We start from the raw sequence: 272,188 nt of genomic DNA, 5'->3' as shown, positions 1-272,188 counted from the left end.
GTGCGTGGTGGCAAAATAAACTTGCGTCCTCGTCCAGGCTTGTTTACCACTGTTCCAGTTGTTTTAAACTTCTTAATAATTCCTCTGACAGTAGATATGGACAGGTGTAGGCGAGTAGCGATTTTCTTGTAGCCATTGCCTGACTTGTGAAGGTCAACACACATCTGCCTCACTTGAATGGTATGTTCCTTTGTCTTTCCCATGTTGAAGATAAATGGCCTCTGTGTCACGTCATATTTATACCCCAGGGAAACAGGAAGTTGTGAATTACTAATTAAATGTTCCTACATACTCTGATCAACTTCGTAAACTACTGTAGAAGTGACAGAAATACTTTTATTAAATTTATTTCCTAAGAATTGTTAGGGGTGCCAATAATTGTGGAACAGGTGATTTTATGAAGAATAATTATTTCTTAGTCAGGGATTTTATTTCCCCCTTAAAATTTACTTGAGTTAAAGGTTGGACTTTACTTTTTTTCCTATCGTGGTCCTATATTATTTTGAACAAAACTCAATTTATGAGAAGCTAAAGAACACATCTTAACGAGGGGTGCCAATAATTATGGAGGGCACTGTATATATATATATATATATATATATATATATATATATAGAGAGAGAGAGAGAGAGAGAGAGAGAGATAACAGGAGGAATATCAGAATCAGAGCTTTATTCTGACGCTGAGAGACAGATACAGATATACAGAGGCTGTAGAGAATCAAAACTACAAAACACAGGTCGCAGAGGTGATGGATTTTAGAAAACCCCGCCTATTATCAGCAGGAGACGCTCGGCGTCAACAGCAGCACAACTCTAAAGGTGCTTACACACTGAACGCGGTATGCCGCGCGGCATTCCGCTGTGCTGCCGCTCTGCTCTACGCTGGTCAGTTGCGGGTGCGTTGCGCTGCTGCTGACGCCAAGCGTCTCCTGCTGATAATAGGCGGAGTTTTCTAAAACCCATCACCTCTGCGAGCGGTGTTTTGTAGTTTTGAGTCTCTACAGCCTCTGTGGATCTGTATCTGTTTCTCAGCCTCAGAACAAAGCTCTGATTCTTCTCTTCCTCCTGTTATCTCTATATGAGTGTAGGGAAGTGATGTACAGCTGAGGGGATTCACTAATCGCTATTATTAGTCTCTCGCGCACGTTTATTGTTGTTTGGACTACAGTTTCTCTCTAGTCGCGTGAGTTCACGTCATGCGTTTTCTGCCGAGGTACCGCTTGCCGCGAGGTCAAAGTTGAACCATGTTGAACTTTGCCCGCGGTAAGCGGTAGCGCGGTGGAGGCGTGGTTATGGGCGGGGAAACGCGCCGCTTTCCGCTCTGCTCCGCGGCAGCGACGCACCGCTCTACCGCTCTAGACACTATTGAATCCTATGGGGGTCAGCGTACCGCGCCGCACCTACCGCGTGCAGTGTGCACCTACCACGCCTCCACCGCGCTACCGCTTACCGCGGGCAAAGTTCAACATGGTTCAACTTTGACCTCGCGGCAAGCGGTACCTCGGCAGAAAACGCATGACGTGAACTCACGCGACTAGAGAGAAACTGTAGTCCAAACAACAATAAACGTGCGCGAGAGACTAATAATAGCGATTAGTGAATCCCCTCAGCTGTACATCACTTCCCTACACTCATATAGAGATAACAGGAGGAAGAGAAGAATCAGAGCTTTGTTCTGAGGCTGAGAAACATATACAGATCCACAGAGGCTGTAGAGACTCAAAACTACAAAACACCGCTCACAGAGGTGATGGGTTTTAGAAAACTCCGCCTATTATCAGCAGGAGACGCTTGGCGTCAGCAGCAGCGCAACGCACCCGCAACTGACCAGCGTAGAGCAGAGCGGCAGCACAGCGGAATGCCGCGCGGCATACCGCGTGCAGTGTGCAAGCACCTTAACACAACAGACCAGCGTCCAGCAGAGCGGCAGCACATGCGCAATACAGCGCGGCATACCGCGTTCAGTGTGTAAGCACTTTTACGCATCCCATGCGCTTTTACCTGTTATGAAACACAGCCCCTCATCTGTGGCCAAATCACACCAAAGTGTTCTCATTCGTTAGTGCTGCGTTTGTGCCATTGAAATTAATGTTTGTGCTATTTTAGTTATTAAGTTATTAGATGAAAATGATTTAATTAGTGACATCACTCAGCCCCCTTAAAGGTAGCCAAACCACACCAAAGTGGTGTTATTCGTTAGTGCTCCATTGGGGCTGGTTGGTGCTGTAAAAGAAAATGTTAAAATAAAAGGTATTTTGATCATTTTAGTATCTGAAATTAAAAACCCTTGAACACCACACAATAAAGGCTATTGTAAAATGTAATACTGTACTATGTTATACATCAGTGTAGACTGTAATCTGTCAGCGTGTGCACAGTTAATCAGGTGCTTACTCACCGCCCAGTAGCAGATGTATAAAATACTGACTCAGTTGTTCATCTATGACACTAGCTGTGACAATTTATTCTCATAATCATGAAAATCAATATGTAGGAAATTATTTATGTTAATTACAAAATATATTCAATTTTAAATAAGTTTTATTATTTTTTTTGGTCATGTTAGTTGCATCCCACTATGGGGAATACACCAAATGGTTAGACCTGTAGAAATAAAAAAGAACATCATTAATTTAAAAACAACAACAACAACAACAACAACATTAACTAAAGAAAGTACAACAAATGTAAAATCCCAACAGCCCAACAACAATAAAAAAGCTTTAATGAGGCCACTTTGCTGTGGATTGGACTTTAAGAGGACTTTAATCAAAATACCTGAAACATTTATTTTAATGGCCCAAACCAGCACTAACGCAGCACTAATGAATGAGACCACATGGGTGCCCAGCTGGCACACAACCGATATGACTAAAGTAATGTATGTTGTTGTTACAACGTTGAAATGGTCGTTCAATGGTTGTGCTAACGTTGGAATTTTAACGTTGAATCAACATAATGTTCTCAACATTCTGCCTTTTGAATCTATATTTTACATTTCACCACCATATAATTTCTAAAAACGGTTGGATGGATGAATGAAAAAGTGTTTTACTTCTACTTGTAGTAACTGCTTTTTAACTTAACATCATGTTCATGTTCTAATAGTTTTACTGTTTTAGTGTTTGTGAGATCAGGTAAAACAGATTGGTTGTGGTGGGTAACTTTCGTTATCCTCAGCTTTACTACAGTGATGTAAGCTGTGGTTTATTGAAGGTTGAACATATGACGTTGAAACAACGTTGCCATATCAACGTTTATTCAACGTTAATTTAACCATAACATTTACGTTGATCAACGTTTATTCAACGTTAAAATGCCAGCTGGGTGTGGTTTGGCCACCATCGAGGGGCAGCGTGATGTCACCCATTAAATAAGTTACACCTAATAACTCATTAACAATAACAGCACAAACTCTGATTTTGCTGCACAAACGCAGGACTAACCAACCAGACCACTTTAGTGCGATTTGGCCACAGATGAGAGGCTGTGTTTCATAACAGATTTGAAAATAAATAGTTGAATTTCCCAATAATGCACAAAAGAATGGAAACATTGTTATTTCGTTTCTGATTATATAAGGAGCAGCTTTACTGAAGTTATTCTCTCTCTCTTTCTTCATTACTCTCAGATCACAGTTTGGCCGCTAGATGGCGCACACAGCTTGTGTTTCTGAGTAAAAACAGTGGAAATCTGCCAGAAAGAGCGCCACTGAGTGCTCACTGCTGGGATTGTTAATTATTGTTGAAAATGAAATCTGAGATAAAGTTGCATGAAATCTCAACCATATTAGTGACATTTCGCCGAATAGGAGCCATTTCTGTACCCAGGAACTTACATTTATAAATGTAAAAAATTAAAATAACTTTAAAATGCATTTAATTACTAAGCATAGTGTGTTATACATTGATCTAATTGCAAAAGTGAGGTATGTAATTAAAATAATTAATAAAAAAAACTACTTAGAACACTGAAAAAATAGCTGTCCCCAATTGAAACAGTTGCGCTTTGTGTTTTCGTTTTTTTCTAGCTTGAAGCCCGTCTGATCTGTTTAACATAAAATTAATTCTGTTTTACATAAAACTGGATTTTTCTAAACATTACTCAGCTACTTTGAGTTAGCTGAACCTTTGTGGCCACATATACATTCAAACGGAGATCTTTGAGTTGGACCAACTTATAAAAACTCTTAATTATAATAATCTGTTGCAATTTGCAGCTTCTTTTCCATTCGATTCTGGCACAATCTCTTTATTTGCATATTGGGTGTTACTCCTATTTTATGACACTCACCATGAGTGTGTAGTGATTCCCCCCAGGGCTACCTTAGATAAAGGTGTTGCTTATATATAATGTTTTGTTTCTTGATCTTTGTGTTGTTGGTCGAAGAACAAGCCTTGTTTACTGTATACTGGTCGCTATGTCATGTTTTTTATTTTATTTACTTTTCTATGTGTATTAAAAAAAACGTGAATTAAGTTGAGGGCAAGAGTAAATTCATCTCTTCAAATTTCATTGACTTTTTTTGTTTTCGGGTTTCCACACAATTTTCTAGGAAGCTCAACTAATGCATTACTGTTGCCCCATAAACTTAGAACTTTTGAGTATAAAAAAAAACATCTACAATATGCATATGTTGGAAAAATTAATATAATCATTGCAATAAACTTGAACAAGTAAGATAGATCGGTTGTGCAATAGTTACTTTAACTTAAACCGTTAAGTTTCAGGTACACCATAATTTAGGTGTCAAGTACTTGTTGTTTGTCTATTGAACTTAAATATGAATATGAATATCAACTCCATACAGTCTCATAAATTACTTTAAAAAATTCTTTTAAAAACTTATTTCTTTTGAGGCAACAAATTATCTCAAATCATTTGAGTCGACCTAACTTTTAAGAGTTTACAGTGGTAAATAAAATATAAACGGAGATAATGTTAATTGTGTAACATTTAGACAAAATAATTGAGTAAGCAACTGAATGGGGAATTTTGAGTAAGATTCATGTGTAACATAATTTTTAGTAGCAAAAAATGCTTTAGGAAAGCCATAAAATATTTTATTAATTATTGTGCACTAAAAGTAAATAAGTAAAAAAGGTTTTACTTTGTTTGGGTAGAGTTTTGAGTATTTGAGTAAATACTACCTACAATTAACAGCTGAGACACACTCACCAAAAAATAAAGTTTACCAAAAAGTTTAGTAAAAGTTTAAAGTTTAATAAAGATTTCTTAGTACTTTGCACATAAGTACATCTTTCCTATTGGCTCCTGGCATCATTTATTTGCATAATGAGATGCCTCACCATTAGTGTGAAGTCTTTCCCAACAGGTCTGCCTTCACTCGGGTATTGAGTTGTGGTTTATATTATATCTGCCTGCCTGCTGTGTTCTTTGACTATAAGAGCGAGTTTCACTTTTCTGTACTGAATTGTATAATTTTATGCTACATTTGTAAGGGTGAGAGGATGATTTTTTTTTTGGTATTAAGAAGCTGAAACACATTTTTACCTCACTAAGTAATCATGTCATGTTCCTTATTCCATGTTTAAGTATTGATTGCAACCAAAGGGAAGGTAGCCTTGATTAACAAAACTTCACACTGATTGTGAGTGGGTGCACAATATGCCCATTATGCAAATAAGTTATGCCAGTAACCAATAGGGAAGGTTCCCTATTGATGTAATGTTTTAAGTACTGTTCACTCTGTAGCATTTTCTTTCTTTATCTACTTTTCTATGAGAATTTAAAATATATGAACTTAAATCTAGAAGACTACAAACTTTATTGACCTGACTGTCGCATTCAAAGTATAAAATATGTTGAAACTATAAAAAGTAGTTTGTTTTCTTTAGAACTGTTTTGTTTTGGTTTTCCACACATTTTTCTAGTCAACTAATGCATTACTGGTGCCCCATTAATTTAGATTTTCTTTTAAATTTTTGGCTATAAAAACAAATACAATATGCATATGTTGAGTTACTAATGCCGTTATGGGGCGATTAGCACAAAAGTAACGCAATAGTTGCTTTTACTGGTAACTAGTTACTTTTATAGTGGAGTAACTCAGTTAGTAACTCAGTTACTTTTTTGGAGAAGTAACTAGTAACTATAACTAATTACTTTTTAAAAGTAACGTGCCCAACACTGATGTTGAGCAACTGGAACAAACTTAAGTAAGATAGACTGATCTTTACTGAACTTAAAAATTTAGAGTAATTCGTTAAGTTTCAGGCTCACTATATTTTAAGTGTCTAGAACTTGTGGTTTTTCTGTTAAACTTAAAGATGAACATTTCTCCATACAGTATTATAAATTACTAAAAAAAACTTTAAAAACTTAATTCATTTAAGATCACCTCAAATGAATCTCAAATGAACTGAGTAGACTTAACCTATTAGAGTTTACAGTGTGTAAAATCAGTTTAAGGAGTTATGAAATATAACACAAGTTAATTGTGTAACATTTACACAAAATAATTCAGTAAGCAACTGAAAGGCGAATTTTGAGTTAGGTTCATGTGTTACATCATTTTCAGCAGTAAAAAAATGCTTCAGGAAAGCCATTAAATATTACTAATCACTGTGCACCTTATGTACTCTTTTTCTTGTGTTTCTGAGTAAATACAGTGAAAAATCATCCTGTGCATAAAACATGAGCTCACAGTATAAACATGAAAGAGCGCCACTGAGTTCTCACTGCTGGAATTGTTGATCATTGTTGAATATGAAATCTGAGATACAATATTGTGAAATCTCAATCATACAATCCATATAAAGCATTTTAAAAATCTGTAATAACAAAATTATGGGATTAAATGATACAGTCCAGTTCAGACTATAAAGAATACATAAGGAACCATGTAGTAACTTAAAAGTGTAAAACAAACCAAAATACTTCTAATGTAATGCACTTAGGTGCTCTTATCTGGGGAGCTGTTTACTTGAGGTTTCTGAGGCTGGTAACTCTGATAAACCTATCCTGAGCAACAGAGGTAACTCTTGCTCTTCCTTTTCTGGGACGACCCTGATGAGAGCCAGTTTCATCATCCATAATATGGATAACACATTAGGAGGCAAGAGATTCAAGTAATTAACTCTTGGCTCAGCACAGCTGTTAACTGAAAGCCATTCCAGGTGACTCTACCTCCTCCTGCTTCCAGCAGTTGAAACAGTTGCGCTTTGGTTGTTCGTTCTTTCTCGCTTGAAGCCCGTCTGATCTGATCTGATCTAATCTCACCTCTGTTGTGTAAGACTCCACAGAGCATGGGCATGCTTTATAAATCAAAGGTGGTCTCTGCGTTTCGGTGGGAGGGAGAGAGAGAGGGAGAGCATCTGGGGTGGAAAGGCTTGCGTAAACTTCACGTCTGAAAAAGTCCTTCTGAAGAACCTCTTATCTCAGTCTGGAGCTTTTCTCCAGCATTTGTTGTCTGAAGCGCCCAGGCCGGACCGGGTCTCGGAGGGGCTTCTGCTGATTTATTCACTTTCACTCCCTCTCTCACACGTCTAGCGCTCCACTCCTTCTTCTCTTGCACCATCTGTGTAGGACGTGATGTTTCACCACCTGTAAGCTGCAGGCTCCCAACCGTAAAGTGTTTTTCTTCCCATTGGGTAAGAGGTTCACTCTTTCTGTTCTCTTTCTCTCTCTGTATGTATGTGTGTAAGTGTTTGACCCTACATTATTTTTTTTTTTTTGAATGTTTAAATGTTTAAGATCATCAAACTAATCTAAATATCAGTCAAAAACAACACAAGTAAACACAAAATTCAGTTTTAAGTGAAAAAAAAAAAACTACATGGGCCTATGTAGTTCTCTAGCCACACCCAGGCCTAATTACTCACATTTAGCCACACTTGTTCTCAATCAAGAAATCACTTAAATAGAACCTGCCTGACAAAGCAAAGTAGACCAAAAGATACTCAAAAGCTAGACATCATGCCAATATCCAAAGAAATTCTAAAACAAATGAGAAAGAAAGGAAAAGGTTCTAAAGCCATCTCTAAAGATTTGGGATTCCAGCAAACCACAGTAGCATCCATTACCAACAAATTACAAAAACATGGAACAGTGGTGAACCTTCCCAGGAGTGACCAGCCGACCAAAATTACCCCAAGAGCGCAGTGGTGACTCATCCAAGAGGTCACAAAAGACCCCACAACATCCAAAGAACTGCAGGCCTCACTTGCCTCAGTTTAGGTCAGTGTTCATGACTCTACCATCAGAAAGAGACTGTGCAAAATGGCCTACATGAAACAGTGCCAAGACCAATAAGAAAACAGAAAACTAATGCTTGTCTCAATTTTGCCAGAAAACATCTTGATGATCTCCAAGACTTTTGGGAAAATACTTTTGACTGACGAGACAAAAGGCGAACTTTTGAAAGGGGTGTGCCCCATTACATCTGGTGTAAAAGTAACACAGCATTTCAGAACAAGAACGTCATACCTACAGTAAAATAAGGTGGTAGTAGTGTGGGGCTGAAAGACCTGCTGTGATAAATGGAACCATGAATTCCACTGTCTACCAAAAAGTCCTGTAGGAGAATGTCCCTCCATCTGTTTGTGACCTCAAGCTGAAACGAACTTGGGTTCTGCAGCAGGACAATGAACCAAAACACTCCAGCAAGTCCACCTCTGAATGGCTGAAGAAAAACAATAAAAAAGTGAATACTTTGGAGTGGCCTAGTCAAAGTCCTGACATGAATTGAAATGCTGTGGTTCATGCTGGAAAACCCTCCAATGTGTCTGAATTACAACAATTCTGCAAAGATGAGTGGGCCAAAATTCATCCACAGCACTGTAAACTATTTTTATAACTCTTTTGAAGTCTTTAAATTAAGTAATGATAAGTTAATTGAAAAGCTCAAACAAATAGGCTGGATAAGGCAAGCGATTGCAATATGAATTCTGTGGAAATGCATGAATTCCAGTTGTTGCTGAAAATGAAATTGAGAAGCATCGTACAAAAAAAGATCAAAAGTTTTTAATAATCAGTTACCCATTAGTGACTCAATTTCAAGATGGCAGCACCTGGAGAACTGTGTAAATAAACAGTCTTTTTAAATAAGCTCTCTGTACACTTAAGAAATTCTTGGTGCTGCGTTTTAAATGTCAGGGCTCTCATAATTCTATTAATGAAGTAATGAAATGTGGAGCTTTTTTGAGCTTGTTAATGGTGTAAAAGTAAATTTTTTTTGCATGGCAGCACTATACCCCCATCACTAGCATTGCTAGCCTTTTGGGAGCATCAGCTATATTAGCTATAAGTGCAGTATATTAGAATGCTTAAACTTTTCTAATGCACCTATTTTTTTATTTATTTAAATTCTGCTGACAACCCTGGAATTTTGGTCCAATTAAAGAAAATAAGTTAAGTCCATTAAATACCTGTAAACAAAAAAGACCTAAGTTGGTCCAACTACATATTTTGCATTTTGTCAGCTAAAACAAAATCACTTTGTGTTGTTAGTTGGCCTCAATAAGGTTCTATGAAATGTATTATGTAAGTTCTGCTGACCATCTTTTAAAACAAAACAAAACAAAAATAAAACGTGTGTCAATCACACGTTTTACATAAATCAAACTCATGTAATGAACACAACACTATATATTTTTTAATTTAAGTTTACTAATAGATTGAGAATATATTCCTTTTCTGTATATTTCTTATTATCAGTCATATAAGCTTGCAGTAATTCAAATATGACCAGCTGGACCCAGCCAGCATATAGTCTCACTGACCAACACAAAACACAGTAACTTGCTCTTATAGCCTTCAACACTAAAGCTAGGCAGTTGCTATTATATAACACACATGCAAATTCTATAAGAAGGCAGCCTGTGGGGAATGACAACACACTGATGGTGGGTGAGAGGTGGGAGGACATGCCCAGTATGCAAATAGCGTGACCAATATCAGGTGAAAACCCCTTCATAATTGCTCAGTAGACCCTGTTTAACTAAAGAGTAAAACTGAGCATGTGCAGTAGTGCAGAGTAGTTGGCTTGGCCTCAGCTAGGGTTCAACTACAGTTTGTAAATTTTGCCAAAAAAAAAAAAAATTATATAGCTGAGGGAATTAGTCTGCTATAGCTAATGGTACAATTTAATATTTCTTGTTCAGCTGACTTAAAAATTACATTAAGGAGAACAATTTTAAGTTAGTTTTTTACATTGTGGGTGAATGGAGGTGAGTTTGTATTTATCATGTTTCACTCCACCAAGTCAATTTCACACTGTATTTCTCCTTGAAGCCTTTTTCCAGTCAAAGCATGGTTTTGATTTACCTTCTATAAGTTCTATAAGAAATATTTCTTGGTCTTCCAGACATCATGACCTCCACAGTCTGGCGCAGAGTTACTGGAGATGTGAGGGTAAATGATTGAACAGACAAAGCAAAGAATTGATTGAACACTGCAGGAAGATCCTTTATTCGCAGACAACATAGATTTTTCTAAAAAAAAAAAATAAAAAAAAAAAATGAGAAGCGCACTGTTATTTCAGAACCCGGTTAATTTTTTTACACATCCCATTTTTTACCGTTATAACTTCTTCTTTGCTCTGGTACAGTAAACTTTGAGATTTTTCCTCTTGGTTGGGTTTGTTTTCATACAATGAAAAACCCAAGTGAATCAAAATGGCAAACCACAAGAAAAGGTCCTTCTTATTGATCAGAGCAGGATGTACATTAATGCAGGTACAGGAACAATTTGCTTTATTAAACAGACACAGGTAGGATACACAAAAACAAGACTAAGGAAACCTAGACTAGTCTGAGGAAACCAAGCCTACCAACCCTAGACTAGACTAGACTAGACTAAACTGAGCAAACCAAGGCTACTGACCATAGACTAGACTAAGGAAACCAAGAGCTACTAACCCTAGACTATACTGCGGAAACCAAGAGCTACTAACCCTACATTAGACTAAGGAAACCAAGGCTACTATTCCTAGACTAGACTGAGGAAACCTAGGCTAATAAACCTAGATTAGAGTAAGTAACCCAAGATACTAACCCTAGATTAGACTAAGGAAACCAAGGCTACTATCCCTAGACTAGACTGAGGAAACCTAGGCTAATAAACCTAGATTAGACTAAGTAACCCAAGCTACTAACCCTAGACTAGACTAAGTAACCCAAGGCTACTGACCCTAGGCCTGAGGTAACCAAGCCTACTACGCCAAGACAAGACTGAGGTAACCAAGCCTACTACCCCAAGACAAGACTGAGGAAAAATGGGCTACTAACCCTAGTTTAGACTGATGAAACCTAGGCTACTAATTCTAGACTAGACTGAGGAAACCAAGGCTACTGACCCTAGACTAGATCAAGGAAATCAAGGCTACTTAACATAGACAAGACTAAGGAAACAAAAGCTACTGACCCTAGACTATACAAAGTAAACCAAGGCTACTAACCCTAGATGGGCTACAGAAACCAAGCCAAACTAATTCTACTAACCCTAGACTAGACTAAAGAAACTAAGGCTACTTACCCTAGATTAGACTAAGGAAACCAAGGCTACTAACCCTAGACTAAACTAAGGAAACCTAGACTTTTAACCCTAGACTAGACTGAGGAAATTAAGACTAAGGAAACCAAGACTAAGGAAACTGGACAAATTAAACAGAACAGAGTAGACTAGACTGAGAACATGACTGAGGAATTATGACAGATAACAAAATTGGAAAATAAAATTGACAAAGAACAGAACAACTGTAAACAGGCATGGCACAAGCAAACCTGAAACCACGAAGCGCACAAAAGACCAGATCAGAAATACCGAAAAAAGGCACTCTAAATACCCTGTGTGAGACTGGAAACACGTGGAGAAGATAACAAAGGGGCGGGGTAATAAACTAGACATAGGTGAGAACAATGAACAGGGCAAGGCTAGGGCGGACACAAGACAACACCAAAACAAATCCATGTGCTAAAGAGCACACGGGAGGGAAAACAAACAGGCTAGGGAAGAGACAGACAAGGAACAAACAGACAGACTTGAAAGAACAGAACAGAAAGAGAAAAGACCAAGAAAGGATGATGACAAGTCAGACAAGGGCAAAGTTGTGAGGTCCTGTGTTCTGGATTTGTGCAATTGTGCATATTGTATTTCTGTGCAATTTTACATGGAACAGTGATTGAGATGGCATTTGTTACTATTCTTACAGCTACCAAAACTAATCACACCAAAGATGCTATTAAAAAAGGGGCATTGATGTCCCTGCATTTAACTTGCTTTGATTTGAATGAAAAAAAAAATCTGATTTCAGTCTCTAAAAGCTTTCACAATTTTTTTTCTTTACCTAGTTTTGCTGTAAACCTCTGAATCAAGTTAATCCAAGGCATCACTTTCACTTCAGAGCAGCACGAGCGACACATATGTAGCGTCACGCCAGCGCAGAGAGGATTATAAGCGAAAATGTGAAAGCATCAAACGTCCAGAGAGTAATAAAAGTGTGTGTTATTTGTTGTTGTCTACAAAGCGGAGATCAGCGAACTTCAAACGGCATGTGGACATTGATGTAGAGGCACAAGACATGCGGGTAATGCTGCCAAAGCCGACATAAAATATTTACACACATGCATACATGCTTATGGAAGCAATCTGAGCAGAATGAGAAATACTGGCCGAGAGGGAATGTGTTTATGGGTGAGTTTAATGAGTAGAGAACATTTAAACATTTAAGCACATCAGCAAAGTGTGGGTGCACTTTGATCTACAAAGAGATCGTTAGATAGAGGACATACAGGGTCACTGCAAATCACTGGCCCCAACAGTGCCCTCTCGTGGACAGTTTTTATCCTGCTAAATTAAAGTGAGTGAATTTTAGATGTTAATTTAGACGTTAGTGTCTTAAACAGGTACTTGAAGCGTAAAGTCTCTCAGAGTAAGACTTCATTAATACTGGGTGCACCTTTTACTCTCAAAACGGCCTCAGATCTTTCTGACTCAAAGTTCACAAGATTGTTCACAAAACATTCCAATGAGATTCTGGTCCATGTTGAGACAATTGCATTACACAATTCCTGGTTAGGAGCACCTTCATGCTGTGAGTATGTTCTGCAGGATCCAGAATCTGGTGAGGCCACTGAAGGAACACTGAACTGCCACGTTCATGGAACCAGTTAAAGAGAGTTTGCTTGGTGACCTGGTGTAGACGTATGGGAAAGTTGTGGTCATAAAGGGAGGCACATGGTAAGCAATAATACTCAAATCAATGACTTATTAGAACAAAGTGCTGTATACATTTAGACTGTACTGTCTGTGTGTGTGATTATCACCAGCAGTGTATGTATTGAAATACTTACCTGTAATACCTACCTGTTTACCTACCTGTTTACTTACCTTACCTGTTACACTTGCCTTAGTTACCTGAATATAGGAATGTGGGAAAAGACTTACTCCATGGGGTAGGCTGTAGGGCCCACAGCTTATTCTGGTGGTGGGGGATCAGTCCAAATAAGGGAAACGTGTTAATTGTGTACACTGGGTTCATTGTTAACTTGTATTATGTTAAGGCCTGTAATTCAGCTGATTTTAAATCTTATTACTTTTACCCACCTTAATGGGTTAGCTTACCTTGGGAAATAAAATGGTTTGATCCATGTAAAGGAGTGGGGCTAGTCCCATAAATAGGTGGGAAAAGTGACTGTGGGGGGCTCTTTAGTACTCACCTGCTGCTGCAGGAGAGCACAGGTAACGAGTCAGAGCTGGGAAAAGTGAGTATCATGACCTTGCAGTCTGGGCTCTATACTTACCTGTACTGATTATTGGTCAGGTACTGTTTTAATTAGTTTTATTTTTTGTATTTTTTCATGCCGTGTAAATAAACCTCACTGTTTGAATGGATTTTGCACATCAGCATGGTACCTCTACACACACCACTCAGCTTCACTACCCGTTGACTTTGTGTCTTTCTAGTGAGAGTTCAGCGAGCGTCGTCACAGATCTGACTATGTTTTTTCCAGTCTTCAACTGTTAATTCATTGAGTCTGTGCTCACTGCAGCCTCAGCTTTCTGTTCTTGGCTGACAGAAATGGACTCCAAAATGTTCTTCTGCTCCTGGAGCTCAAAAAAACCCTAATCTTAACCCTCAAAAAGGTTCAATGGTTCTAAAGTAAAATGACAATGATTCTGTACAGAACTTTAACAACTCAGCCTGAAGTGTGTGTGTGTGATGTGTGATGAAGTTTGCAGACCCTTTAGAATTTTCTGTATTTCTGCAAAAATATAGGACCTAAACATCATCAGTCCTAAAAGTAGATAAAGAGAATCCAGTTAAAGAAAAGAAAAATATTATACTTGATAATTTATTTATTGATTATTTATTAAATGACCCATTACTATATGTTTGTGAGTGGCAAATGTATCTCATCCTTTGTTTTCAGTATCTGGTTTCCATTAAGATCAGTCCTGCACACCGGCTTGGAGGATTTTTACCCATTCCTCCATAAAGAACAGCTTCAACTTAAATTGAAGCTAAATTAAAGTTTCCTTAAATTACCTGCTCGCTTCAAGACCTTCCACAACATTTTGTTTGGATTGAAAGGTCAGAACCTTGACTTGGCCATTGCAAAACATTTTCCAAACTTTATTCTTATTTAACCATTCTTTGTTAGAACTTGAGATTGAGTTCATTAACAGATTTCCCCCAAAAAAGTCCTTTAGAATTCTCTGATATAATTCAGAATTCAGGGTTCCATCAGTGAGGGCCGTCCTGGCCCAGATGCAGCAAAACTCAAGCCCAACCCATTATACTACTACCACCATGTTTCACAGATAGGATAAGGTTTTCATACAGGAATTAAGTGGTTTCCTTTCTCCAATTCTCCAAACATAATGCTTTCCAATTAAACTAAAACGTTCTAATTTTGCTTCATCCGACTGCAAAATATATTTCTAATAGCCTTTTGGCTTGTTCATTTGATCTTTAGCAAACTGCTCTTTTTGGAGAGCATTGGCCTTCTCCTTGCAACCCTGCCATGTACATCTTTGTTATTCAGTGTTCTCCTGATGGACATTAACATTCGTGGACATTAACATTAACAAATATGAGAGAGGCCTTCATTTGCTTTTAAGTTACTCTGGGTTCCTTTGTACCTGTAACATTGGTCCTAAATTTACTTAATTTATCTGACTGTGAGCTTGCTTTTCTAGCATAGAAGAAGAAGGTCAATAATGGAAGTTTATTTAGTCTTTTATCTGTATTGAAATAAGAAGATATGAGTGACTTCAACCTTCACAGCCGTTTAATGCATTAATGAAGCCAGCAGTGAACCATGTGACTCTCTGTGGTTATTAAAAGCTCAACCAAACATGTTTCCTTGTAACTCATATGAATGATGAAGGGGGGCATCAAAGTGAATAAAACAACACCTTGTAAAATCATCATCATCATCATCATCATCATCATCATCATCATTAACATTAACATGTGCCAAACAAACAATAGCATCAAAGCGTCGCATGTGAGCGTCAAGGCCGATGTTTGTCCAGATAAAGTCCCTTTCTCTCTCTCTCTTGCTCTCTCTCTCTCTCTCTCTCTCTCTCTCTCTCTCTCTCTCTCTCTCTCTCTCCGGAGTGTGTGAGCCAGGCCAGGCCAGGCCGGTCCGCTGGGAAAGTGTGTTACCGCCGCAGCACAATGGCTGTGAGTGGCCTGGAGTTATGCTTTTAGATAACAGAGAGGAAAAAGAGGAAGAATGCCTTAACGGATGTGCTTTGAAGTTTGAGTACATTGTTTGTAATAGATAAAAGGGGTAGTAGCACTGTGTATATATGTGTGTTAGTGACAGTTGGCAGACCATCCTAAAGAGGAAGAAGACTGTCACCACTTTGTCACTCTACCCTCTTTTTTTATCACACACATGCACTCCGGCCCGAAACGGGAAGTGTCAGGTTTCCCTGCGGCAGATTGGAAAGAAGAGATGGCGTGCGACTTTGATGATGTCGTGCAGCGCTTTCCCACTTTGATGACTTCACCCTAATTCCTGTATTTCCAAAGAACGGCTCGAATAAAAGCAAAAGAAACCCACGGACTTCCCCAAACCAGCCTAACAATACCCTATACTGAAAAACAACAGCGGCAGGATCAGTGTGATCAGTGGTCAGTCTGTTACTGTGTAAATGGGGTGGTTACTGGGTTAACATGGGTAAATCTGAGGGGTTAACAAATCAGTTTTCACACCAAGTCAAGTCAAGTAGTTTTTATTGACAATACTGCATATGTACAGGACATACAGAGAATTTTAATTACATTACCCTCCTTCCCAAAAATTACAGGAAGTACAGAAAATAGATATATAATATAAAAGATTGAGAGACACTATATGTACAATACAACAAGGACACAGTACACATATGTGAGACAGAAGACAATAGTGCAATAGTGATGGTGGGTGAAAATAGATATATAATATAAAAGAATGGGGACACTATATGTACAATACAACAAGGACACAGTACACATACGTGAGACAGAGGACAATAGTGCAATAGTGATGGGGAGAAAATAGATATATAATATAAAAGAATGGGAGACACTATATGTACAATACACATATAGACATACGTAAGACAGAAGACAATAGTGCAATAGTGATGGGGGGGGGGGTGATTAAGATGGGATGACAGTACAAGTATAAACAGAACCCGTATAAAACAATAGTGCAAATATAGTATATGGTATAATAATAGCTTAAGGCTGGTAAAGTGAATGAGTGCATAAAGTTCCTAAAGTTCAAAGTTTTATGGGGAATTAAAGTGAGTATAAGCAGTAGTGCAGGTATGGGATGTGTAGTGCGTGTCCGTTTTGAAAAGTTCCAGTACTGTGTGTATTGTAGTACAGAGTTTCAGTACTGTGTTGTTGGGGGGTGAGGGGTCAGGATGCTGAGTGAGTGTGTGCTGGGGGCAGGATTGGGATGGGGGTAGAGCAGGGAGAGAGTTCAGCATCCTCACAGCCTGATGGATGGGGCTGTCTCACAGTCTGCTAGTCCTAGCCAGCACCAGCACTATTGGTCCAGATAAAATGGACTCTGTTTCATTTGAAAACCTTAACGCGGTTCGATTGAGCAGGTGTGAAAACATAGTAATCGCACTCTAATCACACTAATGCAGACCAAACAAATCAGTCGGTCCCAAACAAACACTGGATCAATTAGCTTGTGATGAGAACATGCTGATAGTGCGAGTCTAATTTGATATTATCCCTAAATAATGCTAATTACCACAGCTATGAGCAAACACTGTCTCTGCTCCATGCTGTTTCCACACTGAGCGCTGTGTGTGCTGCATTCACTACTCGCAGCCGCTACACTCCGTTTACTACCTGTAACCTTTAGTGTTAAAGTAGCGTCAAACTGCATAGATACACACACTGGAACACAGAATTTTCTCGCTATATTTACTTTTCTTGCTCACATTTCAGACAGCTCTAACCAATTAGAGGACACAGCGTGCTCGCGTGGTTTATTGTTGCGTATTTTGGTGCATTTAGGTTTGTGCCTGTCTGAAACCAAACCAAACAGAGGGAGAAAACGCTCCAAGTAAACAAACTTATCAACTGATCTGGACTACAGGTGTGAAAACACCCTTACAGGCTTTAAATGGTCGTATTTCTTCACTTTCAGCCTAGATTTGTAATAGCATGAGTTCCTTTTGACCTCATGTTGACGTTTTACAATGGAAAACATTACAATAGTACAATTTTGTGTTCTGTGTATTTCTGCATACAATTCCAGTCAGACAATATGTCTTTTTTACCACACCAAAACATATATAATTTTATTAAAAACAATATCATCTATCTGATTCTAAATCTGATTGACTGAAGCATGCTCTTGACAGTTAGCATATACACATATATGAGCATTTTTATTGACATATACAGTACCACTCAAAATTTCGCAAGTATTTCACGCTATGCCCAAAAAATAAAATAGGGCCCTAAATCTGTGTCTAACACAGATTATCATAAGACATACACTGAGATATACAGTGTGCAATATTATACACATATTACACTACTCAACCTGAAGAATCATATGATGAGCAGAGCATTTTTGTTTTTGTTATCTAACCTTTTAGATAACAAAACTAAGATTTTTCTCTCTCTCTCTTTTTCTCTCTCTCTCTCTTTTAAAAATACAAGGAAGGACATGCAAGTGTCGCTAACAACAGTGTAATAACAGTGTAACTACTGGTGAAGTATACAGATTGTTACAGATTAATTACACTTGTGCAGGTTATGTAATTACACATCTGTATAAAGGTTAGTTAGACATTGTCCAACTTTCCCAAAATGAAATGACTTATGGTTTTTATTGGTTATAAAATTATAACCCTAACTAGAAAAGGTAAAGTTCGTGAACGAACTTTAAGTTGGCTTGGAAAAGAACGCTAATAACGTTAAAAAGTTAAAATGGTTGCTAAGCTGTTTCCGTCTGAAGAGTGTGAAGAGTCATTGATATGCTGTTAACGCTAAATGCTAAAAACGCTGACATCTAAAAACATTTGGTTAAACGCTGAAATCTAAAAACATTTGGTTAAACGCTGAAATCTAAAAATGTTTGATTAAACGCTGAAATCTAAAAACGTTTGGTTAAACGATGAAATCTAAAAACATTTGGTTAAACGCTGAAATCTAAAAACGTTTGATTAAACGCTGACATCTAAAAACGTTTGGTTAAACGCTGAAATCTAAAAACGCTTGTTTAAATGCTGAAATCGTAAAACTTTTGGTTAAACTTTTGATTGCTAATGTGTTGCTAGGCGGTTGCTATCATTTCTCAAAAGGTTGCTAAGCTGTTGCTAGGCAATTGCTAATGTTTTCCAGGTGGTTGCTAAGCTGTTGCTAACTGGTTGCTAGGCAATTGCTAACATATAACAGGTGGTTGCTAGGGTGTTGCTAGGTTGTTGCTATCATTTCTAAAGTGGTTGCTAAGTGGTTGCTAGGCAGTTGCTATCGTTTTCCTAGTGGTTGTTAAGGTGTTGCTAAGTGGTTGCTAGGCAGTTGCTATCATTTCTAAAGTGGTTGCTAAGTGGTTGCTAGGCAGTTGCTATCGTTTTCCTAGTGGTTGTTAAGGTGTTGCTAAGTGGTTGCTAGGCAGTTGCTATCATTTCTAAAGTGGTTGCTAGGCAGTTGCTAACGTTTTCCCAATGGTTGTTAAGGTGTTGCTAAGTGGTTGCTAGGCAGTTGCTTTCGTTTCTAAAGTGGTTGCTAAGTGGTTGCTAGGCAGTTGCTAACGTTTTCCAGGTGGTTGCTAAGTGGTTGCTAGGCAGTTGCTAACGTTTTCCAGGTGGTTGCTAGGCAGTTGCTAAGTGGTTGCTAGGCAGTTGCTAACGTTTTCCAAGTGGTTGCTAGGCAGTTGCTAAGTGGTTGCTAGGCAGTTGCTAACATTTTCCAGGTGGTTGCTAAGTGGTTGCTAGGTAGTTGCTAACATATTCCAGGTGGTTGCTAGGCAGCTGCTAAGTGGTTGCTAGGCAGTTGCTAACGTTTTCCAGGTGGTTGCTAAGTGGTTGCTAGGCAGTTGCTAACATTTTCCAGGTGGTTGCTAGGCAGTTGCTAAGTGGTTGCTAGGCAGTTGCTAACGTTTTCCAAGTGGTTGCTAGGCAGTTGCTAAGTGGTTGCTAGGCAGTTGCTAACGTTTTCCAGGTGGTTGCTAAGTGGTTGCTAGGCAGTTGCTAACGTTTTCCAGGTGGTTGCTAGGCAGTTGCTAAGTTGTTGCTAGGCAGTTGCTAACGTTTTCCAGGTGGTTGGTAAGTGGTTGCTAGGCAGTTGCTAACGTATTCCAGGTGGTTGCTAGGTAGTTGCTAAGTGGTTGCTAGGCAGTTGCTAACGTTTTCCAGGTGGTTGCTCAGTGGTTGCTAGGCAGTTGCTAACGTTTTCCAGGTGGTTGCTAAGTGGTTGCTAGGCAGTTGCTAACGTATTCCAGGTGGTTGCTAGGCAGTTGCTAAGTGGTTGCTAGGCAGTTGCTAACGTTTTCCAAGTGGTTGCTAGGCAGTTGCTAAGTGGTTGCTAGGCAGTTGCTAACGTTTTCCAGGTGGTTGCTAAGTGGTTGCTAGGCAGTTGCTAACGTTTTCCAGGTGGTTGCTAGGCAGTTGCTAAGCGGTTGCTAGGCAGTTGCTAACGTTTTCCAAGTGGTTGCTAGGCAGTTGCTAAGTGGTTGCTAGGCAGTTGCTAACGTTTTCCAGGTGGTTGCTAAGTGGTTGCTAGGCAGTTGCTAACATTTTCCAGGTGGTTGCTAGGCAGTTGCTAAGTTGTTGCTAGGCAGTTGCTAACGTTTTCCAGGTGGTTGCTAAGTGGTTGCTAGGCAGTTGCTAACGTATTCCAGGTGGTTGCTAGGCAGTTGCTAAGTGGTTGCTAGGCAGTTGCTAACGTTTTCCAGGTGGTTGCTCAGTGGTTGCTAGGCAGTTGCTAACGTTTTCCAGGTGGTTGCTAAGGTGTTGCTAAGTGGTTGCTAGGCAGTTGCTAACGTTTTCCAGGTGGTTGCTAAGGTGGTTGCTAAGCAGTTATTAGGTGGTTGCTAAGCCCTGGCTGGGGTGCCGGGGTTTGACTTTTGACTGATAGCTGCTCCATACAGCAGCTCCTCCATACACTCACAGTACTGGAGGAGCAGGGGAGAGAAGGGGTTCCGTGCGCAGAGCTGCTCGTGTGTGAGATGGAACTCTGGGCCCCCCATTCATTTCTATGGGAAAACTTCGTACGAGATTTGTACGAAAACCGTACGACGTATCGTCGAAACGTTAAAATTTTCGGAAAGAACGCGGTAAGTTCTATAGACCGTCCGATTTTTGTCTTTGTATGTCAAAAATTGTTACCTACACAGTCGTTCAAAGTTGTCCCCCATTCATTTCCTATGGGAAAAAAAAGCGTACGTTTACGAAGTTTTTACGAAAACCGTACGATGTATCGCTTAAAAAAGCACAAGCAACCTATTCGGGTATAGGTCCTACGATACTGCAAAATTTCGTGGTTCTACGTCAAAAGCCCTAGGAGGAGATAGTGATTAAATTTTGAGCGCGGAATAATAATAATAACTAGAAAAGGAAAGTTCGATAACGAACTTTAAGTTGGCTTGGAAAAGTACGTTAAATAGTTAAATAACGTTGAATAGTTAAAATGGTTGCTAAGATATTTCTGTCTAAAGCGTGTGAAGAGTGGTTGCTATGCTGTTGACTTTCGGCTAAATGTTGAAGTCCAAAAAGTTTTGGCTAACATGGTGAAAAGCTTATAATTATATTATAAAGTAAAGTGTTGCTAAGTGGTTGCTAGGTAGTTGCTAGGCAGTTGATAATGTAGTCCACATCGTTGCTTAGTGCTTGCTAATTGGTTGCTAGGCAGTTGCGAACATATTCAAGGTGGTTGCTAAGCTGTTGCTAACTTGTTGCTAGGCAACTCCTAACGTATTCCAAATGGTTTTTAAGTGGTTATTAGGCAGTTTCTAATATTTTCCAGGTGGTTGCTAACTGGTTGCTATGGTATCCGGGGTGGTTGCTAAGGTGTTGCTAGGTGGTTGCTAAGGTGTTGCTATGGTATCTGGGGTGGTTGCTAAGGTGTTGCTAGGTGGTTGCTAGAGGGTTAATAGGTGGTTGCTAAGGTGTTGCTATGGGATCCGGGGTGGTTGCTAAGGTGTTGCTATGGTATCCGGGTTGGTTGCTAAGGTGTTGCTAGGTGGTTGCTAAGGTGTTGCTATGGTATCCAGGGTGGTTGCTAAGGTGTTGCTAGGTGGTTGCTAGGGTGTTGCTAGGCGGTTGCTATGGTATCCAGGGTGGTTGCTAAGGTGTTGCTAGGTGGTTGCTAAGGTGTTGCTATGGTATCCTGGGTGGTTGCTAAGGTGTTGCTAGGTGGTTGCTATGGTGTTGCTATGGTATCCAGGGTGGTTGCTAAGGTGTTGCTAGGTGGTTGCTAAGGTGTTGCTATGGTATCCTGGGTGGTTGCTAAGGTGTTGCTAGGTGGTTGCTAGGCAGTAGCTAAGGTGTTGCTATGGTATCCTGGGTGGTTGCTAAGGTGTTGCTAGGTGGTTGCTAAGGTGTTGCAATGGTATCCGGGGTGGTTGCTAAGGTGTTGCTAGGTGGTTGCTAGGCGGTTGCTTAGGTGTTGCTATGGTATCCGGGGTGGTTGCTACGGTGTTTCTAAGTGGTTGCTAAGGTGTTGCTAGGTGGTTGCTAAGGTGTTGCTATGGTATCCAGGGTGGTTGCTAAGGTGTTGCTAGGTGGTTGCTAAGGTGTTGCTATGGTATCCAGGGTGGTTGCTAAGGTGTTGCTAGGTGGTTGCTAGGTGGTTGCTAGGGTGTTGCTAGGTGGTTGCTAAGGTGTTGCTATGGTATCCAGGGTGGTTGCAAAGGTGTTGCTAGGTGGTTGCTAGGGTGTTGCTAGGTGGTTGCTAAGGTGTTGCTAGGTGGTTGCTAAGGTGTTGCTATGGTATCCAGGGTGGTTGCTAAGGTGTTGCTAGGTGGTTGCTAAGGTGTTGCTAGGTGGTTGCTAAGGTGTTGCTATGGTATCCGGGGTGGTTGCTAAGGTGTTGCTAGGTGGTTGCAAGGTGGTTGCTAAGGTGTTGCTAGGTGGTTGCTAGGGTGTTGCTAGGTGGTTGCTAAGGTTTTGCTAGGTGGTTGCTAAGGTGTTGCTATGCTATCCAGGGTGGTTGCTAAGGTGTTGCTATGGTATCCGGGGTGGTTGCTAAGGTGTTGCTAGGTGGTTGCTAGACGGTTGCTAGGCGGTTGCTAAGGTGTTGCTATGGTGTCTGTGGTGGTTGCTAAGGTGTTGCTAGGTGGTTGCTAAGATGTTGCTATGGTATCTGGGGTGGTTGCTAAGGTGTTGCTAGGTGTATCTGACTGGTCGCTAGGCAGTTGCTACCATTTCTAAAGTGGTTGCTAAGCAGTTGCTAATGTTTTCCAGGTGGTTGCTAAGGTGTTGCTATCTGGTTGCTAGGCAGTTGCTAACGTATTACACATGGTTGCTAAGTGGTTGCTAGGCAGTTGCTAATGTTTTCCAGGTGGTTGCTAAGGTGTATCTAACTGGTTGCTAGGCAGTAGTAGATAAAAAGAAAGAGTGTTAAATGTAGAAGTACAGAAAAAGGGAGAGCCTGAAATAGAGAAGTAGAGAGAAAATCAGCGTGAGAAGTAGAGAAAGAACACCCGAGAATATGAGAAAAAGAGTGACAAGTAGAGAGAAATATTGAGCGAGAGAAAGAGAATTAGGGAAAAAGAGAGATCGAGAAATAAAGAAGTAGAGAAAGAAAGAGGATGTAGTAGAGAGATAGATAGAAAGAGAAAGCAAGACAGAAAAGTAGAGTGAAAGAGAAGTAGAGAGAAGAGCGAGAAATAAAGAGTAAGAGAGAAATAGAGAAATAGAAAAGTAGAAAGAAAGAGACATAGAAAAGTAGAGAGAGTGAGAAATAGAGAAGTAGAGAGAGAGTGAGAAAGAGAGAGTGAGAAATAGAGAAGAAGAGAGCAAAAGAGAGTGAGAAATAGAGAAGCAGAGAGAGAGTGAGAAATAGAGAAGTAGAGAGAGAGTGAGAAAGAGAGAGTGAGAAATAGAGAAGTAGAGAGAGTGAGAAATAGAGACGTAGAGAGAGAGTGAGAAAGAGAGTGAGAAATAGAGAAGTAGAGAGAGAGTGAGAAATAGAGACGTAGAGAGAGAGTGAAAAAGAGAGTGAGAAATATAGAAGTAGAGAGAGTGAGAAATATAGAAGTAGAGAGAGACAGTGAGAAATAGAGACGTAGAGAGAGAGTGAGAAAGAGAGAGTGAGATAGAGAAGTAGAGAGAGAGTGAGAAATAGAGTGAGAAATAGACGTAGAGAGAGAGTGAGAAAGAGAGTGAGAAATAGAGACGTAGAGAGAGAGTGAGAAATAGAGACGTAGAGAGAGAGTGAGAAAGAGAGTGAGAAATAGAGGAGTAGAGAGCAAAAGAGAGTGAGAAATAGAGAAGTAGAGAGCAAAAGAGAGAGTGAGAAGTAGAGAAGTAGAGAGCAAAAGAAAGAGTGAGAAATATAGAAATAGAGAGAGAGTGGGAAAGAGAGTGAGAATTAGAGAAGTAGAGAGCGAAAGAGAGAGTGAGAAAGAGAGAGTGGTTGCTAAGCAGTTAATAGGTGGTTGCTAAACCCTGGCTGGGGTGCCGGGGTGTCCAAACTTTTGACTGATAGCTGCTCCATACAGCAGCTCCTCCATACACTCACAGTACTGGAGGAGCAGGGGAGAGAAGGGGTTCCGTGCGCAGAGCTGCTCGTGTGCGAGATGGAACTCTGGGCCCCCCATTCATTTCTATGGGAAAACTTCGTACGAAAATTGTACGAAAACCGTACGTCGTATCGCTTCGCAACCTGCTATTAATTTAAAGATCTCGGTAAGATCTATAAGCTCGCCGAATTTGGTGTTCGTATCTCAAAAATTGTGGCGGTTACGGACGTTTAAAATTTCGCCCCATTCATTCCTATGGGGAAAAAATGCGTACGTTTACGAAGTTTTTACGAAAACCGTACGATAAATCGCTCCAAAAAGCACAAGCACGCTAAGTTGGCATAGGTCCTACGATCCGTGAAAGTTTCGTGATTCTACGTTGAAAGCTCTAGGAGGAGTAGCGTACAGAAAAAAAGGCGTAAGAATAATAATAATAATAATAATAACTAGAAAAGGAAAGTTCGATAACGAACTTTAAGTTGGCTTGGAAAAGTACGTTAAATAGTTAAATAACGTTGAATAGTTAAAATGGTTGCTAAGATATTTCTGTCTAAAGCGTGTGAAGAGTGGTTGCTATGCTGTTGACTTTCGGCTAAATGTTGAAGTCCAAAAAGTTTTGGCTAACATGGTGAAAAGCTTATAATTATCTTATAAAGTAAAGTGTTGCTAAGTGGTTGCTAGGTAGTTGCTAGGCAGTTGCTAATGTAGTCCACATCGTTGCTTAGTGCTTGCTAATTGGTTGCTAGGCAGTTGCGAACATATTCCAGGTGGTTGCTAAGCTGTTGCTAACTTGTTGCTAGGCAATTCCTAACGTATTCCAAATGGTTTTTAAGTGGTTATTAGGCAGTTTCTAATATTTTCCAGGTGGTTGCTAACTGGTTGCTATGGTATCTGGGGTGGTTGCTAAGGTGTTGCTAGGTGGTTGCTAAGGTGTTGCTATGGTATCTGGGGTGGTTGCTAAGGTGTTGCTAGGTGGTTGGTAGAGGGTTGCTAGGTGGTTGCTAAGGTGTTGCTATGGGATCCGGGGTGGTTGCTAAGGTGTTGCTATGGTATCCGGGTTGGTTGCTAAGGTGTTGCTAGGTGGTTGCTAAGGTGTTGCTATGGTATCCAGGGTGGTTGCTAAGGTGTTGCTAGGTGGTTGCTAAGGTGTTGCTATGGTATCCAGGGTGGTTGCTAAGGTGTTGCTAGGTGGTTGCTAGGGTGTTGCTAGGTGGTTGCTATGGTGTTGCTATGGTATCCGGGGTGGTTGCTAAGGTGTTGCTAGGTGGTTGCTAGGGTGTTGCTAGGCGGTTGCTATGGTATCCAGGGTGGTTGCTAAGGTGTTGCTAGGTGGTTGCTAAGGTGTTGCTAGGTGGTTGCTATGGTGTTGCTATGGTATCCGGGGTGGTTGCTAAGGTGTTGCTAGGTGGTTGCTAAGGTGTTGCTATGGTATCCAGGGTGGTTGCTAAGGTGTTGCTAGGTGGTTGCTAGGTGGTTGCTAGGGTGTTGCTAGGTGGTTGCTAAGGTGTTGATTTGGTATCCAGGGTGGTTGCTAAGGTATTGCTAGGTGGTTGCTAAGGTGTTGCTAGGTGGTTGCTAAGGTGTTGCTATGGTATCCGGGGTGGTTGCTAAGGTGTTGCTAGGTGGTTGCAAGGTGGTTGCTAAGGTGTTGCTAGGTGGTTGCTAAGGTGTTGCTAGGTGGTTGCTAAGGTTTTGCTAGGTGGTTGCTAAGGTGTTGCTATGGTATCCAGGGTGGTTGCTAAGGTGTTGCTAGGTGGTTGCTAAGGTGTTGCTATGGTATCCGGCGTGGTTGCTAAGGTGTTGCTAGGTGGTTGCTAAGGTGTTGCTAGGCGGTTGCTAAGGTGTTGCTATGGTGTCTTGGGTGGTTGCTAAGGTGTTGCTAGGTGGTTGCTAAGATGTTGCTATGGTATCTGGGGTGGTTGCTAAGGTGTTGCTAGGTGTATCTAACTGGTCGCTAGGCAGTTGCTACCATTTCTAAAGTGGTTGCTAAGCAGTTGCTAGGCAGTTGCTAACGTTTTCCAGGTGGTTGCTAAGGTGTTGCTATCTGGTTGCTAGGCAGTTGCTAATGTATTACACATGGTTGCTAAGTGGTTGCTAGGCAGTTGCTAATGTTTTCCAGGTGGTTGCTAAGGTGTATCTAACTGGTTGCTAGGCAGTAGTAGATAAAAAGAAAGAGTGTTAAATGTAGAAGTACAGAAAAAGGGAGAGCCTGAAATAGAGAAGTAGAGAGAAAATCAGCGTGAGAAGTAGATAAAGAACACCCGAGAATGTGAGAAAAAGAGTGACAAGTAGAGAGAAATAATGAGCGAGAGAAAGAGAATTAGGGAAAAAGAGAGATCGAGAAATAAAGAAGTAGAGAAAGAAAGAGGATGTAGTAGAGAGATAGATAGAAAGAGAAAGCAAGACAGAAAAGTAGAGTGAAAGAGAAGTAGAGAGAAGAGCGAGAAATAAAGAGAGAGTAAGAGAGAAATAGAGAAATAGAAAAGTAGAAAGAAAGAGACATAGAAAAGTAGAGAGAGTGAGAAAGAGAGAGTGAGAAATAGAGACGTAGAGAGAGAGTGAGAAAGAGAGTGAGAAATAGAGGAGTAGAGAGCAAAAGAGAGTGAGAAATAGAGAAGTAGAGAGCAAAAGAGAGAGTGAGAAGTAGAGAAGTAGAGAGCAAAAGAAAGAGTGAGAAATATAGAAATAGAGAGAGAGTGGGAAAGAGAGTGAGAATTAGAGAAGTAGAGAGCGAAAGAGAGAGTGAGAAAGAGAGAGTGGTTGCTAAGCAGTTAATAGGTGGTTGCAAAGCCCTGGCTGGGGTGCCGGGGTGTCCAAACTTTTGACTGATATCTGCTCCATACAGCAGCTCCTCCATACACTCACAGTACTGGAGGAGCAGGGGAGAGAAGGGGTTCCGTGCGCAGAGCTGCTCGTGTGCGAGATGGAACTCTGGGCCCCCCATTCATTTCTATGGGAAAACTTCGTACGAAAATTGTACGAAAACCGTACGTCGTATCACTTCGCAACCTCCTATTAATTTTAAGATCTCGGTAAGATCTATAAGCTCGCCAAATTTGGTCTTCGTATCTCAAAAATTGTGGCGGTTACGGACGTTTAAAATTTTGCCCCATTCATTCCTATGGGGAAAAAATGCGTACGTTTACGAAGTTTTTACGAAAACCGTACGATAAATCGCTCCAAAAAGCACAAGCACGCTAAGTTGGCATAGGTCCTACGATCCGTGAAAGTTTCGTGATTCTACGTTGAAAGCTCTAGGAGGAGTAGCGTACAGAAAAAAAGGCGTAACAATAATAATAATAATAATAACTAGAAAAGGTAAAGTTCGTGAACGAACTTTAAGTTGGCTTGGAAAAGAACGCTAATAACGTTAAAAAGTTAAAATGGTTGCTAAGCTTTTTCCGTCTGAAGAGTGTGAAGAGTCATTGACATGCTGTTAACTTTTGGCTAAACGCTAAATGCTAAAAACGCTGAAATCTAAAAACATTTGGTTAAACGCTGAAATCTAAAAACATTTGGTTAAACGCTGAAATCTAAAAACGTTTGATTAAACGCTGAAATCTAAAAACGTTTGGTTAAACGCTGAAATCTAAAAACATTTGGTTAAACGCTGAAATCTAAAAACGTTTGATTAAATGCTGAAATCTAAAAACGTTTGGTTAAACGCTGAAATCTAAAACGTTTGGTTAAACGCTGAAATCTAAAAACATTTAGTTAAATGCTGAAATCTAAAAACGTTTGATTAAACGCTGAAATCTAAAAACGTTTGGTTAAACGCTGAAATCTAAAAACGTTTGATTAAACACTGAAATCTAAAAATGCTTGTTTAAATGCTGAAATCGTAAAACTTTTGGTTAAACTTTTGATTGCTAATGTGTTGCTAGGCAGTTGCTATCATTTCTGAAAAGGTTGCTAAGCTGTTGCTAGGCAGTTGCTAATGTTTTCCAGGTGGTTGTTAAGCTATTGCTAACTGGTTGCTAGGCAGTTGCTATCATTTCTAAAGTGGTTGCTAAGTGGTTGCTAGGCAGTTGCTAACGTTTTCCTAATGGTTGCTAAGGTGTTGGTAAGTGGTTGCTAGGCAGTTGCTATCATTTCTAAAGTGGTTGCTAAGTGGTTGCTAGGCAGTTGCTAACGTTTTCCAGTTGGTTGCTAAGGTGTTGCTAAGTGGTTGCTAGGCAGTTGCTAACGTTTTCCAGGTGGTTGCTAAGGTGTTGCTAAGTATTTGCTAGGCAGTTGCTATCGTTTCTAAAGTGGTTGCTAGGCAGTTGCTAACGTTTTCCATGTGGTTGCTAAGTGGTTGCTAGGCAGTTGCTATCATTTCTAAAGTGGTTGCTAAGTGGTTGCAAGGCAGTTGCTAACGTTTTCCTAGTGGTTGTAAAGGTGTTGCTAAGTGGTTGCTAGGCAGTTGCTATCATTTCTAAAGTGGTTGCTAGGCAGTTGTTAACGTTTTCCATGTGGTTGATAAGTGGTTGCTAGGCAGTTGCTATCATTTCTAAAGTGGTTGCTAAGTGGTTGCTAGGCAGTTGCTAACGTTTTCCAAGTGGTTGCTAGGCAGTTGCTAAGTGGTTGCTAGGCAGTTGCTAACATTTTCCAGGTGGTTGCTAAGTGGTTGCTAGGTAGTTGCTAACATATTCCAGGTGGTTGCTAGGCAGCTGCTAAGTGGTTGCTAGGCAGTTGCTAACGTTTTCCAGGTGGTTGCTAAGTGGTTGCTAGGCAGTTGCTAACGTTTTCCAGGTGGTTGCTAGGCAGTTGCTAAGTGGTTGCTAGGCAGTTGCTAACGTTTTCCAAGTGGTTGCTAGGCAGTTGCTAAGTGGTTGCTAGGCAGTTGCTAACGTTTTCCAGGTGGTTGCTAAGTGGTTGCTAGGCAGTTGCTAACGTTTTCCAGGTGGTTGCTAGGCAGTTGCTAAGTGGTTGCTAGGCAGTTGCTAACGTTTTCCAGGTGGTTGCTCAGTGGTTGCTAGGCAGTTGCTAACGTTTTCCAGGTGGTTGCTAAGTGGTTGCTAGGCAGTTGCTAACGTTTCCCAGGTGGTTGCTAGGCAGTTGCTAAGTGGTTGCTAGGCAGTTGCTAACGTTTTCCAAGTGGTTGCTAGGCAGTTGCTAAGTGGTTGCTAGGCAGTTGCTAACGTTTTCCCGGTGGTTGCTAAGTGGTTGCTAGGCAGTTGCTAACGTTTTCCAGGTGGTTGCTAGGCAGTTGCTAAGTGGTTGCTAGGCAGTTGCTAACGTTTTCCAAGTGGTTGCTAGGCAGTTGCTAAGTGGTTGCTAGGCAGTTGCTAAGTGGTTGCTAGGCAGTTGCTAACGTTTTCCAGGTGGTTGCTAAGGTGTTGCTAAGTGGTTGCTAGGCAGTTGCTAACGTTTTCCAGGTGGTTGCTAAGGTGGTTGCTAAGCAGTTATTAGGTGGTTGCTAAGCCCTGGCTGGGGTGCCGGGGTGTCCAAACTTTTGACTGATAGCTGCTCCATACAGCAGCTCCTCCATACACTCACAGTACTGGAGGAGCAGGGGAGAGAAGGGGTTCCGTGCGCAGAGCTGCTCGTGTGTGAGATGGAACTCTGGGCCCCCCATTCATTTCAATGGGAAAACTTCGTACGACATTTGTACGAAAACCGTACGACGTATCGTCGAAACGTTAAAATTTTCGGAAAGAACGCGGTAAGTTCTATAGACCGTCCGATTTTTGTCTTTGTATGTCAAAAATTGTTACCTACACAAACGTTCAAAGTTGTCCCCCATTCATTTCCTATGGGAAAAAAAAGCGTACGTTTACGAAGTTTTTACGAAAACCGTACGATGTATCGCTTAAAAAAGCACAAGCAACCTATTCGGGTATAGGTCCTACGATACTGCAAAATTTCGTGATTCTACGTCAAAAGCCCTAGGAGGAGATGCGTATAGAAATTTGAGCGCGGAATAATAATAATAATAATAATAATAACTAGAAAAGGTAAAGTTCGTGAACGAACTTTAAGTTGGCTTGGAAAAGAACGCTAATAACGTTAAAAAGTTAAAATGGTTGCTAGGCTTTTTCTGTCTGAAGAGTGTGAAGAGTCATTGATATGCTGTTAACGCTAAATGCTAAAAACGCTGAAATCTAAAAACGTTTGGTTAAACGATGAAATCTACAAACATTTGGTTAAACGCTGAAATCTAAAAACGTTTGATTAAACGCTGACATCTAAAAACGTTTGGTTAAACGCTGAAATCTAAAAACGCTTGTTTAAATGCTGAAATCGTAAAACTTTTGGTTAAACTTTTGATTGCTAATGTGTTGCTAGGCGGTTGCTATCATTTCTGAAAAGGTTGCTAAGCTGTTGCTAGGCAATTGCTAATGTTTTCCAGGTGGTTGCTAAGCTGTTGCTAACTGGTTGCTAGGCAATTGCTAACATATAACAGGTGGTTGCTAAGGTGTTGCTAGGTGGTTGCTAGGGTGTTGCTAGGTTGTTGCTATCATTTCTAAAGTGGTTGCTAAGTGGTTGCTAGGCAGTTGCTATCGTTTTCCTAGTGGTTGTTAAGGTGTTGCTAAGTGGTTGCTAGGCAGTTGATATCATTTCTAAAGTGGTTGCTAAGTGGTTGCTAGGCAGTTGCTATCGTTTTCCTAGTGGTTGTTAAGGTGTTGCTAAGTGGTTGCTAGGCAGTTGCTATCATTTCTAAAGTGGTTGCTAGGCAGTTGCTAACGTTTTCCCAATGGTTGTTAAGGTGTTGCTAAGTGGTTGCTAGGCAGTTGCTTTCATTTCTAAAGTGGTTGCTAAGTGGTTGCTAGGCAGTTGCTAACGTTTTCCAGGTGGTTGCTAAGTGGTTGCTAGGCAGTTGCTAACGTTTTCCAGGTGGTTGCTAGGCAGTTGCTAAGTGGTTGCTAGGCAGTTGCTAACGTTTTCCAAGTGGTTGCTAGGCAGTTGCTAAGTGGTTGCTAGGCAGTTGCTAACATTTTCCAGGTGGTTGCTAAGTGGTTACTAGGTAGTTGCTAACATATTCCAGGTGGTTGCTAGGCAGCTGCTAAGTGGTTGCTAGGCAGTTGCTAACGTTTTCCAGGTGGTTGCTAAGTGGTTGCTAGGCAGTTGCTAACGTTTTCCAGGTGGTTGCTAGGCAGTTGCTAAGTGGTTGCTAGGCAGTTGCTAACGTTTTCCAAGTGGTTGCTAGGCAGTTGCTAAGTGGTTGCTAGGCAGTTGCTAACGTTTTCCAGGTGGTTGCTAAGTGGTTGCTAGGCAGTTGCTAACGTTTTCCAGGTGGTTGCTAGGCAGTTGCTAAGTTGTTGCTAGGCAGTTGCTAACGTTTTCCAGGTGGTTGCTAAGTGGTTGCTAGGCAGTTGCTAACGTATTCCAGGTGGTTGCTAGGCAGTTGCTAAGTGGTTGCTAGGCAGTTGCTAACGTTTTCCAGGTGGTTGCTCAGTGGTTGCTAGGCAGTTGCTAACGTTTTCCAGGTGGTTGCTAAGTGGTTGCTAGGCAGTTGCTAACGTATTCCAGGTGGTTGCTAGGCAGTTGCTAAGTGGTTGCTAGGCAGTTGCTAACGTTTTCCAAGTGGTTGCTAGGCAGTTGCTAAGTGGTTGCTAGGCAGTTGCTAACGTTTTCCAGGTGGTTGCTAAGTGGTTGCTAGGCAGTTGCTAACGTTTTCCAGGTGGTTGCTAGGCAGTTGCTAAGTGGTTGCTAGGCAGTTGCTAACGTTTTCCTAGTGGTTGCTAAGGTGTTGCTAAGTGGTTGCTAGGCAGTTGCTATCGTTTCTAAAGTGGTTGCTAAGCTGTTGCTAGGCTGTTTCTAACGTTTTCCTGGTGGTTGCTAAGGTGTTGCTAACTGGTTGCTAGGCAGTTGCTATCATTTCTAAAGTGGTTGCTAAGTGGTTGCTAGGCAGTTGCTAACGTTTTCCAGGTGGTTGCTAAGGTGTTGCTAAGTGGTTGCTAGGCAGTTGCTAACGTTTTCCAGGTGGTTGCTAAGGTGTTGCTAACTGGTTGCTAGGCAGTTGCTATAATTTCTAAAGTGGTTGCTAAGTGGTTGCTAGGCAGTTGCTAACGTTTTCCTAGTGGTTGCTAAGGTGTTGCTAAGTGGTTGCTAGGCAGTTGCTATCGTTTCTAAAGTGGTTGCTAAGCTGTTGCTAGGCTGTTTCTAATGTTTTCCAGGTGGTTGCTAAGGTGTTGCTAACTGGTTGCTAGGCAGTTGCTATAATTTCTAAAGTGGTTGCTAAGTGGTTGCTAGGCAGTTGCTAACGTTTTCCAGGTGGTTGCTAAGGTGTTGCTAAGTGGTTGCTAGGCAGTTGCTAACGTTTTCCAGGTGGTTGCTAAGGTGTTGCTAACTGGTTGCTAGGCAGTTGCTATAATTTCTAAAGTGGTTGCTAAGTGGTTGCTAGGCAGTTGCTAACGTTTTCCAGGTGGTTGCTAAGCAGTTAATAGGTGGTTGCTAAACCCTGGCTGGGGTGCCGGGGTGTCCAAACTTTTGACTGATAGCTGCTCCATACAGCAGCTCCTCCATACACTCACAGTACTGGAGGAGCAGGGGAGAGAAGGGGTTCCGTGCGCAGAGCTGCTCGTGTGTGAGATGGAACTCTGGGCCCCCCATTCATTTCTATGGGAAAACTTCGTACGACATTTGTACGAAATCCGTACGACGTATCGTTTCGTAAAGCATATTTTCGGAAAGAACTCACTAAGTTCTATAGACCATCCGAATTTCGTCTTCATATCTCAAAAATTCTGACGTTCACAGCCGTTCAAAAATCTTCTAGTTCATTGTCTATGGAAAAAAGGGCGTACGTTTACGAAGTTTTTACGAAAACCGTACGATATATCGCTCCAAAAAGCACAAGCAACGTAATTCACTATAGGTCCCACGATCCCTGAAAGTTTCGTGATTCTACGTTAAAAGCCCTAGGAGGAGTAGCGTTTAACAAAAGTGAGGAAGAATAATAATAATAATAATAATAATAATAATAAGAAGATTACGAAGAACAAGAAGTTGGCTTTTCCAAGCCAACTTAATAAGAAGATTACGAAGAACAAGAAGTTGGCTTTTCCAAGCCAACTTAATAATAATAACTAGAAAAGGTAAAGTTTGTGAACGAACTTTAAGTTGGCTTGGAAAAGAACGCTAATAACGTTAAAAAGTTAAAATGGTTGCTAAGCTTTTTCCGTCTGAAGAGTGTGAAGAGTCATTGATATGCTGTTAACTTTTGGCTAAACGCTAAATGCTAAAAACACTGAAATCTAAAAACATTTGGTTAAACGCTGAAATCTAAAAACGTTTGATTAAACGCTGAAATCTAAAAACGTTTGGTTAAACGCTGAAATCTAAAAACGTTTGGTTAAACGCTGAAATCTAAAAACGTTTGGTTAAACGCTGAAATCTAAAAACATTTAGTTAAACGCTGAAATCTAAAAACGTTTGATTAAACACTGAAATCTAAAAACGCTTGTTTAAATGCTGAAATCGTAAAACTTTTGGTTAAACTTTTGATTGCTAATGTGTTGCTAGGCAGTTGCTATCATTTCTGAAAAGGTTGCTAAGCTGTTGCTAGGCAGTTGCTAATGTTTTCCAGGTGGTTGTTAAGCTATTGCTAACTGGTTGCTAGGCAATTGCTAACATATACCAGGTAGTTGCTAAGGTGTTGCTAGGTGGTTGCTAGGGTGTTGCTAGGTTGTTGCTAAGGTGTTGCTATGGTATCTGGGGTGGTTGCTAAGGTGTTTCTAGGTGGTTGCTAGGTGGTTGCTAAGGTGTTGCTATGGTATCCGGGGTGGTTGCTAAGATGTTGCTAGGTGGTTGCTAAGGTGTTGCTATGCGGTTGCTAAGGTGTTGCTATGGTATCTGGGGTGGTTTCTACGGTGTTGCTAGGTGGTTGCTAAGGTGTTGCTAGGTGGTTGCTAGGCAGTTGCTATCATTTCTAAAGTGGTTGCTAAGTGGTTGCTAGGCAGTTGCTAACGTTTTCCAGGTGGTTGCTAAGGTGTTGCTAAGTGGTTGCTAGGCAGTTGCTAACGTTTTCCAGGTGGTTGCTAAGGTGTTGCTAAGTGGTTGCTAGGCAGTTGCTATCGTTTCTAAAGTGGTTGCTAGGCAGTTGCTAACATTTTCCATGTGGTTGCTAAGTGGTTGCTAGGCAGTTGCTATCATTTCTAAAGTGGTTGCTAAGTGGTTGCTAGGCAGTTGCTAACGTTTTCCTAGTGGTTGTTAAGGTGTTGCTAAGTGGTTGCTAGGCAGTTGCTATCATTTCTAAAGCGGTTGCTAGGCAGTTGCTAACGTTTTCCATGTGGTTGTTAAGTGGTTGCTAGGCAGTTGCTATCATTTCTAAAGTGGTTGCTAAGTGGTTGCTAGGCAGTTGCTAACGTTTTCCAAGTGGTTGCTAGGCAGTTGCTAAGTGGTTGCTAGGCAGTTGCTAACATATTCCAGGTGGTTGCTAGGCAGCTGCTAAGTGGTTGCTAGGCAGTTGCTAACCTTTTCCAGGTGGTTGCTAAGTGGTTGCTAGGCAGTTGCTAACGTTTTCCAGGTGGTTGCTAGGCAGTTGCTAAGTGGTTGCTAGGCAGTTGCTAACGTTTTCCAAGTGGTTGCTAGGCAGTTGCTAAGTGGTTGCTAGGCAGTTGCTAACGTTTTCCAGGTGGTTGCTAAGTGGTTGCTAGGCAGTTGCTAACGTTTTCCAGGTGGTTGCTAGGCAGTTGCTAAGTGGTTGCTAGGCAGTTGCTAACGTTTTCCAGGTGGTTGCTCAGTGGTTGCTAGGCAGTTGCTAACGTTTTCCAGGTGGTTGCTAAGTGGTTGCTAGGCAGTTGCTAACGTATTCCAGGTGGTTGCTAGGCAGTTGCTAAGTGGTTGCTAGGCAGTTGCTAACGTTTTCCAAGTGGTTTCTAGGCAGTTGCTAAGTGGTTGCTAGGCAGTTGCTAACGTGTTCCAGGTGGTTGCTAGGCAGTTGCTAAGTGGTTGCTAGGCAGTTGCTAACGTTTTCCAAGTGGTTGCTAGGCAGTTGCTAAGTGGTTGCTAGGCAGTTGCTATGATTTCTAAAGTGTTTGCTAGGCAGTTGCTAACGTTTTCCTAGTGGTTGCTAAGGTGTTGCTAAGCGGTTGCTAGGCAGTTGCTATCATTTCTAAAGTGGTTGCTAAGTGGTTGCTAGGCAGTTGCTAACGTTTTCCTAGTGGTTGCTAAGGTGTTGCTAAGTGGTTGCTATGCAGTTGCCATCATTTCTAAAGTTGTTGCTTAATGGTTGCTAGGCAGTTGCTAACGTTTTCCTAGTGGTTGCTAAGGTGTTGCTAAGCGGTTGCTAGGCAGTTGCTATCATTTCTAAAGTGGTTGCTAAGTGGTTGCTAGGCAGTTGCTAACGTTTTCCTAGTGGTTGCTAAGGTGTTGCTAAGTGGTTGCTAGGCAGTTGCTAACGTTTTCCAGGTGGTTGCTAAGGTGGTTGCTAAGCAGTTAATAGGTGGTTGCAAAGCCCTGGCTGGGGTGCCGGGGTGTCCAAACTTTTGACTGATAGTTGCTCCATACAGCAGCTCCTCCATACACTCACAGTACTGGAGGAGCAGGGGAGAGAAGGGGTTCCGTGCGCAGAGCTGCTCGTGTGTGAGATGGAACTCTGGGCCCCCCATTCATTTCTATGGGGCAACTTCGTACGACATTTGTACGAAATCCGTACGACGTATCGTTTCGTAAAGCATATTTTCGGAAAGAACTCACTAAGTTCTATGGACCATCCGAATTTCGTCTTCATATCTCAAAAATTGTGACGTTCACAGCCGTTCAAAAATCTTCTAGTTCATTGTCTATGGAAAAAATGACGTACGTTTACGAAGTTTTTACGAAAACCGTACGATATTTCGCTCCAAAAAGCACAAGCAACGTAATTCACTATAGGTCCCACGATCCCTGAAAATTTCGTGATTCTACGTTGAAAGCCCTAGGAGGAGATGCGTTTAACAAAAGTGGGGAAGAATAATAATAATAACTAGAAAAGGTAAAGTTTGTGAACGAACTTTAAGTTGGCTTGGAAAAGAACGCTAATAACGTTAAAAAGTTAAAATGGTTGCTAAGCTTTTTCCGTCTGAAGAGTGTGAAGAGTCATTGATATGCTGTTAACTTTTGGCTAAACGCTAAATGCTAAAAACACTGAAATCTAAAAACATTTGGTTAAACGCTGAAATCTAAAAACGTTTGATTAAACGCTGAAATCTAAAAACGTTTGGTTAAACGCTGAAATCTAAAAACGTTTGGTTAAACGCTGAAATCTAAAAACGTTTGGTTAAACGCTGAAATCTAAAAACATTTAGTTAAACGCTGAAATCTAAAAACGTTTGATTAAACACTGAAATCTAAAAACGCTTGTTTAAATGCTGAAATCGTAAAACTTTTGGTTAAACTTTTGATTGCTAATGTGTTGCTAGGCAGTTGCTATCATTTCTGAAAAGGTTGCTAAGCTGTTGCTAGGCAGTTGCTAATGTTTTCCAGGTGGTTGTTAAGCTATTGCTAACTGGTTGCTAGGCAATTGCTAACATATACCAGGTAGTTGCTAAGGTGTTGCTAGGTGGTTGCTAGGGTGTTGCTAGGTTGTTGCTAAGGTGTTGCTATGGTATCTGGGGTGGTTGCTAAGGTGTTTCTAGGTGGTTGCTAGGTGGTTGCTAAGGTGTTGCTATGGTATCCGGGGTGGTTGCTAAGATGTTGCTAGGTGGTTGCTAAGGTGTTGCTATGCGGTTGCTAAGGTGTTGCTATGGTATCTGGGGTGGTTTCTACGGTGTTGCTAGGTGGTTGCTAAGGTGTTGCTAGGTGGTTGCTAGGCAGTTGCTATCATTTCTAAAGTGGTTGCTAAGTGGTTGCTAGGCAGTTGCTAACGTTTTCCAGGTGGTTGCTAAGGTGTTGCTAAGTGGTTGCTAGGCAGTTGCTAACGTTTTCCAGGTGGTTGCTAAGGTGTTGCTAAGTGGTTGCTAGGCAGTTGCTATCGTTTCTAAAGTGGTTGCTAGGCAGTTGCTAACATTTTCCATGTGGTTGCTAAGTGGTTGCTAGGCAGTTGCTATCATTTCTAAAGTGGTTGCTAAGTGGTTGCTAGGCAGTTGCTAACGTTTTCCTAGTGGTTGTTAAGGTGTTGCTAAGTGGTTGCTAGGCAGTTGCTATCATTTCTAAAGCGGTTGCTAGGCAGTTGCTAACGTTTTCCATGTGGTTGTTAAGTGGTTGCTAGGCAGTTGCTATCATTTCTAAAGTGGTTGCTAAGTGGTTGCTAGGCAGTTGCTAACGTTTTCCAAGTGGTTGCTAGGCAGTTGCTAAGTGGTTGCTAGGCAGTTGCTAACATATTCCAGGTGGTTGCTAGGCAGCTGCTAAGTGGTTGCTAGGCAGTTGCTAACCTTTTCCAGGTGGTTGCTAAGTGGTTGCTAGGCAGTTGCTAACGTTTTCCAGGTGGTTGCTAGGCAGTTGCTAAGTGGTTGCTAGGCAGTTGCTAACGTTTTCCAAGTGGTTGCTAGGCAGTTGCTAAGTGGTTGCTAGGCAGTTGCTAACGTTTTCCAGGTGGTTGCTAAGTGGTTGCTAGGCAGTTGCTAACGTTTTCCAGGTGGTTGCTAGGCAGTTGCTAAGTGGTTGCTAGGCAGTTGCTAACGTTTTCCAGGTGGTTGCTCAGTGGTTGCTAGGCAGTTGCTAACGTTTTCCAGGTGGTTGCTAAGTGGTTGCTAGGCAGTTGCTAACGTATTCCAGGTGGTTGCTAGGCAGTTGCTAAGTGGTTGCTAGGCAGTTGCTAACGTTTTCCAAGTGGTTTCTAGGCAGTTGCTAAGTGGTTGCTAGGCAGTTGCTAACGTGTTCCAGGTGGTTGCTAGGCAGTTGCTAAGTGGTTGCTAGGCAGTTGCTAACGTTTTCCAAGTGGTTGCTAGGCAGTTGCTAAGTGGTTGCTAGGCAGTTGCTATGATTTCTAAAGTGTTTGCTAGGCAGTTGCTAACGTTTTCCTAGTGGTTGCTAAGGTGTTGCTAAGCGGTTGCTAGGCAGTTGCTATCATTTCTAAAGTGGTTGCTAAGTGGTTGCTAGGCAGTTGCTAACGTTTTCCTAGTGGTTGCTAAGGTGTTGCTAAGTGGTTGCTATGCAGTTGCCATCATTTCTAAAGTTGTTGCTTAATGGTTGCTAGGCAGTTGCTAACGTTTTCCTAGTGGTTGCTAAGGTGTTGCTAAGCGGTTGCTAGGCAGTTGCTATCATTTCTAAAGTGGTTGCTAAGTGGTTGCTAGGCAGTTGCTAACGTTTTCCTAGTGGTTGCTAAGGTGTTGCTAAGTGGTTGCTAGGCAGTTGCTAACGTTTTCCAGGTGGTTGCTAAGGTGGTTGCTAAGCAGTTAATAGGTGGTTGCAAAGCCCTGGCTGGGGTGCCGGGGTGTCCAAACTTTTGACTGATAGTTGCTCCATACAGCAGCTCCTCCATACACTCACAGTACTGGAGGAGCAGGGGAGAGAAGGGGTTCCGTGCGCAGAGCTGCTCGTGTGTGAGATGGAACTCTGGGCCCCCCATTCATTTCTATGGGGCAACTTCGTACGACATTTGTACGAAATCCGTACGACGTATCGTTTCGTAAAGCATATTTTCGGAAAGAACTCACTAAGTTCTATGGACCATCCGAATTTCGTCTTCATATCTCAAAAATTGTGACGTTCACAGCCGTTCAAAAATCTTCTAGTTCATTGTCTATGGAAAAAATGACGTACGTTTACGAAGTTTTTACGAAAACCGTACGATATTTCGCTCCAAAAAGCACAAGCAACGTAATTCACTATAGGTCCCACGATCCCTGAAAATTTCGTGATTCTACGTTGAAAGCCCTAGGAGGAGATGCGTTTAACAAAAGTGGGGAAGAATAATAATAATAATAATAAGAAGATTACGAAGAACAATAAGTTGGCTTTTCCAAGCCAACTTAACTAGAAAAGGCAAAGTTCGTGAACGAACTTTAAGTTGGCTTGGAAAAGAACGCTAATAACGTTAAAAAGTTAAAATGATTGCTAAGCTGTTTCTGTCTGAAGAGTGTGAAGAGTCGTGGATATGCTGTTAACTTTTGGCTAAACGCTAAATGCCAAAAACGCCGAAATCTAAAAATGTTTGGTTAAACGCTGAAATCTAAAAACGTTTGGTTAAATGCTGAAATCTACAAACGTTTGGTTAAACGCTGAAATCTAAAAACGTTTGGTTAAACGCTGAAATCTAAAAACGTTTAGTTAAACGCTGAAATCTAAAAACGTTTGTTTAAATGCTGAAATCGTAAAACTTTTGGTTAATCTTTTGATTGCCAATTTGTTGCTAGGCAGTTGATATCATTTCTGAAGTGGTTGCTAAGCTGTTGCTAGGCAGTTGCTAATGTTTTCCAGGTGGTTGCTAAGCTGTTGCTAACTGGTTGCTAGGCAGTTGCTAACATATTACAGGTGGTTGCTAAGGTGTTGCTAGGTAGTTGCTAGGTTGTTGCTAGGGTGTTGCTATGGTATGCGGGGTGGTTGCTAAGATGTTGCTAGGTGGTTGCTAGGTGGTTGATAATTTGTTGCTAGGTGGTTGCTAAGGTGTTGCTATGGTATCCGGGGTGGTTGCTAAGGTGTTGCTAGGTGGTTGATAGGTGGTTGCTAGGGTGTTGCTTGGTGGTTGCTAAGGTGTTGCTATGGTATCCGGGGTGGTTGCTAAGGTGTTGCTAGGTGGTTGCTAGGCAGTTGCTATCATTTCTAAAGTGGTTGCTAAGTGGTTGCTAGGCAGTTGCTAATGTTTTCCTAGTGGTTGTTAAGGTGTTGCTAAGTGGTTGCTAGGCAGTTGCTATTGTTTCTAAAGTGGTGGCTAAGTGGTTGCTAGGCAGTTGCTAACGTTTTCCAGGTGGTTGCTAAGTGGTTGCTAGGCAGTTGCTATAATTTCTAAAGTGGTTGCTAAGTGGTTGCTAGGCAGTTGCTAACGTTTTCCTAGTGCTTGCTATGGTATTGTTAAGTGGTTGCTAGGCAGTTGCTATCATTTTTAAAGTGGTTCCTAAGTGGTTGCTATGCAGTTGCTAACGTTTTAATAGTGGTTGCTAAGGTGTTGCTAGGCAGTTGCTATCATTTCTAAAGTGGTTGCTAAGTGGTTGCTAGGCAGTTGCTATCGTTTTCCTAGTGGTTGTTAAGGTGTTGCTAAGTGGTTGCTAGGCAGTTGCAATCATTTCTAAAGTGGTTGCTAGGCAGTTGCTAACGTTTTCCCAATGGTTGTTAAGGTGTTGCTAAGTGGTTGCTAGGCAGTTGCTTTCATTTCTAAAGTGGTTGCTAAGTGGTTGCTAGGCAGTTGCTAACGTTTTCCAGGTGGTTGCTAGGCAGTTGCTAAGTGGTTGCTAGGCAGTTGCTAACGTTTTCCAAGTGGTTGCTAGGCAGCTGCTAAGTGGTTGCTAGGCAGTTGCTAACGTTTTCCAGGTGGTTGCTAAGTGGTTGCTAGGCAGTTGCTAACGTTTTCCAGGTGGTTGCTAGGCAGTTGCTAAGTGGTTGCTAGGCAGTTGCTAACGTTTTCCAAGTGGTTGCTAGGCAGTTGCTAAGTGGTTGCTAGGCAGTTGCTAATGTTTTCCAGGTGGTTGCTAGGCAGTTGCTAAGTTGTTGCTAGGCAGTTGCTAACTTTTTCCAGGTGGTTGCTAAGTGGTTGCTAGGCAGTTGCTAAGTGGTTGCTAGGCAGTTGCTAACGTTTTCCAAGTGGTTGCTAGGCAGTTGCTAAGTGGTTGCTAGGCAGTTGCTAACGTTTTCCAGGTGGTTGCTAAGTGGTTGCTAGGCAGTTGCTAACATTTTCCAGGTGGTTGCTAGGCAGTTGCTAAGTTGTTGCTAGGCAGTTGCTAACGTTTTCCAGGTGGTTGCTAAGTGGTTGCTAGGCAGTTGCTAACGTATTCCAGGTGGTTGCTAGGCAGTTGCTAAGTGGTTGCTAGGCAGTTGCTAACGTTTTCCAGGTGGTTGCTCAGTGGTTGCTAGGCAGTTACTAACGTTTTCCAGGTGGTTGCTAAGGTGTTGCTAAGTGGTTGCTAGGCAGTTGCTAACGTTTTCCAGGTGCAACCTAGTGGTTGCTAGGCAGTTGCTAAGTGGTTGCTAGGCAGTTGCTAACGTTTTCCAGGTGGTTGCTAAGTGGTTGCTAGGCAGTTGCTAACGTTTTCCAGGTGGTTGCTAGGCAGTTCCTAAGTTGTTGCTAGGCAGTTGCTAACGTTTTCCAGGTGGTTGCTAAGTGGTTGCTAGGCAGTTGCTAACATATTCCAGGTGGTTGCTAGGCAGTTGCTAAGTGGTTGCTAGGCAGTTGCTAACGTTTTCCAGGTGGTTGCTCAGTGGTTGCTAGGCAGTTGCTAACGTTTTCCAGGTGGTTGCTAAGTGGTTGCTAGGCAGTTGCTAACGTATTCCAGGTGGTTGCTAGGCAGTTGCTAAGTGGTTGCTAGGCAGTTGCTAATGTTTTCCAAGTGGTTGCTAGGCAGTTGCTAAGTGGTTGCTAGGCAGTTGCTAACGTTTTCCAGGTGGTTGCTAAGTGGTTGCTAGGCAGTTGCTAACGTTTTCCAGGTGGTTGCTAGGCAGTTGCTAAGTGGTTGCTAGGCAGTTGCTAACGTTTTCCAAGTGGTTGCTAGGCAGTTGCTAAGTGGTTGCTAGGCAGTTGCTAACGTTTTCCAGGTGGTTGCTAAGTGGTTGCTAGGCAGTTGCTAACGTTTTCCAGGTGGTTGCTAGGCAGTTGCTAAGTGGTTGCTAGGCAGTTGCTAACATTTTCCAAGTGGTTGCTAGGCAGTTGCTAAGTGGTTGCTAGGCAGTTGCTAATGTTTTCCTAGTGGTTGCTAAGGTGTTGCTAAGTGGTTGCTAGGCAGTTGCTAACGTTTTCCAGGTGGTTGCTAAGGTGGTTGCTAAGCAGTTAATAGGTGGTTGCAAAGCCCTGGCTGGGGTGCCGGGGTGTCCAAACTTTTGACTGATAGCTGCTCCATACAGCAGCTCCTCCATACACTCACAGTACTGGAGGAGCAGGGGAGAGAAGGGGTTCCGTGCGCAGAGCTGCTCGTGTGTGAGATGGAACTCTGGGCCCCCCATTCATTTCTATGGGGCAACTTCGTACGACATTTGTACGAAATCCGTACGACGTATCGTTTCGTAAAGCATATTTTCGGAAAGAACTCACTAAGTTCTATAGACCATCCGAATTTCGTCTTCATATCTCAAAAATTGTGACGTTCACAGCCGTTCAAAAATCTTCTAGTTCATTGTCTATGGAAAAAATGACGTACATTTACGAAGTTTTTACGAAAACCGTACGATATATCGCTCCAAAAAGCACAAGCAACGTAATTCACTATAGGTCCCACGATCCCTGAAAATTTCGTGATTCTACGTTGAAAGCCCTAGGAGGAGATGCGTTTAACAAAAGTGGGGAAGAATAATAATAATAATAATAAGAAGATTACGAAGAACAATAAGTTGGCTTTTCCAAGCCAACTTAATAAGAAGATTACGAAGAACAGTAAGTTGGCTTTTCCAAGCCAACTTAATAAGAAGATTACGAAGAACAATAAGTTGGCTTTTCCAAGCCAACTTAATAATAATAATAAGAAGATTACGAAGAACAAGAAGTTGGCTTTTCCAAGCCAACTTAATAATAATAAGATTACGAAGAACAGTAAGTTGGCTTTTCCAAGCCAACTTAATAACGAACATCTACTTACAAAAGCTCTTAGAGACATATACATTTAAACACACTATTACATGTGAAAACTCACACCCACAGATTTATTACAACTGTAATTATATGGATTGTTTATGTGTAACTACACAGTTATCAGAGACACCTATTATAAATTAGGACCAAACATTTTAACTTGCATGATTAACAATTGGTTGACACCATTAATAACAATACAACAGTTAGCATTGTTAGCATATATATATATATATATATATATATATATATATATGTATATATATATAGCAGTCAGAAATACTGTATGTCCAGACAGTCTTCACTAAAATAAAGCTTGAATTATCCCCGCTGTTTCTAATACGAAGCTTCTTAGTATGTGCAGTATGTAAATAGCAGTCCATGCTGGAAAAGCTCTCCACAGTAAATTGCAGAATCTGCAGTAACGCATGTTAAACAGCATGAAAGAAAAAGATTCCATGCCACATAAAAAATACATGACGTTAGCTCCTGGGCTTCTTTGGAGTGTAAAGCCCCAGCGGTCAGAGGGTGTTTGATGTTTTGTCCTGCTCTCCTTGAGCTTGTGTGGTTATGTCCAGCTCTGAAGAGATTTTCCAGCACTTTCCTCCTTTATGCTAAAGAGCACAGCAGCATTTTCAGCCCATTCTCTCCCTCTGCTAAAGCCACGCCCCATTAGATTCTACTACAGGTCAACTTTAGACTCGGACAGATGTCCATTTACTAAAAGGATAGTATAGGATGAGCTAGCAAGAGCAAGAGTCCAAGCATGTACATACATTAGTCCATCTGTTTAAGTGACCCTTAAAATACTTGTTACTATAAGGTACCCCATGAATTTTCTTCCATTATTCTATTGTTAAAACAAGCTATGAAAGGAGATTTTAAACAAAAAGGGTAATTTTACTGATATGCTCATATTTATTCCCACAACTAGACATTATATATCGACACATTTCTAAATTAATCAACACACATACAAAAAAAAAGACAGTTGTTATGGCTATTTCAAAAAGAGCAATGCTTTAAGAGGATAATTTATCATATCATTTTTTAATTAATTCCAAAGTTTTTTTTAAGATTTTAGATTTTAATATTATTCTACAATGCAGAAAATTGTCTTGCATTATTCTCTCATTAAAACAAGCAGTGAAAGAAATTGTTTCCAATAGGCCTATATATTTTTTTTTATTTAAAGCCCTCTCTGGTGAGAATGGGCAATTGCATTGAGCATGTGGAAGAATCTTTGATGATCATTCGGATGAATCCGGTTCCAGGTTATGTTTAGTCAGAAACTTCACTCCTTCGTTTCTTTGGTTTTACTCTGGGTAAATAAGCTACTGAGCTCTGGGTTTCCCCTTCTGAAGTCTCCATTGCTCCACCAGCCGCTCACGTTCAGTAAAACTGAGCCAGATCCTCTTTCAGAGACTGTACGCGTGACGTAAGTACATAAAAAAGTGAAGTGGCCAAAAGAACCCATGTGAAGTTGACCTGACACCCCAGTTTTTAGAATGAATATGTTAGGCTTAGCAGGGATGGTCATTCCAGCATACTGGTACCATTAAGCACAATATTTTATCCCTTCTCCACTCAGAAATGCTCCTGCTTTCAGTTTAGAAACAAAATAATACCACTTTAACATTATATATTCTATATTCAAGATTGAACTGTAGATCTCTTTAGATAAGAGCATCAATGATATACAGCTCTGACAAAATCAAGAGACCACTTCAGTTTCTGAATTAGTTTCTCTGATTTTGCTATTTATAGGTTTATGTTTTAGTACAATTAATATTGTTGTTGTATTCTATAAACTACGGACAACATTTCTACCTAATTCCAAATAAAAAATATAGTCATTTAGAGCATTTATTTAGCAGAAAATAAGAAATGACTGAAATAATAAAAAGATGCAGAGCTTTCAGACCTCAAATAATGCAAAGAAAACAAGTTCATATTCATAAAGTTTTAAGAGTTCAGAAATCAATATTTTCATGCGTCTTGGCATGTTCTCCTCCACCAGTCTTACACACTGCTTTTGGATAACTTTATGCCACTCCTGGTGCAAAAATTCAAGCAGTTCAGCTTGGTTTGATGGCTTCGATCATCCATCTTCCTCTTGATTATATTCCAGAGTTTTTTTTTAATTTTGTAAAATCAAAGAAAATCATCAATTTTAAGTGGTCGCTTATTTTTTGCCAGAGCTGTAAATGTGAACGTAAATTACATTTGTATCAGTTGATCCTGTAGTTTGGATCCTGTAGCCTGATATATGCAGCAAACTGGAGTAAAAAAAAGACCTTAAGTATTCCTTTAATACTGCTGAGCTCTATTGGATCTGGTTCTTCACAAAGCAATAGAAGTCAAAACCCCCAACGGCCCCTTTCAAATAATCACATACAGACATAACTAATGGAACTCGAGTGCACATAAGTGAATCAGTCTTTGTTAATCAATTCCAGCAAAATTGTCCCAGAGTGGGAGAAGGAAATGAGCGAGATTAAAGGCTAGCCTGGAGCAAAACGAGATTGTCCACGAGAGCCTCTCTCTCTCTCCCTCTCTCTCTTTCTCGGTTTCTCTCTTGTTCTTTCCTGTTCTCTCTCTCTGCCTTTCTTCAGACTTTTCTCCAGATCAGCTGACTTGGGAGAAGCTAAATGAGCTGAATTTGGATGTGACACAGAGTGCAGTAGAAAGTGCGCGACCTAAAGCGGAGGTGTCAGGATCCAGTCCTGGAGGGCCGTGGCTCTGATCTGCTAATTACCCAGCCCTTCAGCAGCTGAGCTCAGTGTGTTAGAAGAGGGAAACATTCAAATCCTCCGTGTCACGGCCCTCCAGGACCTAACATCCCTGCTCTAAAAGCTGGAACACTGTGTGTAGCGTACAGTATAAAGAATAGAGCGGAAATTTCAGACCGAGTCAAAGGGCCTCGGCCGAAGATTCAGTCCACACAGCAACCGCAGAGTAGCAGTGCTTTACTACAGCATCTTACAGGAGAATAAAATAACAATACAAGACATATCATTCATTCTTTATTATTAAGTCAATTACAATACAATAGCGACTGGGCCTGTTTACATTACTTACTGACTTCCACTATATTTGGTATCTTATGTATATTAGCAGGAACATAGACTGTGTACAGCTGGACAGAGCATCGTCTCTCAAAAGTGAAGCCACCACAGGTCGGGCGCCCCCTGCTGTTCGGTTTCAGAAAGCTGTATAACCCCACCCATCCCCATAGGTTTTAATGACAACACAGTCAACTTTCAATCACGTTTTTTACCAATATACTGTAATTCTACCTCCATTATTTAAATGCAACAGCTAGTGTAACCTCTGCTTATATTGTCATTTTTTTATATCCCCACAGAACTCGTTTTTAAAAATGTTATTCAGCTCTATTCAAAAAAGGTGTGGGTATTGTAAAAGGGCTGGTTATGGGCGGGACCAATAACAGACCGTCAGCTCCACTCCGCTCTGCAGCCTGTGACCGCGAGGCAGCCCTCAGGGGCGGGGTTATTTAAATGAGTAGGCTGTCTCTCCACAGTCTTTCTCCCTCCTCTGGTCTCTACTGCGCCGGCTCGGGTATCAGGATCGCCAACATGGCGGAAGATTTTGGCTTCATTTTCATTAAATGAATAGGAAAGGCGACACAGCGTCCATCTTTTTTACAGTCTCTGAGCAGGACCGTTTCAAGGCTTTTGGGGGCCCCAAAGCCCCCAAGTCATACAAAGCCTAGAGGACCATAGCATAGACACACTACACAAAAATTCAATGGCAAAACCTAGACATATATATTTTATCAGAAAGTCTCAAAATGTGGCTTAAATTTAGACACAAACTGCTGACTTTTGTACTTATTTTTGAGAACATTCTATTTAAGACAATGCCAAGTAGAGTCCTATCCGGGAGGGTTTTGTTTCTCAGGGGGTCCTGCGGTAATTTTCTCTTTTATGGGGGGTCCTCTGTGATTTTATTCCCGTTCAGAACGACCATGAATGTGTTTTTCTCAGACGCCCTCCAAAAATTATAGGCTGAATTATGTATTTTTATATATTTTATATCTTTAATTATGAATTTTGTATCTTTTTTGCTGAACTCTGCAGTCGTCCGGCAATTTTAGTCCCGTCAGGCACTGTAATTTGGGTACACTTTGGGTACACATTTCCACGGAGATCCACGTAAACACAACAGCCAGTGGAAATGGAGGAGCTACTGAATGATGTCACGTGACCGAGAAAGCCAAAAAACTCCCCAATCCTCCTGTTTTTTCTATTGCAGTCCGGATGCTATATTTTTTCACTAAGTAGAAGTGTGAAATATTTTTCCCAGACATCCTCTGAGAAAGTAATCCCATCCAGATATCTTAGCAAGGATCTCACTTGCTAAGATATAAAGTTTACCTATACTTTATATCAATAAAATATGTTTTCACTACATGGCTTGTGGAAAACTGTAAATGGCACTTTTTATGTCTTTCTTTCAACAATTGTTTTCTTCTTGCCACTCCTCCATAAAGGGCAGATTTGTGGAGTGCACGGACAGATTCTCCTACCTGAGCTGGGGATTTCTGCAGCTCCTCCAGAGTGACCATGGGTCTCTTGGCTGTTTTTCTGACCAGTGCTCTCCTTGCTCGATCTGTCAGTTTGATGGACGGCCGTGTCTTGTTAGGGTTGCAGTTGTAGAATACTTTTACAGTGCTCTTTGCGATTCTAACCCTGCTTTACACAACTACACAACTTTACGTCTTCATGATTCTGTTTTTTCACTAGTGTTCTTCAACAAACCACTGAGGAATTCACAGAACAGATGTATTTGTAGTAATTAAGTGACTCCTGAAGGCACTGGGGTTTTAGAGTAAAATGAATATTTACTCTCATTTTATTTGTAGAGTTTTATTTGATTAACTTTTTGAAAACCATGTATCATTTTCGTACCACCTTAAAATTAAGTGCTATGTTGTGTTGGTGTATTACTTACCATTTTTAATAAAATAAATCTAACTTTGGTTACAAAAGTACAAAACTTTGGTTGTAAAGTGACAAAATGTAAAAAAGTTCAAGGTATATAAATACTTTTCCAAGCCACTGTATGTAAATATTATGTCAATTTACAAGTGGAATGTACTGTACAAGCAGTGTGAGCAGGAAACCAAACATTTCTTCTGCAAAATGTAAAATGCAGTGCTAGCACCACTTTATCAGCCATGTTGAGGCTGTTAGCTCTCTAGCTCTCAGGTAAGGGCCTGTTAGCCTGTTAGCCTGTTAGCAGACAGAAGCGTGTGATTGAGGGGTTTAATACACAGTCAACACGGTCAGATTCTCACAGCAGGGTGCCTCTCTAACATCACACAGCCTTAATCCCCAACAGAGGACACACACACACACACCAACACACACGAATGCAGGGCGGGTGGGTGGATAGAGGAAAGGTTAGGATGGGCGAGAGAAAAGGAGAGAGAGGAGTGTGGTAGAAAGAGTGGGATAAAAGAGAGAAGAAGAAAGAAGGGAATAAAGGGAATGTGTGGAAAAGGCAGGCAGTCTAAAGGCTAAAGCTAATACTGAAAATCTTCTAGAATAACCAGCTCACACTGAACACTACATACACCTACAGTACACCATGTGGACAAAAATATTGGGATACCTGCTCATTCTTTGTTTCTTGGTTTCTGAAATCAGGAATGAATGTTAAAAAAAGAGGTCATCCTGGTTTTATTGGAGTAACAGTCTCTATTGTCCAGGGAAAGCTTTCTTTTGTAGTTTGATGTTTGGAGGTCTGCTGTGTCGATTTGATTGCATTCAGCAACAAGAACAATAGTGAGGAGAAAATGTTGGATGACCATTACCCAACTCATCCATCCTCAACCCATCCCTACATCTTTTTTTGCTATTCCAAATCATTAAATGTTATCAGCATTGTTTTTACTCCACTTTTATCCCTATCACTACTGATGCCACAACACCAGAAGGGGAGGACTAGCACATGCTCCCTCCAACACATGTGAAGTCAGCCACCACCTCTTTTTTTCAAACTACTGTTGATGCAGCATTGTCTAGTAGCATCACAGTGCACTCGGAGGAAAGTGCAGCGACTCGGTTCTGATACATCAGCTCACAGACGCCTTGTGCTGGTTAACATCCCCTTAGTAGTGATTTGGGGACTGAGCTCCATCTAGCCACCCAGAGAGAGCAAGACCAATTGTGCTCTCTCTGGGCTCCGGCAGCTGACAGCAAGCTGCATGACTGGGATTCGAGCCAGTGATCTCAGTGCACAGTACAGGTGTTCCAGTACTTTTTTAATGAGTAAACAGTGTAGTACAGCATTACGATCTATTTACTTGTGGATGTTTATTAGACCTAATATTTAATACTTTGTACTGTGTTTACAAAATTCATTTCTTCTGTTATTTATGAGTCGATGCATAGATTGTTTTTAATAATGGTGGTGGCATTTTTTTTATTATTTTAGATTCTGTTGTTTATTTCTTTTAATGTTTAGTCACATTCATTTAGTTTTTTGTCTAAATTGTAATTTCCTCTTATTTTGAACTGTTAACTGTTTTTAAAACAGTAATATTAAAAAATTTCGGCACCCAAATGGCTAGCGCTGGCTCTGAAGCTAATTCATGCTTAACTGTGATAGAAACTCAAGAGAGTACTTACTACTCCCTTATGTGCTGACTTGCCATGGACAGTAGGTACAGATCCCTCCTTCAAACAAAGTCTGCTGGCTAAGCTTGCTGTGTACTGTCTGAGGTTCTTAACCAGCAGACTGAAATGGCGTTTATGGAACTGATCTTGTGGGTGGGGCTTTCATGGTGGTTGATGGGTGAAGAGTGGTTCTTTGCAGGTTTCCTTATTGTGATGTCACAATAAGGGAGCCATCCAAACGGCTCATAGACACCTGACCAAGATCTTTCAACTGATTCACAGAAAATGGATGGATTTTTTTTTCCGTGCTTAGAGTATTTATATTCGAGACCCAAGTGGAAATACAATAAAGCATGCAAAAAAGTTGAGTTGAGTTTTGCATAATATGTGCCCTTTAAACATTCTAACCTCTCAGTAAACGAGAGGACTTTGACAGAGAGCTCAGAAGGTGCTATTCATTGGTCTGAAGTGAGAAGAGCAGGGAGGAGAGAGCACACATGCTTGGTGTGATGCCAGGACTGATTGTTTGAGCGCCCGAGGAGCATAATCCAACCCTTCACATTCATACAGCGAGATATGAGTCATAACAGTGTGTATGATCCGGGTGTTTTGCAGACGGATATGACCTCCAGCTGCAGACCTAGACAACACTGGCATCTCCACCCAGGAAACGCACACAAACACCCTTTCAGAGTGTATTGGTGTGCCTGGGGGGGGTTTATACTAGAATGTCTGATGTATTTACATAAAAAAAAAATATATATATATGTACATCAATTGCGTTGTTATATTTAATCAAAATAGATGTATGCATGCTGAACACTTACATGTTGTATTCTATAAACCTACATGACTTTTTGTATTAATTTGAAGCTTTTCATTCAGTCAAGTTGGTAAACTGAAGTAAAAATTGTTTTATTCAGTTAATATCATAGTATTTAAATAACTTACAGTAGTTGTGATGATGTGTGGGGTACCCAAAGTTTTGACGTAATGCTGCTTTATCTAATAGCTGATCCATAATTACACAGTACTGGAGAGAAGGCTGATGTATGGGGGGGTCCAAACTTTTGAGCAGTAGCTGGTTTATCCTACAGCTCCTCCATACATACACAGTATTAGAAAACAAGACAGAGAATTCAATTTATGTGTAGATTCAGTTGGTGTGTGAGACGGAATGTTAGGGGAAAATGACATATGACATATGACAATTGTACATTTTGTGTATTTTGTGCATATGTGTATTTTGAATCGGTTTGAATAGCATATATGACAATAGGCTCTAATTTGGTCTTCATATCTCAAAAATTATGATGTACATGTTTTTGCAATTTTCTCCCCATTCATTCTTAATAGGCAAAAAATCTGACATTAATGAAGGTTTTACGAAACTGTACATCCAATCAAAAACCTGTATGTAATGTTTACCAGTAGCTGGTTTATCCAGCAGCTTCTCCATTAACACACAGTTCTGGAAAGCGAGGCAGAGGAAGGGTTCCTTGCACAGATACATCTGGTGTGTGAGACAGAATTATGGGTATATTGGAAATCCATATGACAAATGTACATCCTATCAGTTTGTACAGAATAAATTAAATTCTAATGTATTTGCATGTTAATTAACACTTAAGAAGAACAGTACTGTGATTACATACTGTAATCACACTAATTACAGTATTATATTGTATTTATGTATAATCTAAGAAAACTGTAAAACTCCGTAATTAATTTACAGTCTGCTGTACAACTGCTGTTCTTATTATACAGTAATATGCTGTAATCTGTCCCCACAGTAAATTACTTTTTATGTTCTTTTATTGGCCACTTTTTTGCTGTTAATTTGCTGTAAAATGTACAGAATTTTTTTGGTTAAGCCTGAACTCTGATCTCAGGTTAATGGTTTAAGGTAGCTGCTAGGTGATTGCTTTGGGTTTTCATGCTTCTCTTTGCACAGACTGTATATAAGTTTGGCTGATGTGTGGGGTACCCAACCTTTTTGACCTAATGCTGGTTTATGCAATAGCTGCTCCATACACACACAGTACTGGAGCGCTGGCTGGTGTGCGGGGTGACCAGATATTTATGCAGTAGCTGGTTTATCCAGCAGCTCCTCCATAAACACAGACAGTACTGGAAAGCAAGTTAGAAAAAAGTGTTCTTAGAGAGTTTTTAGAGTGTGAATTTTCAGAACTCCATGATTAGCTGGAAGAGGTGTGTTAGATTTTGCATAAAGCTGGAGGCTAATGGTTTAAGGTGGTGCAGCAAATCCAGCATGCATGTTGGTGTTAGAGGAGTCCTGACCGACTAGATAAACAGCAGGTGTTTCTGCTTTAATACAGATGGAGAAACGTTCAGAAGGGGGATCCGAGCATTTCTGGGAAGAGTGTGAATCTATAGAGGGAGAGATTCTCCCATAGGGTTTATCCCTTCATCTTTTTGTCTCTCTCTCTCTATCTCTCTCACCTAAGAAACTGAGAAACACCTGTAAAACTGTTCTGTTCGTCTTCCAAGAAGAACTCCCTCAAGAAAGAACACGAAAAGAACATGAAGAAATGGAAGGGAGAAGAGGAAAAAGTGAAGGAAAAAAGCAGATAAGAGCATTGATCCTCACATTAACGCTGTAAATCCTCGGCGGAACGCATGTCAGGAGCACTGTACGTTTTGGATCGACGTTTTTAATAAAAATGCAATAAGGTGTGAGAGAAGGCACAGTTGTGTGTGTGTGTGTGTGTGCATGTGTCCTGAGGGTGAGTGTTGCATCACTCAGTGCACTGATTCATACTGTGGAATTTGTCTGAAGTGGTTTTAGGTGCAGAAAAAAAAAAAAACTCCACATCTTTTCAAGACACATTTGAAGATGTTGAAGAGGCGCCCACATGGGTTTCTGTTGGTGTTGGTGGAAGTTGCTTTTTTGCACTGATCTGAGTTCAGTTATGCTCTTTATCTTATCAAAGCAAAGGCTGGGATTTTGTGTAGGTGGAGCGGGAATATAAAAAAGACCTTCTGCTGGATCTGGATGTTTCTCACATAGAAAGACATAGAAGTTCAAGGCAAGACATAGAAGTTCAAGTTCAATAGCTAAGCTTACTAGCTCGTCAGCTCACTCGCTAACTGCTCTGCAGCTAGTATAGACCCTCAAAACTTACTTCTGTGACATAAATTATGCTTGCAAAAGTGTGAAAAACTGATATATATCCATTTTTACTGCCTACATAAACTTTACTTACCATTCTAACACTTGCAGTTAGGTCAGTGGTTAGCCAGCTAGGTTTGTGGTTAGCCAGCTAGCAGGCTAGCTAACTAGCTAACTGCTTGGTGGATAGCTACTAAACTTGAAAAGTGACATTAATTAGGCAGATGAAAGCCTAAAAAATTATATTTATATTCGGTACCACTTTAAAATAAGACTACCTTTATAAAGGGTTTATGGGTGGTTTACAATTAGTTTATTAGTAGTTACTAATAAAGTTGTAAAAGCCTTACAAATCATTATTAATCAGTTATAACACATACGTAGAAAGGGCAACAATGACCTGTTGTTTGCCAAATAGTGAACCCACAGCCATCTATATTGTTGCCCTTTCCACGTATGGGTTAAAACTGATTATTAATGATTTTTAAGACATTTACAACCTAATTAGTAACCATTAATAAACTAATTGTAAACCATTTATAAACCCTTTATAAAGGTAGTCTTATTTTAAAGTGGTACCTCATATTCAAATTTACAGCTCACCAACTACTACCTCAGAAAGTAGTAATAAAGGAGGGGATTGTGCTTATTCATATACAAGTTGCCTTATGGAAAAAAAAACTTTGCCCTTGAAGCAACAATACATTACACTTTTCTTTATTAAAACAGACACTCTTACTATAAAGTTACAGATATTTTTTACAATGTTTATAAATGATCCATTACTTTGCATTGTGGTAACAGGGTCTAAAACCTTTAAATCTCATGTTTTTCATCTAGGCCCCATGGAGTGCAATTTACAGTACATGGGGCCAAAGTTTAACCCCTCCTGTTACCATAACTGATTCTGATAGGCCATCACTAGGGTTGCCACCCATCCTGTAAAATACGTAATCGTCCTTTATTTGGCAACTAAATGTTGCGCTCCATATTGAACCAATACTACGGATACCTAGACACTCCACCCCACACATCGGCGCTGCTCTAAATCCCTGTGCCTTTTTAAAAGTCCACTACAGACAGTATTCCTCCATGTACTGAAAAGCGTCTGCATAAGTACAGTCAGTGGGAATGATTAAAAGGCAAATTGTAAAACATATGGGCGAGTATTTTCAGTGGTGCACAGTGTGACTGTCCATGAACCCATGGACCCTCTGGTGTCCAGTTGAGCTACTCATACAGGGCCCACACAAGCACAGAGCATAATCTAGAAGACAAAATAAGGCTTTAATAACCAGGAAACCCAATTACGGACTAAAGTGTGTGTCATCAAACCACAGGAAAGATATGAAAAGACTAGAAAAGGATGCAAGAGTCAGTATCTTTCTCCAACCCTCCACTCATATGCTCCATGCCAATTTTTTTTTTCTGCCAGTAGATGACTTCATAAAAAAGAGGGGGAAGGAATAAATAATGGATCACTAGCTGAAGTAAATTTTTAATTGATTGTAGAATTACAAACAGCATGTAAATTGTTGGCTGTGTGAAGAGGAGCTGGGGATCTAGAGATGTTTCGTTTCTTCCAGCAGTGGATCTACTGCTGATAATAAAAGTGCTGGTGGTGAGAGATAGAGAAAGAAGGAGAGAGAGAGAGAGAGAGAGAGAGAGAGAGAGAGAGAGAGAGAGAGAGAGATATGAATATTTTACACAGCAGATTTTAGAAGATGTATCAATGGTCTATAAATGGAAATGTTCTATGTGAACATGTGAATGAAAACTTTCAGAAATGGGTGAAATTAGCTAATTTATGGAGAAATGTTCATCTGTGGGGTGATGTAATGCCATTGAACACCTTTGGGATGCCCTGAAGTGCAGAGCAAGAAGACCATGAAGACCAGAGCAAGATGTTCAACTGCTCAACTGGTTTACTTTCCAAAGGAAAGCTCTGCCATGAGTCAGCATAACTGTGCATAAACTAGAGAGCTAGTATGCAGTCTAAAACACACTTTTAGTAATCACACAACCTACAAATTAATGATGCAACCTAAAATACATCAATTTAAGCAGGAAATGTAAGTGTAAAAGCAGCCAGTTTTAATACACAAACGTGAACCTAAACTTTACCTACACCTCAACCTAAACGTGTACGGTAGGTACCTCTACCTAAATATGTGCTTTAACCTATACTCCACCTAATCATAAACTTAACTGTCTGCACATCAGCCTAAACCTATACTCTCTGTAACCTATACCTCAACCTAAACATTGGCTTTAAGCTACCACACCTCAATCTAAACTTAACCTACAACACCTAAACCTAAACTTAACACGTCAACTCAAACATAACCTACTACAGCTTAACCTAAACCTAAATTTAACCAAAACCTTACCCAAAACCTATAGTTAACCTACAGCACAATGTTAAAGTAAACCACTTAAACTAAACCTGTACCTCAGCCTAAACCTACATTTAATGTACACATCAACATATATCTCAATCTAAACTTAACATACCGTCTAACCTAAACCTGAACTTAACCTAGCCTACCTCTCAACCTAAGTCTTAACGCAACCTACTCTACATCCTAAACCTAAACTTAAACTACACCTCAACCTAAACCTACATTTAATGTATCCTAAATCTAAACACTCTTCTGTATTGTTCTTTGAATACATGTCAGGTTTAGTGTACACATTTTATGAGATTATGTTAAAGGCCTTTTTTGCTAAATGGCTGTGGACCACTTGAACTGTATTCTCTGGAGTGAATTAAGAGTTGGAATGGTAGAACTTATCAACCAACTTGAGCATTCACCTGACCTCATCCATGCTCTCGTCCTCAAACGAGTTCCAACCAGTATTCTCAAGTCTCACGCACCTCAGCGAGTTTACACGCTCACACGCCACACATGGTACTTCTCACGCTTGCCAATCCATCGGCTGTATACTATAATGTACTCTCGTTGAGCCAATCAGAATCGCTCTGTTGTTAATCAGACCTACAGTGTGTCCCAATTCAGGGGCTGCATCCTTCGAAGGACGCAATCTACGAAGGTGTGTCCTTTGAAGGATGGGTAGGCTGCGATGGCAGTACTGAAATGGGACAGTCTACCCTACAGAGTATTTCCTGTTTCCTGTTTGAGATTCTACCCGCCACAACCAAAGTCAGAGCTGAGAAATGAGCCAGAGATTTTGATTCTAGTTTTGCTTCAGACCACAAAATACCAAATTAATTAAGTGCAGGTTAATTAACCGTGCAAATACTTAAAGGTTTAAAATGTGAACGGGTGGAACTGAACATAAACAAATAAAAGGGTGTTTGCAATGAAATTGGAAAAAAGAGAATAAATTAGAATAAAGTATTATTTAGTTTATATATATATATATAAATATATATATATATATATATATATATATATATATATATATATATTATTGTGTAGTTTATAGATATATAAATACTATATATATAAACTAAAGAATACTTATAAATAAACTAAATAATACATTGATACATACACACAGATATATATATATATATAATTTAGTTATGTAAATAAATATATAAGTATTTATATATCTATAAACTAAAAATATATAACAACATAAACATGGTACTACATATATAAACTAAATAATATAAATGATATAATATATAAATAATATTTATAATATCTATAAGTATTTATATATCTATAAACTACATAATACTACATAATACAGCCGACTCCTCTGCTGACTCCACCCTTTTCGTGCTGAAATAAGCCGGCACGCAATGAATCTTGGGATACTTTAGGCTGTTTCAGAGGAAAAGAAGGCTGCATTCATCAGCTGCATTCGAAGGAGTCTTCGAAATGGGACAGCCTAGTCGCACCGCGGTGACGTAATCGGCCTTCAAATGAGTCCTTCGAAGGATGCAGCCCCTAAATTTAGCAGACCTCTAGTCAAAGAGGGTGGAGTGTCAGGCGTGAAAAACTGTCCAATTCGAAAGTTCTGAAACACACTGAAGGACGCAACTGAAGGAGAACGGCGGCAAAACCCTCCCACCCCCCCCGTTGAACAACTGAAGATAAACAGCACGCATCCAACCCCCCCCCCCCCCCCCGCCAATCTCACTCCCACCAAACTTCAAAACTTGAGAGCCCTGGTTCCAACATTTAGAGAAAGTATTCCTGCAGGTGGAGAGGCTGGTACTACAGGAAAGTAGAGATGATACCCTTGATTTAAGGAAAAATGCTGGAAGAGCATGTCTACAGTGTCTACAGTTGGACCTGCAGTGTAAACGATGAGTTCAGTTGTTCACCTGAAGAGAAAACTGGGTACCACACTGGGAATGGAGCGCAGGAAGGGTGCTGAGCTAGTGGTCCTCCAATATTTCCACAAGAACACATGTATTTTTGTTTACTTTCCGACAAACATGTGTCCCTGATTCAGGGATCCAGTGGTGCAGGCCACAGCAGATGTGTCCAGTGTGGTGGAAGGGACTTCAAAGCCTCTGGCTCTGAGGATGTTGTTATTTTCTCAGGTGCCTCCTCAGCTCTGAACACTGGAGTTTATAAACACGACAAGAGAGGATAGAGATGTGTACTGGGACTGACCTCCACTAAGAGAGAGAAAGAGAGAGAGAGAAAAAATAGAGAGAAATAGAGAGAGATATATACAGTAGATACGGATTGAAGCTGCAGTTATTCTAATATAATGTTTTATGCTGACCTTGTTTGGGCTTTTAGACGTTTCAGCTAACGATTTTTATGGACAATACAATGAATGTTCTAAATGTTCTTTATTTTTGTAAATTTACAAGCTAATTGTCCTGGAACCTTTTTTTAAAATGTAGCTGTGTCATGGTGAGGACGGAATACAGACACTCACAGAACCAGTTATGCGATTTTATTAAAAATTGACTCACAGGGTTCAGAGGCAGTAAACAACAATGAGTAAATATCGCCAGCAAACAGATACCTAAAGACCATATCAGAGTGGTGAGGCAGTCCAGAGTTCATACACGAAGAACCAGCATCAGAGATAATCCAAAAATCGGAAACGTTAAACAGTCCAGGTCAAACACAGTAAATCCACAATCAGAGGTACAGGCAGAAATCGGCATAGAAGAAACAAAAGCAAGGTCATACACGAAAGAATGATCACAGAGAATAACGCTTTGTAATGTGGGCAAAACCTGGCAATACGCGGAACCTGTGTGTTCGTGAAGTGCCCTTAAATACCCTGGGGTAATTAGTACTCCGGGCTTCCTGGAGGAAGCAGGTGAGGTGAAAGGTAAGTGTGTGATGTCAGCGTGTGGTGCGTTCTGGGTAGTGTAGTTGTCTAGATAAAAACCTCCGTTGGAGTTCAGTGTGGAGGGAACAGAAGCGCCTACAGCACCAGACATGACAAGCTGAATGTTCTTAGAACATTCTCTGTGGTGTTAAATAGGCCAGACGAGACGTAGACATGCACAGATACTTAACATAAAGTAAATTTACAACAGTTAAGTGGCACAGACATGGTAAACACAATAAGGGCAGCAAGAAAGTAAACAACATACCAGAGTGAACAGGCAAGAAGGTAATACACAGGATATCCAATACTCAGTTTGAAGAGTGAGGCAAAGGGGTAATAAAAACAAAGAACAGAAACAGGGGGATATTAATACAAAGGTAAGACCGGAAATTAGAATGTTAAAAGTCAATTGAGCAAAATGCCAAAGCATCAAATGTTCTGGCCTGTCCGGGAGGTTAGCTACAGGTGCATCCTGGGAAATGGAGTCTTCTGAACGAAAACTAGAGTTTGTGGCAGGAACACAATCAGCGACAAGACTGACACATGAAGCAAAGAACTGAAGGATCACAAATGTAGTCCAGATCTCAGTCCAGATAAAATTTATCACTGTTTACCCTGTAAAAAAAACAATTTTGGAGCCCAGTACAATTTCAGTAAAAAGAGAGTTTTGACCTAAAATTATTATTTGTGAACTTTCTTCAATTAAAACAAGTTCAGTGCAATACTGTGTTTCCTACGCGCATTATCAGACACCAATATCATATTAAGATGTGTATTATTAAAATAAAAGCTTAGGTATACATATTTTCCAGTTAATAAGTTTAGGATATTTTAAGCAGAAAGTAAGGTGGCCGATAATAGGGGATCCTTGTAATTCCGCAGGTCTTGCCGACTTTAAACTTTAAACGAGTCATGGTTGTTAATCTCTCCTGAAAACTGTTTATTTAGGTGAGTAAAGCGCTCCCGTTTATTTAGGATTAGCTTAAATTTCCACTCTAGCCAGTTGAATCTGTAGGTTTTCAGAAGGTCACATGGCTCATTTGTCAGAGCTAATTCACTCACTAGTCACCTGATAAACTCAAAAGCTCCCTTAGCTAACTGGAGCATGAAGGATAATTTTTCCTAGCGTGATGCTAGATAGTTAGAAATGATCTAAAACTCGTTCCTGGGTCACACCTACTCTTGAATCTGAACTACTAAAAGACTCCAAGCATGCACTCACACCGGACTTCCCTGACTCTGCTGATCATGTGACACTACGGCATCCCGCTCCCCAGGTTACTGATTGTTTCTACCTGGCCTGTCTAGTTTAAATACTCCACAGTTTGCTCTGTTCCTTGCCAAGTATTGAATCTAGTTATCTAACTCTTCTACAACATGTTTCCTTTTTTCCCTTTTATTTTCTTTTGTTACAGACTTGTTTTTGTTTCCAACTCTCAATTTTTGCTTTGCCCTCTGTTTTGTTTATTTCCGTTGCCGACCCTTTAGTGTATTTTTGACTACTCTTTTGCCTTAGCCTCCTTTTTGCTGGATTTACAGTGTATGACCCTGTTTTGCCCCATTACTCTCTGGTATGTTGTTTATATTTGCTGCCTTACTGTTGCTGACCCTGCCTGTCCCTTACTACTCCTGTAAGCATTGCCTAGTTGTGTGTCTCTCGTGTGTCTGGCCAGCGTGACAAGTAGTCAGTTGTAGTAGTATCGTTGTAATAGTATTCTTACTCTTAGTCAACTTACAATAGAAACAGCTTGATTTTACTTACTGGAAAAAACATATTTTTTAAGACATTTTATGATTTGTTGTAAATAAAAAAAACTAAACAAAACACATTATTATGAAGTAATGTAATGTCATTTTTTTTTTGTAAAAATGACCAAAAAAGCTTTGTGAGTTATACTTAAAAAATAGGTTGCCAAATCTTGCTCTACATTTTTAATCAAAACTAACACATAATGTTCTCAGAGTAACACAATAAGCATAAAAATCACACACAGTACATGCAGTAAAATGCATTAACACAATAAAACCTATACAATCAATCTGTTTAATCCTAAATTTGATAAATCACTGCTTCAGCAACAGGATTTAAAACAGAAGCTATAGGAACTCCAGCAGTACTGCCTGTGTCACAGCAACAACATCACCCACAACACTTTATGAGCCTTTTCTACCCCGTCACATCGCGAACAGAGGCGGGATTAGCCCTCTGCAGCCGTACCAAGATGAAAGGAGATAAACCACTTAGATTGGCCACTGAATGAGTTTATATATTTATTTCTTCGTAAACCTCTCCGTCTGAAAGGGGGATTTAGGGGTAAAGCGTTTATTACAGCTTCCCCTCGAAGAGGCAGTGCACTTCTGCCAAAGTTAATCTCCTTCTGAAGACTTTGCTCCGTCTTCAGTCATTCTCCTGAACTCTCGAGCTTTACTTTACTCAACACTGAGGAATTAAGAAGGCGGGAAAATGCCTCACTGAATCAACAGGAGAGAAAGAAGATCAGGTCACGTCACGCTCTGTAGCGACTCTCTCGCTCTTTCAACTCTATAATCTACCAACAATACTCCAACAAATTGTCTCCTGTGGAAGAAACGAGACTCTGGAAGATGGTGAACTGGTATTATCTAGTTTTAAGGTGAAACAGGTTAAAAAAATTCATCTATGTGGGCATTTAAAGGTCAACATTTAAATTAACATTATGTAGCAATATTTATCTCAGATTTATGTTAATGATACACTGACTCTAATGGAGAAAATAGAGTCTCTGTCATTAGCAATCCAGGCCTAGAACACTGTGACTGCACTATGAGACTTTGGTGGAGCTGCACAAGACCTCCAGCCAGAAATTTATAAATATATTATTTTTTCACCAATTCTTGAAATATTTCAACATTTGTGTTAATAAAACACCATTTGCACTATTTTAGCAATCAGTGCAGCCTGATTTAGGGTGTTGGTGTCTTTGCTATTGTATCAACAGGAAAAGTATGCCTTGTGCGGCTCAAAACACACAAAAGGCATGTACTAATTCTCTTAATTAATCATGGGTGTGTTTTGGGTGTACCGTGAAATAAACCAATCAATGTGTCACTTGCCATTCACTTCAACCTGGTGGGAAGGTGTGCTTTGATTTGTAATCTGGCTGGCGGATTGATACTTTAACGGCGCAGCACTTCTGCGCTTCTCAGCAGAGGAAACTGACCTGCTCAGCAGGTCATTTATGGGAAAAGCAATGTTATTTTTTTTTTGTCTGTTTATCGTTGATAGCAAAGTAGGGTTTGTGCACTGCTGCGTGTCCTTGTGTGTGTGTAACAATCGTGGGTGTACTCACGTTGAGCGTGCACGGCCTGCCTGCATTGCCAAAATAGCAATGAACGTCTGACTGCTGACTGCTGTCAGGGTTAAAATCTGTCAATACCACACCCATCAGTGTAGATATATTCATAAGCCCCATTGCTTTTTTAACAACGCAGTTAGAAGTTGTGAAGATATACTTTTTGTAGGGTGTAAGATAGTAATGAGCATCGTGACACGCCTTGTGCAGATTGTAAAATAGGGCACATTGTCTTTTTAACAGCCTGAACTCCAGGTTATCTTGCCTCTTGAGCACTACAACACTTTCCTTTATCTTCAAACTCAGAACAAACACGTTCAGCTTCAAAACCACTTTAATCTCGAGTGCATTTTAGGAAACTGAAAAATGACGCTGCTTAATTTCATGAAATAAGTTGAGAGTCTGTCTGCAGACCAGACTGTATGGGCATGAGCTCAACTGCATGTATTAAGATTTTATAAAACAGTGCCTCACTGTGATTAAGGTTAAGGGCCTTATTTTAGCGAGCTATAGTGCACCAGTCAATTGCACATCATGCAGCTTGTTTCAACAATGCTCTTTGCTATCTTACACCCTGTCAACAGTCTATTTTCATGCCTTGTGCCCTTACCATTAAAATAGCGTCAGAGGTTAGGAATAAATCTACACTGACGGGCATGGTGGTCTGGAAGTGACGTGCATTCAGGTTAATATCTGGTGTGTTTGTGTCGTGGCGGTGGATAATACAGGTGCGCCACTGACTGATTAAAACCCTGACAACAATCAACAGTCAGCCACCCAATCCTATCTTAGCCATGCAGGAGGCGATCAGCGCATGTACACTCCTGCTCGTTACACACACATATTGATGCAAACCTAGCTTTTCCCTCAACAATAAACAGAATAAAGAATAAAATAACATTGCTGTTCCCTTAAATACGCTGCTGGCATACCTTTACAGTGTGAACACGCAGGTCAGTATCCTCTACTGAGACCTGCAAAAGCACCACGCTGTTAAGGTACGAACACGCCAAAGTCAGAGCTCACCTAACTCTTAAAGGGAATGACAACTGACACACTGATTGGTTTATCTACGTTCCGCCCAAAACACACCCATGACTAATTAAGAGAATTAGTTAATGCCTTTTGTGCATTTCGAGCTGCGCAAGGTGTATTTTTTGTGCCCTTATGATACCAAAGACACACTGGCATGACCTAAATCCAGCTATATATCTCTAAATCTAAAATCTAAAATTGGGTCCTAGATCTATATAACGAGAATTAGATTTTAAACTAAGTAACTGTGAATATAAAGTTTCTACAAGGAGGCGTAAGCTGGGACAGCATTAAATTCAATAACCTGAATCTTAAACATAATGTTTCCTTCTTCATTTTTAATATCATGCATTGATTTTGTGATTTTGTTTGAAATTCCTGGTACAATAGCCCTATCTGAATATAAATAAAATCCCATTGTGATGATCTTACATTCATTTAAATATCAATTACAAAAAGTTTCAGTGTTATGTTAAAATATTAATACTGATCCAGAAAATTGTGTGATTAACTAGTTAAATTTATATATATATATAATATATATTATATATATTATTTCGAGAAATGTTTACTAGTTTTAAGTAATTTTTTCTTGTGAAATTGATCTTCCATACTGTCATCAGGACCGGCTGCTGGATGAACATCTCTCTCTCTCTCTCTCTCTCTCTCTCTCTCTCAGTTCCTTTGTTTTTGTATCTTCCTTTCATGCAAATGAAGACCATTTCATTGGTTTGGCTCCCACTTCCACGTTACCTTGACAACAACGTTACAAAGCACTTAAAGCATATAGCGTCTTTATCCCAGAATTCCTTTGAACACGGCAGGTAATGATCTAAACACTGACAGACTGCAGAAGCTGTGAACCATAGAAATGAGGCAAATGATAGAAGGATGAGATGCAGAAAGCTAAACCTCCCCCAGCAGCAGGACAATTTCCTAATATCCATAAAACACAAAGCACCAGATCTTATTAAATAGAAGAGTACATGGGTTTTTGAATTTGCATTGTCTTCACCATTCCTTTATTCCTTGTCTATCTGTATGTCTATCTATCTATCTATCTATCTATCTATCTATATGTTTGACTATCTATCTATCTATCTATCTATCTATCTATCTATCTATCTATCTATCTATCTATCTATCTATCTATCTATCTATCTATCTATCTGTCTGACTGTCAATCTATTTATCTATCTGATTGTCTATCTGTCATCTATCTGTCTGACTGTCTATCTATCCACCTGTCTGACTGTTTATCTGTCTATCAGTATGTCTGTCTGACTGTCTATCTGTCTATCTATCAGTATTACTCTGTCCAACTGTCTGTTTTCTCTGTCTGACTGTCTATCTGTATATCTATCTGTCAATCAGTATCTATCTGTCTGTCTATCTATCTGTCAATCAGTATATTTCTGTCTGTCTATCTATCTGTCAATCAGTATATTTCTGTTTGACTGTCTATCTATCTGTCTTTCTGTCTGTCTGTCTGTCTGTCAGTATCTATCTATCTATCTATCTATCTATCTATCTATCTATCTATCTATCTATCTATCTATCTATCTATCTATCTATCAGTATCTCTTTGACTGTCTAGACAATCTAGCTATCTATCTGTCTGTCTGTCTGTATCTATCTGTCTGTCTGTCAGTATCTACAGTTGTGGTCAAAAGTTTACATACACTTGTAAAAAAACATAATGTTATGGCTGTCTTGAGTTTTCAATAAGTTCTACAACTCTTATTTTTCTGTGATAGAGTGATCGGAACACATACATGTTTGTCACAAAAAACAGTCATAAAATTTGGTTCTTTCATAAATTTATTATGGGTCTGCTGAAAATGTCACCAAATTTGCTGGGTCAAAAATATACATACAGCAACAAAATTTGTCAATTTTGGTGATGTAGCGAGTTGTGTCAATCAAATTAGCTTCATGTCATGGCCTCTTCACTTCTTGTAAGTGATTCTGATTGACTACAGCTGTTGACTTCTCATGAGCCCATTTAAATAGGGCTCATTTGACCCAGTGATTAGACTCAGCTACAAAAGCTACAATGGGAAAGTCAAAGGAACTCAGTGTGGATCTGAAAAAGCGAATTATTGACTTGAACAAGTCAGGGAAGTCACTTGGAGCCATTTCAAAGCAGCTACAGGTCCCAAGAGCAACTGTGCAGACAATTATACGCAAGTATAAAGTGCATGGAACAGTTGTGTCACTGCCACGATCAGGAAGAAAACGCAAGCTATCACATGCTGCCGAGAGGAGATTGGTCAGGATGGTCAAGAGTCAACCAAGAATCACCAAGAAGCAGGTCTGCAAGGATTTGGAAGCTGATGGAACACAGGTGTCAGTCTCCACAGTCAAGCGTGTTTTACATCGCCATGGACTGAGAGGCTGCCGTGCAAGAAAGAAGCCCTTGCTCCAGAAAAGGCACCTTAAGACTCGGCTGAAGTTTGCTGCTGATCACATGGACAAAGATAAAACCTTCTGGAGGAAAGTTCTCTGGTCAGACGAAACAAAAATTGAGCTGTTTGGCCACAACACCCAGCAATATGTTTGGAGGAGAAAAGGTGAGGCCTTTAATCCCAGGAACACCATGCCTACTGTCAAGCATGGTGGTGGTAGTATTATGCTCTGGGGATGTTTTGCTGCCAGTGGAACTGGTTCTTTGCAGAAAGTAAATGGGATAATGAAGAAGGAGGATTACCTCCAAATTCTGCAGGAAAACTTAAAACCATCAGCCCGAAGGTTGGGTCTTGGGCGCAGTTGGGTGTTCCAACAAGACAATGACCCAAAACACACATCAAAAGTGGTAAAGGAATGGCTAAACCAGGCTAGAATTAAGGTTTTAGAATGGCCTTCCCAAAGTCCTGACTCAAACCCCATTGAGAACATGTGGACAGTGCTAAAGAAACGGGTTCATGCAAGAAAACCATCACATTTAGCTGAACTGCACCAATTCTGTCAAGAAGAGTGGTCAAACATTCGACCTGAAGCTTGCCAGGAGCTTGTGGATGGCTACCAAAAGCGCCTAGTTGCCGTGAAAATGGCCAAGGGACATGTAACCAAATACTAATGTTGCTGTATGTATATTTTTGACCCAGCAGATTTGGTGACATTTTCAGCAGACCCATAATAAATTTATGAAAGAACCAAATTTTATGACTGTTTTTTGTGACAAACATGTATGTGTTCCGATCACTCTATCACAGAAAAATAAGAGTTGTAGAACTTATTGAAAACTCAAGACAGCCATAACATTATGTTTTTTTACAAGTGTATGTAAACTTTTGACCACAACTGTATCTATCTGTCTGTCAGTATCTATCTATCTGTCTGTCTGTCTGTCAGTATCTATCTATCTGTCTGTCAGTATCTATCTAATTGTCTGTTAGTATTTGGCTGTTTGTCTGTCAGTATCTATCTGTCTATCTGTCAGTATCTATCTATCTATCTGTCTGTCAGTATCTGTCTGTCTGTCATTATCTATCTGTCTGTCAGTATCTATCTGTCTGTCTGTCAGTATCTGTCTGTCTGTCTGTCAGTATCTATCTGTCTGTCTGTCAGTATCTATCTAATTGTCTGTTAGTATTTGGCTGTCTGTCAGTATCTATCTATCTATCTATCTATCTATCTATCTATCTATCTATCTATCTATCTATCTATCTATCTATCTATCTATCTGTCTGTCAGTATCTGTCTGTCTGTCAGTATCTATCTATCTATCTATCTATCTATCTATCTATCTATCTATCTATCTATCTATCTATCTATCTATCTATCTATCTATCTTTCTATCTATCTATCTATCTATCTGTCTGTCAGTATCTATCTGTCTGTCTGTCAGTATCTATCTATCTATCTATCTATCTATCTATCTATCTATCTATCTATCTATCTATCTATCTATCTATCTGTCTGTCTGTCAGTATCTATCTGTCTGTCTGTCAGTAACTATCTATCTATCTGTCAGTATCTATCTTCTATCTGTCAGTATCTATCTGTCTGTCTGTCAGTATCTATCTGTCTGTCTGTCAGTATCTATCTGTCTATCTGTCAGTAACTATCTATCTATCTGTCAGTATCTATCTTCTATCTGTCAGTATCTATCTATCTGTCTGTCAGTATCTATCTGTCTGTCTGTCTGTCAGTATCTATCTGTCTGTCTGTCAGTATCTATCTGTCTGTCTGTCAGTATCTATCTGTCTGTCAGTATCTATCTAATTGTCTGTTAGTAATTGGCTGTTTGTCTATCTATCTATCTATCTATCTATCTATCTATCTATCTATCTATCTATCTATCTATCTATCTATCTATCTATCTATCTATCTATCTATCTATCTATCTGTCTGTCAGTATCTGTCTGTCTGTCAGTATCTATCTATCTATCTATCTATCTATCTATCTATCTATCTATCTATCTATCTATCTATCTATCTATCTATCTATCTATCTATCTATCATTATCTCTTTGACTGTCTAGACAATCTAGCTATCTATCTGTCTGTCTGTCTGTATCTATCTGTATGTCTGTCAGTATCTATCTATCTATCTATCTATCTATCTATCTATCTATCTATCTATCTATCTATCTATCTGTCTATCAGTATCTCTTTGACTGTCTAGACAATCTAGCTATCTATCTGTCTGTCTGTCTGTATCTATCTGTCTGTCTGTCAGTATCTATCTATCTGTCTGTCAGTATCTATCTATCTGTCTGTCTGTCAGTATCTATCTATCTGTCTGTCAGTATCTGTCTGTCTGTCAGTCTGTCTGTCAGTATCTATCTGTATGTCTGTCAGTATCTATCTAATTGTCTGTTAGTATTTGGCTGTTTGTCTGTCAGTATCTATCTGTCTATCTGTCAGTATCTATCTATCTATCTATCTATCTATCTATCTATCTATCTGTCTGTCAGTATCTGTCTGTCAGTATCTGTCTGTCTGTCATTATCTATCTGTCTGTCAGTATCTATCTATCTGTCTGTCATTATCTATCTGTCTGTCAGTATTGATCTGTCTGTCTGTCAGTATCTATCTGTCTGTCTGTCTGTCAGTATCTATCTGTCTGTCTGTCAGTATCTGTCTGTCTGTCTGTCAGTATCTATCTGTCTGTCAGTATCTATCTGTCTGTCTGTCAGTATCTATCTAATTGTCTGTTAGTATTTGGCTGTCTGTCAGTATCTATCTATCTATCTATCTATCTATCTATCTATCTATCTATCTATCTATCTATCTATCTATCTATCTATCTATCTATCTATCTATCTATCTGTCTGTCTGTCAGTATATGTCTGTCTGTCAGTATCTATCTATCTATCTATCTATCTATCTATCTATCTATCTATCTGTCTGTCAGTATCTGTCTGTCTGTCAGTATCTATCTGTCTGTCAGTATCTATCTGTCAGTAACTATCTATCTATCTGTCAGTATCTATCTTCTATCTGTCAGTATCTATCTGTCTGTCAGTATCTATCTGTCTGTCTGTCAGTATCTATCTGTCTATCTGTCAGTAACTATCTATATATCTGTCAGTATCTATCTGTCTGTCTGTCTGTCAGTATCTATCTGTCTGTCTGTCAGTATCTATCTAATTGTCTGTTAGTATTTGGCTGTTTGTCTGTCAGTATCTATCTATCTATCTATCTATCTATCTATCTATCTATCTATCTATCTATCTATCTATCTATCTATCTATCTATCTATCTATCTATCTATCTATCAGTATCTGTCTGTCTGTCAGTATCTATCTATCTATCTATCTATCTATCTATCTATCTATCTATCTATCTATCTATCTATCTATCTATCTATCTATCTATCTATCTATCTGTTTGTCAGTATCTATCTATCTATCTATCTATCTATCTATCTATCTATCTATCTATCTATCTATCTATCTGTCTGTCAGTATCTATCTATCTATCTATCTATCTATCTATCTATCTATCTATCTATCTATCTATCTATCTGTCTGTCAGTATCTATCTGTCTGTCTGTCAGTATCTATCTGTCTGTCTGTCAGTATCTATCTGTCTATCTGTCAGTAACTATCTATCTATCTGTCAGTATCTATCTTCTATCTGTCAGTATCTATCTGTCTGTCAGTATCTATCTGTCTGTCTGTCAGTATCTATCTGTCTATCTGTCAGTAACTATCTATCTATCTGTCAGTATCTATCTTCTATCTGTCAGTATCTATCTATCTGTCTGTCAGTATCTATCTGTCTGTCTGTCAGTATCTATCTGTCTTTCTGTCAGTATCTATCTGTCTGTCTGTCAGTATCTATCTGTCTGTCAGTATCTATCTAATTGTCTGTTAGTATTTGGCTGTTTGTCTGTCAGTATCTATCTATCTATCTATCTATCTATCTATCTATCTATCTATCTATCTATCTATCTATCTATCTGTCTGTCAGTATCTGTCTGTCTGTCAGTATCTATCTATCTATCTATCTATCTATCTATCTATCTATCTATCTATCTATCTATCTATCTATCTATCTATCTATCTGTCAGTATCTGTCTGTCAGTATCTATCTATCTATCTATCTATCTATCTATCTATCTATCTATCTATCTATCTATCTATCTATCTATCTATCTATCAGTATCTCTTTGACTGTCTAGACAATCTAGCTATCTATCTGTCTGTCTGTCTGTATCTATCTGTCTGTCTGTCAGTATCTATCTATCTGTCTGTCAGTATCTATCTATCTGTCTGTCTGTCAGTATCTATCTATCTGACTGTCAGTATCTGTCTGTCTGTCTGTCTGTCAGTATCTATCTGTATGTCTGTCTGTCAGTATCTATCTATCTATCTATCTATCTATCTATCTATCTATCTATCTATCTATCTATCTATCTATCTATCTATCTATCTATCAGTATCTCTTTGACTGTCTAGACAATCTAGCTATCTATCTGTCTGTCTGTCTGTATCTATCTGTCTGTCTGTCAGTATATATCTATCTGTCTGTCAGTATCTATCTATCTGTCTGTCTGTCAGTATCTATCTATCTGTCTGTCAGTATCTGTCTGTCTGTCAGTCTGTCTGTCAGTATCTATCTGTATGTCTGTCAGTATCTATCTAATTGTCTGTTAGTATTTGGCTGTTTGTCTGTCAGTATCTATCTGTCTATCTGTCAGTATCTATCTATCTATCTGTCTGTCAGTATCTGTCTGTCTGTCAGTCTGTCTGTCAGTACCTATCTGTATGTCTGTCAGTATCTATCTAATTGTCTGTTAGTATTTGGCTGTTTGTCTGTCAGTATCTATCTGTCTATCTGTCAGTATCTATCTATCTATCTATCTATCTATCTATCTATCTATCTATCTATCTATCTATCTATCTATCTATCTATCTATCTATCTATCTATCTATCTATCTATCTATCTGTCTGTCTGTCAGTATCTTAAGATATTCAAGAATATATGGATATTCTTGCTCAACTGTTTCCTACATTGTACACAGCAGTAACTGGAGGCATGAACAGCAGAAAATTGATTTCCAATCTCAATAAGTAATTCTAACTAATTTGGATTTAAATGGTGTTCAAGGTTGGAGTAACTGTACCGACTTATATATTCATTGTTAACCCAAAGATATTGGCACCATCCATTACCTGAATATAGACTAAAAAAGCTAATAATCTGTAGGACCTAAACAACATATTTTGAAACAACTGGTTACACTCACCTTGCTTGAGTAGAGTTCACCCCAAAGCTATGTTTAAATTGGTATATGCAGAGAAAATACTTTTGTACTGTATTAGAACAATAAAATAACCAAAACTGTTTTACTTTACTTTACTTACTTACAGGTCCTACAATAATAAAAATAAATGCATGCTTCCAGTTTGTTGGAATGAAAATTATTTATGTACCCAAAATTTTTCTTTTTATTGTCAATTGAATTACACAAAAGAACCCCTGCTTTTATGTACTAGATTTAAAATATTTAGAAATATATATTTTATTTCATTTTCTAAAAGATTTGTAAAGTACAGTATAGTATTGTTTTCGAAGACAGTCTACACAGCAAACAATCCACTGTTCCATTGTTCCATTTCACACATGATAATTCATAATAATGCCATATTAAACCATTCAAACCAGGATTAAAATGCAGCACATAAATAAGACATTCGACTCTAACGCAGGTTCAGCATACAGTATGAATCATTTCCACCATGTATTTTATACCATGAGCTTCCATTTCAAAAAGAATCTGTCCAGCAGCTACAGCACATGCAGGAAACAAAGCCCGAGCTTTGATTTGGTCCCTCCGGTGGGGCCGTTTTTGATTGGCTGAGATTTTTTTCTCGATTGGCCGGCGTGGAAATCAATGTGCCGATGCTCATTTGAAGCTTTCTTGCTTTCCTCCTCAGGTACGGGGGGAGGGGAGGGGGGGTCAGGACAAGAGGGAGAAATGGAGGAAGTAGAGAAGAATGATATTAATATACTATTCGCCTGACTATTCCTAACAAGGAACACCGAGATATGTCATATATATTTTTTCAGTATTTACTGTATATATTAGTATTCTTTATGTCATGAAAAGCTGTTCTTTATATTGTGTAAAAGTATATTAATTAATATCAACCAAAAAATCCTCCAACATTAAAAAACAGGCAGCATAATTAATAGTTAGGATGTATTGTAAAATAAATAGGGTGATTTGGTGCTTGAAATATTCTACATTTCTGCATAAATATGACCTATTATCAGTCCTAAAACCAGATAAAGAGAACCCAGTTAAACAATGAAACAACATTATATTTTATACTTGGCTATTTATTTATTAAGGAAAATGATTCAATATTAAATACAGCTCTGGAAAAAAATAAGAGATCACTTAAAATGGTGAGTTTCTTTGATTTTACCAAATAAAATAAAAAAACCTCTGGAATCTAATCAAGAGGAAAATGGATGATCACAAGCCATCAAACCAAACTGAACTGCTTGACTTTTAGCACCAGCAGTTATCCAAAAGCAGTGTGTAAGACTGGTGGAGGAGAACACGCCAACATACATGAAAACTGTGATTAAAAATACTGATTTCTGAACTCTTAAAACTTTATAAATATGAACTTGTTTTCTTTGCATTATTATTTGAAGACTGAAAGCTCTGCATCATTTGTGTTATTTCAGCCATTTCTCATTTTCTGCAAATTAATGCTCTAAATTACTATATTTTATTTGTAATTTGGGAGAAATGTTGTCTGTAGTTTATAAAATAAAACCACAATGCTCATTTTAATAAAACATATATCTATAAATAGCAAAATCAGAGAAACTGATTCAGAAACTGGAGTGGCCTCTTTTTTTTCCAGAGCTGTATTTAAGAGTGGAAAAAAGTATGTGATTTTCTATGGCTAGCAGTTAATTTGAAGGTAAAATTAGAATCAAGTGTTTTTTAACCAATATAATAACAATCAGGTGCGACTGGGCACCTTCTTTTATTTAATGAACAGGGATCTATCAAATTCTGCATGTTTGTGGAAGTGTATCATGGCATGAACAAAGGAGATTTCTTCTTATAACCTCAGTAAAAGAGTTGTTGATGTTTATCAGGCTGGAAAAGGTTACAAAACCATCTCTAAAGGGTTAGAACTCCACCAATCCACAGTCAGGAAGATTGTGTAGAAATGAAGGACATTCAAGACCACTGTTGCCCTCCCCAGAAGTGGTTGACCAACAAATATCACTCCAAGAGCGAGGTATGGAGTAGTTGGCGAGGTCTCAAAGGACTGGAGGGTAACTTCTATTTGGCTAAATTTGGTTTATGTGAAGCCACTGTCCAAAAAAAAATTAAGTTTGTTTTTAAAGATTGCCTCTATGTTTGATAACTTCTTCTGCCTTCTGTCTAAGCTGCTGTCTCACCTGCTGGAGCAACATGTCTCACTGCTTCAGTGCTTCTGGGAAGTGAGAGAGCGACCACGCACATTCCTCAGGGACCACTATAATAAGAAAAACACCAGGAAACTTTGGGGCGCCAGCAGCCTAATCAAACCTACTCTCCTCAGTCCGGAGTCAGCAGGAGCATTCAGAGGTGAGGAGCAGAGGTGAGCTCAGCACTGCCACCCTCTGGGCTGGAGCCAGAGCGGTTCAACAACCCCATCTTCGGTACCCACTGGCAGGGCAGAACCCCATGGGGCGGCGTTAAGAGAAGCCACGACCACGGACCCAGAAGACCAAAACAACTTCTTTCAGAGAAAGAGGCAGATCCACCACCCCTGCTCCCCAGAGTGAAGGCAAAATATACTGCAAAGAAAGAGGCCAAAGGTCATGTTCAGTTTCAGCTCCAGTCTTTCTTCACTCATTAGAGTTTCTCTTCATACATGGCTACTGAAATTGTGTCCCGAAGAGCCATAGCACTCTACAGATAAGTTTTAAACTTGATCATTTAGTTAGAGTTATGAGTTGAGTTGGTTTAAGTGTGTAAAGGCAGCAAACATGTTAACTCGTCTAGTGATGTAGACAAAACAGTAAATACATTCTGCATTATTATTGCAGATTAAGTCATCTAGAGTAGAGGTAGTATATGGTCATTTACCTGAGGCAAGAATTTCAGCGTCTTCCCCAAAAAATAATAATCTATACTTCCAAAAGTATCCAGTCCTTGCATTTAGTGACGTAAGGCTTAAATAAAGCTGCTTGGCCATGGGAACCCATTCCAGAAAGCTCTCTACACTTTACTGTTCCTGAGCTAATCTGAAGGCCACGTGAAATTTAGAGGTCTGTAGAAACTTTTTTTTGACTATTCAAAAAGTTAGTGACCCCTTAAACTTTTCCACATTTTGTCACCTTACAACCACAAATGTAAATGAATTTTATTGAGACTTTAAGTGATAAACAAACACAAAGTATTGCATAAGTGTGAAGTAGAATGAAAATGATACATGGATTTCAAATATCAATACTAAGTAGAGCCACCATCCACTGCAATTACAACTGTAAGTACTTTGGGGGTTGTCTCTACCAGCTTTGAGCATCTAGGGACTCTAGATTTTTGCTCCATTCGTCGTTATAAAACAACTCAAGCTCAGCCATGTTGCATGAAGAGCGTCTGTAAACAGAAAGTTTCATGCCAATACTTTAGGTAATATAATATAGGCAAAGCCATAGAGGTTGGTGAAATGTTCAATTTTTAGATGCATCTCAATTCAGATGTGGACGGTTTTGAATCAGTAGTGCCAAGTGCTGCCTGGTTCAATCCAGAGCACGTCTGTTAGTGTTTTTGTCCAGTGTGCATCTGCGCTATCGGTGTCCTGGTCAGTTACGACGTTAGATCTCCCAGAGTGCGAGGGTAGAAGAAGCTCTGCCAAAAGCTCCTCCAACACCAACTATGACAACATTTACTTCCACTCAAACATCTCAAACTCAGCTCTCTCACTTTACTTATACCTTAACTGCTTTAATAACACTATATTGGCTGCTCTCTCACTTTTTCTTGATTGTACATTTTTTAAAGGTTGTTTTAATAAATGTCAAACAAATAATGCATATTATCGTTGCCCTTGTTTGCTTGGAAAAGCCAACTTATTGTTTTCTTTAATCTTCTTCTTCTTCTTCTTCTTCTTCTTCTTATTATTATTATTATTACTATTATTATTATTATTATTATTATTATTATTATTATTATTATTATTATTAACCTAGGCTGGTTGAAATTGTATAAAGGTGCGTGAATGGCACAGTAACAGAAATAATTTAGATTTCTCTCCCTCAAAATTGTCGGTTCCTAGTGTTTAAGGTGCTGAACTGCAAACAAATAAAAACATTTAAAGAGGTACTTTCAGAATAATGACTGGGTCGAGTTACTTGTTAATTTGCGAGTGAGTTTACGTAGTACTTTAGTTATGTTAGGGTTTGAGAAACACCCTTTAATTAACGATCAATCTTAAGTACGAGTTGACAGTAAAAGTTAAGTTCTTCGCGTTACGAAGCTTTTGGGAAACCCACCACTGATTTATATGCTTGTCAGATCTAATAAAACAAGATATAATATGTATCATAATTTACTTATAGTGTAAAGTTTAATGAAGTCTTAAACTCCCAGCTAGCACGGCATTATTTTCTTAACCTAAATGAACACTAATAAGTAACAAATAATTAATTAACTAATCACACGTCCTTCATTTTAAAGCATCCCCCTGAAGCTGTGTGTTCAGCCAGAGCTGCGGTTCCTCTTTAAAGAAGGCCGGGGCCCTTTCTCACTTTCTTTCTTTCTTTTTTCTTTTGTGCATATCAATGGAAAAGGCTACCAGCTGTTTTTTCCCCTTTTTTTTCTGGGGCGCCTCCTAAGGAGCATCTGAAACCATTTAAATCAAACCCAGTCACAGTTTCCACAGAGGCATTCCGGCAGCTCCGTGCTCCGTGCTGGGCCGTGGCGCTCTGTGGGGTTGGGGAGGGGGTGTCGGGGGGCTGGGTAGAGGGGTGCCCGAGGATGAAGAGGGCTCAGAGAGCACAAATATTGGCACCCTGCCGGAGCCCTCAATGAGGAGAGGTGCTGAGACGGCCTTCAGAACCCCCCCTCCCGCCGGCCCGGGTCAGAACCTTCCCCGAATCCGATAAGACACTGCCCTTTTTTAGCTCCTTTGTGTACCTTCTGGCTGAGGGAGGGGAACAGAGGAGGCCGAGGGAGGGAGAAAGAGGAGGAAGAGAGGGAGAGGGCGAGAGAGGGAGAAAAGATGAATCGCCAGACTCGCAGACTCACGGTGCAGCACGGCTCACCCCCGTGGTGATGTGTTCACTCAGAAGTCAGCGTGAAAACAAACGCAGGACTTCTTTAGGTGGGGGATAACACAAGAAAAGAGAGGGGAAAAAAGAAAGACAGCATGAGACGCGGGCCGCATGACGGCCTCAGATTAAGGTCTGTAAACTATGTGAACTATTTCTTAATCTCCAGAGCCCTTTTCTAAAAAAAAAATAAAGAAATAATAAAATCTAAGACTCTTGATTTCAGTGTTTTTCATCGTTCATCAAAGCAGTTACGAAACTGAAAGAAACCAAGACTTACAGAAAAAAAACTCCCTTACATCCACTGATAGGAACCATGACTCATAGAAGTCCAAAAAAGTATTCAAAGGAAAAAAACGTGAGAAAAAACATGATTTGAAAAGAGGATCTCTCTAACAGTGTTAATATGAACTTTCTTAATGAACTTTTAGGGGTTCCTTAGTTTGAAACTGTGCAGGGACCCCATAAGGAGCTTTGAATAACATTTAAAAAGTCTGATAATGATTTAAATAACATGTGTTCGCAGCACTTGTGTAGATGTAGATGTAGCACTATGTAGATGGTTCATTATAGATGCCTCATAAATACTCAACAAACTTTCAAACAACGTTTAAATTAATGTCTATTAATTGCAATGTAACAGTGAGTCAAATGTAAATTATTCTCTATAGACGCTGACCTAACACCTAACCGCAAACGGAGGGGCATTAAAAAAAGAAAAAAAAAACACCCCTCAAAAAAACACTAGAAAACCAGAAAAACACCCACCAAAAAAACCAGAAAATCAGAACAAAAAAAAATTAAACCAGAAAAACACCCACCAAAAAAAACAGAAAATCAGAACAAAAAAATTTAAACCAGACAAACACCCACCAAAAAAAACAAAAAATTTATATCAGAACAAAAGAAAAAAGAAAACCAGAAAACACCCACCAAAAAAATAAAAAGCCAAAAAATACACCCATCCAAAAACTTTTTAAAAATAGAGAAACGCCCCCCCCCCCCCCAAAAAAAATAGAAAACCATACTAAAACAGACAAAAATCCAATACTCAACCCTAACCTCAACCATGAATTAACCCTCAAACCTAACCCTAACCTTAACCTGAAACTAAACCATAAATCTAATCCTAAACCTAATCCTAAAATGTTAAGATTATAGTTCATGTTAGAGTTAGGTGTAGGGTCACATTCAAAAGAGTATCATTTAATTTTAGTTTTATTTAATAGACATGGAGTTGAATGTCAGTTGAGCATCTATGAGGCATCTATTACGGATCATCCAAATAAAGTGTTACCTATTTTTCTTCTAAAAACCTTTTCTTGAAGGTCCTTAGAGCACCTTCAGAGGTTCCTTCACAGTTGATTTCAAATTAAAAAACCCTCTAAAAGTTTCTAAACTAATATAAATAACAGTGTATGTTTTCTGCAAGAAAATCTAAATTGAAGAGTCTATAAGGATGAACCCCTGAGAGAAACCAAGACTCAAAAGGAAGAGCTCCCGAAAACACTAAGACTGCACTCCCAAATACCAAACTTTTGCTCTATTAATTTCTATATTATAGTTAAGTTACTAAATCTGACCTTGTTACCACAGCAACCCATGCAGATACGTTTGTGATGCCCAAGCAAATGGCATCAAGAGTAAAAATGAGCTAGGATCCAGTTCAACTAGACTAAAAAATGCTGGTGTGCAGAGAAGAACCACCAAAGAAAACCTGGTTCTCAAACTGGTTCTATTCAGGATAATAGAATCTTGGTAGATAAGGATAAATGGAGGTGCATGGCTAAAACTCCCATTAAAAATAGTAAAAATGCAAAGAAAATGTCCCTTTATATTTCCATTTTCTACAACAAATGATTTTTATATAGTAGATTCACTAGTATTATTGCTACTGATGCTGGTGATACACCCATAACATGTTTAAAAGGCTTAAAAATTTAATTTAAAAAGCTTTCAAAATTATTTATGCGGTTCTGTGTTGAGGAAATTAGTACAATTCTCAGTACAAAAAAACATCAAACGTTTATAAACTATTATTTTGCTCAATTTCTTCTATATGAACCCATTTATTTAATGCTCACTTGAGAGCACCCTCTTGTGACCCAAGAAACAGATTCGGAACAGATTCTGAAGTGGGTGTTCTTCTCTTTAGAGATTCTATGATTGCTCTCCATGCTCCTGTACAACCTGACACACCCGCAGGTGTTGTCACGGTTCTTGCTAAAGAACCTACTCTCTTATTGGTTAATTGGTTCCATTTGAGAATAAACTTTTCGGGTTCCAGAAGCAATTTTTGTTGGCGGGACTGCAATGAACAGTTCAAAATCAGCTGCGCAAAAAGGAACTGAACCATTTCCACGTTGGTGATAAAAGGGCTATGAGAAGAACTAAGACTCAGAAGGAAGACAAAAATAGATAAACTAAAGAATGAGGCAAAAGAAATAACTTTCTAAGAACATCAGGCATAAATATGCAGAGTAAGGGGCGCCGAGTGGTCCAGCAATCTAAAGCGATGCCTCTATGATCAGTAGATCGCTGGTTCGAATCCTGGTCATGCAGCTTGCAATCAGCTACGGGAGCCCTGAGAGAGAGCACAATTGGCCTTACTCTCTCTGGCTCTTTACCCTCATCAATACTAGGGTGATGTTGATCAGGACAAGGCATCTGTGAGCTGATGTATTAGAACCAAGTCGCTGTGCTTTTCTCCAAGCGCGCTGGCTACTCGGCAAAGTTAAAAAAGAGACACGTGTTGGAGGAGACATGTGCTAGTCTTCACCCTCCTTGTGTTGTGGCATCACTAGTGATAGAGGATATACAGCTGACTAGCTAAATTGGGAAAAAATGTAAGAAAATTTAAAATAAATATTTAAAAAACATATATATTCAGAGTATTTAAACACCAACGACAAACTTGCTAAGTGTATTTAACCAGGACTTAAAACAACCCTAAGAATGTTGAGAAGCAACACTTGGAGAATCAAGATTCACATGAAAACTTCCTTACGAGCACAGAGAAGAAGCACAGTCACACTGATTAAGATCTTAAATCATTTCCTGCAGCCACAGCACCTGGACAACTCTAACTGATAAGCTAAATTATCTGGAGTGGGCCGTCATCGTAAAGGTGTGTTTTCACCAGCGTCTCCTGTGCTTGGTCAGAGGGTCCTGGCGCCAAGCCCCCGGGGGCAGGACGCACATGTGGTGCTATTGACAGTGATTAAGAACAGGACAGGTCAGAAGGTCACACTGTGGGTGCCCTCTAACAACTGCTGGATGCTGGGCCCACTCGCTGCTCTTGGATTCTGGGCCAAGTTTAGGCAAACACATGGCGGCCTTCTTCAGCCCACCCCTCAGGATGGTGTCCGTCTCTGGTGGTCTGCTGTCATATCATCTTTCACTGGACAAAAGGGTGCAGGAATGGGCCAAGAGAGTCATGCATGCTGCGGGAGACCATGTTAACCAACTCCCTGCACATTTACACACACACACATACACACACACACACGCACACACACAGATTTCTGAACTTTGCCTGTGGTCCCTACTGGATCTGCCCCACAGCTGCACAGCTGAACAGTTCTGCTTATGTGGAGGTTGAGATTTCACACATCATAAGAAACAAACAGGAATGAATCATTCTTAATCCATGCTCCACCCCCTTAAATTCCTTCAAATTAGTTCAGAACAATGTAAAACTAAATCAAGACTCGAAACGAAGAACTTAAAGAGGACTCCAAGATAGCGAAATAGGTGAATTGTTGCGACTCTTTTTCTGACTCATAATATAATGTGGGAATTGGCCTGCAGCACATGTGCCAACACCCCTGTTTCAGAGTATATTATGGGAATAGGCCTGTGTCACATGTGGGAATGCCTCGGTTGCTGAGTATAATATGGCAAACGGCCCAAACCACTTTTGCTGACTCTTTAGTTGCTGAGTATAAACTACATTCTGCTCAATTTTGCATAGCTGATGCTGCCGTACATCAGCCAAGCTTGGGCCTATTCTTCATGCTATTAGAGACGAAGGGGAAAGAAGAGGAATGAAGGAACAGTCCTGCTCATGTGGAGATTGAGATTTTGCACATCTTTTTAACACAACAGGAATGTTTAATTCTTAATCCATGCTTCACCCTCAAATCAGTTCCTTGGAATCAGTTCAATTCAATTTAAAACTGAACCAAGACTCAAAAGGAATTCCAGATAGAACAGTTGGCATTGGCCCAACTCCGGTTTAAATCTAGGCTGATTCTGGGCCAAAGGTTCAACTCACATCCAGGTTAAGCAGACAAACCAAGTCTCCCTGAAGCTGCGGGAGTCTCCCGCATTTCGGCAGTGGCTCCCTGTTGCCCGCGAGTCACATATAATCACCCGGAATTCAGAACGAGTGCCCCAAACGCGCACACTGCACACAAACGCGCACACAGGCGACAGACTTTTTTTCTCTAATCACGTGTGGGAAGGAGAGAGAGAAAACAGAGAGGGTTCTGATTGGCCTGTTCTCTGCAAAGAGTCTGTGAGACAGCCAATCAGTGTTTAGTGTGGGCGGGCAGTGTTTTTCCCCACTCCCGGACGGGATTTGTTCAGTGAGTGAGAGAAAGCAGATCATGGCGGAGGCAAAATAAATTAATTTGAAATCAACTTTTGCAACTTGGGATGTCTGGGTTAAGTACCACTTGGGCCAAACCCTGGATGGAAACCGGCCCAAGCCACTTTTGCTGACAACCCAGTTGCAGCGTGTAATATGGGAATCGGCCTGTGCCAAAGGTGCCAACACCCCTGCTGCAGAGTATAATATGAGAAATGGCCCAATTCACTTTTGCTAACACTCTAGTTGCTAAGTATACATTACATTTTACCTAATTCAAAGAATGGATATAGGAATTAGCCAGTGCCGCATGTGCCAGCACCCTGGTTGAGGAGTATAAAATGGGAATTGACCTGTGCGGCATGTGCTACCTCTCTAGTTGATGAGTATAAACCACAGTCACCTAAATTCTGCATGCCTGATGCCAGGTCTCAACTGATACATCAGCTAGGACCAAGTTCAGAAAGACAAAGTCCATAAGAGGGTTCTGATGAGCCACTGAGAAGAACCAAGTCTTATAAAGTAAAACTCAATCAAAGTTCTAAAAAAATGACTTAAAGCAAACATTGCTGCATGAGAACTAAGAGGAACCAGGACTGAAATTAACTGCTTATGAGTGTTGACTCCAACAGTAAATACTTCAGAATCAAACCTTTACATGAGAATGGGATTTCTTATTCATTATATGTAAATAAATAAATGACGCTTTAATGTGAGTCTAAGCAGCGAGCTGGTATTCTGTCGATGTGTGTGTGTGTGTGTGTGTGTGTGTATAGAGCTGATGCAGAGTGTGTTCAGCAGGAGGAGTAAACAGGGGGAAATCTGGCTGAACGGCAGATTGAGTAAATGGGGAATAAATGGAAGTGTAGTGCTACAATATGAGGCAGAATATCAGGAATCATCTTAATACAGGATTACGGGGATTCATTCCTGCCTACTGTACAAAACACACCAACTGCTCTCTATCTCTCTCTGACAGACACACACACACACACCCCACACACACACTCACACATACTGTATGTTTTTTTTGTACACTATGACAGTGTGTGTGGTAATACATGTGTCCCATACTTACTACATACAGTATGTCATTCTATTAGATTTTTTCCAACATTGTAAATGAATACTGGAGTCATCCAGACTATGAAGAAACACATATAAGAAATCATGTAATAACTTTAGCTGTTAATTTGTGGTTTCTGAGACTGGTAACTCTGATAAACTTAACCTGTGCAACAGAGGTAACTCTTGCTCTTCCTTTCCTGGGACTTTTCTGATGAGAGCCAGTTTCATCATAACATTTTTTACTTTTAAAGTATTTTTTTCTTTACTTAGTTCTTACCATAACATTAATTCGAATATTACTCAAATAGAGCTATTGTATTGTATATTGTACTGTATCTCACCAACTCTACCTCTTCACAACTTTACAACTGATGCTCTCAAACTCATTAGAAGGCAAGACATTCAAGTAATTAACTCTTGATAAGTTCAGCCCAGCTGTTAACTGAATGTCATTTCAGATGACTCTACCTCACAAAGCTGACTGAGAAAATCCAGCCAAGATGTGCAAAGCTGATATTAAAGCAAGAATGTGAAAAATATAACACTTTTTTGTTTATATATATATATATATATATATATATATATATAAACAAAAAAGTGTTATATTTTTCACATTTTGCACATCTTGGCTGGATTTTCTCAGTCAGCTTTGTGAGGTAGAGTCATCTGAAATGACATTCAGTTAACAGCTGGGCTGAACTTATCAAGAGTATATAATGTATATAATGTCCACATTATATATATATAATGTGGAGGTCTTCCATATGTATTATATGTAAAAAGGACATTATTAAATGCATTACTACATATGTAGTAAACATGGGACACATGCATTAACACACACACACATACACACACACACACATTCAAGCATCTTTAATCAGTTTTCTCTATAGGTGCCATGAAATAAGAGACAGATAAAACCTGAAACACCCCCCACCCGCTTCTCCAGCCCTCCTCACAGCACAGCCAGTAGATAATAAACAGCCCCACAATCACTTCATTACACACAAGTCTCTCTCTCTCTCTCTCTCTCTCTCTCTCTCTCTCTTTCTCTCTCTCTCTCTTTCTCTCTGATGTGTTGATTTATTCATGTTTTTCCTTTGTTGACCTTTTCTGCAGTTTCTGACCGTGAGATGTTTGTGTGTGTGTGTGTGTGTGTGTGGTTATTGTTGTTCTGCTCTCTTATCTTGCTTGTCGTGATTGTTATTTCCCAAATGAATGTGTGTGTTCATTTACATACAGAGCAAACACACAACTACCAACCTGCCACAGGCCCTCTCTCTTTGTATCTCTCTCTCTCTCTCTCTCTCTCTCTCCTCCTTTCTCTCTCTATCTCTATCTCCTCCTTTCTCTATCTATCTATCTATCTATCTATCTATCTATCTATCTATCTATCTATCTATCTATCTATCTATCTATCTATCTATCCACCTGTCAATCAGTATCACTCTGTCTGCTGTCTGTCATCTTTCGCGATACATGTTTATGTACTCTTCCTCTGTCTCTATCTCTGTCTGTCTCTCTCTCTCTCTCTCTCTCTCTCTTTCACTCTCTCTCTCTCTTTGATCTGCCGTTGGTTTGCTTGTCATTCTGTTTGGGTGAGTTCATGGTGGAAGAGTCTTTCTTCATCCTCAACTCCGGAGAGGAGCAGCTCTACATATGGTCAGGTTCCTGCTCCATGAGTTCCTCATCTCCACACACACGCTATCACACACACCCCGATCACACACACACACACACACACACACACTGATCACACACTTATACACACACACACTCACACACACACCCTGATCAAATACACGCTGTTTTGTACACAGTTGTGCTCTTGTTGTGTTGATCAACACAAGTGATGTAAAATCACTAATTTCTGTATGAATTTTATTTGAGTTTATTGCAATATAATTTTTTACTGAGTAAATAAACACTTACTGCCAAATAATATATTTATTCATGGCATAACTTCAGACATTTTTAATGTTAGTTAAAGTAAACAAGTAAATCCAATATGGCAGCAGGTGAAGTTACTTACTTAGTATGTCTTACTTAAGTCACAACGGTCAGGTAGAATTTTTGATCATTCCCCTTCACAAAACTGTTTCAGTTCAGCAATATTCTTGGGATATCTGGTGTGAATCGCTCTCTTTAGAGGTCATGCCACAGCATCTCAATTGGGTTGAGGTCAGGACTTTGACTGGACCACTCAACAAAAATGTTAGCATGTGCCAGATATTTCTGTAAGTCTTCAGCTGACACTCTCTGATTCTTCCTCACCTCATTGATCATTCTGCTGTGCTGTGCTCTTGCAGTCATCTTTACAGGACGACCACGCCTAGGGAAAGAAGCAACAGTGCTAAACTTTTTCTATTTGTAGACCGACTGTCTTACCATGGACACATGAACATCAAGGCTTTTAGAGATACTTTTGTAACCCTTTCCTGCTTCATACAAGTCAACAATTCTTGAATGTAGATCTTCTGAGATCTCTTTTGTGCATTTGAGGCATGATTCACATCAAGCAATGCTTCTAAAGAACAGACTCAAACTCAAAACTGGTGTGTTTTTATAGGGCAGGGCAGCTTTAACCAACACATTTAATCTCATCACATTGATTGGACTCCAGGTTGGTTGAATTCCAGTTAGCTCTTAGAAAAGTCATTAGTCATTAGGGAATTTTAACATGAACTGATACGAACTGGACTTCAGACAATCATTTCTTTTAGTAAACATTACTTAATTCTGCATACAATACTACCTAATTACAGATACTTCACTTATACAATATTACTCAAATAATTTATGATACATAATATATTATAATTCCTGAAATTAAAATATTTTTAGTTAAAACACACACATTACACATTAAATTATTTTTAGTATACTAAATGTTATGTATCTTAATTATTTGAGTAATATTGCATGAATTAAGTAATTGTAATTGTCACGTCTGGTGCTGTAGGCGCTTCTGTTTCTCCCACACACAGCTCTAACGAAGGTTTTCAGTTAGACAACTACACTACCCATAACGCACCACCCGCTGACATCACACACACACCCACTCATGAGACACCTCACCTGCTTCCTCCGGGAAGCCCTGAATACTGATTACCTGCTGTATAAAAGGACACTCCACGCACACACCTGTGTCGTGTATTGTTTGGTTCGTCCACTTTACAAAGCATTATTATCTCTGTGATTGTTTTTCTCGTGTATGACCTTGCTTTTTGTTTCTTCGACGCCGATTTTTGCCTTTGCCCCTGATTGTGGATTTTCCGTGTTTGACCTGGACTGTTTATTCGTTTACCTGTTTTGGATTATCTCTACTACTGGATCTATCTCCCTGTTTATGGTATGGTTTATTCTACGAGGTTCCTGTTTGCTGGTATTACACGGCTTCTGTTTTTGACTACCCCTGTGCCATTCAAACTTTTAATAAAACCCAAAAACTGTATCTGCGAGTGTCTGTATTCTGTCCGCATTATTACAGTAATTAGGTAATATTGTATGCAGAAATTAACTAAAAGTTACTAAAAGAAAGATATGATTCAGCAAAAATAAATGAAGTAAAGTTTACTAAAAGAAAGGATTGATTCAGCAAAAATACATTAAGTAAAGTTTAATGAAAGAAAGGATTGATTCAGCAAAAATACATTAAGTAAAGTTTAATAAAAGAAAGGATTGAATGAAGTTCAGTTCACTTATTTACTCTATGTAACATTTAAGTCTGGAAACCGAGTTGAAGTACGTTTGTCTGAAATTAAATGTACTTAAAAAAAGCGAATGCAGAAAGTTGCGAAACTTTTTTAAAGTAAATTTTACGCATCATTTTTCAACAGCGCAGGCACAAGGAGTAAAAATAGACTGTTGACGGGGTGTAAGATAGCAAAGAGCATCGTGACGAGTCTTGAGCAGGGTGTACGATAGGGCCTTTAGCCTTTTAACCCTTTGTGTGATCCCACATCGATGCACATCACATCGTGTTCTGGTTTTGAGTGTGTTCATCTCAGTGCCGTTCATTTCAGTGCTCTCCCTCCCACTCCCACTCCTTCACAACAAGTTCACACGTTTGACTTGGTGGCACTACTTCTCTCTCTCTCTCTCTTTCTCTCTCTCTTCAGCAGTTTCTCTCCACATCAGAGAGGCAGGCAGGCTTTGTGTGTGTCTCGGCCCTGAGGGCAGCTGCGTTGCGAGGCAGATTAATAATTACAGAGCACACAAACAATCTCTGGATCTTTGATGGCGCACATGAGAGAGACCAAAATTACAATGAAAAAAAAAAGAGATAGAGAAAAAGAGAGAGAGAGAGAGAGTAAAAAAGAAACAAAGTTAAGTTTCCGTCTCTTTCGCTTTCTCTCATCTTATTTTGGAAACGTTTCCTGTTTTTGTCGCTAGGAATGAATGTGACACTAAGGGAGTGATATAAAAAAAAAAAATAATAATAAATAAATAAATAAAGCAAAAACACAAACCAGATTCTCCTCCCTAGCCGCGCTCTGGAATTGAGAGTTTTTTTCTCAGGTTGTACTATGACTGTGTCGTAATTAACTATAAATATAAATACTCCTTTAATTAAAGTGCAGCATCAAAAAAAAAACAAGCAAACAAACAAGCATATAAAACCAAATGCATTTCATAACCTGAGAATTGTTTTTGGATTTAAGCCAGAGTTTCAGCTCTGTGGTCCTTATGATAAGGTAGGTTATGATGAGGCAGGGATAGATTACTGCCAGGGGCCTCAGGAGGGCCTCCAGACAACTCATATAATGGTTATGGTTTAGAGTAAAGGTAAACATTAGATGAAACTGTGATACTCTTCCAAAATAACTAAACACACACACACACAGAAAACACATACAGTCAGGCTTACACATACACAGGTTTTGTATATTATGTATTTTATATTATATATAATAATATATGGGAAATTTGAAAAAAAAAAAAAGTGAAGAAAATGAACAGAAACTGTAGGAAATTGAAAAAAATATCTTTCCTATTTTTTTCTCTTCCTGAAAAAAAAATCAAGAATCAAGAATGTTTCTCCTTCAGAAGCTCCACAATAGTTATAGTAACCACTTCTGGAATAAATGACTGTAGATCTGTTGTTCTATCCTTCTGTTGCCAAGGAACTACTGGAATCTAATACCTGACCATGACCCGTCTGCCATGGACTTGAAGAATAATTGAGAATAAGTTATTACTGTAAATTGTAAGACTTTCACGTTCTACTACAGCTGAAGGTGTGGTAAACTTTATATCATAAGTGGTTTTAGGTGTAGCAGGTTTAGGTTTAGGTTGGGGTGTGGGTTGAGTTTAAATGTAGTTGAGGTACAGGTAAACTTTAGGTTGACGTTTAGGTGCAGGTTAACTTTAAATTTAGATTGAGGAATAGGTTTATGGGACAGGTGTGGGTTTAGGTTAAAGTTGAGCTGTAGGTTTAGGTGTAGGTGTAGGTTTAGGTTTAGGTGTGGGTTTAGATTTAGGTTGAGCTGTGGGTTTAGGTGTAGGTTTAGGTTTAGGTGTGGGTTTAGATTTAGGTTGAGCTGTGGGTTTAGGTGTAGGTTTAGGTGTGGGCTTAGGTTTAGGTTGAGGTTTAGGTTGAGGTGTGGGTTTAGGTTTAGGTGTAGATTTAGGTTGAGGTTGAGGTTTAGATTTAGATTGAGGTTATGTATAGGTTTAGGTTTTGGTTGAGTTGTGAGTATTGTGTAGGTTGAGGTGTGGGTATAGGTTTTGGTTGGGTTATGGGTTTAGGTTGAGGTGTGGGTTTAGGTTTTGGTTGAGTTGTGGGTTTAGGTTGAGGTGTGGGTTTAGGTTTGGGTTGAGGTGTGGGTTTGTGTTTAGGTGGGGATTTAGGTTTAGGTGTGGGTTTAGGTTTAGGTGGGGGTTGAGGTGTAGGTTTAGATGTAGGTTGAGGTGTGGGTTTAGGTTTAGGAGTGGGTTTAGGTTAGGGTTGAGGTATGGGTTTAGTTTTAGGTTGAGGTGTGGATTTAGGTTTAGGTGTGGGTTTAGGTTGAGGTGTAGATTTCGGTTTAGGTATAGGTTTAGGTGTGGGTTTATGTTGATGTGTGAGTTTAGGTTTAGGTGTGGGTTTAGGTTAGGGTTGAGGCGTGGGTTTAGTTTTAGGTTGAGGTGTGGGTTTAGGTTTAGGTACAGGTTTCGGTTTAGGTGTGGGTTTAGGTTTAGGTGTAGGTTTAGGTTTAGGTTGAAATTTTTTGTTTGTTTTAATTTCTGAGACTACTTGGGTCTGGGTTGCATCATTAATATGTGCATATGCATGACTGTAAGAACACAGCCAGGCTGCTGCTGGACCTCTTTCAGTGTGTGTATGAGATCAGCTGGTCTGTAGATGATGTGGAAGACAGGGGACTTGAGCTGGACCAGCTCAGAACAGACCCTGCAATCGTTTCCCCTGATTTCAGCTCAGTGTTTGTTCATCTGCTTATGGATCTCCAGTATCCTCACAGGTAGAGAACAGCGGCGGGCGAGGCTGGGAAAATTCTGATTATGGGTTCAGACTTTGGTAAAAACAAGACTGGAGTGAAGAAAGTCTCAGCGGTTGAAACAGGAGATACTAGCAGTATGGTTTCCATCCCACATTCAGCTCGCATTGTTTTAAGGTGAAGTTAAATTAAGGCATTTGAAGACCTTAAAATAAAGCACTTTTCAACTTTTCAGCCCCACGAAGCTTCTTTATCTACATACCCACTGCTTCCCGAAGGTTGGCACTGCTGTGCTGCGAACGCTGAATTTTAAATATCCAATACTATTTGTTTATTCCTAGAATACACTTGAAAGGCAGGGAGGGGGGAATCTGAAAACACTGGTTTATGATTGACAGGACACCTGCTCTGCAGATGTCTCTCTTTCATGCTGTGGCAATCTGAGTGATGTCAGTCCACCAATAAGCCACAGAAGTGCGAGCTTTATGTGTTTCTGAAGGAAAAAGGCATTGTTTGAAATGCAGTGGTATGGCATCAGGATGACATGTATCCTTTAGAGAGCGCTGTTGACAGCACGGCTCCATCGGCTTCGACAACTAAGACAGGTTTTCATCTCTCGACTCATAGCCGTTTCAACTTTGCATAATGTCGGTCCTGCTTGCTGCTTGTGCAGGTGACAGCGAGGAGCTATAGCTATTGAACCAGCTCCCCCTATATGTGTCTTGTGTCCCAGTTGAACCACGTTGACGGCAGACTGGCTGATGTGTTTTTTTTTTTGAGGTATTGAAAAGTGTGATGGATGTTTGGACCCACCAGCAGGTCCTGGTCATGTGAGTGAGGGGTAGATGTACATAGATGTGCAGACATACAACAATAAAAACATCTGACCCCTCGTTTATGCTACTAAAACATCTCTAAGAAGGGTTTCCCAAAAGCTCTGTAAGGCTAAAGACTTCATTCACTATTCTGTACTTAATTTCATTAATTATTATGGTGCCACTTTAAAATAAGACTACCTTTATAAAGGGTTTATAAATTGCCTTTTTTTACGTATGTGTTATAAGTGATTATTAATGATTTTTAAGGCATTTACAATCTAATTAGTAACCATTAATAAACTAATTGTAAAACATTTATAAACCCTTTATAAAGGTAGTCTCATTTTAAAGTGGTACCATTGTTATTAAACAGTGTTTTTCGAACCCTTATGTAACTAAAGTACTACATGAACTTGCTCGCTAATTAACATAATGGAACACAACCCATTTGTTATTCTGAAAGTATTTCTGAAAAGTATTCAATTCTAAAGGGAGAAAATAGCATGATAAATAATTGTTATTATTTCTGTGGTTGATTCTATGTCATATTATGTTATATTATATTATATTATATTATATTATATTATACACTAATTACAAAGCTTGTTTGTAGCTTGTCATTTCATTGGGCACTTAACCAATCAAACCAAATTCAGATTGATGATAGTAGAGCTCTTGACATGCCGACAACTGGTCCATCCAAACTTTTGACTGGTTTTGGAATATGTATTGTGATATTGATTTACAGCACATTTCTTCATTTTTTGGGCGTAATGAATCAATGTTTGTTGTTCCACTGAGTGCTCTGTTCTGGGGGAGGAGTCAACAAAGATGTACTTTAATCTAATTCATTACGTTCCGCTTTGTGAAGCTCTTTTGGGAAACATTTGTAGACCTGACTCGCTCTTTTCTCACGTCATGTGTTAGTTCAGTCATCATTTGCTTAGATTGAACGCTTTTCTAGAAAAACGCACCCCAGACCAATCAATAAGATGAAATGGGATTCATTTATTATCCTATTTATTTTATCTAAATATTGCACATGCTACCTTATCCACAGAAACTCTCAATTTTCTCACTGTGCCAAGAGCCTTAATTGCACAAGTGAGTGTGCTACACATAATGTAGCACCATATTGAGACTTCCATATTGAGTCCATCCTTTATGAACCCAAACTCCTCGTGCTACTGTGCAAAAATCTCTGACGCACGCTTGCTTGCTTGCTCTTGCGCTGTCTCTCACTAACTTGTGCTGTCTTTCTCTCACTCCTTCTGGCTCTCACTAACTCGGACTGTCTTTCTCTCACTCACTCTGTCTTGCCCTCTTGCTCTCTCTCTTTCTCTCTCTCTCCTTATAGATAGATAGATAGATAGATAGATAGATAGATAGATAGATAGATAGATAGATAGATAGATAGATAGATACTTTATTTATCCCGAAGGAAATTTAGGAAATATTATTATTATTATTATATATTATAATACAGTAAAAAAAAACTCTAGTCTGCCTGACCTAAATCACACTACACTATTATTACTGCACCCCTCTCAAACATACAGGGAACTATCAGCATTATAAAAAAAGAATCATGATTATATTTTTTTATTTTTAAGTAATGAACACAACTAAGGTAATTGAATTTTATTTTGTCAATGTAATCCTGATATTTTTTTAAAAGAACTTTTAATACTGAAATACATAAAGCAATATGCATAGGAAAAAATATTTGTAGTTTAAGCACAAGCAATGATTTTTGTTCAAAATAAAGAGCCACAATCATGCTTACTGTTTGTTCCAACAAGATATAAAAAAGATGGTGCCCCTTCTGGTGACAGTATGAGAATGAGATTACTCATGTCGGCTGTTTAATAAATACATTCTGTGAGAATAATTCGTGTTTTTTTTTGTTTTTTTTTGTTACAATTTAGAAAAAGGTAATAAAAAAACATTTTCACTTTTTTGGTAACATTTCTAAACAATACCCAGCTCTACTCCTCGTGATGTCAGGGACTTTACATTGTTCAGGAGGCTCAGAAAAGCACTTTTGTTCCATATGTATAAAAATTGAAAACATAATGGGGAGAGGTCAGTGTTTCCTGGCACTGTTGAAAGCTTGAAGGCTGAATCACTGAAGACAGTGAGTTACAGTAAGTGACTGAAGGTGCTGACCACATCAAAGCATTCTCCAAAGCCATCTCAGACTCACACTCACACACTTACACACTCATCCCCTCATTACCCCGTCATTCCACAACACTTCCTCCCCTCTCCGTAACTCCAACTGATTATCTCTGCTTCCTGTTTACTCCGCCGAGAGGAGGGGGCAGAGCGATTGGAGGAGAAGGAAGAGAAGAAGAAGGAAAAAGTGTTTTACAATCTAAAGGTACGGAGCTGAGTGAAGGGAGCAGGTGTAAACAACTGGCTGCTTGTTTGGCTGACAGTTGGATGACCCGTACCGAACACTATCGGCACTGTCGGGCACATTCTTTACCAAATCACCACAAAACTCGATAATGAAGCTCCGATAATGGATCATAAAACGCAATTGCTCAAAGCCACTTGTCGTATTATTTATGCTCATGCAGAATGCTGCGATTGTTAGATTGTTGCCACTCAGGCCGGTCACAGAGCGCTCGAGACTATAGACGGCCTTTCATTCAGAAAGCAATTGAGTAAATTCAATAGTCGCGAGCTATAACGCAATTACACACACAATGCTGGCATTTTATTGAGACAGTTTGATATTCACGCAGCCACAACCCTCACTTAACCCTCCTGTTATCCTCACATTTACTAACACCCTTTATCCTTAGGGTCAGCTCGACCCCAGCAATTTAAACCTCCACATAACATGACTACAATTAACCTCCTGAGACCCCGGGCTTTTGCTTGGTGTGCGTTTTTAATTTCTCCTATAGCTAGTTGAGATTAGAAGGACCTAACAAGTATAAAAACTGATATTATTTCACTTTATTTTAGATGCCTCATAAAGAAAATGCTCAAATAACATTTAACTTACATTCAACTGCATGCCGATTAAATGCAACTCTGGAACGCTAAGGTGAAAATAAATTATTCGCTATTGAATGTAACCCAACGCCCCAACTCTAATCTTAACGTTTTAGATTTAGGTTTAGGGTTAGATTTAAAGCTTAAATTAAAGTTTGGTTTAAACCTAGGTTTTAGAGTTGGTGGTTCATGGTTAAGGTTAGGCTTAGGGTTAGGGTTAGGTGTTGGGTTAGATTCTATAGGGAGTCATTTACATTCAACTAAGAGTTAATTTGAATATAACTGAAAAGATCATTCATTTAGTTTAAAATATGAAACTTATATATTATATAGATGTATAACACACATAGTGATCTATTTTTTAAGTGTTAATTAATTTTATTGTTGATGATTATGGCTTACAGCCAATGAAAACCTGAAAATCAGTGTCTCAGAACATTAGAATATTACATAAGACCAATTGGAACTTTTGTTAGTGTTGACAGTGTGCCAAGTCCTGCTGGAAAATGAAATCCGCATCTGCATAAAAGTAGCATGAAAGGAAGCATGAAGTGCTGTAAGATTTTCCGGGAAAAACTCTGCACTGACTTTAGACTTGATAGAACACAGTGGATCAACACCAGCAGATGACATGTCTCTCCAAACCATCACTGACCATCAGGAAATTTAGCATTTCCTCTAGAAATGAATGGATCAGAGTCTGGAGGAAGAGTGGAGAGAAACACAGTCCAAACTGATTGAGGTCTACAAAGAAATTTTCACAATCAGTGATGGTTTGGAGAGACATGTCATCTGCTGGTGTTGATCCACTGTGTTTTATCAAGCCCAAAATCAGTGCAGTGTTTTTCCTTAAAATCTTACACCACTTCATGCTTCCCTCTGCTGACAACTTTTATGGAAATGAGGATTTCATTTTCCAGCAGGACTTGGCACACTGCCCACACTGCCGAAAGTACCAGTTGGTTTTATATAACACTGATTTTTGGCTTTTTATTGGCTGTATTTAAACCTGTATTCATTAATTGATTTTTTCTACATAGTATGTTAATATTAAATATATGAAACCAATTAAGAGACACATATGGAATTATGTAGTACACAGTAAAACAAGTCTTTGTCCTCCACAATCCCTTTACCTAAACCCAACTGAGGTGGTGATTTGAAACAATTTGGGATGAGCTGGAGCTTCACAGCATGAAGAAAAAGCAGCAACTATTGTTCAGCACCTCCAGGAACTCCTTCAAAATTCTGAGAAAACTATTCCAGGTGACTCTACATCATGAAGACACTGAGATACAAATAAATTAAGTACTAAATATGGTACTAATGTTGAAGAATCTAAAGTATAAACATATTCTGATTTTTTTTTAACACCTTTTTTTTTCACATGTACTATTTGAAAGCATTCGGTAAACTTCCAACAGAATGTTATTTTGTAAGCAGAGGAAAGTTTTTTTTTTTACGTTTTTGTTAAGATGCTAAAATTGCATCAATATTATCAAACACAAATGTCTGTGAAATATTCGTGCGATATGATATAACTAGAACAGCCTGGGGTCAAACTGATCCATCAAAAACCACTGGTGCATGCAAAATGTATACAGGACATTAAAAATATATAATCATCTCCATTTGATCTTTACTTGGTTTTCCATATAAAATCAATCACTTTATCAGAGGCAATAAACACTGAAGAGAACAGATAATAGGTGGGTTAAGACTGATGCATAATGTGTTATTTCTGTTATTTTTTTATACAATATAAATGAATCCAGTTATTCTGAAAGAATATGTGAATGTATTGCAGTTAAAATTCTTGACCAAGGGTTAATCGGTTGTGTGCTGTTTCCTATTGAATAACTGGATCCTCGGAAGCTACCAAACTTTTAATATGAAAAAAGAAATAAGATAAGATACGATCATTCTTTATCTGTGCTGAACTTAAATTATTTTAATTTCTTGGCTCTTAATGTGTTTGAGAGCATCAGTTGTTGTGTTGTGAAGAGGTAGAGTTACAGGTATACAGTGAATATCTCTATTTGCGTAAAGTTCTAATCCATATTACGTCAAGAACTACTTAACCGCAAAGAAAAGGAAAAGATCAATCAATCTGAAAAACTTTAGTAGCTTTTTTTTAGGCATTCCCAAATTCTTTTTTTTTCAAAGATCATCAAAAAAGTTAGGATGAAACTGGCACTCATCAGGACTGCACCAGTTAAGGAAGAGCAAGAGTTTCCTCGGTTGTACAGGATAAGTTTATCAGAGTTACCAGCCTCAGTTAACAGCCCCCAGATAAGAGCACCTAAATGCTTCACATTAGGAGTATTTTGGTTTGTTTAACACTTTTAAGTTACTACATACATTCTTATGTGTTCCTTCATAGTCTGGATGACTTCAGTATTAATTTACAATGTAGGAATAAGGAGGTGGTCCTGTATACAAACAATATATTAAAAATATTTATACAAAATACTAAAAAGTATGAATCTAGAAAACTTTATGATAAAAGGGAAACATAGTTCCTTAGTATGTATTTGTTGTGGTAGGCAGTGACCTGTGATACTGCGCATAGATTGATAGTAAATAATAAAAAATAAATATTAAATATTAAGTGGTCATGTTGCACATTGTGATGATAAAAAGATTATGCTACACATGGTGAATTGTAATATTGCAGTAGTAGAGAGTAGAAAATAGTAGATATCTGAGAGGAGTGTCTATTTTACAGTTTGACAGCAGAAGAAAAGAAAAAAAAGAGTGTTGTATGAGTATTAATATGTATTAATACATTATTTTTACTTATTATGCTAATCTAACAATGATGTCTAACCTCATTACACAGAGACTTCTGGATTGTTTGGGGTGTGGTTTTGAAGTTGACAGTTTTATGATGTCAGTGCTGCGTGCAGCGGTTTTAGCTCATCTTAATTTTTTTTGTGGAGTAGCCAAATTGGTTTTTGTTTGTAACAGTTTTAACATAACGGGCTCCTGCATGGCTAAGATAAGATCGAGCGGCTGACTGTTGACTGTTGTCAGGGTTTAATCAGTCAGTGGCGCACCTGTATTTCCTGGCACCAAGATAGAAACATGGCAAAAAAAACTGTGAACACACCTCACTTCCAGAAACACTTCCACATCCATCGGTGTAAATGTATTCCTAAACTCGGACTCTGATTTTAACAGCGCGGACACAAGTCAAAATAGACCCTTGAGGGGGTGTAAGATAGCAAAGTGCATCGCAACACGGCTTTCGCAAGATGTATCATAGGGCCCAATGTGTGGTGCTACAGGAAGTTTTTTTTGTGAACAAGTGTTGGTCATTTTTTACTGGACTGAGTAACTAAGAGCAGAGAAATTAAATTTTTCTTTATGTAAAAGAAGAATAGGCACTGAGAATGGAACAATAAAGTCGAATAGAGATTGGCCGAGAGATTGGTGGTATTGGTTGATTGGTGTGCTACAAAAAGTTCCTATCAGCTGACTTCTTCATTAATAAGAATTGTTTGTGAATTGAACACCACTGGTCTAATCTGGCTATCATCATTCATATTCATTCTCCATTACTGGAAATGAGCTCCGATAGCAGAAACACTGATAGTGAGGAAAGTACACAAAATAAGAAGTATAAGTACACACTGGAGTAACAACAATCACAGCTGCTTCTCATTCACACCCCCTTCAGCACGTTCTCCACCAGCCAGCCAAAACCAGAGCAAAGACCAAAGAGATCCAATAAACACGCTAAATTCCACCAATGTTACGCTCCCGATCCTAAACGCTCATGTCACAAACTCACCGTTCCCATAGTGGAAAGAGTGACTCACGCTTTTGCCAACTGTATTCTCCTGATAAATGTTCGACAAAGAGTTTTTGTCAGTTCTACGCTCACAAAGCCGGGACGAAGCTGACAAGTCCGGGAAATTCTGACAGTAAACACACACCCAGCGAGAGAGAGAAGGACGAATTCTTCTGCCGCACAACATTCACAGCTTATTCCTTCCATCTGCAGGCAAATTGTTTTCAGGTTTGTGACGCTGCCAAACATCCACTCATATTTTATTCCTGCCTTATTGCAAAAGCATCCTGTTTTGAATTTTCCCAAACCCCCGGAATAAATCTGCCATTCCTAAGAAACAACAAGCAATTGGGTCTTCAACCTTCAGAAGAAGAGCATCTGTGCGGAATCTTCTCAGATGTTTACCGCGGTTTGTGCCGCTCCATCATCACAATACAGGACTCAGAAACCACGATTAAGAATGAAATTACAAAGCAGTGCTGTGGCCAGAATGTCTTTTGTCTTTTTTAATCTGAAGTGAATGAATCTGTTGTTTAGCTGGGAAATGATAATGATAATAATAAAAATAATAATCAGCTGTTTTAGGAGTTGATTATTAATTAAGGGATCACTTCTACCTGTCCTCTGTTTAGTTGAGTTGATGCACAACGCTTTTCCTTTCCTGTGTTTTTAATTTCTCATTTTGAGCTTACTTTTTATTACCAACCTAGGCTGTGACTGAAAAGGCTCCCTATGTACCATTTAGTGTATCATACGACACAAGAACCAGAAAAAAAGTAATAACAGTACATAAAAATGAACTTACAAGCAATAAGAGAAACAAATACTGTCACGTCTTTGCCCTGTTTTCTGTCTGTTCTCATTCCTGGTGCCTGCGTGTTCCCCACGTGACCCATGCTCCTCTGTGTTTCTTCCCCAGTACTTTTCCATTCATGTCTCATTTGCAGCTCCGACCCATACTCCCAGGTGTTTGTAGTTTCATGTGTGTTTTCTGTGTATATATAGTCCTCATGTGTCAGTGTTTGCTCATCGGTCTTTGCGCCTTCCCCTGTCGTTTGTCTACTCATGTTTATCTTGTTTCATAGCCCTAGTTCTTTGTTCTGTGTTTATCTTCTTGTTTATTTCCTTTTTTTCATGTTCCTTGCCCTGTTTAGTTTTTTCTCTGTCTAGTTTAGTTCCTCATTAGTTTAGTTCCTCCCTTTGACCTTACTCGTTTGTGTTATGTTATCGTGACCTCTCGTTTGTTTTGGTTTGTATTTATTTGTTTATTTATTTAATAAATTACCCCTTACCTGCATATGCGCCCGCCTCCTCGTCTGAGCTTATTTAAATTTCCATCGGCAGGACCATAGACTGTGTATAGCTGGACAGAGCATCGTCTCTCAAAAGTGAAACCACCACAGGTTGGGCACCCCCTGCTGTTCGGTTTCAGAAAGCTGTGCAACCCCACCCATCCCCATAGCTTTCAATGGCAAAACAGACAACTATCAATCACATTTGTTCCAATATACTGTAATTCTACCTCCTTTATTTAAATGCAACAGCTAGTGTAACCTCTGCTTATATTGTCAATTTTTTGTATCCACACAGAACTCGTTTTTTAAAACGTTATTCAGCTCTATTCAAAAAGGTATGGTTATTGTAAAAGGGCTGGGTTACACCTAGCCAGGGTGGGACCATAGACTGTGTGAGCTCTGTAGAGGCAGCCCTCAGGGGCGGGGTTATTTAAATGAGTGGCTCTCTCTCCACAGTCTTTCTCCCTCCTCTGGTCTCTACTGTGCAGACTCGGGTTTCAGGATCGCCAACATGGCGGAAGATTTTGGCTTCATTTTCATTAAATGAATGGGAACTGCAACACGGTGTCCATCTTTTTTACAGTCTCTGAGCAGGACTAAGTTCGCTCTGTCTCTGCAAGGTTAGCGTTAGCTATCTACAACACTGCTGAGGTAAATTTACAAACACTTTTTTAACACTTAGTAGTTTTGTCCTTCTTTCAAAGCACAGCGTTTCCTCCAGACAATTTCAGACTAGACTCAACATTTGGGGAAAAATGGGGAAAAATCTGAAATAAAAATAAAAAATAAAAACTGTCCAAATAATAATGGACAGCTCTTGCTGCATGCCAGACGACAACACATGTTTCTCGTGAGGATCATTTAGCCTACAATTAAACCACACATAAAAAAAACTCATGATGCTAAAACATTTTAATGGTTGCTGAGCTCTACTCAAGCACACAGATGTTCTGTGGAAGTGCTTGACCTTGGACGAGGTCCAACTCTAAATTACCCAAGATTTACAGTCATTCACTGTTGCAGCAAAGGCGAAGGAAAGCAGTGTGTAAAGGTTACTGATCAGCATTGCAGCTCTTGCAACATTGCCCAACACTGCCCTAGAATTCCCGTCAGCCAGCGAGCTCTCGACAGAAACGCCGCGCTGATCTGCACAGGATTTCACACGGGCTTGCCAAGAACACATCTTATTCATCGGCTCAGGCGTGACAGCGTGTTTGTCAGCACGTAAAACATCTGAGATCCAAATTTAGGTGTCTCCCAAAAGGTTTTCCGTTTCACCCACATTACAACATGTTTGGCATCAGAAACACCGAGCAAGATTAAACCCCTCCAGATCCCGAAAATGTCTTCTCCGAGCGCTGATTGGTCATGTCTCTGTCACGCACACGCTCCTGACTGCCGCGCCCGGCCTGCGATTGGGCCGAGGAGGCTGGCGTCGTCGCTGCCTCCCACTTACGCTGTGTAACAGGAGGAAATGAGTGTGTGTCAGAACTATTTCAGTTTGCTTTGAAGTCTTATTTTGCATCACCCCAAGGGAGAACGCTGAGAGTCCATACTGAGAAAGACTCCGAGTGCTCAAAAACGCTCTGCTGCACTGTAGAAGAGGAACAGGAGAACAGCTGGGGAACAGTTCTGGATGGGGGGATGCTTAGATGAATTCATGTAGCAATGTATCAAAGTGCATCATTAGGAAGAAAAGAAGATTAGGGAGATACAAGTGCAGAACGTTCAGAACATAAGAATCAGCTATAATTAAATGAATATATTACAATATTCAAAGTTGGTAACACTTTGCCAGTGTTCATTTCTTTGAGGAATAATTTTTGTCACAGTTTTTTTTATATATATATATATATATATATATATTAGGGGTGTCACGATTCTCTAAATCCTCGATTCGATTTCATTTTCGATTTGAGGGTCACGATTCGATTCGATTCTCGATTTTCTTGTTTTTTTTTTCTTGTTATTATTTTATGCCTCATAAAATTTAAATAATATATTTATTATTATTATTATTATTATTATTATAAATATTATTATTATTATTTATTAAGATATATATGGTAATTCCATCTAGTGACTTTTTTTGGTAGAAACAGTGTGCACTATTAAAACAAGCAGTTTATCAGAGCTGTGTGTGGATGGCTGGTGAAACTGCTCATTACATGAAGCTGCAGTTCTTCATCCAACCACTAGCAGCAGCAGCACAAGCCCCGCTCTCTTCACTCAGTCACTACTTCAGTACAGCCCAGCCACGGGCTACAGAGCTCAGCCAGTCCGTTTTTACTGTTTCTGTAAACAAATAAAGGTTTTAACCCCACTAACCGGATAATACAGCTCACTACAGTTCATCTTTCAGCCCAAGCAGCTAACAGCAGCAGGTTAGAACAGCCGACAGGGAGGCACTGCTCGGATTACATTATAAACAGGTCAGTTAGCGCGCTGCTAACCTCAGGATGTTTATAACTACGGAGTTTAGTGGACACACCACGGCCGCCAGGTAAGTCTTTTAAAGGCTACTGAAGACTATTAAAGGCTATTAGAGTGTAATCCCTGGCTCCCAGGGGTTACAAGAGGTTATTGAAAGCATTATTGGGGGGCAGAAATCAGTACAGGCTGGTTAGATAAGTGATGTGGGTATTGTCTTATAAATATTTACACATAACTTATATCTCTCCTGAAAAGCTTTTATTTTAGTCAGAAACACGCTTGTGTTTACTTTATCTGAGAGAAAGATGTTTTTTTAATTCAATGGAAAGCAACAGGTGTAGTCAATTATAAGTTTAAGATTTTTAATCCACCTCACTGTGATCTATAGTCAGTGTTCTCAAGTCACACTGACACGCATTTCAGCGAGTTCACACGCTCTCACCTGCGCGCACCCACCCCTCCGTTAGATACAGATACAAAACCTGCGCGCCCAACCCCCGCCCCCCCTCCCCCGTTGGACAGATAAAAACAGTGATCACACTCCCGCCGACTGCGCTCATGCAGTGGCTATCTCTATTTAAATGAATAGGATGCGCTGTGTTGGTGCCGCGCCATTTGCGTAGCGCGCTGCGCTATTTGCGTAGCGCGCGCGGGAGGGATCGTCGATCCTCTTTTTGACTTCGATACTCGAGATCGTGACCTCATTTCGATTCGATTTCGATAAAATATCGAGATCGTGACACCCCTAATATATATATATATATATATATATATATATATATATATAAAATTAGTAAATCTGTTAACCCAAATGTCTGTGTAAAGTTTCTTACAGCACTTTCTCATAAGTTTCTCACTTTAACTCATGAAGTCTTTAAGTACATCTCTACATCCTTTAAGTACATCGCTACAGAACAGTGTGTGTGTGTTTTTTTTTATATAATTTTATTTCTAATTTTTCACATTTGTTTGGAGGAAAGCGCAGCGGCTCAGTTCCGATACATCAGCTCACAGACGCCCTGTGCTGCAGACATCACCCTAGGAGTGATGTGGGGAGAGATCTACTGTACCCACCAGGAGGGAGCAGGGCCAATTTTGCTTCCTCTGAGCACCGGCATGTTGATGGCAAAGCTGCGTGAGAGGGGGTTCGAACCTGCGACCTCCCGCTCATAGTGGCAGCGCTTTAGACCACCGGACCACTCGGCGCCCGTGAAAGTGTGTCTTTGAGCTCATTTATAGAATTTAGCGAGGTGAGCTGGGTTAGAGCTGGAGATAAAACTAGCTCCTTTAAAAGCTGTGATTTAACCATTCAAATGCTTTAATTAATTTCATTTTACATTCCATACATATAATTATGAAATTAAAATATTTACAGTCACATACCTACAATGATAATATACGTTAAATCATATATATAAATATAAATATACTTCACATTCAAACATTAATAATACTACACAACTGGTTAATAAATGTTTCGTTTAAGTGTAAATTTAATAATTCAAGGGAACTGATAAAAAAAAGCATTAACATTTTCACCCTTTACATTATAGTCGACTAAATTGACTTTAGTTTTAGTCGACTAAAACTAGACTAAAACTAAAAACATTTCAGATGACTAAAATATGACTAAAAGTAAATGCTATTTTCGGCACAAGACTATGACTAAAACAAAATCAAAATTTGTTGTCGAAATTAACACTTTACTTGATATTGTCAATTGCTAATGCCTTGTAGATGCTCGACTAACACTCAACTAAACATCCATTAAATGCAGCTGATTTCTTAGTTTAATTAAAAAAAAAACAGATTCTCTATTGAATGTTACCCTAAATCTATATCTAAACCTATAACCTTAACCTTTAGAGGTTTAGAGTTAGATGTAAGTTTTAGGTTAATGTTAGGATTACAGATTAGCGGTTTTAAGGTGCATTTAAGGTTTAAGCCACTAAACCCTAAACCATATTTTTTACATTAACAGCTGAAATGTGTTTCTTTAAAGCTGTGAAACATACCAGTCCGGATTTAAATTCTAAGAAAACTTTCCTAACCTTTAAAAAACATTTTTTTTTTGTGCTTATTTTTGCCTCTGCAGCACACACACAGGTTGAACTGTGCTATAGGTGAGGATGATATGTCTGTGTTTTTTGGTATGTGGACACTCACAATATGCAAATATGCCAATTAGTAATACCACCCCCCTTGTGATGTCCAACAATCTGCGTCTCACCACTATCATACTGCTCCGCCTTATCAGCTTTTCCTTTTGCCCTGCCTCTAAACCCATACATCACCCAGTGCCCCTCCTAAAGTACCCTTCCTATTTTTTTTTTTTTTTGCATTTTTCAAATTTGAGCTGAGGGTGGAGTCAGCTAAAATCAGGGGGTTTAGTTACCCTTTAAGGTTAACAGCTAAGATCTCATCTAAGGTCACATTTAATAGATATTCAGTTGAATGTTAATTCAATTTCAGTTGAATGTTATGTGAGCATCTATGAGGCATCTATAATGGACCATCCAAGTAAAGTGATACCTCAAAGTTGAATTTTTGTTTTTCTGTAATATATTTTTACACTCCTATTAATAATATAATGCTTGATCAAATTTATTTACTCACGGTGATGTTCAATATAGTTCAGAATTGTGCCAAAATAATCAAATTAATTTGAATCAAATGTGAGATTTCAGTAAGCAGATGTGTGGATGATTCAAGTCAAAAACCGTCTCAAGTCAAAACATTGATGACTTGCAATCAGACTTAACAAAGTCTTGCTACAAGAATTTGACCTTATTTTCAATAACTTAGACTTGGGCTTATACAAAGACTTGACACTTTATTTTTAAACAAAATGTATTTTTATAATTTTTCATGGAGATGTATTATCTAGTGATGAGAGAAGCTCATGTATCATCAACAAACCAGTTTCTTGTAAGAAAGAATGGTCATTTGTACAGAGCTGTATGAGCCAAACTGATTGAAAAGTTTTCTTTTATTGCATTTTATTTATTTGATTTTTTTTAAATCACAGGTCATTACATATACACATATTTTTTGTAGAATGGTTTTGTTTTAGTTTAATGTAACACTGAAAAAAAATGCTGCATGTTGTGCTGAGAAAATGAACAATATTTAGTGTCACTGCTACATAGTGCTGGGTGGTATACCAGTTCATTCAGTGTACTGCGGGCTGAACTTGAACTGGTATGTGTTTCTCTCATACCGCCATACCAATAGAGGCGCTGCAGAGCACCGTGCAAAACAGAACCGTCAAAGAAGAGAGTCAAACGCTGGTGTAGCTCCATCCTGCAGAGAAATCAGGACACCTCCTGCTTCTGTTTCTACTGTATGAGTGTTTTTATCCCAGTAAAATAGAGCAGAAACTACAGCCCTTTTACATATATTAATACTGTAGCTTGAAGAATTATCTGAAAGTATTTTTTGACTGGAGAAAGAGGGGAATTGTGACTGATTTAAATACTGTAATGCCTCTATTGGCTTCAGGAATAACATATAGTAAATTGATACTAATCTTGTAGCTTAATTGTGCAATAGATCTTTTGAGAAATATCTCTTTGGATACTTAAACTATGAGTATTTTAGGTTTGTTTATAGTGTTTATGAAACTTTTTATTCAAATATTTAATTTTGTAAAGGGAGCTGTGTTAAACTTGTTAGCGTATCAGTTTTTAAGGTCTATGGCTTAAAAACCCAGTCATGCAAATAATAATAATAAAAAAAAATAATAAAAGTACAGTGATATACCATGAAACCACCAGAATCATGAAAAATACCATGATATGCATTTTATGCTTTACATAGTAGTTAATGTAAACAAAGCTCTCTCCCTCCTTTTTATCCCTCTTAGATTTGGTGACTCAACTAGAACATGAAGTTAATGGCTTGGGACTTTATTTATGACTAGCCTATTTTGACTTGGAACTTGACTCAAGATTTGTGTACTAAGACTTGGGACTTTACCAAAGACTTCTATAATAACACTTGGGACTTGACTCGGGCTTGTGTTTTAAGGCTTGGATCTTGACTCAAGACTTGTGTACTAAGACTTGGGACTTGACTTGGATTTATATACTAACACTTGGGACTTGATTTGGACTTGGGACTTGACTCGGGACATGAGTACCAACATTTGTACCTTGACTCAGACTTGGGACTTGACTTTGTACTTGACTCTGGACTTGGTCTCTGACTCTGGACTTGGGACTTGACTTGGGAATTGACTCAGACTTGGGACTTAGAACTTGAATTAGAACTTGTGTACCAAGATTTTGGTCTTGTTCCAAACTCATTCATTAAACATAAAATCACAATCCAAAAAAAAAAATCCTCAGTCATAAAAAGTACATGTTTTGTGTTTGAGAATATTACCAGTATAAATCGATAAAGTCTGCAAATTCAACAAAAAAACTGATTAAAAGTGGCCTGTTTTTTTCCATTTATCATATCCCATGATTCCCCTACAAGCACTACAACACATTTTATTCAGTCATTCTGCCTATGAAAAAGCTCACATTCTTACCATAAATTAACAGCTCTAGTTTCTTTACTGCTTCCCAAATGAATTGATCATTGTGTTTCCTCAGTATAACAGGATAACAGAAAGTGCAAAAAAAAACGGCTGTGAAAGGAGGCATATTGAGATACAGCAGGAGTTTTGACATATGTGTCCTTGGTGGAAATAATTCTTTTTATTATTAAAACTATTTTTAAACATTTTTCCTCATTGCAATGTTATACTGCTTTCTTATCTTCAAGGTCAAACCAAAAAGAACGTATTCGTCTTTGCTGATCATTACCCAGAGTAGATTACCCAATTAGTCTAGAAGGCACTGTCCTTATTGAAGCGTCTCGGCAGCAGTCAAGGAATATTTTGTAGTCTTCAATATTTGTAGATAATGAGATTTCCCAGAATAATGAGATAACATTATGGCAAAGGAAGAGCAGTGTTGTGCTGCCGTGAAAGAGGATGATACCACTTGTGGCAGTGTCCTTAACAGCATTAGTCTTAATGGTTCCTTCCAATGTTTTTTTTTTTTTTTCATTTAAAATACGTCTTCATGTAGTAGTATAGTTTTTTTTTATTTATTATGATGAAAAAACAATTCTCATAGCTTTTATTGACTCATTCACTGGATCTACGAACTACGCATTTTACACACATTTTCTGTCTTAGTGAAGTATTGTCCCTTTAGGTTTTCGGCTTCTTTTGCTGCCTGAAAACAAAGCTAAAATGCTAAAATGTGGCTTCTGTTCAAAGCGAGCTTTCTACAGCCTTAGACATCAGACTTCGGCAGGGGTTCCCTCCCACATCCATCACCTGCTATCATCGCCCGCCACCGCCCCGCAGACGTCCTGCGGTCTCCCCGCAGTCTCCCTGCTCTCAGCAGGGCCAGGTAGGGTGCCAGGACGGGACAATACTGGAGGATTAGCATCAAAGGGGCATGGACTGGGCCCAGCGTCCCAGGCTGCTTTGAGGCCTGGCGGGGGGGCACGGAGGGGCTGCGGCGGCCGGGGTCAGAGCGTGGAGCGTCCGGCAGAAACGGAGCATGGGAACCGCCGCCGCTCAAGCTCACCATGGTGCCGGCTCGGCACACAGCGGGGGTCTCTGTGTGTTAGCGTACATCTGTTCACGGCGGGAGAGCGCGGCTGACACTGAAATAATGCTGGAGCTCGCTGCTGTCTCTCTTTCCTCTCTCCTCTGTTTTCTTCCCTTTATGGATTCAATTTTTTTTTTCATGTTTTTCGTGGACAAAAAAAAACGAGCATGAAAGGAAAGATGACTGCACGGTTCCTTTTGCGGACGTCACAACGACTGAAGTTTTGGGCGAAAGCGAAAAACCGCGGCTGTACGGATATTAGCATGATGCAGCTGCCGCTAGCCTGTTCCAAACTGCTGGGTCTGCTTCGGTCTTCACATATGATCCCGTGCATCCTTATTAGCCTGAAAAGCTAACCGCTAAAAGTCTTACAATTACGCCTACAGTCTTTCAGAAGGGGCTGGATTACAGGTAGAGACCCTCCACTGTCGCAAATTTAGCTTGCTGTGTTTCCATTGCGCATCATGTAAAAGAGAAGCGTGAGTGTCACGGTCAAACGTCATGTCATTTTAAGCTGATTTTCAAGTCTGTCCTGTGATGTGATCTATCCATGAATCATGAACCATGAATCGCTGTGAATGAGCTGGAAGCAGCAGATGGTTAACGGTCCCGGGCGGTTGCTAAGGTGGCTTCCACTCCAGTCGTCTCAGATTGTTCAAGTTAGCACTGAACAAGAGGAAAGAAAGAGCTCTCAATCACATTATCATTTACAAAGACGTAATCCGCAATCTTCCCGTCATTCCGTTAATAATTCTAATAAAAAAAGTCGAACATCCTTTCTCGCTTTCTCGCTGTCTGAATGTTGTTTGACTGGCTGGAATAATGTAGGCAACCAAGTTGTCATGACGACAGAGATGTTCTGCTGACGAAGTCTTGCTCCTAGCTGTCCAATCGGATGACAGGGGCTCAAACTGCAGTACGATTGTGAGGGGACACACCTTTTCCAGCAACACAATGCCAAGGACGGCGTCCTGGTCCGAGACCACCTACGGTCCGTCTTCCTGCTGCGGCGGAGGCGAGCGCGATCCGACTCTCGAGCGGAAACGTGGGGGAGGAGGAACTGGGACAGGGCCAGGTAGGGGGTCGTCATGTCGCCATGTCGGCTGTTGTCAATGTCATCGATTATCTCCATCATTTTTTTTGTTTTTTTTTTTACAACGCTTGCATTGAGGTCTTTTGTTTGGAAGCGTGACAGGTATTGCTTAGATTAACATTGTTTTTTCACGTTGTAGCTGTTAGCATTTTGTTTCTTGCATCTCTTGCCGTAAACTTCTAGGTATAATCCTGAACAACTCTAGCAGGTGGTTATGGAACTTCCAACAAAAAAAATAATCCAATGAAAGCCCAAACCGTGTCTGAATACGTGTAAAAAAATAAGTAAAACATGTAGAGTTTTGTAGCGGTCTGCATTCGCACGTCCATCACGCAGGAAACCAATATTAGCGCTAAACAAGAATGCGATGCATGCAATGAAATGCAAGTAATTAAAAGAAAAAATTGAAAAAAGACAAAACTGCAACTGTGGCCTTTTGGTCGCGAACAAATGATGAATGCATTTTCTCTTTTCCTCCCTGTTGGGTTGGATTAGAGTCAATGGCAGTGGAATGCCTTCAGACGTTTGTAGCCGCCATTTGGATGCAATGGATGCTTCGTAGGGGTACCCTGTCCTTTTCATTCAGCACTGCAGGTAGCCACATACCCCTGCCCTCTCCAGCAGAGCCTTTTTTCCACGCCGAATCGCAGCTGCTCTACTCGCAAAACCTGACCGAGATCCAACGGAGGGCCCTCTCATAAGACGATTAAAATCATCACTCATTCACAGTACATCTTTTCTGCTTCCCTTCCCCCTTCATCCTCTGTTCCCCAAGCCCACAATCATGGGGTCTCGGTAGGAAGCCATTGGGCTAACTGACCCCCCAATGGTGGATGTGTTGGACTTTTCAAACGATGGGAAAAACTATGAAATGTGGGTTGTCAGCATGGGAAACCCATCTTTATTGGCTCTTGCTTCAAGATCAGGCAGATTAGATTTTAAACTAAAATTTTAACTTGGCTTGTTTAGAAAACCTCATGGTTAGCACTATGATGAGTGATGGTAAGACTAAGACTGAGGTCTTCTCCAATTTAATCCACGTTCTGTTTTTTTTTTTTTTGACGTTTGCTTTGGAGCAAAGAACTACATCATATGAGTGAGAATTGGGATATGCAGAAGATGAAACAGAAAAAAAAATCACTTTGAATCCTGATTGAAGTCCATGAAATGCTGAGCTGGGAAATGTTCTGAAAGAATGTGAGATCAGCCAGAGTTCTATAACATGAAAAAAAAAGCACACTAGTCTCTGATGTAGTCCAGGACATGTGGCTATGGTTGACAGGATCATAATATAATTCTCTTATCATGACCACATTTTGATTAATATGCCTAAAATGAACATTTAAAAGTGTACAGAACCTTATTCACCAGTGGTTCTTTAGTGGTTCTTTAGTGGTTCTTATGTAGAATCGCTCAAAAAAAAAAACCTAAAAAAACTTTTGTGTCATTTTTTTTCACAAAGTAAGTTCTTGTGAAGTCCTGTTTTTAAATAGAGCACAATATTAGGGTGTTTTCACATCTGAATTTGAATCCTATGGTCCGAATTGTGGTCAACACATTCATACATCATACTTAACTTGGAGTGTTTTTTCCTTTGTTTGTGGTTTGCTTTGATTCATGGAAAATGCGGGTGGAAAAATGCATCAAAACAAACTACTTATGCAGATTGTCTCCACTTTTTTGCTTTGGATCAGAGCAAGAAAGTAAATACAGGAAGAGGGTTCTGCATTTCAGTTTAGCGCATATTTCAGTGCAATTTAGCATGGTGGAGACAAATAACATTAGTTATCAGCTGTATTAATAATATGGGTAATAATCAAGCTAAACTGCACCTGAAAAGCAGTTTAGCTTTAGCTTAGTGAGGAGTACATTTGATACTCAAATTGAATCGAGCCGTACACATCCCAAGTTACATTGGGATCTAGCCAGGCTAAAGTGCCTGCCTTCAAACATGGTGGAGGTAGAGTCACAGATAGTGACAATGAAACTGACCAAGGTAAACATAAGATCAGGTCCTATATAGATTTAAAGCAGTTTTATTGAACATTAATATTATAACAATACACACACATATATTTGAAAAAAAAAATGTTCTAAGGAATAAAATAGAAAATAGATGTATATAGTTTGTTTTTTTTAAGTACATATTTATTGTCTGGGGGTTTGGGGTTGTGGTCAAACATAAAATAACATACATAAATTTATTGTAATACAGTTTATTTCATACAAAACAATCTGTTTCAAACAGAAGAAGATTTTATTGAATAGATTGTATGTTAAATCTATTTTCTATTAATATACCAGACTTTTATGTGACCCACCTATAGGGTAAGCATTAAACTGTTTTAGTAGTATTGCTTAAATACTGTTAAAGTGACAATAAAAAAAGGCTAAGATTGTTATTTGCAAGTGACCAAATTGGATGTGCCTGTTTGGACATCACAAATGTATCACCTTAGGTTTCCGTGGTAACGAAGATGGCATCAGTAACTAACCTTTGGCACTGTTTATTATTTATCAGAAAACACTGCGTCCACTGAGTGAATGCGCTGCGTCCAAAATATAGACCAAATTACGTCCATATTCCGTCTAAATTGAAGTTGGACGGCGACTTCCAAATTTGTACGTCGACTTCCACTCTTTGGACGTCGACTTTCCATTTTTCCTCTCTTCAATCTCCATCTCCTCAGGAGCTGGTTCCTCGGGGGCTCGAGCTGGTTCCTCGGGAGCTGGAACTGCCTCCTCAGAAAATCGCTTGGCGGCGGCCGTCTTAGCGGAACCCTTCCTCTTGGCTGGCATCTTGGAAAGTGTGGAAAAGCGATGGACGCCAGAAAAATATTTTTATGGACGTCGACGTCCACCTGTACGTGCCGTCCAAATATCCACTAAAATACGTCCGTACTGCGTCTAAATATCCACTAAATTACGTCCATATTAGTCGCCGTCTATTCCGAAAATTTTGGGAGGTACCAAAACCACTTTTGCGTCTAAAGTGGACGGCAAGGTCTAAACTACGTCCACTTGGACGGTGCCGTCCAAATATCCACTAAACTACGTCCAGATTGCGTCTAAATATCCACTAAATATCCACTAAACTGCGTCCACTGAAATTTGGACGTACTTTAGTGGATATTTAGACGCAATCGCAGTGGGACAGGGCCTTTAGATCTGATTTTTTTAGGCTGTTCTCACTGTTCAGACTATCAATAATCAATCTGAATACAACTTGGTCATACCAAAAAAAAATTATTTGGTCTGGCAGTCTAAACAGATTTGCCAGAATGTCCCAAAGGTGTGTGTACACAACCTCTTTCCAAATGACTGGACTTTATGACGGAGTTGCTGATGTCTTCTTTATTTTTATACAGTATAAGTCTATATTTGTGTCATTATGGCTGTGTTTCGGTGCAGCTTTTCTGGATGTTTCTATGTAGGAATCTATCCGTCTGCCCGTAAGTCACCCTGGAACAGAAAGTGTCAGTATATCTGAAGGTCACACTTATCAGAGAAGTCACAGGACAAGCAATTATCAAGCTGTTGAGATTGAGTCTGGGAATTTCAACAATGAAATTGCATGGTTTTGTGCAGAAACACTGCGCTGGCTATTTCAGTCTGCTGATCCAATTTCTCAGTGTTATCTCTTGTCTGGTCCAGCTATCACATCACCCAGTGCAGATTGAGATGGTGTGACCATTCAGACGGGTGTGATTGAGACAGAATTAGACAATCGCCCCGGGGCTGCAGCTATTACAGCGTGGTGATTGCTAGACTATTGACTTACAGAAGTTACAATGGCGGTCATAGATGGACTAGACGATGCCAGGGGTGACATAGCTCTGTGTGTGCGGATTAGAAAAAAAATAATCTTGAGTATAGGCAAAAAGAATGCGCATATATATATATATATATATATATATATATATATATATATATATATATATGTCCAACCATATATATGTCCAACCATATATATGGTTGGACAATGAAACTGAAACACCTGCTTTTCGACCACAATAATTTATTGTTCAGACGGACAGTTCTGGTGGAAACAAGAGTTGAGGTGCACATTGAATTCTGCTGTGATTTGTTCAGCCGTGGTTTTATGTTTTTTGGATACAATCTGGGTTAGCACCCAAACATCCCTTTCAGCTTCCTCTTGCGTCCACAGTTAATCCTGTTGGATGTGGTTGGTTCTTCTCGGTGGTATGCTGACATTACCTTGGATACCGTGGCTCTTGATACATCACAAAGACTTGCTGTCTTGGTCACAGATGCGCCAGCAAGACGTGCACCAACAATTTGTCCTCTTTTGAACTCTGGTATGTCACCCATAATGTTGTATATATATATACTAGAATACTAATGCTGAAAACTATATATAAAACTATACATAATTTTCTCTTATTCAGAGTCTAATGAGCATATTTGAGGTTTAGCAATGCAAACCCACTGAAATATGGATTAAATCTTATAACTTACCCTCACTCTCTTACCTCCAATCTCTCCTCTTTCCTTGGAGAATCTTTCCTTTTCTATTTTTTATATTTTGCATTTAAGCTATTAGCATTTTAGAAATTCAACTGATAATTGAACATAGTTTACACATTTGAATATACATAAAATCCGGTTATGAAAGTCTTAACAAAAAAAAAATTACAAAGGAAATAAATTCCTTAATGATTAACTAATGATTTATTTAATTTGTTAATAGGTATTTGTTTCTATTGACTGACAGTCCTAATTTAAAAAGTATTTGACCCCCTACAGATCTATTTTGTTGATCTATTTTTACTTATATTTTAAGATGATCAAGCTAACTTTAATTTCAGACAAAGCTAACCTAATTAAACACAAAAAGCAGTTTTTAAGGGTAAAAAGCATTTCAAACAAACATGGCCTTTTGTGAAAAAAGAAATTACCCCCTCCCATTTATTAGTTATGAATAACCACATTGTTTTGATTAGCTGAGAACAGTTTCACTGTCCACAACCAGGCCTACTTTTTACTGCCAGTACCTGTAGAATCAAGAAATGACCTAAATAGGACCTGTTTGACAATGTGAAGCAGATAAAAGATCTATTGGTGTAAAAAAGGTTACAAAGTAATTTCTATGTATTTGGGACTCCGGCGGACCACAGTAAGAGCTATTATTCACAAATAGAGAAAACATGGAACAGTGGTGAACCTTCCCAGGTTCCTATATTACTCCAAAAGGGCATGGACAACTCATCCACGAAGTCCCAAAAAAGTCCAGAACAACATTTAAAGAAATATACGTCTCACTTGCCTCAGTTATATACAGTATATAACAGATTTCCCCTGGACACATCAGCCAGCATGTGGATTTGTTCATTTCTATCAACATCTCACCTAATTTAACATCATTTAGCATAGAATTATGATACATGAATGATACAACAGATGAAGTGATAATGCTAAATAATACTACACTCTCATGACAATAACTTTCAAGATGTTTAATGAACATAGTAATGAATTTAACAAATGAAATGTATTTGTATTTGTTTAAACATCAGTGTCCCTAGTAAGAATTTTTTTTTTTACTTAAAACATATTGGGGAAAAATATGCTGTAACTATATTAACAGATTTATGTGTTTACTTAAAATATATTAAAAGTGCATTAATATTAAGCTTGTATCAAATGTTTAAAAGCAAATTTTGATCATACTTTCATAAAAAGTAAAATATAATGTATTTTAAATACATAGACTACCATGAAGTACATTTTAGTTGAATGTAATTCAATATACTTCTAAAATATTTATTTCCAAATATACTTTTGTACATTTTTAGAAAAGTGTGTTAAAAATACACTAGTTACAGTAGTTCTTAGAAAGTTTTTTTAGAAAGTATATTAAATTACTACGTTGGTAAAATTTAAAGTAAACTTGTTACACGCAAACAATTGTAATAAAGTATATTGAAATATATATTTTTATATCCAACGAAGTATACTAGAAGTGTGCTACTTACAAAAGTCAGGAACATATTTGGAGCATATTTGTACTCTAATGTAAATAGATCACATATATTTCACATAAATTCTTAGTACATTTCTAATATACCTGGTGTATAATAGTGATACAGTTGTAATACTCATCAATAAATGTATTATAATTTTACTGTAAAGCATATTTAAAATATGGGGTTACATACATGAAGTAGTATGATTAAATGTTACTTAAGTACAGTATATTTAAAACAGTTCCATTTTAGTACAGTTAAGAACACTTAGCACAATTTAAGTAAGACTTTTGTACTATTTTTATACAAAATATAAAGTATAATAAGTACAGTATAAAAAGGTGTTCTATTTTAGCACTCTTTAAATATACAGGTTAATAATGTGGCTACAAGAACACTTCAGTGCACTATAGCATAATAATGCTCAGTATACGTTAATCTACTTTTTTTTTTACTAAGGGTTTTACTGGCCAGAAATGAGCTTTTGATTTTGATCTCTCACATTTGTATTTTATTCATGTTAAAGCTAATCCTCATGTGTGCAGAAGCTAAAGAATGCTGTGTTTCTGCTGCTGGTGTATTTGGCTGCACGATGATGGTGGTAGAAGATATTTTGTTGCCTCAGGTTGACCACCATGACAAATGCGACCTCTGCCACTCCCCGCTGGGACTTTCTTCAGTTATTTACAGTCTCCTCTTGCCCACACACAACTCTAGAGACTCTCAGTGATCTATTTAAACCACTCGCCATTTCTGGCATTCCCCTTCCTAGAGGACTAGAAAGCTTCAGATATGAAAGAAGGAGAAAATCATTACCACTATATAATTCAAGTCGAAACACAAGTACAACATCCTATACTGAAGCTTTTTCTGTAGGGAGACAGAACAGCGAAGAACATGAATAATAAGCATGTTTTCCTCTCTCTGTGTATCATCATTATTATTGCTTTTGTCTGCCTTAAAAAAGCAAATGTTAAATTAACTCCCACAGAGTTGATTTTAACTCTTTTTCAGGGTTTATATAGGTCCACAGTCTTTGGAGTTGGATCAACACTGTCAAAATAGTTAAACATTTAACATCTTGCCAGAGTTCCTTTTTAACTCACATTTGTATTTCTTTAACTTCCTAAATTGTTACACTAACACTAGAAAGAGTTAAAACAATATATAAATAAAAAGAAGATTAGTCAATCGATATGATTTTTTTATTATTTAATTATTATTCAGGACAGGTTAGCGTGTAATTTTCCATTGTGTTTCTTAGTGCATTGCCAACACTTTATCACAATTTACTGTACAAAGGATGGTAATTTGCTCTTATAGCCTACAATATACTGGCTAGACAAACAACCATTAAACAAAACGTAACACAATACCCAAATAGGGTAGCCTGGTGGGCAAGATTTCACACTGATGGTAAGTTAGGATCTGGGGGGACACACCCATTATGCAAATAACGTGTTTAACTGGGCGGAGTTTAATTAAATCTCTGTGGAGTTGGCCAGTATTTATTGGGTTTAGTGGGATTAACAATGAAGTATTCAACTCTGTCAAATAACTCCAACACTGAACACCATTTAAATCTGAAAGAGTTAAAATTACACTTTGAGAGTGAAAATCAACTCTCAGCTGTTTAACTCTGAAATGTCAACTCTCCTGTTTTTGCTGTGTATGGATGAAGTTTGAATAATAATTACTGTATAGCCTCTCTGCATAAAGCTGAAGCTCTAATAAGCTGAGCTATAGGACCATAAGGGCAGCGTTGTGCAACAATTATACAAAATTAAGAATTCACATATCATAGAACCGTTTTCTGGGAGCAGTACAAGACCACAAAAACTTTTAACAAAGAAGAAAAAAGCATTAAGTAAAACACCCACCGCCATAGATATAGATACAGCTCTGGAAAAATGTTTATTTGGTTTCTTTAGCTATTAATAGATATATATATATTTGGGTAAATGAATATTGTTGGTTTTATTATATGCAGAGAGCTTTCAGACCTCAAATAATGCAAAGAAATGGTCAATATTTGGTGGAATAACCCTGGTTTTTATTCATTGTGTTCATGCATCTTGGCATGTTCTCCTCCACCAGTTTTACACACTGCTTTTGGATAACTTTATGCCTTTACTCCTGGTGCAAAAAATCAAGCAGTTCAGCTTGGTTTGATGGCTTGTGTTCATCCATCTTCTTCTTGATTATATTCCAGAGGTTTTCAATGTGATTACATTTAAAAAAGTATCATTTTTAGTGGTCTCTTTTTTTTTTTCCAGAGCTGTATATTCACAAGCACTGTTGCTATTAAAACGGAACAGGAAGAAAGTGTAAAACAGACTGTTGGCAGGGTGTAAGATAGCAATGATCATCGCGGCGCACCTTGTGCAGGGTTTAAGATAGGACCCATATTCTTTGCCTTAGAAACATAATAATTGCCGCGGAGTGGTCCAGCAGTCTAAAGAGCTGCCACTATGAGCCGGAGGTCGCAGATTTGAACCCCGCTCATGCAGCTTTGCCATCAAGCTGCCGGTGCTCAGGGGGAGCAAAATTGGCCCTGCTCCCTCCAGGTGGGTAGATGGCGCTCTCTAACCCTCATCACTCCTAGGGTGATGTCCACAGCACAGGGCGTCTGTGAGCTGATGTATTGTAACCGAGACGCTGTGCTTTCCTCGCGCTGGCTGCTCGGTAATGCTGCATCAGCAGCAGCTCGAAAAGAAGCGGTGGCTGACTTCACATGTATCGGAGGAAGCATGTGCTAGTCTTCACCCTCCTGGTGTTTTGGGACATCACTAGTGATAGGGGGAGTCCTAGTGAGTGGGTTGGGTAATTAGCCATGTAAATTGGGGAGAAAATAGGAAAAATTTGAAATAAATTTATAAAGAAAAAAAAAGAAACATAATCATTGTTAGGATTTTAGTAGCATCTTTATATCACATCATAGAAAAAAATAGAAAAACCAAACAACAAATTAGAAAGTGAAGTAAAAAGTGAACAGGAGTTAACTTCTGCTTCAATCTAAAAAACCTTTTCAGCATGTTAATGTTTTTTGATTGTTAATGATGGAACATAGAACTATTGTCCCCTTTGAAGAAACATCCTTTTTTATAGTGTAAAATGTAGAATGAAAGGGGGAATGTAATCTATAGATTATTTAATTTTACTGTATTATACAGTTAAATTAACCGTGAATACAAGCTTTATAGTATACTGTCCCATAGAATCATTTAAACCACCTTCCAGTGCATCACCACGAACAATGAAAAAAACAAAAAACAAAAACACTGGTGCTTCTTCACTTGTGTCCTTCACATAAAGCTCTGAAAGAGGATCCTCACTCTGGGCGATACCTTGTTGTGTTTGGTTGGCGAGTACTGAAGTGTCTGGGTTGTAAATTGGATGCGTGTAGTCCGGTGTCAGGACTCCACGAGCTGCTGCAGCTCTTTCTGCTCTTCATCTGTCGCTGGGATTGTTCAGAGCCTGGCTGTAATTGATATTTTGCATAAACCCATTTGTCCTGGGAGTTCCTGTCAGTAGACGGTTAGCTCTGATCTCTGGTGTCAGCCGGTGAGGAGAGAGTCTGGGTGGCTCGGGAGGAAAATGCTCGGAACGTATCGAACTGCTGCCGAGAGACTACACAACCCAACTTGATCTCCACCTAGCTGTCCTGAGCGCCTGACAGGTGGACGGAGACGAAGGTCTGTTCTTTCCTTTCGTCTCCATCCATCTTTTATCACTTTGCCCGTCCTGCGGCGCTCCGTCCATTCATCCTGCACTTTCAGAGTCCAGACGAAGTCTGGCATCTCTGTTCGCCCGGCAGAGACGTGACCCAGGGCGGTGGTCTGTTACTGACCACGTTCACCCAGCCATCACCTCGCTGAGTGGTGCTTCAGTCTCTCCGCCATGAATGAGAACAAACTACAAACTACTGGGAGATCTGCTGGGTTAATCCTTAGAAGTATAGGAAGGTCACCTGTCATCTTGCTTGATAAAGGAGAAATCTGGTGTGAAATGGACTTGGGGTGTAGTAGTGAAACATGATAACGAGTACAAACTTTCTCAAATGCACCACCTCTATTTGAGAAACTACCCATAAGTTTGTATCAGCAGCAGTTGGAAAATAGGCTATGGCTGACTTCAAATGTATCAGTATCTTACACCCTGTGCAAGGTGTGTTGTGATGTTCATTGTTATCTTACACCCCACAAACAGTCTATTTTTACGCCTTGCAACTGCATCCTTTGAATAGCAACAGTGCTTGTGAATATATCTATACTAATATGTATAGATGTGGTCTTGAAATGAAGTGTGTTCAGGTAGGCTACATTTCTGGTGTATTGCTATCTTGGCAACTGAAAACACAGATGCATCTCAGTGTCACAACAGGACTAAAGGCCAATTTATGCTTTTGCAACGAACCTACGCTATAGCCTATGAGTTGCAGCGTAACCTATGGTGTAGGCTACAAAGTAGCTCGACACGCACCTACCTGGAAATGTAACCTGGAAATGTTGAATGCCGTGGACAGCCGCAGCTGTGATTGGTTCGCCGGGCAGTGCGTTCCCGCCCACACATCCGCCTTCACAGAGCGTCATAGGGCCACTATTACTCAGCTTTGCAGCGCACTCTCGATGGATATGTCTAGGCTACTGTGCAGAAGTATAAATTGGCCTCTAGAATATCGTTCTGTACACTGCAAAAAAAAAGATAATTTTTCGGCAGCAGGGGACGCCAGAAAATGTCTATAAAAAAAACTGAAAATTTACTATGATTAACAACTATTACTGTCATTTTACAAAAACTTGTATTATAATTACATGACATTTTTCCCTTTCAATTTAATTTCAGTTTAATTCTTAAAAAAATATTATATACTCCTTATTAAACAGAATAATAATTAATTTTACAAGAAACTGCCCTATAATTACATGAAATCTTTCACTTTTAACAGATTTTAATTATTAAAAAAGTGTGATACACTCCTTATAAAATGAACTATTAAGTAATTTTACAAGAACTTGTCCTATAATTACACGAAATCTTTCACTTTCAACAGATTTTAATTCTTAAAAAATTGTCATACACTCCTTATAAACCAAAGTAATAAGTAATTTTACAAGAACTTCTATAATTACATGAAATCTTTAGGTAACATCCTGTGGACAGTGCGCTGCATCCTGTTTATAGAACTACAAAGTGCTTCTTTAATGAATTTTTTTAAAAGTTTAACCACTGTAAACACAGCAAACACGGTGAGAAATTGGTGAATATTTAAACATATTCAATTCCATATTCACACACACGTCATGGCTCTTGACATCTGAAACGTAGCCGTGAAAGTAAAAAGGGTTCTCCTTCCCTCTGCCTTCCAGCTAAACAGCCACCCAGATGGGCGTGATGAAGCGTGACGCAAATGATGAAATTACGCTATCAAGCTGCTGTTGAGAAATTAATGAACACTTCACAAGCTCACTCTTATCACAAGGGAGACAGTCTCTACTCTATTTGCCAAAACCCAGCCCCTCCCTCCCTCCCTCCCTCCCGCCTGCCTGCCTGCACTGAATGTCACAATGTAGTATTGATACAGATGTGTGGATAACAGCGTAACCACAGCCATTACTGAGCTGTCTGCAGTGTCTGCTCATGCATGCACTGATTACTGTGTGATTAATGCAATGAAGACTGAAAAACGTAGCATGAAATAAAGACGTTAGGATGGATATTTACTTTATAGATTGCTCAGTATGCAAATCTGTACAGTTATGGGTTATTCTACAGAACCATCTGCTCTTGGAATGGCAAAATGTCTTTCTAACATTTATGTAAAATTAGACTGTATTATTACATAACTATCTTTTTCTGCATTTATTTAAATAATGTGGGCACCACAGAAAGGTAAAACCATTATTTTACACATTGGCTGCAACTGCAACATTAAACCACACTTTAACAATCTAAATGTATCTGCTAAAATATGTTATTTAATCCAGTTGTATTCAATTTTTTCACAGTTTCCTAAAAAAAAAATCATATTTTTAGACTTTAAGGGCACCGGATTATAAGATGCAATATAAATGAACATCTATTCATCCAGCCACAGTTAGCAGCGCTAGCCAGCCACGGTTAGCAGCATAGTCAGCCATGGTTAGCAGTGCTAGACACCCACGGTTAACAGAACTAGCCAGCCACAATTAGCAGAACTAGCCAGCCGCGGTTAGCAGCATAGTCAGCCACGGTTAGCAGTTCTTTGCCAGCTGCGGTTAGCAGCATAGTCAGCCATGGTTAGCAGAACTAGCCTGCCGTGGTTAGCAGCATAGTCAGCCATGGTTAGCAGAACTAGCCTGCCGTGGTTAGCAGCATTGTCAGTCATGGTTAGCAGAACTAGCCAGCCACGGTTAGCAGTTCTTTTCCAGCTGCGGTTAGCAGCATAGTCAGCCATGGTAAGCAGTGCTAGCCAGCCACGGTTAGCAGCATAGTCAGCCATGGTTAGCAGTGCTAGACAGCCACGGTTAGCAGTGCTAGCCAGCCACGTTTGACCAGGCTACCTAGCCCTGGTTAGCAGCATAGCCAGCTGTGGTTAATAGTGCTAGGCAGCCATGGTTGGCCAGGCTACCCAGCCCTGGTTAGCAGTGCTAGCCAGCCCCGCTTAGCAGTGCTAGCCAGCCCTGGTTAGCAGCACTAGCCAGCTGTGGTTAGCAGCACTAGCCAGCCACAGTTAGCTCCTTTATACTCTGTAATTCATCACTGCTCCTTTACTGCTCCTTACAACCTGACTGGTAGAATTCATACATCAGGTGCACTGGATTATAAGGCGCACTGACAATTTTTTTGTTTTATTAAAGGATTTTAACTGTGCCTTATATGGTAAAAAAATACAGTAGGTCACCATGACTTTAATTAAAACCTTCATATTAAACCATGAGCTAAATGAAAAAATTCCAGATAACAAGAAAAGAGACATGAACACAAAACTTTTTGTGCATTTCGAGCTGCACAAGGCATACTTTTCCCAACGTTACGATAGCAAAGACACACTGACACGCCCTAAATCAAGCTGCACAGTTACTATTAAAACGATGAGACCTAATGAGTGGGCCTTCCAAAATGGGATGAAATAAGTCATTAAAATATACATATAATTTTATATAGTATAAATGGGTTCGAGCCTCTCTGTTTACAGGAGCCACTCCACCCAGCCAGATCCAACAATCCAGTCTTTCTTAGAGATCACAGAGAAGCTACACTTGTCTTTCTGTTTGAAAAGCACAAATGTGAATCATTTGTGACAATAACTGGAATGTTTCGTTTGTCAGAGGCGCTTTTTATTGCGCATTAGTGTCAGATGGTGGAGAATTATTTCGCTGCCTGTCTGTCTTGTTTGCTTAATTCATCTTCAAACGGCAGATTCCTCTAAACTCAGCTGTCATTCCCACCGATATTACAGTCGCTCACACATCTCCCTCCTAATCCATTCCGGCAAGTCACATGTCATGTGTCTACACAGCAGAAATCTCCAGGGTTAAATTAACATCCCAGTTTAACAGCATAGCATGAAGTACAGGCTGTGTCAGCACTGAGGATAACTGTACAGGAGCAGCTAATCTTTAATGTGGGAGGAGGTGTGGCTTTACTTGTTTGACATAAGGTCACCCTGGTTGTGCCATCTCTACCATGTTAGGGTATAGAAATCCACTAGGTCCACTAGACTGATTTTGGTGGATTTTTTTATAGATAAGCATATATTTTTCATTATTTTATATTATATTTCAGAGGTCTTGATGGATAGAACTTATACTATAGAACATACTTGCTTCCATACCTCATGGCAATGGGCAAAATATGATCCTTGCTAAGAGTCCTTTGAGCTTCCAGTATGGCTCAGCTTGACCCACCATCCTCCAGGACCATAAATAACTGGTGTCAAATATCAAGATGGTGGAATTAATGAACCATCTCTTTAGAGAGTACTTATGTTAGCACTTATCTTCTAAGTATCTTCTTAGCTTTCCCTACGTACCTTTGTATTTACTGTAGCAGTATCTGTCCAAGCTTGAGGTGCCTTTTGATTGTATCCTCTACTAACTTTAATTTCTTACCTCCGCACTTTTGACATTTTTTCTTAGTAGAACATTTCTGCCCTCAAATCCAGAACAAGTGATTTTGTTTATGATTTATTCTTCCAAACTGTCATGGCTAGAGGTTTGGCCAGAGCATCTCCAAAATGTCAGGTCAAGACAGGCATTCCCAGTATTTGGTAGTCAGTACCATACTTTAATTGTTTCCAATGAATGACAATTAGTGAATACACGAAAGGGTAAATGGGTCTCCAAAGCTTATTGATGCTAATGTCTTAGTGCTAGATGCCCCAAGGACAGAGCTGTTTTAATAGAATAAAGGGAAATTTTATTGGTATCACTTTCCCATGGACGCTCACCTAACATTCAGCTTTAAAACTGAACTCTCAGCTGAAAGTAAATTATTTTCAATGCTTATTTAAACCTAAATCATAACATATAATTAATCCTAAATTCAGGTGTACACTGTGTACGATTTTAGCCCGATTTTAAGCCTGATCTGGTCAGATGCAACTGAATTTCATGATCGGGCTGAATTGTAGCTTCATCCTGTGTCGTTTGTCCGATTAACTGCCCAAACAAGTCGGACGCAAGGAGCGTTTTCTGACATGTCAGAAAATTTGGTTGCTTGTCTCACAGTGTGATCAAGTCTTGCAAGCTGATTTCTTAACGTCACAACCTGTTTCCTCAAAATTCACTGCAAATACACCCGTAAAAAATTGGTAATTTTGCTTCTGGATTTGTGGAAAACTAGTATTGTAGATTGCATTTACATTACATATTGAAACTGGATATTTAATTAATCAGCAGTCAGAATCCAAGTCACTGAATACACATAGTGAGTGGACAATGCTTTGGACACTCCTAGACATGTGTGCACTGAAGTATAAGCATAGCTCAATTTCCCTTTGTAAAACTGACAAACTGTAGAGTCCAGGTCGTCTCAGAGAGTCCATGAGTCTATTTTCTTTTCACGTGGAATTTCAGTGCAAAAGTGTATTTTAGTCTGAAGAACTAATATTATCAAGTTGAGTGAACTTTTACCGGCCAGTACAACTCAATAAAATGAGCTCAGAGAACTTCAACCTGAAAACTTAAAAATGCTTGTTGAGCCAATGAAAAACTTTTTTGTATACAAATGTCAATGCTCTTTCCACAGTGTTGGTTCATACAGCTTTCCCATAAGGCACCTGGCACCATATATTTGCATATTGGGTGTGAACAAAACGACCTGATTCAAGTTATCGTCTAGATTTGACTCAGTTAAGTTGAATAAACTTAAAATTGTATGTGAGTCAAAGCAAAATGATGACCTGACTGAGTTAAGTTGAGCCAATTAATATTTTTTTACAGTGCTGTGCTTTCTTATGCAGGGCGACATGTTCTGCTGAACCGAGCACTTGTACTCAGGAAGAACTGCGTCTATGGTCTGCGTTTGACGTGCAGCGTGAGCCCCTATGTCGCACGCAGCATGTCAGTCGGACCATACTGTGTGACCATATGAATCGCAGGCGTTGTTCTTACACCGCAAATGATTCAAACTTGCAGTGTGAGCTCTCCACAACACACCTAGTAAAAAAAAAAAAACTTGCACAGTGTCCACCTGGCTAAATGCTAACATTAATCTAAAACTTAAATCTAACACTTAACCTAACTCTTAAAGGTTAAGGTAGATAAGGTATAGGGTTAGGTGTAGGGTTACTGTCACGTCTGGTGCTGTAGGCGCTCCTGTTTCTGCCACACACAGCCCTAGCGGAGGTTTTCAGTTAAACAACTACACTACCCAGAACGCACCACCCGCTGACATCACACACACACACACCTGATCACGTCAATAAGCCGAGTATTGTTTTTATTAAAAAACTAATAAAAAAAGAGTAGCACTTTTTTAAAAGAAATGTAACATAAGAAAGGTAAAGGGCAAATATTAACCATGTAAGCTGTTTACATTGCTTGCAATTTAGGTGAAGCAAGCATGTGTAAAGCATTTTAATGTAAAATTGCTTAATTTTGCTGAATTAAATACAAGTAACAAAGTAAACGAGTAACAAAAATATGAACACCACACAAGGGTTAATTCACCTAAGAATTCATTTAGATTAAATGAACATTTAGTTGAATGTTGGTTGAGCATCTGAAAGGCATCAACAATGGACCATCCAAGTAAAGCATTACCATTTTATTTGTTATAGCTGATCTTAGTAAATTAGTAAATTAACTTTTGTTGTGTCATTGTTGGTGAAGCAACACTCCACTCTAATTCTAGGTTTTAGTTTCCAATCTAATTCTAGTTTATTCCCACATTAAACCAATACAATATAATGTTCATCTCTCTAAGAGCCTGCAATTCATCTACTCTGAGCTTTCCTCTTAAAAGAAGAGAGAAAGAGAAAAAGAGAGAGAGAGATCTGTTTGACATGCTGGTCGTTCTGCATTGAAGTCAGCTAAGACCAGTTGAAGGTCAGTGTCATTTCTACAACAGAGAGAGAGAATGAATAATTTACAGTTGAGGAATCTTGGGGTGTTTGTGGGCCATGGCAGCTTAAGAGCAGAGTCTTCACCATTAAACCTTAAACACCCCACCATACATATCTCTCTCTCTCTCACGTTTACATTTACATTTATAATCCAAAGCTTTGTAGAGTAAATTAAAATCATCTGACACAGGTACCAATGTACAGTAGAGCTATAAGACCATCTCTTACTGATGTAGAGAGTCAAACCCTGTTTATTTCAATATTTCTTTGAGACATTTATTTCAATACGTGTTTCATGCATTTGTTAACAATCTCAAGATAATCTGCCAAATTTTGCTTTATAAATACTGCATGTATCACAGCTCACATTGTTTTCTGGTACTGTGTGTGGACTCATTACTGAAGATGACCCTCTTCCATCATACTGAATACAGAAAGTCAAACATGGTGGCGCTAGTTTAATGTCTGGGGCAGCTTTGTTGCTTCAGAACCAGGATAATTTGCTGCATTTAGCTCTCTTCTACCAGAAAATCCTTAAGGAGATTGTCCATTCATCAGTTCATGACTTTTAAAGGAGAACTCTGGTGTAATATTGACTTTTGGTGTAGTAAAACATGATAAAGAGAATGAGATCCAGTATTTTTTTTTTACACTTTCTCCAAACATGCTTCAGAATAGATTATATGGGGCACAAGAAGTTTATTAAAAAACACTCTTTACAACCAGTAGTGTAACTTAATATAAGGGTGGCGCCATTTTAAATAAGCTTCTTGTGCACTTTTAAAGTTATGAATGCCTTGTTTCAAATGTAAGGGCTCTCTGGATTCTACCAATGAGGTGTGGAGCTACTTTGAGCCTGAATAACAGTGTAAAAGGTGATGTATCTGCAGGGGCAAGAATATGCCCCATTTGATGCATTCTAAAGCAAGTTTGGAGAAACTGTAAAAAAAAATTCTGGATCTCAGAAAGCTGTGGGAGAATGGAAGAATGGATATTCAACAAAGGATAGTACTCTTTATCATTTTTTCATTTTACTACACCAAAAGTCACACATTGTTCACCGGAGTTCTCCTTTAAGCTCAGGCATACTTGGGTTCTGCAGCAGGACAATGACCCAGAGCACACTAGCAGAAGAAAAACTACTAAAAAAAACCCAGGAAATTCCTACTCAGAAACTTTCCAATGTGGCTGAATTAAAACAATTCTGCAAATAATTTTGGGCCACAATTTCTCCACAGAGATTTGAAAGACTCATAGCTGTTCCAAGAGGACAATGCTCATCCACATATTGCTGTTGTCCCAAGAGCTTTGTATCTTAAGGACACAGATGCTATATAGCGAGGCCAGACACTATTCCTGACTGAAAAATGAATGGGATGCAGTTTGACACAAATACACAACTAAAATCTGCAGGAATTTTATATTAAAGCTGCGTAAAGTGGATTATTATCATTTGACACCATTAGGAACCTCTACAACTTAATGCTGAGATGTCTTGCTTATTGTGTTACACTTGCATTACGCACTACTCCTGTATGTTCAGCTTATCAGATATAATTTATGGGTTAAAAAAAATAATTATGGGAAAGTGAAAGGAGCATCAGAAGAGCAGAAGATAATCTATTTCTCATGGTTCTTCTCTCATTGTTCTTAATTACAGTTGCTTTGCTGGAGCTTGAAATGAAGCCCAGTAGAAACCACCACCTCACCTCATGCGATCTGTCATGTTGCTCTGTGGTTTTGTCATACTCTCTCTCTCTCTCTCTCACTCTTTCTCTGTGAGCGAGTGTGTGTGTGTGTGTGTAGGGGTTTGGGGGGGGGGCTGGTATTTTCCACCCAGCTGTAATAGGAATAAATTGTCGTGAAATCCAAGCCGAGACATTAAAGAAGCGAAGCCCTAACAAACAGAGTCTTGATACCAGATGGGACTCCATGATGAAAAGGGCCTAATCCCGGCCCCGGCTCGCTTCCATCAGCGCAGCACTACAAAGCAGCTCACGCTGAGCTCTCGCTAAGAAATACGCCTTTTTTCCTCCCCAAACACACATCCCCCTCTCCCTCTCTCTCTCCCTCTCTCTCTCCACACACACATATATACTCACTCTCTTTATCTATTTTCCTCTCATCTCTCTCTCCTCATATCTCTCTCTTCATATCACTCTCTTTCTCCTTATCTCATACCTCTCTTTTCCCTAGACTTTCACTGTTCCTTCTCTCATACTCCTCCCTTTCTCAGCTCTCGCTCTTTCTCTTTTTCTCTCTGTTACACACACACATACTCGCTCTCTTTATCTATTTTTCTCTATCACAGACATACAACATACTCACGTTATCCATCTATTTTTCTCTAATCTCTCTCTCCTCATATCTGTCTCTTCATATCACTCTCTTTCTCCTTATCTCATACCTCTCTTTTCCCTAGACTTTCACTGTTCCCTCTCTTATATTCCTCCCTTTCTCAGCTCTCGCTCTTTCTCTCTTTTTCTCTGTTACACACACATATAGACTCACTCTCTTTATCTGTTTTTCTCTCATCTTTTTTGCTCCTCATATCTCTCTCTATATATCACTCCCTTTCTCCTTATCTCAAAACTCTTTTTCTCTAGACTTTCACTGTTCCCTCTCTCATACTCCTCCCTTTCTCAGCTCTCGCTCTTTCTCTCTTTCTCTCTCCACACATACACACACACACATAATCACTCTCTTTATCTATCTTTCTCTCATCTCTCTCTCCTCATATCTCTCTCTTCATATCAATCTTTCTCCTTATCTCATACCTCTCTTTTCCCTAGACTTTTACTGTTCCCTCTCTCATACTCCTCTCTTTCTCAGCTCTCTCTCCTTTTCTCTCTCTCTCTCTCTTTCTCTCTGTTACACACACACACACATATATTTGCTCTCTTTATCTATTTTCTCTCATCTCTCTCTCCTCATATCTCTCTCTTCATATCACTCTCTTTCTCCTTATCTCATACCTTTCATTTCCCTAAACTTTCACTGTTCCCTTTCTCATATTCCTCCCTTACTCAGCTCTCGCTTTTTCTCTCTTTCTCCACATACACACATATATACTCACTTTTTTATCTATTTTTCTCTCATCTTTCTCTCCTCATATCTCTCTCTTCATATCACTCTCTTTCTCCTTATCTCATACCTCTATTTTCCCTAAACTTTCACTGTTCCCTCTCTCATACTCCTCCATTTCTCAGCTCTCTCTCTTAATCTTTCCTCTCTTTCTCTCTCCACACATACCCACATATATACTTAGTCTCTTTATTTATTTTTCTCTCGTCTTTTTTCCTCATATCTCTCTCTTCATATCACTCTCTTTCTCCTTATCTCATACCTCTATTTTTCCTAAACTTTCACTGTTCCCTCTCTCATACTCCTCCCTTTCTCAGCTCTCGCTCTCTCTCTTTCTCTTTCTTTCTCTCTCCACACATACACACATATATATACTCACTCACTTTATCTATTGTTCTCTCATCTTTCCCTCCTCTCATACCTCTCTTTTCCCCAGACCCTCACTGTTCCCTCTCTCATATTCCTCCCTTTCTCAGCTCTCTCTTTTTCCCTCTCTCCACACACATACACACATATATATATATACTCACTCTATTTTTCTCTGATCTCTCTCCCCATATCTCTCCCTTCATATCTCTTTCTTTCTCCTTATCTCATACCTTTATTTCCCCTAGACTTTCACTGTTCCCTCTCTCATTCTCCTCCCTTTCTCAGCTCTTGCTCTTTCTCTCTCCACACATAAACACATATATATATATATATATACTTACTCTATCTATTTTTCTCTCATCTTTCCCTCCTCATATATCTCACTTCATATCACTCTCTCCTTATCTCATACCTCTTTTCTCTAGACCTTCACTGTTCCCTCTCTCACATTCCTTTTTTTCTCAGCTCTCTCTCTTTCTCTCTTTCTCTCTCCACACATACACACACACACACACACACATATATATATATATATATATATATATATATATATATATATATATATATATATATATATATATATATATATACCTATCTATCTAACTGTCTATCACACACAAGCAAACACACACACATAATTGCCCTCTTTAACTCTTTTTCTCTTCTCATTTCTCAGCTCTCCCCTTCCCAAACCTATATGTTCCCTTAACCCCTCTCACTCAGATAAGATCCTTCTCATCTCTCTTTTTTTACTCAGTTTTACTCGTTGTTTCTCATGTTCTTTTCTTGTAATATTTACCCTTTTACCCTCAATTTCTTATTTTTCTAATTTTCTTCTTATTTTCCCAGTTTATTTTAATCATTTAAAATAGCTAATTTCCCTTTGTCCCACATTTTTCATTTAACCTTACCTCTCTGTATCTCTTTCTTCTTCTGCTCATCTCTCCCTCTTTCCTGTGTTTCTTTCCATCTTTCTCTCAGTTTCTTACAGACACTCACAGATTACTTCCTTAACGTTTTTCCTCATATCCTTCCCTCTTTCTTTCTCTTTGCCTGCTTGCTTTGTTTCTCTCCTATTTCTCTCTTTTTTCTTATTTCATATTTTCCTCTGTATCCTCTCTCTCTTGTCTCCCTCCTCTCTCATTCTCTTTACCCTTACCCTTTATTCCAATGCTCATCTCTCTCTCTCTCTCTCTCTCTCTCTGTCTGATTTTGAAGACTTGCAAATGTGGCATTAGCAGATATCCCGCGTACATGGTTTGTGCTTTCATCCATAGGGACTCTTTCTGATTGCGCTACATTTCTTGCATTGGAAATGAGAGCGGCTACGCTAAGCTAACACGTGCGCAGGACGGGGCCTCTGCTCTGATTTGTATTCAGTGTACATGGCACTGCAGGACATGCGAGTGGCTTTTATTTCTCTCTCTCTCTTTTCCTCTTCTCCCACCCAACACACACATATGCCCCCCCCACACCCATCCTCTCTCTCTCTCTCTTTCTCTCATTCGCTCTCTGCTCTCCATGCTTCTCCTATTATGCAGAGGGGCAGCTAATTAGAGCCAGCGCTGAATTAAAGTGCTGTTTGAGAAATAAATCTGTGTGCTCTGAGGCTGGTTTGCTGAAGCTGCTGTCGTCACTCCTGCGGTTCTAATTCAGCAGATGTTCTCCAGCCTGGAGAACTTACATCACTTTCAATATCGCCCTGTTTTCTGTTCTCCTTGCTGCTTCCTTTTCAGTTGATCCCTCTTGTAAAGCAGAACATTGTGTAATACTCCATAATCACCCCTCAGTCGCTCCACACTGCTGCCACGCTGGTATTGGCCAGTGTGGTGTTTTCATTCCTCCAGTGGTCCGAGCCGGCACCCGGGCCCAACTGCCCACACACAACCTCCTAGTAACCATCCGCTCAGGATTTTCCAGCAGATACATTTCTCACATTCGGGATTTCCAGAGGATAAAAAACAAAAAAACAGTTCAAGAGAAGCATAAGCATCCGGTCTAGCTAACAATTTTTATTTTATTTTTACATTTTTTGTTTTTATTTTACACTTTATTGTAAGTGATCATTTATAAATGTGAAATAAACTCTTAACAGAGTATCAGTAACACATAAACAACCTAACCTCAGCCCAGGACCTAATTCTAAGTATTATTCTGACCGTTTTCTTAACCTAACCTCAGGCCAAGACCTAAACCTAACCATCACCCTGGCCCTTTTTCTAATTTTTACCTCAATCCAAAATTTTTCTCTTTCTTAACCTTAATCTAAACCCAAAACCTAAATCTGTCTCCATAAACCCATTCTAAAACAATCAGGCTCCCGTTACAGACTGATGTTAGCAGCATACTCTATGTGTAACAGTTTGTTGGAGTAGTTTAGATGGTGTCAGACGTTGGCAGACACACGCCAGACACATGCGGATATCAAACAGACAGTTTATTAATAAAAGAATTAGATTTACAGAGGTGGTTAGAAACAGGTAGGGGTAAAAAATAATAGCAGTGATAGATAACAACATACCAGAGAGAGAAAGCAGGCAAAAAGGGTCATACACTGGATATCCCAACAGGTAGAAGAGCTAGGCAAAAAGAGAAGTCTACTAGCAAAATAAAAGGGTCAGCAGCAATAAACAAACAATACAAGGACAAGAGTAGTCAAAAAACACAAAAACAGATCGATAACAAAAGAGCAATACACAAATGAAATGTGACATAGAAGAGCTAGAGGCTAGATTCAATACCGGGCAACAAGGAACAGAAACAGGGGGTATTTATACTAACAGGACAGATGTGTGTGATTAGAAGCTCGGCGAGTTAGATCAACAATGTCAGGGAGGTCTAATATTGGTGCATGCATTGGGTGTTGGAGTCTTTAGAGTGCGCGACCAAGTTCAAGGCAGGCAGACTGACAACATCAGGACTGACAGATAGTCTGTATAATAACTGTTACATGATCAGTAATAGAGGTGTGCCAAAAAATCGATTCACATAAGAATCTTGATTCTCATTTACTACGATTCAGAATCGATTTAAAATGTCCCAAAATCGATTCTGAGGGGCGGGTTTTAGACTGATTTTGGGCTGGGTATTTTTGTTGGACCTGGCAACCCTGGGGATAGCGCTTGTCCTTTCAAACGGAGATCTTCCAGACACACACAGAGCGTAGGTGTTTGAGAATCACCGGTAAGATGGCAGAACAAGCACTATATTACATTAGATTAACGTGTAGTTTCAATGTTTTATGGCAGAATGCTTCATAACAAGCATAAAAAAGATCGCTAGTAGTTAGTTTCAGTAACTGTTAGCTAGCTAACTAGCTAACTTTCCAGTTCCACCTTAAATAACGCTACAGGTGGCAGCGGGCTGCAGCATTTAAGGCGGAACGGAAAAATACAATAAGCTAATCAGAGCTAATTTCAGCTCCTCATCACAGAGGAATTAAGGAATGGACCATATGAATTAATTTCTCCACCTCCTGCCCCCTTTCTGAAGAAATACAACGACCTTAAATTAACTAGTTAATCAGCAGCTGCTCCTGAACTTTAGCGCTCCACTGCTATCATCACATCAGCCCAGCAGCGTCACCTACACACCACCGCTAGTAGCCTGGTAATAAAGCAGTGTTATTTATTTATGTATTTATTGTTCATTAACGTCATTGTGATATCCCAGTGATTCCTCTGTCACTGAGGACCCACATTCCTGCACATTTTATTGTTTTTGTAACACATTACCTGCTCCAGGACCAGTGTATATTATGGAGGGTTTTTTTTTCAATAAGATTCATAAGCCAGAAGCAGAAATTTTTATAATTCAAATCGTTTTGAATCAAAAATCGATTTTGAATCGAATCGTGGCCCCCAAAATCGGAATCGAATCGAATCGTGAGATAGTAAACGATTCCCACCCCTAATCAGTAATGTCTCTGGTTAAAATTTACATATATTAAGATGATGGGCACTCCAAATAAAGTGAAAAACAGCTGCATTAGTAGACGCTTTTTTAAAGCTTTCAATGATCAATCTGGATGTTCTTAGAACATGCTTATTTGTAACATTTGATCATTTGTAAACGTTCTTAATGTCGCTAATGTTTCTGCAACGTCACTAGTGTCACAATGTTTTAATGCTTAGTTTGTAATAATTAGCCGTGTGGATCCATATAGTTGGAAGCTAAGCATAAGTGTCAGATCAAAATGAGGAGTCCTAACAAATTTATAGAATTACTTATAAGAAATGTTGGGCAAATCCAACCCTATCTAAGATTTATAACATCATTTTATAAGTTTTACTCCACTTTTTTATTTTGAAATTAACCTCAAATGGTAAGAAAATAGAACTGATAAATAATGTTTCACTGACCAATTTGTTTATTTTTTCATTAACCGAGGGGTACTAACAATTTTGTCCACGTGTGTATCTAGAAACTGTGGTCCAAAAAGGGGTGATGCCACCCAAAAAAATAAAACATTAAATCATTAGATGACACTTGTTGTTAGCTACATTAGCTTTGTGACTTTAGAGCAGAAGTGAAGAAGCAAACTTCAGACACTTACTTATCTTGTCTTTATTGAATGACTCCAGCTTTAATAAAGGGAAAATTGTGAACATTTTTCATAACACTTTTTACAACACTATTCTTTTAAGCTGCTTTTCCTGAGCAGGTACTCGCCCCACCTTAACCACATCCATATGAGCCGAATCCCTCTGAAATCCAGAGAGCTTCTGCTGCAATAGCAAGGCTCCGGCTGGACCCTCCTGAGAGCTTGGCAGGAGAAAGGTGCATCTAACACAGAAGGGAAATGCCTGATTTGTTGGAATCCGGCTTTTGGGTTTATGGGAGGTAAAACACACATTCCCACGAGACGAGGACTACTGGACAACACTGTGGTCTTCATTTCAGACCACAGCCCTCCAGAAACAACCGTCTGACTCAAATATAACACCATATCATAAGAGCATGGTCACGCTGCTATGACTGGAATGTCACATAGGGAATAGTTGTGTTTATTTATCATAGAACAAAAGCATGAAGGCAGTTCTAACAATAGTTGTGTAGTACGCTGTAGAGCCGCAACTTAAAAAAAGAAAAAATAACACTGCCTTTATGGAGTCCTGAGTGGATCCAGAGATTTGATTTCTGCTTTCTGCTATGTGACACACATTTTGGGCTAGAGGCAATAAGGGGATAATTCTATTTACCTTCACTGTTTCTATATAATAACACACTAGCTTACAGAGATTGTGTCCTCACTGCACTTCATACTTTAGTATAAAACTACAAAACATCTCTAAAAGTATTTAGACACTCCTTCTTCCCTTTTTATTAGTGAATTCAGCTTCAAAGTTCACACAGACTTTTTGGCTGATTCCTTGGGTCAATCTAATCAACTTTGCATTGGGAATATGAATCTCTGTCCACTCAGATCTGAAACCTACCATTTTTAAACTAGTCTTAGGGTTTTTGAGCATTATTAGTGAATTTATCTTCAAAGTTCACACAGGCTTTTTGAAAATAGTTTTTGACTGATTTGATCAATCCAATCAACTTACTTTTTTTTGAGCACCCCTGATATGATTTGTATTAAAATACTTAGTGGAATGTTTAGTATTCATCTAAAATTGATTACGAAGGTGTCTCCAAAGTTTTGACTGACACAGCTGCTAAGCAAGAGATGTACAACATATCCTGGTTTGTTTAATACTCTTTTATTTGCTAAATAATTCCATATGTTTTTCCTTATTTTTTGGATTACTTTAGTATTAATCTAAAAAAAACCCATTGGATTTAAGGTGTATCCAAACTTTTGACTTTTTACATAGCTGTAGATGTTCTACTGTTATGTAAAGTGTTCTGTTTTTTTGTGACATCACAAAAGTAGTAACTTTGGGCTTGGAAGTGGAGAATATGCTTTAAAACTAATAAAGTGTATACTGTGCTACATCAAACTTTTTAATAAAAAAAAAAAAACACAATAGACTCCCATTTTTATTAGTAAATTCAGCTTCAAAGTTCACATTTTCAAATTTAGTTTTTGGCTAACTTCTTGGGTCAATCCAGTCAACATTTTGAATCATGAATCTCTGCCCACTTAGATCTGAAACCTACCCTTTTCAAACTAGTCTTAGGGTTTGTGTGCATCTCTGACATGTTTAGTATCAAAATACCCGGTGGAGTGTTTAATATTCATCTAAAAATCTAAAATGGAAAAATAAAAAGGTGTCTCCAAAGTTCTGACTGGCACAGCTGCTAAGCAAGAGGTATCCAAGTTTAACATGTTTTCATTTGCTAAATAATTAGTTTAGTACTAATCTAATAAGCAAAAACACTGAATTTAAGGTGTATCCAAACTTTTGACTGGTGCTGTAGATGATCTACTGTTATGTAAAGTATTCTGTTTTTTTGTGACATGACAAAAGTAGTAACTTTGGGCTTGGCATTGGAGAATAGGTTTTGAAACTAATAGAGTGTAAACTGTGCTTCATTGATTTTTTTTTTATAAAAAAGCACAATGTTTGCCTTTTAAAGTCTACATTAATTATAATTCATAGTGCATTTTAATTTCATGTTAAAAGACAATAACAAGATGTTTCAAATGTAGCAGAAGTCAGTGCAAAATTCAATCCAAACAACCACGAAGAGCCATGAACCATGAATCTCTGCCCACTTAGATCCTAAACCTACTTTTGCAAACTAGTCTTAGGGTTTGTGAGCATCTCTGACATGTTTTGTGTCAACAAAAAGAGTGTTCAATATCCATCAAAAAATCTCAAATGCCATATGCAAATTAGACTTTTTGGATCAAGGTCAAATCGACTCCAAAAAGACACACATTTTGCGCTGGAGGCTATAAGGGGAGTCCAGTGTTTCTGTAAAATAACACACTAGCTTACAGAGATTGGGTCCTCACTGCACTTCATACTGTAGAGTAAAACTACAAAACATCTCCAAAAGTATTTAGACACCCATTCTTCTCTTCTTATTAGTGAATTCACTATTCACTTTTTATAAAAATTGTTTTTGACTGATTCCTTGGGTCAATCCATTCAATCAACTTACTTTTGCAAACTAGTCTTAGAATTCGTGTGCATCACTGACATGTTTTGTATCAAAATACTTAGTAGAGCGTTCAATACTTATCTAAAAACCTCAAATGTCATATGCAAATTATACTTTTTGGATCAGAGTCAAATTTACTCCAAAAGAATTTTTACTTCTTTGGCCTAGAGGGGATAATCTTATTTATGTTCAGTGTTTCTAGATAATGACACACTAGCTTACAGAGATTGGGTTCTCACTGCACTTCATACTGTAGTATAAAACTACAAAACATCTCCAAAAGTATTTAGACACCCTTTCTTCTCTTCTTATTAGTGAATTCAGCTTCAAAGTTCACACAGGATTTTTAAAAATAGTTTTTGACCGATTCGATCAATCCAATCAACTTACTTTTTTTTGAGCACCCCTGACATGTTTTGTATCAAAATACTCAGTGGAGTGTTCAATATTCATCTAAAATACACAAATGTCATATGCCAATTATACTTTTTGGATCAAGGTCAAATTTACTAAAAAAAAATAATAATTCTCTCTTGGGGAATCCTGAGTAGATCCAGAGATCTCTTTCTGCTTTGTGACACACATTTTGGGCTTGAGGCTATAAGGGGAAAAGTATTTAGACACCCCTTCTAATTAGTGAATTCAGCTTCAAAGTTCACACAGACTTTTTAAAGATTCAGTTTTTGACTGATTCCTTGGGTCAATCAATGCAATCAACTTACTTTTGCAAACTAGTCTTAGGGTTTTTGAGCATCCCTGACATGTTTTGCACCAAAATACTCAGTCGAGCGTTCAATACTAGATCTAAAAATCTCAAATGCCATATGCAAAGTAGACCTTCTGGATGAGGGCAGAATTTACTCCAAAAACTATAACTTTTATAACTTTTGAAATAAAGGGATTGCAACAAAAACCTCACATGCTTGTGCAGCAGATGATTGAGCAGGTTTCAGTGCATTTAGATTTCACTGCAGTAGTTCGACTGACTGACTGACTGACTGTCCTTAAATGGACTGTATGCAGCGTGTAGGCAAAGCTCTCTTTAGAGCGAGCCCCGAGAGAGGCTGCCGCTTTCAGAGACGACCTTAATGACATCAAATCCTGCTCTATATGTCCTGTCTGGGCTGCAGACTGACCGCAGCTATGCGCTTTGAAAGGGTGTTTTCTCCCTTCACGGTTCACAGACGAGGAGCAGAGCACTTTCTATAGTTGTCCGCGCTGAGCGGGCCGGTGCTATCTCTGCACCAAATGACCGGTTAGGGCCTCCGAGAGGAAATCGCAAGCATTCCTCTGCGATCGTAAGACGTATTTACATACGCTCTCTAAATAATTATGTGGCATGCTGAAGCATCCAGCGAATTTTTTTCAGCAAAAAAAAAAAAAAAAAAAAGTGCTTTCTATTATTTACATTCTTAAAATGCAACGCGGGTTCGGTTACGAAGGCTGGTAGGGGCCATCAAAGCGCGCCGTCCCGGGCTGGGACTCGGCTGTGGGAAGTTCAAAGCGTTGCGGGGTCAAGCACAGGGGTCACCCAGCTCGAGTCCCTGCTGCTTGTCTGCATATATAATTAGCAATTGACTTTCTAATGGCGAGAGGGGAGCTGATGAAAAATGCAGTTTATTAAGCCCTATCACAAGCTCTTATTGTTCCCTTTTTTCCTAGTTATAAAAAAAAAAGAAGTGTTAGTTATTAATAAGCTATCAATGCAGCATTTAAAAAGATGCAGGTTGTAATTGTGCTCGTTTAGTTTGATTTAGATGCTCGCATGCAAAAGTGCAAAGGCTCATCTATTGTTTTTCAGCAAGCAGCTCCGAGCCCATCCCCTCACTGAACCTGTCCTTTTGGTTGCTGCTTGCTATTCTGAAGCCAGTGTCATCTGTTAGATCCTCCAGAGTAATCCTGTGTTAGGCAGGGGTGGGAAAATGCTCAGATGAAGATGGATGAAGGGATGGATTCTTGAAAAAAAAAAAAGCTTATATTACAGCCCATATTATACGCCCATACAGGACCAGCGTAGATAAAATGCATAGGGAACTACAGTGGTTAAAGGTTGAAGAAAGGTGCAAGACAAACTTGTGGGACTCAAGAATATCAAGAATACATATGAGTTAAAATATCCATTGAGCTTTTTTTGTGATCAACTTTTTATTTGTTTTACAAATAACAAATTCGTTTAACAACAGGGAAGGGGTAGGGAAAAGGGAGCAGACAATTGCATACTATAAATTTAACACAGACACTGTACAATTCCAGGATACAAATATTACTAAAGAACCATCAAATAAGAGCATATAAATCAGGTAACTCATCAAGAAGCTACAAAATCCTGAATAGACTCATAGAATTTCTCCCAATAACTGATTGTTGAAAATTTGGAGAATCAGTCCAAGGTCTGGACCGTCGCCATTTTTAAGTGGTGTATAAATATAAATATGTGTATATATGTAAATTATATATATATATATATATATATATATATATATATATATATATACGTATATATATATATATATATACGTATATATATATACATATATACACGTATATATATATATATATATACATATATGTGTATATATGTATATATATATATACTTCACCTAATCTAAGAGTCACAAACATTGAAAATCAGCTCATTATGAGCAGATTTTCAAATTGTTCTTTAAACAAGTAACCTGTGGAGGACTTAAAATGACATAAGTATAAATAAATAAATGCACATATAAATGTTGAAATAAATTAATAAATATATAAATAAATGCACATATAAATGAATAAATAAATAAATATATAAATAAATACATGCATAAATAATTGTATAGGTGAATAATTAAATTAACAAATACATTTCTTATTTATATATTTATTTATTTATTCATTTATATTTGAATTTATTTATTTATTTATTTCAACATTTATTTATTTTAACATTTCTACATTTATTTATTGATTTATTTCCACATTTCCACATATTTATTCATTTATTTATTTACCTATACAAATATTTATACGTGTATTTATTTATATATTTATTTATTTTTCTTTTATATGTGCATTTATTTATATACTATTTATTTATTTCAACATTTATATATTTATTGATTTGTTTATTTATTTATTACTACATTAAGTGCATTACATTTTTGGTCCTCTATAGTAAACACGCGTGCTGTCGTTTTCACACTGCTAACTTGCCATGTAGTTACAGTGTCCGCTCACAACTTCTCCCTCCTTCTTAGCTACAAACCATGCAGAGTACGTGTTGGATAGCGTTTAACTTGCTCCAACCTCACCATACATTATAGTGATGCCTTTTCTTCTACAGGAACAAATATTCTCAACTTTTTCACTGAGAAAGTAATTATATGCGTCCAAACTACGCTTATACTACTACTGGTGTAAACACACTCTGTTTTAACAAGGTAGTGATCACATCTGGGTAGGTCATCTCTGGCAAGCGTTTTAAATCAGAGGAAAAAAAGGATCAGGAGAAGAGGTTTGATCATTAATTATTAATTTCTGACTATAGCGTGTTTGCTCTGTGTTCGGGAGATTTGTGAAATATGTGCTCGTCATTTTGACAGCTGAATATTTGAAAAGAGCGCCACCGGAAGCGTCGAAGGAACAGACATGCAGTAGCTTTGCTATTGTTTTCCCTCATTGAAACGGTCTATATATATATTTATATGAAACATCTGTTTGAACTATGATAAAAAAACATAATAAATAAAATGCCTCTCTGGCCAGATTTTGTGTACATTCATCCTCTGTCTCTCTGTCGCACTTGACGTGTCTGTAGTTTTCATCCGTTCTTGTTTTTCTGCCAGTTCTCGGGCGTTTTTTCCCGGCCATGTCCCAATTCACCATATAGGGCAGCGGTCTGCACAGATCTGATTGGCAGAGGAGAGCGTTTGGCGATCTTACAGCACACGTGATTGGTCTGTGAGTTTACTGCGCCGCAAAACACGGAAACCGTAAAGACAAGAAAAGTTTGCTGCTTTAACCCTTGTATGGTGTTCATATTTTTGTTACTCAGACAGTGTTCATGGGTCTGGTGGACCCGCTGCATTTTAATGTTTTAAATTCTGCAAAATTATGGAATAGGTCCAACTTCGTTCCATTTTTATCTAAAAACAGGCCTTCCCGATGAATAAGTGCAATTCAGAATAATGTTTTGGATGGAATCTGGGATAAAAAGCTAAAAAAAAAGACTTGATGTCCTGTACCAGAGAAACTGCCATTCGCCAACCCTAGTCGCATTCTTATCACACTGGGCAGCTATGCATGGTGGCTCATTTTTTGGGCAAAAGAGCATTCCATTTCTGACAGGTATCCATTGAATTCTACAACAATATTACAACCTGGTACAGGAACAACAGGGGCAGAAACAAAACACACACAAACTACACACCCAGACAGGAGGAGAACAGAGTACACACCTTTATTAGCCCCGGGTCCAGTAGACCCGAACATCCTGTATGTAATATAAATGTGTAGGGGGGTTGTACAGTGTGTGTTCATCAATATATTCTGTTCTGATATATGTTCTTCACAGAAAATGACCCAAAGCCAATAAGTTTGAGTTAAAAATAATGTTTAATTGTATAATTTTTCCTTTGATAAAAAATATAAACGGGTCCCACAGACCCGAACACCACACAAGGGTTAAATAAACACAGTCAGAATTTAATCCTTCTCAGTAGTTTATCGGTTTGGGTCCGGATTGTACAATGTCGGGGTCCAGACCCGGACCACGGTCCGCCTATTAGTGACCTCTGGTCTAAATCATCATTAAGAAGACATAAATGTGGCACAGGTGGTATGCTGAGACCAAGTAAATTAGATAGAGCTTTTATAATCAATTAATATGAATAAAAGAGAGAGAAACCAACACAACAAGATATTCAACAAAATACTCAGCAGGGCCCATGTTTTACCCCACATGGTCTAATACAGGTCCAACTCATTATTTGGGAAGATGGAAATCAAAAATGAACACTTAAAAGAGAAGAGAAGAAATTGATTGCATTCCTTGAACTTATTTATTCCTAGAAGTAGCCTAATAATGTTCTGTTTTCTCTTTGTTCAAGCAGAGCATTCCAGGAATCTGGACTTCAGTCCTAACCGGAAAGATTTCAGCACCAAGAGAACAGTCGGAGGGGAACAGTCGGACAAGAAGAGCACAGGGTGATGTGACATTTCTGAAGATCTGTCTATCTGAAGGTACAGTCATAGGTCTGAACTTGTAGAGGTTTAAGCTATACACCATGAAATCATGTTAATCACAACACTATTCTGTGACTGATCATCATTAATCATATGTTAAAAGAATTGTTGAATTTAACAATAGTGACTGGGTGTTTACATCGATAAATAAAACCGCTAACATGAAGAGGTGGAAAGTAATGAATTACATTTACTCAAGTTACTGTAATTGAGTAGATTTTATGAGTAATTTGTCATTTTTAAAGTAGTTTTTAAAAAAGGTAATTTTACTTTTACTCAAGTACATTTTGACACAAGTAATTTACTTCGCTACATTGGAAAACTCCCCGTTACTGAGTAAAAAATAAATTGCTGGGAAAAAAATAATTGTCTGAATAAAAAAATAAAAAAAAGTGCATGTCCCTGCGCACGGATGCTCGCGTGTGGAATTATGAGGCAATAACGTTCTCGTGCAATACAAAATGTGCCCCGCCGGACAGAGCTGTCAGCTTTAAAAACTCCCACATCAAACCTGAGAAAGCAAGTGGTGGTAAGTCATATGTATATTCTAAATTCACTGGTTAGCTGTGGATTTACTTTATAAAGACCAGTAATCTCTGTTTATATGCAGCTACACAGATTATACAGTCTTCTGTATTTAGTAAAATATCCAGCACAATAATCCCTTTATTAAAAATTGTACAACCTAAGCAAATTTTTCTGAGTTCAGGGTTTTCTGAATGGAGACGATAGTTGTTTGTTATCCTGTACGTTAATTAATCGACTAACATGTATAAATGTCTAAATTAATAGTATATTAAGTGCACTGAAAGCTGAATGAAACGCGTTATGCTACCCATCGATATGCCCTTCTTTACAGCACTGTGCATGCGCTGACCAACAGGCTTTTTCGTATGATTTCATGTTTTTAATGATAATTCCTTAAATTTGTATTGGGAACATTAAAAAATCTGCTTGAATTAAAAAAAAAACAATAGCAGTTAAAGCATAGCAATGGCAAGTTAAAAAAATAATAATGAACTGTAAATCTATAAAAGTACGGTTTATAGTCGCCTATATGACCATAACTTTTTAACAGTAAAGACAAAAAATGGATCATAGAAACTTATGCCACTTGTTCTTGAAAATGTTTTATGGGGTGGTCTGAACAAATACTGCCTGAAAGGTCCAAATTATTATGTGGAATAATAGTTCATTAAAAATAATTTACTTTTTTACATCAAATAATTTAAAAAAGTAACTATGTAACTTTTACTCAAAGTACATTTTAAATTGAGTACTTTTTTTTTACTTTTACTCGAGTAGATTTTTAGACTTGAGTAGAATTTCAGCAAAGTAAAGGTACTTTTACTTAATTACAATTTTTCAGTACTTTTTTCACCTCTGCTAATATGACACCAAGCTCTGTAAAAAGAATGAATTATGTAAAGACGTTGGGCCAAACTTGGTAAAATGATTAAAATTAATGCAGATTCAATTCCTGAGACTTTTGATTGGTGGGTCGAACAAGTATAGAACCTAAATGTGGCTTTGTAAAGGAAGTACAGTTCAAGCACTCACTTGAAGGTACACAGGGGATGTGTGTGTGTGTGTGTGTGTGTGTAGTGCATGTTTTTGTGTCAGATGAGTATGTGTGCATCCACTTAAGCATTCATACCCCCTGCATGCATATATGCATCCCTGTGCACATCTGATTACTCTGCTTCACATTTTAAGCTAAAGCATGAGCAGTACAGAATACCAGAATACAGCTCACACCTCTGTTATTACTGCGCTGGTGTGGGTTGGGTCTGCAGTGTGGCTGAGACTGAAAACAGGCGCTAGGAGGTCCAGGATGGAGCTCATGGAAGCAGCAGAATGATCATTTACACCCCTCATCACTAAACACAGAGCAACAGCCTCCCAGTGTCAGCTCTAAATATAAACACACAGCTCAAGTCTTCAGGTTGTCTGAGTTAGAAATTCCCCAGATGTTTACAGGAGGACGCTCAGGGCAACGCCAGGCTGTAGGAGGAGAGTTTCTGCAGAGCAAAATGTCTTGTTTCCTTCAATACAGAAAGGAAATCCCTCTTCACCCCTCCATCTCTCTCTCTCTCTCTCTCTCTCTCTCCGTTTTTACCTCTTGTTGCTCTCTTGATCCCTTCAAACAAACTCGTTTAATGAAAATACATTCCTGAGTTTCATGGACTTAATGGATTTTCTACTCCTGGCTGCTGGAGGATTTGGACCAAGTGCTGAAGCTCCTTCAGCATAATACCAGAACTGCTGACACTGTCAGAGAGAGAGGAAAACGAGAGAAAGAGAGAGAGAGAGAGAGAGAGATCTGTAAGAAAAGAGAGTACAGCTGTTTATGGCATCCTACCAACCTGAGGTTTGGTTTTGGTTAGGTCATGGTAAAGGATGGTAAGCGTTCTGCTAAAAAAGTTATTATACAGAAATGCAGATATAAATATAATATATATATAAACAGAAAAATATAATATATATATATATATATATATATATATATATATATATATATATATATATATATATATATATATATATATATATATACTTGCTAATCTAATCTAATATCAAAAGATAAATATAAACAAAAAGTACACTACTGACTTTTTTACAACTTTAATAGCTAGTGACAACAAGTGACAGTTACTATTAGTATTGGCCTAAAAATACCACACTACATGTAAACTTAAACTACATTGTAAACTCCCAATTTCTGTAGGTGCACAAGTTAACCCCAGTCCTGCTATTTCAGATACATTCCTCTCTTAATAAAATCATCCTATCTGATGTTTCCGTATTTATTTTTTACTACATGTAACAAAACTCCACATTCAGAGACTTTTATTTTGTTGGGGTCAGAAAAAAAAAAAATCTTGTCATTTATATTTTCTCTAATAATAAAAAACATGAATGAGCTCCTAATGATCCAAACAGCTCTCCAAATGAGTGAAATCAAGGAAAGAAATGATGGCAGCTTTCCCATCTTGAAGATATTGAACCCACAATCCTGTGATAAATAACCCAGTATTCTACCCACTGCTAATCTTTTATATCATCGATATCCAATGAAAAACAAGTATCTCCATTTTTGTGGATTTTTAGTTTACAAAATAATTTGAACACACATCTCCCTCTTACTCTGTCTCAAAATGTCCAGATGAATAGACCAATAGAAATTCTCCAGAGTAAGATGACTCTTTTTCACATTGACTTTCTTTGAAAGTCGAGAAGGTTTTCTCTCTCTCTCCTGTAAAGTTGCTGTTTAGGAGATACATCTTTTTTGCTGGACAGTGACGATATATATATTTTAAAAGAAGGTACCTCCTCTGGAGCTTGATTTACACCAGTAAAATATTTAATTTGCATTACACCAGCAAATAGGCCACTAGGGGGCCTGTGGAAATACCAGAATGAAATGGAGGCTAATCCTCCCTTTACACCCTGGATGAAGCTCAGGCTTAATGTAGTGTGTGTGTGTGTGTGTGTGTGTGTGCTTGTGTGTGTTCCTCACAGCCACCTGCATCCTGTAGCCACCTGATAAACACATCTTCAAACATCAGTGCTGAAGGTGGAACAGACGATTAATTGAATTTTCTCCTCTTTCTCTCTCTTTGCCTGAAGAGTTAATTACATTTCCAGAAGCAGTAAATCCTCACACACGCTATATACTCTCATTTAGACCCAGTTTAAGAGCGTCTACACTGAGAAAGAGGAGCAGAGGCAGCACTCTTTCTCCTCATTCCTCAACAATATTCTCTGCTAGATTCTGAGATTGAGGATTTAACGGTTTGATTGCTGTGCACAGTAAACAGGCTGTCACACATTTAGATTGTATCCATATTGAACCACAAAAAAACTGATTTTCGGCACATTTATATTGTATCCAGGTTAATCCACAAGAAATCTGATTGTTTGGCACATTTAGATTGTATCCAAATTCATCCACAATAAATCAGATTTTCGGCACATTCAGATTGTATTCAGTTTGATCCGCAAGAATTTAGATTTTCATCACATTTACATTGTATCCAGATTGAGCCACAAAAAATCAGATTTTTGGTATGTTTAGATTGTATCGAGATTGATCCACAAGAAATCAGATTTTTAGCACGTCTATACTGTATCCAGATTGATCCTCAAGAAATCAGATGTTCAGCACGTCTATACTGTATCCAGATTGATCCAAAAGAGATCAAATTATCAGCATACTTAGATTGTATCGAGATTGATCCACAAGAAATCAGATTTTCGGTATGTTTAGGTTGAATCCAGTTTTATCCACAAAAAATCTGATTTTCAGCATGTTTAGATTGTATCCAGATTGATCCACAAGAAATCAGATTTTCGGTATTTTTAGGTTGAATCCAGTTTTATCCACAAAAAATCTGATTTTCAGCATGTTTAGATTGTATCCAGATTGATCCACAAGAAATCAGAATTTCACATGACAGTAAGGGGCAAAGTTTGTGTGCTTATTTATTTCTTTACAGATTATTAATACTACATTTCAAAATATTTTGAAACAAAGTCTCTCACTTGAATTTATTTGCACTTTTTTTGCACACTGTACCTTTGATAAAAAATAGTGTTTTTAGCAGACTGATAGAACAATCCCTATCACTTTCTTTTCTCACCCCCTCTCTTAATTCTCTTGTTCAGCAGATCTCTATGGGACCACCCCAGGGTAAAAGGCCTGCGGTCTGTAAGAGGGTGTTCCATAAGGCCATGAGTTGCCTCGCTGGGTTTTATGGTCAAAAAGGGCCCCATGCCAAGACCTCTTCTATTCCTTTCACAAGCACAGCAATCTGCACACCAGATGAGTAAGCACTGCAATCTCTCTCTCTCTCTTTTTCTCTCTCTCTCCTTATCTCTCTCTTTCTGAAAATACCAAAGGAAATATTTCAGCAGAAAAGAGACAGTTGAGAGAAATGAGAATAGTTATGCAGTGCCATTTATTTGCTCTCAGCAGCTGCAGTGATGCCTGTAATAAGATAAAACATCATTCAGATATAATCTATATTTGTAACTCAATCATACAAAAGACTAAAGTCTCACATTCAGAATTTATCCAGATTACTCCACAAGCAATTCGATTTTGGCATATTTAGATTGTATCCAAATTGATCCACAAGAAATCAGATTTTTGGCATGTCTACACTCTATCCAGATTGATCCACAGGAAATCAGATTTTTGGTATGTTTAGATTGTATCGAGATTGATCCACAAGAAATAGCTAACAAATTAAAACTGAAAAAAAAACCCACTATTTTTTACTATTTTTAATACATGTATTAGTTTATTTTATTTATTTTTGTGCTGTGTTACTGTTCTGTGTGTTATGTAGTGTTCTGTCCAAGTCATGTTAGCACCCAGATAACAAGTGGTACACACACACACACACACACACACACACACACACACACAGATGTACATGTGCTATCCCATTTGTTATCACCATGGTAACCCCAAGTGCAGAAGACACTGGGCTGGGATATTTTTAAGTTTTCAAAAGAAGAGAAACAAAGGAAGAAGGACAGCAGAGGAAGAGCAAAGGAGAACAGCTGAAGGAGAGAGAGAAAGAGAGACTGGGGAAATGTGAGGATGAGACAGAGAGAGAGAGAGAGAGAGAGAGAGAGAGAGAAATAGGGAGAGAAAAACAGATTGAGGGAGAGGGAAACAGAGATAGAGTCACAGAGAGAGTGTCATAAGAGAGAGGAATAGAGGAAGAGATCTAGAAAGAGAAAGAAAGGGAGAGAATGAGAAAGAGAGAGTCTTAATATGAGTCTGTGAGAGCCGGTTTCTATCAGAGAGCGAGAGAGTCTGCACTGACTCTGAGAAGCTCCAGTATATACTGGGAGAAAAGAAGGATCTGATCACCATTCGTTACACACTGTCACAACCTGAGGTAAAAACCAGTGTAGAAAAAAACACACAATGTAATGGATTATAACTAATTTCTGATATTACTGATTTATTCCTTATTATTAAGCATTTATAAAGTCCCCACACACTTATTTTCCTTTTATTGTAAATTATTATTAATAATAATTGTTAATCCTGTAAATAACTCCTGTTCTATTGTTGTAATTTTATATAACTGTAGACAGACTAAAACAGAAAAGAAGAAAGAAAAAAAAAGAAAAAAGTGTCAGAGAGACAGCGATAGTCAAAGAGAGAGGGAGAGAGAGGGGAATAGGAGTCAGAGAGAGAGAGATTGTAAGAGGGAGAGAAAGAGAGAGGGAGAGGAAAAGAGAAAACGTGTCAGAAAGAGAGAAAGTAGGAGAAAAAAGAGCCAGAGAGAGAGGGAGAAAAAAGCATCAGAGAGAGAGAGAGAGAGAAAGAGGGAGAAAAGCATCAGAGAGAGAGAAAGAGGAAGAAAGACAATCAGAGGGAGAGGGAGAAAAAAAGAGTCAGAAAGAGAGAGTGTGTCAGAGAAGGAGAGAGAGTCAAAGAGAGAGAGAAAGAGCAAGAAAGACAGAGAGAGAGAGAGAAAGAGCAAGAAAGACAGAGAGAGAGAGAGAGAGAGAGAGAGGAAGAAAGAATCAGAGAGGGAAGAAAGAGAGAGAGCATGTTAGAGAGAGGAGTGAGAGAGTCAGAGAGAGAGCTAGAGAGTCAGAGAGTGAGAAGGGAAGAGAGAGAGAGAGCATGTTAGAGAGAGAGAAAAAGAGAGGGAGAGAGGGAGGAGAGAGAGAGTGTTAGAGAGAGAGGCAGAGATTCAGAGAGTAAGAGGGGGGGAGAGAGAGAGTGTTAGAGAGAGAGAAAAAGAGAGGGAGAGAGGGAGGAGAGAGAGAGTGTTAGAGAGAGAGGGAGAGATTCAGAGATTAAGAGGGGGAGAGAGAGAGAGAGAGGATTCAGCTAAGTACAAACAGATGGAAGTGATATATCCTCTTAGGCTGCGTCTGGGAACCACCTGTCCAGGGGTGTTTTTTCCACAGGGTGGATGGAGGCAGTGCACTTCACCAGGTGTGACCTGCACAGCACAGTTCAGAGTGGGGGATGGATGGATAAACGGAGAGATAGATAGATGCATAGACACCATCTCCTTTGTGGTTTCTTCTGAAATCAAGGGTCTTAAATAAGAATGTACAGTATCCTGCTTTTGTTGAACTAATTGTCTTTACTATTTAGAGAAGGTTTTCTACCAGATTTTGGAGCACTGCTATAAGCATAATAATAATATCATTTCATTAGTAAGATTAGGATGTGGGATGATCGTCACCCCACCTTATACTCAACTCCCTAACTCATCACAAAAGTATTGTGTGAAGCCTGCCCACACCTCTCCCATGACTCACAGCATTCTCCTGCTTACTGATGGCGGCTTCCTGATGAAACAAATGCATTAGGGAATTTGAAGGAAACATTAAGTTACATTGTGTATCATTTTTGAGAATGATCAAGCCAGACAGACGCAGTGAGTGAGAGATACAGTAGCTACAGCGTGTAGCCAGATTTAGACATGCAATGCCTTTAAAACTAGGAGGGTGAGGACAAGAAAAATGCTCCTCAGGTACAAGAGAAGTCATCCTCTCCATTAGAGTTAATATCAACTCATTTTAAGTATATATGCGTGACCATCGAATAAACTCTATAACAGAGTTAAACTATACTCTTTTCTGGGAGTTGGCCTTTTAACTGTGTGGGAATTAAAATATTTATCCCATCTAAAGTTAAATACAGCTCTCAGCTGGAGTTAATTTTACCATAAACTCCTTCACAGTGTTAACAATTAATGCAAAAAACAATTGTGATACTTTAAACACTGCACTTCTCAGTGCGTTGCCAGCACTTTGCTACACTTAACAGTGCAGAAGATGGTAACTTGCTCTTATAGCCAACAACATGTTAGCTAGGCAAACAACCATTATACTAAATATCATGAAACACCCCATGGAAGGAGTCCTGGTGGGCAAGACTTCACATTGATGGTAAGCTAGGATTGGGGACACGCCCATTAGAGAGTTCAGTCATGCTCCTCAACACCTTGGAATAGAGTCTTAAAAACATTCCAGCTAATAAATAATTAGCAGAACGTTTTCTGAATGTTATAGTTAGTGTTCTTAGAACGTTCAATCTGTCAAGTTTTGTGGATGTTCTTAAACTGTGCTTATTTAACGCTTTTAAATGTTCTGGTAATGTCACTGCAACGCCACTTGAGTAGATGTTTTAATGACTAGTTTTGGGAATGTTACTTTTAACGTTTCCACAATGTTAATCTTCGTCTAGCTGGGAATGTTATGTGAAAAACCTTCTAAACTTTTACGTGATTAAAATCATTATTATACTGTATAACACATTTTCAGAACGTTACTCAAACATTATTTCTGTAATGATACTGACTAATCTTCCTGGAACCTTTTAAAATGTTGCTTAGAATTTTTATAATGTTCTCTTTGATGAGATCTACCCACCCAGAGAGAGCATTCCCATATGTGCAATTTCAGACTAGAAAAGGTACCACCCAGTATCTAAACCATTGGCCTGTAGAGTCTGCATCTTAGTCTGCTCTGCTGGGTTCATGTTTATTTGCATCAGACTCAAGCAACGTAGCAACTTAGCAAATTAGCTACATGCATTAATTAAAAGGTGTGTCCACAAAGATTTGGACACACAGTGCCCTAATTTAGGGAACTACAGTATAAGCGAGCCATCATCCGTGCACCGAGCAGCTTGAGTTAGGACGTCAGTGTGTCTTTGCTATCGTAACGACGGGAAAAGTACACTTTGTGCAGCTCAAATCACGCAAAAGGCATATGCTAATTCTCTTAATTAATTGTGGGTGTGTTTTAAATGTTGTCTATGGTTCATTTCCGTCAGTGGCGCACCTGTGTTTTCCGTTGCCAAGCTAGCAATTGACCAGAAATTTACCTCAACACACCTCACTTCCAGAACACCACGCCAGTCAATCAGTGTAGACATATAGACAAGCGCTGTTGCTATTTAAACAATGCAGACAGAAGGCATGAAAAAAGACTGTTAACGGGGTGTAAGATAGCAATGAGCAGCATGATGCCATCCACAGTGTATAAACAGATATAGGACTTGTTTGAATTTTAGTTTAGAACAAATAATACATTTACACATATAAGAAAAAAGAAAAGTATGTAGCACATTGAAAGAAAGAGAAAGAGAGAGAGAGACAGAGAGAGAGAGAGAGAGAGAGAATGGGAAAGCTAGGCAAAAAGATAGAGAAAGAAGAGTAGTAGAGAGGAAGGAGCTGAAAAAATGATGAAGAAGACAGAAGAGGGTAAGGAGAGAGAGAGAGAGAGAGAGAAAGAGAAAGGCTGAGAACTGAAATGTGAGTGACAGAGCAAGGAAGTTGGTGTAGGAGGTAAATAAGAGAAAGAGCACTGCGTTCCAGAGCGGAGGATGGAGAGAAACGAAAGAATATCCTGCTCTCTCTTTCATCTCTCCCAAATCTCCCTGCCTTTCATGTAGGCTTCATGGCCTTATCCTCTTACAGGAGATTTCTGGGTGTGCGTGTGTGCGCTTGTGTGTGTGTGTGTGTGTGTGTGTGTGTGTGTGTGCGTGCGCTTGTGTGTGTGCTTGTGTGTGTGTGTATTACATTTTCAGGACAAAACTCAGAACGGTAACCTACCTTTGAAGAATAATAAAAAAAGACATGACTTTACAAAATGATTTTAACAAATGTCTTATTTATATTAAAACAGAAATACATCTGTTTAAAAAAAATACCAGGAGCAAATAATGATTAAACACTCAGAATAATATGGTCAAACTTAATTTCACTCTTTTTTTACAGGGACTTGTGACATAGTAGCCTTTTTTTTTAGCAGCTTTTAGTGATGTAACACAATTTCAACACAGTTCAGAAGGTAGATTACGTGTTATTTAGGTTGATATATAAATTGAAATATAAAAAGTATCTCTAGCTATCCTACAATTTTTATTCTCCCCATTCATCTCTCTCTCTTGCACACACATATCATTGCTGCTTATGATAATGTTTATTTTCCACCTGTTTATTTTTTTTTTTTCAAATTTTAATTGATTGACATCACAAAAAAAATTATTTTGAGCATTTATTTACAGAAAATTGTCAAAAATAACGAAAAAGATGCAGAAAAGAAAATAAGTTGGTAACGCTTTATAATACAGCCCACATTTTATAGAGTTTATTAACTATTTAAAAAAATCTTGTGGTTTCTGTGTATCAATGAATACATTTTCTTTAAAGTCTCAGCATTCTAAATTGTATTATAGAAGATATGTAAATATAATTGTATTTTAGTCTTGACATTACAGACTATACGTTTTCTTCCTGCTCCACCCTGACTGTTTTAGCTGCTACACCCTGACGGTAAGTACTTTGAATGTACTGGTTCATCCAGAGAAGTTACACTGTAAGTAAGGGGAACTTATCCTCTAAAACACAAGCTGTATTATAAAGCGTTACCAATAAGTTCATTACGTTACATTAAATTGCATTTAGTGGACACTTTTATCCAAAGCAACTTACAAATAATGATCTATCTTGGCATGCTCTCCATCAGTCTTTCACTCTGCTTTTGGGTGACCTTATGCCACTCCTGGGGCAAAAATTCAAGCAATTCAGTTTTGTGTGATGGCTAACCATCACAAACCATAACCAAAGCTAACCATTCGCTTTCCTCTTGATTACATTACATTTAGTAATAGAGGACAAAGAAGTCAAATGTAAAAACATTTTATGAAGTACCCGATGGAGATCTTGGGATAAAGGGATAGAGGAAGAAGAGAGAAAGAAAGGAGGAAGAAATAAGGAGGGGAAGAAAGAAATGAGGTTAGAAGTAGTTAGTTTGTTAGTTAGAGGTGTTAGGAGAGAAAGTGCTCTTTGAAGAGCTCTGTCTTCAGGAGTCTCTTAAAGATAGCGAGAGATTCTCCTGATCTGGTAGTGGAAGGTAGTTAGTTAGAGGTGTTAAGAGAGTAAGTGCTCTTTGAAGAGCTCTGTCTTCAGGAGTCTCTTAAAGATAGCGAGAGATTCTCCTGATCTGGTAGTGGAAGGTAGTTTGTTCCACCATTGCGGAACTCTGTATGAGAACAGTCTGGATTGCTTTGTGTGAATGCTCGGTGACATAGGAGGTAACATAAGCCTTTAGGAGCAGGTGCATGTAGGAGAGAGCCTGTTCTGCCATCACCTTGTAGGCAATTGTAAAGGTGCTTTGAATTTAAAACAAAAAGCAACCAGTAGCCAGTGGAGGTCAAAGAGAAATCCATATTCATTTAGAAACAGCAATAATGTTTTAAGAAGAGTTTAGAAACCAATATTTGGTGGAATAACCCCGATGCTCTCCACTAGCCTTACACACTGCTTTTGGGTGACCTTATGCCACTTCTGGGGCAGAAAGTCAAGCAGTACACTTTTGTTTGATGTCTGGAAAGATGGATGACCATGCATCTTCCTCTTGACTACATTCCAGTGGTTTTCAGGTCATTCAAATGGGTTTCAGGTGTGATGATTGACTGCCAACCCATTTGAATGTAAATAAATTTGACCTTGTTTTCTTTGCATTATTTGAGGTCTGAAAGTTCTGCATCTTTTTCATTATTTTCACCATTTCTCATTTTCTGCAACAAATTGCAAACATTACAATATTTTTATTTGGACTTTGGAACAAACATATACCTATAAATAGTAAAATCAGAGAGAAAAAAACAGTGTGCGTGTTTGTGTGTGTGTGTGTGTGTGTGTGTGTGTGAGTGCACGTGCCATATCCTGTTAATTCAATACAGCACCTAAAAAAAACACTCCATCAAAGTCTTACAGTGTTCCTCTGGTGAAAAGCATGCAGCCACACAGAGCTGCATTGTACTGTAAGTCATAATTCAGCAGCTGCACACTGGCTGGAGATGGGAAATAATGTCATTATCCAGAGAACAGTGTCTGGCATGTGTTCAAGGTCTCAGTGTTGTTTTGCAGTGTTAAAACCACATTTCTGCAGAACCCAGGGAGCAAAAGGCCATCAGACCCCAGAACTGCACTGCTTACTGTTTCCCTCCAGCACATCTCAGACTCTTCTTCTGCAGACCAAGACCTGAATCAACTGTCAGCTCAAACAGACAAATCCCATAAACATTCAGTACATGAGACATAGCAGGACATAGCATATCTGTCTTTCTGTCTGTCTGTCCGTCCGTCTGTCCGTCTGTCCGTCTGTCCGTCCGTCCGTCCGTCCGTCCGTCTCTCTATTTGTGTAATAGCCTAGTGACACCATAGAAGCTATATAGATAGATGGACTGACTGTCTGTCTGTCTGTCTGTCTGTCTGTCTGTTTGTCTGTCTATCTATCTGTCCGTCCATCCGTCCGTCCGTCTCTCTATATGTGTAATAGCCTAGTGACACCAGAGAAGCTATATAGATAGATGGACTTCTATGTATCTATCTGTCTGTCTGTCTTTCTGTCTGTCCTTCCGTCCGTCCATACGTCCGTCCATCTATCTTTCAATCTGTGTAATAGTGACACCATAGAAGCTACATAGATAGATGCACTGACTGTCTGTCTATCTGTCTGTTTGTCTATCTATCTGTCTGTCTGTCTGTCTGTCCGTATCTGTTCATCCGTCCGTCTCTCTATCTGTGTAATAGCCTGGTGACACCATAGAAGCTATATAGATAGATAGACTGTCTGTCTGTTTGTTTATCTATCTATCTATCTATCTATCTATCTATCTATCTATCTATCTATCTATCTATCTATCTATCTATCTATCTATCTATCTATCTATCTATCTATCTATCTATCTATCCATCCATCCATCCATCCACTAGTCTATCTGTCTATGTCTGTCTCTCTGTCTGTGTAATAGCCTAGTGACACCATAAAAGCTATATAGATAGATAGATTCCTTCTTTCTGTTTTTCTGACTCTATGTCTATATGTTTATCTCTCGAAGACTATCTATTTATTTATCGTAGTCTAGTAACACCATAGAACAAACTATGTAGAGACTTCTCTGTCTGTCTGCATATTTATCTATTTATATTAAAATGTCTGTCTAATTTCAAAATGTTTTCTTTATTTTACATATTTGCTTTTAGTTTTAAAATCACTGGTAGCCAGTGGAGCTCAATGAGTATTTCATTTCTATGTAGAAACAGCAATAGTAATGTTTTAAGAGTTTAGAAATTAATATTTGGTGAACTTTAATCATAGCTTTCATACATCTTGGCATGTTCTTCTCCACCAGTCTTACACACTGCTTTTGGGTGACCTTATGCCACTCCTGGTGCAAAAATTCAAGCCGTTTAGTTTTGTTTGATGGCTGGATGGTTTACAATCCATCTTACTCTTGATTACATTCCAAAGGGTTTTTAATGGGGGTTTAGGTCTGTCTGTCTGTATATTTCTCTATTTGTATAAAAATTTCTAAACTTTTTCTTTTTTTATTTTACATTTTTACTTTTAGTTTTGAAATCACTGTGCTCCTGGTTCTCTCAGCCCCTTTAGCAGACAGTTCCGCTGCCATTAAGCAGCATTATTTTCTGTCGTTCATCATCAGCTGACACACACCTAAACCTCCTGGAAACTGGAAACCTTAATGAAAGGAGCGTCGCTATGGCAACCCGAGTCCTGCTTTATTGAGACGTGGAGCAGATGAGTGTGTAATGTGCTGGAGGGCATTGTAATGTTGTTTTTGTTTCTCTCTCTTTCTCTTTTTCTCTCTGTCCATCTGTAGATGAGTTACTTAACCAGCAGCAGGGAGAGGAAGAGAAGCTGAAGAAGGGATGTCCATGCATCAGTGAGGAACCTACAATACTAGGAAAACTACAAGGTGCTTAATTTGCTGCCACTATTAGTTTTTGGTGGTGCCAAATGGTTGTGTGTGTTTTTTCCAATAGTAAAATCACAAATTTCTTAGCAAGAGGAACTTATGGTGTTCTGGTCTCGACTAACGAAACCTAGCATCGCTGCCGAACAGTAACACTATTTACAAATGAATCCATTAGAACTCAGATCCAGTTCTGAATATCCATACAAAACTCCAAAGGGAATCTAAATTAAATTAAACTACACTAAAGTTAAATTAATTGAGCAGCTCATAAACAGAAACCTGTTTATATTTAAAATCCTAAACAAAAAGTACACAACAAAAACGTCACAACAAAATGTCATACATTTACATGAATTAACATTTAGTTGCAGAAAACTGCAGTGTCAGAACTAGTGATAGTTAAATATATATTAAAGCATTTAAATGTAACGGAGGAACAGACGGGAGGTGGATTTATAAGCGGGTAAGACAGACTTTAATAAATAACAAATAAACAAATAAACAAACAGGGGAATAACGAATAAGTAAATGCACATAAACAAACAGGGAAAACCAACAAAGAGCTAAGCTAAACAGATAAGTGACTAAACTAAACAGATAATAACAAAACAGGGCTAGGGAATATATATACAAGGATAAATACCTAAATAATATGCAAAACAAGGAATAGTAACAAACAAGAGATATAAACAAATAATACAAACTAAACAAAGAACTAGAAACGTGGAGAAGAGCAAATTACGATACGGCAAAACAAAGCTATGACGTGACGAGACAGACAACGTAGGAAGGTGCAAAGACCGACGGATAAACATAGACAAAAGGATACTATATGTAGTAACATAAAACACTGAACACCTGGGGAGACAGGTAACGAGGGGCGGAGCTACAAATCACACACACGTGACGGAAAACTACTGGAGGAACACACTAGAAAACGGGGAAAACACAAGGAAACATAGCGAGGCCGTGACATTAAAGGAGACACATTTTACTTATTTTTACAGTAAGAACTTATTTTTAAGTTAGAATGTGTAGGTCTATGGAGTATACAAAACATGTTCATGAAGTTCTTTGCACAAAATCACTCTCACATAAAGACATTTCACCAGCTCTATTCTTAACAGCCATTTAAGGGCTCTGTCACTTTTATGCAAATACAGTAAGCTGTTGCTGGCGGCGCCATGTTTACACTAAGCAAACACGTTTACCACATGTTATTGTTAGCTTGTGCTAAATAGCAAAACACAAACAAGCTAGTTTAACAAGATTACAGTTTTTCTCAGTTGATTTGGTACATTTCTCACATCACGATTTACATTGGCCTCACAATAAGTGCATTTATCAAAACAGTTTGTGCAAACAGCAAAACTCAATGAAACACCTGCAAAACTTTAGACATTCCCTTTAGAATTCTTTGTTTTTGCTTCAAAAGCTAATTTTTATTTCAATCAACTTGTCAGTGCCATCAGAATGTCTAGTCTGTGTGTCATTGCCTCTGAACAAGCCAGTCAAAATACTTAGTCATGTTATCAACAGTGTAGAGTATATTCTGATGGAAACAAACTTTTGATTCGAGTCAAATCAATTAAAACTGCATATGTTACACACAAAATACAAACTTACACAAACCAAGTTAATCATGACTGTATGTGAGAGACTGACAGCGAGAAATTGCACTGTAATCAAAACATTTTGAGTAATATTCTTTTACTGTATTGTTTGCACTGCAATTTGTTGAAAAAAATCTGACAAAAAATTAGGGAAGACAGACAACAGTTTGGCATAACATAACATTTGTACATAACACAAATAAAACACTACAAAATTAGAACTTTACTCTAAACATTACTCTAAACAACCTGAGACAACAACTTAAGGAATTATAGAGCTTTCTTTTTTATGCATACTGACTCTCCTCTCTATTGGGTCACGTTTTCATTCACGTTATTGTTTTTTCAATATTTGGCTGCACCCGGCGACAAGCTTCAGCCATTGTAAGCCCTAGAGTTTGTAAAAGTGATTTTAGCTTTGCTCAGAGGGGACTAAATGATTGCAAAAGGCATGTTGAGGTGAGTTAATGTGACTAAATATATAATATACCTTTGGTGTCCAAGTCCCCAGGTCTGGGGGTACCTACCTGATTTTTTTTTTTTTTCAACTTGGGACAACAAAACTTCCAAACCATTAGCTGTGTGTATAAAATAAATGAGAAATGGCTTCAATTCTGATGCGAGAAAAGCTCCAAAGTGTTTGGGAAAAAGCTGTGATAATTCAGCACCTCTCTGTAAAGTGGGTAAAGGGTGGATTTCCAGCAGTAATATTGCTTAGCTTTCGTTGCTGTTTGCTTATGAAATAAATATGAAGGTTTTGTGTTCCTCAGCGAGTTGATGCCTCTAATAATTAAGTGCGGAGTCACTCGGCGCGCTGCTCTAATGAGACTCATGATTTCAGTGACAGAGAGTCGCTGGTATTTTAACCAGGTACAAAACAGAAGGTGACGTTTATGCAAACGAGCCTGTCACCGGTGTGAATTCTGCTGCACAGTGAATACACCCCGCTCAGGTGCTGAGCTGGCATCCAACGTAGGCCAATGCCATGCTAATGAAGCGCATGCGTTTATCCTGTTGTTGTCTTTATGCTTTTTTGCCTGTCACTTAGTCCACACACACACACACACACACACATGCAAACACACACACACACTTTAAATGCAACTGTGTTCGTTTAATCACATCTCACCCGTTCTCACTGTCGAATGAGTGAAAACAAAAACAAACCGTCCAGAAAGATCTGTTTAATCTCTCTCTCTCTCTCTTTCTCTCTCTCTCTGCCTTTTTTCCACTCAGACCTTGATGTTTTTCCAATAATTGGCAGTGGAGGTCGATTCTCCCCCTTCTTCCTGCTTCTTTTAAGAGATGAATCGCTGGCGGCCGATCAAAGCCGGAGCCCTGTACGGCTGCAGCCGGCACAAAGGGGCGTCAGGGCTGGAACATCGCCCAAGTCACCCGCTACTGCCACGCAGATGGGCAACATCGCTTCAGGGGTCAGCGTCGGAGTGGTGGAACACTCATTTCCTGTGCCATTCTCTGTTTTCACTCTCTTTCTTTCACTCTATGATCAGCCACAACATTAAAACCACCTGCCTAATCTTGCACAGGTCCACAATTGGCCCTCTTGTGGAGGTATGCATCCTACAGGAAGCCTTATTACACTCTAAACCCACACTGTAAACCCAGAAGTTGTTTGAACTCAAATAAATTAAGTCTATGTTACATAAAATTGGAGATTTCTAAACAATACTCAACTATTTTGAGTTGAGTTGAATTATTTGTGGGCACATATAAACATTCAAACTGAGATCTTTGTGTTGAACCAACTTATAATAACTAAGTTGAGTCTTTTGCCATTAACAGCTTCTTTTCCATTGGCTTCTGTCACAATCTATTTGCATACTGGGTGTGTCCAACAGTTTCTGACTTACACACACCATCAGTGTGTAGTGATTCCCCCTGGGCTACCTTAGATAAACTTGTAGATCACATATTATGATTAAATTCTTGGCCTCTGTGTTGTAGGCTTTAGAACAAGCCTTGTTTACTGAGCTGCAGTAACTCTGTGTTCTCGCTGTGCTCTCAGTACTTTTATTTTTTTTACTGTTTTCTTTAATCTACTTTTCTATGAGTATTTAAAAAAAAAAGTTGAATGAAACCAGAAAGAAGACTAAATACAAGTTCAGGAAAATATTAATTTTACAATTTTTCTCAGTTGATTTGGTACATTTCTCACATCATGATTTACATTGGCATCACAGTAAGTGCATTTCTCAAAACAGTTAGTGCAAACAGCAAAACTCAATGAAACACCTGCAAAAGCTCGTACCTCACTCAAAATTCTTTGTTTTTGCTTCAAATGCAAATTTTCATGTCAATCAACTTGTCAGTGCCATCAGAATGCCTAGTCTGTGTGTCATTGCCTATGAACAAGGTAGTCAAAATACTCATGTTGTCAACAGTGTAGAGTGTAGAGTATATTCTGATGGAAACAAACTTTTGATTCAAGTCAAATCAATTAAAACTGCATGTGTTAAACGCAAAATACAAACTTACACAAAACATAGTTAATCATGACTGTATGTGAGAGACTGACAGCAAGAAATTGCACTGTAATCAAATATTCTGAGTAATATTTTTTTACTGTATTGTTTGCACTGCAATTTGTTGACAAAAAAAAAATCTGACAGAAATTCAGGAAAGACAGAAAACTGTTTGGCAGCACTTTATACATAACACAAAGAAAAAACTACAAAATTAGAAACTTACTCTAAACATTCAAAACAACCTGAGACAACAACTTAAGGAATTATAGTGCTTTCTTTTTTATGTATTCTGACTCTCCTCTCTGTTGGGTTTTCATTTACATTACACTGAATATCTTCACTTGCAATGAAGCGTGGCAAGAATCTCCTGGCAAATTCCAAAATATGCCTAATTAACTGAAAGCCAAGATTCACCTGAGAACAATTTGATCAATTTAGGATAAATTACCAAAATGTACCAAAAAGTGTTATATAAAATGTATAAATTATGCCTGAGAGAATATGCCAACCTGTTCAGCACTTTTGCATGTAATGACCGAGGCAATGACCTAAAGCCTAAATGTTTTGGAGGGAAGACAATTCAACAGATAATCAGCACATCACATTTTTGATGAGCACGACATAAGCAATGGATAATGCAAAAAACAGCTGAAAATTGAACATGACCATTTGCATGAATGACAAATGCATTTGCAATATGAGAAACACAATGAGAAATGTAAAATAAACAGGAGAAAGATAAACAGGAGGCTTATTAATGATCCACTTTAGGGGGGCTTGAATTCGTATCACAATATTCTTCCAGGCATAGATTCTGCATTGTTTTTGTAGTATTTAACATTATATGTAAGAAATATATTTACATTTTTTACCCCTTTGGTGGGGGGGTGGGGGGGGTGGGTTCTGACTCCCCCAATACCCCCTGTAATTCGCACCCTGACTTACCCCTTAACAAGTACCATTAGCATTAAATCACCATTATTTACTCTCTGTTCACTGGTATTAATGTAATGTCTGATTGGTGTATGTAATGTATATATCCACTTATATTATATATAAAGGTTCTGTCTCTTTATTGTTACAGTTCTCTCTCTCTCTCTCTCTCTCTCTCTCTCTCAGGCCGGGTTAACGGCTGTAAAGAAGCGCCATGTTCTCTCGGTGTCTCGCCAAACATCCTCTGGTAAACATTTTTGTTTCATTTCAAAACCCTGATGTTTAACAGTTGAAAAGATCAGGCCAGGGGGGCTTTACACTAAAGGAGACCACCACAAGCCCCCTCTTATTCAAATACACACGCTCTCTTTCTGTCCTGTCATGCGCTGCATGGATGAGGGTTTAAGGGAAATAAATGGAAGCAGGCAAAGCAAACATGCGCAAATAGGCGGATGTGGACGGACAAATCCAGCAGCATGTGCCGCTCACATGGCGGGGCGAGGGACTGCTTTCACAGTTGTGTGACTAGAAGTTTACATTAGCATTAGCATTGCTCACGTTTCCCAAAAACAGAGATAGGATCACTCTAACTATTCGAGAGAGAGCAAGAAAGAGAGAGAGAGAGAGAGAGAGAGAAAGTGTTTTGCAAGTGATCCTCGCTCTTCCATTTCCTGTGTTGATCTTTTAAATAACTAAAAAAAGAGAGAGCCAGAAGGTAACATAGACACAAGTGCACTTTTAAACAGTGGCACCCACCCACTCCAAACACCTTAGCATGCAGGGCTAAGGCATTTCTTAGTTTTAGAAAAACTTAGTTTTTTATCCTGCTAATACTGTAATCGTTATATGTTTATCAAATTCTAGTTCTAAAACAATTATTAATTATCTAAAACACCAGGTAATCAGCCAGATTTAACATACAGGGCCCTATTTTAGCGATCTATAGGGAAGCCGTCAACCGTGCACTCTTAATTATACATGGGAGTTTTTGGCGTAACATAAAATGAACCAATCATCGTGTCACTTACCATTCCCTTTAAGAGCCAGGTGCGATCTGCGGATTGCTATTTTAGGGGCGCAGCAACTTGGGAGTGTACAACGCTTCTCAGCAGAGGAAACTGACCTGCTCGTTCACGCTCGTTTATTCTGTTTATTGTTACTACAAAAGTTTCCATAGCTGTGTGTCACTTGTTGGACACTTTGCCAAAATAGCAATGAACGTGTGACTGTTTACGTCTGCCTAGGTTGTTTTCAGTCAGTATGCACACCTGTGTTTTTTTATTGCCAAGATAGCAATAGGCTAACCACCAAAACCACTACAAACCCTCAGTGTAGATGTATTCACAAGCACCGTTGCTATTTAAACGACACAGGTGGAAGGGACGAAAATAGACTGTTTGCAGGGTGTAAGAAAGCAATGAGCATCGTGACGTGCCTTGCGCATGGTGTAAGATAGGGCCCACAGTCTGATTACTTATGTCTTGCAGCTTTTAAAAGGTATGGCTGATTTTTAAATGTCTAATTCTCTCCCGTTTTTTTATCAATTTATCTGGTCACTTGTCTCAACCATTCAGCTGCTATTCAGCTGTATATTCCTCATCACTAGTGATGCCAGCTAATGGCAAGCTGCATGACCGGGATTCCAACCAGGGATCTCCCGATCATATTGGCAAAGTTTAACTGATATGCAAAGTGGTATATCATCTGCATAATATTGGAGGTTAAAGCGTTGTATTGCTGCATGTGTTATGTAAATAATAATAGTCATAAAAAAGAAAGTAGATAGAATATTAGCTCACTTTTTTTACAGTTATGATTAGAATAAGATTTAAACCACAATAGGACTGTTCCTGTCACTCCAACCAAGTTCTCTAAGGATAGTTTTGGTCTGCTACATATATATTGTTTGTGTTATTAATGCATTAAATATAAATAATTATAATATTTCCACTTTTTATTAATCATTTTTTACAGACGATTCACAGATTGCGAAAGTTACAGTTATGATATGGGATGAAATTACAGCCTCTCCAATTACCAACAACAAAGATCAAATATAACGCAAAGTTCAAATAGCCCAAATAGGGTCAGAAGTGTCAATTCAGTGAACATTTTGCGTATCTATACTTTACAGGAGTAAAGAAAACAGAAAACTTTTTTACTACTACTTTTTAATGTTCATGCTATTAGCATTTCGTTTCGTTTTCGTTTCATTGACCATTATGATAGTGAGATTGCTGGTTCGAATCCCGGTCATGCAGCTTGCCATCAGCTGTCAGAACCCAGAAAGAGTACAATTACCCTTGCTTTCTCTGGATGAGTAGATGGCACTCTATCCTCTTATCACTTCAAGGGTGATGTCGATCAGCCTAAGGCGTCTGTGAGCTGATGTATCCTGTATAAAGAGATGGTGGCTAACTTTACATGTATCGGAGGAGGCATGCGCTTGTCTTCACCCTCCTTGTGTTGTGGCATCACCAGTGATGGGGGATTTACAGCTGAGTAGCAGCTGAATGCTAGTTTCCAATTTAAGGGAGAAAAAATTAGAAATAAATCTTTAAAATAGCCTTGTTTTCATTGCCGCTTCCTTCATCATTAAAATAAAAAAAACATATTCAGACTAATCTCTCCATCCAGATGTGAGTTTAAGTTCTTGTTTCTAGAGATGTATTTTAAACCCTAGTATCTTTACTTCTACTTAAGTAATGAAAGTGAATACTTTTGATACCGCTGAATTAGTGGTAGTTACAGGGGTTGGACAATGAAACTGAAACATCTGTTATTTTAGTGTGGGAGGTTTCATGGCTAAATTGGAACAGCCTGGTGGCCGATCTTCATTAACTGCACATTGCACCAGTAAGAGCAGAGTGTGAAGGTTCGATTAACAGGGTAAGAGCACAGTTTTGCTCAAAATATTGCAATGCACACAATATTATGGGTGACATACCAGAGTTTAAAAGAGGACAAATTGTTGGTGCACGTCTTGCTGGCGCATCTGTATCGAGCGTATCAAGAGCCACGGTATCCAGGTTAGTGTCAGCATACCACTGAGAAGGACGGACCACATCCAACAGGATTAACTGTGGATGTTTGAGTGCTGAGCAACTCAACTCTCCTGTTTCCACCAGAACAGTCCTTTGGGACAATAAATTATTGTGATCTAAAACCAGGTGTTTTAGTTTCATTGTCCAACCCTGTAGTTATAGGATTGTTTAAGGGTCATTGAGGACCGAAAAAACAACTATTTAAAAAAAAAACAAGTGTTGAAATTGAGTCTAACCAACACCATTATTAATCTGTTAACCTGAGACAGCAGGATTCACCACACAGAAACACAGCTAAAAGATGCTGAGAAGAAACCCACTCTGAGTATCAAAACCAACCATATGTCTTCACCCTGTGGTGCGGCATGTGATGTGTGTGTGTGTCTGTGTGTGTGTGTGGGGGGGGGTTATATTGTGTGATAATTATTAAAATGCACACATTATGGAGCCATTGTAATGGGCCTAACGGGTTTGTCTTTTATGTGGTCATCCTACGGAGAAAACGAGGCCGTTTTTCTGGCTTTGTGATGGTTCCAGCAGTTTGCCTCCTCCTCCTACACACAGCGTTTATTCCCCAACCATTGTTTCCCCAAAGTTTACACACAATAAACAATTATGTGTCTTGCCCAGAGCGGTCTACCCGGCCCCTGCTCTGCTCTCTCTTGGCTGGAGTTGAAATAAAAATGTTAATTTTGACTTGAGGAGGATTTCAAAGCCGCGTTCTCCCTGTTTCATCTCCGAGCGCACAGCCGCTTTCGCCCAGGCAGAATCATGCACAGCAGAAAAAAATAACAGTTTTATTTCTCTAGATCCCCCCACCCACCCTCCACCCTCTCCTCTCCAACCTCCTCCTCCTCTGTTGCCTTTATTCTTGTGAAGGACAGAAGAGAAAGTGAAACATTATTTATCCCGCGTGTGTAAACGCTCCATAAGACCCAATTAGTTCCGTTTACTCAAATGCCTCCTGTTAAACGATTGCCTTGACTCATTCGAGCCACCCCGGCGCAATTCAGATGGTAAACTTGTAACAATTAGCGCTGTAGCGCACAAACACACACACACACACAGATCCTTCACATTAAGGCAGCAGAGTAAAGTCAATAAACTGCTTTTTACTAAACACTTCAGTACAAGCAGCAAATCAGCCTTTTTTCCAGCTAAGATTTATAAACAAATCTCCAATCCTGCTTCAATTAAAAAAAAGACCCTTCCAGGCGTTCTTCTACTTACGCAACTAAAAACACTTAAAGTCAAGACTCAAATGCACCCTAACCCCAGGCACAGTCAATCCGCCCAGACATGTTTAGCGTCTGACATCATTAGCTTCATTAGCTTTTAACCAGAGATAAATTACAGCTAATAGCTAACTGTTACGTAGGTGAGGGGATGGACAAAAATGCAGAATAATTACTTTATTTATTAAACAAACTAAAACAAACTGACAAACAAACAAAATAAACCAAAGTTTCACTGAATATAAACAGAAAATAAACACGGGTAAACGCAAGACAAAAATACAAGACTGAAATAACTAAAATAACAAAGATGAGAATAAAGTATAAATCAAGACTAAGAAACCAGTAACTCTAGAAACAAAAACCAACCTGACAGACACACAGCAAGGAATCACACAAACCTGACCACAGACAGCATACAAACTAACAAAAGACTAGACAAAGAAGGCTTGAAACAAAGGGGCTTATATACACATGGAGGGAACAGGAAACTGGAAACACCTGAGGATCAATCAAGAGGGGGCGGGGTTACAAATCACTAATGACAGGGTGGGGCTAGGGCGGAGACAGGACCAAAACACAACAGTAGCACATGGCTGGGAAACATGACAGGAAAACAGAGGGGCAGGAGCACAATAGACCAGGAGAGGGAGACACAACGAGACAGACACGGGCTAAACTGTGACACTAACAAGTGAAGGAAAGCTTTTTCACTACCAATTAGCAACGTGCTAACTGCACACCTTATTCTATAACTCGTCACACAAACTCACCTGAAACCAAAGCAATCTCTTTGTTGAGTTGTTAAGCAATCTAGCTAATCCAGCTAATGAGCTGGCTGCTCCCTCCACAGGCATTTTTTAAACGATCCGCATTGTGGATTAATAGCAAAGTCATTCAAACTATGAAGAAAAACATACAGCTCTAAAGAAAAAATAATTAAGAGAGCACTTCTTTTTCTGAATCAGTTCTATCTGATTTTGCTATTTATAGGTATGTGTTTGAGTAAAATGAACATTGTTGTTTGAGTCCATAAACTACAGACAACATTTCTCCCAAATTCCAAATAAAATCATTGTAATTCAGAGCATTTATTTGCAGAAAATAAGAAATGCAGAAAAAGGAAGAAATAACAAAAAAGATGCAGAGCCTTCAGACCTCAAATAATGCAAAGAAAATAAGTTCATATTTATAAAGTTTTAAAAGTTTAGAAATCAATATTCAGTGTAATGCATTTTGGCATGTTCTCCTCCACCACTCTTACACACTGCTTTTGGATAACTTTATGCCACACTTGGTGCAAAAATTCAAGCAGTTCAGCTTGGATTGATGGCTTGAGATCATTAATCTTCCTCTTGATTACGCTCCAGAGGTTTTCAATTTGGTAAAATCAAAGAAAGTCATCATTTTTAAGTGGTCTCTTATTTTTTTCCAGAGCTGTATTAAGATTTTTTTTTTTAAACGAAAACATGTTAAACAAACAAGAATATGTTTTATATAGACAGGCACCTTTTGCTCATGCAGTGTTTTCTCAGTCAGCTTTATGAGGTAGAGTCACCTGGAATGGCTTTCAGTTAACAGCTGTGCTGAACTTATCAAAAGTTAATTATTGAATTCCTTGCCTTGATTTTTTAATGTGTTTGAGAGCATCAGTTGTGTTGTATAGAGGAAGAGCTGGTATACAATTAACAGCCCTATTTGAGTAATGATCGAATCCATATTATGCAAGAACAACTCAACTAAGCAAAACAAATAAAAATGAAGTAATGGAAGTAATTTTAAGAACTTTGAAAGTATCCTCAAGTGCAGTCGATGATGAAACTGGCTCTCTTCAGGACTGCACCAGGAAAGGAAGAGCAAGAGTAACCTCTGTTGTACCACATAACTTCATCAGAGATACCAGCCTCAGAAGCCACAAGTTAACAGTACCTCAGATAAGAGCCACCTAAATGCTTTACAGAGTATTTTGGTTTGTTTAACACTTTGAAATTTACTATATGAATCCTATATGTGGTCCTTCATAGTCTGAATGACTCAAACATTGGACACATTAGAAGGTGTTCAAACTATTAAGTGGTACTGTATATATACTGTACAATAAAGTACCAGATCTGATACTGTAGATTCCGATAAACTGTTGCTTATGTCATGTTATTTCTCAGGTTTATTTTTTCTAGGCTAACTGTGAGGAGTCATCAGATCAATCTCTCTAGAAGGATCCCTCATGACCCGAGATTTGTCATCCAGCACCACAGACCTTTATTTACCCTTCACACAGGAGAATGGATGAAGGAGATGACAGCAGACCAAAAAGAAATGGTAAGTAATTTTTTAAAAGGTGCAGACCCAATTCCATGTCTCTGCTGTACCCCTATCCATTGTTTTGGAGTGCAACTTCCCCTCAAGGAAACAGAGTTAGAAGGGAAGTATGGATGTCTGACTGTTGACTGTTGTCAGGGTTTTAATCAGTCAGTGGCGCTGGTTTTTTAATCAGTCAGTGGTGTTTTCCGTTGCCAAAACGAATACGCTAGAAATGTACCTGAGCACACCTCACTTCCAGACCACCACAATCATCAGTGTAGATATAAAGCTTTGGAAAAAACGAGACCACTTAAAAATGATGAGTTTCCTTGATTTTACCAAATTAAAAAAACCTCTGGAACCATCAAGAGGAAGATGGATGATCACAAGCCATAAAACCAAGCTGAACTGCTTAAAGTTTTGCACCAGGAGTGGCATAAAGTTATCCAAAAGTAGTGTGTAAGACTGGTGGAGGAGGAGAACAAGCCAAGATGCACGAAAACTGTGATTAAAAGCCAGGGTTATTCTACCAAATATTGATATCTAACTCTTACAACTTTTATGTTTTTTTTATACTTTTGTTATTTCAGCCATTTCTCATTTTCTGCTAATAAGATTGTTGGCGGGGGTGTGTGTACTTAACCAGTAGTTACATTGTTATTACATGATTTGTTAACATGTAACTGCAGAGTTATTAGAGACACTTATTATAAAATGGGATCAATTTTTTTTAGAACATTATTAGAAAATCGGTATGTATCTAAATTTATTCATTTACAATGTTAGAAAAAATTAAATAATGGAAATATTATAAGGTGTCCAAGCGTTTGACTGGTACTGTACAATAAAGAATTCTGATTGGATTAAAAGGAAAGGAAGGTGATACACTGTTGCTTATGTCATGTTATTTCTCAGGTTTCTTGTTTTCTAGGCTAACTGTGAGGAGTCATCAGATCAATCTCTCTAGAAGGATCCCTCATGGACCAAGATTTGTCATCCAGCACCACAGACCTTTATTTACCCTTCACACAGGAGAATAGATGAAGGAGATGAGAGGATGAGGAAGCAGACCAAAGGTATGCAAATATGGTAAGCAAAAACTGTTGTCAGGGTTTTAATCAGTCAGTGGCGTGTTTTTCGTGGCTAAGATAGCAATACGCCAAATGAGTGAAAATATCTTGGAATTTGAATACATGTTCTATAATAGTATAATAGTAACTGCCTGGCTTCACTGTTAAAGGCTATAAGAGCAAGTTACTGTGTTTTGTGTTGCTGAGTGTATATAGACTATATGCTGGCTGAGTACACCTGGTTACATTTGCATTAATTGTAATATTATAATAACAATAATGACAATAATGCAGATATGTAAAGGTCATAAATTCCCAGTTCCCACTTGCTACATTAAATAAACAAAAATATAGAGTTGTGCCCACTGAATGATTCTGATTAATGTAAAACATTTTACTGGCACAATTAATTTTTTTAGTTGATCCTAAAGGATAGTCAACAAAGCTTACAATACACATTTCGTAGAACTTAAATCAGACCTACTAAAACACAAATTCAATTTTTAAGTTGCCGATATTTAGTCAAGTCAAGTCAGGTCAAGAGGCTTTTATTTTATATGAGTACAGGTACACAGTGTAATGAAATTACGTTTCTCTGGAACAATGGCGCAACATGAAACAACAAACAATAGACAAAATAAAGCGCATAGTATACTGGTGCAACATAAAACTATATCATTACAATAAATACATTAAATAAAATATAGACGTTTCAATACATATGAAAAAATTATTACATGCTCTAAAGATTTGTAGTTGGCATAGCTCCATGTGGTTTCTTTAAAACTTAACAGATCTACTGCAGTAAGTTGCCTTAAAATTTTGAGTTTTCTTAACTTTTACAGTGTGTATTTATGGAGAACAGAAAATATAAAACATTATCAGATTGTGGTTATCTAATGACTCCATCAAATCTGAATAAAACAGCCTAACTAAAGCAAAAGAGAGAGCCAGAAGGTAACATAGACACACCGAAACACCGGCATTTACCCACTCCACAATTCCCTATGTCTATGAAACTCTGGATCTGGATCAGCCTTATCTAAAGGCATAAAACATTAGTTACCAAAAGCTAAACTAAACAAGTAAGTTTTTAGTCTAGACTTAAAGATAAACATATTCAGGAAGGTTATTCCAGAGTTGGGGAGCTTTATAGGAGAACGCTCTTCCCTCTGTAGAACTCTAAATTTTAGAAACTACTAGGAAACTCTGTGTTCTAAGTAAAATATAAAGTGATTTAGTTGAGAAATTTCTGTGTAGTCATAAGTCTTATAATAAATATGATAAATAGTCCAAAAAAAGCTCATGACCCTCCTGCTGTAACAGTACATGTAATAGTTATGGCACAGGTGCAGTGCTTTCGAGTGTACCGTACTTTCAGTGTTCAGTTGAGCTGTAAGCTCACGCGAGGGTGTCATCATGCTAGTAACGCAACCTAAACGCTTTAATCCTAAACTCTGAGAGGAATATAGTGTAAAATATTAAAAATGTTTCTATTTTACCAACCTTGTGCCTTATATTAAATATACAGCAAGGTTTTGAATGAAGAAACAGAGAGAAATATTAAAAACACAGTCAAGAAAAACACCTATTTCACACAGTCCCCTGCTCAGAAGTGCTGATGGAACTATCGAAGCGTGCCTGGTAGGTGAGCTTTCACTTGCAGGGTTGCTTTCTCTTGTATCAGCTTTGTGATTGCTGTGGTTAAAGCTTGTGTGCGCTCAAGGGCATTTCTACACTTTTTAAAAGCGTCGAGGGCTCAAGCTGAAACACGTTTAGTACTTTGGTTGGGAGTGTTACACCTTAGCCCATGTCTGTCTTCTGTTTCTGCCTTATTTTGTCTCTTGTGCTCCTGCCCCTCTGTTTACCTGTCATGTTTCCCAGCCATGTGCTTGTGTTGTTGTTTTTGTACCTGTCTCCACCCTAGCTCCGCCCCAGCCCTGCCCTAGCTATTAGTGTTCTCACCTGTGTCTTGTCTGTAACCCCGCCCCCTCGTCATCCTAGCCCAGGTGTTTCTCACTCTCCTCATGTATTTAAGCCCGTCTGTTTGAATGTTCAGTGTCGAGTCTTTTGTATTTTGTATATTTTGTATGCTGTATCCTTCGTGTCTTTGTATCCCTGCAGTCCGTTTGTATCCTAGTCTTAGTTTCTTAGTCTGTGTTTCTGATATCCTCGTCTTAGTTTCTTAGTCAGTGTTTCTCAGTTTATATTTATCCTAGCCTTGTTTTTTTGTATGTTTTTGCGTTACCCGCGTTTTGTTTATTGTTTTATTTTATCTTGTAAGTTTAATAAAGTATATATATATTGCACTTACGTCCTTCCCCCCGTCTCCCGCGTAACATAAGACTCGACCAAAATATGGACGTAGCAAGGTGGCAGGCAACGAGGAGAGCGGACCTCGAGTATCTCCGGTTCCTCGCCGAGCAAATTCGGGGAGATGAACCACTCCCGGCGCCTCTCCTCGGCTTGGAGCTCGTCAGCCCAGCTCCAGCTAAGCTAGCTAGCCTGCTAACTCCACCGAGCTCTCAAGCCCGGCCGGCTTCCAGCTCTCAAGCCCGGCCGGCTTCCAGCTCTCAAGCCCGGCCGACTTCCAGCTCTCAAGCCCGGCCGGCTTCCAGCTCACAAGCACGGACGGTTTCCAGCTCTACAGTCCGGCCGGCTCCCAGCTCTCAAGCCCGCCCGGCTCCCAGCTCGCAAGCCCTGCCGGCTCCGAGCTCTACAGCCCTGCCGGATTCCAGGTTTCCGACTCCTGCTCCAGAAGCAAGCTCCGGTCCGATTTCCACAGCCTCGCCCACTGCTGAATCTGCGGCTCCAGTCCGGGTCTTGGCGGCAGCCGCACTCTCAGCTCCCGCTGAGGCGGCTTCTTCGCCAGCGGTGCCAGCCGCTTCCAAGCCCGCGGTGGCAGCCGCCTCCACGTCAGCGGTGCCTGCCGCGCTCACGCCAGCAGGACCCACCGCCTCTGTTTCAGCGCTGCCCGCGGCTCCGGCCGCCTCTGTTTCAGTGCTGCCCGCGGCTCCGGCCGCCTCTGTTTCAGCGTTGCCCGCGGCTCCGGCCGCCTCTGGATCAGCGCTGCCCGCGGCTCCGGCCGCCTCTGACCCTGTGCCCGCGGCTCCGGCCGCCTCTGACCCTGTGCCCGCGGCTCCGGCCGCCTCTGACCCTGTGCCCGCGGCTCCGGCCGCCTCTGACTCTGTGCCCGCGGCTCCGGCCGCCTCTGACTCTGTGCCCGCGGCTCCGGCCGCCTCTGACTCTGTGCCCGCGGCTCCGGCCGCCTCTGACTCTGTGCCCGCGGCTCCGGCCGCCTCTGACTCTGTGCCCGCTGCCACCCCAGTTCACGTGCCTGGGCTACCCGCCTCTGCTCCTGTGCCTGCTCCCAGATCACGAGCTCCTAGGATCGCCGCGCCTGCTCAAGCTGCACCCGCCGCGCCTGCTCAAGCTGCACCCGCTGCCCCAGCTCAAGCACCAGCAGCACCCGCTGCCCCTGCTCAAGCACCAGCAGCACCCGCTGCTACAGCCTCAGCTCAAGCACCAGCAGCACCCGCTGCTACAGCCTCAGCTCAAGCACCAGCAGCACCCGCTGCTACAGCCTCAGCTCAAGCACCAGCAGCACCCGCTGCTACAGCCTCAGCTCAAGCACCAGCAGCACCCGCTGCTACAGCCTCAGCTCAAGCACCAGCAGCACCCGCTGCTACAGCCTCAGCTCAAGCACCAGCAGCACCCGCTGCTACAGCCTCAGCTCCAGCACCAGCAGCTCCCGCTGCCACAGCTCCAGCACCAGCAGCTCCCGCTGCTACAGCCTCAGCTCCAGCACCAGCAGCTCCCGCTGCTACAGCCTCAGCTCCAGCACCAGCAGTGCCTGCCACCCATGTGGTACCCACTGCTCCTGACCCGGTACCCACTCCCAGAACTTTGTACACCCCCAAGCCTACTCCCAGATCAATATTTGGTCCCAAGCCCTGTGATTCCAGGCCTGCCCCGAGGCCTCCTGACTTTGCCCCCAGAGCTCCGGTGTTTGTACCCATGTCTCTCCCTGTCCTGGTCCCCGTGTCTGTGTTTGTTCCCGTTCCTGTCCCCGGTGGTTTTCCTGTTCCCGTCCCTGTCACTGTGTTTGTGTCCGTCCCTGTCCATGTATTTGTCCCAATTCCCCTGCCCAGTCTTGTCCAGTCCCAGTTCCCGGCCACTGTCCAGTCTGTGTTTCAACCCCCTGTCCAGTCTCCATTCCTGTCTAGTGTCCAACCCTCTGTCCAGTCTAAGCCCCCTGTCCAGTCCTTGTCCCCTGTCCAGTCTCAGCCCCCAGTCCAGTCGTTTGTTCAGTCTCCGTTCCCTGTCCAGTCCCAGTCTCCGTTCCCTGTCCAGTCTCCGTCTCCTGTTAGGTCGTTTGATCAGTCTCTGCCTCCTGTCCAGTCTTTTGTCCAGTCCCTGTTCCCTCTCTCTCGGCGCCTCTGGTAGTGGCGCCGTTGAGGGGGGGTAATGTTACACCTTAGCCCATGTCTGTCTTCTGTTTCTGCCTTATTTTGTCTCTTGTGCTCCTGCCCCTCTGTTTACCTGTCATGTTTCCCAGCCATGTGCTTGTGTTGTTGTTTTTGTACCTGTCTCCACCCTAGCTCCGCCCCAGCCCTGCCCTAGCTATTAGTGTTCTCACCTGTGTCTTGTCTGTAACCCCGCCCCCTCGTCATCCTAGCCCAGGTGTTTCTCACTCTCCTCATGTATTTAAGCCCGTCTGTTTGAATGTTCAGTGTCGAGTCTTTTGTATTTTGTATATTTTGTATGCTGTATCCTTCGTGTCTTTGTATCCCTGCAGTCCGTTTGTATCCTAGTCTTAGTTTCTTAGTCTGTGTTTCTGATATCCTCGTCTTAGTTTCTTAGTCAGTGTTTCTCAGTTTATATTTATCCTAGCCTTGTTTTTTTGTATGTTTTTGCGTTACCCGCGTTTTGTTTATTGTTTTATTTTATCTTGTAAGTTTAATAAAGTATATATATTGCACTTACGTCCTTCCCCCCGTCTCCCGCGTAACAGGGAGGGTGAGGTAGTGTTTAGGACTAGTTGCAGTCAGGGGTGGGTCTCAGAATTAACACTGTGTTCACACTCCAGAGAAACATTCACTGGTCACTTTGTGGCATCATTTAAAAGAGCAAGCATTACTGTCTGCACTACAGTACACTACACTACACTACACTAATTGTGTGTAGGGTTGTAGTTAAGTGTGTCCAACTAAGGCACTGTGGTCATTTCTATTCTATTTCTATTGCCTTTAACGACTGCTGATTGAGAAGTAAGAAGTTCCTATTTATTCTGACCCCCTTTCAGCATTATATGGTTAAAAATATCAGAACGTTTGTTAAAACTGCAACACATTTTGGCTGAAAGTAAGAAAAGACGTCTTTTTGAAAGCGGTTACAAAAGAATAAAAGAAGATATTTGTACAGAAAATATGTTGTACAGAAAGCTTTGATTTAACAGATTTACCAGAATCGCCATGTATCATACTGAGTTTAGCCAGTAACTTGTGTCATGCCAAAGCCATTTCCTGCACGATTCTGATTGGCCACCAACCAGCGAATCTCACTTCTCATTTGAATAAAGGTCACTTTGCCTTATTTGTGTTGCTAGTCTTCTTGGCTTTGCTGAAGCATATTTGTGATTGGTCATACGCAAGTGTGACCAACAGCATAGTGAATAATACCAATCAGATTAAATACAATATGGATTAGGACCAATCCCAGTCAAGTGGAGATCTTAAAAACAAACAATCTAGGCAGTAGAACTAATCATTGTTGAGGGCGGTCTCTAGAAGCCTCAAAAAAAGTTCTCAGGAGGAAGGTTGGAATCAGGAAGAAGGTTTCAGGACAAATAGCACTTTTTAAATCACTTTTAGGGAGAGTTCTCTGATCAAATAATGTGAAGGATAGTTTGGTTGGTGGATGGATGGTTTTATAATAAACAGCATGGTGACCCATCCCTGTTGATTGGGTGGTGGTGGGGTGTCAGAACAAAATATAGAATGATAAGGATGAGTTGCAGACATGGAGAAAAAAAAACAGCATGGCAAGTCTAGCTGGTTAAGCTGGTTAATCGTTTTAGCTTAGCTCTTTACCTGCATAGAGTCTGGTTTTGTTTCTTGGTTATCTGGTCTAATAGCATGACCAACCTGATTAAGTACTGTATGACTGGTAAGACCATGCTGAATAACCATCATGATCCATCAGAACGGCCAGCTTAACCAAACAATCCTTGGCTCTAGCAAGTTTGTCATTCTGATAGATCAACTAGTCTGACAAACTAAAAAAATGAACTCATGCTATGCTGGTCAAAAGACAAAGTGGTCAACATGATGAACCAGTTTGCTTACAAGTGTAGTTTATGTTTTCTCCTGCATTATGAGCTTTTCAACCACATTGACCACCTGAGACCATCTGAAACCATCTAACAGCAAAAGCTCAAAGAGTTCATTCAAATAAGGGAATACAGAACAATAAGGTTTGTGTCTTCTAAATGGCACACCATGACAAATTGTACTTAATTTGACCAGAGACATGACATAACAAGGCAAACCAGGGTGGTGTTGACTTCAGTTTGACTTTGAAGACGAGCAATTTAGGCTCCGAACAATTCCCACAGCTTTGGAATCAAAGGAATGTCATGAACCTCGTTTCACATAAAAAATGCAGTCATTCCTCCAAGTTGCTATTCGAGGCCTTGAATCACAGGCCTTTTGCACTCGTTTTGGTTTGAAGCCATTTGGTAGAGAGTTCTGGCAGGGGGAACGTAACCACTGTGCACATCCCTCCCTCTCTCTCTTTCTCTCTCTCTCTCTCTCTCTCTCTCTCTCTCTTTCCATCTCTCGCTCTCTCTCTCTTTCCATCTCTCGCTCTCTCGTTTGATATACCCCAACACTGTCCGTTGTTTTGAAGCACTAGGCCCCTCCCCAAACCTCTGCGTTCTTGCCAGAGCAGCTTTAACCTTCACGCTGTTCATCTCGGCTGCCGTGCTTTGTCTAAATCTCCAACATCAAAGGCGACATGCAAATTCTGTAGACAGTTGGAGCATTTGATGTTTTCTCTCTCTCTCTCGTTTTTTGTCAGGGCAGAAGCTGGTGTGGTGATTAGCGTGGCAGGATGCAGCAGTGTGAAGAGGGCTGGATGGTGTGTCTCTGGCTGATTAGGTAGCTAACGCTAAGCTAACTCTTGTCTGAAGACAAACAGAGACTTTGGGTTTTTTCCACTTTGACAGAGCAGCTGTTTGAGATGAAGACGAGATTGAACTTGACTGATCTTTCATTCTCCAGCTGAGTCTTCTCTCTCTCTCTTTACCGCTCTGTCTTTTTCTTATTCCTAGCATAAGCACATTCCTTGGTGTATCAGCACTGCTGAATTTTACAACTCCCCTTTAGCACTTTTCCCTCAGATTTCATTCCCAACTTGGAATGGTTGGATTCCCTCTTCTCTTCCTGTTTCAGCCAACTTAAAAACAAAAGGACACCTGATTTTTAGTGTAGATCCATAGCGCAGGTTCATCCTGCGACTTTTCAATTCCAAAAAAAGTTGAACGAAAAAAAAAAAATACAGTTCTGACATGCTGTATACATACTACTATTATTGGTAATAAAATTGTGTTTACTGTAGAGGTACCATTATGGGTGTTTTCACAGCTGTACTGTAGGTCTGGACCAGATTCCACGTAATGGTTCATGTCTTTGTTTAGCATTGTATAGCTACATTTGATTCGTTTAGTTTTGGTTTCACACTGCAGTTTAGTGAGCGGGCCAAGAAACGTTACTACATCCTGCTACAACATCATCAGCTACATTTACATACGTTGCATCTCTCTACACATTATATTAATTGATTCGTAGAATGTTAGTTTTTTTGCTGTTACAGTTACAATTAATGAAATCCCAGTCTAAACGTTTGTGTGAAGGGAAGTCTAAGGGAAGTCGTACTTGAGCACAACATTAATTCTGTTTTCCTCTGGTTTGTTGAAAGACTGCCTCAACTTACTGTAATTGGTGCGACCAACTAAAACCATCTAGAAAAGCGCTTTTACACGATAGGTGAACTGAACCTTGGCTCGTGACCTGTGTGTTTACCATGTTAAAACAAACTACATGGGATGAACCGATAGCTAATATCAAACTGGCTTGCTGGAACATTAATGTAGAGCTAAATGGAAATCTGGAAATCTAAGCTTACTCTAAATAAATAGAAGCGCTTTACTCAGCAAAATAAACAGTTTACAGGAGAGAAATCTGTGTGGATTAAAACTCAGCACTCATTTGACTTTTATAATATTTAATATAAAATATAAAATTTAAAATACAAAATATATTTTTTTAGAAATTACAGTTTTGTTTACGTAACTTAGCTTAGCATTACAATTCTCCCCACCCAGCAGCGAGACCTGCTGAGTTACTGTACAGTACGTGTCCATTGACACTTTTTTAACGCATGTTGACGTGCCGCGTGTGGGCGTGTCCGTGACGTTTTTTAATTCAAATGAAGCAGCTGAAGTAGGCAATCATAATATTTTACATTATTTTAATATTTTACATTTTAGTAAACCTCACTGTAATCTGTAGTTCTATAAATTTATATTCTACAGTTTTCAGCTTCTCTTCTGTGGTTTAAAGGCTCGTATGTGTGTGAAGTCGCAGACTGCTATTTCCTGATTGGCTGGATGCAGTCCGGCAGCCAGATTCATTATTAGTAAAGTTGAGATCTGCTGAACTTTTTTGCTGGAGGGCGGGGCTGTGTTGAACGCAACGCAACCCAGCATGCACTGCGGCATGCGGCGGGTCTCTCCATTAAAATGAATAGAATGCATCAAGGCCTAAGTGCTAGTGGACATGTACCATTAGAAGGGAAACATGGCGACACCCCTGTTCCTTACTAGTGTCACATAATGCGCCTTGTACATATGGTGCGGCTTATATAGTGCGCTAGTTGAATAGTGAGTTGCATTGAACGCAACGCAACCCAGCATGCACTGCGGCATACGGCGGGTCTCTCCATTAAAATTAATAGAATGCATCAAGGCCTAAGTGCTAGTGGACATGTACCTTTAGAAGGAAAATATGGCGACACCCCTGTTCCTTACTAGTGTAACATAATGCGTCTTGTACATCTGGTGCGACTTATATAGTGCATAAAAACTTATTCCCTTCACTAGTTCTTTAAGTTTTGTTAACAGATACTTACATTACTTACATTTATAATACATTTGGACCATGGTCATTCTCTCACTCTCTCTCTCTCTCTCTCTCTCTCTCTCTTTCACTCTCCCTCTCTCTCTCTGTGAAATGCTTTAAAATGTGAGGAGAAGTGGAGCTTACTTAAATGTTAGAAAGAAGAAAAAACCCAGTTGGCCTTGGGGTCTTTGGAGTCGCTCTAATTAATTTATTAGTGAATCTTGAACTGGCCCAAGGCCATTTCGGTAAAATGAAACTTCTCACATCTCTCAGAGTAGCGAATGGCTGTGTGCGTCGGCCTCATTTTATGTGTGTATATGTGTGTTTGTGTGTGTGTGTGTGTGTCATCACAAAGGAAACATAGGGATTTTTTTTTAACATGCTTATCAGGCTAGTTATTTTTATTTGTCAGTTAGCGCGCGGGTTAGCCACATGAAAGGATAACTTTGCCTGTGGGTAGGACTCACTCACACATTCCTCCTCACTCCTCTGTCTGTAGGAGTGCTTTGCATTCCGGAACGCTGCTGGAACCTCGGCGCTCGGCGTTTGATTGGCCCTTTAATGTTGGGGAATGCGGAATACATTAACCGGGAGGTTGAGGTGAGGGCGAGCGGAGCAGGGAGAGGGGAGGATGATGCATGTTGCCATTTGAAGAAAAGAGAAGAGACACTTTCCTCTTTGGGCTCTGCCTGCGAGCTCAGCGCTGGTGGAAACAGGCCCAGCCGTGCATCACTCTCATTTATTCCGGCAGGCCTGGACCGTCGGGGTATTAAAGCACCTGTTACCCAGGAAAAGGAGGAGAGAAAGACTCACAGGTGTTTATCAGCTGCTCGGCATCAATCCAAGCCTGAATCCAGGCCCTGTGCTGGCGTAGACTGCACGTGTGCGCTGTGCTGTAAACCTGCTGCAAGCTGCTCTCTCAGGTGTGTGATTCTGGGGGGTCTGATTAACCCTGTTATTAGAATCACTTAATTATTAGTTTCTTTTTAGCCCTAAATATAGAAAACTTGTGTGGTAAAATTATTATTCAATTGTACATGACACAACTACAGTACAATACAGTACTCTCTCTTTTTTTATGCGTTTCAATTTATTGCAGCAACTCAGTTCTAATACATCAGCTCAGAGCCGCCATTGTGCTGATCGACATCACCCTAGAAATGATGAGTGGAAAGAGCGCCATTTACCCACCCAGAGAGAGCAAGCCAATTGTGCTGTGCTCTCTCAGGGCTCCGGCAGCTGATGGCAAAGGGAAAAAAGGAGGCAAAAGAGCAAGAGAGAGAGAGAAAGAGAGAGAAAGAAGCAGAGAAACGAAGAGACACCATGTGAAAGGGGAGAGAGAGCAAGTGTAAAAGAAAGAAGGAAGGTAAAGAAACAGAGACAGCAAGACAAAGAGAAAAAAGAACAGTGGTACAAAAAGACAGGAGAGAAAAAGGGAAAGAGAGAGAATGAAAAAGCAGAGAAACATGTTTAGAAACATAGAGATACCTAGAGAAAGAGGGGAAGAGAGAAAGAGAAAGACAAAGAACAGACATAGTTACAGATTGCAAAAGAAAGAGAAAGAGAGAGAGACAGAGGGAGAGAGAGAGAGAAAGAAACAGGGGGAGAGAGGGAGGGACAAGATACAGAGAGAGATTACGAGGGATTGATAAGGTATAGAGGTAAGTATAAAAGACAGAAGGAAGGTACAGAAAGAGAGAAAAGAGAACAGTGATGAGGAGATATAGAGAGAAAGACAGAAGAGAGAGAGAAGGAGAGAGAGACAGTGAGAGAGAGAGAAAGAAACAGGGGGAGAGAGGGAGGGACAAGATGCACAGAGAGAGAGATAGCGAGAGATTGATAAGGTATAGAGGTAAGTATAAAAGACAGAAGGAAGGTACAGAAAGAGAGAAAAGAGAACAGTGATGAGGAGATATAGAGAGAAAGACAAGAGAGAGAGAGAAGGAGAGAGAGAGAGAGAGGATAAAAGCAGATGGAGGAAGTGGGGGCTGTGTGACGGGGGTGTATGAAGGTATTAAGTGAGCTTTAATTGCTGGAGTTTTTTTCTCTCCTCGCTCTGAGAGACGGAACTGTTTGGTGTCACTTCAAGGATTTCTGAAGGCTGTGCTGGTGTGTAGGCCTTGGCAGAAATAGCTGCATGTGAGCATGTGTGTGTGTGTGTGTGTGTGTGTGTGTGCGTGTGTGTGTGTGCACTGGTACATGTCAGTGTGTGTATTTGTGTGTATGTGTGTGTGTGTGTGTTGAAGCGCTGTTGTTTGAGAAGCGTGTAAAAGCGGCCCTCACAGCCGCTCTGCCACCACAGATGAAACACACACACACACACACACACACACACACTTTCGGCTTGACGGACGGCTTAGCAGGCGCAACCGCATCTCTTCCTTTCTTCTCCACCTCAGAAGTGCTGCCAGAGAGAGAGAGAGAAAGAGAGAAAGAGAGAGAGAGAGAATGAAAGAGAGATGCGTTCCCTCTCTCCTTTCCTCTCCTGCTTATAGTCTGTTTTCTCAATGCTAACTTCAAAAGACCAAACCTTCCCACAATGCATTGTTTTCCATGCTGGAACCTTCACAATAAAACCAACAACAGAAAGCTGAGAACCATTCGGGTTTGTTGTCTCTCCTCACAACAAAAGCAGACGTTTCAGAGCTGAGCAGATTAAACATCTTAAAGACGCCTTAAAGGTGAACTCAGCCCAACAGCTCGTAGCTGTCCTTACTATTACCGTAATGGTGAATATGGAAATGGCAATAATGCCAAGACTAACGGTTCGTTATCATGTGTCACATATCCAGAAGTCCTGGTGTCATGGACTCTACCTATTCTGATCCTTTTTTTTACATTCCGATGCAATATTTCAACAGGACAATACTCACCCACATACTGCTCTCAAAGAGACAGATGCATGAAATGGATTATGGCAGGACACCATTAGGAACCTCTACAATTCCAGGCCAAAACATCAAGCATGTTGCATTACTACTTCTGTATGTTTAGCTCAATAACAAATAGCAAATATCTCAAATAGCATTGTAGTCTGACTTTCGTTTGGATGCAGCTTTTACAACAGACCCTTTATCATACATTTCTTGAGAATTTTAAGTTGTTTTTTGATAGATAACAACTTAATATTAGCAAAATTTGCAAAAACAGCAGCACTATCTGGTGGGTTGTATGAGCTGTGTTACCTGCTAGAGAGGTAAACCGGGCAATCAGAACATAACCTATTGTTTTTCTCCTCATTCTCTACTGTTATGACAAAAAAAAACAAGGTGAGGGGGAGCCACAAAAAAAATCTGTTTTGTAAAAAGAAGTGTAATGGGATGGAGTGCTACTAGTAGGTCTCCTAGTAGCTCTTCAGCCCAGAGGGTTGTTGAACCCAATTGCAGAACAGTTGATCTAAATGAACACACCGCTCCTCACGCGGGATTGAGCCCGTGTCATCAGGGTCGTGTTCCAATACACTACCGCTGCCCCGGCTAGTGAACTGATTGAGACACGGCTGGGAAAAAATGCCCTTATAAGTAGAAAGGAAGCACAAAAATAGGAAAATGAAAACGGGCGGAAACTAAAGTTGCGCAGAGCGCGACAGAGAGACGGGGGGGGGGATGTAAACAAAAGCTTACCAGAGAAACTTTTTTTTTTTTCATTATTGTTCATTATAGTTCAAACAATCTCACGGGCCAGATGTTTCATGCTTGCGGGCCACATATGGCCACATCACCAATGTTGTTTGTTGACCAGTATCCATGATGTAAAGGTGTCACAAAAAGGTTAAAAGAGCAAGAAGAGCTTACAGAAGATCTATATGGCTGCCAGGTGGATTATTACTAAGGAGTTCTAATTAATCACCTAATAGGTAAAAGAGAACTATTGGCTAGTAATGTACTTTACTTTTAACTAAACAGTAATTGAGTCTTTTCTTTTCATAATGACTAGGGCTGAAGCTATCGATTATTTTAGTAATCGAGTACTCTATTGCAAAATCGATTCGATTAATCGAGTAATTAATCGGGGAAAACATATTTGCTTGCTTAAAGAGTCATTAAAAATACACAAGAGAAAACAAGACATTTAGTTTAATAATGAATGACCAATTGCTTTCCTTTTTTAGATTAGTTATATTTATCAATTCACAACATACATTTCCTAACTGCAAACAGAAATAGAAGTAAATTAATAATAATAATTTAATAATTAGTACTTTAATAAATGAAGTTTAATTATTTTCAACAAGAATTTATTGTAAGTAAGTGGTGCTCACCACTTTTTGCGTAAAAGAAAAACCCACCACGTCCCTTTAGGAGCTCTGTACTCGAAGCACAGAAAATTACTCTATCAATTTTTTAAATCGAGTAACTCGAATTACTTGAGTAATCGTTTCACCCCTAATAATAACTACAAATTAATTACTGATCATAACAACAACACTAACTGCTGTAACCGGCACTGACAAGCTTCTCAATGTATCCAGCACTCATGGCGTGCAACCAACCGCCGTCCTGCTTTAATCTGCATCTGTATCTGCGCTGTACGGCCCATCCTTTGAAGAGCATGTTGAATTTCTGAGGCGTGCAGCGTTGACCTCCGACTCTGTGTTATTTTGCAGTGAGTGGATTGACGTCAGGCTTTAGAATGACCCCTTTTACTGTGCGTGGCCCACTGTACTGAGCTGAAAGCCTTTAACACCAGAGATATATCAGCAGCAGAACAATGAAGAGCTTTGCTTTTCTCCACTCTCCACTCTCTCGCTTTTACTCTCTGAACTTCTGAGCCCAGCGGCCCCACTTCAAACGCTGAACGGTGGTGAAAACGGCATTTAGACTTGAGTGGGGATGTCAGAAAGTCACATGCATATCAAATTAAAGCCTGAAAAAGGCCCTAGTATGACGAGAGCCAGGACAAAAGCGAACAAAATGTCAAACCAAGTGTCTTTATTCTCTGTTCTCCACTCAGAGACCACGGTTTTTAGAAGATTTTAGAGAAGAGTTCTTGTGTCTCCAGTGGTTTGTGTTAAAGCCATTTCTCTGAAGGCTTCTACAGGTTTGCATCCAACCGTGTCACATTTTGCCACGTTGGTAGATATTTTTTTAGTGCAGAATAATACAGTAAATTAGTCACAAAGATGTGAAGATACTACACTTATTTTCTGTTTTATGAGAAAAGGATGTGCCTCAAAAAGCCGAGAGGAATAAGCAGAGTTACAGACCTACAGAAGGTCTTGTACCCTATATCTTCAAGTTTCATTGGGATATATTAGGCAGCAAGGGCGAGGGAACAGTCAGTTCTTGAAGTTGAGGTCTTCCCATTAGAGTCCAACTAATAACAGCAAGTTATAAAGACTTTCTTTAAGTTTATTCAGTTTGCAGCAAACCATGATACTGCCACCCCCATGCTTAACAGTCGGGATGATGTTTTAATAGTTTTGCCAAGCATAGCATTTTTTAATCAGACCAAAAAGTACTTCATTTGCTCTTAATGGTGCTCAATTAGATCCTTCAGGGTCAAACAACACACATCAACAATGTCAAGAACTGTTTGTTCACTTAGTTCAGTTTGCAGCAAACCATGACACTGCCACCCCCATGTTTAACATGGCCAAGCATAGCATTTCTTAATTAGATCAAAAAGTTCTGTTTAGTCTTCAGTAATGATTCATGTGGTCTTAATGGTGGTCAGTTAGATTCTTTAAGGTTAAACAACACACATTAAAAACATCAAAAACTGATTGTTCACTTGCTGCCTAACACAGCATATCTACACCTCGACAAGTACAATTGGATCCTGCTGATCAATATTATTTACTTTACCTGGTTTTTAAAACGTTTATCAAATAAAAATCTGAAAAGTGTTACGTGCAAAAGTACTCATCCCCCCATATCAACACCTAGTAGAGCCACCATTCACTGCAATTACAACTGGAAGTGCTTTGAGGTTTGTCTCTACCAGTTTTGTGCATCTAGAGAGATTTTTGCCCCATTCTTCTTTATAAAACAGCTCAGCTCTTGATTTTTTTTCCAGTCTCAAGTCTTTTGCAGCCTCCATCAGTTTTTGCCCTGTATTTGGCTCCATCCATCTTTTCACCATCTCTGACCAACTTCCCTGTCCCTGCTGAGGAAAATCATATACCACCATGTTTCACAGTGGGGAGGGTGTGTTCAGGATGATGGCCAAAAAGTTTTCCATAAATGCCAGATTTGTGGAGTGCACAACTTTAATTGTGGATCTCTACAGCTCCTCCAGAGTGACCATGGGCCTCTTGGTTGCTTCTCTGACTAGTGCTCTCCATACTCGCTCTGTCAGTTTGGGTGGACGGCCATGTCTTGATAGGTTTGCAGTTGTAGAATCATTTTTTCCCTTTTTGGATGATGGATTGAACAGTGCTCTTTGGGATGCTTAAAGTTTGGAATGTGTTTTTATAACCTAACCCTGCTTTAAACTTCTCCACAACTTTATCTCTGACCTGTCTGATGAGCGCCTTGGTCTTCATGATGCTGTTTGTTTACTAGGGTTCTCTAACAAACCACTGAGGTCGATACAGAACAGCTGTAATTATACTGAGACTAAATTACACACAGCTGCACTCTATTAACTAAATAAGTGACTTCTGAAGGCAGTTGATTGCACTGGATTTTGTTTAGGGGGTTCAGAGTAAAGGGTGCTGAATACTTTTGCACACCACACTTATCAGATTTTCATTTTAAAAATGTTTAAAAATGTTGTATTACTTTCATTTAACTTCACAATTATATGCTACTTTGTGTTGATTTATCACTTAAAAACTCTATAAAACACATTTAAATTGTATTTGTAAGGTGACAAAATGTGAAAAAGTTCAAGAGGTATGAATACTTTTGCTGCATAATCTGTGTAATTACCTATGCAGGAATTAGTTTGAAGATCATCTAACTGATCACGAGTGTGATACATGGGTATCTGGGTGCGTTACCCAAAATCATTCAAATCAACATATTTCAGATTACAGTGTACCAAAAAGTGCAACGCTTTTAATTGGTTTAGCGATGCATCGTAACGTGTTAGCTTAATGCTAGGTGACTATTTTTGTACAGGGAACACACCCCAGATTAGTCATTCACTTTTTTCCCACAAAAATGACCATTATCCATGATAATGAATTGTTACAAAGAGGACAAAAAGCCAAGAGACATTACTGAAGGTCTTAATGTCTGTCAGATGGACCCTTCAGGGCAAAGCAACACACCAACAACTTAACATATTTATCCACCACTTGACAGCTGCCATTCAAACCAGAAATTAGCACTCTTTATTTAACTGTCATTGGTTAAAAAATTATAAGTGGTTAGTGGCCCTTTAATTACTGTCTAACCCTTAAATCCTCTGTGATGGGGAGCTGAAATTAGCTGTTATTAGTTTTTAGTTTTTAGTTTTTTAATTCCACCTTATATAATGTACCATTTAAGGTGGAACAGGAAATGTACTAGCATTTTTTGGTATGTTTGTTATAAAGAAAATGGCCATAAAACATTAAAACTACACATAAACCTTGGTATTTAGCATTATAACTAGTGATAATTGTTATATTTTGTCAAGGAAACTACTTCTCTGGGATTCATTGGTTGATTGTGCTGCAGTCTGTCCAGTGGTTTCATGGTTTTCCATAGCCCACTATAGAATGAAGTATTTTGCTAAATAAAAATAAGAAAATGTACCATATTTTTTCCACTATTGAGCACACCTTAAAAAAATGTTGATTTTTCCCCAAAAATCATCAGTGTGCCTTATAATCCAGTGCGCCTTATGCATGAATTCTACCAGTCAGTTTGTAGGGAGCAGTAAAGCCACTTCGCTGAAGTTCAGTGTTATACAGGAGTTTCAGTTTAATTCTCCAGCACCGCACTAAGCGCTAGCTCTTTTGCAGTTCAGAGGTATTATCAGACTGTAGTTTGCGTGTTTACCGTGTTAAAACTAGCTACATAGGACAGCCTGCTAGCTAATATCACCCTGGCTTACTGGAACACCCAGGGTTCTTCAGTATATAGCACTGTCAGCCGGCATTTCCCTGGTTAGCACTAGCGTGTAGCTGCTAATGCTAATGCTGCTGCACCCAGCCTTATTGAAAATCTGGAAATCTAAGCACACTGTAAATAAACAAAAGGATTTTACTCACTAAAACTGTGTGGATTAATATCCAGCGCTCGTTTGTCTTTAAACTATTTTTTTTTTGTAAGAATTACAGTTTTGTTTATTTAGCTTAGCTTTACTTGGCCAGAACATGTTAAAAAGGTTTGTTAGTGGAGTTTAAAAAGCTTTAAAATTTAGGTCTGCAGTACTGAACAATTTAATAGTATTTTGTGTTGAGAAAATGAGTACAGAAATGAGCTTTAGTATAAAATTCATTAAACATTAATAACTATAATTTAAATTCTAAGATATTCTTTATGGACTCACTCAGAAGCGCCCTCTAGTGTCTGATGAACACAGAAGAAAACATTCTAGAGTGGATATTCTCCTCTCTAGAAGTTACTTACTGGAAACAAAAAACACAAGAATGAGGCAGCAGTATAAACGACTATAAAGCTTCTACCATACGTTTATTTTGGTCTATGATTTCCAGTCATGGTTATCCATAATATTTCACACAACCTTATTTTAAGCAGTCAGAGAACAAAATTAACACAGAGTATGAAGAGAAAACTCCACCTGCATCCATACCTAACGCTGAGCATAAATTTAACAAGCCTTAAGACTGTCCTTCACAAATATAGATGGACATAGATGGACATCAGCACTGCTGTTAGTCTTATTGTCTATTTTACAGCTTACACAAGGTCTTTATGGCTGTCAGTTGGACCCCTGAGGGCAGAAAAAGACAATCCGGCTCTTCCCTGAACCTGATCCGTATCTTCCTCCATTACGCCGCTCACACAGAGGGATGTGCGGCAGGCATTTTGTGCATTCCTCCGGGTGCAGGCAGGGTAGTTAACACCGGGGGCATGGAGGTATCCTCCACAATAATAGAGGAGGCATTGTGTGCTCTTCTTGTCTGTAAAGGACAAGCATTGTGTCTCCTCTTTGACTCCTGAGGAATTCCGACTCTTATTTTTCACTCTGCACACGGTCTGTCTGAAATTTGAACCTTTTAACCTTTTTTATGGTGAATTGTTTGGCCTATTTTGCATGTTTTTCATCTTTCGTGAAAGCTTTTGGATGCTTTTCTCCTGAGTAGTGAACTAAAATACAAGATACACAAGATTTACTCTACTGGTAAACATTTCCTGGGCAATTCACAATTCATTGGTTCATCAGTAATGGCAAGCTGCTCTGGACCTGGTTGTAGAAACCGTGAGACTCCCACCACCATGCTTAACATTTGCAAGAACTGTAAATAAATGCAGCCTCTGTGTGAGTGCGGAGTGTGCGGGAGGTGGGGCAGCGGGGCACGGTGCTTCCAATCCCATGGTGCACCGCTGGCCCACTCTAAAAGCACAGGTTATAATGTTAATTAATGTTTTGACAATGAAATCTTTTAACCTTTTTATGGTTAAATGTTCATCAAATTTGGTATGTTTCTTATCTTTCGTAAAAGCTTTTGGATACTTTTCTCCTGTTTTTTTTTTTTTTTTTGTTAAGTTGTAAAGTAATCCGTAAGATACAGAAAATACACTATACTGATAGTGTATATGTTAATATTTCCTGGGCAATTCACAATTCATTGGTTAATCTGTAATAGCAAGCTTCTCTGGAGCTGGATGTAGAAACCATGAGACTTCCACCCCCATGTTTAACAGTCGGTATGAGGTCCTTGTTGGTGGTAAACGTATTCATTTTCGTTTATGCTTAAAATATATATTTTGGATCCATGCATGTACAGAATATTCTTCCAGTAGGTCTCTGAATAATTCTTGTGCATGTGGTCTTTAACAGACTTCAGATGAAAATCATCACATCATTTTTCAGGACAGGATTAGGCTAAGATAAAGTGGCTAGGGTAAGATTATTGGAGATAATCTTCTCCAATAATCATGGAGATTATGTTTTGGGTTTTGCTTAATTGAAGTAAAATATTAATTAACCAATTTTATGCAACATATCAATAGTAATTCATGCACTTTATGTAAGTAACTTCAGATGAGAATAGTCTTCAGGTCATCTTAAATATGTTCAAGACTCAATACAATCAGATGCTTTTGGTTATTGTCAATTCCCTGCTATGCTGTTAAGGTTTTACTGCGGTTCTTTGTTAAGAGTTTATTAAACATGTACAGATTACCACTCAAAATAAAGTGTGACCAAGTAATTTCCCCCAAACCTAATTACAAGTTGCACCACAATTAACGCATCTTCTTTAAACAAAAGTTTAGAGTGTCTGTTACTGAATATCAGTCTTTCACATTACCAATATCCCCAACAAGGAATCAGACACATCTTTAGATGTACAATTTTAAAGATTCTCATGACATTGATGGTTCATAGACAAGCAATTTTGAGTACTGTTAAAATAACTCAACAAAGACAATGTATTGTGGGTACTGACCACTGCATATAAGAAAAACCTTAGAAGGTCTGTCTGATGTTTGTGAGGTGACTACAGTCCAATATACTCGTCTCTGAATGGTAAAAGAGCTAGCGCTGCGGATAGCGGCTAATGCTAATGCTGCTGCTCCCAGCCTTAGTGCTGGAGAAACTTCACTCAAAACTCCAAACCCTTATAACTCTGTTCTTCATAGCTTAATACTGCTCTTTAATACCTGAGTGGTAGAATTTACACACCAAGCGCACCGGATTATTAAGCTCACTGTCCATTTTTGGGAAAATTAAAGGATTTTAAGTGTGTCTTATAGTCCAAAAAATTGGCCTGGTAAATGGCCTAATCATACGCAGAGGTATTTTTTTGCCATATCTGCCCAGATACCACAAGATAAATCCAAAGTTTCTCACAACATTGATGGTTCCTAGACAATCAATTATTGGGTACTGTTAAAATAACGTACAACCACACAGTGTCACAATAACTCAATAAAGATGAGTTATTGTGGGTACTGACCACTGCATGTAAGTAAAAAACCTTAGAAGGTCTGTCTGATGTTTGTGAGGTGACTACAGTCCAATATACTCATCTCTGAATGGTGAAAGAGCTAGTGCTGCGGATAGTGGCTAATGTTAATGCTGCTGCTCCCAGCCTTAGTGCTGGAGAAACCCTTATGACTCTGTACTTTATACCTTAATACTGCTCCTTAATACCTGACTGGTAGAATTAATACCCACAGCGCACCAGAATTTAAAGATCACTGTCAATGTTTGGGAAAATTAAGTAAGTTAAATTTAGTACCGAAGAATTGGCCTGGTAACTGGCCTAATCATACGCAGAGGTATTTTTTTGCCATATCTGCCCAGATAACACAAGATAAATCCTAAGATTCTCACAACATTGATGATTCTTAGTCAAGCTATAATTGGGTACTGTTAAAATAACGTACAACCACACAGTGTCACAATAACTCGACAAAGATGGCCGCCACCAAAACACAACGTTCGCCGCACTGCTTGTTTGTCAACACAGAGTGAGGCTTTAAGTGTTTTAGTTTTTGCCAGCTCCTGATTTAGCTCTTCAGTCACAGTTCCTAACCTCCGCCTCTACAAAGGCCCGAGCGCTGTGAGTAATGTAGCGCGGTGATAGTCGTAAACACACACTCTATACGGTGGGTGTGTTGTAGCGGAGCGCGCGGTGATGAAACCCTCTCTAAGAGCCAGAGACACCCAAATTCTTCACTTCAAAGAAACTCCAAATTCTCCAGTCTTGCCCGAGGGAAGTGCCGAGAGTTGAACCGGATCCACAGCGTACAAAAGATCTGACTTTTAACATGCTTAGTTTAATAAGATTACAGGCAGAGAGTGAGGAGCAAACCTTTCCCCCGCTCAGAAAAAGAGTAATTAATAGATATAGATAATCTTCTCCTCCCTCGGGCCGTTTTTAAGCGCCAGACTTGTTTTTGTTGTCTTAATGAAGTTGGTTTACGACTTGGTTCTCTCTAAGCCTGAGAAACCAGTTGAGGCGAGAAGGAAAAAAAGGAGAAAAAAACTTCTGGTAATTAGAAGTGTTACTTCTCAGAGCTGAAGACACTTTGAAGACGGCAGAGAAGAAGCTCTGAAAAATAGCATTGTCTCTGAACGTCTGCTCTTTTTTTCCCTCCGTCTGAAGTCTGGAGAACCCAGACACATCAGTGATTTGCGGCGATGGGTTCAAGTGCTCTTTTTGAGTTGCCGTTTCTGAAATGTATCCTTCAGAACCACATCTGGTGGCGCGTATGAGGGAGGATTTCTAATCCTGAGGAAGTCGGAGGGAGGACGAAAAAGAAAGGCCGACAGAAATTTTACTGGAATGCATTTCATCAACCGATCCCAGTGCAACTGTAACCGTTGCAACTGGGCCTTTTACTCAGACCCAGAACCTGATACTAAAAATCTACATCTAAAATAATGCTAATTCCTGTATTTCGAATGGTAAAGGTCCATAAAGGATGATATTCTCTGTAGTGACAGCAGAGCTTTAGCCAGTATTTCTTCTTATTTGAACTGTGTGGTACGTCATGGTAATCTGTGCGGGATGTAGACAACAGCACGCAAACAGTAGCTTTTTTGCGGTTAAACAGGTAATCCCTGAGCTTCAGTAAGGTTTCTAATCATAGGAAATAGACAATAATACTTAAATTGCTGCACCACCTTTCTGACTCCTTTCTGAGGACATACAAAACACAAAAAAGAAAAAGTTAAGCAGCGGTTGGGTTGCTGAGTTTAGTCTGTTGTCATTGGCAGCTTATTTTCCATTGGCTTCTGTCACAATCTATTTGCATACTGGGTGTGTCCAACAGTATCTGACACTAACCATCAGTGTGTTGTGATTCCCCTGGGCTACCTTAGAAATAAATCAAGTTCCCCTTCAGTTGTAATAACTTGATGTTTTAATTTATGCTAACTCAAGTTTTCGTTCTCCATTATTTAAAAAAATTGAGCAAACCGGCTGCCTTAAAAAAGTAAAGTAAACTCAACTTATCCAGTCTTACAGTATAACAAAAATAAAAAAGTTAAATCAACTTCCTCTTTAGTTGTAATAACTTGATGTTCTACTTTATGCTAACTTAAGTTTTCATTAACCATTACCTAACTTTTTTAAGGCAACCCGTTTCCTCAAAGTAAATTAAAATTCTTACAGTGTATATAAATGTATATTGAATTCTTAGGGGGTGGATTTTTGTTCCAAGAGGAAGAAAGGGATACACTTAAAAACAAAACAAGGGTTAAGGGTACACAAGAGAATGGGATTGGGCCAATATCTAGATCTATAAAGTCTTAAAGGTCTACACAGCATCCAAATACACTTATAAACACACACACACACACACACACACACACTGCAACATACTTCATAGTTGTTTTTGACTGTACTGGCAGATACACACTCCGCACTGCTGCTGCCTAAGCGCTCCACTTTACCTCAGTATGGGGAGAATCAGCCCAATTTGTGTCGCTTTATGCGTTAAAGTTGCCTGATAAAGGCTGCCTGTGACTGACTGACACCACTGTTTGATGATGGTTGAAGTCGCACCTTAACAAGGCCCGGAGTGAGCGGTTCTCTCGTACACACACACACATATACACACACACTCCCACACACTCTCCGCTGGGTGATTAACACACCTCCGCCTTCCGACGCCGCAGCGAACTACATTCGCATTTCATTCCCCTCATTTCTTTTCAACTGGCAGCTGTCAGGAACTTCTCGCCGCGACACCCAAACTTAAATCGCGGCCACAAGCGCTCGCTTTATGCGAAAACACCAAGAAAGAGCTGTCACTTTTCCTTTTCGTGCACTTTTTGTGTCGCAAAATCAGAAAGCTTTCTGCTTCATCAGGAAGAAAAACTAGTTCAGTAGCCTATATAAGAGAAAAGATGAAGCGGTTAGCGCTTTTTGCTTTTCGCGCATCTTAAGACGAAGAGAGAATAGAGGAAGAGAAGAAGAAAAAGACAGGGAGGAGGAAGAAGAAGAAGGTGTGCAGCGCGGTTTTGATCGTTTTCGTCCATCAAGAAGAACAAGGTGCCGTTTTTTTCTTTATTCTGACAGTTTTTGATGCTTTGGCATCCTCAAAGTGTTGCGTAGTCTCTTTGTCATCAGCGAAGGCGTCGATTAAAGGCCGGGCATCATTAATTCATTGGCGAGGCTCCGCGAGAACAGTAGCAGGGGGTGAAAACTTGCAATTGGCGAGCGCTCCTGCGTTCCTTGTCAGGTTTCTTCTGATGGAGTCAGTGCTCCTCGCTGAAGAGCTGCGGAAGTTGTTTTTTTTTTGTTTTTTTCCTGGCGTCCTGTTTGGAAATGAAAGCAACAAGCCTGAAGTTGAAAGTTTTGTCTAATGACTGTTTGATGAGGAGATTAGCTGTGTTTTTCGCTCTTTCTTTCGGTTCCACTGATCTGAAAGCGAGGAAAGCGAGACTGCGAGACCAGCGCGATAGGCCCTTTGGTTTCCATTCACACATACAGTACATACACACAGACATGCAAAACCATCTTTGTGGGTATTTTCTATTGATGTTGTATCGTATAGTCTATATAAAAAGAGTTCTGTAGGACTGAAGAGCTTTTTTTGTACATACGTATCTAACAATAGTAGGACCATTTTTTTTGCTGCTCTTTACCACCCTTTGTTTTAGGGTTCTGTATAGAACCATCTACAAGAGTTTTTCTTTGTCTATAAAGAACCCTAAGATCACAAAAATAAGCATTTAGACATTAAAGTGTGTGTTTAAAGTGTGTGTTACTTCATTCGTTAATGGTTCTTGATTGAAACATTGCTTTTATAGAACAATGCGGTAACGCTTTATAATACAGCACACGTTTTAGAGGGTAAGTTCCCTTTACTTACGGTGTAACTTCTTTGGATGAAACAATACATTCAAAATACATACCGGATCCAACAGGTACTTTAAAAGTAGGTATAAATAAAGTACAACCAGAAACAAGAGTGTAACAACTAGGTAACTAGGTAACTGAAACTTACCCTGTACTTTCCCAACACTTATGGTTTAACTGTTCTCTCTGAATTAGTAAATACAGAATACTTATGGGGTCCTAATCGCACTTGTCGGTATGAATAAAGCACAGAAGATCCCACAATTTCCCTAAACTTGGTGGAGCCAAATTTTCAGAAAAAAACAAGGTTTCATGAATGGTCGAAATTTTTACCAAAGTGACATACCGCGCCCTTACGTTTTTTTCTGATTTGGGTCAAAAAATGGAAAAGTGATTTTGTCACATTTCTGAGCAAACTCTTGTCCAATTTACCATGCCCATGCATTTTCCCACTCGTTTGAGTCATTGTTCATGGTAAAAACAAGATTTGACTGGGTGGAGCAGCTAAAAAAAACATATAGTTTGTAATATCAAGACTAAAATACAATTATATTTATATATCTATAATAACACAATCAGGAATGCTGAGATTTTAATAAAAAAATACTCATTAATACACAGAAACCACAATGTTTTATATTAATAGTTAATAAACCCACACCTCACCTGATTTATGCTGTTCTTACTCTATAAGTACACAGTACTTTCTTAGTAAATACTCAGTAAAAACAGCAGGGAGCAGGCTGTATTATGTAGTGTACAGAGTTTTAGCATTCTTACTCTGTAAGAACACAGTACTTACCCTATAAAATGAGGTGAAAATGCTTGAAAATTCCTTTTTTCAAGGGTGTACTCTTTAAAAATGTACTTGAATAAGCCCAAATCCTTGGAAAACAGCTTTTGAAACAAGAGAGATGAGAACATGATAGAGAATTTTGGTGTGGCACAACATTCTACTGTTTACCAAAAACAACAAAGAAATAACAGAGTACCTACAGTCAAATATGGTGGAGGTTCAAATATGTTTTTGGGTTGTTTTGCTGCCTCTGGCACTGGGTGCCTTGACTGTGTGCAAGGCATCATGAATTCTGAAGATTTTGTGAGAAATTTGAGTGGAAATATAGGGCAAAGTGTCAGAAAGCTGGGTTTGCGTCATAAGTCATGGGTCTTCCAACAGGACAATGACCCTAAACATACTTTACAAATTGAATTTGTAAAATTGGATTCAATATAATTACTTAGAAACTATGAAGGAACACATATGCAAAAAAAAAAATCATAATTCAGGTGGTTTGGGACGAGTTAGAGAGCAGAGTGAAAGAAAAAAAAAGTTAACAAGAGATCGGAACCTCTAGAACTCCTTTAAGACTCTAAGTTAGAGAACCACTCCAGGTTCTACCTCATGAACCTGACTAAGAGAATGGGAACACCAAGACTGGGCAAAGTTGGCATCAAAGAAATGTTTAAGAATCTGAAGAATAAAACCTATTTTGGCTTTTTAACACTTTTTTGTTAATTTATAGCTGCATTTGCATTCCTTCTTAGTTCATAGATCTTTAATATTAATCTGCAGAATGTAGAAAATAATAAACATAAAGATAAAAAATGAGTGTCAGAAAGCCCTAGGTCATGGGTCTTCCAGCAGGACAATGACCCTAAACATATTTTAAAATGCACCCAGAAATGGATGGGGGAAAACCACTGGAGAGTTCTCAGGTGGTAAGCAATGAATCCAGATCTAAGTTCCACTGAACACTTGTGGAGAGATCTTAAAACGCTTCAAATATAGAAGAATTGGATTAATATTAAACACTTAGAAACTATGCAGGGGCATATATGCACAAAAAACAATAATAATCCAGGTGGTTTGGGACGTGTTAGAGAGCAGCGTGAAGAAAAGAAGTAGTTAACAAGAGCTCAGCACCTCTAGAACTCCTTTAAGACAGAACCATTCCAGGTTCTACCTCTTGAAGCCCTCTAAGAGAATGAGAACGCCAAGAGTGGGCAAAGTTGGCATCAAAGCAAAACTACTAATACTAAAAATATAAAATATTAAACATATTTTGGCTTGTTTAACACTTTTTTTTGTTACTTCATAGCTGCATATGCATTGCTTCATAGTTCATAGATCTTCAATATTAATCTGCAATGTAGAAAATAATAAACATAAAGATAAAAAATGAGTGTCAGAAAGCCCTAGGTCATGGGTCGTCCAGCAGGACAATGACCCTAAACATATTTTAAAATGCACCCAGAAATGGATGGGGGAAAACCACTGGAGAGTTCTCGGGTGGTCAGCAATCAATCCAGATCTAAATCCTATTAAAACACTTGGGCACTGGGGAGATCTTAAATTTGCTGCTCGGAGATGGCACCCCAATATGAGAGAATTTGGATTATTATTAAACACTTAGAAACTATGCAGAGACAAAAGACCCAAGTGGGCAAAGTTGGCATCAAAACAAAAGGTGCTTTTTTTGAAGAATCTGAAATATAAAACATATTCTGGCTTATTTAACAATTCATAACTTCATATTTGTTCTGCAGAATGTAGAAAATAATAAAAAATAAAGGTAAAAAACATTAAATAAGAAGAGGAATTTCCAAACTGGTACTCTATGTGGTCCCCGTAACATCTAAATACCCCCACACACAGACACACACACACAGTATCAGATTGTTAGTGTTTGTCTTAGATAAGGCTTTGTTTCCCGCTGTGTTTGTCCGAACGCTTTTCAACTACCTGGCCGAGGCGGTGATGCGCCGACGCTTTGTTCTAGAAAACTCTTTCTGCGGCTTGGAAGAAGTTTTACAGTTTTCTCACTTTTCCTTCCCCTTTTGTGAGGCGAGATGAAGATGAGGAGGACAAAGAGAAAGAAAGCAGCGCTGGCTCCGAGAAGCTTTGACGAGGACTTCTAAAGTTCCAGGAGTTCTGACTTTTTCTCTTTGCTCCTGACTATAAGCGGCTCCCTCAAATCACCGCTGAAAAGACCCCTATATCAAATACAACCTGCGAAGCCTTTCAACTTACACCAGCGTTTGAAAATATTGTTCTATCGGCGGCTTTCTCTCCACTTTCCCTCCGAGCGATAAAAAAAAGAGAGAGTTACATCGCTCTGCCTTTCATCTGTTTCTCAATCGTTCTCAATCTGATGGACAGTGAGGAAGGGTCAGAGCTCTAATCTGCTTTAGACTCTGTGTATATCAAACCATTTCTCTTTTTCTTACACACACACAAAGACACACACACTCTTTCTCATCATTAGTTTCAGTGTTCCTTGACAAAGCGTGTCTTCAAAGTGCATTTATAGACAGAATAAAACTTGAAGTATTTATGATTTATGTGCATGTAAAGTTTCCTGCCTCAGTGTTCATCCCTAACCCTGCCTTCTCACTGGAGCTCTGCAATTGTCACTTGTGGGCGTGTCAAAGTGTGTGGGTGTGTATTGTATTGCTTCAACGGCCCTAAAAAAATATTAATTATTAAGTTGGCTTGGAAAAGCCAACTTACTGTTCTTCGTAATCTTCTTATTAAGTTGGCTTGGAAAAGCCAACTTATTGTTCTTCGTAATCTTCTTATTAAGTTGGCTTGGAAAAGCCAACTTCTTGTTCTTCGTAATCTTCTTATTATTATTATTATTATTATTCTTACGCCTTTTTTTCTGTACGCTACTCCTCCTAGAGCTTTCAACGTAGAATCACGAAACTTTCACGGATCGTAGGACCTATGCCAACTTAGCGTGCTTGTGCTTTTTGGAGCGATTTATCGTACGGTTTTCGTAAAAACTTCGTAAACGTACGCATTTTTTCCCCATAGGAATGAATGGGGCGAAATTTTAAACGTCCGTAACCGCCACAATTTTTGAGATACGAAGACCAAATTTGGCGAGCTTATAGATCTTACCGAGATCTTTAAATTAATAGCAGGTTGCGAAGCGATACGACGTACGGTTTTCGTACAATTTTCGTACGAAGTTTTCCCATAGAAATGAATGGGGGGCCCAGAGTTCCATCTCGCACACGAGCAGCTCTGCGCACGGAACCCCTTCTCTCCCCTGCTCCTCCAGTACTGTGAGTGTATGGAGGAGCTGCTGTATGGAGCAGCTATCAGTCAAAAGTTTGGACACCCCGGCACCCCAGCCAGGGTTTAGCAACCACCTATTAACTGCTTAGCAACCACTCTCTCTTTCTCACTCTCTCTTTCGCTCTCTACTTCTCTAATTCTCACTCTCTTTCCCACTCTCTCTCTATTTCTATATTTCTCACTCTTTCTTTTGCTCTCTACTTCTCTACTTCTCACTCTCTCTTTTGCTCTCTACTTCTCTATTTCTCACTCTCTTTTGCTCTCTACTCCTCTATTTCTCACTCTCTTTCTCACTCTCTCTCTACGTCTCTATTTCTCACTCTATTTCTCACTCTCTCTCTACTTCTCTATCTCACTCTCTCTTTCTCACTCTCTCTACGTCTCTATTTCTCACTCTCTCTCTACTTCTCTATCTCACTCTCTCTTTCTCACTCTCTCTCTACTTCTCTAATTCTCACTCTATCTTTCCCACTCTCTCTCTACTTCTCTATTTCTCACTCTTTCTTTTGCTCTCTACTTCTCTACTTCTCACTCTCTCGTTTGCTCTCTACTTCTCTGTCTCACTCTCTCTTTTGCTCTCTACTTCTCACTCTCTCTTTTGCTCTCTACTTCTCTATTTCTCACTCTCTCTCTACGTCTCTATTTCTCACTCTCTCTCTACTTCTCTATTTCTCACTCTCTCTTTCTCACTCTTTTCTACGTCTCTATTTCTCACTCTCTCTACTTCTCTATTTCTCACTCTTTCTCACTCTCTCTCTACGTCTCTATTTCTCACTCTCTCTCTACGTCTCTATTTCTCACTCTCTCTCTCTACTTCTATATTTCTCACTCTCTCTACTTCTATATTTCTCACTCTCTTTTTCACTCTCTCTCTACGTCTCTATTTCTCTTTATTTCTCACTCTCTCTACTTCTATATTTCTCACTCTCTTTTTCACTCTCTCTCTACGTCTCTATTTCTCACTCTCTCTCTACTTCTCTATTTCTCACTCTCTTTCTCACTCTCTCTCTACGTCTCTATTTCTCACTCTCTCTACTTCTCTATTTCTCACTCTCTCTTTCTCACTCTCTCTCTACTTCTCTATTTCTCACTCTCTCTTTCTCACTCTCTCTACTTTTCTATGTCTCTTTCTTTCTACTTTTCTATTTCTCTATTTCTCTCTTACTCTCTCTTTATTTCTCGCTCTTCTCTCTACTTCTCTTTCACTCTACTTTTCTGTCTTGCTTTCTCTTTCTATCTATCTCTCTACTACATCCTTTTTCTTTCTCTACTTCTTTATTTCTCGATCTCTCTTTTTCCCTAATTCTCTTTCTCTCGCTCAATATTTCTCTCTACTTGTCACTCTTTTTCTCACATTCTCGGGTGTTCTTTCTCTACTTCTCACGCTGATTTTCTCTCTACTTCTCTATTTCAGGCTCTCCCTTTTTCTGTACTTCTACATTTAACACTCTTTCTTTTTATCTACTACTGCCTAGGAACCAGTTAGATACACCTTAGCAACCACCTGGAAAACATTAGCAACTGCCTAGCAACCGCTTAGCAACCATGTGTAATACGTTAGCAACTGCCTAGCAACCAGATAGCAACACCTTAGCAACCACCTGGAAAACGTTAGCAACTGCCTAGCAACTGCTTAGCTACCACTTTAGAAATGGTAGCAACTGCCTAGCGACCAGTTAGATACACCTAGCAACACCTTAGCAACCACCCCAGATACCATAGGAACATCTTAGCAACCACCTAGCAACACCTTAGCAACCACCCTAGACACCATAGCAACACCTTAGCAACCGCCTAGCAACACCTTAGCAACCACCTTGCAACCACCTAGCAACACCTTAGCAACCACCCCGGATACCATAGCAACACCTTAGCAACCACCTAGCAACACCTTAGCAACCACCTAGCAACACCTTAGCAACCACCCTGGATACCATAGCAACACCTTAGCAACCACCTAGCAACACCCTAGCAACCACCTAGCAACCACCTAGCAACACCTTAGCAACCACCCTGGATACCATAGCAACACCTTAGCAACCACCTAGCAACACCTTAGCAACCACCTAGAAACACCTTAGCAACCACCCCGGATACCATAGCAACACCTTAGCAACCACCTAGCAACACCTTAGCAACCACCTAGCAACACCTTAGCAACCACCTAGCAACACCTTAGCAACCACCCTGGATACCATAGCAACACCTTAGCAACCACCTAGCAACACCTTAGCAACCACACCATAGCATCCACCCCGGATACCATAGCAACACTTAAGCAACCGCCTAGCAACCACCTAGCAACACCTTAGCAACCACCCCGGATACCATAGCAACACCTTAGCAACCACCTAGCAACACCTTAGCAACCACCTAGCAACACCTTAGCAACCACCTAGAAACACCTTAGCAACCACCCAGGATACCATAGCAACACCTTAGCAACTGCCTAGCAACCACCTAGCAACACCTTAGCAACCACCCAGGATAGCATAGCAACACCTTAGCAACCACCTAGCAACACCTTAGCAACCACCCCGGATACCATAGCAACACCTTAGCAACCACCTAGCAACACCTTAGCAACCACCTTGGATACCATAGCAACACCTTAGCAACCACCTAGCAAAACCTTAGCAACCACCTAGCAACACCCTAGCAACCACCTAGCAACACCTTAGCAACCACCTTGCAACCACCTAGCAACACCTTAGCAACCACCCCGGATACCATAGCAACACCTTAGCAACCACCTAGCAACACCTTAGCAACCACCTAGCAATACCTTAGCAACCACCCTGGATACCAAATCAACACCTTAGCAACCACCTAGCAACACCCTAGCAACCACCTAGCAACCACCTAGCAACACCTTAGCAACCACCATGGATACCATAGCAACACCTTAGCAACCATCTAGCAACACCTTAGCAACCACCCCGGATACTATAGCAACACCATAGCCACCACCTAGCAACACCTTAGCAACCACCTAGCAACACCTTAGCAACCACCCTGGATACCATAGCAACCGCCTAGCAACACCCTAGCAACCACCTAGCAACCACCCTGGATACCATAGCAACACCTTAGCAACCACCTAGCAACACCTTAGCAACCAACCCGGATACCATAGCAACACCTTAGCAACCACCCCGGATCCCATAGCAACACCTTAGCAACCACCTAGCAACCCTCTAGCAACCACCTAGCAACACCTTAGCAACCACCCCAGATACCATAGCAACACCTTAGCAACCATCTAGCAACACCTTAGCAACCACCCCAGATACCATAGCAACCAGTTAGCAACCACCTGGAAAATATTAGAAACTGCCTAATAACCACTTAAAAACCATTTGGAATACGTTAGGAATTGCCTAGCAACAAGTTAGCAACAGCTTAGCAACCACCTGGAATATGTTCGCAACTGCCTAGCAACCAATTAGCAAGCACTAAGCAACGATGTGGACTACATTAGCAACTGCCTAGCAACTACCTAGCAACCACTTAGCAACACTTTACTTTATAAGATAATTATAAGCTTTTCACCATGTTAGCCAAAACTTTTTGGACTTCAACATTTAGCCGAAAGTCAACAGCATAGCAACCACTCTTCACACGCTTTAGACAGAAATATCTTAGCAACCATTTTAACTATTCAACGTTATTTAACTATTTAACGTACTTTTCCAAGCCAACTTAAAGTTCGTTCACGAACTTTACCTTTTCTAGTTATTATTATTATTATTATTATTCTCGCCACGTTTTATAAACAACTACTCCTCCTAGAGCTTTCGAGCTAGAACCACGAAACTTCACACGATGGTAGAACTTATAGCCGCGGGGTGTGCTTGTGCTTTTTGGAGCGATACATCGTACGATTTTCGTAAAAACTTCGTAAACGTACGCCCTTTTTTCCATAGACAATGAACTAGAAGAATTTTGAATGGCTGTGAGCGTCACAATTTTTGAGATACGAAGACGAAATTCGGATGGTCTATAGAACTTAGTGAGTTCTTTCCGAAAATATGCTTTACGAAACGATATGTCGTACGGATTTCGTACAAATGTCGTACGAATTTGCCCCATAGAAATGAATGGGGGGCCCAGAGTTCCATCTCGCACACAAGCAGCTCTGCGCACGGAACCCCTTCTCTCCCCTGCTCCTCCAGTACTGTGAGTGTATGGAGGAGCTGCTGTATGGAGCAGCTATCAGTCAAAAGTTTGGACACCCCGGCACCCTAAGCCAGGGCTTTGCAACCACCTATTAACTGCTTAGCAACCACCTTAGCAACCACCTGGAAAACTTTAGCAACTGCCTAGCAACCACTTAGCAACCACTTTAGAAATTATGGCAACTGCCTTGCAACACCTTAGCAACCACCTGGAAAATATTAGAAACTGCCTAGCAACCACGTAGCAACCATGTGGAATAAATTAGCAACTGCCTAGCAACCAGTTAGCAACCACCTGGAAAACGTTAGCAACTGCCTAGCAACTGCTTAGCAACCACTTTAGAAATGACAGCAACTGTCTAGCAACCACTTAGCAACCATGTGGAATATGTTGGCAACTGCCTAGCAACTACTTTAAATTGATAGCAACTGCCTAGCAACCAGTTAGCTGCTGCCTTAGCAACTGCCTTAGCAACCACCCGGAAAACGTTAGCAACTGCCTAGCAACCACTTAGCAACCACTTTAGAAATGATAGCAACTGTCTAGCAACCACTTAGCAACCATGTGGAATACGTTAGCAACTGCCTAGCAACTACTTTAAAAATAATAGCAGCTGCCTAGCAACCAGTTAGCTACACCTTAGCAACCACCTGGAAAATGTTAGCAACTGCCTAGCAACCATTTAGCAACCACTTTAGAAATGATGGCAACTGCCTAGCAACCAGTTAGCAACACCTTAGCAACCACCTGGAAAACGTTAGCAACTGCCTAGCAACCACTTGGCAACTACTTAGCAACCATGTGGAATACGTTAGCAACTGCCTAGCAACCAGTTAGCTACACCTTAGCAACCACCTGGAAAAGGTTAGCAACTGCCTAGCAACCGCTTAGCAACCACTTTAGAAATGATAGCAAACTGTCTAGCAACCACTTAGCAACTATGTGGAATGTGTTGGCAACTGCCTAGCAACTACTTTAAAAATGATAGCAACTGCCTAGCAACCAGTTAGCTACACCTTTGCAACCACTTGGAAAACGTTAGCAACTGCCTAGCAACCACTTAGCAACCACTTTAGAAATGATAGCAACTGCCTAGCAACCAGTTAGCTACACCTTAGCAACCACTTGGAAAACGTTAGCAACTGCCTAGCAACCACTTAGCAACCACTTTAGAAATGATAGCAACTACCTAGCAACCACTTAGCAACACCTTAGCAACCACTAGGAAAACATTAGCAACTGCCTAGCAACCACTTAGCAACACCTTAGCAACCACTAGGAAAACGTTAGTAACTGCCTTGCAACCACTTAGCAACCACTTTAGTAATGATAGCAACTGCCTAGCAACCACTTAGCAACACCTTAGCAACCACTAGGAAAACGTTAGCAACTGCTTAGCAACCACATAAGTAATGATAGCAACTGCCTAGCAACCACTTAACAACATCTTAGCAACCACCTGGAAAATGTAAGCAACTGCCTAGCAACCACTTAGCAACCATGTGGAATATGTTAGCAACTGCCTAGCAACTGCTTAGCAACCACTTTAGAACCGATAGCAACTGCCTAGCAACCACTTAGCAACACCTTAGCAACCACTAGGAAAACGTTAGCAACTGCCTAGCAACCACTTAGCAACCACTTTAGTAATGATAGCAACTGCCTAGCAACCACTTAGCAACACCTTAGCAACCACTAGGAAAACGTTAGCAACTGCCTAGCAACCACTTTAGAAATTATAGCAACTGCCTAGCAACCAGTTAGCTACACCTTAGCAACCACTTGGAAAACGTTAGCAACTGCCTATCAACCACTTAGCAACCACTTTAGAAATGATAGCAACTGCCTAGCAACCACTTAGCAACACCTTAGCAACCACTAGGAAAACGTTAGCAACTGCCTAGCAACCACTTAGCAACACCTTAGCAACCACTAGGCAAACGTTAGAAACTGCCTAGCAACCACTATAGAAATTATAGCAACTGCCTAGCAACCACTTAACAACATCTTAGCAACCACCTGGAAAATGTTAGCAACTGCCTAGCAACCACTTAGCAACCATGTGGAATATGTTAGCAACTGCCTAGCAACTGCTTAGCAACCACTTTAGAACCGATAGCAACTGCCTAGCAACCACTTAGCAACACCTTAGCAACCACTAGGAAAACGTTAGCAACTGCCTAGCAACCACTTAGCAACCACTTTAGTAATGATAGCAACTGCCTAGCAACCACTTAGCAACACCTTAGCAACCACTAGGAAAACGTTAGCAACTGCCTAGCAACCACTTTAGAAATTATAGCAACTGCCTAGCAACCACTTTAGAAATTATAGCAACTGCCTAGCAACCACTTAACAACATCTTATCAGCCACCTGGAAAATGTTAGCAACTGCCTAGCAACCACTTGGCAACCATGTGGAATATGTTAGCAACTGCCTAGCAACTGCTTAGCAACCACTTTAGAAATGATAGCAACTGCCTAGCAACCAGTTAGCTATACTTTAGCCACCACTTGGAAAACGTTAGCAACTGCTTAGCAACCGTGTGGAATACGTTAGCAACTGCCTAGCAACTGCTTAGCAACACCTAAGCAACCACCTGGAAAACGTTAGCAACTGCCTAGCAAACGCTTAGCAACCACTTTAGTAATGATCACAACTACCTAGCAACCACTTAGCAACCATTTTAACTTTTCAACGTTATTAGCGTACTTTTCCAAGCCAACTTAAAGTTCGTTCACGAACTTTGCCTTTTCTAGTTATTATTATTATTCTTACGCCTTTTTTTCTGTACGCTACTCCTCCTAGAGCTTTCAACGTAGAATCACGAAACTTTCACGGATCGTAGGACCTATGCCAACTTAGCGTGCTTGTGCTTTTTGGAGCGATTTATCGTACGGTTTTCGTAAAAACTTCGTAAACGTACGCATTTTTTCCCCATAGGAATGAATGGGGCGAAATTTTAAACGTCCGTAACCGCCACAATTTTTGAGATACGAAGACCAAATTTGGCGAGCTTATAGATCTTACCGAGATCTTTAAATTAATAGCAGGTTGCGAAGCGATACGACGTACGGTTTTCGTACAATTTTCGTACGAAGTTTTCCCATAGAAATGAATGGGGGGCCCAGAGTTCCATCTCGCACACGAGCAGCTCTGCGCACGGAACCCCTTCTCTCCCCTGCTCCTCCAGTACTGTGAGTGTATGGAGGAGCTGCTGTATGGAGCAGCTATCAGTCAAAAGTTTGGACACCCCGGCACCCCAGCCAGGGTTTAGCAACCACCTATTAACTGCTTAGCAACCACTCTCTCTTTCTCACTCTCTCTTTCGCTCTCTACTTCTCTAATTCTCACTCTCTTTCCCACTCTCTCTCTATTTCTATATTTCTCACTCTTTCTTTTGCTCTCTACTTCTCTACTTCTCACTCTCTCTTTTGCTCTCTACTTCTCTATTTCTCACTCTCTTTTGCTCTCTACTCCTCTATTTCTCACTCTCTTTCTCACTCTCTCTCTACGTCTCTATTTCTCACTCTATTTCTCACTCTCTCTCTACTTCTCTATCTCACTCTATTTCTCACTCTCTCTACGTCTCTATTTCTCACTCTCTCTCTACTTTTCTATCTCACTCTCTCTTTCTCACTCTCTCTCTACTTCTCTAATTCTCACTCTATCTTTCCCACTCTCTCTCTACTTCTCTATTTCTCACTTTCTTTTGCTCTCTACTTCTCTACTTCTCACTCTCTCGTTTGCTCTCTACTTCTCTGTCTCACTCTCTCTTTTGCTCTCTACTTCTCACTCTCTCTTTTGCTCTCTACTTCTCTATTTCTCACTCTCTCTCTACGTCTCTATTTCTCACTCTCTCTCTACTTCTCTATTTCTCACTCTCTCTTTCTCACTCTTTTCTACGTCTCTATTTCTCACTCTCTCTACTTCTCTATTTCTCACTCTTTCTCACTCTCTCTCTACGTCTCTATTTCTCACTCTCTCTCTACGTCTCTATTTCTCACTCTCTCTCTCTACTTCTATATTTCTCACTCTCTCTACTTCTATATTTCTCACTCTCTTTTTCACTCTCTCTCTACGTCTCTATTTCTCTTTATTTCTCACTCTCTCTACTTCTATATTTCTCACTCTCTTTTTCACTCTCTCTCTACGTCTCTATTTCTCACTCTCTCTCTACTTCTCTATTTCTCACTCTCTTTCTCACTCTCTCTCTACGTCTCTATTTCTCACTCTCTCTACTTCTCTATTTCTCACTCTCTCTTTCTCACTCTCTCTACTTTTCTATGTCTCTTTCTTTCTACTTTTCTATTTCTCTATTTCTCTCTTACTCTCTCTTTATTTCTCGCTCTTCTCTCTACTTCTCTTTCACTCTACTTTTCTGTCTTGCTTTCTCTTTCTATCTATCTCTCTACTACATCCTTTTTCTTTCTCTACTTCTTTATTTCTCGATCTCTCTTTTTCCCTAATTCTCTTTCTCTCGCTCAATATTTCTCTCTACTTGTCACTCTTTTTCTCACATTCTCGGGTGTTCTTTCTCTACTTCTCACGCTGATTTTCTCTCTACTTCTCTATTTCAGGCTCTCCCTTTTTCTGTACTTCTACATTTAACACTCTTTCTTTTTATCTACTACTGCCTAGGAACCAGTTAGATACACCTTAGCAACCACTAGGAAAACATTAGCAACTGCCTAGCAACCACTTAGCAACCATGTGTAATACGTTAGCAACTGCCTAGCAACCAGATAGCAACACCTTAGCAACCACCTGGAAAACGTTAGCAACTGCCTAGCAACTGCTTAGCAACCACTTTAGAAATGGTAGCAACTGCCTAGCGACCAGTTAGATACACCTAGCAACACCTTAGCAACCACCCCAGATACCATAGCAACATCTTAGCAACCACCTAGCAACACCTTAGCAACCACCCTAGACACCATAGCAACACCTTAGCAACCGCCTAGCAACACCTTAGCAACCACCTTGCAACCACCTAGCAACACCTTAGCAACCACCCCGGATACCATAGCAACACCTTAGCAACCACCTAGCAACACCTTAGCAACCACCTAGCAACACCTTAGCAACCACCCTGGATACCATAGCAACACCTTAGCAACCACCTAGCAACACCTTAGCAACCACCTAGCAACACCCTAGCAACCACCTAGCAACCACCTAGCAACACCTTAGCAACCACCCTGGATACCATAGCAACACCTTAGCAACCACCTAGCAACACCTTAGCAACCACACCATAGCATCCACCCCGGATACCATAGCAACACTTAAGCAACCGCCTAGCAACCACCTAGCAACACCTTAGCAACCACCCCGGATACCATAGCAACACCTTAGCAACCACCTAGCAACACCTTAGCAACCACCTAGCAACACCTTAGCAACCACCTAGAAACACCTTAGCAACCACCCAGGATACCATAGCAACACCTTAGCAACTGCCTAGCAACCACCTAGCAACACCTTAGCAACCACCCAGGATACCATAGCAACACCTTAGCAACCACCTAGCAACACCTTAGCAACCACCCCGGATACCATAGCAACCACCTAGCAACACCTTAGCAACCACCCTGGATACCATAGCAACACCTTAGCAACCATCTAGCAAAACCTTAGCAACCACCTAGCAACACCCTAGCAACCACCTAGCAACACCTTAGCAACCACCTTGCAACCACCTAGCAACACCTTAGCAACCACCCCGGATACCATAGCAACACCTTAGCAACCACCTAGCAACACCTTAGCAACCACCTAGCAATACCTTAGCAACCACCCTGGATACCAAATCAACACCTTAGCAACCACCTAGCAACACCCTAGCAACCACCTAGCAACCACCTAGCAACACCTTAGCAACCACCCTGGATACCATAGCAACACCTTAGCAACCACCTAGCAACACCTTAGCAACCACCCCGGATACCATAGCAACACCATAGCAACCACCTAGCAACACCTTAGCAACCACCTAGCAACACCTTAGCAACCACCCTGGATACCATAGCAACCGCCTAGCAACACCCTAGCAACCACCTAGCAACACCTTAGCAACCACCCTGGATACCATAGCAACACCTTAGCAACCACCTAGCAACACCTTAGCAACCAACCCGGATACCATAGCAACACCTTAGCAACCACCCCGGATCCCATAGCAACACCTTAGCAACCCTATAGCAACCACCTAGCAACACCTTAGCAACCACCCCAGATACCATAGCAACACCTTAGCAACCACCTAGCAACACCTTAGCAACCACCCCAGATACCATAGCAACCAGTTAGCAACCACCTGGAAAATATTAGAAACTGCCTAATAACCACTTAAAAACCATTTGGAATACGTTAGGAATTGCCTAGCAACAAGTTAGCAACAGCTTAGCAACCACCTGGAATATGTTCGCAACTGCCTAGCAACCAATTAGCAAGCACTAAGCAACGATGTGGACTACATTAGCAACTGCCTAGCAACTACCTAGCAACCACTTAGCAACACTTTACTTTATAAGATAATTATAAGCTTTTCACCATGTTAGCCAAAACTTTTTGGACTTCAACATTCAGCCGAAAGTCAACAGCATAGCAACCACTCTTCACACGCTTTAGACAGAAATATCTTAGCAACCATTTTAACTATTCAACGTTATTTAACTATTTAACGTACTTTTCCAAGCCAACTTAAAGTTCGTTATCGAACTTTCCTTTTCTAGTTATTATTATTATTATTATTATTCCGCGCTCAAATTTCTATACGCATCTCCTCCTAGGGCTTTTGACGTAGAATCACGAAACTTTGCAGTATCGTAGGACCTATACCCGATTAGGTTGCTTGTGCTTTTTTAAGCGATTTATCGTACGGTTTTCGTAAAAACTTCGTAAACGTGCGCTTTTTTTTCCCATAGGAAATGAATGGGGCCAAATTTTAAACGTCCGTAACTGCCACAATTTTTGAGATACGAACACCAAATTCGGCGAGCTTATAGATCTTATCGAGATCTTTAAATTAATAGGAGGTTGCGAAGTTATACGACGTACGGTTTTCGTACAATTGTCGTACGAAGTTTTCCCATAGAAATGAATGGGGAGCCCAGAGTTCCATCTCACACACGAGCAGCTCTGCGCACGGAACCCCTTCTCTCCCCTGCTCCTCCAGTACTGTGAGTGTATGGAGGAGCTGCTGTATGGAGCAGCTATCAGTCAAAAGTTTGGACACCCCGGCACCCCAGCCAGGTTTTAGCAACCACCTATTAACTGCTTAGCAACCACCTGGAAAACGTTAGCAACTGCCTAGCAACCACTTAGCAACACCTTAGCAACCACCTGGAAAACGTTAGCAACTGCCTAGCAACCACTTAGCAACAACTTAGCAACCACTTTAGAAATTATAGTAACTGCCTAGCAACCAGTTAGCAACCACTTAGCAAACACCTGGAAAACCTTAGCAACTGCCTAGCAACCACTTAGCAACCACCTGGAAAACGTTAGCAACTGCCTAGCAACCACTGAGCAACTGCCTAGCAACCACTTGGAAAACGTTAGCAACTGCCTAGCAACCACTTAGCAACTGCCTAGCAACCACCTGGAAAACGTTAGCAACTGCCTAGCAACCACTTAGCAACCACCTGGAAAACGTTAGCAACTGCCTAGCAACCACTTAGCAACTGCCTAGCAACCACTTGGAAAACGTTAGCAACTGCCTAGCAACCACTTAGCAACTGCCTAGCAACCACCTGGAATACGTTAGCAACTGCCTAGCAACCACTTAGCAACCACCTGGAAAACGTTAGCAACTGCCTAGCAACCACTGAGCAACCACCTGGAAAACGTTAGCAACTGCCTAGCAACCACTTAGCAACTGCCTAGCAACCACCTGGAATACGTTAGCAACTGCCTAGCAACCACTTAGCAACCACCTGGAAAACGTTAGCAACTGCCTAGCAACAACTTAGCAACTGCCTAGCAACCACCTGGAAAACGTTAGCAACTGCCTAGCAACCACTTAGCAACCACCTGGAAAACGTTAGCAACTGCCTAGCAACCACTTAGCAACTGCCTAGCAACCACTTGGAAAACGTTAGCAACTGCCTAGCAACCACTTAGCAACTGCCTAGCAACCACCTGGAAAACGTTAGCAACTGCCTAGCAACCACTTAGCAACCACCTGGAAAACGTTAGCAACTGCCTAGCAACCACTTAGCAGCTGCCTAGCAACCACCTGGAATATGTTAGCAACTACCTAGCAACCACTTAGCAACCACCTGGAAAATGTTAGCAACTGCCTAGCAACCACTTAGCAACTGCCTAGCAACCACTTGGAAAACGTTAGCAACTGCCTAGCAACCACTTAGCAACTGCCTAGCAACCACCTGTAAAACGTTAGCAACTGCCTAGCAACCACTTAGCAACCACCTGGAAAACGTTAGCAACTGCCTAGCAACCACTTAGCAACCACTTTAGAAACGAAAGCAACTGCCTAGCAACCACTTAGCAACACCTTAACAACCATTGGGAAAACGTTAGCAACTGCCTAGCAACCACTTTAGAAATGATAGCAACTGCCTAGCAACCACTTAGCAACACCTTAACAACCACTAGGAAAACGATAGCAACTGCCTAGCAACCACTTAGCAACCACTTTAGAAATGATAGCAACAACCTAGCAACACCCTAGCAACCACCTAGCAACACCTTAGCAACCACCTGTTATATGTTAGCAATTGCCTAGCAACCAGTTAGCAACAGCTTAGCAACCACCTGGAAAACATTAGCAATTGCCTAGCAACAGCTTAGCAACCTTTTCAGAAATTATAGCAACCGCCTAGCAACACATTAGCAATCAAAAGTTTAACCAAAAGTTTTACGATTTCAGCATTTAAACAAGCGTTTTTAGATTTCAGCGTTTAACCAAACGTTTTTAGATGTCAGCGTTTAATCAAACGTTTTTAGATTTCAGCGTTTAACCAAATGTTTTTAGATTTCATCGTTTAACCTAACGTTTTTAGATTTCAGCGTTTAATCAAACATTTTTAGATTTCAGCGTTTAACCAAATGTTTTTAGATTTCAGCGTTTAACCAAATGTTTTTAGATGTCAGCGTTTTTAGCATTTAGCGTTAACAGCATATCAATGACTCTTCACACGGAAAAAGCTTAGCAACCATTTTAACTTTTTAACGTTATTAGCGTTCTTTTCCAAGCCAACTTAAAGTTCGTTCACGAACTTTACCTTTTCTAGTTAAAGCTGATGTTCGTAAGTCGGGTAATTGTACCAAACATGCGGAAGAATCATTTTAAACTGGGTGGGTGTGATGCGGATGAATCTGAGTTTCCCTTCTGAAGTCCCCATTGCTCCACCAATCACTCGTGTTCAGTAAAAATAAAACTGAGCTGGATCCTCTTTCACAAGCTGTACATGTGACGTAAAGATGCGTGATGTAGCCAGAAGAACTCCCACGAAAAGTGACCAGACACCTTAGTTTTTAGATAGAATTAATATTTTAGGCCTAGCAGGGAAGATTGTTCCAGAACACTGGTACCACAATATTAAAGACAATATTTTATCCCTTCTCCACTCAGAAATGCTTCTGCTTTCAGTTAAGACTGAAAATAATACAGATTACAACTTTAAATATGTGTTAGTATTACATATGTATTTAATAGCTAAATTAAGATCACTAGAATGGTTACAAATAAATTGGTTTTAATAAGACATGGTGAATTAGGACTCAAAAAACAAAGAGAGCTATTATTCCCTTCCCAGGAGTGGCCAGCCTACCAAACTTACTCCAAAAAGGCATGGACAACTCATCCAGGAGGTCACAAAGGAACCCAGAACAACATATAATGAACTGCATGTCTCAACTCCCTCGGTTGATGTCAGTGTTAGTAATTCAATAGTAAGATAGATACTGGGCAAAAGTGCTTTGCATGGGAGAGTTCCAAGCTTTTTACCATCATTCAACATTCATCATCCAGTCATTTATTCCCGCTTGAAAAAAATATATTTTGAAGGGGAAATAGGGTATAAATATGAGAAATCGCTTGGACACTTTATTCTGCAGCTATGACTCCAGAACTCTTGGCCGATTCTGTGATTTACCTGCGCTTCCATATTTTCTCTACGATAGAAGCAAAATTTAGAGAGCCAAAGGTTTAGGTGCAAAGACATTCCAGTAGCCAATCAGGTTAGAATGTTGCTTCACTGGATCATAATTAATTTGCATAAATTTTAGAAAATTTCAACTCTTGTCGTTTTGCGCTTTTTTTTTTTTTGCTTCCTGCTTCTCGTAGGTCCCAACAACAAATTGCGCCCTGTAATAGGAAATTAATGGTCACCTGTTGCTTTGTCACTTTCCAGTGTGAATGCAGGATATGACTGCACTAACACTGAACAACCTACAGGGGGAGTTTTACTAGTTTAAAGGGGCACTAAACCACCTAATTTTAAATCTGACTCCGCCTTCAGCTCAAATTCGGAAAAATGCTAAAAAACTGGAGGAGTAGTTTGGAAGGGGCTCTGTGCTGGGTGATGTATGGGTTTAGAGTTGGGGCAATTGGAAGAGCTGATTGAGCTGAGCCGCAGATGGTTGGACATCACCAGGGGGGAGGTTAATTGATGGATAGATTTGCATAGTTGGTGCTAAACTTTTTGAGCTGGACTGGTATTTTTCACAACTTCAAAGCAACACATTTCAGCTATTAATATGAGAAAAAAATATGCTTTAGAGTTTAGTGCCTCTTTAAATGTCTACCTAAACCAATCATAAACCAATCAAATGATAAAGGAACAGTAGACCTATGTGTGGGCCTTCACTAAACATCTACTCAGGTAAACAGAGCATAGCATGTTTATAAGATTTGAAACTCCATAGAAATCTTATTCTTCCAGCTTTCTGAGAACCAGTCCTCTCAGTGGAGGTGCAGTGGTGGTCCAATTCCACAGATGAATGGGGTTAAGGGGGCGTGGGGGTGAAAAATGATGCAACAGATAGACACATGTCTGTAACTGTAAAGCTACAAAGTGCACCTGTATGATCTATGATGGGTGTATTTTTTTAAAAATTGTCTGAACCATGCAGGTGATTTACATTGAATTAAATTTAATTGATTTTTTGAAAAAATTCAGATTATCAAACAAACTTTAATATCAGAAAAAGACACCGTAAGTAAACCCAAAAAAAGCCTTTTTAAATTATCATTTAATTTATTAACACAAAGAAGTAATCAAAACCAACCTGGCCGTGTAAAAAAAGTGTTTGCCCCATTAATCAACTGTGATTAATCACATTATTTGGAAAGCTACGTTCATTTTCACTAACCACAGCCAGGCCTGATTACTGCCAGACCTGTAGAATCAAGAAATCACCTAAATAGAACCTGTCTGACAACATGAAGCAGCTAAAAGATCTTAAAATGCAACATATTATAACCAAATCTAAAGAAATCCAAAAAGTCTGATTGAGATGCTGTGGCTGAATTAAAACAAATCTGCAAAGAAGGGTGTTTTACATTTATTAGAGCAATAAAAAAACAATAAAGTTATTACGTTTAAGTGGGAAAAACTTTTTCACATGGGGTCTGTTTGGTTTGGATGTTTTTTTTTTCCTTAATAAATGAAATTATCATTCAAAAAGTGCTTTCTATATTATTATATTGCTCAGGCTGTCTTTGTCTGATATTTAGAAATGTATGTATGATTAAAAAAAAGCAAAAACAACAGAAACCTGTAGAGGGCAAACACTGTTTTTCGCAGCACTGTATATTACCTGTCCTATACCAAAACTATATTAAGCTTTATTTAGATTTATTATCTTTGTTTCCCATATCTTTTTTTCCTGTTTGCTCAGTGGTTCTCTTGTTAATGAAGCCATTGTACCTGTTCAGGTCTTTCCCCGTCAATACCCTCATAACCGGTGCTCGGCCTGGTGATGTCACCTGCGGCTGAATGGGCGTTACATCACCGCTGGCACCAGACTTACCTGTTGGCTCCTCCCCCTGACCCCCCCTCGGCTTTACTGTAGGAATGAAAGAGCGAGCCGCGCTCACAGGTGCCGATCGGGTTTCACCTGAGCTGTTCTCCATACCAGCACACAACGCAGCGCGGCCGTGGGAATCAAAAGAAAGCTAAGTTTGGGGAAAACCGAGGAGCCACGGAGTCGGCGGGTCTTTGTAGACGCAGAGCTGGGTTTTGGGGAGGGGGCAGGTGAACCGGGAGGGAGGGTGCCAGGAACAGCCGTAAGCCAGAAACGATGCCGCTGCACTCAGTAATCTTACATGACCATTCACAAGAAAACATAAGACACCCCTGTAATGAATAGGAGGAGGGATTGATGCTGGAAAAAGGAAAACAGGTACAACGGCATTTCCTGCCCCGCAGGGTGAAAAGGTGCCATGAAAGTGAGGAGGATAAACTATGCCTCTGGAATGTCTTTGAAAGACTGAATCCTGCTTCCTTTTCAAAGCCAGTGCTCCTGCAAGCAAGTCACAGCAAACTCTTAACGTTCTCACCCCCCTGGAGAGCAGATATTTCCAAATCTTTTTTTTTTTTTTTTGGTTTATTTTGTCCCATGAGGCCCAAGTATGTCACCTGTATGAGTGAGTTTCAGTCAAAATTCACTTTTAAATGTCATATTTTCACTTTATATTCATATATTTAAAAAGGCCTGTTTTTTTCCTCACCTTAAAATGTAGATTATATATATTGTAGCTGTCCAATGAAAGGCAAGTATCTTCAAAACCAAAACTGCAACTTTGTAGGAGAGAGATACAACTTTCTTAACTTTCAGTGGACGTCAATTTGCTCAGTTTATTTCAGGTCTTTTTTAGAGAATTCGATTGGTCCGTTCACCAAGAAATTTTGACCCAGTGACAAATTGGGACTTTTGGCAGTGTGGTCAGTGTGCCAATCCTGCTGGAAAATGAAATCTCCATCTCCATACAAGTTGTCAGCAGAGGGAAGCATAAAGTGCTGTAAGATTTTCCAGGAAAACACTGCACTGACTTTAGACTTGATATAAAAAAAAATTTTTTGGACCAACACCAGCAGATAACAGGGCTCTCAAAACCATCACTGATTTACCATTATTAAATTTAGAATTTTATTTGGAAATAAAGGAAGCAGAGTCTGCAGGAAGAGTGGAGAGACACACAGTCCTTAAGCTGCTTAAGGTCTAGTGTGAAGTTTCCACAATCAGCGATGGTTAGAAGTTGATCGATGATCAGTTAGAAGTTGATCAAGCCAGAAAGTGAAGCTAGAAAATTGGGTAAGCATAAGAATCTGAGACACTTTAACAGGAACCAACCTTTGATGTCTATAGACAGCTGAGTCAGAACATCTCCAAAATATCAGGCAGGTCTTGTGGGGCGTTCCCTGTAAGCAGTGTACAGTACCTACCAAAAGTGACTCATGGATGGACAAAGCAGTAAACAGTAGTGACAGGAGGCTCATGGAGGTTTCACCAAGGCTTAAAGCATCTATTGCTAAAATGTTGGTGCCAGACTTGTAAAAGACCTTCAAAGCTGTTTTGGTGGCACAAGAGGGACCTACATTACAAGCTTATCAGGCTTTGTTTGCTATGTTTAGAGAATGTATGTGGTTTATTAATCAAGCAAGACATGGTTTCTAACGGTTCTTTTCACAAACTAACTGCACAGGTGTTTCCTGTTGTTTCTGCAGGTGCACTGTGCTCAGGACCTACCAGAAGTCGGACAGCGGGTCGTCAGGTGCTGGTGGGAATGGTGAGTAAAGAGTGGGATTTACTATCTATGCTTAGATGTAACAAGGCCTTGTGGGAATTCGCTGATTGAACCTGTAATTTCAGTTGCTGTTGTTTCAGCCTAGTTGTCTCAGTTCACGAAAAATGGGAGTCTGAGACACTTTGACAAGAGCCAACCTGAGAAGTTCTTGACTGTGACGTCTAGGCAAGTCATGTGAGGTGTTCCTGGTATGCCATGGTTAGTAGCTACCAGCAAAAGTGCTACAAGGAAGTCATAGGTGCACAAATCTAACCACCATCACTTGAATCCCTTGATGGAACCTGACCTATTTTTATCATCTCTCATTTTATTTCTCAGATTATTGTGGAAGCCTCTGTGTTCCTTATTGATCAAACCTAGGTAACTAGGCGCAGACAATCAGAATAAACAGGGGGTGAACTTATTTACTGGATATATACTATACCCAGACTCACCAAGACTTTGACTAGGACACTCCAAAACCTTCATTTTGTTTATTTTTTGAGCCATTCAGATTCTGACATGCTGATGCGCTTTGGGTCATTGTCCTGCTGCAGAGCCCAAGTATACCTGAGCGTAAGGTCACAATAATGGTCGGATATTCTCCGTCAAGTTTTCCAGGCCCTAAAGCAGCACAGAAGCCACAGTCCATTACACTACCACCACCATGTGTTGTTTTTATGCCTGATGTAATGGGACACACCCTCACTGAAGTTGATCGAGAACAGATATAGCCGATGAAACCTATGTTCTCTACTCACACTCAAATGGTTGGACTGGCTAAAGACATATTCTCTACAGCTCTAGAGGCTTATTGGTTAAATGATTGAAGCTTGGGAAATTTGGGATTCTTGGGAATCCAATCTTTAGGAAAGGTAAAAAGGTGAAGTCATCTCAAACTCCCCAGCCAACGTTCTCTTGTAGGGCTCACAGGGGTTGAACTAGGTGGGTTCTGAATGGTGGACTATTTGGACCCCAAGTGCATTGAACAACTCAGATGGGGCCCATGATTTACCCCTCATGGTCTCATCCCAGGGTCCAGATGGGCTGCTAATCATGGCCTCATATTATCTGGCATGTTATCTGGGTCAGCTAAAACAGTGCTGATAAGTTTCGTGTTTTGAGTTTGTTTGTGCCAGTGCCTACGAATCTGCAAATCATGTGTCAAATGTTTTGGTGGACGTGGGCGTCTGTGGGCCAGCATCTCCTACACTAAACACCAGAACTCCTGGAACTGTTCTCCAGTAGTTAGTTGTTTTGTTTCAACAATAAAAAATGTGTGAACTGAGGTGATGTGCAGACCTGACCTGAACGTCCAAGTGGGAAACTCTGCATTCGAATCCTAAGCACACGCAGCTTTCACCCTCGGAGAGGCCAGGAGAAGAATTGCTGGTGGTGGACGTTAGCCGGAGGCAGATCTCGGGTCAGTTAGAACTCCTACAACACATCTATCACGCTCTGTGCTCTGAGAGCAGGGGATGATAGAATGGGAACAGAAGAAAATAATACAAAACTAAAGCTAAATTTTACTGGAGAAAACTTTCCTTCAGAAGATTCTGTTGAACATAAAATCAGCATGAGTATTATCTTGAAACAAAATGGCTCAAACTCTCATAATTAAACATTTTGACTTAAAATAAAGGGAAAATGTTTGGGTTCCTGTTTTGGGTAGAGCATTACACAGCCAGGTATCAGTTGGTCTGGTTAGGATATGCTGTTGCTTCCTTCAAACGAGCAAACGTCTTCTTTCAAACCAGTTTCAAACATTTTTTCTTCTTCTTTTCCTTCTTACACTGAAAAAAGAGAATTGTTGGACCAACTTAAAAAAATTACTTCAATTGGTAACACATAAATAAATTAAGTTTTTACAAATTAAGTAAACAAGTTAGACACAATTCCTTTAAGTTAGCTCAACGTAATTATTTGATTACTTTCAAGTTGACAGTTTTCATTATCTCAACTTAAATTTAAGGCAAATCAACTTAAATTATCCAGTTTATCCAACTTAATTACGTGCTTCATAATTTTAATGTACAATGTAAAACATTTCAAGTTGTTTAAACTCAGCAATATAAGTTCTCCTGCTGCCTTAAAAGGCTGAGTTAACTCAATGTGGTATTCTCAACATATTTGGTATATTATTATTTAACTGCAAATACTGACAGTATAATACAGGAGTAAACTCAGTAAAGAGTGAACTCTGTAGCTCAAAGCCAGCATACTGTGATCACTAGAAACACAGAATAACGTTAATGTGCTCTTACAGCCCACAAACACTGAGGCCTGGCAATCAAATTATATTATAATATTGCACGCCTAGGATAAGGTAGCTTTGGGCAACAGACAACACAAAGATGGTAAGTAAGGAAGAGGCCACACCCAATATGCAGATATATGGTGCCAGGAGCCTATAGGAAAGCTGCATGAACTAACACTCTAGAAAGAGCATTGACACAGGTAGTGACTAAAAGTTGGTTCAACCAACATTTTTAAGTTTTCAGGTTGAAGTTCTCTGAACTCATTTTATTGAGTTATACTGGCCGATAAGTTCACTCCACTTAATAATATTAGTTTCCACTGACTAAAACACAGAATCACTTTTTAGAGTGTAGCAACTTAGTAACACCTTAGTTACCACCTAAAACGCTATAGCAACTATACTGCGAGGCCACACCCTAGCAGCCACCAGGAATTTCGCAGTAACTGCATAGCAACAACATAGCAACCTCCTTGGAGACCACTACAACCACAACCAGCAAAAAAAACGTTCACTCTAGAGACTACATAGCAATTGCAAAGCAACAGCCTGGAAGTGGAAATCGCATCTGTGTTTATTATTTTTTTTTTTTTTCAGAATGGACTCTTCTACTTAACTAAGCAATTAAAAAAAATACATTTGAATAGTAGTAATGAAGTAGTACTAAAACAATGAAGCTCATAGTGGAAGGGCTAATAAAATGTAGGAAAACATACAATAAAAAAAACTATAAATTATTTTAGAATCTTACCAGATATTGTTGCTAACGTCTCTCATTGTGTCCTCTCTCAGTGTGATCGAAAACCAGGGCCGTGCAGAGACCTTTAGAGGGGCAGGTGCTCAAAGTTAAAAAAGGGGCACATGGAGCACGAATTTGAATGAAACACCATACAGAAACATACCTTACAATATAACCAGTTGATTTTTAGCAATATGCCATATTTATAAAAATGTAACCTGGAATCACAACATACCATATTCCATAACATTCCACACAACACTTCACATCTTTGTTAGGGTGCAAAAGCAGTCTATATCTATATTCTATATTTATCTGATGGGGTACACTGAACAGCTTCTGCTGAGGGGGTTTTTACGTTTATGCATATTATATTATAATTTGTGTGTATACAAATGTTCTATGTTCTAAACAAGTTCTGATTTGTTTAATTGAAAGGTTGAGATCACAATCACAATTCTAATTCTTCCAATTAATTATTAATATTGTTGTATTTATACTAATGTAAGCATGTACATTACATGTACAGTACAGGCCAAAAGTTTGAAAACACCTTCTTTTTTTCAGTGCGTTTTCTTTATTTTCATGACTATTTACATTGTAGATTCTCACTGAAGGCATCAGAACTATAAATGAACACATGTGGAGTTTTTTGTACTTAACAAAAAATGACCTGGCCTCCACAGTCGTTCGGACCTGAACCCAATTCAGATGGTTTGGGGTGAGCTGGACCACAGAGTGAAGGCAAAGGAGTCAACAAGTGCTAAACACCTTTGGAAACTCCTTTAAGACTGTTGGAAAACCTTTTCAGGTGATCACCTCTTGAAGCCCATTGAGATAATGATGCCAAGAGTGTGTAAAGCAGTAATCAGAGCAAAGGGTGGCTATTTTGAAGAAACTAGAATATACAATTTTGTTTTAGTTATTTCACCATTTTTTTGTTAAGTACATACACATGAACACATTAACTCCACATGTGTTCATTCATATGTGTTCATTCGATGCCTTCAGTGAGAATCTACAATGTCATGAAAATAAATAAAACCCATTGAAAAAGAGAAGGTGTGTCCAAAGTTGTGGCCTGTACTGTACATTGCATAGTTTTAGTGAAATAAGCTTTAAAAATAAGCTTTAAGTGAAATTTAGCGGATTAGCTTTTAGCTTTGTCTTTACTTGCTTCCCTGTTTTTTTCAAGTTTTAATGGCTGCTGATTTTCAGTCTGATGTGTATTTAGCTCCAGTTTGTTTAAGCAGAGATATCCCATATTTTAGACTAGCAGTAGCTTTTAGCCTAACACAGATCCCCATTTAAACTAGCCCTGTGCGAACACTTGCACAGGAAAAGCTTTGGGTGATGGGGCTCAGTTCTGGTGATTCTGGTGGTGATGAGAAAAAAAAATCTGAAAAGTATGACGTGCAAAAGTATTTAGCCCCCCTATAAAAATACTCAGTAGAGCCACATTTTACTGCAATTACAGCTGCAAATCTTTTAGGGTATGTCTCTGCCAGCTTTGTGAATCTATTAGATTTGAGGGCAAACACTTTTTCACACAGGGATATTTTTTTTTCCTTTATATTAACTCAGGTTATCTTTGTCTGATATTAAAGTGAACAACACAGATGGGGCCCATGTTTTACCCCTCATGGTCTCATCCTGGGGCACATTTAAACTGAGGTGATGTGCAGACCTGACCTGAACATCCAAGTGGGAAAATCTGCATTGAATAGGTTTTTTTTCCTTTAATTAACCTTTTTTTTTATTCAAAAAGTGCTTTTTTATTTGCGCAGGTTATCTTTTGTCTGATATTACAGTTTGTTTGATAATCAGAAAAATATTATTTTGACAAAAAAAAAGCAAAAACAAAATAAATCTTTTTGGGGGGAGAATACTTTTTCACGCCACTGTATCACACACATTTGTGCTGTATCTAAAGCCTGATTACCCCCGGCTGTGGACGGGGTGTTTGTTCTACAGCTGAGGGCTGCTGGTGTGGTATGTGGGAGGTTGGGGGGGTCAGTGGTCAGCATGATGTTTCTGTGGCTGGAAACGGTCACTTCAACACACAGCTGCCCGGCCCAGACTGACCAGCCTACTGGAGCACGGAGAGCCCAGCTGGGGACCAGGCTTTTGATCCGGATCCTTCTCTTTCATGAAGAAAAACAAATACTTCTCTCTTACACACACACACACACAGCTGACCGAGTCCAACTTCCTCCTTTTTCTTCCCGACTGATGCCCCTTATCACGGTAATTACAGTAATCTAATGACCGCCTCCAGCTTGGACAGGAAGAGGAAGAGAGCGAGAGAAAGGGAGAAAGCAAGGGCGTGAAAGACAAGAGAGTAGAGAGTGAGAGAGAACTGGAGCGTGTCTCCAGCTCTGAGGGACGTGGACGAGAACAGGAGGAGAGAAAGTGAATACTCGACACTAGTCAGAGTTGCGGAGAGGAAGGGGTCACAGTCTTGAGAGACCCCTAAACACAGGCATCAATAGATCCCCAAAATCTTGCTTATGTGAGAATAAAATAGGTTATTGCTATTATTTATATATATATTTTTTATTAGCCTAACTAATAAACAGTATTCTGTTGCATCCATAAAATCTCAGAAAAATTAGAATATTTTCTAATTTTTATTTCAGTAATTCAGTTCAAAATGTGGAACTCATATATTATATAGATGTAATAAACACACAGGGTGATCTATTTTAAGTGCTTATTTCTTTTATTGTTGATGATTATGGCTTACAGCCAATAAAAACTGAAAAATAAGACCCATTGGAACTATTGGCAGAGTGGGCAGTGTGCCAAGTCCTGCTGGAAAATGAAATCCACATCTCCATAAACGTTGTCAGCAGAGGGAAGCATGAAGTGCTGTAAGATTTTCCGGGAAAACACTGAACTGACTTTAGACTTGATAGAACACAGTGGATCAACACCAGCAGATGACATGTCTCTCCAAACCATCACTGATCATCAGTAAATTGTACATTTCATTTGTAAATCAAGGAAGCAGAGTCTGGAGGAAGAGTGGAGAGACAAACAGTCCAAGCTGCTTGAGGTCTAGTGTGAAGTTTCCACCAATCATTGATGTTTTCATTTTTCAGCAGGACTTGGCACACTGCCCATGCTGCCAAAAGTACCAAATGGTCAAATTTTCTGAGATGCTGATTTTTGGGTTTTCACTGGCTGTAAGCCATAATCAATCATCAACAATAATAAAAAAAAGTTGTACATTTAATAAATAATATTTGAGTTTCACGTTTTGAACTGAATTACTAAAATAAAGTAACTTTTCATATATATTCTTATTTTTGAGATACACCTGTAAAAGGAATAGAAAAATAAGGCTAGAAGAATGAATAGAAGTCCCTATACTAGTGTACCACTGATGTGCAATAAAAAACAAGTATCTCCATTTTTGTTGATTTTTTTTGTTTACTACATGTTTAAAACAAACCAACTTTCCCTTTTTACACTGTATCAAAATACAAATTCTTCAAAATTACCTAAAATAAACTCTTTTTACTGTGGTTTAAAAGTTACGAAGGTTTTATGTTTTTTATTGGACAGAAACAATATGCAGAATATGCACACAGTATATCGACTACATTTAGTATATAAGTGTTATGTAGACAGTAAATAGACAGTATATATATATATATATATATATATATATATATATATATATATATATATATATATGGTATTTCATGGTTTTCTGCATAAATATTCATAAAATGTGAGCAGGCATAACTTCAACAGGTTACTTCCCCTTTATAATAGAGCTAACAAAATAAGGACGCTCTGTATGATTCTCTTCAAGTCAATCCATAACATCTGATATCTGGGCTTTCCTTCTTGGCCACTCTGAATGACGGATAGACACCCTGCTTTTTAAAGGTTTTATGGGCTGTAGACTCATGAACACAGATGTCAGCCTGTTCCAGTAATGCCTTAAAAAAATCTTTGTCTGTCACTTGGGGTTGTTTTTAACCTCATTGATGTGTCTCCATTGTGATCTTGGGGTTATTTTAACTGGGTGCCCACTTTTTGGATGAGCAGCCACAGTCCCAAACTGTCTCCATTTGTAGATTGTTGGCTTTTTTATAGACTGGTGGTTTTCTAAAGACTTTCAAATAATTTTTTAAACCTTTTCCAACCTTTATGTAAATATTTTTTTTTTTTTGCCATGGCTCACATATGTGTACTTCTTGGGAAGAGCAAGCTCAAAAAGTTTGAGTGTTTTTTTATCAGACAAGATAGCGCTGGTCCACACCTCAACAAGAGTGAGACTCTAGTTACTCTAATTAGCTTTTTTGAGGTAATTAACACAGGGGTCCACTACCACTATGAGGTTTTAGTGGTATGAATGATCATGAATGTTTTTTTGTGTCATTATTTTAGACATATTATGTTCGTCATAATGTTCGTTGACTTGGATTAAATTTATACAGAAAACTATAAAATTCCAAACAGGCCTGTTGCAACAGGACAGGCAAGCAAAAAAAATGTCTGGGGCCCCTAGACAGTGACTGGTTATTAACTGAATGCAACAACAAACTGTGTGAGAGTCCGTTTAAATTCAGGGATGGTCAATGCAGGAAAGTTCAACAACAACACTTTTATTAGAATCCCCCACAAAGGAGCCCCTCCCAGTAGTTGCTGACAGTAGAATATAACCAGACTGGAACATGTTCAGCAGTATTCATGCACACCAGAGGTTTACTGTCTTTAACACTAGAATGAATAAACCTATCCTTTATATTTGACAATATTTGATTAACTTTATGTCCTTACTCGTCTTAAGTTTATTTAACTGAACTAAGTTTTACATAATTATATTTGTAGCCACTCTCTGTCTGAACTGGTCTTTTTGCTTGGGGACCCAAATGCCTTGAAACAACCCTGATTCCAAAGGGTTCACGTGTTTTTTTTTTTTGTATTTCTCTTTCTCTCTCTATTTCTCTCTCTCTCTCTCTCTCTCTCTGTCTCTCTCTCTGTCTCTCTCTCTCTCTCTCTTTCTGTATCTCTCTCTGTCTCTCTCTCTCTCTGTCTCTCTCTTTCTTTCGGTCTCTCTCTCTCTGTCTCTCTCTCTGTCTCTCTCTTTCTTTCTGTATCTCTCTCTCTGTCTCTCTCTCTCTGTCTCTCTCCTCTCTGTATCTCTCTCTCTGTCTCTCTCTTTCTTTCTGTATCTTTCTCTCTGTGTCTCTCTCTATCTGTCTCTCTCCTTCTCTCTGTATCTCTCCCTCTCTCTCTCTCTTTCTGTGTAAGCTCATTACTGCAGGTGTTAAAGTGTGAACACTGTGGTGTTAAGTGTAATTTATGCAGCAGCTCGTCACATTTATGATCACGTGACGACGCTTCAAGTCCTTTCAAAGCAATGACCTTCCGATCTCCGGCAGCTCTCTGATCTCCACTGACTTTACGAGGGATATTATCATAACGTTACTGTCGTAACAACACATCACATCTTTTATACAGTTGTCTTTATAGGATGCCATTAAAACATCCTTCAGTTAGTTAGTTATATTAAATGTAAATATAGTGAAGTGAAGTCTATCATTTGTGTCAGGCTTCATGACTGTGCTTATAATTACATGCATTTACTGCTTGTATGCTGCTAAGAAAGGCAAATCAAAACCTTCACATCATTTACGAGCAGAAAGAGTTGTATAAAGCACCAGAAGGGTTCAATTATCAATGTAAGTCTTTTTTACACGTTCTGTATCAAATTGTTATCTGATTAGAGTTCAGAATTTAATTCAGTTCAATAAATTCATATGAATTTGAATTGAATCCACCCTAAATTATATTAAATTGAATTGAAGTGGAATCAGTGAAATCATTGCAATTCAGAGAAGTTTATCCTTATCAGTAAGAATGTGATATTTTTATTATATATTTATCTTTCGAATGGAAGTACAGACACTAAAATTAAGTATACATTCCCATCATGTTAAATAATTAACAATATCTTAATTTAAGGTAATCAAATTAAACATCTAATGATCAAGAGTTCCTCAAATGGTTTGTCAATGAGGCGACATTGTTCTGGTCTGAATATCTTGAATGCAACATTAAATATGATCTACATTTTTGGATTTTGAAGTCTTGGACAAAGCAAGGCTTTCTGGGAAATAAAGTGCTGTCCAATCATTTTCCACATATTTCCACAAAAGATATTACAATGTAAGTGATCAGTTTTATAGATGGCATATTTTTAATCTTAATTTGTGGTCCATACAATAATATCTGTATGAAATTCATGTTGCATATATATATATATATATATATAATATACTGCACAGCTTCATTGTTAAATACAGCATAATTTGTATTATGAATTGCAATTCTGTTTCCTGTTTCATATTCAAATTTAATCATTGAATCAGAATTTAGGGGTCATTCTTTTTTTTACTAAAGACCTACCTTTACTTAAAGAAATGTTTATTTGCTTTATCTCACAGTTTTGCCTATGGCTTTAACCCTTTGATGCGCAAGATATGCACACCCCCTTTAATGCGCAAAATGGGTCAAAAATGAACCACATTCTTCTATGTAACTTCAGGTATGGCCGAGTGTTTCTATGATATATTTTTCCAATAAATTAATTAAGTCATTTCGACTTTAAGGTATTCCTCATAAAACTTGTTTTTGATCATCATACTTCCTTATTTTATTTTTACATTTCTTACTTTTTAAATAAAAGCCCTTTTTGTATCACTACCCCTCTTATGCACACAAGAGGTGAGGAACACCTGGAGAAGGAAACAAGGGGACGGAGTTACAAACCAGGCACATGGTGACAACACTAATGACTAGGGCGGGCTAGGGCAGAGCAGCACAATAACAAAACAAGGCCATGTGCTAGTGGAGATCATGGGGAGGAAAACAAAACAGGAGAACAGAGCAGACATGGGCTGAGGTGTGACGGTCTCTTTCGGTCATTTGTAGATTATTTGCCTTACTGTAGACTTGTGAATTTTAATAAGTTATTATTTATTTATTTATATGATAATAATAATTATTATTATTTTACCATTAGGCTTGTATTTTCAGGAGGAGCTCGGTGGCAGTGGCGATGCTGCCGGTCTTTTCTCTCGCTTGCTTTTAAAAAAGGTTTTTTATCTGTTTATTTATTTTCTGTTTATTTATTTCCTGGTTGTCTTCCTGGCGATACATCAGTTTCATATGGAGATTAAAGGAACAAAGCGCACGTCTGCCGGTCGCTACATCAGGAGCGCTTCTCTTTATCTGCTCTTGTTTATTTCGGAGGGAATATATATATATATATATATATATATATATATATATATATTTTTTTTTTTTTTTTCCCTTTCTCTCTTTTTTCCAGCTCCAGTCTTCAAGGCTGGCTGTGAGATAGGTGCTCAGCAGAGGGCTAGCTTTGTTCTCTCCGTTCCACCTCGCTCTCTGAAGTGGTTTTGAAAGTTGGCGCCTCTGCACGGCTGCATGAAGCCTGACATGAGCTTCTATCCCACGATACGAACTCGTCTAATCTCAAAGCATTGCTCTCTCTCTCTCTCTCTCTCTCTCTCTCTCTCTCTGTGTCAAAAAAAAGAGGGAAACGTCTCGGGAAAAAGAGAGAGAGAGAGAGAGACTTCAAACTGGTCAGAACGAGGTCAAAGGCTGCTGGCCTTTCTCGCTCGCTTTCACGTTTATTCCTCTTAACTAAACAGCCACATTTAAAGGGCAAGAGCCTGACAGGTGGGCAGGTGGAGCTGTTCCTGAGTCATAAGAACATCCCAAGCACTGCTTCTGTATCTTCTCCACAAATAAACCCATTTCTTACTGAATCATCTGCATTTTCACGCTCCAACGCTCTGAACGCCATCAAAGGATTGGAACCACTTGCATCACTGCAACACAAAAAACCTGTATCTCTATTTTTGCCGTATTCCACTTTCTAAATTAAATAAAGTGATTCTTTATACATTGTCTCAGAATTTCATGATAAACAGACCAATAGAACCAAAAGATGTAATGGAATAAAACCGTTTTTACATTGCCCTCAATTAAAAGTTAAAGGAAAACTCTGGTGTAAAATGGACTTTTGGTGTAGCAAAATATGATAAAGTGTACTTACCTTTGTTGAATAGCCCACCTCCTGTTTACATCCCATAATTCTAGCTTCAGCTCCAGGAGCCACCATCGCTGAACTGATAATAACATAGACCTGTATACATAGACTCTGCATAGCCTGCCTCCTGCGTTTATTTACACTGAGGAAGGCGTTTAATACACATTTAATAAATCACAGCTCTAATATTCAATACACGGTTTGGTTTGTTACAAACAGCAGAGATGTAGTAATAATTCAGGATGCTGTTACACATTACAAATATGTGCTTTCATTATTATTTATTATTATTATTTATTATTATTATTATTATTACTATTATCATGTGTAGGTCTGTCAGCTGCTACGCCATTAGGCAGGCTATGCAGAGTCTATGTATAAAGATGTCTGTATTTTTAGTTCAGTGATGGCGGCGCTCAGAGCTGAAGCTGGCATTATGGGATGTAAACAGTAGGGGTGTGATGAGATCTCGTGGCACGAGATCTTGCGAGATTAAAACGTGACTATATTTCTCGTCAAGCTTAAACCTGTCTTGCGGGGGGAAAAAAAACGTTTAGTGTGGACTTTTTAAGAGGGATCTGGCAACACAGTAGCGATGGCAGCTTTATAAAGGTAGACTTATTTTAAAGTGGTACCAGATTTTATTTCTATTGTAAAGCTGTCATTTAGAGATACTATTATTTATTAAATCCCTGAATGTAATAAATGTATTAAATAATTTAATAAATTCCTCCCAAATAATCAAGAGCAGATAAAGAGAGGTGCCCCTGATATACAGTATCTTTTGTTTGCAACCGGAACAACAAAATCACCTCCGATTGCGGGTCTCAGTGTGGTGGTTTTGTCGGCTCTCAAGTGCGATTACTACAAACTATTAATTGCATCAGGGGTACAAGCAAAACAAGTTTTTTTTTTTAAACTGAATCAAATAGTGCTGGTGTGAAAACACACTTTCAATCAGTGAAAAACAGTTGCTCCAGTGTAGTGTAGTGTAGTACTGCACCCCTTTAATCCTTTGTGGCAATTGTTTGTCAACGACTCGACTGTAGGGCATGTTTTTTGGGCCTAATCTTCCTGGAGACACTTTTGCACGCCACCTTCTCCTCATGCTGAACATCAAACACCGCCGCTATACATTATTAACGTTTAAAGCCACCACAAAACACGATTAATAACATAAAAAAAAAATCTACGGCGAAGTGGTAATTAATCTGAAACGCTCTCTCTCACGCACACACACACACACACACACACACACACAGACTAATACCACCCCCCTACACACACTCCTGAGCAGCACATCACTAACGAACGGTCTGTGAGGCCAGGCTTTAACGATTACAGCGATAGCTTCCCTCTGTCGCCCACTATGGATGCGGCGTCGGAATGAAAGTTTACTCTGCTTATTTTCCTCAAATTGGCCCTTTTAACTCTATCCTGTTAACCGGCCGGAACAGCGGGATGAATGGCTTCTTTCTCAGACTGTAAGAGCGTTAGAGAGCATGTCCAACTTCAAAGCCCGTCTTAACTCCACACTTTAATTGTATATTCGGCTGCTTCTGGTTCCAAAGACATCTGATTCTGCTGACAACTGTGCTCCTACTCTCTCTCTCCCTCTCTCTCTCTCTCTTACTTTCTCTTTTTCTATGTCTCTGTCTCACAAACATACTTTCTGTCTTTCTCTTTACTCTTTTTTTGCTTATATTCTACACTCTTACACACCTCTTTGCTTTTTACTCTCTTTTTGCCTAAATTCTACACTTTGATTCATCTTTCTCTCTCTTTTTCTCTCTCTGTCTCACACACATTCTCTCTCTTTCTCCACTCTTTTTTGCTTGAATTCTACACTCTAATATATCTCTCTCTCTATTCTTTCTGTCTGTTTCTCTTTACTCTTTTTTGCTTGAATTCTATACACACATCTCACCCTTACTCTCTCACTCTCTTTAGTCTGTATCCCTGCTTTCTTTTTTTACTTCAGTGTTTCCTTCCCTCCATTTCTTACTTTCTCTGCTTTCTTTCTTTAGATTTTCTCTCGTCTTTCTGTGTCTCTCCATCCTCTCCATCCTCTTCATTCTGTCTGTCTTTCAGATTCTGTTCTCTCATATCTTCTCTCTTTCTATGTACTCTCTATCTGTTTACCTCTCTCATCCTCTTTTTCTCAACCTCAGTCTTTCTATCTCTGTCTTTCTGTTTATCTATTTCTCACTGTTTTAATCTCTCTCTCAAACATTCACTCTCTTTCCGTTTGCTTACATTTTGCTACACTCTGATACACTCCGTTCATTTCTTACTTAACATAGATTCCCTATTATTTTTTGCTTTTGTATATGTCTTCTTTTTTTTCTTTTTTGTTTGTCTCTTATTTAGCTGCATTTCTTCACTAATTTCTCGTTCTATAGCTATTTAGATACCTCAGTCTTTTTGCTTTCTCGTCCACTTGACTGTTTCCTTCTTTCCTTCCTTCATTTTTTTACTAATTCTTGTTTTTCTTTTCTATTGGTTGTTACTTTCCCTTCATTTCTTTACTTCCATTTCCTGTTATTTCTCTTTTAAATATGTTTTCCCTTTTTATTTTTTCCCTTCTGTTTGCTCTTATTTAGCTTTATATCTAAACTCTATTCACTCTTTAATTTATGTCCCTTTTGCTCATAATTTTCCTTCTATAGATGTTAACTCTATAGCTGTCTATCTGCCTTAGTCTTTCTGTCTCCATCTTTTTATTTCTCAGTGTTTTCTTCTCTCTTACTCTCTCTCTCTCTCCCTCTGAAACAATCAGTAGAATTTCATTTAAGGGCCTTTCCATCGAATGGGTGCCATTTGCTTGTTGTAACTTTTCCAAATTAAACTTATTTTTTATCTTTTTTCAACTCTGAATCTATTAACACATGTATTTAACTATGCAATACATGTACTGCTAGTAACAGGGTATCACTTTACTTGGATGTTCCAACACAGAGTTAAGTGGCAATTAATGTACATAAAGTTATAGTTGAATGTTAGGTGAGCATACATGAGGAATCTAAAATGGACCATCCAAATAAAGTGATAGGAAAATGTGTGTTTGCCTTTAACTGTAATGTTGTTTGATGACTTAAAACCAAGGATCAGTTCTGTGCTCTGTCCATTTAATTGTGCTCATTAGAAGATAAAAGGGGAAACTGATCTTAGATCACTGCAATTGGCCTTAATGACCTTAGTGTTGGCTGTAGTTTACTCTAGTTTCTCTGTGTATGTTTATTGCACTAAATCAGTGGGGGTTAATAAGAAGCTCAGCTTCCTTCTAACTGTTAGGAACAACAAAAACACTCATCATTTGCTTGACCAAATAAAATAAAATAAAATAAATCAAATGAATACTCTAAAGAAACAACTTGATTGTACTGTACATGAATAATTGCAGTGAAACACTGGGAATTAACATGGAGCCCAGCTTCCGTCAAAGTTCTTAGCACTGTTAGCAATATTCGCAAGATTAGCCCATAATTTGTATAAAGGGTCCCTTTTGAACAGTGGAATAAATAAGATTTAAACCATATACAGAGCAACTTGATTGTACTGTACATTAGCAGTCTTCGCTAACAGTGGCTAACAGTAACTAGCATGATTTCATCAGCTAATGGCTTTTAGGCTAAGCTTAGCACTGTTAGCATTACTCCCAGGATCAATTCTTTTGGTCTGGGTGACACCAAAGACAAACATCTGATTTTTCTGGTTTAATCTGGTTATCAGGAAATGCTGCTTCCTTCTAACTATTAAAAGCAATGTATTTAAATTGCACATATTATACCTCTAAATTATACAATTTGCTCTATTCTTGCTTTTGTTTCAGTGCCTTTCAAAATAAGCCATTTAAGGGCTCTGTCACTTTTATGTAAATAAGCTGTTGCTGACCATGCCATGTCTACTCTACTAAGTGTTTACCACATGCTAGTTTATGCTTAACTGTGATAGAAACACAAAACTCATAATTTGAAAGTACTTGCATCTCCCTTATCTGCTGACTTGCCACAGACAGTAGGTACAGATCCCCCAGTCAGACGAAGTCTGCTGGCTAATCCTAGCATAAATAATCCTCCTTTATTCCTACTTGGAGTGTTTCTTGAGGCCATTGAGACCCAAGTGCAAAAACTAAAGCATGCAAAACTTGAGTTAAAGGGTAACTTTAAACAAAACCGTAAAATAAATCAAATGAACACTCATTGGGTCAACCGGATTGTACTGTATATTGGCAGAAATTAATGACTGACTAACATGAACACATAAGTTAACGTTTAGTGCATTAAATATTTTGGTTATCAGGAAACGCTGCTTCCTTCCAACTGTTAAAAGGAATTTATTTAAATTGGACATATTACACCTTTTTTTGCACAAATTATAATATGTAAGTCTATGGGTATACAAAACATGTTCGAGAAAATCTTTACACAAAATCACTCTCACATAAAGAGATCTCACCAGCTCTATTCGTGCTTCAGTTTTAGTCCCTTTCAGAACGAGCCATTTGAGGGCTCTGTCACTTTTAAGCAAAGAAGCTGTTGTCGACCAAGCCATGTCTACTCTACTAAGTGATTACCACATTCTAGTTAATGCTTAACTAAGATAGAAAGAGCAAACTCATTATGTAAAAGTACTTACAGTACATCTCCCTCATCTGCTGACTTGCTACAGACAGTAGGTACAGATCCCTCAGTCAGACAAAGTCTGCTGGCTATTCCTAGCTTGACTAATCTTCCTTTATTCGTTCTTGGAGTGTTTCTTGAGGCACTCGAGACCCAAGTTCAAAAACTAAAGCATGCTCAATGTCAGGATTTTGTCAATTGTCTGACATTACACCACTAAATCTTGAAGATTTCTATTCGAGCATTACATAAAAAGCTTTCATGTTTGATAAGGAACATTACTTAAAAGCATAATTGAAATTGTAATATAAAATATATAAAAAAATTTAAGTAAATCTGTTCTATATGTCAAAATATAATGAATAAAATCATAAAATTGGCTATTTCCTGAACTTCATTTTAAAATAAATTTTCCTGAATACAAATCAAACAGTTCATGTCCTCCAAACCCTTAGTTTCATTATGTTTGTCTAGTTTTTACATCTATTTTCAAACCTGAAGAATTTGGGTTTATTCCTGTTACTAATATGGCATTATTAAGTGGAGTAGAGAGTGAACAGAATTTCTTAAAAAAAAAAGTCCTTTAAGAGATTTCAAGTCCCTCACATTTTCAGAATGTTAATACGTTATTTTACTGCAGAGAAAAAGGGATTTGTATTATCTACACCTGTAGCCTGTATACAGGTCAAGGCATTTTAAGGAGTTAAATAGTCACTTTAATCAAAATGGTGAAATACATCAAATGCACATTCATGTGAGGCAACAGGATTGTACTGTACTTTGGCAGAAATTACTGACTGACTAGCATGAAACATAAGCTAACGGTTTTGTTTGTTGTTAGCATTGTTAGCTTTATTCAGAGGATCATTCCTTTTGGTCTGGATGACCCCAAAGACAGACGTTTGATTCTGGCCCTGCTCTGATTCCCTCTTCCTCCCCCGTGTCTGCGGTGTAGCCGGGCTCTATCTGGTCTCGGGCCGAGGAGCTTGGATGTGTGGTTTTGTTTTTTCCGTTGTTGTCCTGCAGATTTCCCTCCGTCAGACTGCAGATGAAGGGATAAGCACTTCAAAGCCCTGTGCTAGCAGTTTAACCCCCGGGCTGAAAGTACAAGTGGACAATACACTAATTGAGGGAGGCGACTGATCACAGGGTCTGTTCAAAGCAGGATGCTCGTCCTTCCCCCTCGATGCAGGCCTACTTAACTTTATTAGCTTTCATGCTCCTGTCCTAGCTTCCATCTCGCATGCCTTTGAACTCGCCAGAACGCACTGCCTCGCTCTCTTTGCTTCGGCTGAGGGCGTATTTACATTTCTGCAACTCGCTTTTTTTTTTTCTCTCCCTCTTATTTATTGGGCTGTGAAGAAAGCGATGCGTTGGATGAGCTCGGTTCTTGTGTGGATATCATCACAGGTCAGGATGCTAAACGATGGAGCATAATTTGATCTAACAGTTTTGAAGAGCTTTAAAAATGTGCCATTATTAGAGGTAGTGGTTCTGTTTAGAAGATATCAAAGATCTCAGAGATGTTTCAGTGCTTAAATTGGTTCTCACGTACTTATTGTAACAACGTAGGCATAGGCCCAATCCCATTTCACCCGTAGGCCCTAACACTTAGCCCTACCCCTCAGTTTTGCGTGTGCACGTCTAGGGGTAGGGATTTTTCAAAGGCACACTCAAAACAGAGGGCTTTGAGAATCTCTGACAAGATGGCGGCACAAGCAACCAAAGAAACCTACAAATTTACAAGTAATGATGTTGATAAAAATTGCGATAACCACTATATTACCATAGTTTAATGTGTGGTTTCAATGTTTTATGCAAATTTTCTTCATAACAAGCATAAAGAATAGCTAGTTGGTCATCTCAATATCTAATTTTCCCATTCCACCTTAAATAGTGCAACAGATGGCAGAGGCTGCAGCATTTAAGGTGGAACAGAAAAATACCAAAGAAAAAGCTAAGAAAACCAAATAAAAAGTTGATATCCTCCTATCACAGAGGAATTAAATAATGACAGAGACAGAAGGACAGAAATGTGACTGTGTTATGGTGGGGACACTATCCACAGGGTACAGGGTTAGTCAAAAACAGAAAGCATATAACGCCAGCAAACAGACACCTGGAGGCTAAGACCATACGAGTCGGGAGACAGTCCAGAGTTCATACACAGGGTAGCCAGTATCAGAGATAATCCAAAAATCGGAAACGTAAACAGTCCAGGTAATACACGAGATAATCCACAGTGAAGGCAGAGGCAAAAATCGAAGTCGAGAACAAAAAGCAAGGTCATACACGAGAAAACAATCACAGAATAACGCTTTGTAAAGCGGGCGAAACCAGGCAATACGCGGAACAGGTGTGTGCGTGCAGTGTCCTTAAATAGGGCAGGTAATCAATACTCCGGGCTTCCTGGAGGAAGCAGGAGAGGTGTCATGTGAGTGGGTGTGTGTGTGATGTCAGCGGGTGGTGCGTTCTGGGTAGTGTAGTTGTTAGACTGCAAACCTCCGTTGGAGCTCAGTGTGGAAGGAACAGAAGCGCCTACAGCACCAGACGTGACAGACTGTTCACATGGATTCTTCTCTTTAATGGAAAACAACATCTAATACATCTAGAACTGATTTAGTGAACATAGCATACATAGCACCAAACATAGCATACATAGCACCAAAAATACAATGAACCCTGAAACAGTGCTTCAGTATATGGAACTTTACTTTATTATGTTCTATGTTAATGTTATTCCATGACCACAAGGATCAACACATTCTACGATATTCTTAAATAAAGAGGGAACACGTCTACATCTTGAAGAAACTAGTACTTGCGGTGCTGCAATTTATTTTTTTATGTAAAAGTAAAAAAACAGTCAGTTTACTTTTTTAATGTCTAACTTCTGATAAGATGGAACTTGCACTCAAAAGCTGTTTGGTTCATTTTATTTGTTTATTTTCTTTGTTTAAGGTTCTTTATCAAAGAAAGTGGTTCTAAATAGTACTAGATAGGTTGAGATATGGTTACGAATAAACCCTCTTCAGTAGAATCAGTTTTTGAATGCTAATTTAAAGGATTTTCAATGCAGACTGACACTCTTACAATTAAATTTAATTTACTTTATTTCCTCCCTAATTTTCACGGCCAATTACACAACCCATTCATTAGGACTCCCCCTATCACACCAGGAGGGTGAAGACTAACACATGCCTCCTTCCATATATGTGGTTAGCCACTGCCTCTTTTCAAGCTGCTTCTCTGCTGATGCAGCATTGCCAAGTAGCATCGGAGGAAAGAGCAGTGACTCGGTTCTGATACATCAGCTCACAGATGCCTCGTGCTGATCGACATCACCGTTTTGGAGTGATGAGGGGAGAGAGCGCCATCTACCCACCCAGAGGAAGCAAGACCAATTGTGCTCTCTCAGGACTCCGGCAGCTGATGGCAAGCTACATGAACAGGATACGAACCAGAGATCTCCCGATCATAGTGGCAGCACTTTAATTCATTGGACCACTTGGAGCCCAAGGGTTCTCTTTAGAACCACACCTGCAACCCAAAATGTAAAAATCCTCTTGTGGAAAACATTTAGACCTCTTGGAATCCTATAAAGTAAGGTTTTATGTAGCAGCAACAAGTGGAAGTGATACATTTCACAAAAGAAAACACAATACTTTCAGTTTATTTAGTCTATTTGGCTCAAAAACTGAACAGCACAGTCAGGTTCAGGCTTGGTACTTCCTGTAGTCTAAGCCTAAACAGTTTAAGGCCCATTAGATTACAGGCTTTCACAACAGGTGTTAACGTTATTTTAACGGCACCTCAAAGGTGGACGGCACAAGTACGCAGAAACACGGACGACCCCAAGGAACTGTGGGTTTATGGGCTTATGTGATCCCTGTAGACATTCCCCACATTTCTGGCTCAGATCAGATGTCCCTCACACTGAAGAACGGATCATTAGGTAATTGTGTTAACCATGTGTTAAAGATAGGCTTTATCTGAAGGCTCTTTGATGTGCGCACACCTTTACAGCACACACATTTACATCAGACAGCCAGACAGAGCGAGGCCTTCTAACGAGAGCACTTCTGAAGGCTTTTGAAATCTTTGCATGATGTGATTATACTATGGTTGTGTATTGCAGAGTAATGAGGTACTGTATTTTTATCTGATTTGTATTTTTCTTATTTATCTGGTAGATATTTGCTGTGTAACTCATTCTATAGTATTTTGAGGTATCGACACTGTTGCTTTTGATTAAATATACAGTTTTCATGTAGCAAAAAGCATTATTTTATGATCTGTTCTGATCTGAGAGCACATCTTTGCTACCACCTAAAATACCATAGCAACACTCTTAATAAATGGCTTGCTGTGAACTACAGTATGTATATTATCCAAACCTCAATGTGTAGCTGAACAACAGGAGCAAAGTGAAGTCTACCCCAAAGGACAAGGTGTCTGCAGATATCAGGGAAATTAAATTTAAGACTTTATATTCTGACAAATCGATATTTCAAACACAAATGAACAGTTTTGTTCCAATTCAAAGTTGGGTTTCTGTAACCACAATGCCTTCAATCTTAGCAAAAAACAGCAACAATCTAAGCCATAAATAAAGATATGGTACCACTTTAAAATAAGACTACCTTTATAAAGGACAATTAGTTTATTAATGGTTACTAATTAGGTTGTAAATGCCTTAAAAATGATTAATGATCAGTTATAACACATACTTACAGAGGGCAACAATGACCTGTTGTTTTTCAAATAATGAACCCACAGCCATCTATATTGTTGCACTTCTACGTATGTGTTATAACTGATTATAAATGATTATTAATTTTAAGGCATTTACAACCTAATTAGTAGCCATTAATAAACTAATTGTAAACCATTTATAAACCATTTATAAATGTAGTCTTATTTTAAAGTGGTACCAAAGATATTTTGTTCTGGTTAGTTCAGTCTGTTTGTAAATCAGTAAGCTGTATTATTTTGCATATCGTTGCTGTCCAATGAAAAACAAGTCTTCAAGAGAGGAACAAAACCTTCTTATTTTTAGGTAAGTTTGGAGTATTTCTGTTGCTTCAATTGGACACAAAAGTCACAAAGTGACATTTTGTGTGCTCAAAATATGTATTACACAAAAAAAATTGTATTGGACAGCAACAATATCAAATTTGGAAACTTTTAGATGCAATGTAAAATTAAAATAAAATCAAAATTTTATTTACTATCTGTGGTATGTTTTTGACCTATGAGAGATGGATTTTATAGGGCCCTATTTTAGCAAAATATAGACTTCAACAGAGCACAGTGCAGCTTGATTTAGGGGGTGTCAGAGTGTCTTTAGTATCATGATGTTAAAAAAAATGTCTTGTGGTACAGCGCTTCTGCATGTATCTGTTCACATTCATTACTTACAATGCAATAACTAAATAACACAATACTGTACTTTTACTTTTAGTACTTTTGAGTACTTTTCAGTACTTTTAGTACTGTTTGAACTATAATACTTGCAATACTTAACCCTTGTGTGGTGTTCGGGTCTGTGGGACCCGTTTTCATTTTTCATCAAATAAATGTTTCATCAAAAAAAAAATTTTCTAACTCAAACTCATTGCCATTGGCTCATTTTTTTGTGAAAAAAATATTTCAAAACACATTTTCGATAAACACACACTGTACATCCCCCCCACCCCCCCTTTTACACATTTATATTACATACAGTATGTTTGGCCAAGGGATAATAAACATTGCTTCATTTGTAAATTTGAAACTAAACTAATTTTCTACTCATATCTTGAGTTTACTTCATTTTCTTTTACATTTTATTAAAAAACTAATAAAAAAAGAGTAGCACTTTTTAAAAGAAATGTAACATAAGAAATTGCTTGCAATTTAGGTGAAGCAAGCATGTGTAAAGCATTTTAATGTAAAATTGCCTAATTTTGCTGAATTAAATACAAGTAACAAAGTAATCGAGTAACAAAAATATGAACACCACACAAGGGTTAAATACAATAAATGTTGAAACCTTCAGTACTTCCACTTAAGTGTGGAGCTTAAAGAACCCTTAAACTTCTTCTCAAGTCACTTTTTTGTTAGAGTACTTGTACTTTTACTTAAGTCTTGGTCTCTAGTACTTTATACATGTCTGTCTAGCTCTAAACTAAAGAGACAAAATTGGGAGAACAAACAAACATCTTGGTTTTTCAAATGCATTTAGGATAAGTGGAAAATTGTGTGCATTCGATTTTTTTTTTTTTTTTAAGGAAGCCAAATCTCTCTTTAAATGCATTGAAACTGATGTGTTTTTAATTTGTTGTTTTAAGAGCAGACCTGTATCTATACTCTATATTCCTCTTCATAACACTGAAAAAAGTTCAGTGAAAAATTTCTGGCCAAACTGTGGCTCAAACCACGGCCTGTCTCTGGCTCATTAATAAACAAACATTGAATAATGTTGCAACTTCATGACCACCTAAGGCTATTGTTGAACTTGGCCCACACCAATCACATACAGTATTCTCAGGGTAAAGGGTAAGACCTGCTGTTGAACTCTTGAAAGTTTGGTGAACTGTTTTTTGAATCACTCTCTGTAACGGTTTTAGATGTGTTTATATTTGTTCTGTTGCACAAGCCTGGAATTAGCCTCTGGGTAACCTTGTTTTATGACCACCCTTCAGCTCTTCAGTAGCTCCTTTTTCTGCTCCTCTTCTCATCCTGTCCTGGGCTTTTCAAACATTTGGGGTCCCCCCTGTGAAAATGGCCAGGGCCACTTCAAAGGGGTCAGGGGGACGTCAACATCAAAAAAGGACGTGCACTGCTGCCTGACTGCTCAGTCCTCCACACCACGGCGAGATAATCGCACAGCCATGAAATAAGTGTGCTAGGAACTCACCTTGCCTGTGGTGAACGTCGCTGTTGAGTAGACTGTGAGAGATGTGTGGGTTAACAGTGTATAGTCCTTCTGTATCGAAGTGGAAGGGTGTAGTCCAGTGGTCCACAACCTTGTTTTGGTCGCTTTTCCACCAAAAGAACTCTGGTTCTTGAACCAGTTCAGTTTGGGCTTATAAGAACCACGGTGCCTTTCAGCAAACCAGTCCGTATTCCCACTAGTTTTAGTGGAACCATCAAAACTTCACATCATACGTCATCAACAGAGGGCGTTGCACAGCGATGGTGAACAGAAACGGTCACAGCTCGAGCTGAAGAACCTGGTATTCCTTATTCGGCTCTTACTGTGAACGAACCTTCCTGGTTCCAGAACCTACTTTTGTTGGTGGAAACATGGCGCACGGTTCAAAATTAGGTTGGCAAACTAGAACTGTGTCGCTTCCACATTGGTGGAAAAGTTATGTCAGACTTATAGTTTGGTTCCAACCAAAGAAGAAGGTGCTTCAAGCATGATTTGTATTTACTGTAGTGGAGCAAAAGTGAATTACACTACTCCACGCTGCCTCCTCTGCTAGTATTGAGTGAGAAACGGTGCAAGACCAACTCACGAAACTAATGTCGCTGAAGAACCATCGAGCTGGCAGACCAAGTTACAAGCCAAGGTCAACACCAAGGCAAAGAACACCCTGCAAAGTACTGGAAGACATAAAGACATTCGAAAACCAAGACCTGTCTCTGCTTCAACTCAACGTCAAGGGCCTTACCATCGCCAAAATCGATGTAATTAGAAATCTCCTGCAAGAGACACAATGAGCCAACTGATGACAACCTTCTCAAACTGCCTGGGTTCCTCCTTGTTGGGTCTATCTATGGCAGGGTGCACGGAATGGCAACCTTTGTTTGGGAAGGATTAAGCTGGTAACACTCCTCAACTGTAGGGGGAGCCCCAGAGTGAAAAAAGAAAAGTGTCACCAAAGACCATGGACCATGGACCACCAACCAAAGTTTGGTCTGACAAAACAAAAGAGTTGGTCTTAATCCAGATCAAGTCTTCCATGGTCTCCTTTGTCTGCAAAGTGAAAGCACACTTTACTAGATGGTTCAGAATGACCAATTGCATTAGGTTAAGTAAGAGTCAGGCTATAATCATGCATTTATTGACAGAAGAAGAAAAAGAACATATATTGTGCAAAAATCCTGAAAAAAGGCCTCCCTTTGCATCCATACACATTGTGCAGATGTACAGTATGATTAAAGTATAGTCTCCAAGTATCTTTTATTCAGATGCAGCTTCTGTATCTCTCAGCTTGTGTACAGCTGTCTAGTAAATGTGGATTACATGTTCCGGCTGTATGGGGAGCCCAAGAGCACAAAATAAAAATATAATGCCATAATGCTTGTGTATATACAGCTCTGGAAAAGATTAAGAGGACACTTTATTTCCTGAATCAGTTTCTCTGATTTTGCTATTTATAACATTTTTTTTTTTTTTTTGCTATTTATATAGTTTGAACATGAAAATGAACATAGTTGTTTTATTCTATAAACTACAGACAACATTTCTCCCAAATTGCAAATAAAAATATTGCCATTTGGAGCATTTATTTGCAAAAAAAATGAGAAATGGCTGAAATTAACAAAATGGACACAAAGCTTTCAGACCTCAAATAATGCAAAAAAAAAAAAAACAAGTTCATATTCATATGGAATAACCCTGTTTTTTAATCACAGTTTTCGTGCATCTTGGCATGCTTTCCTCCACTAGCCTTACACACTGCTTTTGGACTTTAATTGTATGCCACTCCTGGTGCAAATCATTCAAGCAGTTCAGCTTGGTTTGATGGCTTGTGATCATCCATCTTCCTCTTGATTATAGAGTTTTTTTCAGTTTGGAAAAATCAAAGAAATTCAATTTTTTTTTAAGTGGTCTCTTGTTTGTTTTCCAGAGCTGTATGCTGTGTATATAGTGTTTCCATAATGCATAATGCTAATGTTTTAAGTAGAAAGCAGATTAAAGTCATACATAATAATGTATGCATTACTGGAAAAATGCTTTAATAATGTGAGTTGCTTTCCTTTTAAAATCAAAAGCGTTTGTATCTGGAACTAAGACTCAAATCTTACAGATTTTTAAGACAGCAAGGCAATGATAATGAGTGCTAGTATTTCTAGACGTCAATTTTAAACTACAGGGCAATTGCTATTGTAAAACTAAGTGTCAGCATGCATTAAATGACACTCTCCAAATCAATCATGGTATGATTAGTTTATAATGAGAAAAAAAAGGCATATTCTCATACTTTAACCACTCATTTTAAACAAAAATATTCACTAAAAATACAAAATAAATGCCGAAATCCATGAACAGTGTGGATTTCTATGCCATTCTTAAGTGTGTTAAAGCTACATGGCCGCTTTCTATGTGTGAATTGAAGTATTTAAATATATCTTGGTCTTCAGAGTTTGTGTTGAACATCAAAGGAACAATTCAACGCTTTGAAGTAGCATGGGGTAGGATCAGGCTCGTTCCCTCTCGCTCGCTCGCTCTCTCAGATCTCGCTGCAGTGACATTGAGAAAGTCATCCGCATTACATGGTGAGAAGCTTCTTTGACCACAATGACTTTTTTTGTAACCGTTTAATATGCCTTAATCATATGAATGGAAAGCATGTCAGAAGATGTTCTGAAATTAGTCCGTCAATATATGCTGTATGTTGGGAAGACCTAAAAAAATGGAAGGTTCACGGCTGAGACATTTAAGGCTTTTTTTTTTTTACACCGGCACTGTTTAGTCCATTTAAAACAACTTTAAAAGATTCTGGTTCGTTTGTACCCTTAATGCGGTTCGACTGAGCAGGTGTGAAAGCAGTAATCGCACTTGGTTGCCTGCTAGAGGAGGTGGTCCTGGTTCGGTCCCTAACAAACTCTGAAGCAGTTCTCTTGTAGTGAGAACATGATCCAGTCTTGATATGACCCAGATATCAAATATACCTCTTTTATTTTATCTAAACTGCTGATAAGATGTAGTTTAAACTAAAATATATTAACCAGATAATGCGAATTACCACAGCTATGAACAAACACTGTCTCTGCTGCTGCTTCATGCTGTTTACACGCACAGTATGTGCTGCGTTCACATCTGCACTTCATATCCTATTGAAAACACTATGTTTGAAATCCCGGCATTACAGCGTTCTGTGTTAAAGCAGCTTCAGACTGCACAGATATTCACTCTGGAACACAGAATCGTCTCGCTATATTTATTATTTACTTTCTTGCTCTCGTGCTCGTGTGGTGTATCGGTGCACATTTTGGTGCGTTTAGGTTTATGCTTGTGTGAAATCAAACCAAACAAACAGAGAAAATGCTTCAAGTAAACAAACTCATCAACTGATTCAGACCATAGAAACAAACTACAGCTATGAACTTCTTGAAACCTCTGGAAACCTCTGGTCGGACAATGAAACTGAAACACCTGTATTTAGACCACAATAATGTATTGTCCCGACGGCCAGTTCTGGTGGAAACAGGAGAGTGGAGGTGCACATTGAATTCTGCTGTGATTTGGGCAGCCGTGGTTTTATGTTTTTTGGATAAAATCCGGGTTAGCACCCGAACATCCCTTTCAGACAGCTTCCTCTTACAGCGTCCACAGTTAATCCTGTTGGATGTGGTTCGTCCTTCTTGGTGGTATGCTGACATTTCCCTGGATACCGTGGCTCTTGATACATCACAAAGACTTGCTGTCTTGGTCACAGATGCGCCAGTAAGACGTGCACCAACAATTTGTCCTCTTTTGAACTCTGGTATGTCACCCATAATGTTGTGTGCATTGCAATAGTCTGTATATTTAAAGATGATGTGGATAGAAGGTTGTGGAACATTAGCCTCACTAGCTCAGTGAGATTTCGCCACTACAAAAACAAAGCAATAGTTATTCAGTACAATAAATAGACATAGAATAGTATTTTTTTTTTCCATTTTTGACAGTTTTGAATCTGACAAAATTACTTTTGAAAGTTAAAAAAAAAATCCTTCTTCTGTGGAGATACAACCCTGACAAGAACCATACAAATGTTTTAATATTTCTTCATAAAACACAGAAAACATTTTTGTAGGTGGTTCTTCATAGAACTTTTAAAAAATTAGGTAATGTAACACAAAAAACAAATGTAGATAACACTAGCAGCTAATTACACTTTTGTATTAATACAGTGGTTAAATACACACAACAGCAATAATACATTTACAGACTTGCCTGTAATTATTGTATTTTCTGACAAAATATTTCAAACAAACACAAATAACAGGTTTGCACAAAAATAAAAATCCTTCTCCTGTGAAGATAAAATGTTTTTTTTTTATTCTGGTAAATGTACTATATACAGTATATATATTATTTAAAACTAGTCTTACTTAATTTATCTTTCCTCCTGAACCAGGGTGGCGGCAGCTTACTTTGAAGTCTTTAGTAAACCCCTTCCAAATCAATCTCATTTTAAATTGGCCTGGAGGAGGACCCACTGAAGGCTTTCAGTAATACGGCTTACCTTTGGATCCTTATTTGTTTTTTTATAGGCCGATTAGGGTTGTGTTTGGAATCTGTCCCGATAAGAAACATTATCCACTATAGAGTGTGTAAATGTGTAAGTTTGTAACCTTCACTTCTTGTATAGTTGACTATTAAAGACCCATAATGTAGAATAACATGATCCAGTATAAAGCCTACTGTAACTGTGCCAGTGCATATTTATTTATGTACAGTATGTTATTGGTTCCACTTTTCATGATTATTTTGTAACCACGCATGCTGACATTGACATACCAATAACGAAATCATTCTCTATAATTATTCAGATATATCTGCAAATAGTACAATTAAACAATATTAGGTTGATTATGTTCGAAAGCAACACATTTTTTATGCTACTTGTGCATTTGTATCCCAGAAAATTAGAATATTACCAATTGGTACTTTTGGCAGTGTGGGCAGTGTGCCAAGTCCTGCTGGAAAATGAAATCCGCATCTCTATAAAAGTTGTCAGCAGAGAGAAGCATGAAGTGCTGTAAGATTTTCTGGGAAAACAAAACTGCACTGATTTTGGACTTGATAAAACACAGTGGATCAACACCAGCAGATGACATGTCTCTCCAAACCATCACTGATTGGTGGAAACTTCACACTAGACCTCGAGCAGCTTGGACTGTGTGTCTCTCCACTCTTCCTCCAGACTCTGGTCCCTTGATTTCCAAAATAAAATGCAAAATTTCCTGATGATCAGTGATGGTTTGGAGAGAAATGATGTCATCTGCTGGTGTTGATCCACTGTGTTCTATCAAGTCCAAAGTCAGTGCAGTTTTCTTTTCCTGGAAAATCTTACACCACTAAACGCTTCTCTCTGCTTAATGCCTAAAGTATGAATTATTCTTATATAATATTCTAATATATATATATATATATATATATATATATATATATATATATATATATATATATTTCTGAGATAATGATTTTTGGGTTTCATCGGCTGTAAGCCATAATCTTCAACAATAAAATAAATAGACACTTAAAATAGATCACGCTGTTCGCAAAATGCATGAGGTTTTTTTTTAGATGCACTAGTATAATTCCGCTTGAGTACTGAAAGTCAATACTTTTGACCTAAAAGCACTTCAGCCCTGCACCTGCATAAGACACACTGTAGCGAACATCCACTGAGATGAACTGATTTGACCAGAAAATGATGAATTGCAGCTCGGCGCGAGGCTCCGCCCACTTGGCCACTCCCCCTCGAGTCCAGAGGAGGATCCAGTGTGCGGTGAAGGGTGCTCAGTGCTGAATGGGACGCGGACAGAGCCAGACTGCACGTCTCTCAGACTCTCTGTTTTTCTCTCTGTGTCTCTTTGCTGTTCGCTCTCTCTGTTTACGCTACAACGCTGCTGAGCTGTTAGGATCTGACTGAGGGATTACAGTTGTTTTCCACGCGGAGAGGAGAGCTGTTGTGTGTTTTTCTTCTCTTCTTTTTGGGAGATTGGATTATTCAGTGCCATACCAGCACTACGGGACGGTGCTTCACTTTCTTTTCCAGCTTCGAGGAGAACCTGAAAACATGGTATGAGCTGTGAACCACTTCACTCTGCTTTTAGTTATTATGATAGCTCGCTAGCGTTTACTGTTTAACTAGTAAATAGTAAACGTAACTAGTTTAATGTAGTTTTTACGCGCTGTTTTTTGTGTTTGACGGTAAGCTAACGCTAAGTGTTGGGTCTTCTCCTGCGTGGTAGTTCTTGAACTTTACAGCACGTAGCACCCTCTTTCATCCCAACAAGGAGGAGGGGTCTTTGGGGGTGGTGGTGGTCGTCTTGCTAAACGAGCTGGCTAAACCTAAACCTAGCCTGGAAGTGTGAAAATTATTATCTAAGTTAACTAGCTAACTATGAGATATGCATTGATCTCATATATTGATCTCAGCTGTGGATCAGTTATAGTGCACGCGAGGCTGCATGCTCGTGCATATAGGTAAACTAACTACATGTATAAATATTTTTACCCATGCTTTGCATCGAGGGCTAGCACGCGCAGCGTTTCAGTTTGAGGAACCGTAAATTAGATATACTAGATTGAATGTCTCCTGGGTTTGGATTTCAGCACGTGCAGTCGTGCAGTCTTGCAAAATTGTAGGATATTTAACTCTACCAATGCAGCACAGAGATGTGATCGTCTTTATTCACTGTAGGTTATCATACTGCTGTTTATAAACATGCAGATGTATTTATTTTTTTCGCAATGGAAGTCTTTGTGAGCTCGTAGTTAGCTATAACTTAAGTTAGGTTACGTGGCTCGTGCGTGTGAGCATCGTGCTTGAAGTTTCTCGCGGCGTTTGCACTCTCGGAAAGTTATTAGCGCTGGAAAGGAGCTTAATTGATGCATTAGTTATGATTTAAGTTTGTAGTTTTAAGCTCGTTCTCGTAGCATGCACGGATGACATATCTAGATGTTTCGCATCCTTTTCTGAAGCGTCTAGCTCCAGCTAGATGAAACGATTCTGTGTGTTTGCAGGGGGTGACAGGGTGGTGGGGATGCATGACATGTTGATTAACTGGCGTTAGCTAACTAACTACTATGTTTGCAGAGAGAGTCGGTCAGTCGTTTTTGGCAATGCTTGTCTGTGAAAAAAAGACTCGGAGGTTTGCTGTTCGTTGAAGTCGTGGAAGGAAGGGCTTTATGTGAGCGAGTTATACGTTTTGCTTTGATTGTTAACGTTACTTGCTGGTGGGATTATTTTATTTTTATTTATGGCTCGTGCAATGCGGTGCCGAGAGAGGCTCGTGGAAGCAGTGCCTGTCAGGCTACAATGTTAGATAAAGCTTAGATAAATAGATAGATAGATAAGCTATATGGCATTTATAATGCATTTTTTGATGCATTTAAGCGATTGTTCATGTTCGCAGACATTGATTGCATTGTTTAGGGAGAGCGTGCATAGAGATGGGTGCACGCGCCCATGCATCTAACGTTATTTTACGATGAAATAATGAACAATGATAAAAAACGCCGCGTGCATTAGCTAGCGGCGATGGATGGAGCTCGCGAGCGGTTGAAGCACGCGAGTGAGTATTCGATATGCCGATATGTAGTTAACGTATTTAGCGTTGTAATTAGCTAGCGATGCTACAAGGCTCGGAAGAAGGTTCGTGTTGCTCGTATGTTTATCGTTTTTTTTTTAATCTTTTTTTCTGATTAAACCTCGTGCTTTGTGTCCGCAGAGAGGCTCGTGCTGGCGACGTCCGTAGAAACACCCAAGCAGGGCGAGCATGAGCCGCGCGCTGGCGGAGCCCGTGGGCGCGAGCTTCCGCGAGGACGCGCCGCGCCCTCCGGTGCCCGGCGAAGAAGGTGAGGGCCCCCGCCGCGTCCCCGCCGACCTGCCGCCTCCGGTGGCGGTTCCCGTGCCGGTGCCGGGCTGCGGCGCAAGCCGTAGGAACGAGGACGGTCTGGGGGAGCCTGAGGGCAGCGCTTCGCCGGACTCCCCCCTGGCCCGCTGGACCAAGTCCCTGCACCTGCTGCTGGGGGACCAGGACGGCGCGCACCTCTTCAGGACGTTCCTGGAGCGCGAGAAGGGCGAGGACGCGCTGGACTTCTGGTTCGCCTGCAACGGCTTCCGGCAGATGGACCTGAAGGACGCCAAGACGCAGCGCGTGGCGCGGGCCATCTACAAGAGGTACGTGGAGGCGAGCGGCGTGGTGGCCGAGCAGATGAAGCCGGCCACCAGGAGCTACATACGGGACAGCATCAAGAAGCAGCGCGTGGACTCGGCCATGTTCGACCAGGCGCAGACGGAGATCCAGGCTGCCATGGAGGAGAAAGCCTACCAGATGTTCCTCACCTCGGACATCTACCTGGACTACGTGCACTCGGGCTGCGAGAACGCCGCCTACGCCCACCAGAGCAGCCTGGCGGGGCTCAAGGTGATGTGCGGCTACCTGCCGCCGCTCATTGAGGACAAAGAGTGGACCTGTGGAGACCTGAAGGCCAAGGCTCTGGCCACCGTGGTGGGGCTTTCGGCCAAGAGCTTGAGAGCCACCATGACCCTGAGGACTGCAGAGGGTCTGGAGCATGGATGCAGGTAATGTGTTCCAGCGGGATGCTCTCTCACCATGTTGTTGACATATCAGAGAATACCAGAGAAAAAAAAAACACCAGATTCTAGAATGCGATAATGTGTACACTCTTAAAATGGGTATGCTGCACTATATAATATCAAAAAGGTTTGTAGACCATGTATAATCAGTTTAAAAGAGGATATTTTAGAGAAGAAACGTATTCAGCAGCTTCTCCACCATAAAGACCACCAATTGACCCTTTAAACAAGTGGTTCTTTATGGTTAAGTATCCCAGAAGAATCTCTGTCGTAGGACGAATTTGAAATATTGTTAGTCAGTCGTCATTGAACGTAGTTTTAGTCTAGGCTTAGTCTTAATCTGGAAGTCTGGAAACTAGAAAACTGCCTCCAGATGCTTCTCATATTAACTACAGACAACTATATCCTTTTCAAAGCATCCTAAACCGGTTGTTATTAAAAGTGTTCTAATTAACCTTTTTAATTTACAGTATTGAAGATTTAGAGCACCGTATTGAAGTTTGAGGACGTTGTGCAATTTTGTAAACTGTATTTTATCCCTATTCCTCAATGCCATGAGTTCTAAATATGCCATATAGAAATAACTTCATCTAATTTACATAGTTCATGGTAGTTACAGATTGATGTGTTAGTTAGTAACTAAGTAATAATAACCCTGTAGTTTTAGGGTGTTATGCTTAATATAGAGGTCAGTGTGCTAAACTACCAGTTGATTTGTCATTTGATCCAATAAATATTGAGGGGAATGAACAACTACATGAACAGCTGCAGTGCATCGTTATGATGTGTTTATGGTAACAGTATTATGGAATGTTAGAATGGCAGAATAAACGAATGGTTTAATATAGTCAGAACAAGCTGGTTTACCAAACGTTGTTTGAGTACGACAGCGCGATAGCATTTGTTTGTTACCGTTATTAGTTATTAGCTGTAAAGAAATATTGCCAATAGTGTATGTATGTGTGTTAGGATTGCATATCATACACCAGTCCATGTTTTTTTAGAACTCATACTACTAACACTCTAGTACTGTTTTATAACTATAGTACTGTTCTAATACTACTAGTACAGCCACATACCATCGTATGTTGAGAATAGAAGAACCACATTTCTGATACATATAAGAGGGACTCATACTTTAGGACTCTCTCAATGAGGTAGAGGTTCTAAAATAACCCATTTATAGCTTTAAACAATCCTATTCTCTGATCTACCATGTTTTTCGGACATGTTTCTTTTTGGGGAACCAAAGCGGAACTGCTTTGATGTTGTGCAGAGAACCCTATGGTGGTTACTGAGGTTAGAAGAAGGTTAGGTGTTTGTGTATATGTGTGTGTGTGTGCACATGAATGTGTGTGTATGCGTCAGTGTGTGAGGTTAAGGTCTGGTTGACCACACCACCTTTTTTCGCACACCAAAGCACATGAAAGCATGACACAGTGGTAGGAATGCACCCTTAATAGCAAGTATTGTTTATATAGTGCATTTTACAAAATAAAAGCCCCCCTTTTTACACCTAAATTGCAATTGGAAAATTAGTATAATAACAGTCGTATCTGTTTTTATATGAGAATATTTATGTGTATAGATTCTTCTCTTCAAAGTTCCCTCTTATCTCCCCTCGCTCTGTCTCTCTCTAACACACATACACAGGCACATTCCCTCTCACACACACACACACATACTTACCCGCACAAGCGCACACACACACACACTCGCACTTGAACTGCAGAAGGAAGATATTTTAGTTTTTGGTCCAAGATGAAAGATAAGCTGTTTGAAGGAAGTCTTTGTGTTCTGTCGTACAGACAAAGTTTCCAAAGCTCTGTCGCACAGCTGCGTGACGGCACTTTGGAAACTTTGCCTGTGCGAGGAGGAGTGCGTACGAAAAAAAAGAAAAAAGAAAAAAACAGAAAGCATGAAGATGTTTTGGGTTTTCTGCTTGATTTTCAATCAAAGACTGGATTTAATAGTTTTGACCAAACTGCTCTTCGTACATCCACACAATAAAGCAGCCGGACATCTGGAAACAATTACAGTGCAATGCACTTGAAGTCCACTACACCCCCCCACCCCCTCACTCCTCAACCAACACACTCAACCAACACACACATATACACACAAACACACACCCTTTGGGTCTTTGTTGTGTCGCAAGACAAATCAGAGGGAGTAAACAGAACTCGTCCTCTCTCTCTCGCTTTCTCTCTCTCTCTGTTTCTCTCTCACTCTGCAGCATCTGAAGTGACTTTCTCTCTTTTTTTGGGGGGCGGGGGGGTGGGAGATTGGTTGAGTTGGGGAGGGTTATTGGGGGGCAGTAGATGAATACAGCTCTAAAGCTTAAGCAAGAACCATGACCAAATGGTTTCAAACCGTGTATGTGTGTGAGTGCATAGTCCTGGACAGAATAGTCTGTCTGTGTGAGTGTATGAGACTAGGTTGCTGTGTGTGTGTGTGTGTGTGTGTGTGTGTGTGTGCATCTCCTTGGAGACGAAGTGTCCCACTGCTGCTGTTATGAAGACGATGGGGGTTTAGCTGACATGAGGGCATCTCCTGGAGTTCAGAGAGAGAGAGAAAGAGAGAGAAAAAAGCAGGAAAGAAGAGAGAGAGAGAGAGAGAGGGAGAGAAAACAAAGAAAGACAGGAAGGAGAGGTTGAGAAGAAAGAAAGAAAGATGACTGGAAAAAGAAACAACAGAATGGAGAGACTACAAGGTGCAAGGTGAGAAAAAGAAGAGAAAAGAAATGAAAGAAGGAGAGATGGGGACAGAGAGAGAAATCAAAATGAATGGAAAAGAAAGAGAATAGAGAAAAGTAGGAACTGAGAAATAAAAGTAGGCTGAGAGAGATCAGACAGAAAAGAAAGAGTAAGACTGAGAAGAGAGAAAGAAGAAAAGTAGAAAGGAAATGGGGAGGAAGCCGAAACAGACAGAGGTAGATAGAGAATGAAAGAAGATACAGTGGAAAAGAAAAGAAGAAGTGATAGAGCAACAGAAAGTAGAGAGAAACAAAGGAAGAACAGAGAAAGAAAGGAATGCGAGACAGAGATTAAAGAGAGAGAAAAAAAAATAGATAGAACACAGAAATCATATAAGAAAACATATTAGAACAAATAAGGGGAAAGTGATACCTAGGAAAAAGAAAGAGGAGAAAGAAAGAAAGAAAAGAAAGAAAGAAAGATCAGAAAGAAAGCAGGAAAAGGGAGAAACAGGAAGAGCGAGGGAAAGAACAGAGAAAGAGGGAGAACAGAATACAGAAAAGGGGGTGAGGGAGAGAGCAACATGAGAGAGAGAGAGAGTAAAAGAAAGAAAGGGTTTTGAGGAGGGGGAGCTGTGTGTGTGTGTGTGACGGAGTTTTTATCTGACACATGTGTAACTAATTTCAAGCCCACTCTCAGACACCCCCCCACCCCAACACTGCGCCCCCCCCCCCCCCCACACACCCCAACAAACTGAGAGTGAGGCTCTAGAGCTGCTGCCTGGAGAAATAGCTTCAATTCAACCCTCCTCATCTTCATCCTCATCTTCATCCTGATCCTGATCTTCTTCACTTCACTCTATTCACCCATCTAAATCACAGAGAGAGAGAGAGAGAGAAGAAGAGAAGGAGAAAGAGAGGAGTGAGAGAGAGAGAGAGAGTGAGTGAATAAGGGGGGACAGGAAAGGGGAGGAGATGATGAAAGGAGTGCAAGAGAAAGAGAGAGAGAGGGAGCAGAGTAGGAGGTCAAGGCCTCAGGCTTTAGTCATGCTGTGTTCCTCTCTCTCTGTTTTCCTCTTTCATTTTCTCTCTCTACTTTTTGCTTTCTCTCTCTCACTTCTTTTTTGTCTCTTCTTTTAACTCTGCCTTCTTGTTGTTTTAGTCCTTTCTTCTTGTTCTTTGATCTGTTTGTCTTCAGAACTATTTCTATTTTAAAACTAAGTCTATTTGATCCTCCTCTCCTTTTTCTTTGTTTTTGTTTCTTTTGTTCTCTTTCTCTCTCTTTTTCTCTCTTTTCACTTTACTTTTTTTCCTTTTTGTATCTTTTCTTCTTTGATTAGGTATCTTTCTCTCTCTCTCTCTTTTGTTGTTGTTTTTTTTGTCTTTTCCTTTCTTCTGCTTTTCTGCTTTTTTTATCAGTATCCTTTCTTGTCTGTCTGTTTCTCCTCTTTTTTTCTGATAGTTTCTCCTTGCTTCAATTCTCTCTCTCGCACTCTCTCATTTCCTCTCTTTTATTCTCTCTCTCTACTTTTTGCTCTCTCTATCTCTGTCACTTCTTTTTTTGTTTGTCTTCAAAACTATTTCTTGTCTATCTGATTCTCTTCTCGTCTCTCTTTCTTTTTGTTTCTTTCATTCACTTTCTCTGTCAGTCTTTTCACTTCACTTTCTTCCTGTTTTTCTCTATTCTGTCTGTTTTTTATCTTTCCTTCTTTGATTAGGTCTCATATTTCTTCTTCTCTCCTTTTTCATGTTTCTCTTTGTTGTTTTTTTTTGTCTTTCGCTTTTTTCTGCTTTTCTGTTTTTATATCAGTATCTTTTCTCGTCTGTCTGTTTCTCCTCTGTTTCTTTTTTCTGACAGTTTCTTCTTGCTTCAGTTCTCTCTCTCTCTTTCTTTTTCTCTCTCTGTCTCTTTTCACACATGGCCTTGTGTAGTAGGCATGTCTCATAAAGTTCAGCTCTCTCTTCTCCCCTCCTCTCTCTCTCTCTCTCTCTCTCTCTCTCCCTGCCAGGAATGCAGCACAGCAGGAGAAAGAAGAAAGAGAAAAAAGCAAAGAGAGAGGGAGAGAATGAGGGAGGGAGGAGTGAAGGGAGAGGGAAGGAAGAGGAGAGGGAGAGGGGGGAGAGAGAGAAAAGCTTTAGAGGAGAAGAAAAGTGCGGGAAGCTTTACCCAAACCAAATAAGAGAGTTGGGGGTGTGCAGACAGCAGAAGAAGGGGAAGTGCTTGTTGATTGTTGGCACACTGAAGCTGCCCTGACCCCCCCACCACCCCCCACCCCTTTCTCCATGGGGGTGGACGCTGACAGAGAGAGAGAGAGAGAGAATGAGAGAGAGCTTATAAACATGGCCAATGGTGGGGTCTCCCATAGCCTGACACTCTGATGAGGGCTCTGAGAAGCTCTGTCATGATGAAGAGTGATGAACAAGGTCAGGGTGAAGGAAACAAGTGTCATAATCATCAAAGTGTAAACTTACAGACCTTTATCTTTTATCTTTATAGGGTTTTTTTGACATGATGTGAATCTGGAAGTTGTTCTTTACATTGCGTCAAAATTTTGTGATAAATGGACCAAAAAAATGCTCCAGAATTGAAAAAAGACTTGAAAAAAGTCATTTCACTCTGATTTTACATTGAAAATCAAAAAGGTTTTCCTTCTTCTGTTGGAAGAAACTGTTGTTGTTTGAGAGTAACTAATAACTAATGCTGTAACTAATGATTTTTTGCTAGTTTGCTAATCTGAAGATTATTTTTTCCAATTAGTCGATTAGTCAATGATTATTATTATTATTTATTTTTTTTGCCATGTCCTCCATCTCTAGAAGCATAGAAACGGCTGAACAACTGAGATTTAAAAGGCATTTAAATGTTCAGATAATGTATATAAAAAAGTGGAAAATTCTGATATTTAGTAGGGAAATATGTAATCTGTTGTGTTTTTAAGCACTTTTGGAGACACAGACCAAGTTGAAAGTAAACTGTGTGAGTGAGCCTATTACCCATCTCCCATTGCGTTAGTGGACAGTGAAATTTTTAGTGGACAAATTTAAATAATCAACATTATTGATTATCGATACCGACTAATCGTTGCAGCCCTATTGGAGAGATGCTGTCTCTCAGATGCAGTTCATCATCTAAGACATCTATCTAATATATTTAACATGTGTTTCTATGGTTTAGAATAGAAATACTGGGCTAACATTGCTGGGCTAACAACAGACACTGGATTTAATCTGCAGTAACTTCTATAAAAAACGCCCTTTAAAACACATCCAGATCTTTTTTTTTGTTTTTTTTCTTCGGTCCAGACAAACTGATGTGGTTCAGAACATGGTATGACTTACGTTGTGGTCTGTAACCACAAAAATGAGCTGAATAAGCTGAATCTGCTGAATCAGTACGGTCCATCCCTGCTGTTTTGCTCTGTTTTCTCACAGCTTTGATTCATTTTTGAAGCAGATGAGCTTTTGTTTTGAGATTTTTGAGATTGAGTGTTAGCCTAGCATCACCTGTTATGAGCTAAACACTAGACTAAAGCACATGTCAGATATTAGTGTGTGTCTTAGCTGATGGCTGATTGACTGCATATACAATGTGGTCATTGGTCATTCATGAATCGTTTATTCTTATAGTAATAACCAAGTAAAAAAACATAAATGAACCATCTTTGCTTTGCTGTTGTGTTACAGGGCTCCGAGACGGGGAGATCCGGCCAGTCCTTACTTCATGAACTCGGGTCATGTATTTGCTCCAGCTAGCAGCGCTAACGACAGCGAGGTGTCCAGCGATGCCACCACGGATGACTCCATGTCCATGACGGACAGCAGTGTGTAAGTCCCTCTTGTTTGTTTGTGTTATTTTTTTATTTCTTTATTGGTGCTGAATTCGATTTTGCATTTCCTGTTGTTTTTGATCAACGTGGTTGAGTTCTTTGGTTCTGTGCTTTAGGAAAAATCAAGAATGTTCTATAGCTTATGTGGTGGATTTCTGAAGTTGAGGCACGTGTGTGAAGTTGAACCTGTTGAATAGTGAACATTGGATTTAAATGGACACACACAAGTAAAAAAAAAGTGTTCAAGCTAGCATTTAATAACTGTGTAGCATGCGTATGGTTTTATGACGCTAAATGACTGAATTGATTGTAAAATTCCTCTTAAAAAGTTTTTGAATAGAAGATTCTATTCATGACTTTTTCATCTTTATCTTGTTCTCATCTCAGCAACCTACTTTTTACAGTTTTTTTTTTTGTGTTTGTCTTTTTTGTGTATTTTTTCATCTTTTCAAATTAGCTGCATATTCTTAAGTTCTTCTTTTAAGTTGTTGAGCAACAGTTGAGCTTTTTGATTCCTTGTTCCAATATGTTCTATAGGTGATACAAGATGCACATTTTATTATGTAAACCAATTATTCGGCTTACAAGGTTGTTCCTATTACAAGGTTGGGTCAATGTAGTGTTTGGAGTCTTGCCCAAGGACTTTTATTAGTATATATTACAGCATAGTCACCCAGACCGGGAATTGAACCCCAGTCTCCCACATGTGTGGTAGCTCATAAGCAAGCAGTGGTGTTATCCACTGCGCCAGCCACTCCAACCGCATAAGTGAAGCTTATTTGGGGTCTGGTTCCTCCAGTGATAGGCTGGATAAGATCTCATCAGCTAGAGTTGAGGAGGATATGGTGAAGTTCTGGACTTGTTGAGACACTTGTTAAGGTGACGTTGAACTTGAATAGTGAACACTGGCTTGACATTGGATGGACACACCTGTTTAAAAAGTGCTAATGCTAATGGTTGCTAAAATGACAGAATCTTAAAAGTGCAGTAGGTTGCATTGCGTAAACTCTTCTTAAGAAGAAGAAGTTTTTGAATCGTAAGTTTCTATTCATGACTTTTTCTTTCTTTTCTTTTCCTTTGTTCTCATCTCAGCGGCATACTTTTTCTTTGTTTTTTTATTTTCTATCTTAGTGTTTGTCTGTTTTTCTCATCATTTCAAATCTGCACTGCAAAATTAGCCGTTTGGTCTTAAGTCCATCTCAGCGAGAGTTTTTTTGGAGGGGGGTGGGTTAGCGGTGGGTTTGGCATGGCATGAAAGTGAGGCTTACCCGCTCTGTGTTGCCGCTGTTTTTTCCCAGCAGCCTAAGCGTGATGAGATCAAGTGTCAGAGCGCGTTTAGTTTTGGGTGGGGGAATAGAGTAGGGTGGGGGGCGGTGGGGTTGCATAGACGAGCGTTTCTCATTCCTGGACTCATGGACAGCTCACCTGGGGTTTCCAATACTGGGATTAGCATCGCGCTCCCTCATCATGAACCCTCCAAACCCACCTCCCCACACTCCCACCCACCCTCCTCCACCATGCCTCCCCCCCTCTGTTTTTCAAAGGAGCCTTGCGTGGTAGCGGGGAGCCACAGAGAAGGGAGTGAGGAATAAAATGTGTGGAGGATGAAAGGCTTAGCTGAATGGCGCTCTTGGCCCATTGTTCCGCTCACAGAGCTTCGGAGGGGGGGCAAGAGGGAGTCTGACTGCTTTGAAAATTAGTTGCACAACTGAATCATTGGGAAGGGGGGGGGGGGGAGCGTGGCTTGGCGTGAGTGTGAGGGGTGCAACCTGTCTCTAAACACTGCTATGGTTGTTTTTTGTTGTTTTTATGTGAAACTTTGCAAAAGTAACAGGGCGTCTGCATCACTAATCTGCCTATTTGTCACTTTTGCACGCCCTAAAGCAGCACATCCAAAAAATGCTAACATGGCTAGTGGGATCTGAAAGCCGCTAGCCACTAATTAGCATGATGTCATTTGCATAATGCTAATTAGGGGGCTACTTGGCTCTCGTCCATTATTAGTCCATGTTAGCGTGAGAAATTTGATTTCAATCAGACGGCTATTCTGATGAAGGAGGAGTTCTTCCCCAGCGCTAATGTGGCCAACAGTGAAGAAACACTGCTTTTTACCTGGTAGAATGTGAAAAGTGGGTTCTTATATACTAGTTTTAGTCACCTTTATTACTTTTAAACAAGTCTTTCATTCAAGCTGTTCACTTGAAAGAGTGGCTTTTCAGTGTTTATGTGGCTAACAGTGAGGAAAACTGCTTTTCACCTGGTAGAATGTGAAAAGCAGTTTCTTATATACTATTCTTAGTCATGTTTTTACCTTTAAACAAGTCTTTCATTCAAGCTGTTCAAATAAAAGAGTGGCTCTTTAGTGTTAATGTGGCTAACAGTGAAGGAAAGCTGCATTTTTATCTTGTAGAATGTGAAAAGCAGTTTATTATATACTAGTTTTATTCACCTTATTACTTTTAAACAAGTATTACATGCAAGCTACTCCATTAAAAAAGAGTAGTTATTTAGTGTTAATGGGGCTAACTTTGAAGGAAAGCTGCTTTTTATCTGGTAGAATGTGAAAAGCAGTTTCTTATATACAAGTTTTATTCACTTTTTCACTTGTCAAAGTGAAAGTCTTCCATTCAAGCTGATCAATTAAAAGAGGGGTTCTTTAGTGCTAATGTGGCTAACAGTAAAGAAAAACAGCTTTTCACCAGATAGAACCAGTGTTACCCACTAGTTTTAGCCATTTTACACTTGTGAATAACTATTTCACGCAAGATACTCCATTAAAAGAGTAGTTCTTCAGCGCTAATGTAGCTAAGAATGCATACAAACTGGTAGACACCTGGTTGAGTGGTCTTGTGTTCATGTTACAACTGTTGCCTGTTAGTTTTAGTCATTATTCCACTTTTAAGGTGAAGCATTTAATAATGCATGCCTGCTGCTTGCTCTATTAAACAAGTAGTTTGAATACAGATGATGGCCAGGTATCAAACTAGCTTTAATGGTCTTGAGGTGTTGTAGCAGGTCTTGTGGTTTTTTTAGCATCCTAACACAGTTTAAAAGCACATTGAAACAAGCTTCTTTTTTAATAGAAGAACAGCACTTTCTTTCCACCTTAAAACTGGTTGAACAAGGGTGACCAATGTTAACATGTAAAATTCATGATGACCAATCAGAACAAAAGTTATTTACATAATTAAGGCACATCACTTTGGGCTTGGCTACTCTACTCTACCTCCTCTAACAGCCATAACAAAAGCTTTGAGATTAGTAACGTGTTATCATACATGTTTATGCATAGAATCACAGCGTCGTTTTTAATGCGAGTATCTGAAGCTCTGTGTTAAAAAAGTGTATTAAAAAAAGACTCCCGCTAAGTTTTCCGCAGATTGAACCGCAGTAATCTGGTCTGTCTGCTTCTCCACCTCCTGAATGTAATCATTCTCGCTTTTCTGTCCCATTGAGAGGACAGTGGGACTTTCTGCATCGGTTAAAAGACACAGCGCAAATTTGAATCTCGCTTCGAGATAAAGGGGAAAAAAGGAAGGGGTTTGGGGAGGGAGGGGGGGTTTGGTGCTTTTTTTCCCCCCTTTCTGTTTTTTGCTTATATCTTATTTATGGATTTACTTGGACTCTGGGGAATGCAGCAGTGCCAACTTCAAACATTACCTTATCTTACAAACCAACCTTTTGATGTTAGTGAGATCTGAGGAGCCGCGAGAGGCTGTTGCCAAATGAAGATGGCAGGGAGCGCATATGCGCATGAGTGTGAGATTTCAAAGAGGAGAGAGAGAGAGAGAGAGAGAGAGAGATCAGTTTGGGATAGGTCAGGCTCTTTACTCTAATAAAGAAGTTGTAAATAGTGTCCAGCTGAAAGAGTGAGTCTTCTCTGATTAAAGATGTCCGGACAAGACAGGACTGCAGGACAGAGACGCATCGTTTATTGTGTTGATAAAAGCTATTAGAGCCCAAATGTTATGAGGAATAACTGAATTTTGCTCTGTTTTCCTAATATAGAGTGTATATCCATATCTATATCCATTCCCCAGTATATTCAATACTTTTTAGATGCAAAAAGCTGCTTATACTTTTATGTTAAGTGCTTATGTTACAGCCTCAAAGATTTCTACCATGCATGATTATAGAGTTATAGAATCATAGAGTCAATTTGAATAAAGTAATTAAACTCCTGTGAGCAGTTTGATGGTAATATATATATATATATATATATATATATATATATATATATATATAAAACTGTATTTTAATCCATTTTCTGATGTATGGTGTAAATATATTTTTTGGTACTGTCTTAAAACTAATATTCCTAACAGAGACGAATATAAGAAAGGCCTGATTTAGTTTTGGAAACGCTTTGCTGACCCATTATCTTTTATTATTCCAAAACATTTCCTTGCTTTGTGACGTCACAAAAACTGATGCATTTACAAGACATACTTTAAAATGTCATACATAACTTTAGCTCCACTCATGTAGAAGTTATAAGGAGTGTTTCAGTCTAGACTGCTTACAGGACACAAGACTGCCAATCAGAACAGAGATCACATGTATATTTTTTGGTCTTAAAGGCGCAGTACCTATAAAGAGAGGCTGGAAATACTTATTTAAGTGGTTTTAAAGCCTTTTAGGCTTTTTTAGGCACTTTGCTTCTTTTTTTTTTGCTTTGGGTTTAGTAATGGAAGTCATTTCTGGGTCTGGGATACTGGGTTTGTAATGAAAGACAAAACAAAAGAGCATAAACTCCAGAAAAAGCTGGAGCCTCATTAAGCCTCTTCAGATTCAACAGTCTGTGTTTTTTGGGATTAGCCGTTAGAAAGTGAAGCCCGCTGTCCTGGTGTTTGTTCCGTGTGGTGTTGGTGGATTGCTCCAGCCTTTGATTCCTCTCTGACGCCCTCAGCGGGGGAGAGAGAGCCGATGTTGACGTTGCTTTCGGAGCTCCGGGCAGTAAACGGCGGCCCCCGGGGGCCCATCCGAAGTCATTAAGACAAGGTGTGTTGTGCTGCTAATGTGCTTAATGTGTTGGAGGAGCTGAAACGGCTGGGGGTTGGTTGGTGTTGTTGGTGGTGGAGAATGAGATGAGATAGAGGTGTAAGTGGTGGAGGGGTTACTGAAGTCCTCCGTCGGGGGGAAAGCTGTGGTATGTGCCCATCAAAGCAAGTTTCCCTCTCGGAAATGTTTTGGAATAATAAAAGATAATGGGTCAGCAAAGCGTTTCCAAACCAAACCAGGCCTTTCTTTTGTTCTGGCAGGAGTATTAGTTTAGAGTCCGAAACTCGACCCTCTGTTTAGTCTGAAGCCGAAGGAGTTTTTTTGCGTTTGATATTATTACGAGTGACCGTAGTCGGCTTTAAAAGTATGCTTTTGTTTTTCCGACAGGGATGGGATTCCTCCATACAAGCTGGGCATGAAGAAGCAGCTACAGCGGGAGATGCACCGGAGCGTCAAGATCAACGGACAAGTTTCGCTCCCCCACTTTCCCGTAAGACTTGTCCCTCTTTTTCTCCCCCTCCTATCTCCTCCGCTTCTCCCGCCGCACTCCCAGATCAATGGCTCCCACTGCCAGCTGGGTCCCTCTCCCCATGTGGGAATGGTGTTTTATATTTCCAAGCTTGTGTTTTGACAGAATATTATATTCTTCCGCTTCCCTCATTTTCATATAAAAGACTATAAATGAAAGACAGTATTAGCATATGAATTTTTTCCTCCCCTCTTTCAACCCCCCCTTCCCCTCCCTGAAGTATCTCCATAGATGTCAGGAAATAAACCTACTGATGCTTCCACACCCCAGCGTGTATGTGATGTTGGAAAGGGTTTGAACTGATTAGAATCTCATTCCGATTCTAAAACCTTGACTCTGAGTCTGAATCTAAAACCTATATCCGGTTCTGACTGTATAGAATATGGTTGAGGGTGAAGAAGTCTAGAAGTAGACAAACTATATCTAACTAACTCTATAAACCCAGTCCTGATCTTAGAATTGTAATTCATAAATCTAATTGAGTTTGAGTCTTGAATCTAAAGCCAGTTCTGATTCTCAGATGTGTCTTTGATTTTAGAATATGCTTCTAATTCTGAGTCTTAAATCTTAATCCAGCTCTAATTCTCAGAAGTGTCATTGATTTTAGAACAGGATTCTGATTCTTAATCTAGAATCTAAATCCAGTTCTGATCTTCAAACATGTCATTGATTTTAGAACATGATTCTAATTCAGAATCTTGAATCTAAATCCAGTTCTGATTCTTGAATGTGACTTGAGATGAGAACATGATTCTAATTCTGAATCTTCAATCTAAATCCAGTTCTGATTCTTGAATGTGACTTGAGTTAAGAACATGATTCTAATTCTGAGTCTTGAATCTAAATCTATTTCTGAGCACCTCAAATGTGTCTTCGGTTTTCTAACATAAGTCTAATTCTGAATGTAGAATCTAAATCCAGATCTAATCCACAAAATGTGTCTCTTCTGAATCTGAAATCTGAACACATTTCACATCGCCAAATCTGATTCAGCTTCTGGATTCTAGACCGCAGCTCTTCTTCTGAATCCGGATTCTGGACCAAGTTTTCATCCTTGAATGTGACTCTGATTATCAAACTAAATTCTAATTGTGATTCTTCAAACTATACCTAGTTCTGATCATCGATCATTGACTAATGACCATAGATTAGTTTTTTTCTCATTCAAAATAAATTCTAAACTCCAACTCAAATTCTGCTTCTTGAATCCGGCTCCCGTTGTTAGTCCTGATTTTCCTGAAGTTCATATTTCTAGGCCAGGGATCGTTCTAAAACATTGTGAGTGAAACACTGAAACATTGTCACACCTGACCCAATAATATAAATGTTGAAGAGGACTTCTGTCAAAAACCACAACCACCACAGAAGAAGAAGAAGAACCTAATGAGTTCTCTGAAGAAGCTTCTAATGAAGATGAGCTTCTTTTGAAGATTTATCTGTGTAAATGAGAAGTGTGGTGGGGCTTTTTGTTGTTTGGTGCAGTACAAAGGTTCTTCGCCAATTGAAGGGTTATCTTAAAGCCGAGAGGCAGCTTGTGAAGCCTTTATGTTTTAAGAGTATCTCCAGGACCAGATTGTAGAAGACTAGATGCTCTCCAAGGTATGATCCGATGTGTGGAGGGGGTGGTGGGGGGAGGGGGGCAGGGGGTTGTCGGGGTGTTTCAGAGGTCAAGTGGTCAGGATCTGGAAGTGAGAGCAGGAGCTGATGCTCAGCGAATCATCCAGCTAACCACCCCCAGACCCCCAGACCCCCCCCCTTCTCCACCAACCTGCCTTTGATCAGAGGATGAATGCAGGCAGCTTGTGTGTGGCTTCTTTGGTGACAACCTCCAGCCGAGAAGCCCCCCCTACCCTTCCCTCCACTCCACCTTCCAACCACCACCACCACAGCCACCCTCCTCCTCCTCCTTCCTCCTTCTCCTGCTCTCTCTCTCTCTCTGTTTCTCTCTCTCTTTCCTCATGTTTTTGTCGCAGTAAACCTCCCCCACTCTCTTCTCCCTCTTCTCCTCCCCTGGTAACCCCCACCCACCCTCTCTGATCTCCCCATGGTGTAGGGCTCAGCGGGATCTGGGAGAGGCTTTTGTGGGAGGAGGAGTTTTAGTAAGGGGACTTTTATGTGTGTTTTTTTTTTTTTTTTTTTGAGTGATCGGTGAGTCAGTATAGGAAAAACTAGGATATATATATATGCTAAAGTCATTGTGTGTTTGTGTGTGTTGTGGTTGTGTCTGCGATAAAGAGAGAGAGAGAGAGAGAGAGAGAGAGAGAAAGAGTGTGTGTTCCTCCGTCTTCCTCTTCCACTTTTCCTTTAATCTCTCCCCCCTGATTTTAGACATGGCTCATTTTCCCATGATGCTCCGGGCCCCAGGCAGCAGGGGCCCCCATGCAGCAGGCGGGACTCTTGCCGGAAGCTTTTCTTCTCTCTTTCTTCTCTGTTTCATCCTTTCTTCTCATCTGTTCATCCTCGCCACAAAGAAGGAGAAGCACACAAGAAAAACAGGAAACAGGACACACACACTTATACACACACACACACACACACACATACATACAAACAACAAAAAAAGTTTATAAAGGATTGTGGGACAGTCGTGCCGTCGCACCGAGGTGCTTTTATACACAGTGAGAGGAAAAAAAAAAAAACAGATGACTTCTTTTCTCTCACTCTTCCGCTCCTCATCCCTTCATCTCTGCCACAAAAGAAAAGGAACCACAATATAAAAGACGAGATCAAAAGACAGGAAACGGCGTCAGAAAGTTGTTTAAAAGTGTGGCGGCGTGTGTTTTTTTTTTTTTTTTTCAGCGGCGAATTCTGGGAGATGTTTTATACACAGCAAGGAAATGGATTACTTCTCCCCTCTCTCTGATCTCTGTGGTCCTCGGCTCCACTCTCCGTCCTCCATCCCTCCCTTCATATCTCCCTCCTTCCTCCTCTTCCTCCCTTTTTTCTCCTCTTCTTTTAATTTTGTCCCCCTGCTCCCTTTTTTTTCTGTCTATCTGGCTTTTATTCTGAGATTTAAAAGCCTGCCCCCCCCATCGCCCCCCTCTCCTTGCGTGTGTTTGATGTTTGACAAGGGTTCTTTGAAGCTGGCTGACTTCAGAGCCTCCACGCTGATGGCATGGGTGGTGTGTGTGTGTGTGCTGGTCCAGCTCTTGCCCAAGGCTGGCAGTACTGTTGGCAGTTGGCATTAAAGGAGGAAGAGGAGTAGAGAGGGAGATGAAGGGTATTCGAGGATTCAGGGTCAGTGCAAGGGCTTAGGTTCTAGATGGAAGCGTTAAGAAACACACACACGCTCATGTACTATGCACCAACTTTTTCAGGGGTTTCCAGCTCAATTCATACTGGATTTACTTCGCTTAGGAATTATTCATGTGAGAATGGAGAAACAAGACACTGCAGATTCATACTGGATTAGTATCACTCAAAAACTTTGCTGTGAGACTGTAGAAAGAAGACACTGCTGATTCATACTGGAATAAAATCATTCTACAAGAAATATTGTCAAATTTGAAAAACTACACATACTGTAGGTTCATACTGGATTTATTTATTCTACAGCTGTAAAAATAAGAAAGTCACAAGTCACTGCAGCTTCATACTGAATTGGATTTTCTCTACAATTATTACTTTGAGAACATGCAATGGCACACTGCAGATTCATACTGGATTAGATTTACTCTAATCCATACTCTAAGTATGTGAAAACAACACACTGCAGATTCATACTGGCTTGAAATCAGTCCATATTTAATATTTTGAGACTGTAAAAACTATAAAATGCTGGATCTGATTCACTTGCTGACTGTTGTCAGAATTGTGTGTAGTAAAATGACGTTTACTTCATAATACAGATTCATACTGGATTTAAAACAGAGAGTGGATTGATACTGAATTACACAGACCGTGTCTGTAATTGCTTGAATTAAAGAGTCTCCCCAGATAAAACCAATCCAGCTCCAAATAGGGGTTTAGCCTAATTATGAGACGGTTCTGCTTCCTTCTGATCTTCAGCACAATCCCAATCAACACAAACTACACCTCCCTCACTCACTCTCTCATTTTAACACTCTCTCTCTCTCTCTCTCTCTCTCTCCTGTGTTTCTCACCTGTAGAGAACACACCGGCTGCCGAGGGAGATGGCTCCGGTAGAGCCGTCTGCGTTCGCTGCGGAGCTGATCGCCCGGCTGGAGAAGCTGAAGCGCGAGCAGGACACGCTCAGCTGTCTGGAGGAGAGGCTGCAGCAGATACAGGAGGTGAGCGTCTGCACTAACCCGAGCTGACCTTAATTAACAGAAGTTCTCATTAACAGAACAATTCACGCATTCAGACGCTGCTAATGTAGCTAATAGCTTTCCACGCGTAACACAATGCTCACCATGCAGACAGCGGCCGCACCAAACCGCACCATACTTAACCTGAAAATTAGCCACTCAAAAGCTGCTTTGATGATGGACCTGAGGGCGACTCTTGCGCATAAGTGCCCAGACCCAAACCTTTCAACCCCTTGAGCCATGTGACCTCTGACCACTGGACTGGGCGGCACTCAATTAGGTATTGACAACAGTCAATTCAGACTGTGTTCAGCTGGTCTGGTTGGTTTTTCACTAAATACTCAGTGCTTATTAAGAAGCTAATGCTAATAATTACATTGTTGTAATTAATACGGATTATGTAACATAAGGCAGGAAGATGAAAAATCCTGCGCCTAACATCTGGGGATTACATATAGAGTTAATTCTTCCACTTACTCACTATTAACTACACAACACTAGTAACATCCTCCACCTAAGTTACCTAGGTTGCTGTGGTTGTTTTTGATACAATTAGCAACATTTAACCTAAACTTAAAGATCTGACATCTAACAATTGGGTGGCTGTGGTCGTTTTTAATACAATTAGCAACATTTAATCCAAACATGAAGTACAGACATCAAACAGCTTGGTTGCTGTAGCCATTTTTAATACGATTAGCCACATTTGACCCAAACATGAAGACCAAAATCCAAACAGCCATGTTACTGTGGTCAATTTTGATACGATTAGCCACACTTTACCCAGAAATGAAGTACAGACACCAAACATCTAGGTTGCTGTAGCCATTTTTGATACGATTAGCAACATTTGCCACAAACTTTAAGATTCGACACCTAACGATTAGGTCATATGTAACCTAAGCCTTGACCACATCTCTATGTTGTGTTGTCTTGCTTGTTTAGGAAGAAGAGCGAGACGAAGGTGAGGTGGCAGCTCCCCAGCCTCCTGCCTCCCTCAGCCTCCTCCCATCCGGATTCTGCGAGGAAGATCCTCAGGCGATCCTGGACGACCATCTCTCCAGAGTTCTAAAGACCCCCGGTTGTCAGTCCCCTGGCGTCCCTGTCTATTCTCCACGCTCTCGCTCCCCCGACCACAGCCATCACCACCACCAGCACCATCACCAGGGCTCTAGCTCCAGCCCCTTATCCGACGGACCCTACTCCATCCTGGGCAAGGTGTCTCCGGCAGGCCCCCAGCCCTCCAGCAAGCACATCCACCATCACTACATCCACCACCATCACGGAGCCCCGCCCAAGAGCAAGGAGCAGATTGAGGCGGAGGCAGCCCATCGAGTTGCCCAGTGTCTGGGGTCGGCAGGGGGCTCCGATTACTCCTTCCAGCGATGCCACAGTCCAGCTGAGCTTCCAGCAGGGTGAGTTTTTTTTTTGGTTTCGCTGCTATTTTGGTCATTTTGGTCTTTATTTTAATTTTGAATGCAGTTTTAATTACAACAAGAAGTAAACAAGTCCTCTTTTTTCTCATCTAGGAGAACTGGCATGCTGTCCAAACGTCCCAGTAAGGCCAGCGATGGGATGAGTATCTGCCAGTCCAGCGGAGAGGGCAGCAGCTCTCCTCAACTGCCTTTAGATGGTACGGATAGATCTCAAAACGTCTGGCAGTGGATCTTAGGAAGTGAAAGGCAGGGCAGGCATAAACCACACAGGTGAGCCACATATAGAACTTTTGAATTTATATTTATACAGTTAAATTCAGTCAAACATTTCAGTCCTTCAGAAGCTCCAGTCTAAAATGTAGATGGACCTCTCTCTCTCTTTCTTTACAGTTCCCAAGGACTGAAGAAGACCCACCCCACAGAACCCATGTCCTCCTCAAAGACACCCTTATGGGGCGGCGGAGGAGTAGGCGGTCACGCCCAAAGGCACCATCCAGGTCATCCTTTCGTCCAGGACCCCACCATGCCTCCTCTACCCCCACCCAACACACTGACCCAACTTGAAGAAGCCTGCCGGAGGCTGGAGGAAGCCTCCAAACCCACTAAACAAAGGTACCTAGTCTTAACTTCCAGTCTCCCAGCCTAGAATCCTGAAACATCTCTGTTCTGCATATAGATCTGATTGTGTTATAACCACTCTGTGAAGCGTCAACATTTTTTGACGTCCACATCGTCTTTACTCTTAAGAAGAGTTCTTAAGAACGCTTTTGATGGCGTTGACATTGGGTTTGAGAAGAATATGGCCTGAGAACTCTTGGTAACATTGATGACATTCCATTTGAAGTGCAGCTGAACTCTGTTCTTCCACGTTCGTGCGCTGCCTCGAGTCCAGAAATCAAAAAGAAATGTCAAAGAACTCCTGCCCAGAAGTCTCCGCTGGAGTTTGTTTCACTGTTATTTGGAATCTGTCAGCTCGGCCTCCTCTTCTAACACACAACTCTATCTATCTATCTTTCTATCTCTTCAACCCGCAGGCACTCGGCGTCCAGTCTGCAGAGAGAACGAGTGCATCCGTCTCTTTTCCCCAACGCTGGATCCAATCTCATCAGCCCTGCCCTGCAGATGGACGAGTATGTTTTATGTTAATGTTTTTAAAAAAAAAATTTTGGTGAAAACAATTACTCTTTATTATTATTAGGTGGGAATGCACAAATCCAACGTGCTTCTCCTTCTAAAAAACAGCACAAAAGAGGGAGCGATGTCCTGCGATTCAAGTTGGAGACAATAAAAGTCTTCTTCTGGTTTTAACAAGCCCTACAATATTTTTTGCCACGCACGTTGGTGTTCTGCAGAGCTGTTTGATGTTTGGCCACAGCCACCTGACAGCCAGCGTACACACACACACACAAACACCCTCGCAGGCTCTTCTGAGCTTTAATTGGCTGACCTTTAGCCGGCCAGCTGTCTCAGGGCGAAGCATCGCCATCTGAAGCCACGCTAACAAAGGCCTGGAAGTGAATGAAAAGCTTCACGGCTCTTTTGGGCGGGCTTGCCCTTTGGCCACCCCTGCCGCACATGTTGGTCCGGTCCGGCCTATCCGAGCCTGCCAGTGCACCACTGTGCACAGGTTGAGCTGGACCATCGCGTGTGCACGGGTAGGGGGAGGGAGGTAGGACAGGTGGAGGAAGGCCAAATCAAAAGCCTGTTGGGGTCTCTTAGCAAGCGATCGGATGATTTGTGCAAAGACCAGTCATTGACACAAAGCCCTATCATCCATCAAACGCGGGCAACCCTGCCAGAGCCATCCCGCTCAGCACAACAGCCCTGCGCCGCCGCCTTCACATTACAGCCAATCACACTTTCTGCTCTCCTCAGACTCTACTGTCTTTTCTTTGCTTCGTTTGTGAAGGACATGCTTTATTTAATGCAGAACCCAGCCCAGCTTGTGTGGATTGGAAAAAAATGATTTTACCAAATTAAAAACCTCTGGAATATAATCAAGAGGAAGATGGATGATCACAAGCCATCAAACCAAGCTGAACTGCTTGAATCTTTGCACCAGGAGTGAAGGCATAAAGTTATCCAAAAGCAATGTGTAAGACTCGTGAAGGAAAACATGCCAAGATGCATTAAAACATTGATGCATTGATTTCTAAACACTTAAAACTTTATGAATATGAACTTGTTTTCTTTGCATTATTTCTCATTTTCTGCAAATAGATGCTCTAAATGACAATATTTTTATTTGGAATTTGGGAGAAATGTTGTCTGTAGTTTAGAGAATAAAACAACAAGGTTCATTTTACTCAAATATAAACCTAGAAATAGTAAAATCCGAAAAACTGATTCAGAAACTAAAGTGCTCTCTTAATATAGCTTTAGTTTCTAAAGTTGATGTTGTCTTTGAAACCAGGAAAAATTAACAAATGTAAGAATCTGAGACCCGATTGGGCCAGATCATCTCCAAAACATTAGGCAGGTCTTGTAGAGTCCTTTGCAATGTTAAACAGTGGTGGTAATGATGATTGTAGACACCCCTGATTGTCCAGTGATTTTTCTGGAATCATTAATGAGTTTTAACCTTCTCTTCTTTGAAGAGTTTACACCAGGTGATGAAATATGTCCATCATAACAGATTGAACAGTTTTATAAAAAACATACTGTATGCGGATACATGCTTTTTGATGGACACCAATAATGTAAAAAGCCATTTCCAAGTATAAACGTTCAAATATGTCTCAGCTACTAAACTTAGCTTTAGCCTAAGAGCTTAAGTTCAACCTCTCAACATGTTATATCTTATGTTTTTCCTCCAAAGGTGGAAAGAACAGCGAAGGCCCAGCACCGGTCACTCCAGCGCCCCCTCTGGCTCGGAGCTGGTGGTCACCTATTTCTTCTGCGGAGAGGAGATTCCGTACCGCAGGCTAATGAAGACCCACAGCCTCACTCTCGGCCATTTTAAAGAGCAGCTCCGAAAGAAAGGCAACTACAGGTAATTCGTCTAGCTTTATTCATTGTCAGTTTCAGTGTGTGATGGTTTATCTAGTGTTTACAGTTCTGAATGTGGAGGTGTTGCGGCAAAATGTGCGCAAGGTTTGGCACATTACAATTTTGGCCTCATTTCTACTAAAAAAAAAAATTCTACAGTTTCTCTGATTTTTTAGGTAATTATAGGTATATCTTTAAGTAAAATGAACATTGTTGTTTTATTTTATAAACTACGGACAACATTTCTCCCAAATTCCTAATAAAAATATTGTCATTTAGAGCATTTATTTGCAGAAAATGAGAAATGCCTGAAATAAAAAAAAGATGCAGAGCTTTCAGACTTCAAATAATACAAAGAAAACAAGTTCATGTTCATAAAGTTTTAAGAGTTCAGAAATTAATATTTGGCAGAATAACCCTGGTTTCTATGTATCTTGGAATGTTCTCCTCCACCAGTCTTGCACACTGCTTTTGGATAACATTATGCCTTTACTCTTGGTGCAAAAATGTAAGCAGTTCAGTTTGGTTTGATGGCTTGTGATCATCCATCTTCCTCTTGATTATATTCCAAAGGTTTTCAATTAGGTAAAAATAAAGAAACTCATCGTTTTTAAGTTTTTAAGAGCTGTATATAAATATTTTATATAGTCATAGGCTTTAATGTTGGTTCTTTGGTCCAGACAATGATCCAAGACGTCTGCTTTTACACCTGCTATTTATGTTTTAAAGTTCTAAAAGTCCCTTTTTTTTATAAAAGCTCGCATTGTCAGGAACCATCATATTTACTCACTTGTTCTCAGCCCAAAAGTGATGCAGAAATGATGCAGTTCGGAGCAGTGCATTGCAATGCACACCCCAGTGTGTGTGTGATAGATATAAAGAGGGAAGGCCCCTAACAGCAGGAGCACCCGGTAAGCTCACCATAGCCAAAGGAGCAGGAGGGGTGGGGGGGTGGGGGGGTGCGGATTGTGTTTGGTCACTGATTCCCATGCTAAGGCATTCTTAATAAGCAAGGCTTTGAAGCCCGAGCCCCATTATTTTCTGCCCAGTGAGCTGCTGTGTTTGACGGCCTCTCGGATTCCTCCCAGGATTACATCAGCAGCATCAAGGGCACCTCCTGCCCCCTCCGCTAACCTTCCACGGGCGTGCATCTTCAGCATGAGAAATTTGGAACATTTACTGGGCTCCTTTGAACTCGGCCACTAAACACAGAGGATCTCCAACTGGCGGCTTAGAACGTCTAGACAGCGGCTAAAAACCGTCCCTTTTAAAAACGTTCCATCACAGAAAACCAAAAAAGGCTTGGTGACCAAACTTTGTCATGGTCACTAAGTGTGACCAACATCCTCTGAATGTTACATGCCAACATCAGACTGACGTAAAAAAAAAATTATATATATATTTATACCAGCATTTGGTAATATGGTGAGGTCTGGTAACAAAAACCTGATGTCTCCTAAACTTTATTGCATTGTTATTTTTATATTACTTTATATAACATTGTTCGATTAAACTTGTTGATATGTTAGAATTCAACATCTGTCTAATTCGACTTTGACTCTGTACAATGTTAAGATTTTATTAAAAACCAAAATTCAATATTTGTTCAATTAGTTAGTTTCCAAATGAACACTTGGTACCTGCTGGGAATGTTCATATATTCATGCTACAAAATTAGGCTGCAACTAATGATCATTTTTTGTAATTGATTAGTCAATTAGTTACTGATTATGTCTCCAGTGCCCTCCATCTTTGCTTTCTATGGGTATATGGAGCCTGTTCCTAGATTTCTAGAGTTCCCAGAGTTCAGTCTGTCAAAACAGCTAAACATGGCATTTAAATACGTTTTAAAAGACGTTTAAATATAAAAAAAAAATTCTGATATTTAATGAGAAAATATTTAATCTGTTGTGTTTGAAAACTTTCAGTGACCGAGCTGAGTATAAATTGAGCAGTGAGCAACGCTTCACCCTCCCCCATTGTGTTTCTGTACTCAGCACTTAAATTAAGAGTCAATTGATTTTTATAATCAATGTTGCCGATTATGTCAACTTTTCAATACAGAAAATTTCAATTTAGAAAATACAGAAAATTTTCAATTTAATTCTCTCTTTTTTTGCACATAATCCCACACAGATACCCCGACAAGATATCAGGCTCTTCTCTTTACTCAATATTACATCATCATTAATCAAATCAATCAATAATTAATCAATAACTACGACCCAAAGCATGATTGTTCATTTCTTGCTTTACTAGCTGACAGTAGATCTCTTTACAGAAGCCGTATAGATTGCTGAATCTATAACCGAGTAAATGATCTGTTGTATGTGAGGTAATTCAGATTGTGAGTTGTGTGTGTTATCACTGTTGAGTTAAAGGGCAGTTAGTGGAGAGTTCAGTGAATCAGGGCTGATTCCATAGATCTGAATGTAGACGTGCGTCATTTAAACACACCAGCCTTCCAACAAAGAGCTGTACAGAACCGCTCTGCCAGAACCTATTGATACCAGATGTGACGACCAGCTAAACGCTGCCACATTAAACACGCACTTCTCTCTCTCTCTCTCTCTCCCTCTCTCTCTCTTTCTGCACACACACACACACTTACACTGTATATCTCTTCCTATTCCTTAAAATCTCCCTTTCTCTCTTTCTCTCTGTGCATCATGTTCTCTATATCTCACCTTCTTTCTTCCCTCATTCTCTCTTTTACTTTTTCTTTTCTTTCCCTTTCATTTTTCTGTTACTCCCTTCCTTCTTTCATCACTCTCTTTTATTTTTCTGTCTTTTTTCTTACCTTTTTCATTTTTTCTTCCATTTTTTATTGATTTAATGATTTTAATGATTTCTGTCCTTCTCTCTTGACCTCTTCCTCCTTTTCTTTCTTTCTTTCTTTTACTTTCTTACTCCTTACTTCTTCCCTGTCTTTCTTTTGATCTTTCCTCTTTTTTCACTCCCTATCTTGTTTCTTCATTTGCTCTTTCCTTAATTGTCTTTCTTTTGCTTTTCCCATTTTTAAATTTTTCTTCCTATTTATTTCCTTTCTTTTCCCCATTCTTTCCTTTCTTTCCTCAATTTTTATAAATTTATCCCCCCTTCCCCTTTTTTCTTTCTCTCTCCCTACCTTCCCCCTTTCTTTCTTTCTTTCTTTCTTTCTTTCTTTCTTTCTTTCTGATTTTTCCTCTTTCCTTTTAATTTTTTTCATTGCCTTTTTGCTCTCCCATAGTTTACCTACTCCATTTCTTCCTCTCTTTGTTCATGTATTTCCTCCCCTTTCATTTTATCTCATAGCGTTTCATCTTTCCTCTTTGTTCTCTCTTTCTTCTCTCTTTCTCCTTTTCCCTCCTTCCTCCTCTCTGGGTTTATCTGCTCATTAGCTCCGTGGTTGGTTGGCGGTGCGATCCTCTTTGCTGTGCTTAGTCTGGGCTGGAGTTTGAGCTTTGATCTGTAAGGGGATGAAAATGTTGCCTAAGTTAGTAGAAGAATTTGGTGAAGATGACTGTGAGGAACCTGCTTATCTGTTCAGAGCTTTCACAAGCTTTAGGTTACATTCAGCTGCAGTCCAGACCTGCTGTAGCTTTCGCTTTATATTATCTCCAGATTTTATTTAAAGTAAAAGAAGCTCAGACCTTTCAGCTGAGTAAAACAGTTTAGAATGAGCTTTGTGTGTGTGTGTGTGTGTGTGTGTGTGTGTGTGTCACAAGCCCAGTCTTCCCATGATTACAGCAGACTGAGTGAGAGAAATTAAAAAGGGGGAGAAACAGCTCTACACATGCGTTGTTTGTGTGAGTTACTCAGTCTTCGCCCGTAAACCCGGCCAGGCTCTGGAATTCCAAAGCCGCCCCACACATATGGGGCAAGTGAGCATTTTTCCATTACAAAGCCAATCATTAAATCTTCCCTGCTGATCCCTGCTCCCTTTAAAGAGTCCTCAGATCATTAAGAGCTCGGCAGAGAAAAGAGCCCAAACTCAACCTTCACTGCTGTTTGTGCGGGGGGTTGCAAAGGCTATGCGACCTTTGGCCTTTAGAAGACCCTTGAGGTCACAGAGAAGATCCCTGGTCGTGCTGTCAAAAGGCCAAAGCTGCTGCAGGCCGTATCGCCTGCTCTACCAGATATTACACCACTCTTTCTATTTCTTTCAGACCTTCAGTATTCAGTGATTGATGTGTGTACTGATATTTATTACATTGTTATTATAGAGGTATAGCTTGTTGAGTGTCTCAGGGCTGATGTTTAATAGCATCACCACCACCACCACCACAGTATTTCACCTTTCATAGAAAGAAAGAAATGTTATAGTTCTTTTAGTCAATTTATTTTATTTAAGAATGTTTTCAGCAACACAAATACATTTGAGTTTTTATAAAATAGGAACATATATCCTGTACCAGTCAAAATTTAGTCACACCTCTTCTCATTCAGTGTGTTTTCTTGCTATAAAGCTCTACAGGAACACATGCAGGATTATTCTGTAAACAAAAAGTGTAAAATCAAAATAGGTTTGATACTTTAGATCCTTCTAAGTACCGCATTTAGCTTTGATAACAGATCTGCACACTTTCTTCATGAGGCTGTGGTCAAGAACCTCCTAAATCACCCATCTCAACCCTTTTTCTTGTTTTCTGTGTAATTGCACATGTGATTCCCTTATTGTTCTCAAGTCTTTAATAATAATAAATTAAATAAAGAAATAAGAACTTAAAAAGCTGTAATACGTGTAGAATTCGGGTATAATAATATTATTTACAGTTTGCATCATATTATAGTAGTGATTATATTTTGTGGCAAATTTAGAACATAAAATATATCACGAATGTGTTATAATAATTTCACATGATTTCCCATTTAATCCTTTCTTCTTTTATTAACTGCTAATATGAATGTTCATATCAGCCTTGTGTAAATTATCCAACACAATACGCCAACAGTAACTTAAGTTAATATGGTAAATATTAGGGCTGCAACGATTAATCAATATAATCAACCGTGTCGATTATTTAAATTTGTTGACTACAAATTTCATTGTCGACTAATTGTTCATTTGTAACAGTACTGCATTACACAGAGTGCTGCGGACAGAAGCGCGATGGGAGATGAGTAAATCTCCAAGAGTCTCCAAAAGTGCCCAAACACAACAGATCACATATTTGCTCTCTAAATATTAGTACTTTTCTTTGTTTAAGCAAAATCCAGACATTTAAATGCCTTTTAAATCTCATGTTCAGCTGTTTCTATCGTTTTTTTTAGAGCTGGAGGACATGCAAGAAATAATCGTTGACTGATCGACTAATGGAAAAAAATATTGTCAGATTAGTTGACTACCAAAATAATCATTAGTTGCAGCCCTAGTAAATATACAATGTAAAAATATGTATATTGAGAATGAATTGTGCAATATTTAACTATTTAACTGTTTTTTTTTTTGTATTAATAGTGTATTAATGTTTTTTTTTTTTTTCTTTTTTTCTAATGTGTTGCAGGTACTACTTTAAGAAGGCCAGTGATGAGTTTGAGTGTGGTGCGGTGTTTGAGGAGATCTGGGAGGATGGAACTGTGCTCCCCATGTACGAGGGGAAGATTCTGGGGAAGGTGGAGCGAATGGACTAAGGAGACCTTCAGCCAGCTTCTCCTCCATCAGCCAACAAACCACTGCAGACATGGACAGACTATTCCTACGGACTATTCCACTAATGACCACCGTTTACTCGGCCCCACCCACTACAGACATCACTACTTCACGTGCGAGGCTGGAGCGTCTGTGCATTCCTTGGCATAGAGACTTATTAGTTTTTTTCTTTGGCACAACGTTGGAATCTCCTTTTTGTTTCGTTTTGTTTCGTTTTGTTTGTTTGATTATTTTTTAAGCTATCTAGAGTTAATATATTTGTGGAGGACTGCCCAGGTTGTGATGAAGCTATTGAGCTATTGAAGGAACACTAAGAACCAACCAATGAAGAAACATTTTATTCATGTGTTAAAAGAAAAACCAATCAGCCTTAGAAACCCGAGAATCACAGCCTTCTGGGTAATGTAGTGTTTATTTTTATTATTATTTTTTTTTTGGTTGTTCGTTTAAGAGCGGTTGCTCATGGAAAATCCTCACCAGAAGAACCACTGAAGAAGAGCTGGAGATGAAGATAAGAAGATAAAGAACTGAAGAAGACCTGAGATGACAGTTAGTTTGTTAGTTAGTTCAGTGGCTAGACTGATCTGGATCAAGCTTGTGTCAATGCTGAGATGTCTATACGTGTGTGTATATACATACAGTCCTATGTGTATATATACATGTATAATTTTAAAAGATGATCTAAATAATTTTAAATGTTTTTTTTTATTATTATCTATTTATTGAAACTGTACTATCCCACCTTCTCCCGACCCCCACGTCCACGGAACGGACACGCTGCTTTCGAAACATTGGTTCAGTTCCTTTTATTACCAATGCAACACCCACATATATATATAAACCCCTGTGATCGGAGTCTCGTCGGAGTGTAGGCAGCGATGGCGTCGTAGCAGAAGAGCTCCTCGGATGTTTAGAATGTTCTGCTGCAGTAGCGTCGTCAGTGAAAGCTTCCTGTGCGGTATCTACTTCTTCTCCTTTTAGGAGATCTTCTCACATTACATCCTCCTCACTGTTACAAGGACTTTTTTCTGGGTTGTTTTTTTTTTTAAGTTTGAAAGTGCGCTTTATGGACTCTTTAACGAAACGGTTTCCTTAAGGTTCCTCAAAGCACCTTAAAAAAGGGTTCTTCCTCAGTTTCAAATTGAAGAACCCCTAAAATCTTACTTGTAACAGTGAGTAGATGCTATTTAGTGGTTCCGTCCCATTTCCAGCACATTCTCAGCTGCTCTATTAAACCTAGGTCTCTCTTTCCACTACAGCAGTTCTTCTACATTTATATTTACAGACATATATATTTACATTCACGTCCAGTTGTATCATAGTGTTTGTTGACCAGACATTGCATCAACACAAGTAAGAAAAGACGTATATTAATACTGCATTACTACATTACTGTGAACCAAAGCATTTCATTTTCCATGTACTTTAACTAATAGAGGTAGGCTGATAATTGAACTGATAATCATGAATAAAATAATAAACTGAGCAAAAGAATATTAGAATAAATAAAAATAATGATGTTATGACCATATAAAGAAAAAATAATGATACAGCCATGATCAGTCAGCAGATACTCCTTTTGTTATTTATTTGTTAATCTATTTTCCAAAGCAATTTTAGGCCTGTGGAAAAATATTGAAAAGGTCATCTTAAATATATTGTTCTCAATATATCTTATAGAAATTTAGTGAGATAACTCAGCTTGTGTCTATTTATTCCCTAGAATGTTTTAAGATGTTTTTTTTGTTTTTTTAATAACCTCTCTTGTTGTATTTGGTTTAGTTTAGATTGCTTCCAAAAATAAGTAAATTTTTTATGCAATTAAATTATATTATTACTATTAAATAAATAATATTAAATAAGTAATATAAAAACATTATACATGGATAAAATGCCATGAAATATTCAGAATACGAGAAATAAATATTCAAAAGCATCAAAACTAACACTGATTCCCTTGCTGCTCTGAGGGCAGCACTAAAATACATGCAGTGATGCCCTCAGATCAGCCCACAGACATTAACCCTAAATGCTTTGCTTCTCCGTAATGTAAGTTCAGCTCAAGCTATCTGATATAAACCGTACTCTTCAGTATCAGTATCTAACAGTATCACATATTTATAGAATACAAGTGCTCTCCATTATTAACAGCTATACTTAGTTATACTGAGTTATCCAACAACCAATCCACACAGATACCACCAGATCCATAAACCATCCATCATATCCTACCTAAAAGGCCTATATGTTGGAATGATCCATTGTGAACCAGTGCAGCACCTGTGCCTACATGGACCGTACCATGTGCTACCCTGTTTCAGGGTTTATTATTCCCTCGGTTTTCAGAAGGGCTTTATGTTTAAAAATTAAAACACTTTTTAAGCTTTTAAGAAATATCATTTACTTTGTTTTGTTTTGTTTTTGTTTTTGCTTTACTTTGTTTACTTCATTTTATTTTATCAAATCTGTAAATTATACACTATACAGAGAGTTTTCAGTTAAATATTTTACTTTGATCTATAATTATTAAAAGATGTAGCCTTTATTATTAAAGTTTTATATTTTTCAAATTAAACACAAGTCTGATGTTCGTTCTTTTCTCATACTCATACATCACGTTTTACACAAGTTAGAATATTTAGGTCTATGGGCTATACAAAACATGTTCACAAAGTTCTTTGCACAAAAAAATTACATAAACTCAAATACATAACTTACATAAAAATATACCACCAGCTCTATATATTCTTGACAGTTTTAGTTTCTTTCAGAATGAGCTGTTTAAGGGATCTGTCATTTTTATGCAAATACAGTAAGCTATTAGGGAACTCAAAAACACTATTTTATTAACGTTTTTATTATAAAGTCAGTTTGGAAAAATTCTTCTTAATTTAGTAATAAAAAAAAATTGTTGCTGCAGGGTTCGTACAGTCATGAAAAACCTGGAAAAGTCATGGAATCTGAAAATAGCAATTTCCAGGCCTGGATAAGTTTTGGAAAAATAAAAATACCCAGAAAGTTTTGGAAAATCTGGAAATTTGGTCTACAATTCTTTGTGTTTCTGTTTATCGTATTTATCAGAGTTAATTAAGTAATTTAGCTCTACACAATGGAGCTCTCAGGATCTGACACACTTTTTATTATTAAAGATTGTGTGTCATTCATTTTGGACCTACTATATTAAATTTTAATAATAGTTTTAATTGATTTTTGGTTTTATTGACCATGTTTGCACTGATGTTCTTAACATCGTATGATCATGAAAATTTGCCTTGAAGGCATGGAAAATTCATGAAAAATCACGAAAATGTATTATTTAAAACATGTATGAACTGTGTGCCGTAAAAAACGTTTCTTAGTAAATGTCCAATAGAGCTTTTCCATCATGCTTTAGAAAACCCCTGGTTCTATAAGGGTTCTTCAGTAAAGGCAGTGTTTCTATACAGACTCATGACAAACTCAAAGAACCATAAATATATGTATGGTTAAAGCAACCCTTGTGTGTACATCATTCAGAATAGGACCTTTCAAAAATGGTTTTATGTTATGCCAAGAAGTCTCTAAAGAGGGTTCTTCAATAAAGACAAAAGTTCACTATAGAACCATCACAACTTACATAACCATTTCATTGTGTAAATGGTTCTTTGCTTGGTTATTTTGTTTTTCATGTACAAGGAAAACCTCTTGTACAGATCTGTTTAACAATATATTTATATACTTCCAAACAAAAACTAAATTTCCCTACTAACCACACCAGGTCTGATTACTGCCAGACCATGAACAACATGCACAACATGAAGCAGCTAAAAGATCTCAAAAAAGCAACAAATTATGCCCCAATCTAAAGAAATTCAAGAACAGATTACAAAAAATGACTGGAAAAGGTTACAAAGTCATTTCTAAGGCTTTCAGACTCCAGCAAACCACAGCGAGAGCTATTATTCACAAAAGGTGAAAACATAGGACACTGGTGAACCTTCCCAGAAGTGACCAGCCTACCAAAATTACTCCAAAAGGGCATGGGCTACTCATCCAAGAGAACAATGTCTAAAGAACTTGTGGTCACAGTTAAGGTCAGTGTTAATGATTTACTAATAAAAAAGAGACCAAAAATGGTGTCCATGGGAGGGCGCAGAGTGGTCCAGCGGTCTAATGCGCTGCCACTTTGAGGGGGAGGTTGCAGGCTCGAACCCCTGCACATGCAGCTTTGCCATCAGCTGCCGGCGCTTAGGGGGAGCAAAATTGGCCCTGCCAAAATCAGAAATAAAAAAATGATATGAAAAAAATATATTAAAGAAATGGTATCAATGGGAGAGTTCCAAGGCAAAAAACACTGCTGACCAAAAAGAACACAAAGACCCATCTTACATTTGTTAAAACATCTTGATGATCCCCAAGACTTTGGGAAAAAGTGCTGTGAACTGATGAGACAAAAGTGAACATTTTTCGAAGTGCCCTGTTTCATCTGGCAAAAAACTAACAAACAATTTTGAGAAAAAGAACATCATATGCAAAGTAAAACATGGTGGTGATAGTGTGCTGGTCCGGGCTACTTTGCTGCTTCAGGAACTAGATAACTTGCTGTAATTGATGAACCATGAATGGAACTCTCTACGAGACAACCCTAAAGGAGAATCAGGAGATCAGTGCAGTCATCAGTTT

At 39.5% G+C, this 272,188-nt stretch overlaps 1 protein-coding gene and 1 long non-coding RNA gene across 14 annotated transcripts; both read left to right on the top strand.

The window, feature by feature from the left end:
• The first annotated feature begins 21,013 nt into the window (after positions 1–21,013).
• LOC125802165 (uncharacterized) lies at positions 21,014–23,286 on the top strand. 11 transcript variants are annotated; one of them, XR_007439120.1, is made up of 3 exons: positions 21,568–21,729; positions 22,380–22,467; positions 22,653–23,286. It is a non-coding gene; the product is annotated as an uncharacterized LOC125802165 (long non-coding RNA). The 11 variants fall into 11 exon arrangements; XR_007439114.1 differs by lacking the exon at positions 22,380–22,467 and adding an exon at positions 21,839–21,914 and having other exon boundaries at positions 21,570–21,741; XR_007439117.1 differs by lacking the exon at positions 21,568–21,729 and adding an exon at positions 22,042–22,270.
• A 130,732-nt stretch (positions 23,287–154,018) lies between these two features.
• On the top strand, positions 154,019–270,083 carry LOC103044632 (axin-2). Of its 3 annotated transcripts, none has more exons than XM_049479197.1 (15): positions 154,019–154,315; positions 156,349–156,409; positions 162,604–162,760; positions 163,674–163,818; positions 209,840–209,901; positions 240,279–241,135; positions 247,530–247,670; positions 253,061–253,163; positions 257,312–257,452; positions 258,416–258,885; positions 259,000–259,176; positions 259,297–259,518; positions 259,941–260,036; positions 261,725–261,898; positions 267,381–270,083. In XM_049479197.1, exons 6-15 carry the CDS (start codon positions 240,327–240,329, stop codon positions 267,505–267,507), a joined length of 2,460 nt encoding a protein of 819 aa, XP_049335154.1. In that variant the 5' UTR covers positions 154,019–154,315; positions 156,349–156,409; positions 162,604–162,760; positions 163,674–163,818; positions 209,840–209,901; positions 240,279–240,326; the 3' UTR covers positions 267,508–270,083. The 3 variants fall into 3 exon arrangements, with proteins under 3 accessions (XP_049335154.1, XP_049335152.1, XP_007252187.3); XM_049479195.1 differs by having other exon boundaries at positions 163,674–163,831; XM_007252125.4 differs by lacking the exons at positions 154,019–154,315; positions 156,349–156,409; positions 162,604–162,760; positions 163,674–163,818; positions 209,840–209,901 and adding an exon at positions 238,334–238,624.
• The last annotated feature ends 2,105 nt before the right edge of the window (positions 270,084–272,188 follow it).

The sequence above is a fragment of the Astyanax mexicanus genome, chromosome 5, assembly GCF_023375975.1.
Source record: "Astyanax mexicanus isolate ESR-SI-001 chromosome 5, AstMex3_surface, whole genome shotgun sequence".
In the NCBI taxonomy this organism is placed as follows: domain Eukaryota; kingdom Metazoa; phylum Chordata; class Actinopteri; order Characiformes; family Acestrorhamphidae; genus Astyanax; species Astyanax mexicanus.
The sequence above is the reverse complement of the archived record's forward strand: the minus strand, read 5'-3'. Positions and strand labels throughout refer to the sequence as shown.

Coding starts and splice junctions, on each gene's coding strand:
- LOC103044632 (XM_049479197.1), top strand. CDS start 240,327: ATGAGCCGCGCGCTGGCGGAGCCCGTGGGCGCGAGCTTCCGCGAGGAC. Junction 247,671..253,060: donor TCCATGACGGACAGCAGTGT/GTAAGTCCCTCT, acceptor TTTTTCCGACAG/GGATGGGATTCCTCCATACA. Junction 258,886..258,999: donor CCAGCTGAGCTTCCAGCAGG/GTGAGTTTTTTT, acceptor TTTCTCATCTAG/GAGAACTGGCATGCTGTCCA.